Source organism: Staurois parvus, unplaced genomic scaffold, assembly GCF_062004578.1.
Source record: "Staurois parvus isolate SC_StPar_1 unplaced genomic scaffold, SC_StPar_1.0 ptg000264l, whole genome shotgun sequence".
In the NCBI taxonomy this organism is placed as follows: domain Eukaryota; kingdom Metazoa; phylum Chordata; class Amphibia; order Anura; family Ranidae; genus Staurois; species Staurois parvus.
The window spans coordinates 12084940-12373297 of NW_028318060.1; the positions used below are offsets into that span (position 1 = coordinate 12084940).

Genomic DNA, 288358 nt, shown 5'->3' on the forward strand with positions numbered 1-288358 from the left:
GTATTTCAAGCTGAGCATATGTTGACAAACACGGTATATTAGCAGAGGCTACTATCTGTGAAAACCCCAATTAAAAATTATAGAGATAAATAGTAGTCAACTGTTATATTTAAATCTCCAATTCTTTAAAACCTCCCCTGTTGCCATTGCCCTCCCTCCTCCTGAGTCACCCTATTGGCTCTTTGATGGATGGTTGCATTAACCATTTGGGTTGCTCAGGGGATTAGGCAAGCTAGCCTTTTTTTTTTTTCAGGAAAAGTCAACATTTGCATATAAATAAGGTACCAAAATCTTTCTTTAATGTGGTTTTCATTAAAGTAAATAACATTTTTATTTTTTTTATTTTTTACTTACATTATACATAGTTTATGTGCAAAACAACTTACATCAAATGTAATACAGTTAGGCTAGTTCACTTAAGTATACTCAAAAATTATCTCATGTTTTTTATTTTTTCATACTTGCTAGCAAGATAAACCTGCTTGAGGGCATTTGACAAACAGGAATATGTATCCAATTAGACTTAGACAATACGTTAAACATGTCCATCAAAGAGCACTGTTTTTTTTTTACCACAAATAGTAAAGCCAACTTCACATATCTTGCACTGAAATTGCACATTGTAATGAACATTTAAGATACATATCTTCTAATTAACAATATACACATAATACACAGAACACTTTACTCTCTAAACAATTTATATGGAGCGTGGAGTGGACAAGATTCCATGGTTTAAAATGTGTGTAACTTCTCACTTTGGTGCTTCTATAGATGTTGTAAAAAACCATCTGAAAGTACATAGTCAACACGTTAATAATACAATAAATAATAAAATGCTTCATTAAAAGTTAGTTGTACATTTAGTAGTTTTAAAGTTGCTAACCTGCCACATCAGTTTCAGTTTTTTTCTAGATACCCAAATCCTAATTTTATATAGGCTGTTGGCCTTGGCTTCACCCCTCATACCTCCAATTTCTCCCTGTTGTTCAGTGAGACTGCCAACCATATTAAAGAGCACATGTTCTCTAAGTTACAAAGTGGATGTGACTTTTTAGCAACTTTAAAACCATTACAGTTTTATTTACAGTATGGTTTTAGATGTCTATTAGAAATTAAAAAAAGGTAAATGGGACCCTGTACAGATAATACTTGTCCCCTTTTAAATATGTGCTGTGGATTAGAAATAAAACACCTTTATTCTGTCAGTTCTGCAGCAGCTCTATGCTCTGAAGCCTAAAATATGGGGGAGGTACAGCCCTCGCCAAGCCCTGCCCCCTCTTCATTGTACAGCTTTCTGCCTCCTCATCTCTCCTGTCTATAGCAGACTGAGCCTGGACCCACTGCCAGTTATATGGGCACAAAAACTGTCAGTTATGCTCCTGAATACTGACCACTACATAGGTCAGTGCCATTCATTTGTGACAACACAAGCTGACAGGTCTGGGCTCAGTCTTCAAATAAACAGGAGAGATGAAGAGACAGAGGGTTTGATGGCAGACCTCCGTCTGGCAAGTTAGGACAAGAAGATCAAAGGCTGTGTGAGCTCTGTGTGTGCTACTTGTCATGCATCTCCCCTCCTGTGTTGTCAATCAGAGCGCCATCTCTATTGTTCAGTATTGTTGGATAGTAGTGGTGGAAGAAAGGGCCAGCTAACTTGACAACTACTCTGGAGCTCCTGCATAGGTTTCACAGAGATAGGTGCTAGGGTCCCCTGGAGGATTTAATAACTTTTTTTTTCTGGTGAGAGTTCTTTTAAAACTGTAACCCGTTGCTGAAAAGTTTACAAAATACCGTCATAATGACAGGGGAGATCTGTCCTCACAGCTCATGTTGTGAGCTGGTATAATTTGTAGATAATTATTAAATTGTAAAAAAAAAATACCCCAATACAAAGAAGATGCAGGAGAAGATCATGTGAGCTGATTTAGGAGTAATTAAAAAAAAAATGAACAACTGAACTCTGTTGAAAAACGAAGGACGCAGATGAAATATATTGTGATATTTAGGGTTATTTAGCTTAGTAGTAGTTGCCTTTTATTGATAAAGGAAACAGCCCTTGCATCAAGTTTCCCATGCAGGGGTATTCAACATCAAAAACAGACACAGTGAAAATAATACCTGAGCCACTTGACTCTCTCTTCAGCAGCCCCACTGCTTAAACCCCAAGCCTTGGGCTTTGGCTTTTGATTGGTCCCTCAGACTGTCTCAACTGGCTCTCTTGGCTCCCTGGGTTCTTCTGGCTTTCAGCCTTTAGTTTCAGCACCCTGCTGCATGGGTCCATGCCCTGGCCTCTCAGTAGGTGATTTCCTAGCACCCATCTGAAGACCTCCTGTCTCCTAGCCTTGGACCTCCTGGCTTTTGGGTGGAGCTCACTTGCCACCTTGACCAAGCAGACCTTTCTCCTAACGGGAGCCCTAAACTATGCTCAAGCCTACCATTATGAGATCTGTGTACCTCTGCACACTCAGCCTGCTGGTCATTTCCAAAACCTGGACACAAGGTTGGAGATTTCTTCCTATCCAAAGCACTTTGAAAACTCCAAACTACGGAGCCCAATCTGGGAATACCAGAATTTGGAGAAAGTTGTAAAAACAATTTTCTCTACTCATAATACTCCGGAGTGCCCCACTCATGCAAACCCTGTGTCCTTTTTACAACCATTTTCACAGTGGCAGGGCCTTGCATTGTCACAATATATGGTTTCTAATAGGCATGGGCTGTAAAGAAAGAGCAATTATACTTACCTCTGTTATATGTATACATAAATGAAGCACACAAAGGAGAGGTGATTGACTTGCCAAAATATTTCTGTCCAATCCTGAGATTTACATAGCCACATACACACACACAACACAACCAGATGCATGACACCACTTTCTTTATGACAGTTTTAGACTGTAGAAAGATTAGTGTTTTTCTCTGTCCACCCCAACCTGGACATTGAAAGTGCAGATGCAAATTGATGAAGTAATATCTTTCTCTCCTCCTATCAGCATGTTCCCTGTCATCACATATGTATGCAGCTACCTGACTCCCAGTCCTCCCCCGCTCTTTCTAGCTCTGCAATACAGAAGATTTCAGGAGACTGATATCATAGCAAATCCAGGTACTATAAATTCATGCTCTCTCTCATTGTTTACCACTTGCCCTCCTGAAGGTTTACCCCCCTTCCTGACCTGGATATTTTGTTGTGTTACGGCACTGCGTTACTTTAACTGACAGTTGCGTGGTCATGCAACGCTGCATCCAAATGACATTTGTCTTTTTTTTACCATGAATAGAGCTATATTTCGGTAGTATTTGATCGCCTGTGCGGTTTTTATTTTTTGGACTATAAAAAAAACTCCGACAATTTTGAGAAAAACAATATTTTTGACTTTTTGCTATTAAACATATGCAGTAAAAAAAAATTTAAAAATCTAATTCTGTCATAAATTTAGGCCAAAATGTATTCTGCTACTCTGCCTTTGTCTGCACCCCCTACCACGGAAATGCAAAATCACATATATATATATATATATATATATACGATTTTGCGCGCCTGTACCGCCCTGTAGCAGTACTTCTGCTATAGGGCGGATGGTAAACAGTTAAAGCTCACTGCATACATTTATTTTCTCCAATTTCTTTAGGAATTGCTGTAATCCACTGGCCCTCTGGACCTGTTATCAACGTTCCTTGGTGACTTCTCTGCCTGACTACCCTATTTTCTCTCTTCTGAAATTCCCACTATCATTCTCAGTGACTTCAACATTCCTGTTAATACCAACACTCCTGCTACTTCTAAACTTTTCAGTCTTGCCTCCGTTTTTGAGGGGGATACTTTCTTCTACTCACTCTGATGGCAACACCCTTGACCTTGCATTCTCCTACCTGTGCAACCTCTTTAAGAATCCTTTTATTCTCTCTGATCACCACCTTATTAGCTTTGTTCTCCTCCTGTCTTCCACCACCTCTCCTGCCTAACAATTACCCATAGAAACCTTTGCCACTTTAATTCTTTTCTATTCTGCTACTGACCACCTCTATGACAAAATCTCACCCCTGTCCTTCTCCAATCTAGCCACTTTTGTCTACAGTAGATCCCTGTCCTCCACCATGGATGAGTTTACCCCCCTCACTACACAAAGAATTAGGCCCCGACCCCTACAACCTCAGCAGATAGATGACACCAGTAGTCTCAAAAAATGTAGCCTCACTTTTGAGCATCTGTGGCATAAGACTAAATCTCAGAAAGACTTTAACCAATATAAATCTGCCCTCCAAACATACAATTCCTGCCTCCACACTGCCAATCAGACCTATTTTATTACTCCCATTAACTTCTTATCCAGTCCCTGTAAACTGTTCTTTGCCTTTAACTCTTTACTTCGTCCCAGGAGATCACTAATCACTTCAAAAATAAGATTTATATAATATGTGAGGAGATCTCAGCTGTTAACATTCTGTGTCCACAGGCACAATTATTACTCCCCTCATTTGATCCCACTACCATAGACGAGGTTGCTAATCTTTTTTTCTAATACCCATCTAACCACCTGCTCGCTTGACCCTTTTCCCTCTCAAATACTGCGGTCACCCTCTGGCTCTTTTCTACACTCTCTAACTCACATCTTCAATCTCTTCCTCTCTTCTGGCATTTTCCCCAACTCTCTAAAACATGCACTAGTCACCCCTATACTTAAAATTGGTAGGGTCCAAGCAAGGCATTTTAATATCCTATGCCCCATCTATTTGCTCCTTGTTTCCTCCAAACTCCTTGAACACCTGGTCTACAACCAACTGAGTGACCACCTCAGTAAAAATAACCTTCTTGATCCCCCGCTGTCTGGATTTTGCCATGAACACTCCACAGAAATTTCTCTCCTAAAACTCACAAATGCTTTAATAACAGTAAAAACCAATGGACACTATTCCATACTCCTCCTTTCGGCTGCCTTTGATATGATTGGCCACCCCCTCCTCCTCAAACAACTTTACTCCTTTGGTCTCTGTGACTGCTTTCTTCGTTGGTTCTCATCCTACCTATCCCACTACATCTTCATTGTCACTTACAATTCCACTTCCTCCTCTTCCTTTCTCCATCGGGGTCCCCCAAGGTTCTGTTCTTGGACCTCTTCTATTCTCAATCTACATCTCCTCCCTGAGTAAGCTGATAGCCTCCCGTGGCTTTCAATATCATTTCTATGCTGTTTACACCCAAATCTATATATCTTCCCCTCAGCTTACATCAGTCTTCTCACTCATCTCTAATTTACTTACTGAAGTATCAGTCTGGATGTCACACAACTTCCCCAAACTCAATCCAAAACCGAGCTTATAATATTTCCTCCCTCACTGTCCCCTTCTCCTGACTTCTCCTTCAAGATCAATGGCACAACCACCAACCAGTCCCCCTATGCTAGGGTGCTAGGTGTAATCCTGGATTCTGAACTCCCCTTTTGGCTCCACTTCCAATCACTGTCCAAAGCTTGCTGCCTCAACCTTTTCAACATCTCCAAAATATGCCCCTTCCTAACCAATGACACCACAAAGCTTCTAATTCACTCTCTGATCATCTCTCGCCTCGACTACTTCAACTCCCTTCTCATTTGATTACCTTTACATATCCCCCCTTCAGTCCATCACAAATGCTGCTGCCAGATTCTTACACCTTACCAACCATTCAGTGTCCGCTACCCCTCTCTGCCAGTTCATTCAATGGCTGCCACTCACTGAACAAATGAAATTCAAAATGCTAACAAAAACTGACAAAGCCATCCACAACTTGGCCCCCAGCTACATCAATAACCTAGTCTCAAAATACCAACCAAATCATTATCTTTGTTCTTCCCAAGACCTCCTGTTCTTTAGCTCCTTTATCACCCTCTCCCATGCTTGCCCCCAGGACCTTTCCCAAGCCTCTCCCATGCTATGGAACTCCCTACCCCAATCTGTCTGGCTATCTTCTGCTCTGTCCAGTTTTAAGCAATCTTTGAAAACCCTTCTCTTCAGAGAAGCCTAACCCACCTCCACCTAACAACTGTATTTCCACTTTCTCCATTCGATCATCCCCCACAGTTATTACCTTTGGTATCATTTGACCCTCCATCTACAACTTTGGGTTGCAAGCTCTAATGACCAGGGCCCTCTGATTCCTCCTGTACTGAATTGCATTGTAACTGCAATGTCTGCACGCATGTTGTAAAGTGCTGCACTAACTGTTGGCATTATATAAATCCTGCATAATAATAAAAATAAAAAAGCTCAACTCCAGGAAACAATAGAATTATCCCTTGCAGTGGGGTTATGTTTGCTATGTAAGGGTTAATTATTTGTTTAGGTCTTGGGGACATAGAAAAGCAGATTTACTTACAATATCCTCCACACCTCCCTGCTGCTAGACTGGACCCCGCAGTCGCTTGTGCCCCATGCTCCAATGGTCGAAGGCCCTGATGCCATCAAGACCAATGCTGGTTCTATAGCACTGGCAAGACACAGTCCAAAAGCTGAGCGTGGATGAGTTCAATCTGCTGGAGGAGCAGAGGAATAGGTAAGGTTCTCTCTCCTATACAAAACAAGCAGTTAACCCATGCAGTGGAGATAGTTTCCTACGAAGATGGCCTTTAAAGCTGAACTCCAGGCAAAGGAAAAAACGTTTTCCCTTGCAGTGGGGATGTGCCCATTTACAAAGATTAAGTGCTTGTTTTGTCCAGGGAAGAGGAGAAAGCCTTATAGTCACCTTATCATCCACTCCTCCAGCAAAAGGCTCTCCTCCACGATTCAGCGATGGACTGTTCTTGGCATGCTCATGTCCAGAGCAGGTCTAGGGAGCCTGCTAGGGTGTTGATGATGTCAGGATGACTCAAAACCGCTGGAGCACAGGGGTGCAGAAGCTGCAGGGACCAGTCTCATGCATGAAGGATTGGAGGATCATGTAAGTATATGTCCCATCATCTCCCCCCTAGACAAAAACTACCAATTAACCCTTGCAGTGCAGGTGCAGACCCACTGCAAGGGAACACTTTTTTTTGTCCAGGGTTGCAAATATACTGTATATGTTATAGAATTTTTTAACAAAATCTGCTTCTCCTTCAGTGGATGTAAATGGTTGTAATGTTTTAAAGACATAAGCTCTTCAGACCTTAGTCTAAAAGCGATTTGTATGGGATAAACTACATAAAAGCTGGTAAAAAGCTACTCCTTGTGATCCTGCAGGAGAAAAACTGCAAGCAGATATATTGCAGTCCATGCATGTCGTAGTCGGTAACTTCATATTCATTGTAATATTTTTTCAAAGCATAACATAGATTAAACAAAGAATTATGTCTGTTCATTAGAAAACTACTTTTGCCACTTCAATTTGTTTTCTAAAATATGGCATAACAAAGGACCACAGCATCCTTTGTTTTTCTACACATGTTTTATCTGCAACATAGCATGACTGTTATTAATCATTTTGTTGTCACTGGAGTATAAAATAAATTGCTCTGACCGGCAAGGTTAGTCACTGAGTTTCAGGTCACTGACACTGGGGAAAGATGATAAACACATGGGAGACCTACAGGCGAATCGTGATCGCATGTAGAGGTGCAAATGGGATAAGAGATTTACTGCTCTTTCAGGTGGATTTTAATATCCAAGAAATATAAGTTCTTATATATAGATGTATATAAAGAGCCAGGGTGTAGTTCAAGCTTGACAGTTATAATTAAGATTTTGCAAATCCATTTTCACTGTGATAAGAAACTGCTGTTAAATTCATTCTGACTGTTTTACGGTTAAACTAAGCTAAGACAATTCAAGGCAAGGAACAAAATTCATTATTAAATATGCAGAGGGAATAGTTGTTCACTGGTGTTGAACACTTCTCTACCCACAATGCTTTAATTAGAAACCTCAACTCAGCTACTGGGAACTGTTTTGGAGTTTTCTGCATGGACACGTCTGTGCCTAAAAAATACCAAGTACTGGACCTCATATGTTGTGTGCTGACAATTACGGTATCTTCCTCCTGCAGTAATTTTTTAAGGTGGTATCAGTTAACAGCAAGTATCATTTGTTTCAGCATTTGTATTAATACATCATTAAATTTATGTTTTTATATGTCAATCTATTTATTGAATGTTTTAGATTAAGTATAGTCCAATAAAAATAAACGTACACCACACAATCAACAATATACATTATATTGCCAAAAGTATTGGGACGCCTGCCTTTACACGCACATGAACTGTAATGGCATTCCAGTCTTAGTCCATAGGGTTCAATATTCAGTTGGCCCACCCTTTGTAGCTATAACAGCTTCAACTCTTCTGGGAAGGCTGTCCACAAGGTTTAGGAGTGTGACTATGGGAATGTTTGACCATTATTCCAGAAGCGCGTATGTTGGATGAGAAGGCCTGGCTCGCAGTCTCTGCTCTAATTCATCCCAAAAGTGGTCTATCGGGTTGAGGTTAGGACAGTTAAGTTCCTCCACCCCAAACTCATTCATCCATGTCTTTATGGACCTTGCTTTGTGCACTGGTGCACAGTCATGTTGGAACAGGAAGGGGCCATCCCCAAATTGTTCCCACAAAGTTGGGAGCATGAACTTATCCAAAATGTCTTTTTATGTTTATGCCTTAAGTGTTCCTTTCACTGGAACTTAGGTTGCCAAGCCCAACCCCTAAAAACTACCCCACACCATAATTCCCCCTCCATCAAACTTTACACTTGCCACAATGCAGTCAGGCAAGTACCGTTCTCCTGGCAATCGACAAAGCCCAGACACATCTATCGGATTGCCAGACAGAGAAGCATGATTCATCACTCTAGAGAACATGTCTCCACTGCTCTAGTGGTGGCGTGCTTTACACCACTGCATCTTTGCATTGCACTTGGGGATGTAAGCCTTGGATGCAGCTGCTCGGTCATGGAAACCCATTCCATGAAGCTCTCTACTCACTGTTGTTGTGCTGATCTGAAGTTTGGAGGTCTTTAGCTATTGACTCTGCAGACTGTTTGGTGACTTCTGCGCACTGTGTGCTTCAGCATGTGCTGACCCCGCTCTATCATTTTACGTGGCCTACCAACTTGTGGCTGAGTTGCTGTTGTTCCCAGTTGCTTTTTCTTTGTTTTAATACCACTAACAGCTGACCGTAGAATATTTAGTAGCACACTTAAATTCACTGAGCTCCTGAGACAGACCCATTCTTTCACAAATGTTTGTAGAAGCAGTCTGCATGCCTAGGTGCTTGATTTTATACTCCTGTGGCCATGGAGGTGATTGCAACACCTGAATCCAATGATTTGGAGGGATGACTAATTAGTTTTTTGCAATATAGTGTATCTACAAAGGCATAATAATATCATTGGATAGTAAACAGTGTACACAATGTCCAAAGGTGAAAACAAAAGTACAATTTATGTTTTTAAATGCAGGCAGTGTACCTACCTGAATTATGCTTGGTATCAACCTTTTGTAGTCTCCATACAGCAGAGCTTGCACAGAGAGGATGAAGCAGCATAAGGAGCCAATCATTTGTGCTACATTGCTAACAGAAAGCATGTCAATTAGAGGATAGAACAGAGTAACAATGAGATAAGCTCTTTGCTCTGCTGCTTCTCCTTCAATGTCTAATCAAGGACTGGGAAGGAATAAGACCTGTAAGTGTTGTTTAAAGCGTTACTAAACCCACAACAGTAAAATCAGGCTGTATATGCAGTAAAGCATGCTTGTTATACTCACTGTGGAACCCAAGGGGTTAATCCTCTGCATTGTGTAAAAACGCTGTTTGATCCTGACTTCTCTGAGCCTCCCCTTCTTCCAGTGTCCCCCTCTTATCTCCTAATAAGACATATCGTGTGGAGATACTTTGCACATGTTCAGTTTGGTGTGTATTGCTTGAGAGGTTTTTTTGCTCTTGGGAGAGTGCATGTGATCAGCACAGGGCCGATCAGCACTGTCCAGACAGAGGTCAGGGATCCTGAAAATGAAAACTCCTCCTACAAGCTTTAACCAGTGCTGGACACTGATAGAAGCCACTACTATATACTGCTGATGAGAAAAGGTATTTAGCAGTTTATATTTACTAAAATAATTGCACTTCCATGTTCTGTGTAATGTGGGAGACCAGATATAGTGAATGCAGGGTCCTGGGGTTAGTAACACTTTAAAGTGATACTAAGCACACACTATTTAATTTACATTTTCCTTTCTGTTTCTGTATATGGATGATGACAATGTAATTTTTGTATTTAAAAAAAACCCCATCTAAGTACCTTTTTCCTAATATATATAAAATATACAGCTGTCACATGACCTAGCTCTTTCCCAGGCTTTCTGCAGGGAAACATAAGCAGGGGAAGCTTCTAGTCCTATGCTGTTAGTGACATGTTCAAAATTTAATGAAAAAACAGCCTTTGCAATACAGAGTAAAAATAAATAATTATTTTCAATAAACTGTTTTAAATTGTTATATATATATATATAAATATATATATATATATATATATATATATATATATATATACTTTTTTTTTTAAATAAAATCTTTATTATTTTTTGGCAATAACATGATGTGGATTTCTGTCAGTCACAGGATGTTTCATGTCCCTCCAGCCTGCGTCTTAGAATAACAGGGAGGTGAGACCTCCATCAATCTACATGTAATATCCCACCGCCTTTGTGTTTAGCTAGTTAGTGGGCATGGAGGAGAATGGAGGGAGTGGATTCTCATTTACCACTGTGTGAGACTATAGTCACATGGGCTGCTGTGGGCATGGGCAGATGTGATAAAGAAGAAATGCTCAGCATAGAAACTCACTGATAAACTGAGCATGTGCAGAGCTGCCGGCACTGCTCTGCAAAATCCCTAGCTGGACTGGGGACTTGGACAGAAGGAGGAGATATAGAACAGCAGGATCAAGTAGGGTTTTTTGCAGAATACAGAAAGCAAACGCCTTAGTGAGTGGGGATGTACAGAAAGTGATACAGCATTTATTGATAGTTTTTTATGATGTGGGTTTAGTGACACTAACTTTAAATAAGAAAAAAAAAGCAGGTCTCCTGCCCTGCCAGACGGGGCTGTGTTGTGTGTAAGATCTATGTAAATCTCAGAACTGTGTGGACAGAAATACAAATTCTTTAGCAGGTAAAACATCTCTTTTATATGTATTTCATCTGTGTATTTAGCTGTTTGACTGGGGTACAGCTTTAGTGCAATCCTAAAGGTTTAATGTGCAGACCCAATGATTTGTGCAAAAAAAAGTTACACTGTGAGAAGAATAAATGTTAAAAAAGGTACCCATCAATTCCTGCTCACAAGTAATTTAGGAAGCCCTCTGCCTTCCAGATGCTTTTTGGGAGATTAATATCCCCTCCATAGCTTAACGAGAAACAACTTGTTAGCAAATTTTGCATCCACTGATCCAGTTGGTATGTCATTTTTCCTGCATTTCTAAAATGTAAAGTACAATCCAACTGAAACAAGTAAAACAACACACCAAATAGGAAGACAGATTTTTTTTAACTCCATAAAATAAACAAAAAATTATTTTGAGTACAGGCACCAGAAAGTGCTACTCTTTAAAAAGATACACCATTGGAATACTATAAAAATGTAGCTGCTTTTATTACTGACATTCTAGCATTTTTTCTGCTTCATGCAAACACTCCAGTAGAACAAACATCAGGAAAATATCAATTGTATCAGGGGATACAGAGTTTTATGAAAGCTTGATTTTGCTAAAGAAAGGCTGATGACATACACCTCTTAAAAATGTTTTTAGCTACCTAGACTGCCCGTGACCAGAAAGGACATCTTTTTTTTAACTAAAAGATTTTTCTAAAAACTAGGAAATTTTGACTATGCTTTGGTCACTGAAAGAATTGTGCATTGTTTTATTTTGGACTTTAAGTCCATCTTTGTCATAGCATAACGTGTGCTTCCCTAATGCACCAGATCACTTCCTGGCTTGCTATTTTAGAGTTTTTGGTGCTGATTGTTTGAGAAGTGGGTAGGTCAGCCATTGCAAGGTTGCAGTTTTATTTACCTGACTGAAAGAGATAAAATGAAGGTTATTGTTGGGTTACTTTTTTTTTTTCATTTATTTTATACAGTCAGCCTACCACAAATATCAGATAAGCACAAAATTACGCACCAAAGGAGAATTTAGATTGACAAATCCTCTGTGAGTCATTTGATATACTTAACTCATAATAATTAGCTAATTGTTTACATAACTATATATAATATACTATATAGATACACAATACATACCGTATTTTTCACTCCATAAGATGCACTTTTTTTCATCAAAAAATGGGGGGAAATGTCTGTGTGTCTTTTGGAGCGAATATGGAGTTACCGGCCCGGTATTCTACCTCAGCCATGTTAGAATACCTGGCCGGCCTCTGAGCTCTACTGTGCAGAAGAACCTGTTCCTCAGTCCAGCGGTGTCCTGCTTTCACTGGCTGTCTTCTCTTCCCGGCATCTTCAGTGTGCGGCTTGCGGCTTCACAGCCGGGTGTCCACTATGCATGCATGAGAAGCTCTGCACTTTGTGAATGGCCACCTGTAGTCTTCTGGGACCTGTCACGTGTCCCAGAAGACTATGGGGATGGAGGGAGGACAACTCCGTGGAAGTGGGAGCGGATACCTGTCAAATTAGGGTACCCGCCTCCCCCCCACTCTCCAAAGGTCTTCAGTCTCTGGTCATCTCCTGTACTATGTCTGCAGTCTCTGGTCATCTCCTGTAGTACGTCCGCAGTCTCTGGTCATCTCCTGTAGAATATGTCTACAGCCTCTGGTCATCTCCAGTACTAAGTCCGCAGTCTCTGGTCATCTCCAGTACTATGTCCGCAGTCTCTGGTCATCTCAGGTAGTACATCCACAGTCTCTGGTCATCTCCTGCACTATGCCCGCAGTCTCTGGTCATCTCCTGTAGTATGTCCGCAGTCTCTGGTCATCTCCTGTACTGTGTCCGCAGTCTCTGGTCATCTCCTGTACTGTGTCTGCAGTCTCTGGTCATCTCCAGTACTATGTCCGCAGTCTCTGGTCATCTCCTGTAGTATGTCCGCAGTCTCTGGTCATCTCCTGTAGTATGTCCGCAGTCTCTGGTCATTTCCTGTAGTATGTCCGCAGTCTCTGGTCATTTCCTGTACTATGTCTGCAGTCCATTGGCTCAGGATATTTTATCTCTTGTTTTCCTCCTCTTAAATCTAGGTGCGTCTTATGGAGCAAAAAATACGGTACATATTTTGCTGTTTTAATGACATGCAAGGACCAAGGATAAAACTGATAACATAATGAATTGAAATGTTTTTCTTATTAACATGAACTGCAGTGATTTCTGTACATGCTGTTATCTAATTTCCTCTGCATTTCCCTGAAAAAGGGCCATTATTTACAAATCTATCAACTAGTAATTATATTACATTATCAGTAAAAATGGCTGAATATGTAGGACATGCGTAGCTTCACTAGTAACAATAGCTAAACATTTACCTTCAGTATGTATATTGACTCATGTTTTTGTTTCCATAATTGAGTGAATTGATTCTGTATCAGATTTTGTCGAGTGATGCATAGTAATGGAATAATATGAGTGCAAGATTGTTATATTACAAGTAAGGAAACCTTCCAACAAAACAATTTTTCACTATTACAATATCATATAAAAATCTTCAGCCAGTAGACGGTTCTGCTATATTGTCATTGATATGTAACATAAAGCAAGATAGGGCTCAGATTTGTCTGGTCACATTTGAATGTAGATCCTCTGTGTTGCCAGATGAATGAAGTTAACCAAATGAATGGAGTCTGAGCAGCATCTAGTCTTAAAGTGTACCTTGTCTCTCTGGAAATAAACTACTAAACCAATCTAACTGACAGAAAATAGAAACCATAAGAAACATTTCCTTCTAGTTGCAATGAGGTTGATTTACTAAAAGTAAATAGTGTGCAGGGAAGTTGCACTTCGAAAGGGAATTTTCCCCAGAGCTTAGTGAATGTGATGAAATTTCACTTTGCAAAGAATACCCAATCATGAGCAAAGAAAAAAAAATTTCTTTGCTCAGACATAATTGGATGATGGAGGCCAGCAGGTTTTACCAAGGGATAATGTCCTTATAACGTGAACCATTTATTTGCCTTTAGTAAATCAAGCCCACTATCTCTTATCTCAAAACCACCAATCTTGCCAATCAGTTTAATTGTTTTTTTTTTGTAGTACAAGTCTATTTTAACCTGGAACCCCTGGATTGAAGTAAGGGTTGTGCTGCATAATGCACTTGGATTGCTGCCCTATGGTTTGCCCCACTTGAGACAACCAAAAGCATAGTCCTTAAACAATAAGAAATGTGATGGGAAACATATTCCTAACTAATGGTGACCTTTTACAACAATGCAATTAAGCTGCAGTCATAAAAAATGCTCTGAATTACGTTTACATAAATGATACTGACAAATAATACTACAGCAATGGCTTAATGGCCAGCACAGTGGCTTAATGGTTAGTACTTCTGCCTGGCAGTACAAGGGTCATTGGTTTCAATTCCAACCAAGGCACCACCTTCCTGGAGTTTGCATGTTCTGTGTGGGTTTCCCCCGGGTACTCCGGTTTCCTCCCACACGCCAAAGACATGCTGGTAAGTTAATTGGATCCTGTCTAAATTGACCCTAGTATGTGGATGAATGTAAGTTAGGGACCTTAGATTGTATGCCTCTTGAGGGTTAGGGACTGATGTGAATGTACAATATATATGTAAAAGCGCTGTGTAAATTGATGGCGCTATACAAGTACCTGAAATAAACAAATAAAATGTAACCTAACTATGTATAAGGAAATAGTGGGGTTGATTTACTAAAGGCAAATCAACTGTTGTTGCTCCAGAGTCTAGTAAATGAGGTGAAGCTTCACTTTGTAAAGAATACCTGATCACGTGCAAGGAAAAAAAAACAGCATTTTTGCTTGCACATGATTGGATGATGGAAGTCATTAGAGCTCCCCCTCATTTACTAAGCTTTGGATCAACTGCACTTACAGATTGCAACTGCACAGTCTGTGCCTTTAATAAAACAACGCCACTGCGTCTACCAAAATATATATTCTTGAACATGACTGTTCTTGTAACTCAGAAGAGTTTTCTTCCCTTAGGATGACAATTATCTCCTACTAACTTTACTAGTTTACTAGTAACTTATCATAAATAAATGGGGCGTAGCTCATACTTAACAAAGTCCTATACAGGCCTATTTGTTCATCAATTGTACAAAATATTCTGGAGCATATCCATTGTTTTCATAAACTATTTTCCCTTCTTCAGAGAAAGTCTTATCAATATGCAACACAATAATGGCTTTTATACAGCCGCCTAAAAGGGAGAAAACATTGGGATTCCCACTTTTCCCCAATGCTACTGCTAGCAATTACTAGTTGTAAAAATGACATCTGGGAATTGCTATGTATTACAAAGCTGGAGCTGTTGTCAAAATGCAGCTGTGTATAATGGCACTTGAAGATAGTTGGCAAGCATCATTAATTCAGTGTATTCAATATATTGTCACATGGTAGTTACTACTTTATTCATATGTAGGTGTCAAATTTGATCTGCATATGACATCTGTTCAAGAAACCTTACAAGTAAAAGAAAATAAAATGTATTTCCTATGTAACTCTTTTTTGAACCTAATCATCCCTAACTAACTCTTTCTAACCCCTTTTCCCCTTAGCGAATATGTTTCAAATCAGTTTGTTTTTATTAATACTTTTTTTTTTTTTTTACTTTTTTCTTTAATTTTTTGTTATTTTTTCAATGTAGCATAAAAAATACACACAGTTGGAAGAAGCACCTTTTCTGCATTTGCAAATACTTTGATTTATTTTGTACCAGAATACTTTTAGTGTGATTGGGACAGGATTTTTTTTTTTATAATTAAAATACTGGTTCAAACTCAGTGTTGGCACTGATGGGCAATAAAAAGCAACTAGCATTGTTACACAGGGCAGGGTAAGTGAGTCACAGACCCATAATTGGAAGTGCCCGGCAGGGCCTGATCTAGTCTATCTGATCTGGGGGTGCAATAAAAAAAAGTCAGAGGGCATGTGTGTGAGTCACTGGCAGTCTGTAACAAAGTCTCACTGCCTCGGAAACACTATTATGTGTTAGGTTGTCATTAGATTAGGGTGATTAAACAAAACCTGTGCCCTCTTATATCAGATGTCATTATTACAGTCAGTCCTCCTTTACCTCAGGTGTTCCCATCAGAGTGCCCCCTTATATCAGGTGTCCTCATCAGAGTGCACCCTTATATCAGGTGTCCCCATCAGAATGCCCCCTTATATCAGGTGTCCCCATCAGAGTGCCCCCTTACATCAGGTGTCCCCACAGAGTGCCCCTTTACATCAGGGTCCCCATCTGAGTGCCAACTTTCATCAGGTGACCCATCAGAGTGCCCCTTTATATCAGGTGTCCCCATCAGAGTGCCCCTTTACATCAATTGTTCCTAATAGAGTTCCCCCCTAACATCAACTTTCTTCATCAGAGTGTCCCTATAAATATGATCAGTAATCCCCATCAGAGTGCCCCTTACATCCAGTGTCTTCATCAGAGTGCCTCCTTACATCCAGTGTCTTCATCAGAGTGCCCCCTTTACATCCAGTGTCTTCATCAGAGTGCCCCCTTACATCCAGTGTCTTCATCAGAGTGCCTCTTTACATCCAGTGTCTTCATCAGAGTGCCCCCTTACATCCAGTGTCTTCATCAGAGTGCCCCCTTACATCCAGTGTCTTCATCAGAGTGCCCCCTTACATCCAGTGTCTTCATCAGAGTGCCTCCTTACATCCAGTGTCTTCATCAGAGTGCTCCCTTACATTGCATGTCTTCATCAGTGTGCCCCCTTACATCCATTGTCTTCACCAGAGTGCCCCCTTACATCCAGTGTCTTCATCAGAGTGCCCCCTTACATCCTTGTCTTCATCAGAGTGCCTCCTTACATCCAGTGTCTTCATCAGAGTGCTCCCTTACATCGCATGTCTTCATCAGTGTGCCCCCTTACATCCAGTGTCTTCATCAGAGTGCCTCCTTACATCCAGTGTCTTCATCAGAGTGCTCCCTTTACATCCAGTGTCTTCATCAGAGTGCCCCCTTACATCCAGTGTCTAATCAGAGTGCCCCCTTACATCCAGTGTCTTCATCAGAGTGCCCCCTTACATCCAGTGTCTTCATTAGAGTGCCCCCTTACATCCAGTGTCTTCATCAGAGTGCCCCCTTACATCCAGTGTCTTCATCAGAGTGCCTCCTTACATCCAGTGTCTTCATCAGAGTGCTCCCTTACATTGCATGTCTTCATCAGTGTGCCCCCTTACATCCATTGTCTTCACCAGAGTGCCCCCTTACATCCAGTGTCTTCATCAGAGTGCCCCCTTACATCCAGTGTCTTCATCAGAGTGCCTCCTTACATCCAGTGTCTTCATCAGAGTGCTCCCTTACATCGCATGTCTTCATCAGTGTGCCCCCTTACATCCAGTGTCTTCATCAGAGTGCCTCCTTACATCCAGTGTCTTCATCAGAGTGCTCCCTTACATCCAGTGTCTTCATCAGAGTGCCTCCTTACATCCAGTGTCTTCATCAGAGTGCTCCCTTACATCGCATGTCTTCATCAGTGTGCCCCCTTACATCCAGTGTCTTCATCAGAGTGCCTCCTTACATCCAGTGTCTTCATCAGAGTGCTCCCTTACATCGCATGTCTTCATCAGTGTGCCCCCTTACATCAATTGTCTTCACCAGAGTGCCCCCTTACATCCAGTGTCTTCATCAGAGTGCCCCCTTACATCCAGTGTCTTCATCAGAGTGCCTCCTTACATCCAGTGTCTTCATCAGAGTGCTCCCTTACATCGCATGTCTTCATCAGTGTGCCCCCTTACATCCATTGTCTTCATCAGAGTGCCCCCTTACATCCAGTGTCTTCATCAGAGTGCCTCCTTACATCCAGTGTCTTCATCAGAGTGCTCCCTTACATCGCATGTCTTCATCAATGTGCCCCCTTACATCCAGTGTCTTCATCAGAGGGCCCCCTTACAAATGTCTGCAACAGACTGGGTCATGGATTAGAGGATGAACTCTCAGAGACCTGGGGGAAGGGGGGCACAGCTAAAATCTAGGGGGGCACAGCCCACCCCAGCACCCCCCTAAGTCTGGCTCTGGTGCCAGTGTATTACTGGCATGCAGAGTAATGTGGGAGCAAAGGAAAGGTGAGCTTGTACAGCTGGGAAGGGGGAAATTAAGTAATTAATTTATTTTGTGCTACGCTGTCAAAGAAAAGCTTTACTATAAAGTAAGCCTTTCTATATAGAAACATAGAGGCTGCCATTCTGACTTTTCATTTTGCAAATGCCAGTTGCTTGGGTGTAATGTTGACCCTCTTCCCTCAACACTTTAACCACTCACCCTCCTGAGAGTTTACCCCCCTTCCTGACCAGGCCATTTTTTACATTATAGCGCTGCGGTACTTTAACTGACAATTGTGCGGTCATGCAACGCTGCACCCAAATTAAAGTTACATCCTTTTTTTCCCACGAATAGAGTTTTCTTTTGAAGGTATGTTATCGCGTGTGTGTTTTTTATTTTTTGTGCTTAAAAAAAAAAGACCAACAATTTTGAGAAAAAAAATATTTTTTACTTTTTGCTAATAAACATGTCCAGTAAAAAAATGTAAACAATCAACAATTTTGTCTTAAATTTAGGCCAAAATGTATTCTGCTACGTGTCTTTGCTAAAAAAAAATCCCAATATTTGTAAATTAATTGGTTTACGTGAAAGTTATAGCGTTTACAAATGGCGGTATAGATAGTGGAATTTTTACATTTTTATTTTACTAGTAATGGCGGCGATCAGTGACTCATAGCAGGACTGAGGCGAGCATTCCGCCACTGGGGGGTACTGACTTGGTGTCACTGACATCCCCAGTGACACCAATACAGTGATTAGTGCTAATAAAAAGCACTGACACTGTACTAATGACACTGGGTAGGAAGGGGTTAACATCTGGGGCGATCAAAGGGTTATCTGTGCTCTGTGTGCTGTTTTACTGTAAGCTGTGTTTGTGCTTTCCACTGTAAGCACACTGCTATGCAGAGACATACAAAGCAGTGTGCAGGAGCTGACGGGAGAGAACTGTATTGTTTACATACAGTTATCTCCCCTCGTCGGCAATACTTAGTGATCACTGAGTGACGGCGAGTAGTCACCGGCCGGGACCCGGTGATTGACAGCCGGGGTCGTGAATAGCAGTGCGGGTAGGGCACTTGTGTGGCTCGCGTGCGCCCCCTACCCGGAAATGCAAAATCATTTATATATACGCGATTTTCCTCAGCCCTGCCACCATGTTACAGTATTTCTGCTATAGGGCGGCGGGAAAGCGGTTAAAGTAAAACTTCACCCACCTACTTTATTTTTTTTCCTATTCCCTCTTATGTTGGGTCGCCTTCAATAAACATACTCACATGCCCAATGAATCCAGCGTTGATCTGTTGTCGTTCGCCCCTCCACTGTGACACACCTTGCATCTTACTTTCTACCTCATTGGGAGCCAGCTGTCATTTGCAATTTCTTCCAGCTGCCCCCTTGATGATAAAGCACAAAGATCTTTCTGCTTCCATTCAATGTGAAGCTTCAGCCAAATGCCTCTTGGGATGCCTGATGTGAATACCTCAGAAGGCTGCAGGAGCAGGGTGACATTATTCTCATCTAGGTAAGAATGGAGGCAGTTGGGCAGGGTGTACCAAAGAGCCAAAAAAAGGAAATGAACACACAAAAAAAAGTTGGCTTTTTTAGATTAAGCAGGGGGAGGAATACAATTAGGCAAATGGGTATTTTGAAGTGAAGGTCCATTCCAAGTTACTGAATCATAACAAACATCTAGTTAAGAACTTCTGACTTTTCTCTGAATTTCTTGATATACAGAATATACAAACGTTGAAGCCAGAGGGTCGGCAGAATAGCCAGGGAACTGAAATGTTTAAAGTTTACAGAGAGATCATGTCTAAATCATGATGAGTGAAACCTGTTGATATTTATCGGTATATGCTGCCACATTGATCCACCACCACTTCTACTATCGCAAATGAGAGATCCCCTAGCTGTTGGATTATTAACAACAGTGCCAGGGATCCTGGGTAACATCATTGACCAAATATGATCAATGGATCTATCATGTCATTTAGTGACAGTAGTGTTACTGCTCCTAAAGGAAGACTTTTAAACATCAGACTGTAACTTTCTGACAAACTGAGAACAGGCTGGGTTTCGGCTGAACAAATAATTACCTTGAAGCCATTCCCTATTCTTCTCAATACAAAGTTCTTTAAGCTCTTATTAAATACATAGCCTGGTTTGCTAAATGGATCATTACATGGCAAGTATGAAACTTTGTATTTTTGAGAACTATAAAATTTGATTATTTTTGTTTGCACATTTAAAAAGTTAAATCACCATATTACCAAAGTAATACATACTGAGAATTCTACACAATGTATTTTTTGGAGAAAACACATGGCCTGATAGCTAAGAAATAAAAAAAAAACAATCAGAATTAAGAAATCTAATAAAACATCTCCCAAATCTGGATATTTTGAAATTGGACCAACATACATTAATTAGAAATAAAAAATGCAAATGCAAACCTTTTTTTAACTGCATACAATGCTGAAAAATTGCTTTAGTGTCTGATCTTCTGACTTTCCTTCTCTATGGGAATTTGCAATCTGCAAAATAAAATAAACGAAAAAAGGAAAATGTTCTTAATTGTTATTCTAAATTGAGCAAATGGTAACACACAGTAGCATGCCTTGAAAAGACTAACATGGAAAGCTATGGGGGTCCTGTATGGCAACCTTTCTTGTAGCACGCATGTGGGATGCATTATAAGCAAATTGCTGTAATGTTAGTGATGTTGAAAGGAAGGGTAAAATAGCAGCAGTGGTGTCTAAGCTACTTCATGCAATTATATTTTATTAGAATATAGTGGAAGAAAACCATAGAGAGGGTCTTTCTTCTATCCTCTTTACCTCCGCACACTGTGCTGTGTGTGTTGAGGAGTGTTCAGCCTCCTCTTATCAATATTCCTTGAAGGACTGGTGTAGGCACATGTGGGACAAATAGGGATGTTGGGACCCTTTACACATTTGTCATGGTAAAAGGCAGGGGCTATTTTTGCCGAAATGTGTAGACTATAGTCTTTCTCATTAATGCTATAACAAAATATGGTATACTTGGTGAGTATGCATGGCATATCCGACCTTTTCATTTGTTTCTTAAACTAATTTAAAAAAATCTGCCATCTTACTCTGATTTTGTCTTGTGGCTGTATCTTCCATACATGTTCCCAACAAGTCTGAGTAGAATAAATACAAGGAATAGGGCAACGGGGGATGCTGTTATAATAGTAAGGTTTTTAATTTCAAGGACAGACCTTGAGCACTGAGTTCCACTTTGAAACAACGATTTACCTTTAAGACATCTAAAATAGACAACATCCATCAACAACAAAACACAAACAGAAGTACATCCAGTGTAAAACCTATTTTCAATGCAGCATTCTGGAAGAAGGTTACATTATATGCTAGGTCCTAGAATTTGTACTGTACAATTTTAACTCGTACTAGAATTACTATTGTAATGATTCTTGTTAATAGGAATTTACAATTTAAATTTTTGTTTTCAAGATGTAATTAATATTTACTAGTTTTTTTTTTCTAGGCAGACCTTTCCATATAAACATCATAAAGAACATTATGCTTTTAAATAAGGGTACATTTAGCTTCTAGCGGCCTACCTAGGGCATAGACCATAGGTGCTGTAATGAGAAGTGCACCCTGATGAACCTCTGCAGAAGATGAAGCAAGAGAATTTTTCACAACTACTTTATTTCCTGCTAACTGCATTCATTTGCACACACAGGATTGTTTTTCTTTTGAAATGAGGTCGATTATGAGGGTTACGAGGGAGATAACAAAACTTCACATGTACTCTGTCACCTAATATCTGAAACTCCAACTTTTTTTTCTTGGTTATGGATAGAGTGGGGAAGGCTTAAAACCCTTGTCAGGTTTTCATTGGTGTTTATGTCACTGCTAGGAAGATTCACCCCCTCTATTTATCCTGGTGACCACAGTCACCGGGAATGAGTGAGGGTAAAAAACAAACATCCAGTAACAACTGTCTAAGAAGGGATTTATCCTACTTGTGTTTATAGGACAGGAAGTGAAGCAAAATCCACCAAATGGGAAATGAAATAATATGAGATTGAGATTTTAATTATTCCCTATTCTACCCAAGGTATAGGCCCCTTTCACAGGGGCCAGGTCTGTTTTTCTCAGCAGGAGATCAGTGGACAGATCCAGAGGAGCTTATGCAGAGTGGACATGGACACAGCCTACTCTGCTCTATGGGCAGTTAGATGTAAAGGGACTGGCTATCTGTTTACACTCAACTACCCTCCGATCCCAGCTGGCCTGATGGAATTGGATTGGAAGTTGGCAGGTGTAAACGGACACAAGTCCATTTATATCCACCCCTGCATAGAGAAGAATGGAGGTTTGGATCGGGTCTGCCTGTCCGTTTTTCATGGACTGCTTGTGTGAAAGGGGCCAAAAAATGTTTTGTCTTTAGAGATACTTTAAAAGATTGAAAAAACATATGGGGGCTACAATTGTTGAACTCTCCTGAAAACACTATTTCCTTGGCAGACATGCTAATCCAACGATGTCCCTTTAAAAGTCACTAAATCAAAATAAATATGCTCATTAGCAGTTTGGACTTTATATTTGTTTCAGGTCAGTATCTAAATATACAGTATACAGTATTAAAAACTCAAAATTCCCAATGCCCTGTGCTTAGGAGCAGACCTAAAAAAATTATAATACAACTATAGTGTCCTTATAAAACATTGCAGCCACCTTAAATCATAAGTGATCGCAGACGCCATGTCCATGCGGTTTGATGGGCAGATATGGTGGGGAAAGTGTGCTTGCTGGGCGGTTTATGGCGTACCTGATGTCCTATTATATTTTGATGGGTAATATGTAAAGAGTAATTTTGTGAGTGATTTTAAGTACTTTCTTTTTTTTAAATAAATGTATTCTTATATGGAAATACGCTACGTGGGCCACTCTTTTCTTTGGAGTCCTAGTAAATAATGGAGATTGTGGAGAGTTGATCATGTATTCCTAAAGGAGTTGAGCTACTTAAGAGGAGATCTATGGAATGCCTTTTTGCCAGTCAGTAAAATGGGAGGCAAATTGTTTTGATGAGTGTGGTGACCATCGGGAGTAGGTTGCACTACTAGGTTGAGGTGGTGGATTGAAAAAGTGCACAAGATACATGAATTATTGTTGATTCAAGTTCACGAAGACATCACAGATCGATATGTGCATGTATTTATGAACTTTATTGGACTTTTATTATTATTATACAGTATTTATAAAGCGCCAACAGTTCGCTCAGCGCTGTACATTACAAAGGGGGACAGAACATGTGACAGAACAATAACAATACAATGCAAAACATGAGGGGTTCGAGAGCCCTGCTCTTTCGAGCTTACAATCTAGGAGGGAGGGGATAGTGGTACAAGAGGAGATAGCTGTGGGGGATAAAGTGGTAGGAAGAGTGGAGGAGATCGGCAAGTTAGCAGGGGGTGGGGTAGGCTTCCCTGAAGAGGTGGGTTTTCAGGGTGCACCTAAAGGAGAGGAGAGTAGGTGATAGTCTGATGGGTTGGGGCAGGGAGTTCCAGAGGATGGGTGACACCCTGGAGAAGTCCTGGAGGCGGGCATGGGAGGAGGAGACCAGGGAACTAGAGAGAAGGAGGTCTTGTGAGGAGCGGAGTGTGCGTGTTGGGCGGTACTTGGATATTAGGTCAGTGATGTAGTTCGGGGCAGTATGGTGGACAGCTTTGTACGTCAGTGTTAGGATTTTGAATTTGATCCGTTGTGCAATCGGAAGCCAGTGGAGGGAGTGGCAGAGGAGGGTGGCGGAAACGGAGCAGTTGGTAAGGTGAATGAGTCTGGAAGCCATATTCAGGATCGACTGAAGCGGGGATAGCCTGCGGCGAGGCAGGCCAGTGAGGAAGGAGTTGCAGTAATCGAGTCGTGATATGATGAGGGAGTGGATGAGCAGTTTAGTGGTTTCTGGGGTTAGGAACGTGCGGATTTTGGCGATGTTGCGGAGATGGAGTCTGCATGAGTTAGTTAATGATTGGACTTGGGGCTGGAAGGATAGGTTGGAATCCAGAATGACACCAAGTACTCTGGCCTGCGGGGCGGGTTTGATGGTGGTGGTGTTGGACGTGATGGAGAAGTCAGTGGGGGGTGGTGTGCGGGCTGGGGGGAAGACAAGAAACTCGGTTTTGGAGAGGTTCAGTTTAAGGAAGTGGAGCGACATCCAGTCTGATATGTCGCTCAGTAGTTTGTGATTCGGGTGGAGACTGAGGGGGTGGGGGGTTGAGAGATAGATTTGTGTGTCGTTAGCATAGAGGTGGTAGTTCAAGCCGTGAGAGTGTATGAGTTGGCCAAGGGAGGAGGTGTAGATGGAGAAGAGAAGGGGCCCGAGGACGGAGCCTTGAGGGACCCCAACAGAGAGGGGGAGTGAGGGGGAGGTGGTAGCGTTATAGGTAATGCTGAAAGAGTGTTGTGACAGGTAGGAGGAGAGCCAGGAGAGAGCGGAATCTCTGAGGCCGAGGGAGTGTAGTTTATTGAGGAGGAGGGGGTGGTCGATGGTGTCGAAGGCCGCAGAGAGGTCAAGGAGTAGGAGCACTGAGTAGTGGCCATTAGCTTTGGTTAGCAGGTCATTGGAGAGTTTGAGTAAGGCAGTTTTGGTGGAGTGTAGGGGATGGAAGCCGGACTGTAGGGGATCGAGGAGGTTGTTGTCGTTGAGGTGAGAGCTTAGGCAGGTGTAGACTAAGCGCTCGAGGAGTTTGGATGTGAATGGGAGCAGGGAGATTTGTCTGAGCTTGTTCGGGTCATTGGGGTCCAGGGAGGGCTTTTTAAGTATGGGGGTGATGTGTGCATGCTTCAGAGGGGAGGGGAATGTGCCGGAGGTGAGGGAGCGATTAAAGATGTGGGTGAGGGAGCGTAGGATGGAGGGGGAGGGAGGTCGTAGGAGTTTCGAGGGTATGGGGTCGAGGGGGCAGGTGGTGAGGCAGGCATCAGAGAGGACCTTGGAGACTTCCTCGATGGTAGTAAGGTGGAAGGTGTGGAGTGTTGAGGGGGCTTCAGTATGAGGAATGTTGGGTAGGGTGGAAGTGGAGGTCAGAGCAGTGGTGGGGCCGAGAGAAAGGGGTGATGAGGAGGTAACTGTGTGAGAGGGGACGTGGTTGGAGGGAGTTTGAGCAGTGACGAAGTCCCTGCGGGTTGTGTCGAGGGAGAGGGGTGATGAGGGGGTAGCTGTGTGAGTGGGGACGGGTTGTGAGGGAGTGTGAGTTGCGGCGATGTCCTTGCGAATTGTGTCAATCTTGTTTTTGAAGTTTTTGGCAATCTCAAGGGCGGTGAGTGAGGTGCTGGGTGGAGGTGGAGGTGGAGAGAGTAGGGAGTTAAAGGTGGAGAAGAGTCGGCGAGGATGGGAGGAGAGAGCCTTGAAGAGGGTCAGGAAGTAGGCTTGTTTGGCGGCGTGGAGGGAGGAGGTGTAGGTGTGGAAGGCAGATTTGTAGCGGGTGAAGGCTTGTTGGGATTTGGTTTTGCGCCATAGTCGCTCCAGGGCACGACTGTGTCGTTTGAGGGTTTTGGTGTGATCAGTCTGCCAGGGCTGGAGCAGTCGGGGTCTGATATTTTGTGTGGTTAAAGGTGCTAGTGAGTCAAGGGCTGTTGACAGCGTGTTGTTATAGGCAGTCATAGCCAGGACAGGGGGAGGATGCTGTCGTGGAGTTGATCAGTTGCAGAGTGGAGGGGGGCAGGGTTAAGGTTGCGGCAGGTAGTAGTATGACATTTGGAGGGGTAGGCGTTGGAGGACGAGGAGATAGAGAAGGTAATCAGGTTGTGGTCAGAGAGAGGGAAGGGGGTGTTAGTGAGGTTGTGGGGAGTGCAACGGTTGGAGAAGACGAGGTCTAGGATATTTCCGTCAGAGTGGGTGGTGGATTGTATGCACTGTGCAAGTGCAAAGGAGGAGGTTAAGTGGAGGAGTTGGGACTTGCATATGGACTTCAATTTAACTTGCACAATTTTGTTTTTTGTATGTTTATTTTGATATGTATTTGAGTTGCTCAACCAGAGAGTAAATTAGCAGGATTATTCTCTTATGATTTAGTATCCAGTATTAGCTGCATCATTCTAAGATCCAATGTATTAACATACATACTGGAATAAATCAAGTATCAGTAACATGTTCTCCAATATTAAATAAAGCATTTGTGCTATACCTCCCTTTGTACGTTTGTGACAAACACAACAACTTAGTAAGTATTGCCACCTTAGGTTGACACGTCTTTTCTGAAAAACAACAAAGCTGACTCGTGTGATTATCTGATTCTGTAGAGAACACTGAGTCAAGCTCAGCTTCTGGAAAATATATTTTTATATTATTACATTTATTTAATATTGTTTATGTGATTAAATAGCTTACTGTGCTGGGTGTCTTCCCAGACTTGAACCACTACTACATAAAAAGTTTACAGAGGTAAAGAGATTTTAAAATTTAAATGCACACATCTATATGCACAAATTTGAAGATTTAAGAGGTGACATGGTGAGCTTAGGCCTAGATGTCTAAGTTGCAAGCTCACCAACAGTAAAGAGCAATGGCTTTGTTCATTTATCTGTGCTAAAAATTGTATGTTAAAAAGAACCACAGTTTTCTAAAGCGCAGTTAAAAGGATAAGATAATATTACAAATGTAACATGTTACAAATGCACCGCCCCCCGCAACCCCTGATTTCCCATTGTGACAGCTAGTGGGGGATCTTCTTCCCCTGCTAGCTGTCACAATCTGAAAAAACAGTGTTCTGTAAATGGGAAAACTACAAGTCCCAACAGCCTTTACAGCTGTCGGCTTGTAGTCCTTAATTAACTACCAGGGTGTTGTTGAGCGCTCTAGGTGGTTCATTGACCTTCCTATCAGTGTGTAACTGTCTGCCCGTATCAGATGTATGGGCAGACAGATATGCAGACAGTCTGCAGGACCGTAGTATTACACCCACAATCTGCTGATTGTGGGTGCAATGCTTTACATGTCCCTAACAAAAAATATTATAAATGCATACTTTTTTACCTGCAAAAAAAGGTGCATTTATTATTTTTTTGTAAAAATTAACTTATCCTTTAAATGCAGTGAGAAAGTCACCAAGGTGAGCACATGTAGGGCAAATAAACAAATTCACTTCAAAAACAGCCCAATAAGCTTCTTTTATTTACTTCCCTTGGCTCCCCTGCTGCTCCATTTGGTTACAGGAAGCAAAGACAATGACTTGATACTTGTAGGTATGGGAATCATGTAGCTTACTCCTGTTCCTCGCATGTGACAGGCTGGTACTTGGTGATTGGCTTCCCCAGACTCCCAACGCTGTCACTAGAAGGTTGACCGAGTCTTAAGCCCTGTGTAAGTTCCAATTCACTTCTCATTCTCACGCAGAGAAAAGTGACATTAACTTTTTAAAAGTTCACAAGTAATAATCCCCTGGTGCTGTTATGCCCACCTTACCTGCTCTCCTCCAAGGATCAGACTTGTCCTGACACCCCAGCACCCCAACTCTCCCCTCCCTCCCTAGCCTTTTACTGGGGAGATCAGTGGCTGTTGTTTCTCTTCCCCTTGCTCTGTACACAAATGTTTTGCCTTTCATTTTTGTTTTACACTGAATGGGTTGTTTTACAAGGTGAGGGTTTACATATACTTTATAATGCTTGTAAACCCTCACATATACCCAGTGAAGTGACTGGCCTCAGGATATACAAAGAGGTGATTTCAAAGTGCAGAATTGACACAGTATCTCCCATCTCTGAAAAGCTGTGGGCGGAGAGCTGAAGTTACATCAGTGAGGAGACCTATGACAGCTAATTGGAGGGAAGGGACACACCTTCCTTCACACAGCACACATGCACAGAGCCGAGGCTGTCAATCACAGGCTGTGGCCTCCATATTTCACCATTTTTCCGGTTTTTGTCACCATTTTTCTTTTGGAGTTAGAAAAATTCATTAGAAGGGACTCATTCAGATAGCAGAGGGACAAGGCAGCAGACAGAAATGACACTTAGTACTCTGGATTGAGAAATGTACACTAGAGGGACATGCTCTGTTCATTGTTCATATTATACAACCACTTTAAGCTTTTATGTGAACAAGCCCATACAGATTATTCTTTATTGTTGTGGGAGTGCATTATCTGGTGTAACAGAGACTCCCCAGTTCTCCCCATACCTGACCATATAGCACAGCTTCTACCTGACCATATAGCACAGCTGGACATTTCATTCTGTGTACTCTCTTCTGTATGTTATATACTCCATATTGCTCCACTCTGTATACTGTGATGTATATTATACAATCCATGCCATTCCATTTTGCACACTGTGCTGTGTTTTATATGCTACATATCCACCACTTTGTATGTTATATAATCTATACTTCTGTAGTATGTATACTGTACTGTATTTTTTTTAGAACAAAACCCTAATCATCATATTAATATCTTTTGACTAGTGGCTATTTGTACCACTATTATTTTTAAATGAATCTGGAATATCACCCTATTTAACCTAAGGGCTCACTTTTACTAGTCAAATATAACATTCATATAGATGTTTTGAGATTAATCTATTACTAGGTTGATCAACACCAGCAAAATATATGTATAAATTTATACACATTATTGAAACTCCCTGGATTAAAGAAACATTATTTCTAATTGTAATCTATACTTCGGAAGTCTGTATACTGTGCGGTATGTTTTATAGAACAAAACCCTAATCATCACATTAATATCTTTTGACTAGAGGCTATTTGTACCACTATTACTTTTAAATGACTCCGGAATATCACCCTATTCAACCTAAGGGCTCACTTTTACTAGTCAAATATAAAATTCATATACCGTAGATGTTTTGAGATTAATCTATTACTAGGTTGATCAAAACAAGCAAAATATATGTATACATTTATAAACATTATTGGTTTAAAGAAAGATTATTTCTATGTCTTTGAGATTGCTTACCTTTTCATTTCAGATTTCATATCTGGGTCAGGGAGATGTCAATGTCAATGTACTCTGTATTATGCTTCAGATTTTTCACTAAAAAATATCTTTGTTGCAGTAAATATTGTGTATTATCTGTCTAATGTGCGTTTTCTGAGTATCTTCTAGCCATTTGAATATCTCCCTGAAAAGCCCAGTAATTCTCTTCCTTAAAAAGTAATGCAACCTATAGTAGGGCAGTCATAAAAGGACTGCTTCTTTTAACTTTGAAATAGGGCCAGTGCTTAGGTAAAGCATGAAAAGGGAAAAAAAACAAAGAATGATAGAAACATGTCTGCTGTGATTTCCCTTGAACAGCTCCCTATGACTCAAGCCTATTTACTAGTAGCAGTAAGTGCAATTAATGTTTTAAGGGCTCTATGCCATTTGTTGTATTTTATTACAGAGATTACTGGAGATTTTGAAATGGAAAAGGACAGCTGTGGAAAAAGGTCAGCAGAGGAGCCACTAAGTAAATAAATAATATAAAGCAAGATATGAGCACTTGCTGGTTCTTCCTAGTATAACTCATGTGCTAAGCCAATAGAAATCATTTTTATTTTCATGGATTTAAATGGCAATGGCACAATGGCATATTAATGTTTGTGCTGAAGGCATATATTTGTCTTAGATGCTAACCTGCAGAGTGCAGATAAGGTACAAAATAAGACTATAGCCCATATTCTTCTGTTTATATTTTCTTTTGATAAGTCCTTCCGTCTGGTATCTTTTTAATGTGGAAAAAGGTAATAAGCAATGTAGTCTATTGCTTGTATTACGCATAGCCATTGTTTTATTCAGCTGATTAGCCTATTTTTCTTTCAATATCACTTCTCTGCAGATAATTATATAAAAGGATAGGTTCAGCTTTAGCAACATGTAATATATTACATTCATATCTGGAGAGTAACATGTAAAATATTGCCATTGAATACCCTCACCCCCATGCTATGGAATCTTCCTCTGGCTTTAACTGAAAGCCAATGCAGGGATAAAGGCAGAATGTTTAAGGGAGCGTATGCAGGTGCCTGACATTGTACCTGTGATCCACTGATCGTGGGTGCAATACTTCACACTCTCTTTTGTAAACAGATATTAAATGCACATTTTTTTACCTGCAAAAATATGTGCATTTATTAGTTTTTTACTTAAAGGTGAAACCTTTCAGTTTATCTTTCAGCTCTCAAGCTCATATTGCAGCCGTGTCATTCACAATGCTCTGTTTACCTGTGTAAAACTAAACTAGAAAAACTTGCTTTCACAGTCTGGTTGTACACATTTTCGGTTGTACCTATGTAAATTTTTGCTCTAATGTTTACATGCATACAAATGGATCAGATGCACTATGGCCTATGGAATTCAGGGTCAACATGTATAATTAACTGCTTCCCCACCACCCTATAGCAGAAATACTGCTACAGTGCAGCAGGGGTGTGCAAAATCACATATACGTGATTTTGCAGTTCCGGGTAGGGGGTGCGCAGGAGCCGTGCACACGCCCTAACTGCGCCGCCATTCACGGCCTCGGCTGTCCATCACCGGTTCTGGACGGTGATTACTCGCTGGCACCCGGTGATCACCGAGTATCTCCGACGAGGGAGAGACCTGTATGTAAACAATACAGATCTCTCCCCTGTCAGATCCTGCCCACTGCTTTGTATGACTGCATAGCAGAGCCATACAAAGCAGTGCATTTACAGTGAAACACACACAGGTCACACAGTTAACCCTTTGATGTTAACCCCTTCATGCCATTAGTACAGTGTCTGTGCTTTTTATTAGCACTGATCACTGTATTGGTGTCGATGGGGATATCAGTGACACCAAATCAGTTCCTCCCAGTGTCAGAATGCCCACCGCAGTCCCGCTATAACTTGATGATTGTTGCCATTACTAGTATATATATATATATATATACCGCCATTTGTAAACACTATAACTTTCACGTAAACCAATTAATTTACACATATTGGAATTTTTTATAGCAAAGACATGTCGCAGAATACAATTTGGCCTAAGTTTATGATGAAATTTGATCTTTTTACATTTTTTTACTGGACATGTTTAACCCCTTCGTGCCGGCGCCTCCCGGCCCTTTAAGGGTTTCAGAAGCTGGGAGGCAGGGCGGGGTTTCAGGGTCATGTGACCGCCGTGATTTGCCATCACGGCGGTCACATGATCTGCAAAGGTCCCGATCGAAAGAGGAGATCGGGACCTTTCCGTGAGTACCGGACATGTGTGTTGGGAGCGTGCAGCGTGCGCGCTCTCAGCACATATGTTTTTCTTAATTGTACACATTTGTGTGCGGCCGGCATAAAGAGGTTAATAGCAAAAAGTCAAAAATATTGTTTTTTTTCTCACACTTGTAGGTCTTTGTAGGTGTTTATAGAGCAAAAAAAAAACCTGCACAGGCAATCAAATACCACCAAAAGAAAGCTATATTTGTGCGGGAAAAAAGGACGTAAATTTTATTTGGGTACAGTGTTGTATGACACTTGTCAGTTAAAGTAATGCAACGCGGTATCACAAAAACTGCCGTGGTCAGGAAGAAGGGTAAATCATCTGGAGGGCAATTGGGTAATTAGACACAATAGTTACATTATAGCAGCATAACTTAACTTGCCTAGCATTGATTTCTTTTGACTTCAGCTACAAACTTTCACTATTAAGATTTTTCTATGGAAATTTCAATTAAAGAAAAAATCAGAATAAGTGGTAGGTAACATTTCAAGTACAATTAGATTGTATACTTAAAGTGACCCTGTTTCTGCAGGAAAGCAAGAAGTTGAACACTGCAGATGTCAAATCACATCCAACTTTATTAAAGCCAGACAAAGCGCACCAAAGCCTCGCACAGGACTGTCTCTCTCTAATGTTTCACCCAATACAGGTACAGAAAGCAGGGAGGAAAGCCTGTTTTATGCAGTATAGTGTCAGTGCATCTTAAAGCGATTTTAAAAACAATTAAAAAAAAAAGTTATACTTACCTGCTCTGTGTAGAGGTTTTGTACAGAGCAGCACCTATCCTCCTTTTCTCGTGTTCCCCACCTGCGCTCTTGGCCCCTCCCTCCTGCTGGGTGCTTCCAGAGCAAGCAGCTTGCTATGGAGGAACCCAAGCAGGCTTGCACCTGCTCTGCATTTCCATTCACACACAGAGCCGTGGCTTCTCTCCCCCTCCTCATTGGCTCACTGGCTGTCTCAGCCAATGAGGAGCGAGTGTCCCTGGAGAGCCAAGGCTCCTGTGCACATTGCTGGATGGGGCTCAGGTAAGTATTAGGGGTGCTGGGGGAGCTGCGGCATACAGAAGGGTATTTACCTTCATACATAGAATGCATGAAGATAAAAATATTGAGCCTTTACAACCACTTTAAGTCTCAAAGGGTTACATACCATATAAACATCAAGTCACCAAAAATTGCAACAGAATGCTCAAACTGATATAAAGATGTAAATACATATTCCAACAAAAATGTAATAATATCAATCATAACCATCCTGCTATGATTAACTATAGAGACTAGCTGCCTGTGCAGTCTTTTATATAATTGTAATAATTTATTGTATTCATAGTCTTGCCTTTTTGAGTTTAGGCAGAAAAAATAGTAAAATAGTAACAGTTAAATGTTTTCTAGAAGGAATTATGAGCTATCTGAAAGTCAAAAAGCCTATGATGTTGCTCAGCATTATCCAGTTACATAATAACCCCAAAATTTATTTGTACTTTTAAATTTCATGGAACAGTCATGAATTTCTATGCCTTGGAATAACAACATGGTTGCCATATGTGTAGGTGTGTTTCTGTCCTTGTTCTAAACATTAAGCAGCTGTACATTCAAAAACAAATGTAACTATTGTATATTTGCAGTATGCTTGTTATGCACATAAACTAAAAAGCAAAACCTAATTTACCTGATAATATTCAAGTTAGTGATGGCATATTAGGCAGACAGTTAGGGTCAAAGTCAAGGATCAGATTAGTCATTAGCTTGACCCAGATGACACCTAGATGAGCAGCCAAGTGCTCACTGTAGTGGCAATTTCCTTCATTAAGGCTGAATACAAAAGAGACAAACAAAAACTGAATGCCAAGTATGTTTCTATCTGATGATTAGTAGCTTCAGTATCTTAGTAAAGCTAGAAATTGCTAAACATTTACCACAGCATGATGCCACATTCAGCACCAGTTTCATTTTGTTTGTTTTTGGGATTTTTAGCTCAAACACCGCTTTCTTGTATTAAAAGAGGTAAGGACTGCAGAGAAAGAAACATCATTTAGCCCCTGTACAAATAATTCGTAACACCTCATCTAGAATATGCAGTTAAGTTTTGGGCAAAGAAGGGCAACCAAACTGATAAGATACATGGAGGAGCTTAGCTATGAGGAACGATTAGCTGAAGTGAATTTATTCTTTTTTGAGAAAAGGAGATTAAGCCCCCAGTCACATCAGGTGTGCCTTGGCAGCAATCTGCATACCCTGTGACTTGCAAATCGTATGCCAAGTCGCACCCTATTGTCCGCTATTAGAGCGGTCATATCGGTGCTGTTCCGACTTGGTCGGAGCATCACCGATTTCTAAAGTAGCACCTGCACTACTTTTGTTGTGATTTGAATAGGCATCTGTGTCAGATGTCTTGCAAATCACAATAAAATTGGCAAGTCACCTAATTTTGAAATTGTGCGACGTCACTGTAAGTCGCAAAATTTCAAAGTCGGCTTTGAAGTGACCGGGGTGTAAGGGAGGATATGATCAACATATATAAATACATAAGTGGTCCATTTAGAGAACTTAGTGTAGAGTTATTTACCTTAAGGTCATCACAGAAGACAAGGGGCACTTTTGTAACCTGGGTGAAAAGAGATTTAATCTCCAAAGGTGAAAAAGCTTCTTCATAGAAAGAGCTGAGAAAATGTGGAATAGACTCCCTCCAGAGTTGGTTCTGGCTAGCTCAGTAGTTTGTTTTAAAAAAGGCCTGGATTATTTCTTAGATACACAGAATATAACTGGATACTAATATTTATAGGTAAAGTTGATCCAGGGAATATCCAATTGGTTCTTGGGAGATCAGGAAATATTGTTTTCCCCTGCTTGAGCAAATTGGATTATTCTTTATTGGGTTTTGTGCCTTCCTCTGGATCAACTGTGGGTATAGAATAGTGTATTAGGAGGTTTTCTATTTGCTTGTGTGGTGTGTTTTTTTCTGTTGGTTGAACTGGATGGACTTGTGTCTTTTTTCAACCAGATTAATTAGGTAACTATATGCTTCCTTGTATGTACATTATGAGACTAGCTATACCAGAATAGCAAAATATGCCTTGAAGCATACCTAAGCCCAAAAACAACAATGTAATATATTGCATTGATCCATAAATGTGGTGGCTGTGTTAGGTTTCTGGACTGGAAGTGATGTCATGTTGAACCCAGAAGTGGTTTATTTCATAGCAGTTTATGGTTTTAATAAAAATACTACATTATGGGATTTTTCCTTTTTGTGCACTGAACTGGAGGGAACAAATTTGAGGAATTTTACCTGTGGGTTCTGTAGAACAACCTTAGGAGGACTCCTTAACATCAAAAAGGGTACACCAAAAGGACTCTGATTGGGCCAATACTATAAGGATACTTTTGAAGAGAAAAAGACGTACCTTGAAGAAAGGATTCCCATAGAATTTGGAGCAAGCTGAGACTGTACTGAAAAATGATGTATGACTCGCTATTTATAAAGGACTGTCAAACTCTGATAAGCCTCCTTTTCACTTGAAGGATAAGGGTGATTAAAGGATTGATATATTTGAAGATTTCTGGCATAAGAGAACACATAACTTATACTGTGGTGATTTAGGGGACATTCTCTTTTGCATTCGAATTAACATTTCATGGGATTTGATTATTATCTTACTTCACTTATTTAGACGCTGCTTATTTCCAGATAAGAGAAGTGGAAAGCTTCTTTTTAGATTTTAGCATTGTTTTTTATGTTTATTTCTTATCACTTCCTGTCCTGACACTCAGTGGTTTCAAGTAGACATTAAAGAGTAGAACCATTAGGATTGAAGACCTCAATGGGTTATTTACCCATGTAATTATTTTAAGTAATTACTTATTTTAATTAGTTACTTAATTACTTTAAGTAAGCGAAAAAGGGGAAAGGGGTGCCTTTTTCAAGTTCGTTTTATTCAGCCTTGCTTATTATTATTATTAATATTATTATTCTTGGCTTGTGCCCCACACTGGTATAAGTAGGAAGATGGAGGGACTTTTTAAAATTCTGATAAAAATAGTGCACTGGGTTTATAAAGTTAGGTTTATTCCAGACTCCACCACCACATTATATAGTACTTGTTCTGCTGTTTATTATCTAACAGTTAAACTGATTGTTACCTGCAGACTGCTCCTTTCCCAGATTCAATTTCACAAATGTCACCTTCAGAGCAGTAGCTGGGTTCCAGGTCACAAATACTTTGGCATTGTTGTCCATCAATACTTTTGTAGCCAGGTGTGCATATGCAAGTTGCCTCTTTGGTCATTGGGTTTATGGAACATTCTGAGAAATCATCGCATGCCATGAACCTGCATGGATCTGTCAGGTCAGCTGCAAAGATCGAATAAACATGTTACAGGAATGTAAAATATAAAATATTGTCATTTTAATGTTTTGATATGCTGACTTTGGCTTGTTTTAAATAGCCTCAACATTGGAGCATCTGCTTACCATTTAGGATGTTCCTTCTCACTATATAATACATTCTTTAATATGCTTCTTCCACTGGATTCAGTGAAGCCCTTTGTGCATATAGATTTGAGGGAGAAAGACATTTCTGAAGCATTTTCTACATAACAGAAAACAAAAATAATAGCTCTGGCTTGCATTTCTCTATGTGCTTTGGTGGTCTGCATGCTGTAACTTAGATATTCTTAAAGCAGAACTAAACTCTCTCATTCAACATTAACAATTTTTATTCTTTATTGTCAGGGAAGGCTTGCCCATAGTGCACATAATGTTCCTAGGCGCCTACGTGTGTGCAGGCGCAGGTCAACAAGTATCCATGCAGATGTGCGTCTGATCTACAGCATTTTCTGTTTAACCTATTGCCAGTTCTTGTGCTTGACTTCTGTTACTGACCTGGCTTGCTTCTGCCCACGCTTGAATGCTACTTGCCCTGAGCTTGACTTGTTTCAAGAATCTGCCTTAGCCTCCTGCCTTGGCCTGACTATTCTTCAGCCTGCCATTTATGCCTGATCTAACTGTCTGTTACTGCCCTGGCATGCCTGACCTTGCATCCTGCCTCACCCTGTCTGCCTAGTGCAGGGGTAGGCAACCTGCGGCTCTCCAGCTGTTGCAGGACTACAAGTTCCATCATGCCTCTGCAAGTCATAGCTGTAACGGTCAGTTTTGTAATGTTGCAATGCCTCATGGGAAATGTAGTTCCACAACAGCTAGAGAGCCGCAGGTTGCCCACCCCAGGCCTAGTGCTTCCTGACCAGTATGCTACTGGCCTGGTTCCCTTCAACCTACTCAGCATTAGCAACCTGTCATCAGCCAGCCAAGCATCTGGCAGTCTGCTGCCTGCCAGTCCTGCATCTGCTGTTTCCACCCATTGTCAACTGTCTCTGTCTTCTGGCTCATCCCTGATGAAGCACCAGTGGTCTCTAGACTCGTTCAATAAGCTCTGAGGAAAATTCCCTTGCAAATTTAACCACTTCAATACCGGCCACTTATACCCCCTTCCTGCCCAGGCCAATTTTCAGCTTTCAACGCTGGCGCACTTTGAATGACAATTGCGCTGTCGTGCAACACTGTACCCATATTACATTTTTTAAATTTTTTTCACACAAATAGAGCTTTCTTTTGGTGGTATTTAATCACCGCTACTTTTTTTATTTTTTGCTAAATAAAACAAAAAACACCTGAAACTTTTGAAAAAAACACACTTTTCTTCATTTCTGTTATAAAATTTAGCAAAAAAATAACATTTCTTCATAAATTTAGGTCAAAATTCTTTGTTGCAAACAATAATAATAATTTAATTAATTTTTTTTCAAATGTTTCTATTATTTTTTTTTATTTTTTATTACATTTTTTCTTTGTTTTACTATTTTATTTTTCAGCACACTATGACCAAAGCAATACAATGTTAACATAGTAACATTGAACTACTCTGGGCAAGTGATCAGGATTTTTTTTAACACATTATAATTGCTAATATCAATGTATTTCATTGATATTTGCAATCATTGTTGCTGAATGAAACTGATTCATTCAGTCTTTTGTTGTGATTAGCAGTGATTGGGCAAAGTTGATCATGTGATACAGATGGGCTGTGATTAGTCCTGTCTGTATCATGTGACTGCCTTGACCAGTCACAGCTCACAACATAATTGTATACAATGGATGGCATGACAGGAAGCAATCCATTGTATACAATTGACATGTAATCTGGGGTTGGTCACAGCGGTCACATGACACTGGCAATGGGCCTGTGTAGTGATATGTCATCGGCTGTGTCCCATGGACACATAGCCAGTGACAGATCTCGCCGCTGCTCGGCCCCGTGGCCGCATGAGTGTTTTGTTTTAACAGGACATCATATGACGCCCAGTCACAACGGCGAGTGTCCCACCCGGCCATCAATCTGCTATAGGTCGGGCAGGAAGGTGTTAAAAGCCTATTTGTCTCTAGTAACTCAACCCATGTAAGTGAGCAGTTCTGTCTCTATTATATTCACATGGTCAGTCCAAATATACATCTCCGGTATGCCTTAAGATGTGCATCTTGCAAGCAAAAATTAAACCTCCACTGAAAACAATGCTATATTCCATGCTTCTGGGGGTCTCTCATTTCGCTTCAAGCTCTGTACCAACTTCAGAAAGAAGCTTGCATTAAATATAGGAGCAGGGGGTAATGATTCCTGGAAATCCAATCAACAAATTAAATACTGTTGCTGTTATTGTAAAGAGGAGAAATCGGAACTAATTTCCTGTATAAAATTATTCTGGGTTTTGTGTTGAAATATAAAAATAATTTTCAGTACAATTAATTCTAAACTCCAGGCAAATACCTACAGTGAAGGAAATAAGTATTTGATCCCCTGCTGATTTTGAATGTTTGCCCACTCACAAAGAAATGATCAGTCTAAAAATCGAATGGTAGGTGTATTGTAACACTGAGAGACAGAATAGCAACAAAAAAAATCATAAGAAATGCATGTCTAACAAATTCTGCAATTTTCTCTTTTTTAAAGTGATCTTGCCTTCTTTTAAAGCTCAGGCTTTAAAATAAGGGACCCTGTGGTGACATATTTACTTCTAACAGCAGCAGAGAAACTCAGGTTTTCTCTCCTGGAAGAATGGCTGAGCTGTGTGGAGGAGCTTTGTAAATCTCAAGGCTGGATGGACAGAAATACAGATCATTTGGCATGTAAATTAGCTCCCTTATGTGTACTTCATTTATGAAAACATATAAGGAAGGAAGCCCAGCCTAGGATTATTTAACAAGCAACTTTAAGTAACACTTACGTTTTATCCCTCCCCCAGCCTGTTACTGGACAGTAAAAGGATAAGGATTGTTCCATGTTAGCACCAGAGATGTACACAACAAAATCATTTCTTTTGTTTAGTTTGGATTCATTTGTTAAGGCAATCATTTTGTTTCATCATATTCGTTTTGGTAGAATGATTAATTTTTGGAATTCACTTTCCATATTCAGATTTGTTTGGAAGTTATTTTGGAAGATCGAGATTCATTTGTTATCTTGTTATTTCAATGACTTAATAATGCAGAGTATGAAACATATTATTGAAAACCCTCTGAAGTCGCAAACAAATACATACCAATGAATTTATTGTTTTCATTTTAATTCATTTTAGATTAGTTGAAAATCATTATTCTTGTGATCCAGAGATTTGGATACATCCGACTCTCTGAATAATGAAAATTTTGTCCGAATTTGGAATCGTAATGAAACGAATGGCACATGTCTAGTTAGCACATTAGCTCAGCTGAGTGGCACCTTGTAGTATTTCTCCCTGAGTTCTGAGTCTGAGTTCTACTTTATTGGTAATTGTGAGAGATTGATACAGACTCAGGTACTTACACTGCTTGCATTTAAAAAAATACATTTAAAGTGTTACTAAACCCACAACATTAAAATCAGTCTGTATATGCAGTAAAGCATATATGGAATGATTTTAGTGCTATTCACTGTGGAACCTAAGGGGTTAATCATCTGCATTATGTTAAAATGCTGTTGGATCCTGACTTCTCTGATCCTCCCCTTCTTTCAGTGTCCCCCTCTTATCTCCTGATAAGACATATTGTGTGGATACACTCTGCACATGCTCAGTTTGGTGTGTATTGCTAGAGAGGTTTTTTTTTTCTCTTGGGAGAGTTCATGTGATCAACAGAGGGCCAATCAGCACTGTCCAGACAGAGGTCAAGGGTTCTGCATCCTCCTAGAGCAGAAAGAAAACTCATCCTACAAGCTTTAACCAGTGCTCTGCTGGACACTGATAGAAGTCACAAGACTCTAACTGCTGATGAGAAAAGGTATTTACTAAAATAATTGCATTTCCATGTTCTGTGTACTGTGGGGGAGCAGATAGAGATAATGCAGGGCTATTACACTTTAAGTAATGATGTATATGAATACAGGGCAGAAGTGTTTTGTGGCTTTACTTCTTTTTAGAGTTGAGAACGAAAGTATTAATAAGTATGTTCAATTTCAGCCAGAAGGTGCAAAATCTATTCCTACTGCTGTTTCTTATGGGTAACTCTGCTTGGAACCCCCGCAGATAAGCTTTTTTTAAAGTATTTTTCTGGACCTTTCTAAAGCTCCTCCAGCTAGAAGAAGTGTTCTGTTTTCTTGGGGGTTTCTTTGCTATGCAAGTTTGGAAACCAAATGCTTTTCTGTTCAGCTAGGATGCAAAGGGGCATATCGGCTTTGGAATTTTATTGAAAAACACTGGGTTTCTAAAAAACAAATTACTTTTTTCTACCGAAGAATGAGAAAAGGTTCTGAAAGCAGAATGCCTTCTTCAATTAGAAGAATGGCTTGTGCAGCAGTTATTTACTATCTGTTGTAATGAAACTGTCATTTTCCTGTAAACCCACTTTAGAAGCATTTTATTACATTTTGTAAAGCATTTAGTGCTTTCACAAACCACTGCTGACAAATAATTTCTAACAATATTTACAGGATATATATATATATATATATAGTAGCCGTTTTTTTCTATTCTTTTTCATTCACCTTTTCCAGCAATAAATGTCTTTTCTATTGAGCTGTTTTTTCTCATAGCATGTCCAAAAGAAGACAGCTTCAGCCTAGTTGTCTGGACATCTAGTAAAAGGTTGGGCTTGATCTTCTGAAATGTTAATTTGTTTATTTTTTCTTGCTCTCCATTATATTCTTAGAACTCTTTGCCAACACCGAGATTCTAACGCATCAATACATTTCCCGTCTTGTCTAGCCATCACATTCATCCACAGTGACAGGAAATACCATAGTCTAGACAATTCTTATCTTTGTACTTTCTATTATGCAGAATATTTATTTCAAAGAAACTGCTAGTGCCTATTAGTAAAACTTGATGGCTTCTGTCATTAATACTTTCCCCTTTTACAAACATACCTATCAGGTTGTAATTCTCCAGCCAAATGTAACAAGAACAAGACCCCATGGTTAAGAATCTTGAACCTTATTTTCAAAAACCTTTTTTTACAGGTCTGTGAATTTATCTAGATTATGGTATAGCAAATAGTAGTTATTTACATTTAACCGGACTTGTTCTGTTACTAAACCCCACCACCTGGGGCACATGCTCTGGGTTTTTCTGTTTGGTGCCCATAGCTTTTCCATATCCAGCTGGCTGGCAGGCAATGTAGGGCTGAGTGATCTATGAAGATACCTGCTTAGATCTGGCTTTATCATCACTCAGCAGAGTCAGAGCTAGCGGTGTGGGAGCAGTGGATCCTTTCCTCTCTCCATTAACCACATGCCGCCCAGCCACTGTAGAAATACGTTGGCAGGGCGGCACGGCTGGGCAAAACCATGTTTTAAAACGTATGTTTTCAAAACAGGTAGGGGGCACAAGCGAGGCGCGCCACCGCCCTACCTGTCCCACCGATCATGGTCGCAGATGTCAGTCGCCGGGTCACAGCTGATCGTTACCGGTTGTGTCCCGGCAATTAGTGGCAATCACTGACAGAGAGCAGGACTGCAGTAACTCTGCTCTCTGTCAGTTCCCTGACAGCTCCTGACAGGCTGATTGGGAGAGAAGAGTTTATCTCTCCCGATCAGTGGTGTTCCCTGCAGTACACACCCCCGTCCCCTAGTAAAACACTCCCCTCACACAGTTAACCCTTTCACTGAATAATAAAGTTAACCCCTTCCTCCCCAGTGCCATTAGTACAGTGTCAGTGTTTTTTTTTTGCACTGATCACTGTATTGGTGTCACTGGGGATGTCAGTGACCCCAAGTCAGTTCCCCCCAGTGTCAGAATGTCCGCCGCAGTCCTGCCATAAGTCGCTGATCACCGCCATAAGTCGCTGATCACCGCCATTATTAGTATAAAAAAAATTAAAAATCCCAGTATCTTTCCCGCCATTTGTAAACGCTATACCTTTCACGTAAACCAATTAATTTACACGTATTGGGTTTTTTTTTTTAGCAAAGACATCTCGCAGAATGCATTTCGGCAAATATTTATGACAATTTGATTTTTACATTTTTTTTTACTGGACATGATTTATAGCAAAAAGTCCAAAATATTGTTTTTTTTCCTTAAAATTGTCAGCCTTTTTTTTTATAGCACAAAAAATAAAAAACACAGAGGCGATCAAATACCACCAAAAGAAAGCTCAATTTGTGGGAAAAAAAGGATGTAAATTTCATTTATGTACCGTATTGCATGACCGCGCAATAGGTGCTACTGAATATAAAGTCCCCACGATATTTGCGCAAATGTTTATCAAAATGAAATTTTTTCTAAAAATACATTAAAATTATTAACAGATAGAAACAGCACATTTTACAAAATTCCTGCTAAATTCCTACTAAATATAAAAGCTTAACCTGTATTGAGTTAATAATTAACAGATATTTCTCAATTTTAAATTGCGCCATTTTGCACACTGCTGAAAACCGAACTCATACAAAAATGTAAATAATCAACTCTCTAAAAATCTGGAGGTTTTCATTTTTTGCTTACAGCTCTCAGAATTTTTAAAATACTCCCCAAATCACATATTTTCTGAAAGCACATGAACAGTAGAATAGAAAGACGTTGCTACTGATTTTAAAGGCCCCGCAATATTTTTGCTAAAAAATACCGTAAAAGCATCATTAGGAGATAGAAACACAGCAAATTTTACAAAATTCCTGATAAATTCATACTAAATATATGAGCTTAAGCTGTATTGAGTTAATAATTAATAAATATTTGTCAATTTTAAATTGCACCCTTTTGTGAAATAGTGAAAATTGAACGTATGCAAAAATATATCTAAAAATCTGGAGGTTTTCATTTTTCACCTACAGCTTTCAGAGTTTGTAAAAGACCCCCAGTACCATATATTTTCTGAAAGCACACGAATAAAAAGATGGTGCTACTGATTTTTTTTTTAGGCTCCACAATAGTTGTACAAATGTTTATCAAATCACTATTTTCACTAAAAAACCACTAAAATCCTTATTTTCACACAATACCACAACATAACTTACAAAATTCCTACTAAGGTCACGTTCAATGGGGTGTACTAAAACATATGTACATGGATGGCCATGTTTACCCACACAGGGATGCACAGGTATTCTGTCAACTGGGAAGCAGCAGCTGCAAGAACAGCTTTGACATCCATACGGGTGTAGATCCATGGTCCCAAAGGCAGACACTGTGAGTCCAGGGTCATAAACCCACAAGGATGTCAAGTTGGGAGCAGTGGCTGTCTTGATGCATTCCAATTAACATCAATGGGACTGCCTGCATGGCTATGCACAGAACACCTGTGCATCCCTATGCAGCTAAGCATGGCCTTGCTATAGTATGCCCTGTGTGAATGAGGTCTTTGGCCTTGTTTAGACTTGCAGTTGGGGGTGTGGTTGAGCTGCATTTTTTCCGCCTGACAAACATCCCTTAAATTGTAATAGACAGTGGGCAGGGTGGGCAGGGTGATCATGCCATCATGCTTCAGAAGCAAGGGAGGTTTAGACGCATGTCCTACCCTTACTGTGTTTTTTTTTTTTTTTTTACAACCTAATTTTTTTTTATAGTGGTACATTTTTGTTTTTTTAAATGTTCTTTACATTTATTTTTGGGGTGCTTTGGAGATACATCAGAGGTCTAAACAGACCTCTAATGTCTATTTTTGAAACAGAGAAAGGTACTGAAGAGAGCTGCTTATGCCAGATGCGTGGGGCTGCCATTCATTCTGAATGGCACTCCTACGCATCTCAGCCCACAGCGCTATCATGGGTGTGGGAACCACAGGGAAACCGCATATTCAAAAAGACCTTGCGGGGGTGGGATCGGTGCTGGTGGGGTGGGGGGAGGGTTTAATTAGTGCAGGTAGGGTAAAGCAGTGTTTGGGACAGTTAGAGGGTGGGTCGGAGGCCTCTAATCAGAGCTATCCTTTTGTTCAGCAGAGTCTGCTGAACATTTCTGCCATAAGTTCATGGTCACTGAAGTGACCTTGAGCTTAAAGCAGAGAATTAATGTAGGTCCGTATGGCGTACGGACTTGGCCAACTAGAAGAGGTGCTGTAGGTCCGTATGCCATACGGACCTAGCAGTGAAGGGGTAAAAGGGGTTCTTAATTACTGACTACCAATGTAAGGGGCACTTCCCTGACTTAAAATGTACTTCTCTACCAACTGCCAATAAAATGGGCCACTTCTCCACACACATCCAGTGAGAAGCACTACTTTAATGACCACTGATGTAAAAAGCCTACACTGACCCCAAAAAGGATCTACATTGACCTCCAATGTAAAGGGGCGCATCACTATTGTTCACTAATGTAAGGTGACACTACTGTGACAACCTGTAACATGCCAGTATAAAGAGCATGAAATAACAAAGGAGGACTAGACTTCCAGTCTAAGAATCCTTGGAGAGTAAGACACAAAATGCAAGTGAGGCTAAAAGGTAGTAGGGATGAAGTCAGGTCACACCTGAGGCCAACAACATGTTCTAACAGGACCACCCTGCCACTAGGGTTGTGCTTATACTGCTGTTTCTGTCTTAGGCTTTTGTGAGCACTCATTGGTTTTATTGTTAATAAATGTTTATTTGGTAATGCACTAAGCCTATGCATCTTTTTTTGTTTTCTGCTTATGACACTACGCTGATCACCAAAATAAAGTAACCACTAATATAAATTATCACTTCTCCACTTATCAGCAATGTAAGAAGGCCTTTGCTGGCAACCAATGTATATGGCGTTTACCCACTGGCCACCAATATAATGGGGTATTTATTTATGGACTACTGCTGTAAGGGGGGCAACTATCCACCCATGTGAAGAGCAGGACTGACAACTCATGGAGCCCCCGGGCAATAGGGGATCATGGGGCCCCTGTGTCCTTGCCAAAACTCAAAAAAGCCTATGAAAAAGGTACCAGGGACATCTCATGGGGCAACCTACTGACCCCGGGCCCTCGGGTATTGCCCGAGTTTCCAAATGGTCACTCCACCCCTGGTGAAGAGGCATTATACAGACCTGATATATAAGTGGACTCTTCTCCACTGACCATCAGTAAAAGGGGGCAATTCTTTAGCAATAACCCTTACATTACCCAGAAATGTAAAGGGGGTACTACTTCACTGACCACTAGGGAAGAGATTGGTCTGAAAACAGGTTCAGACCCATCTTTGCTTGTTTGAGCATTCATCTGAAGGTTGCACTTTCATCCCTTTCAGCAGGAGCCGAATAATATATATATATATATATATATATATATATATATATATCCTATAATTTTAAAAAAAAATGAGAAAAGTTCCATGGTGTAAATTCACTTTCAATCACAAATTCCAGCCATGCAGATCAAAGTCAATCATGATGAATGATGCCCACCCACCTCCTGACCACTGCTCACTTGTGAATGACAGCTCTGGTGGATGACAGCTAAGTATAAACAATGCTTCCTGGATGGAGATATCATTGACCAAACATGTTAATGACAATATTTGATCAATGGTGTCACAGGATCCAAACTTCTGTAATGTTTGTCAAACCTGCTTGAACCAAACCAAAATACATTTAGCTAATCCCTACTGACCACCAATGTAGGGGCACTCTACACTAAACATGCTGCGCAGTGCATACCCCAGACATACTTCTGACTTTTAAACTCTCTAACCTGCGTTATACCCCAGACATACTTCTGACCTGTGAACTCTGCAGACTATGTTATATATGGCATACCTCTGATAGCTACATTTATTAGCCCTGACTGCAGCACTTTGTAATCTGTGCCATGAATTACATACTCTTGACGAAAGTGCTGATTAAATAATCCATTGTTTTCTTCTTCCTTCTTTACTCTTTTTTCCTCTTTATTTTATGTGCCTTTAATGGCCCCTATGTGGGAGCGCCTTTTACATTGTTGATATTACAGCACTGTTCTCTTTATTTTTTATGTGCTACTGATAGCCCCTGTGTGGGCGTGTTTTTTGCTCTGGTTTTTCTTTGTTAAATTGTTTTAAAAAAGTTAATAAAAATCATTGAAATACAAATAATCCATTGGCTCGAACTAGTCCTATTTTTTTTTAAAGTTATCTTGCAAGGTAGGCTCAGATATCATGTTAATTTTATATATGTATTCTGTGTGCAGAACAGCATATGTAATAGAAAAGTTTTTTTTTTTTTAACGAACCTTTGTTTTGAGGTTTATGCAGTATCTGTCTGTTGCTTGTGGAACAGTAAGTTTTGTGAATGCAAAGGTTACTGGTTCTCTTTAATTTTGTCCCTTTAAACCAAGTTCACTGTTCTAGTCACTGGGCTCTTTCAGAACAAGTTCTTTATAGCATTATGCAGAGAATACTTCTAATGAGGTGCACAGATAGAGTCTATGAGTTAGAGTTAGGCCTTTTTCATATAGGAACCCTAGAGCAGCTAAAAAGCTTTAATGTGTTTTGCACTATGGCACTTAGTAGTCATAAGTTATATGGAAAATGTGTCAGGACTTTATTATTGCTGTAAGGTACGTATCTTAATATAATCTTGCAGTACTCAACTCCAACTGTTGACTGTACCTATGTACCTGTATTGATGTTCAGCTGGGCAAGGATCAAGTGTGGATGTAGGCTTATCCCCCGGAGGTAGCAGTGTTTGTATATGCAACACTCCAAAGGATACTACAGGCTGTACCTTGTATTTTATGAATTAAATGTAAAATGCAGGCACAGTGTGAAAAAACACTGTGCTGGCTATGGAGAGCAGATAATGCAACTCAGTGTATGGACACAGAGTGGGCAAACCATTTATTTCAGGTTCTCTGCAACTTTTCTCATCATACAGTATAAGACTGCGATGTCTGATCTTGTGAATGTGATCCACATATAACTGCTTCAGAGCAGTTTGTATTTTCTAGCCTAGGAGGATGCAGTTTGGGCTCATTCACAGCCACAATAATATCCAAGTATAACCCCCTGAATTTTAAAGAGCCATTTGTGTGCCATAAGCAGTAGGGTTGGTAGCAGACCATCCCCAAGATCAGTGCCATGCTCTCCCTCCATTGGTCCTATGGTGAGGTATACAACTACGACACTACCCAACGTCTTATGAAAATGGGAACAAGATTTGGGCAGGACCTTTACGAATAAACAGAGGAACCGTGTCCTCTTATTTGCGCACTATACTATATTCAGTAGATACCAAGAGGCTGGCTACAAATTATTGATATGTGGGTACAGGACACTCACCCTCCTACACATGATTTTCCTTGCAATTTCACCTCTCTGCTGGCATTGCCAACAGGATGCAGGTACGCTTTTGCACATTTTTTTAGTTGTGTACCAAGTTACTTCCATTGTGGGGGGAGTACAGTGACTGATCCACAAACCTACAGGTTTTGCTGTTAGAGGACCGCTCTGAAGCCATTCCTGTTACATATCACTCTGCTCTCCAGGTGCAGATATAAGAGATCCTTTCTGATTTACCTGCTCAATGCAGCCAAGGTCTGCATTCCACAGAAGTGCAGATGTACTGATCCTCCTAATGTAGGTCAGTGGATTGCAGTGGTAAACAAATTAATGGCATGGAATGCCTGAAACCTGACAGCAGCTATGAAACATGAAAGGAGCAATTTAATAAAACATATTGTTGCCACACTTTCCAGTACTCACGGGACTATGCTGCCCTTCTGGCTGAATCATTCACTCAGGCATCACTTCAATAAGGGGCTTATGATCCTTTTGAGGGCTTTAGAAAGGTGTGTTTTAGGCCCCAGATACCTAGAACAACTTCCAACTACTCTTTATCCATCCAACCCTTTCCCTCAGTTCCTCTCTCCTCCTTTCCTATCTTTTTACATCTGATATATTTGGCTGCCCTTGGCCTTATCTTCTCCCTTTCTCTCTTTAGTCTAGGGTCATTATGGACTCCTAATTTTTTATATCTCTTTATTAAAAATATATCTTTCTGAGCATGGCAGAGGTCATTATCTCTTTGGTCTTTTGCTTGGGCAATAGCTTACCCCTTTTAATGCATATGCTCTAACGATCAGGGCCCTCGGATTCCTCCTGTTTTGAATTGTATTGTAACTGTGCTGTCTGCCCTCACATTGTAAAGTGCGGCACAAACTGTTGGTGCTATATAAATCCTGTATAATAATGTATAATAATATGCAATAGCATCATATTTATGTTGTCACATTACTGTTTACAGTATTCAGTCCATGTAACTTCTTATATCCACCAATGTGTGATATGTGTTGTTCTTGATAGTGCAACAATGCACAACAAACCATTTCTCATTCTGGTCCACAGGACAGTTCACACCTATGCGTTTTCCTGCAGTGTGATTCTGAAAGAGCTGGGGGCAATTGGTGGAGGATGGTGTGATTTTTGGGTCTATAGATTTTTTCTTAAAAAAGTGAATCAAAATGCATGCACTTTTTCCATTTTTTTTTGTGCTTTTGACACATTTTTTAGCATGACCACATGATACCTCCTCCTAGCAACATTTTGTGTACAAGCTGTACATACCAAGGAAGTGGGAAGATCTTAGCAGGATTGACACAGAATAACTAATTTGGCTGGTGAGGGCAAAACTTTTCCTCTATGACCCATTCTATAACACCTAGGTAAATTTGAATAAAAAAAAATCCCATACTGCTCTTTTAAGTTTCTTTTGGACATAACTTTAATGCATATGCTAATGTAATTATTAAAATGACACTTCTGCATACAAACATTTTTGCATTATTGTTACTATAAAAAACACTTACAATGCTGCAAAAATGCTCTTAAAGTGCCTTGAAAGAATATTCATACCCCTTGAAATTTTTCACATTTTGTCATGTTACAACCAAAAACGTAAATGTATTTTATTGGGATGTTATGTGATAGACCAGCACAAAGCGGCACATAATTGTGAAATGGAAGAAAAATGATAAATGGTTTTCAAAGTGATTTACAAATAAATATCTAAAAAGTGTGGCATGCATTTATATTCAGCCTCCTTTACTCTGAAACCCCTAACTATAGTTTAGTAGAACCAATTGCCTTCAGCAGTCACCTAATTAGTAAATAGAGTCCACCTGTGTGTAATTTAATCTCAGTATAAATACAGCTGTTCTGTGAAGCCCTCAGAGGTTTGTTAGAGAGCATTAGTGAACAAACAGCATCATGAAGTCCAAGGAACACAAGAGACTGGTCATGAATAAAGTTGTGGAGAAGTTTAAAGCAGGGTTAGGTTCTAAAAAAATATCCCAAGCTTTGAAAATCTCACAGAGCACTGTTCAATCCATCATCTGAAAATGGAAAGAATATGGTACAACTGCAAATCTACCAAGACATGGCTGCCTGCCTAAACTGACAGGGTGGGCAAGGAGAGCTTTAATCAGAGAAGCAGCCAAGAGACCCATGGTAACTCTAGAGGAGCTGCAGAGATCCACAGCTCAGGTAGGAGAATCTGTCCACAGAACAACTATTAGTTGTGCACTCCACAAATCTGGCCTTTTATGGAAGAGGGGCAAGAAGAAAGCCACTGTTGAAAGAAAGCCATAAGAAGTCCCATTTGCAGTTTGTGAGAAGTCATGTGGAAGAAGGTGCTCTGGTCAGATGAGACTAAAATTGAACGTTTTGGCCTAAAAGCAAAACACTATGGGGGGGGGGGTATTTACTAAAGCTGATGCACTCAAAATCTGGTGCACCTGTGCATGGTAGCCAATCAACTTCCAACCTCAGGTTGTTTAATTAAGCTTTGGCAATAAAACATGAAAGCTGATTGGTTTTTGTGCAGAGTTGCACCTGATTTGAACGCTCCAGCTTTAGTAAATAACCCCTAATGTGTGGCACATCACCCTGAACACACCAGCCCCATTGTGAAACATGGTGGTGGCAGCATCATGTTGTGGGGATGCTTTTCTTCAGCAGGGACAGGGAAGCTGGTCAGAGTTGATGGGAAGATGGATGGAGCCAAATACAGGGAAGAAAACCTGTTAGAGTCTGCAAAAGACTTGAGACTGGGAAGGAGGTTCACCTTCCACAGGATAACGACCCGAAACATACAGCCAGAGCTCCAATGGAATGGTTTACATCAAAACATATTCATGTGGTAGAATGGTCCAGTCAAAGTCCAGACCTAAATCTGTGGCAAGACTTGAAAACTGCTGTTCACAGACGCTCTCCATACAATCTGACAGAGCTTAAGCTATTTTGCAAAGAAGAATGGGCAAAAATGTCACTCTCTAGATGTGCAAAGCTGGTAGAGACATACTCAAAAAGACTTGCAGCTGTAATTGCAGTGAAAGGTGGTTCTACAAAGTATTGACTCAGGGGGGCTGAATACAAATGCACACCACACTTTTTAGATATTTATTTGTAAAAAATTTGGAAAACCATTTATCATTTTCCTTCCACTTCACAATGATGTGCCACTTTGTGTTGGTCTATCACATCAAATCCCAATAAAATACACATATGTTTTTGGCTGTAACATGACAAAATGTGGAAAATTTCAAGGGGTATGAATACTTTTTCAAAGCACTGTACATGCACTTGTATGAAACATGCAAAAACATACCAAAAAACACATGAAGAAGCAGAAGCATGCAGTAGGTGTTTCTGCATTGGAAAACCACAGATCTCCACAAAGGCACGCAGAAAACAATTGTTCTCAATGTGCCCTGTTAACACACTGGAAAGCTGCCTTCGGGTTAGGTGCAGTGTGGTGCAGAAATCTTCAACATGTCAGTATTTTTCTATCTCACACCAAAGCTCAGCTGCAGCTCCTGGCTGCGGTGCAAAGGAAGGTTAAAAAAATGTAAACAGCTCTTTGTGCTTTGTAAGGCACCAAACGGAAACCTTTTGCACAGTAAGCCATAGCACTTTACCACTTATGAACTGTGTCCTAAGGGACAGAGAAGCAGCACAAAGAGTTAAACAGGTGTCCTGCAGTGCAAGAAGCATGCTGATAGATGGAGAGAGCAGGGTAAGAGAGATGCATTATCTGCAAAGGTAATGTTATACAAATGTTATACACTAAATATATACACTATATTGCTACTAAATATTCCACGGTCAGCTGTTAGTGGTATTATAACAAAATGGAAGTAACTGGGAACAACAGCAACTCAGCCACGAAGTAGTAGGCCATGTAAAATAACAGAGCGTGGTCAGCGCATGCTGAAGTGTCATAGGAACCCGGAAGTGAGGTCACACCCGGCCCGCTGGTAGCGAGGCTTGGAACACACGCTGGCCATCACCAGTGCGATTTATGACACACACAGGCTGCACAGTTAAGTGCCGGTAATTGGGCACCTTCACATGTGAGTGTATTGTCATTCTATTTATCTGTACCATCCTCTTTAATAAACACTACTACACTTAGAGCATTTTATCTATTTGGTTTATTTGAGCTACTTGGAGCACTACCTATATTTTGAGGAGAGCCTGGGATTGGGAATCCATCCATTATCCGTTTGCCCAGAGCTTTATGACCACCTGTTTGGGGGTTATTATCCTTTGTTCCTTGGATCACCATTCCATATTGGGAGATCAGGAGGCTCGGTCCATGAGGGCTTGCAGTTGGCGGTCTGCATATTGCATGACCATAGAGCGCTTTTTGACCACCTTAACCGGGGTCAATAATTTCTGGTGAGTGAGGAATTCACTTATTGCATACACGTAGTGAAAAAGAAAAATGTTTTAATCTATGGAATATTATTTTATGGGACTGTTATTCACCATATGTTTAATATATTTTGCTTGTGACTTTAAGTCACTTTATGTTGTTGTGAGATTATTTTGTTATCATTTGTCACATATTTCATTGATTTAGCACCTACCTATTTTATTTAACAAGTGTATTTCACTTTTTAGGAGCAGCTGCTATCATTGCTGCCTTAATGCTGACACCATCTATATATTTTTGATGTTATTCACTTACTTAGGTTTGTTCTTCAAGGCGCCACAATATTTTTTTACAATCATGATTCAAATTACTAATAGGAGACCAACTGGCAAGAAAATAAAAACATGGCTCAGAAAAAGGAGCCATTACCATGGTAAATGATGTTGTGGTAATCATCCTAGTTTATCAGAATGGACATCAAGAACGCATTATTTATTATGCTGTATATACACTGTATAAACATTTTCATTTTTAAAGTAGGTAAAAACTGCCTATGATTATCAGTGTATTTATGATTCTTACAAATAGCTGTCCAGTGATTTTATTGTTTTGTCCTACTATGCAGCTTATTGAGCCATAACTATACTGTTACTGTGTTTCTGCAGAATTATTTTTCTTAGTATCTGTTATCTCACAGCATCAAACGAATCTGAAAAGCATATTATTGCTTCAAAATTCCATATATGCACAGGCTCCTTACTATTCAATTTATAGAACAGCTTGAGGTAAAATTAAACAAGAAAGATAAAAAGCAAAGCTCAAGAGATACACAGTAATTGTAGTTTTGATGGATTACATGGTCAGAAAATAAAGAGTTATGTAGCTACACAACCATATTGCTCTGTGTGAGGTTGACTAGAAGAGCAGTTTGTGCATAGTAATAGATTGCCAAATAACTAGTCACTGGGGAAATAATCTCACTCTACAGGGATTTTAGAAGTGTGTACCGACAGTGCTTTTGTGGCAATTTGCTGTTGGAGCCTAAATGTGCACATGGTATAATAAGCATGGTTACATGGTAAAATACATTTCAGCCTCTATGTATTGTTTTCACATGACAAATACTTTCATGACATGCCTGTCTGTCAAAATCAGTAAATCAAGACAGAAAGGGTGAAGGAGAGTAAACATTCACAGTCAGACAATTTTACATATGAACTGATCTGTATTGATTCACAGTCACAAACCTGAACTGAATTGGAAGGCAACTAATTATTTTTTGAGGGCATCTTCCGATTACTAATCTATCACTATACTATCTTCAATAGCAGTCCCTCAGTATAATATCCACAACCAGCATGATAATTCCACCACCAGCAACTGTCACTACAACATCAGCTACATGATCCTCTTACCACTTGCTTAGCCTTAATATTATTATACAAGATGTATATAGTGCTAACAGTTTGTGCAACGAGGGCAGACAGTACAGTTACAATACAATTCAATAAAGGAGGAATCAGAGGGACCTGTTCGTTAGCGCTTCCAATCTAAAAAGAATCCCTTATAGTCCCTAACTACTGCTACTAGCATCATAACCCCCAACACCAGCCCATCAGTCTAATATCCACCATCAGCACTATAACCCTTCACCCCTAGTACAGCAGCCTAGCTCCACCGCCAGCATTTTAACTCTTGCTCCCACTTATATTCCTGCAGTCCAATCTCCACCACCAGTATTTTAACCCTCCAATTCAGTGGAGCAGACTAATGTGTGCCACCAGCATCAGAACCCCCCACCACTAGTCCAGCAGCCTAATCTCTATCACCACCCTCATGACCCCCTACTCCCAGTCCAACAGCCTAATCTACTTTGTCAGCATCAGAACTCTCCATTCAGTATCCAGTATTCTTGTATCCACTACAAGCATCACAACCCCCCCAGCCCCAGTTCAGCAATCTAAAACCAAACTCCACATAATCTCCCACCACCAGTCCAACAGCCTAATTTCCTCAACCAGCATTATAATCCCCCACCCTTGGTCCAGAACCCTTTTATCCACCACAGACATCTTAATACCCCCAGCCCCTGTCCAGCAACCTAAAATCAACCACCAGCAGCATAACCACCCATCACCAGTTTGACAAACAGACCTTTGTAACTAGCATTATAATACCCCACCCTGGTCAAGCAGCATTGTATCAACTGCAAACATCCCAACTCCCCAACCCCAGTCCTGCAACTCAAAATCAACCACCAGCATCATAATCCCCCACCACTACTCAACTTAATCTCCACTATCATTGCAACCTGTGTCCCAGTCCCTTGTGTTTTTAGATTTTAGCATCTCAGTGCTAATGTGCCACTACCCCTGTAGTCATTGTGGGGGCAGTAAACATTCAGTGCTCTAAGGTATGTTAGTGTTTTTTGAGAGTGACATTTTTTTTATAGGGATGCTGCCAGAAATGGACAGTACAAAAACTACATACTGTACAGTATATTATAATAATAATGTTAATATTTGTTCAGTTTTACATTTCAAGAAGCAATCCATGAAGGTGAACAGGAATTTGAAAAAGACTACTCTTGCAGTGAGGCTCTCTCTCGTTGCTAGGGATTTTGCCTATGGTACTAGTGGAAAGCATTTTTGCTTACCTTATCCCTCGCTTCCCATGCAGCCGAAATTCAGTTTTTTTGTTTCTCTAAAGCTTTGGCTTGTGGAAGGACTCTTGGGGGGAAATTTACTAAAACTGGAACACTCAGAATCTGGTTCAGCTGTACATGGTAGGTAGCCAATCAGGTTCTAACTTGTTCATTTAAGCTTTGACAAACTCTAGAAGCTGATTGGTTTCTATGCACAGCTGCACCAGATTTTGCACTCTCCAGTTTTAGTAAATCCCCCACACCCTTGGTGTCCTCACTTAGAATGAGGGACTGATGGTCCTGCATTGTAAGTGGTGACCTCACAGCTGTGACTGGCTGTCAGAGCGCCAAAGAGAAGCTGTTGGATTCAGTCATATGGTAGCAAGACCCTGCAGGAGCAAGGAATAAGGTAAGTAAACATGCTTTTTGCTGGTGCCTCAAACAAAAATGAGCTCCACTGCAAGGGTATTTTTTTATTTTCTGAGTTTAGCTTTGTAAATAATAAATAATATGAATGATAAAAGACCTTTATAAATCATTTTTAAAGAGTCTTGTGTAGTGTTGTCTAGAACTGTTGTCAGACAAATGTTTTCCTCTTCTCCTGGTGCCAAAGGTGCTTTGTAATATTAGTGACATAGAGGAAAGGGTCCTGGGATGTAGAAGTAGAACTGCCTAAACCCCCCTGGGGTGGAACTGCATGCTGTGTTGGATCATTCAGTGTTGAATTGCATGGCACTAAAGAGCAGAATGTTCCTGATCTTTCTTTATGCCACACGTGAGATATTTCACATTGTACTAGTATGTTCTTTGCAACAAAATGCAACCAGTTGTTATCTTAATTGGAAATATTTCAAACATGCTATTTTCTTGTATTGATTTCTTACCTTGTTCAATGTCCAGAGAATAACTGTCTATCTGCAAATTGAGTCGTTGTGCTGCATGATTGCAAAACTCTTCCAAAATACAATGGACAGCCTTGGTAACATTATAGGGCAATGGTTTAGCAAATTTCAGTTTGCTGTTCACAATCACGCTCCCTTTCTTGAAGTTGAGAATTTCAAGGTTTTTAAACCCAGTGAGATTGGACTGCAGATACGGGAGCAGCTGTAAGAAACACGTGTATTATATTAACACAAAGAGTTGTTTGTTTACACTTGACAATTATTGCTTTTGTTAGTCAGTATCAGTTAGATATTTTTGAGCTGCTTTATTCTTTTAATACCAATATACTGTATTTGTGTATTTACTGTAAATTTCAAATGAGATAAAATTAAATTTAATTATGTACATTTCTCTAGTTTACTGATTCTCAGCCATTGGTTATGGTTAATGCCTTAATTTTGAAGCCTATCCCAAGCCTAAAAACAAAAATGTAATATATTGGGGCCTAGCAGTTCTTATATGTAGTGTTTGTTCTCTTTATTTTTACCTGCTACTGCTGTGCATAACACACTTACTATCTTAGGGTGGCAATGCTCACTTACTCTACTGTGCCTTTTGAGGGAGCCATGTTTGTCACCCTGGCTGGACTTCAATCTTCCTCTCTTCATCTTCATAACATGGGGATGGAGAGACACTGCAATCCTGGCAAAATGAACAGGTATTTTCTATGCTTGCTAAAAATGGTCTTTCTTAGCATGAAAAGTAAAAATGAATGCAGCTGCTAGATCTAAGAACTGGTAAGCAGCAATATCCTTTAATTAAAGAAAAATGTTTACTACAAAACTCTCTCTCTCTGGACTCTGGGAAATGCAGACACACAGCTGCTCCATTGCATTGCTCAATAATGTCATTCTAATACTAAGGGTCTGTGAAGGGAGGAGAGAGCAGATGATTTTGTCTCCTTTCTTCACAAATTTAACCATTTCTTCCTCCTATGCTTTAGCAGAACTGATAATGTGTTTGGCCTCCTTTTATCTATTTTGATGCACCTCACTATCAGTTACTTTCAGTTTTCTTGTATGTCCTATATGCTGATTATCTCTTATCTCTGTCATGAACCATATTGTTTTTTCTTCCATTTTCTCTTACTAATTTGCCTGACATATACCCCAGGTGCCTCCAGGGTGATAGTTCCCACTGATTGAAAACTTCTGCAATTTTATTACAGCCTTTTAACTTTTTTTAAATCACCAATTTGTATGTTGTTGGGAATCTAAAACATTTGTCTTCGCATATGATTTTTAAGGTTTTATTCAAATATCAAACCAAAGACATTGATGATCACTAGACCCCATCTCAACTTCCAATGAATCCCTACTTTAAGGTACCAGGTCTAGAAAAAGATCTCTGTCTGGACTATTTACTAAACCCTTTTCAATGCCTCAACATATTTCTGCTCCTGCTTGTAAGCACTGTTTTAAAATTGCAGTTATTGTTCAACTTGTCAAAGTCACCAATACTAAACACTTCTCACTTCATTGTCATTTGAGTTATCCTGTCAATCAACAGGTTATCGTAATCCCTCTCTGGTTTGCAAATTGACTCAGTAAGTCTGAAATATTTAATTTTTGTTTTTTAATTAATGTTAGCTTTTTCCTATTTTTCACATAAATGGTAACTTCACTTCTCCTCTTTCTTTCTCTGTTCCTGTATAGTGAGTAGCCTGGTATAGGTTTTTCCCAGTCCTTAGAATCTCTGAACCATGCCTCTGTAATTGCAGCAAAGTCTAAGTTATCCTAAATCAACCCAACATGTTTCATCCCAAAAGACATTCTCAAGGGACTGGCTCCCTTGAGAATGTCTTCTGGGACAAAGCATGTTGGAGTGGAGCCTATGCTAACGTCATCATGCTTTTGGATTGAGCAGTGTCTGGATTGTTTGTTTTGCTCATATACTTAATGTGAGTACCTCACTTTGTTGCTAATAAAATGTTAAAATAGTTTTACACTATGAAGCTTGTTATTTGTTCTCTTTGGTGTAAGTAATACTGACACATGCTGAGTGGAGGTACTGGCTGCAGCTGAATTCCTTTGATCTCTACTGGTGTGCCCTGTGATTCTCAATCATCCCACAACATTTGCATTATGTGTGAACTGACCTCTGAAACTTTGAGGTCTGTTCATCTGGTAAAGGCTGTCATTTTATATATTGGTGGTGGAGTCACAAGGGATCTTGAAGAAGCATTCATATCACTGGATCACAATTATATTGTATGTGTTGGACTTACATACACATTTTTTGTGCTTAAGGGTGTTATGTATGTTTTATTATTTTAAAGGTATAGCGCAGCAATGTTTGTTTTTGAATGTATGTGGGAAGCTGGTATCTCTCTCTAAACAGTATGCGGTGTCAATAAAAAAGGAAAAACACACACAAACACTTGCAGAAATATGGACTTTACTGAAGATAATGAGAAGCTTAAACTAATAAAAATAAAAGTGATGTTTTAATCCCCCCTGCCCTTATGATCTCGCTCTCTCTCCCTTTTTTCTCTGTTATCCCCCCTAATTTTTGTCATCTCTTCCCTTTCTTTTGTTGTTCTTTTTCTACTTTCTTCTTTTATGATCTACCTTTCATTTTTCGTTTCCTCCATTTCTTTTAAACTGGTCACATTAGGCAGATGCTGAATCCGCTAGAGGCAAAGCCCCAACTGGATGCTGCTGACGCTCATCGCATTGTGATATAACTTTTATGAAGCATAGGTTGGAGCAATAGCAGTGATTGCCAGAGACCTTACATTAGGATACTTAATCTGACACACTCAGAGGTAGCTTCTTTCAGGTGTCTCAGTATATCACATACTTCTTAGATTGGTCACCCTACGTTCCTCAGGTTATACAGTATTAAATCTCCTTTAAGATTACATGATGTAATAAATGTTTTTTTCCCAACTTTTTCCACACATTACTGCTGTAAACCCTATTGTGTTTCTGAACTGTTAAAACCTGTTGTCACTATCTTCTTTTTATTATATTGAAAAATTGAAGAAAAACTTTCTGAAACAAACAGTGATGTTTTAATACTCTGAAGAAGCAGACAAACAGAAAAGTAATGGATGTCTTATTAACATCACCAGCCCTGAAGAATATGAACTATCAGTGAGTATTACTTTGTTACCCTGAGTAAAACATTGATAGTATAAGAATACAGTTTTGATTTCAATAATAAATATTTACCCACCAGATGCAGGAACTGATGTTCAAGTGTTTTGTATTCTGGGGAACTTTTATTGAACAGGTCTTCAGAAAATGGCATATTAGTCACCCTAAGGCTGAAGAACACAACAAGCTCTTTTCCTCTAATAGCAGAAATTTCTGAGGTAGACGTTAACTGGTCCAGGGAGGAGGAGGCTGCTGTGTAATTTGGGGGAATATCTGGACTTGCAGTTGAAATTTTACTTTCTTCTACCTCTGTGCTCAGTAAACCTGGGGCCATATCTTGTGTTCCAATTCCTGAGACTGTGGAAGCTTCCTCTTTATATGTGCTCAGTATACTTGTGCTCATTATATCTGTGTCCATATCCTGTGATCCAGTTTCTGGGATGGTGGAAGCATCCTCTTTATATGTGCTCAGTATACTTGTGCTAAGTATACCTGTGTCCATATCCTGTGCTCCAATTCCTGAGACTGTTGAAGCTACCTCTTTGTATGTGCTCAGTATACTTGTGCTCAATATATCTGTGTCCATATCCTGTGCTCCAATTCCAGAGACTGTGGAAGCTACCTCTTTGTATGTGCTCAGTATACTTGTGCTCATTATATCTGTGTCCATATCCTGTGCTCCAATTCCTGAGACTGTGGACGCTTCCTCTTTATATGTGCTCAGGATACTTGTGCTCAGTATACCTGTGTCTATATCCTGTGCTCCAATTCCTGAGACTGTGGAAGCTTCCTCTTTATAGGTTCCTGTAAAACTCGATTCTTCTATCATAGTAGTAGCTGTTAAAGTAGTATCTTCCAGGGTAGTAGAGATGCTCTTCTCTTCATATTCATGAGAGATCTCCGTTACTACTGATTGATCTGTTGATAAGGAAATTGAAGAGGTTGGTGTCATTTGGTCGAAGAATGTAATGATTTCTGGAGTAGTTTGTTCAAGTTCTACAACTCCTTCTGGGGTAGCATTTTCAAGTTCTGCAGTTACTTCTGTAGAAGTGTCTATAAGTACTTCCATAGCTTTTGTTGTAATATCTTTGGTCACTTCTATAGATTCTGTTGTTATGTCTTTGGCAATTGCTGCTTCTTCTACAGTACTGTCTGCAAGTACTTTAATTATTTCTGGTGTTGTGTATTCAGATTGTGCTATAATTTCATGAGTTGTTTCTGCGCCTACTTCTATTGCCTCCAAACTAGTTACTTCAAATTTCTTTGGTGTAGTTACTTCAAGTGTTTCTATAACTGCTGGACCAGTGATGGAACTAATTGATTCATAGCCAGTGGGAAGTTCAGATGGTGCAACAGTCAAAATAACTGATTCCATCTCCTGGGCAGTGGACACTGACATATCTGAATCTAAATAAGCAGGTAATGTTTTAACAGTTCCTATGGTTATTGCTTCAGTAGATGAAAAATGTTCCTTTAAATCATCCGAATGATCTATACCTGTAATAATAAAATAATGTTAAAACATTTGTTGTACACTTTAATTATCATTATTCTTAGTTGTGTGTTGATTGTATTATTATACACTGGGAAAAATAAATGAAAATCAAAAAAGCTTTCAGCATGACTTCCATTGAATTTTTAATTAAATCTACAACATAGTCATAATCACCTTTTTAAAGTGATTTAGTCTTACCATGATAATAAGGACAGGTGTTCCATTTCTCACCATTTATCAAAAACTATTCTATCAGCTTTAGCTTGTCTTTATTGTAAAATTTGTGAGTGCTTGTACAACTGTGAGAACATTACACTGTAAAACCACACAGCACTCGAGATTGAAGTCTTATCCTAATATACCGGTAGATATATTTCCTGATCTTTTGACCAATTGCCTTAATGACCAGGCTTCTTTTTGCTATTCAGCATTGCAACTGATAATTGCAAGGTCATGCAATGCTGTACCCAAACAAAATTTATGTCCTTTTTTCACACAAATAGAGTATTCTTTTGGTGGTATTTGATCACCTGTGCGCTTTTTATTTTTCGTGCTATAAACAAAAAAAGACCAAAAATTCGGAAGAAAAACAATATTTTTTACTTTCAGCTATAAAAAATATATAGTAAACTCAACGTTAGTCATAGATTTAGGCTGAAATGTATTCTGCTACATGTTTTTGGTAAAAAAAAATCCCAATAAGTGTATATTGATAGCTTTGTGTAAAAGTTATAGCGTCTACAAACAATGGTATAGATACTGCAATTTACGCATTTTTTTGCTATACAGCACTGCACTAGTTTAACTGACAAGAAATTTAAAAAGAGGCATGGTGAGTATTTTGCAGATCTCATTTTTTCTCACAAGGTTTTGAGATATAAAAAAAGAAAAGAAAAAATATGTTTTTGCTTTCTTTCTTCATTATACAAAAACTTGTGGCAACAAATGAGATCTGCAAAATACTCACCATGCTTTGTTATCAAATTCCTTGGGGTGTCTACTTTCCAAAAAGGGGTCATTTGGGGGGGGGATGGGGGTTTGGTGCTATCCTGGCATTTCAGGGTCTCCAAAACTGTGATATGTAGTCAGAACGTGTAATGAGGAAATAAAGCCCTTTAAAAGCCTGAAGGTTCTTATTAGATTTTGGGGTTTTGTACTTGGCTAGACTCCCAAAAAGTCTCTCACATGTGGTACCCCCATACTCGGGAGAAGTAGCAGAATGTATTTTGGGGAGTAAATCCACATATACCCATGGCATGTGTGAGCAATAAATCATTTAAATGCCAATTTTGTGTAAAGAAACATTTTTTTTTTATTTTCAAAAAACTTGTGGTAAAAAAATGAATTCTTCTATTGACTCAACATGTTTCTCAGCAAATAGTTTGGGGTGTTTAATTTCCAAAAAGGGGTTGTTTTGGGGGTGGGGGCATTTTATTCCCAACATTAGAAGTTTATGCCACACATCATTCACTCTTCTAACCTCCTAAAGACCAAGCCTTTTCTGACACATTTTGTTCACATGAAAAAAATATTTTTTGCTAGGAAATTACTTTGAACCCCCAAGAATTATATATATTTTTTAAAGCAGACACCCTAGTGAATAAAATGGTGGGTGCTGCAATTTTTCATGTCACATAGTACTCGCGCAGCGATTTTTCAAATGCTAATTTTTTGCAAAAAATACACTTTTTTGACTTTTAATGCACAAAAACACAATATATTTACCAATTATTTAGTAAAATATAAAAGATGACGGTATTCTGAGTAAATAGATACCAAACATAACATGCTTTAAAACTGCGCATGCCCTGTGCAATGGCGACAAACTGCATACATCTTTAATATCCACAGCCAACGCTTTAAAAGCCTTTACAAGCTACCACTTTAGATTTACAGAGGGGATCTACTGCTAAAATTACTGCCCTTGATCTAACGTTCGTAGCGATACCTCACATGGATGGTGCAACCGCTGTTTACATACTGCAACAGGGTCAACGCTTGTATATGCAGGTGTGCGCGCACGGGGGGGGGGGGTGAGGGTGCTTTTTTTTTTACGTTATTTTGATTTTTAAATTATTTTTACACTGTCCCTTTCATTTTTAAATCACTTTTAATGCTATCACAGGGGATGCAAATATCCCCTATAACTTCAATGGGCATTGTCATATATTCTTTTTTGAGAAATCTGGGGTCTATCAGATTCTAGATATCTCCTCTGTCCTTACATTATCTAATCTCACCAAGATCAGTGTGATCAAATACTTTCCCAATTTACAAATGGTGCTGTTTATATCCTGCGAAACTGAAGTGATGAAATGCTCATAGCTTCCGATTTCTTAGACTATAGAGATGATTGGCACCATTCCGGTCTCCAATCAGCAATATTGTCAGCTGGCAGAAACACCAGCTGCATTCTCAGGTTCCCCAGATGGCACAGGACTGCCCGAGAAGGCCATGGAAAGGGAAGGGGGGGGGGCATTGTCTCCCGCTGCTTGTAAAAGCAATCCTGCAGCTAACTAGCCACTAGGATTGCTTTTACATGAAAATGGATCGCCGGCTGAAATAAACAATACCAGGATGATGCCTGCAGCTGTAGGCATCATCCTGGTATAACCATTCAAATTCCAGTGCTGTACCAGTACATCGCTGGTCCTTGCTGGGTATATAGGCTATGTTCTTTTTTTTCGTATGCAGCCTGTGGGCTGAATGAAAAAAAGAGAAGAAATCTCTGCCAGAAAAAGTGTGTGGTATGCCCACCATTAGAATATACTGCCCTGCATCCTCCCACTTCTAATGGTGGGCACACATTAGGTCGCATGGTGCTACATGCACCAATTCCAAGATTGTACAAATGTCTAAATAGTGGCACGCTTGAATAAAAATTGTCCACATAAAAGTGGTAATCCATATGGAAAAAGGATGACACCAAGCACAAACTATCTTGCCACTACTCCCCATGTAGTCTGGGCATCCGGGGCGGCTCCACGTGACTATCTTTTCCCTCGTAAATCCGAAACTTAATGTATAGCCTGATTCCCTCTCACAGGTCTTATACATCTTGACCCCATATCTGGCACGCTTGCTGGGGAGAAATTGTTTGAATGCAAAGCGGCCAGAAAAATTATTGAGTGGCTCATCAAAGCAGATTTTTTCTGGGGAGTATAAACATCTGAAAATTTTTGGTTAAGGTGATTTAAGAGGAGCCAAATTTTGAGGAGGCGGTCAAATTTAGGGTCACCCCGAGGATGACAGAGTGTATTGTCGTTGAAATGCATAAAACACATTATACTCTCATATCTATGCCTGGCCATGGCAGCAGAGAACATGGGCATATGATGAATCGGGTCTGTGGACCAATACAACTGCAATTCATTTTTTTTAGTAATGTCCATGTTAAATGTTAGGCCAAAAAAAATGTAAATTCGGAAACTGTAATGGGTTTCCATGCGAATGGTCTGGCAAGGTTTGAAGTTGGGTTGGCGGCGATAAATTGTTGTGCATATAAATTGCTTTGATCCACAATCAATGCATACAGATCTTCCATGAAAAACAGCTTAAAAAAATCAAGGGGCATAGTTAAATTTGCTGTTTCCACCTGAATTCCGGGTTGGGCAGTGAATGGGGGAAGTATGGTTGCTGCAGAATTTGTAGGCTGCCAATCAGGATTTGGAAGCACATCCAGAAGGATACTATGGGCGTAGAGCCTGTAAAGGGCCTGTGTGAAAATTCTTGATGGTTGCAGGACAATACTTGTGCTCACCACCGCACCAGCTTGTACTGCACGTATGGGACTCGCCATGTCACCAAGTGATACTGCAGTGCTGGTATGTGAAAGACCAGGATGTACTAGGCCGCTGATTCTTGCAAGTTCACCAAATGGTAGAGCGGCACTAGTACTGGCACTCTGCTGCATATGAGAGTCATCAAAATTTACTGGCAATTTACTGGCAAGTGCTAACAGAGATCAGGCCTGATTCTGCGAACATTGCGGTTTTGTGCGCAATGTATCAAGTGACAGTGACCTACTGGCACTGCACTTGCTTGGGAAGAAGGGGGGGGGTAAGCATAGGGATTAAATGCAGGTGCCGGCAGGTGCAGAGGCTGATCCTGCTAACGCTGTCTTTTTGGGGACACTGTACTAATCTGTATGCTGGTATTGTGCTGATCTGATCAAAGATATTGATCCGTTCAGACACTATACTAGCAATGGAGGTTTATAGTGTTTGAACGTGTTCCTGGCAATCAAGGGGTTAAATGTGATTACTGGTGTACTGATGGGCAATCTGATGCTATCTGGGAGGGGCGTGAAAACTACGGGAGCGCAAATCACGTATATATATGTGATTTTGCACACCCGTGCCACCCTGCAGCAGTATTTCTGCTATAGGGCAGTGAGGAAGCAGTTAAAGAAGCGGTTTGTGTTACAGCACTGCGTTACTTTACTGACAATTGCGTGGTCATGCAACGCTGCACCCAAATTAAATTATGTCCTTTTTTTCCCACGAATTGAGCTTTCTTTTGGTGGTATTTGATCGCCTGTGCGTTTTTTATTTTTTGCTCTATAAATAAAAGCCCGACAATTTTGAGAAAAAAACAATATTTTGGACTTTTTGCTATTAAACATGTCCAGTAAAAAAATTTAAAAATCAAATTTCGTCATAAATTTAGGCAAAAAAATTTATTCTGCAACATGTCTTTGCAAAAAAAATCCCAATACGTGTAAATTAATTGGTTTATGTGAAAGTTATAGCGTCTACAAATGGCGGTATAGATACTGTAATTTTTTTTTTATACTAATAATGGCGGCGATCAGCAACTTATGGAGGCGATCAGTGACTTATAGCGGGACTGCAGGACTGTGATGGGCATTCTGACACTGGGAGAAACTGACTTTGTGTCCCTGACATCTCCAGTGACACCAATACAGTGATCAGTGCTAAATAAAAGCACTGACACTGTACTAATGGCACTGCGGAGGAAAGGGTTAACATGAGGGGTAATCAAATGGTTAACTGTGTGTAGGGAGTGTTTTACTAGGAGGCGGGGGTGTGTGCTTCACTGTATGCACACTGCTCTGGATGGCTCTGCTCAGCCATCCAGAGCAGTGTGCCAAAACTGACAAGGAGGAGGGCTGTTGGTAAACAATGCAGCCGTCCTCCCTGCCGGTGATCACTGGTAATCACTGGGCAAAGGCGGTTAATCACCGGCCGGGACGCGGTGATCTACACCTTGGCTGTGATCGGCAGCGCGTGTAGGGCGTGCACGCCCCCTACCCGGAAATGCAGAATCACGTATATATACATTATCCTGCACACAGAGGCTACCCTGTAGCAGTAAATGTACTGTGGGAGGTCCTAAATTGGTTAAAAGTAATGAAAAAAATCAATAAAGAAATAAATAAATGAAATAAATGTGATGCTTTCATTTAGATTAGTGTATGTACGGTTCCATTTAAATATGACCCCCAGAATATGTGGGAGCTTGTGTGACTGTGATAGATCCACCAGATCTCAGCCCTAAAACTATAGAAACAAATCCATATTTTGCATGACAATGTATTCACAGAATATCAAGAAATTATCTTTTGAAATGTCCACATAATTCATCCCACTCCATCTTCCTATGTTTGGGTTACAGAGATTTCACACATATATCTACGTGCAAACACTTTGTTTAGGATGATGAAATATGACAAGGGAAGTGCATGGCTAGAATTTCTACTAGAGAAAACTAGACGTGAAGTTGACTCTCCATAAGCACTGGACTTCTTTAACAAAAATGTGCAGTGTGTATATTCTAGTCTACAGTATTTACCTTTCTGTTTAAAACCTGACCAATTTGTAATTTCTGATATTGGCTTATTCTATGAGTTTGATGGAAAATTTAAAAGCAAATTAGAGAAGAGCTCATATCCTATTATTACAAATGTCATTCCATTAGAGTGGCAAGACAAAAACCAGTGAAAGATAAAGCATTTGCGATTGAAACTAAAAGGATCTCTCTTTTTTACACACAATTAAGCATCTGTTCAAATTTTAATTTTTGTCCTTCTGCCTTTACCACACATATCCACTGGGAAGAAATACATTCATGGACGCGCTGTAATTTAAGTTGTCCATGTCAATAAATCACTTCTAAAAAATTTGAGACAAAAATAAATGCAAGCATTGAATCAATCTCATAAATATTAAACACACCACTCCTTACTAAGTTTATCTTTAGTAATCATACAATATTTATTTAATCAAGTCGAGGACATAATCAGCTGTGTTTTTTAGTTAAATCACAAATATTCCCAGGCTTTTAAGGCTACCTTTTTTATTGTTATGGTACACATGTTAAAGTATATTCACATTTATGAATAATTTTCAGTTTGTTTTGCTTTAGTAGTTCTGCATTTTTTTTCATATCAAAATATCTCCCTTAGAAACTTGTCTGATTCCTGCTGGTCCACCGCATGATAATTTTTTGGTGGTACCTTCATATGGGTCACTAAAATGTTATATTTATCATTCATATCTTGTACTGCTGAAACTATCAGATAGATATCTCCTTGAGAATGACTTCAGGAAAGATATCTGTTTGTAAATTCATTGGGACCTGCCACACTCCAGCTTGTGACAAAAGGTGGTGCAAAGCGGTGCATGCAAGGTTAAACTCTTCCTTCCATTTTCTTAATGTGATAATATAAAGATCAGCCCTGACAGTTGAAAGGACCAATTATCACCATAGCTGAATCATCATCAGGACAGATGATGGATGACACACTTGCAAGTTGAACTTATAAGATCAAGTAATAAATAGTAGCTTCTAAATTTTATACTCACAAGCTCATTTTAAAGTAAATGCCATGAGAGAAGTATGTAGGCTTTCATTGCTGAGCTCATTTTAAAAAGGGCAGATTCCTGGCCATCAATCTGAATCCAGCTTCAATATTTTTAGTCATTAACCTGGAAAATATTTTTAGCCTGTGAAGTCAAACCCCTGATCTACATACTTGATTCGAATCAGTGGATTAGAAAGGCAGTTGGGAAACTAAACTTTTCAGAATGTCAGCTGTCAGGGAACTATTCAGAACAAACATGAGCATGTGCTGAGACAGCAGGACAAAGATGTGCAAGTACTGTGGAGAAGACCTGGCATAGTTGCCAGTACTGCACATGCCCGTACTTGTTTGTGCAGGAATGCACGTTAACCTTTGCGTTGGTGCGGGTATGTGCACTACTGCACGTTCACACACATCTGCTGCCAGAACTGACATCAAATGTCCTATATAAGGACAGTGGCTGTGCTCAGAATTTGCTGGATGATCTTCATCTACCAATGCACCTTGTTGCTGTGTATCCTGTGATCTTTGGACTACCTGTTGCCGACCTGGATTGCCTCTGGACCTTTCTGCTGCTTGACTCCTGGTTTGACCCCAGTTTGTTATAAGGACTCTGCTTCTCTTGTTCTACCATGTATGACTCTGGTTGTGACTCTCACTGATTATTTCTACAGTGACAGATTTTTTTCTAAGTGGTTGGTATCATGGATATTGTGAACAAAAGAATGCAGACATAAATTAAGCTATTTGTCAATACCTACTACGTGTTATCAACTTTTTTGTAATTACTTTTTCTGTTGTAAGACAATAATTATCAGCTAATGAATACTTTTTTCCTTATTACTTTGGTTTGCTGGTTTCCATTCACAATATTGCAGCATTAGAGTAGAAAGGTCCATTGGATCTCTGCATAACAACATAGAGGTTTTTTTAGACTTAATTACTGAAAACACGCAGAACTCTGGCAGCAATGTCAACAGAACCTGTTTACAATATAAAACAGCTATATACAGTGAGGCTGTGTCACAACGTGTAGCAAAATTGGAGCATTTATTCATAGCAGCTGTTAGCTTTCATCTTTCAAACCAGGCAAGGAATCTGGTATGCTACTATGAGCAACAGATTTCTTTTGCTCCACTTTATTTTATACCAAATTTTTTCAAGTCAGACCCTGTGCCTCATAGCTGAATACAGAAACGTAAGACCTCTAGAGGGAAAGTATACATACATATTATACATACTAACCACATTTACTAAATAGTAACAACATTTTTTGTTACCATCCACTCAAAATTGTCTCTTTCTTTGGCTGATGGCCAGTTTTTCATGGCTGCTTGAAAGCCACCTAAAATTTAAGCAGGACCTAATATCTTCTCTCAGATGGGGGGAAAGGAGTCTGGATCTGTAAGGAGGAGAAATTGAAGGAAGGAGAAGTTGGGGACTGAAGGGATAATGGAAATAAGGGGGGTAGGTTTTTTGGGGAAAGGGAGGGTGTGGGAAGGATGGGGCAAGGGTTCATGGAGTAGGGTAGGATGAGGTATTTTTAAATAATTGAGGCTATAACAGAGAGGGGAATACATATCAAAGCCACGGATCCCAATTTGTAAGAAATTTGGGTTGTGAGTCAGTAAAAACACAAGATAGTTTGTCATTATTAAGCAAGATATTGTACTCTTTCACTTCTTACAAATTGACTATAGTCTTTCACAGGGTTTAGCAACAATTTGTTTGGTGGCTAGGAAGATAAATGCAGCTAGGTTTTTCTGTGAGGTAATGAGTGGGTCTGTATGGTGTAGAAGAGCTATCAAGGGATCCCTTGGAATAGTGATATGCAATTTTGACGTTTGATTAAGGTCAAATATTCTGGACTAAAATGAATTAATTTTGGACATGACCACCATGTGTGCAAGACATCACCTTTGTGACACAGTCCCTAAAGCAGCCATCACTATAAGAAAGAACAGCTTTTACAATGCATACGAATATCTAATACCTCCTAAAGAGAACTTCATCAGTTGATTCCATTATAGTCATCTGGAAGGATCATTTGGCTATCCTAAACATGCAAATTTGTAGTATATATCTATATTAGGTGCACTAAGACCCCCTTGCATATGTGTGGGTAAAAGATACAGCATGGTATTCTGGGTTCTTTTTATGCCCAAATGAAATGGAGATGATGTACGGAGTGTTTATGTGTGTGTGAAAAAGGTGAGGGATGTACCCATTTAGATAGAGTTAAAATAGAATTTAGGGAGGAGGGCCATCTTTACAGTATGTACTGTATATCAAAAAGAAATTGCTGGATTCTTCCATGATAATTTAGGACTAAACAAGTTGATTTCTCTTAACCCCCATTGTCAACAGTTCTCTTCCTCATCTAATGGAACTACCCACCACCTTTATCTAAATAACGGTAACCTCTGTTCTCTTCATAGCTTGTACACAAGAGCAGGCCCCAAGCATTTACTATGAGAATGGGAACATCAGTGCTATCTGCTATCTCATACATTTCATACCTCACCACTGGGCCATTGCTATGCTTTGCAATCTCAGTGAATAATAGAAAGAAGCAAGAAGTGAGTGCTGCAAACAGATTCAAATTTCACTGTCTTTTCTGTCTCTCTAACCTATTGTACCTAGTGTTCCTCATACTGTAGGCTTATTTATAATGTCGATTCTTCTCCTTTTGTGTCATGCTTTCCTACGTATTTGTCTGTAGATTCTAATTCTCTCGCGCTTTTTTTTAATTTAAATGTAAAGATGTGTAATATTCTGTTGCTATACGATATAATAATATATAATAATGTTATCATTGATAATATTTGCATTACTATAATCATAATTTTAGACGGTGCTGTAGCTTTTGCTACTTCAGTTTCTTTGCACTCATTTTCATAGGCTTACTATGTATATTTGCTTGATTAAATCATTGGTGCTAGTTTTGTGAAAACAACCGAGGATGGTTGAAAACATTTATGCAAATTGCATGAAAATTACTTTCTGAATTTGTTAGTGCACCATAAGTAAGAAGAACAGCTAGCTGATCTGAAATGATCCAAAATATATATGCAAGAATAGTGAGGCAAGGAAGATTGCAGAATGTTCTGTAACATAAAACATTAGTTGTTGTCATCTCGCTCTTCAGACAAATGTTGCTTAGAAAACTAATTTTTGTTTTGCCGTCAGTCTGGATTATGCAGTTTGCTCTATGCTAAAGGCAGGGATAACGTGAATATTTATGGTTTTCTTCAGTTAACAAAATGGATTAGGTTCCAAACACTCTCCGGCTTTGTGGTCCTTATGTGAATGTTCCTTTTGTTTTAATATTTGTTTGAAAGAACATTGTAATGGAAAAAAAAGATGAAAAATAAGTACAGATATAACACTAACAAAAACAGCAAGGGGTATTTGTGGGAGAAATTGAAAACAAAGAAAATCATAATTTGAACAATTCTGTTTAGGAACCCATTATTATAACACACAAGAGACCTTAATCATGCAAATATAGAGTGCTAGATTGTGTTACATGAGCTAGGCAAACTGCTGAGATTATAGTTAATAGTCTTTATAAACTGTATATTGCTCTTTATATAAAGGCTCACAACTTTAAAAAGCAGATACTTTCTGGTGATCAAAAGCAACAATATGGAACTATTTAAAAGAAGACTAAAACACTTTAAAATCAAGAATACCAATATATTCTTGTATTCATTTATTTAAATTTTTAATTGCACAGTTTCCCACAGGGACTCTAAAGTAGTCTCTTTTCTTTACTATTTTTACTGAGATAGATGCCAAATACGAACTATTCAACCTAAAAAACAGCTTACTGATAAATATTCAGAAATCTACTAAAGTCTGTCCCCAGAGAGCCAGTTATTGCCTTATTGGGTGCCACCATCTTGTCTTTGACACAGCTTAGCGAAGTGAAGCCTGGCTGTTACTCACAGCTTCTTTCAAAACATAACAGCATTTTTCATAAAAATCATATATCACTTTTTTCTGCATATAGGTGCAGCAGGGAAGTGGTAAGATATGGAAATGAGAACTTAAAAGTTGAATTTTGCTAAAAACTTTAATGTGTACATCAGTAAAAGCTATGTTTAGTCATCTTAGGCTGCATCTTTTAAGGAGAGAAGTGGATTAAGAAGGTATCAGTATGTTTATATGCTTGGGGAATTAAATTGTTTATTTTGACAAGGAAGGCAATCTTTTACATATCTACTGTACATCTATAAGCCATACCTGTGATGTTCTTTCCAAAGTTATGTAGGTACATATTTATGCCAAATTAGTAGGCTGTAAAAGGAGTAATATGAAAATCCCGCTCTTTAAAAATTAGATTAACCTCATTTGGAGACATGCGGGCTGTGCATCTATCTTGTTGAGACAACAGACCTTGGCAGAGGGAAGTCTTCCAACATCCACTATCTTTATGGCTCATGTGACCAAATGCACACAGTAAATGCTGAAGACTTTCCCCTGCTAGTCAGTATTATGGGGAAAAGTAACCAGGGCTTGTGCTAGACTCTTTTTGCCCCAGGCAAGACCAGATACTTGCACCCCCCCCCCAAAAAAAAAAAAAAAAACAACTTCACCTGTAGTTCCTCACCCCTCCTAGCACACATCCTCTTTTCTCCTCAAATATTCCACCCTAGCACAAATCCTCTCCCCCAAATCCCCCCTCCTAGCATAAATCCTCCCAATCCCACCTCCTAACACAATCCCCTCCAAATTGCCCTTCTCAGCACAAATCCTCCCTCCCCATCCGAATCCCCCATCCTAACACAAATCCCTCCCTCCTAGCATGTCCTCTCCCAATCCAGCTCCTAGCACAATTTCCCCCCAATCCCCGTCCTAACACAATTCCCACCTCCTATCCCCCTCTGCTAGCACAAATTTCTTTCCGATCCCCTCTCCTAGCACAAATCCCCCCCCCCAATCCTCCCTCCTAGTACACCTCCCGATCCCCCCTCCTAGCACAAATACCCTCCAATCCTCCCTTCTAGCACACCCCCCGAAATCCCCCTCTCCTATCACAAATTCCCTCAGTCCCCCCTTCTAGCACAAATCTCCCCTCCTAACACAAATCCCTCCAATCCTCTCTCCTAACATAAATCCCCCCATTCCCCTCTCCTAGCACAATCCCCCCATCCCCCTTCTAACACAAATCCCCCTAACCCCCCCCCCCCAGCATCACTTCTCTTCCTCCCACCTAGGACAAATCCCCAAGTCCCTCCTCTAGCTAAACTCCTTCAAATTACTCTTCCCAGCATAAAATCCACCCACCCAAATCCCCCCAAAGCCCATCCCAGCACCCCTCTAGATCCAGCCATGGCGTAGAGTAAGAAAACCAGTAGCCATGGCTGCAGTGTGCCCTAGGCGGCTGCCTAGCTTGCCTAGTGGTAGCACTGGCCCTGAAGATAACAACATATTGGGGGAGATTTACTGAAACTGGAAAGTGCAAAATTTATAGGGTACAAAGCCTGGTGCAACTCTTCATAGAAACCAATTAGCCTTTAATGTTTTAGGGTCAAAGCTTAATTGATCAAGCTTATAATGATTTTCCAGTATCTCGTAGTAAACGTCACTGGACACTCAAACGGGTGATGAAGGGGTCCTGCAAGACTCCAAAACGTTGCCTTGCTGTAACTATGTGATCGTTCATTAAAACGTTTGGACCCATATTGGTGATCCTTAGATGCTGGTGACATTCTCCCTTGCTGATTCTGTTCAGTTCCAGCCAACGGTCGCTGCAGCACCCACTTATACACACAGCCAGTTTTTAACGCAGGAACACGTGCATTTAGATTGTACACCTTCATTCTGGACACACAAACATTCGTATTCAAGTTAACGTTGCTAGGAACCAGAGCAGGACATCTGTATAAGATAGTAATTATGGTTGCTTATAAACCAATAAGACTGCCAGGATTTCAGAGACCCTCAGAGTGTTAATCCATATATAGTCCTCACTTTTCTTACACCTCCCCTTCAAGCAAGGTAAATATATGATGTGATGAGGAAGGATATAGGTCACACTCCTTAAAAACTCTCAAAGTACATGTGAATAAATATAATTAGAAATGATAAAGTCCAGAGGTCACTGTGAATTGACCTTAAATACAAAAGTCTCTGTATCACAAAAGTACTTGGTGCTATATCTCCTTCAACATAAAGTGCCATGTTTCATTCGGTGATTATGGTAATATCATAAAACTCACCAAACAGATATGACCTCTTTACTTAAAAAGAAGGTCTGCTGCGCTTGTTGGTATCTTGTTGGTGCTTCCTGATGAAGTCAGAGTGCCGAAAACACGCTAGAGGCAGGACATCCGGTTGCTGACTTCCAGTCACGGTATTTCCTGATTGTTGGAATGCACACCGGCTCGGGGACTGCATGTTAGCGGCGACGCCAGCATGTCATTTTAATAAAAATATTACATTATATATGATTCTTATCCTTAGGTTCCGATGTGGTTTTGTGGGGTATATGAGAAGACTAGCGATATCATCACAGGCTAAGCCAGGGGTGGGCAAACCTTTTGACTTGAGGGCTGCAATGGGTTTATATATTGGACCCGGGGGCCGGACCAAGAGTAGATGAATGATGTGTATGTGTCATCCATAGTAAGTATAGTAATATTCCCCCATAGTAAGCATAGTAATTAATCCCCCATATAGTAATTCATCCCCCATAGTAATTCATCCCCCATAGTAATTCATCCCCCATATAGTAATTCATCCCCCATATAGTAATTCATCCCCCCTATAGTAATTCATCCCCCCTATAGTAATTCATCCCCCATAGTAATTCATCCCCCATATAGTAATTTATCCCCCATAGTAATTCATCCCCCATATAGTAATTCATCCCCCATAGTAATTCATCCCCCATAGTAATTCATCCCCCATATAGTAATTCATCCCTCATATAGTAATTCATCCCCCATAGTAATTCATCCCCCATATAGTAATTCATCCCCCATATAGTAATTCATTCCCCATATTCTCCTGTGTCAATTTACTTACCTTTGCTCCGCGCGTTCCTCTCGCCGTGTTCCCGCGCCGTTCTGGTCTTCAGGGCGGACTGTGAGAGGAGCCTAGCTCCCCTCACGTTCGTCACGCTGCCCCGCCTACACACATCCTGACAGCCAATGTATCACGCTCCGCGGGCCAGATTAAAAGGTCCGCCAGGCCGTATACGGCCCGCGGGCTGTAGTTTGCCCATTGCTGGGCTAAGCCTTTCATTTTATTCCAACAAGATATCAAAAAGTGCAGCAGACCTTCTTTTTAAGTAAAGAGGTCATATCTGACCTCTTTGGTGAGTTATATTATATTGTCATAATCATCGAGTGAAACATGGACACTTTATGGTGAAGGAGATATAGCACCAAGCACTTAAAGAGAGACTTTTGTATCTAAGGTCAATTCACAGTGACCTATGGACTTTATAATTTCTAATTATGCTTATTCACAAGTACTTTGAAATTTAACACACTGATTTATGGTATTTTTTATTTACGACTGGTCATAATATGCACTCAGCACTTTAGCACTTTGCACTTAAAGCATTGATGTATTGATTTATGATATTTATATTGTGTATTTATACTTTGTTATTGATCCAATTATGCACCTAGCACTTTAGCATTATTTACTTTCATATTTTTTTGGTTGTGTTCAATAGTGCCCCCTATAGAATATATAGATATTCACGGTGGCTATTGATCACTTTAGGGTGACAGCTTGGCCATCATCATTTATTTTTTGATACTCACATTTGGCGCAGGGGTTTTTCTATATATTTTGTGCAAAACATAATATATACTCCAATTTCTTTTAAATATGAAAAATGATGTTACACAGAGTAAGCAGATACCTAACATGTTATGCTTTAAAATTGCGCATGCTCGTTGAACAGCACAAAACTATGGTACTTAAAAAATATTTATAGGCAACGCTTTAAAAATTTCTACAGGTTACCAGTTTAGAGTTACAGAGGAGGTGTAGTACTAGAATTATTGCTCTCACTTCTGACGCCCAAGGTCAGTGAAATGACTACAACATGAAAGTCTGGGTTCATGATCTGCAACCTGTTGATTGGGTGCCATTAAAGAATCTGGGTCTGCACTCAAAGAAAAAGCTAGCTGATTGATGAAGCTCCCAGCCATATATTGTCTGTGCTCAGTTAGCTGGTCCTTCAGTTTACCAAATTCCTCAGCAGGGAAGATAGAGCCTTTGAAGACCTGAAACCAGAATCATCTTGCCTTTCTGTGAGGTAATATGGGTGGCAATGCAGACTGACTCACCCTCAACTAGTTTACATTCCACTAGATAAACTCAGTAACAGCAGCCACTCTAAAAAAAAAAAAGAAGATTACTTGGAGTAAGATATAGGAGTGGCATGGCCACGGCAGTTTGAGGTCACTAAAACCACCCCATGCACTACAATGAACTAAAACCTCCAGCTTGTCACTCCAGAGTTTCTGCAATGGGTCAGAGAGGAAGGGGAACAGAAAGAGGCACCTCATGAATCAGACAGAGAGATGAGAGTATCATCTCCATAACTCCTTGAGCTAGTAAGGGTGCTCTTTATTCTAGATACACTTAGATCCAAACAGTAGAGAATGTCTGATTGTCCCCCAAAATGACTGACCTATGTAGCCTGGCTGGTGGCCTTTTTAATTCACCACTGCTCGGTTCAGGCATCATCATGGCAATACATAGTTTCCTCTGACCTCCCTGTACTTGATGGACAGCTAGCAGGAGAAAGGAGGGAAGGAAACACTTGATTGGCCACATCCTGCTGCCTGGATTTTAACCTTTCCCACCTGCATCAGGACTGAGAAGAAAGTGTCCCCCTGCATAGGAGCAGCACGGCCATCTTGTTTACGACCAGGACTCATCCTTGAACTTTAAACCCACGCTCTGGAGCTGATTAGAGGAGAACTTGTGTTTAGGGGGACTTTGGAATGGAGAGAACCACATGGTAAATGGACCTAGCTGATGTGTGCCAGCAGGAGAGAGAGAAAGAGAGCAAACTGAGTTACTGAGCTGTGTTGTGGTCTGTGTTTCAGATCATTGCAATCAGAGCAGCATAGAGAAAGAAACTGTGAACTTCAGAGAATAACGTTGCAGAGCAGTACAAGATACAGCCACAAACAGAAAATTCAAGCCACCGAGAGGAGTGAGAGCTCTGGTGTGAGAAAAATCCTCAAACCCAGCTAAAGTTGGCTCAAGAGAGGAGCCAGAATGTGGGGAATAACTTCTTAACTGGCCTCAAGGAACTGCCTGAGAACAGCATTTGTGTTGAGGGGCCTCTTGGCCACACATTTTCTTTTGACTTAGCTCCGCTTTAAAGACTTTACTGTCACCCCAGGACTTTTTGGAGCATTTCCTTCCCCAAACACTATATATAAAGATTCCTCTAACAGGAGACCCAGAGCCCCAATTCAAGCACAGTGTATTTAACTGGTCAGGAAATTTTCATTATAGTTGTGCCACCTAGCTAGGGCCTTTGATAACTGTATTTGATCCAGAATTTGTTTTTGAGATTTTATTGTCATTGATATACTGTATACTGTTTCACCAAACCCTTTTTTCTTCAGGTCTTTTTGTTTATTTTAAATAAAGCCCACTTTATGATACAGATGTGTCAGTAAACTCTGATTCAATTCAGGGCTGGTAAAAGCAGAGGACTTATCTATACTGTAGTTCCCTAGGGATTACAGCTGCAGTAGATTAATGGGACAGAAAAATCTATAAGATTATGTCTGCAGTTAACATATTTTAGGTGTGCTATTTACTTGTAAAAGCCTCCCGTAGGCTTTTACAAGTAGCTTTAGGCATCCAAAAGCCCTAACATTGCTACTGAGTGCCACCATGTTGGATGTGAAGCAAGCAGTCTGTCAGGGTCCTGTCCACGGCAGAAGTTCTGGAAAATCTGGCATTTGTGCCAGTACCATGCATGGCCGCAGAAGCACACATTAGCCTCAGTTTGGTGCCAGGCGGCCTTTATAAGGAGGCTCATCACTTCCTCAAGTTGCTGGATGATCTCTAGCTCCCCGTGCCCTGTTCCTGTTCCCTGTGATTGTGACCTGTTAATCCTGATACCAACTTACTATCACGTACCAGGTTATGGAAGCCAATAAAGAGAGGGCTTCCCTTGCGGCTAAGTTCTGGGCTCCCCTGAGAGTGGGACAGCGGGAGTCAGGCCCAAAGTTGCACAGGTCACCTATAGGAGTGCTGGTTTGTGTTGCACTCAGAAACACAGCTGGTATGCAAGCCCTTCCGGGATTTAGATGTTTACTGGGTAGTCGGTTCAAGCCAAGGTCAGGTACCAGGTGGGAATCAGAGCAGACATAGTCAGATGGGATAGCCGAGGTCATACACAGAGGAGCGAGAGTATCCGTAAGCCTAGCCGAGGTCAGATCAGGGTTAAATCAGAGTAGACAGGTCCAGGAGCAAGCCGAGTCAGTATGAGGAATCACAGGTCACAATCACAGGAAACAGGAACAGGGCACGGGTAGCTAGAGATCATCCAGCAACTTGAGGAAGTGATGAGCCTCCATCTAAAGACCGTCTTGCACCAAAATTGAGGCTGATGTGTGCTTCTGTGGCCATGAAGGGTACTGGCAGAAATGCCAGATCTTTTCAGAACTTCTGCCGTGGACAGGACCCTGACACAGTCCCAGCACACTCAGACCTGTCATTCAAATCACACTCTATAGCAGGGGTGGCCAACCTGCGGCTCTCCAGCTGCTGCAGGACTACAAGTTCCATCATGCCTCTGCAAGTCAGTAACTTCCCATCTTTGCAATGCCTCATGGGAAATGCAATTCCACAACAGCTGGAGAGCCACAGGTTAGCCAACCCTGCTCTATAGTATTCAATTTTGCTCCTACCCAGCTGCTACGTAAAAGTTTATGTAGGTAGGTGAGGGGAGGCGTGAAGGAGCTGGGCTAACACAGAGAGTAAATAGACTCTCTCAGAAGAGGAAAGGGCTACAACATAGCAGAAGGGACTCTCAGAAGAGGAAAAGGCTACAACATAGCAGAACGGAGGGGGATTTTTTAAGTAATTAACTTTCCTGGAGTAGTGAAACTTTGTACAAGTTCTAAGGAAAACTGCAAGTGAAAAAAAAATAGTTTATGGAACAGAAAAACTCAGAAACATTTGAAATAATTGATTTTTCTGTTCTTTTGCCTGCAAAATTTTAAGTTGGAGATAGAGTCTCTTTAAATATCTTCTGACCAAACTGGCCATTTATGTGCCCATTTTACTGAGATAATGAGATAATCATGCTGTATTATAATAAAAGACTGATGTCAATGGTACATTGCACAGTAGGTTTATACTACAGATATACAAGGAATACATACAAATTAATTGTGCTCCCTTTCACATGTGCGACGAACACTAAGGGATGCTTTTTTAAAAGCAGTGGTATGCCTTTACGGTGGCCATACTGTTGATGTAAAAACACATTTTATTGATGTAAAACACATCAGTGAGTTTTACAAATATGCTTTGCTCTCAGATTGCCCTGGTACTCCAAAGTCAAAAGAGCACTATTAAAAAAAAAAAAAAAAGCCAGGAGGACAACCTGGTCATATGAAGGAGTTCTCTCTGCTGCAGCTGCATTTGATGTTAACTTCAGATTCTCTAGGAGAGCACCAAACAGAGAACAGGGTGAGCTGAAGACTTAGTAATAGAGGTCTGCCTGCAAAAAAGGGGAACATTCTATTGCATACCTACTGTAAGAGGATGGTAAATTGGATGATATGCATGGCTTTGATAAAACACTTAATGCAAAAAAAATCATGCAGTAGTGGCTCTCCAGCGTCTCTCCAGCGTCCACTGACACACACTGCACATACTGCATAAGCAAAAAATGTAATATCAATAGCAATTGTATGGTGTACATTTTCATACACTGCATCCTGGAGCATTATGGCTGGAGGGCTGGATGACTGCATTTTTAGTCACAGTTAGTCTACAGTTTTAGGCACTCATATTTATTTTTATTAGGCCTAAAAATAACATTAAAACATTTGTAAATTACTATCTAGCCAGAAGGTCCAATTCTAGACTCCTTTGCCCATGTTTTCCAGACTAGTAGTACCTGCTTTGCTAAAAAAAACTTACTAAGATCAATATCTCAAGCTGAAATCTACACACACAGCAGTGAATTATCCTCTACTCTTTCTATAGATTCCTGTTAAGATAACATTTTATTCAAATAAAATAAATAAATCTGAGGTAATCAGCTGTGCTCTTTATAGAAAACCCATGATGTTCTGTGACACCAGTGTCATGGGTGTGCCCTATATTAAATATTTATTTAACAATTTACCTAAACAATAAAAGAAAAAATATTAACCAGAGTTTAACATTTGAAAGAAATTACCTAAAAGACATAACAGTTTCTCCAGGATGTTGGTCTCAATTCTTTAGTTCAAAGATTATGCAGAAAATATATATTTATTGGTAGCTGGTATATCTATGGTTCTATTGATTTTATTCATTTTCTGTGTTCCACCCACCATGATTTCTTCTTGTCTTTCAGTACTGCGATTCGATTATCATCTTGATATTGATGTTCTTATAACTGTGCCTTTGTACTAACTAATGATTTAAATATTTAGTACCAGTCTTTATTATATCATTAGTGGTTCCCTCTTTTTACATTGTCTCTTGTGTTACAAGAAACTTTAATGTAAACATCTCAAAAAAGAAATGTTCATTTTTGGCAGTTAGCGACAGGAGCAGTAGACTTTGCCATGTGCTCAAGTTCAGCAGAAGATAGAATGTAGTTACTTATGTTCCACAGCTGATGCTTTTGACACTTTTCTTTTAATTCATATCAATTCTCCACTGCTTTTTGTAGTTTAGATCCTTCTTGCTCAATGTATATATAACCCTGATAACAAATCTAGATCTATGCAGGGGTGTATTTACCACAAGGCAAACAAGGCACTTGCCTAGGGTGGCATTTTTCAAGGGGGCAGCACCTCCCCCCAGAAGAAGGGATGAAAGAATGGACAGACATGTGCACTGTCAGAACCAAGTGGGACCCGAGAGAGACTGCTTGATGGTGTATGTAGAGCCTGACTTTTGTTCCCAGGGATGTCTGGAGCTGGGAAGATGAGTAGGGGTAGTGGAAGGCTCTTCCAGGTGGGGGGCAGGGGTGGTGTTGTCAATGTCAGGCTCTCTCCGCGGGAGGGGGAAGGGGGGGTTGTGTTGGTCAGTGTCCGTGGGGTCAGACGATGTTTGTGTTGCCTAGGACAGCACAAAACCTAAATACATCACTGTATCTATGGACAAAATGCTATTTTTCTCTAAAATGAAGCTTTAAGGAGATACGATTTATAGTATAGCTCTTTTAGATTGTAAGCTCCATGAGCAGGGCCCTCCTATTCCTTCTATACTGAAATGTATTGTAATTGTACCATCTCCATTATATTGTAAAGTGCTGCGCAAACTGTTGGCGCTATATAAATCCTGTATAATAATAAGTATAGATATAGACAAAAACATGTTGCCAAATATCTTTGTATTGGCAGTACCCAAATTACAAACATTTGACTTAAATATGACTCGTACTTAAGAACGGAGGCAGCATGACGTCACGCTGATCCTGGAAACCGCCAACTGGCCATCTTGCTGCTCACCGCATGCTGCCACCTCCTATCTGGCAGACCTGTCAGCAATTCCACATCACTGCATGGCCAGTTAACCCTCCTGAAATAAATTAGGGGGTGGTTTTTGGATCCCCCCCCCACACACACATTTATATTAAAATATCTACTATCTTGTCGGTCTCTATAATTAGTATGTCTAAGCTTTGACAATATTGATGGTAATAATGTATTATGATATTAGCTATAAAATAAATACAGTGTTCAATGAAGCAAAGATCTTATTTATTTGCAAAGAAAGTATAACACTAACAGAGAAATCTAAATTAATATTACAGAGAATATATAAATAAAAGAGCAGAGGTGATACATTATGTAAGTTCATCCTCAAAGTTGAGTATCTTTTGGCTAGGCTCTGGGTAGAAAAAGGAAGGGGGCCATGGCTGGCTCTTACATTTATACCATTCACATGCAACACCTATTCAATGCCCTCGACCTGGCCTGTATAGTCCTCTGTCCAATGAGTTACCATCCGTAAATTATAAGGTGCTGTCAATTCCAATCACCAGGAAGTAATGTGCTACTCTGAATCCTCTAGGACAATGGTCTCCAAACTGTGGCCCTTTGCTTACGTTTATCTGGCCCTTGGGGCACTATTCTACAAACTGTCACCAATGATGGAGCACCATTCCCCCTATTGACACCATCAGTGGGGCATTATACTTTTCACTGATATCAACAATGGAGCACTTGTCTTCTCACTGATATCAACAATGGGGCACTATTCCGCCCTTTGAAATCAATGATGGGACACTGATGCGGGGGCATTTTCTACTCCAACTGTCTATAGTCCGGCCCCCATAAAGTGTGAGGGATAGTAAACTGGCCCTTTGCTTAGAAAGTTTGAAGACCCCTGCTCTAGGAAGTATGTTGTTGTCTGCACCAGGGGGGCACTGCTATATTGCCATGAATCTTCTTTACCCAGTGTAGCAATTGTGCGCACAGATATGGACGCGGACAACCATTTTGCTAAGATCCACCATCTTGTGTCATTCTCACTCCAAATCAGCCCCCCTCCCTTTTTGTTGAATGGCATGTGGTCTGTGTGTGTACTGAGTTCAGGAGTGCACAGGGCACCGCTGGATACACTTCATGGTTGTAAACCCAATTAGCTGGTTCCATGAGGTCTGCCAGACTCTTGCTCTGGACTGATTGTAAAGCTATAAATCCGTCAGTCGCTGGACATGAAAAGCATTCTGGAGTAGCAGTAAAACGTACATTCCACTGAAATCACTTTTTCATACAAACCCATAATTCCCGACAGGAACAAAGTACAATCAAACAAAGCATATATCCAGGTAGGACATTTTAATACAAGTCGCCTTACACCCCTAGATAACATCTACCCAAGAGCAGAAAGCGATATCCCTTTAACTGTCCCAGGCAGATATGTCATATCTGGTGTCTGGATGTTCAGCAGATGATTCTGTATATTATCCTACCAGTGGATAGGATGCTACATGTACCTATGGAAGGTTATTAACCATGGTATAAACTTGGGAGGGATTTGAGTCACAGCCTGGGTCTCCGCCTAAACCCCCTCCCCAAATGAGGCGATTGGCCCTTGGCCTCAGTAGACACCCCCTGCTGGGGGACTAGAAAACAGGCTGTCAGGCCTGGAGAGGTAAGATGAAGAGATTCTCCCTTGTAACATCAGGAACCGACTTTGGGAGAAAAGGCATCCTTTCGTTCGGACACTTGAACGCTGCTTAAACCAGGACTTCTGCAAGTATTCTACCTTCTTAAACGTCTTTCTTTATCTCTCTGTTGAGTTATTTGTTGAGTTATTGCTCTCTCTATTTATATATATATATTGGTTACATCTTTTCTGTAAATATTTTTATTGCACCATTTTGACCTTTTTAGTAATAAATCCTATTTTCTGAAAAGTGTTGAACTGTTTCTAAAGCTCATTAATGCAAACTAAGAATCCCTGTCTGTTAAAAGTGCTACTGTGTGTTTTAAAACCTCTGTATACATCTGCCTTCGGTGACAGTGTGTATACAGACGCTTATTCAAACATCATAGTGTTACTGCTAAGATTTGTGAGTTTCCTCCTTTTCTGTAAAAAGGTGGTGGTGGCAGTGTGAAGGGTTAATTGTGTAATTAACCTGACCCAGTAACAATCGCTCTCAGGCTGCGGGCACATAGATTGTGGTCCAGTGAGCTGGAAAAACGTTGTGCATGGTGCAGCTGAGAGTGGCATTGTTATGCAAGTGGCAGTGCGGTTTTAGATTGGCTAGTCCTTCTGTCACAAGTTGGTGAGAAGGACTGGCGTCTGACGCCGCGCCCGTCACACCCAGGTCAGCATCACAGCCCACATCTGGCCTCCTTTGATGTTATTAGAAGTCAGGAAATCAGTCATTTTGATCTATCACATCACCAGGAGGTCTGGGCTGATGCTCCTCTACCCCCACACATCACATCGGGGGGGGGGGGGGTTTCCAATGCAAGAACATGAATGAATTCCCATTTGTAATCCCTTGTTACAAACACCCTGCTGTGTCAACTAATTTGCTTGGTGTTCTAAGATGCAGGGCTGATGGCGCTTTGATAACCAGACAGTAAAAATCCATAAATGTCTGAAGAGCAATGTTGCCTTGCAACACCTTCTTAATGCTATCCAAAATGTAAAAATAACTTTTTGGCTGGAGTTACACTTAAAAAATGTACTTGTTTCAACTTACATACAAATGCAACTTAAGAACAAACCTACAGAACCTATCTTACTCGTAACCCAGGGACTGCCTGTACTAACATTTCTCAGTATCCCTACTAAAAATATTATAGCAAAATTAATTGCAGTTGAACTGATGATATCCAAGTAGAATGCTGTCAATTCTGTACTTCCATTGCCACCAATATCTTTAGACTGTAAATTGGTAGGCTTTTAGGGTAGTGTTGTGACAATCACTGGACAGAGATCCCCCGCTAACACCTAAGCTGGTTAATCTAGGTCCTCTCAGCCTCTTGCTCACAAAACCACCAAGTAAAGCAAACACATTTGGAAAGATACATAGCATCTAAGTTTACACATCCCATACTTATTTCATAGAAACCGTGACTGAATCACTCCTCTAGGCTGGTGCATTTACAAGTAGAAGTAGCTGATAAGATGTCATGTGGGGGCTCCTCTTTGTGACCTATTTGCATGATGTAGTGCAAAGAATTAATTCATGATTTTATTACTGTTTGCTGATTGTTGAAGGCTTGAACTTCAAGGCTTTTATTGAAGGCTTGAAGTTCATATTTTAAAGTGCATATATAGCCAAATCTTACACCTTCTTGAACTCAAAACAGCTGTCATTGAAAGATTCATGCTCATATTTTGTTATCATGACAACTCTGAAATGTTGGATTTCCCATTACATTTTGGTGATAATGAACACCAGAACAAATAGAGTTGGTGATTCCACCTAGCAAGAAAACAGACAGATAAAACCTGACTCAGGTTCTTACCTGTTTATTTTATTTTCAAAAAAACTGTTATACAGGAAACAATGTAGGAAGAGGTAACCACTAATTAAATAATAAAGACTGGTGTTAAATATATAACTCAGCTTCAACTCGTTTTGCTCTTAAATGTTTTTTCAGACAATGAAAAAAGTTAGCATAGTCAGTAATCATAATTTAGTGAATATGTTTTTTTTCCAGCTGTACACATTCTGGTTATGCAAATGGAGCTCAGCTTTCAATTTTTTTCCCCCATTGTTACATTTAAAAATTAACGAATGTCAAATGATAAAGTAAAGATGTATAAAAACAAAAATCAATGAGAGACAAATTATTAATCTGTTTAGGACCAACAAAGATTGCTTCTTCCTATTTATTGTTAATATGTTTGCTCCAAATAATAAAGTTTCAATTCCAAAACTCATCATGTACAATAATAAACACTTCCTTACATTATTTCCATACAGAAATAAAAATATCATGAGTGAAAGTAGTATGAGGAATAGAATTTCCATAGTAAGTGCAACTTAGCACACATCACATTAAAAATGTTAACGTGCACAGAGAAAATGAGGGAATGAAAATAACTGTATTACATGCAAAGTCCTAGCAAACAATAAGCTGGAGCTCATGCTGCTTGACACATCATTTGTTCCATCCAGATGTGCAGTGAACTCTGCATCATTGTTCTATATAATAACATAGAATCCAACTCACTACTGCTGAAGACATTATTTTATCTCTAGCTGAATTGCTTCAAGCAGAACTTTTTAAAAAATGATATTATAAAGGGCCGCTGGCAACAAACTTGGCTTGGTCAGGAGGGTTCTGCTCCTAACATACTTATTAATGCAAAACTGATTGAAAGTGACAAAGGGAAGTGGCTGCTCAAAAAGAAATTGTCTGCATAATCATAAGGCTGCTATTTACATGAAAATGGGAATTTCATGGTGTGGTATCTTCTGAATTGGATCTTCAGCCTGATAAAAAAATATGCATTATTTATGGAACTTTCACAAAAAAGATGTTTTCACAAATAACAGACTGCCTGCACAATGAAATTGATGTTATTTAAATATGTTGCTCTTGTGCAATATTACCCAACTGTGGATCTTGCTGGTCCCCCTTTGTAATCCATGTATGTCCTTTTTTCTGCAAGAGTAATGAATGTCTGCTTTTCTGAATAGGGTTATGATATATTTATCACATCCTCATGGGCACTAATAGTATATATCCCTCTTGCCTTATATTATTTAAAGACAGGCTGATGTCACTTCTGCTGGCCCTCTGGAGTCTACTGCAGTGACACCATAGGGCAGGGGTGGGCACAGCACATATAAAAAGGTACACTACTTTTAACTTGTTGAATTGCGCAAAGTGTTGATAGCAGGTGGGACTCATTCAGATACTTCCTGTTACAGTGTGACAATGCTGGCGATCTACCATATGTGTTACTGTATTGCCACCTTGTCACATTGGCTACTGATGGGGACTGCAAGTGGCCTATTTAACATCCAGGCATTGTTTACTCTTACCATCATCAGAAAACCCACCCTGAGAAATAACATGTAGCCGTCAATGAAGTACACACAGTAGATAGTAAGGAGACAGCAACACAGGTTTACAAAAAAAAAGTATTGTAAAAAAAAAAAGTAAATGATACAGTTTTATCAAAACTGGAAAACCCAGAGCAACCAATCAGCTTCTATCTTCAGCTTGTTCAGTAAAGCTTTGAGAATAAAAGACAGAAGCTGATTGGTTGCCATGCCTAGCTGCTTCAGGTTGTCTGCTTCAGTTGTGATAAATTCCCCTCACAGCGCTTTAGCAAACACAGGGTCACATTTATAACAGCAATCAGTTATTGCTATATGCTATCTACTATACTCTGCAGGGTTTTACACATATTATATGTACCATTAATGAAATGTGGGGCAGGCTGTAGAGCCTGCAGTGACCCAAGGAGTTCTCTCTGCTTAATGCAACAAAGAAAGTTCTATGACTGAAGGAAAGCCAGTTATATAACTGTCATGTTTCACATGACTGTCATATGCCTTTAAGTGTTCTTTGCATTTTGTCTCTGCTCCTCCCTTTCCTTTGGTTTAGTTCTTGCTGTATAGATAGCCCACCCCCTTTCCCAGTAAGGCATTGCAGCTTCGAACCTGATGTCATGAAGCAGATCACAGTATGTTCTTTTGACCTATCTGATGTTCATTGTTGTAAGATTCTTTCAGTTTATGGAATAAACTTCACAAGATCTACAAGGTGTCATCTGATCGAGTCACTGCCTGTGTTATTCAACTAAGATTGGAGTTATCGCTATCTCATCACAACTGTAAGTTACAGAGATCACACTTTCAATGCTTAAACTGGAGAGACAGAACAATTACTTTTTCAGATCACGTGACAGGCATCCCCTCCAGATATTTTTTCCTCCTCCCATTCTTTTTTATTGAGGTTCTCTGGTTTCTGGCTTCCTGAAGGAATGCACTTTTACAAAGAACTGAGCTGTGCTTTATAAAGGTGCAGTATTTTTGTTTAATTTCTTTTAAGCAATGTATTAGCATTGTACAGACATAGCACTGCTTTTTAAATAGATTTTAGATCTATCTTCAGGTTTTAGGCACACATTGTTCACTGCATGTGCAATATGACAAGTATACAGCTCCACCATGCATTACACATGTGGTCGCAATTTATATCTAGTGCATGTGGCCAGCAAGCAGTGAATTGTATCTGGGGACACAAACAGCATGGTGTCAGTGCTTAAAGCTGAGGTTTATTAACAAAAAATACATCCCTACAAATTATGCCACATCACTTGCCTCTAAAGAAGTATGTCTCATGTTGTGCAGGCAGCTGGATCCTAGAGAAACCATTGTTGCAGGCATGCCCTGTCCTATTTCTGTCTCTGAACTTTCAGCACTGCAATGGTCAGGTCTTCAGGAAGAACAACAGTACAGATGGTCCACCAGGGATACAGCCCTCCTTCATTCCCATCCATAACATGATCTGTGAGTCAATATTCTCTCCCCCATTCACAGTTCATTTTACAAGCAGTGTAATCAATGAAAGAACTTTTCCCAATAGAGGAGAAGGAAAAAGGGTGTGTGTCCTTGTCAGACCATCTGTACTGCTGTTCTGTCTAGAGATGAGCGAATCGAACTTGGCGAAGTGGAATTCATTTCGAATATTAGGAAAAATTAGATTCGCACTGAATCCGAATATTAGCAAACTTCGGATGCGCGAATCGAATTTTTCCCGATCGGCCGATTTTCATCCCTTCTACAGCCGGCAAAAAGTGTCCCTGCAGAGAGCTCTGCTATTTCTGACAGTTCTCTGACAGTTCCTTCACATTTACAGCGGTTGAAACATTGTATCTATTTGTTTTCATTTAGGATACAGATGTTTTTATTCGGAAACAAATAGATACAATGTTTCAACCGCTGTAAATGTGAAGGAACTGTCAGAGAACTGTCAGAAATAGCGGAGCTCTCTGCAGATACACTTTTTGCTGTACTGGAAATCTTCTTCTTTTCATTCTTCTTCTTCTTTTCATTCTTCTTCTTCTTCTTTTCATTCTTCTTCTTCTTCTTTTCATTCTTCTTCTTTTCATTCTTCTTCTTCTTCTTTTCATTCTTCTTCTTTTCATTCTTCTTTTCATTCTTCTTCTTCTTTTCATTCTTCTTCTTTTCATTCTTCTTTTCATTCTTCTTCTTCTTCTTTTCATTCTTCTTTTCATTCTTCTTCTTCTTCTTTTCATTCTTCTTCTTCTTCTTTTCATTCTTCTTCTTCTTCTTTTCATTCTTCTTTTCATTCTTCTTCTTCTTCTTTTCATTCTTCTTCTCATTCTTCTTTTCATTCTTCTTCTTCTTCTTTTCATTCTTCTTCTTCTTCTTTTCATTCTTCTTTTCATTCTTCTTCTTCTTCTTTTCATTCTTCTTTTCATTCTTCTTCTTCTTCTCATGCTTATTCTTCTTCTTTTCATTCTTCTTTTTATTCTTCTTCTTCTTCTTTTCATTCTTCTTCTTCTTCTTTTCATTCTTCTTTTCATTCTTCTTCTTCTTCTTTTCATTCTTCTTTTCATTCTTCTTCTTCTTCTTTTCATTCTTCTTCTTCTTCTTTTCATTCTTCTTCTTCTTCTTTTCATTCTTCTTCTTTTTCTTCTTTTCATTCTTCTTCTTTTTCTTCTTTTCATTCTTCTTCTTCTTCTTTTCATTCTTCTTCTTCTTCTTCTTTTCATTCTTCTTCTTCTTCTTCTTTTCCTTCTTCTTCTTCTTCTTCTTCTCATTCTTCTTCTTCTCCTTTTCATTCTTCTTCTTCTTCTTTTCATTCTTCTTCTTCTTCTTTTCATTCTTCTTCTTCTTCTTCTTCTCATTCTTCTTCTTCTTCTTCTTCTTCTTCTTCTTCTTCTTTTCATTCTTCTTCTTCTTTTCATTCTTCTTCTTCTTCTTTTCATTCTTCTTCTTCTTTTCATTCTTCTTCTTCTTCTTCCTCTTCTTCTTCTTCTTCCTCTTCCTCTTCTTCTTCTTCTTTTCATTCTTCTTCTTTTCATTCTTCTTCTTCTTCTTTTCATTCTTCTTTTCATTCTTCTTCTTCTTTTCATTCTTCTTCTTCTTTTCATTGTTCTTCTTCTTTTCATTCTTCTTCTTTTCATTCTTCTTCTTCTTCTTCTTTTCATTCTTCTTCTTCTTTTCATTCTTCTTCTTCTTCTTCTTCTTCTTTTCATTCTTCTTCTTCTTCTTCTTCTTTTCATTCTTCTTCTTCTTCTTCTTCTTCTTCTTTTCATTCTTCTTCTTCTTCTTCTTCTTCTTTTCATTCTTCTTCTTCTTCTTCTTCCCCCGTGACTGCCTAAATGAGTGAAGTGTGCGGTGATTCTAAGATCGACGGCACTCATCTGCATGTCATACTGACTGACAGTATTATTTCTCTTCCCCAGCAGAATCCAAGGGCATTTAAATTAAAGGTACAGTGTTCTGCACTAATATAAAGGCTCTCTGAAGCCTAGAAACCCTTTAAATAAGTTAAATTCGCAGCGAATAAATTCGCATCGAATCGAATTTCTTCCGCAAATTCGGCGAATCAGCCGAATCGAATTTTTGAATAATTCGCTCATCTCTAGTTCTGTCCTTCTCAACAGCCCTAGGGCTAATAGATTGCTACAAATAATCCAGTGTTTCCATTTTCATAAGTAACATAAGTGGATAGTCTGTATGTCTAGCAATGCATTACAGGGTATGCACACAAACATACATATTGTTTACTGCGCAGGTGTCAAACTGCCCTCCAGCTGTTGCCAAACTACAAGTCCCATGAGGCATTGCAAGATTGACAGTAGAAGCATGATGGGACTTGTAGTTTCGCAACAGCTGGAGGGCTTCCAGTTTGACACCCCTGGTTTACTGCATCTCTGTTTCAGACAAAACCTTATATTTTAGCATAATATTCCTATTATTGATGATATAAAATAATTTTTCAGAATCTGACAAAGACCTTGTTCACAGAAGCAGATCCAGTGCCTGCATGGTGGCTTCACGAGTGCTTTGCCAGGTTTTTCTAAGCTTCCCTAGGGAGGGACCTGCAGAGGAAGCAAGGCCAGACATTGTGGCCAACATTCGAAGCAGCATGATGCAGCACAAATAGAAGGAAATGCTTCCTTGAGCACTGTTTAGCTTAATACAGTTTTTAACCCTTTAGCATCCAGGGATGTAGTAGCATTCAGTGAGCATCAGGAATGTGCACTGAATAGCAAACAAAGCCTTGCTGTAAAGACTAGAAACAGAGTATAGGAACAGTTAATGCTCTTAATAAAATTAAAACTATTGTCAAACACTGGACGTGCCATAAAAAATTTTTGAACAAATGTTCTCATTTGGAGTGTTTGGATAAATTATAGTATTTACCTTTTTCTTAATTATATATTATTTCAATGCATTATCAATTATACTGTTTCAAGGAAATTAAATATGAGCAGATGATAATTAATGTATTTCGTTTTTTTTCATAGGATTCATTTGGTGCATTTTATTTCAGATATGAACTGGGTTACATTGCCTAATTTCCTATTTAACGGTATTTAGGAATGAACCAATTTTAAATACCATTAGAGTGTATAGCAGCTCATTAACCATTGAATACCCATAGCAATTAAACTGCCATTAAAAAGCTCCAAGAGCCTATTTCAATAGTATACCACTACATCTGCAACACACACACTCATTTGAAACTACATTACAAATGTATTTTCCACATATTATTGGTTAGTTTAGTAATAATATCATATAAAACTGTTAGATAGTGTAGTAGAGTTATCAGGCAGTGACACCATCTAGGTGTACAAACTGTGCAATAGTGTTTTCTTTACCAGGTATCACCAATGGGTTATGTTTCCCAGGTCTCTTTACAAAACCTCAGGTGAAATTATTAATGTACTTATTTTAAATTTTGCTTAATAAAGTGCAAGTGCCAGGGAATGTGAAAAACAGTGGATCAGAGTGGACTTGTCTTGGCTCTTCTCCTGGCTCTGACCCCTGCTCGTTTTACGGATTCTTCTACTGCCTGCTTCCAGTGTGACCCAACTTGCTTTACTGACTCCATTATTGCCTCTCTCCTGGATATGACCTCGGCTTGATCTATGACCACGCTTCTTGCTTCTACTGTCTGAATCCCTGTGCATGATCCCTGGCTACAGTTCCTGACTCCGCCTCCTGTGCTACTTCTCTGATATGATCCGCTTAGCATCTGGAGTTCTGCCTGTCCTGCTAGTTCTACGGCACTAGCAAGACTTCGCCTGCCTGTCTGTTGTGTCTTCTGCCCTGCTGACACAATTGTAAGGTCAAGTTCATTTTAAATGCGGTTTTACACTCGGCTCATCAGAACATTCCACAGCAGACAAGCTGTGCTTCTCTGGGTACCGAACTCCCTGTTCCTACCTTCAGGGGTGCTCTGCGCTCAGCCGTAAGGGGAGCCCTCTCCTCACTTCGGCCTCTGACCAGGTACATGACAATGTTATGGTTCCATATTGCAGTGCACCTTAATATCTAAATAACTGTTTTTGTGACAAGTTCCAACATTGCTCACTAAAGAATGAAAGGTGCATGCACCAAGAAAAAATGAATCAAAAATACTAGTATGCTTCGCTGTTGGAGCAAAAAAGTAAGCACATAAATAGGTACAGTATTTATCATTGGAAACCTGTTTAGAGGCAGCATGAAATCATGTATGCATGGTGGTTGTGGCAACACTAAGCATATTGGTGCATATGTTTTACAGTTGTCTTCATAATATCATTTTGCATTACATGTTTTGTTACTTCCAGCACACTACCAGTTCAGTGGGCTGATGGTTGGTTTGTTGAACCTTAAAATTGTTAAAAATGTTTGGGTTCATAGTTTCTGCCTTTCTTCATCTCTGTGCTCTCAGCTATGCTGTGGCTCACAGCATACTCATAGTTACATAATTGGTATGGTTGAATAAAGACACCAGTCCATTTTTACGATTGTGTCACACGATAGCAGCCCAATTTCCATCCTCTCCTACCATACAAACCGACCCTCTGGAGGATATGCTCATTGAAGAAGACTTGCCTAAGCCTTTGTCCTCTATTTACGCCTTACTATCTTTCTTAACCACTCCCAGAATGGAGTCCCTCTATATCAAATGGCGAGTGGACATCCAGTCCCTTTCTGAAGATGATTGGAAGGATTGCCTTCTGCAATATGTCCCCACTATGATTTCAGCCAGAGATTGCCTTATGCAGTTGAAATGTATCTATAGAGTGTACTATACTCCTCAGCGGCTGGCTGCAATTTATCCTGGTAGAACGGAGGCATGTCCCTGCTGTGATTTGTCGGAAGGACCATTTGATCACATGTTTTGGTCTTGTCTCAGTTACATCCCTTTTGGGCAGGAGTACTGGATACTGTTAATCTGTTAATGTAGTTGGTAACTTGACTATACCTATAGACCATCTAGTGTTGCAGTTAGGGCTTAACAATCTTCTTGGGGCTTCTAAACATACCAAGCTTTTTTTCTACCTATTATGCTAGAAGGGATTTATTGCTGAGATGGAAATCACCTACTCCACCTACAGTCTGGAAGGTGGCATTAGCAGAAATTGTCCAGCAAAATTTGGTAAAATCTGGGCTGGCTAGGTGGAGGCACAGGGTTTTACAGTCTAGGATTTTGATACCCCATGGTGTGTATTGGGAATTTGGTGAAGCTTGGCTACTGTGCTCTATCTGTACTGCCTCGTCCCCTTTTATGCCTCCCCTCCTATTCCTTCCTCCCTTTCCATCATATCCCCTCCCCCACCCCCCTTCTTTTCTTTTTTTTTCTTTTTTTTTTTCGCAGTGCTCCACATTCCTAGCAATTACAGAACCCTATCTGTTACGCTTACTCCGATTGTTTCTTCATTGTTGTATAGACCCTCTCAGACATAATGGCTGTGTGACCCTTACAGCTACCTACAAATGCTTTATGTATTGTGATTTATTGATCATATGACTAGATTTATATGTCTCTGTTTATTTGTACTTATGAACAAATTCAATAAACGCAACCAGTCTATCCAGTTCAACGTGTGTGTTTATGTCACTACCAGTTTCCATATTCCTGTATATGTTTGCTAAGAAACTGTTTCTTTGAATTTATCTACACTCCCCACTGACACCACCAGCTCTGGAGGAAAGTTCCACATACTTACTACTCTAACAGTAAAGAACCTCTTACCTAGATTGAGATTGAACTTCCTCTCATCCAACTTCATTCTATGACTGCATGTTTGCTTTAGAGACCTAAAGATTTTCCTCCCAATGCTACTCCCTCATTTAATTACAGATTCGAGCTTTAAAGTATTTTCAATCCAGTTTAAAAAATAAGATATGCAATGAATGAAAATGATGTCATATTTGCTGAATTTTCTTCCCAAAGCAGAAAGAGCAAGAAACAGCAGCACCACAGCGTACAAAAGCGGTTTTTAATTAAGTTAATTTATGCTCTTTAGTTTGTTCTGACACTGTTGTATTGCATTATGTTTCTTAAAGGACTGCTACTGGCAATTTCAACATCTTTGGCATTTATGAATTATGGTCAAGACAACTAGTGCAAGAGGAGACACAGAAACTGGTCTGAACAGGGCTGTGGATAAGGGGGTACCACCAGTCCTCCTGTATGGGGTCTAGGCCAATGAGTGAATTGGATGTGGGATGGGAGTATGATCAGCATGGCGGCATGGCAATTTCTGGAACTGATCCCCTGTATGGCCCTCTCTCTGCAGCAGCTGAAAGCTGCCTTCTTCTCCTCTCCCTCCCACTTTCAGCTGCTGCAGAGAGAGCCATAAAGGGGATCAGTCCCAGTAATTGCCCCCCCCTGCTGCACCCATCACCTTCACTGTGCACCATATGTTTGCTTCCTTTCCTGAATGAACACAATCAGTGATCGGTACTGATCACTCACAGTGTTCATTTATAGCTAAAGCAAAGTAAACTGTGTATTTTTGGGGGTAGGGGGGCCTGTCAGTTTGGCTGTATGGGGCCCTGTGGTTTCTATAAGCAACCCTGGGTCTAAAGACAGCAATGTCTTGAAGGGGCTGTATGTGATATTAGTAATATATTGATTGCAGTTAGGTTCAGGTTAGTTATAACGCTGCCTAATAGCCTAATATAGGACAATAAGGGGGGGGGGGTGACAAACTTTGTGTGCATAAGCCTAGGTGGATTGAATATAAATTCAAATGGATTAATTAAACTGTTTGCTGGATTGTAGTCAGAGTTTCAACTGCTGTACTGGATAATAAGCATTTGTCTATATTGTGAGAAGTGTAAGTAGGCAGATATTATGTTGTAAAGCACTGCGTAAACTGTTAGCACTATATAAATCCTGTATAATAATAATAATTTAGAAATATTCAGGCAAAGGCTGCGTTTACAGGTACTAATTTTAGTTTCACCCATCCCAGTAAGTGAACAACGAGCAGATTTTGTTCTTAGCACATTTGGAAGGAGAAACATATCCTAAATTTAAATCCACTGACTTCAGTTTACTGCTTTATTGTCAATCTTCTGTTAATCTCTCCGGATGTCAAAACAGTAATTACATTTTCCACTTTATATTTTAGTTGAGTTTTATCCCTTTCAATAAAATATTACTTTTTCCTTGGGGTTTCATTTATCTTGCTCATTTAATTGACATATTTAAGGTTCTTACACCTGAGCAGACATTTATTATCTTTGTAGACATGCAGCATATCGCTTTTAATACAAAATAGTTCCTATTTATGCACATCTATCAAATTCGTTTCAGTAACAATCAAAGGAGGATATTTATACTGTCATTCAGAAAAGATCAATCTGCAAGTCAAGAAAAATGAAATACATTCTGATCCATTGTACAATTTGGCCAAGTATATCTATTTTGTCATGTTAATCGTATAGAAGGCAGTTATATATGTACATAAATGCAGCTTTTACAATTTGTTTTGTTTTATAGTGACTCATGCTACCTTCTGGCTCTATAACATATGGCAAAGTGTACTGAAAACATATGGACATTCCTGAAAAACTCTCTCTGCAATAAACTGAACAGTTGCAATAAACAGTAATTTGACTCTTTTTATCATTTTTATAATATTTTATTAGGTTTTTATGTCCATAAAGGTACAATCTACCCTCCAAAAATGTATACTGTAGCTGTCACAGAAGGAATAGCTTATCAAGTGAATGGGAGATACAAATGTATCCAGAAGCACTGTGAAAAGCCTGTTGAATCTAATCACAGTTGATTTTTGTTTGCTTGTAATAACTGTTTGAAAATATATGCATCTAATTGGTTTTAAAAAATAAAAAGGCAAACAAACAATATACAGTAAGCATCGACTCAATGGTGTCTATTATGAATTAATTCATGGGACATTTAAGCCCTTTGTTGGTAATTGGCAATTTTATGTTAAAAACATAAATCTTTCAAATGTGTTGAAATGTACCTATGGCCAAACCTGTGAAATAGCAAGGTGATGTTTAGTTCTTTGCACAGTTTCAGGCTGAGAACCATTGACTCTACACCAAAACAATTACCAGATATGGCGTACTTTTTATTAAAATTAGAAAAGCTTCAATATGATCATGGTTAGTCATAGTACTGATAACTTTCCAAATGAGCATGGGTTATATGTATTTCTAATAGTCCTTAAGTGGTGTAATATAACACTTAAATTGTAAAAATTCTTGAGGGCAGGGACTGCTGTGAATGTACAATACATACAATATATACAGTATGTAAAGCGATGCATAAATTGACGGAGTTATGTAAGTACCTGTAATAAAGAAATAAATAGAGTATATCTGACATTTCCTGGAAAAAAAGCGTGAGTGAGCTAAACTTTTTTCTCTGATTATGAATACAAATGCAAGTACACACACACACACGCACATTTCTTATTAATACTTGAGCAGACAAAAACATTTTTTTTTTCTATTACAAATTTTGCTTTTAAAAAAGTTGTGTTGAAGCTATCTTCTGTTTTCACAATGTAGTATGGCTTACACAAATTTAGCTTACAATTAAAAAAAAAGCTTTTCATTGAAGAAAAGCTTCCCATGTTGCTTTGCAAGCCCTGCAGTTCCGTTCAAGCTATCCCTAGCAGTCAACCAGTAAATGGCATGCAGCTTTGAATTAAAAAAGGTTAACAGGAGTGCACTGTGGCAGAACATGGGGATAAGAGTGGCTTGGTTCAATAGTGAAAGGTGCCCAAGGAATCAATTTTTAGTAGTATGATCATTTACATGTACAACACTGACTTGAAAAAATCTAGGCAAAAATGGGCAACAAAGAGGTAATTGTGATAATATACAGGCAACAAACAGGCAATCTTGACAATATGTGGACAAGAATCAGGCAATTATGACAATTTGTGGGCAACAAATGGCCAATCTTGACAATAAGCAAGCACCACACAGGAGATCTGTATAATACAAGACCAACAAATGGGCAATTGATACAAAAAAGCCCGGTTACAATATGCCTGATAACACCTTGACATGCCTAACAAGGCCTTTTTGTGGCATTGATGCAGTAAAGGCTTCTTTCTGGCACCTCGACCATGCAGCTCATTTTTGTTCAAGTATAACCATATTGTGCTCCTTAAAAACAACCACACCATCTTTTTCCAGAGCAGCCTGTATTTCTTTTGAGGTTGCCTGTGGGTTTTTCTTTGAATCCCAGACAATTCTTATGTCAGTTATGGCTGCAATCTTTCTCGGTCTACCTGACCTTGGCTTGGTATCAAGAAATCCCCGAACTTTCCACTTCTTAATAAGTGATTTAACAGTACTGATTGGCATATTCAAAGCTTTGGACATCTTTTTATGTCCTTTTCCATCTTTATAAAGTTCCATTACCTTGTTACGCAGGAATTTTGGCAGTTTTTTTCTGATCCCCATGGCTCAGTATCTAGCCTAATCAGTGCTTCCACGTAAGAGCTAACAAACTCATTGACTATTTATACACTGACACTAATTGCAATTTAAAAAGCCACAGATGTGGGACATTAACCTCTAACTGGCATTTTAACCCATGTGTGTCACCTTGTGTGTCTGTACCAAGGCCAAACATTTCAGGGTATGTAAACTTTTGATCATGGCCATTTGGATGATTTCTGTTATCATTATGATTTAAAAAGGAGCCAAACAACTATTTGATAAGAAATGGGTTCATATGATCATCATCCTTCAATAAAAGAGAATTTTTTGGCATGGTGAGTCATATTTTCAATATCAATGCCAAAATTTCACAATTTCTGCCAGGGTATGTAAACTTTTGAGCACAACTGTAAATCCTGAATAATAATAATAATAATAATAGTGTTGTGTATGTAACCCAGTGCTGGCCAACGTATCTGTGCCAGTGCCAGACATAATAATGACTGTGTTGAATACCGCTCCCCTCTAGTGTCCAGCTGTAATAGTGACATTGTGTTTAATGGCACGGAGCAAGAGGAGGATCCCATCGAGAACATGGGAATTGTGGGATATGTAGCATGGTGCACTGTGCTGCTGTACAGTGCCATGTGGCTCTGTGTGATGCGCTGCAAACAAATTTTTTTTCAATGCAGCAAAATGACTGTCATGGCACACTGTGTGAATTAGCCTCAAAGGATTTGTGTATTGTCAATGTTGCCCTTTCAGCTCCCATAGATTTCAATAGTGTTTGGCACTATGTTCGGGGTTTGCAGACTTTCTGCTGCGTTTGCTGAACCTTCTATGAATCCAACTTTTCCTGGTTCATTCACACCATTGCAGACACAGTTTGCTACAAAATCCATTTGTCAGTAAAAGATAGAAGGGTAGATAGAAAGACAGCAGGCTAGATCCCTGGCTAGATTAATATTACTGTATGTGTCTTCCCATTACAGTAACTACTGAGTTCCCTAATTTCCTGTCCTTCTGTCACAATGAATTTTAACTTTTATATTTGTATTTCTAATAACTTCTGATGTGATTTCCAGCTTCTGTTGCTGAGCAGATATTTAGTGATGTGAGAAAAGAGAGTTTTATGAAACTGAGGGTGGCCGAATGAAACAGTTTGGGATATCTTATTCATTACCCTCACTTGGAGGATTCTTTTGAAATTTATCCAGCAGAGAGGAGCCTAAGAGAACTCTGGAGGGATAATATTTTTTTCTTAGCTTGGGAAAAGTGCCTGTCCTTCTGTCACCAAGGTAAGGGAAGTCAGGTACAGTTTTTAACCTGATTTGACCATTTTTGAATAAGATCACATGGATTTAATTAAACAATGTAAGACATTTTGGAAGTATAATTTTTAGAGTTTGTTTTCAAAAGATCATACAGTATGTAACGGAACCGGACCCAGTCTGCACTTGGGTATTTCCGTTAGACTCCCGCTTCCCTGTCCAAACACAGATCCACAGACACCAACTCTGACCAAACAGGAAATAGGCTGCTTTATTTTAACATAGATACAAGATATATACACAGGGCGGGGAAATACAAACTCAGACAGTAAACACATCAGCAGGCCGTCCCATCAGGGGGAAGGGCTGCCGGAAACATTACATCCCATAATAGTTTGCTTCCAAGCAAGACACACAATAGAACAATGGGATGCACCATGTGGCAGTGAACAATGACCAATACACAAACATTACATCCCATAATAGTTTACTTCCAAGCAAGACACACAATAGAACAATGGGGTGCAGCCACATGGCAGAGAACAATGAACAACCCTCCACACCAATATTAGAACATTCCACCCTGTACCCCTAACAGGCACAGGGTGACTTACACATAATAAGAATATTGGGAGCTGATACAGGGGTCTCCCCACCTCTCCAAAGGGGGCTGTGTTCCATGGGCCCCCGACCCAAAGTCACTCCCATCACATATCTCCCCTTTCGTCAGGAGACTAACGCAGGAGTAAATTCCCGACGGATGGACTCCGAAGTTAGTCTATACTTCCAGTCCCCCAATGCCAGCACCCACCCAGTTCCCCAAACAAATGGTCCCAAACAAAGCATTTCTCACCCAGCCAACCTCTGCCTCTCTCGTAGAACATACCCGCCGCTGGGGAGAAGTACGGACTGGTCCTTCTCCCTGAAGTCCTCTCAGCCACTGGAGAGAAGACAGGGTGGCTAGGCCAGCTCCATCATGCTGTGGGGGATCTGGGCCGACTACCCAGCATCCCTGGGGTATCCAGGTGGGGGCTGTAGTTTCATCTACTTTGACTTGATGGACATCTCCCAGTGTTTGCAAAGTAAGGCTGACATCCTCTTGTCCCAATGCCAGACCCTTTTCTGGGGTTGTGGCAGTGGAGACCAAAGTCCCATCCATGGAAATCAGCTCAAGCTGCTGTTGTGAGGTGCCGATTGCATCCTCTTCCTGTAGCTCCTGCGGTGCTGATTGTTGTGGGCAGAGGTTAACAACGCCATGCCCTGATGCCAGCTCTTCTGCTGGAGGCGTGCCGGCTGGTTCCTCCTCAGCAGAAAAGTCAATCAAATCCCCAGTCTCTGGAACTGGTGTTTGGGGATAGGGGTTCACCATCTCCTGTCTGTGGAACTCAGAAGATATTACCAGTGCTGGGCAGAGTTCAGTAATGTTTGGCCCTGTTGCCAGCTCTTCTGCTAGAGGCTTACCAGGTTGTTTTTCCTCAGCAAAGAAGGCTATAACATCCCCAGTCTCTGGAATTTCCACTTCCGATTCTTGGGCATGCTGCTGAACATGCCTGTATGCCCTTTCCAGATGCAGTTCTTTCTTCAACAGGTATTCCAAATCTGCTTCAAGCTCTGAGACCCCTTTGAGACCGAACATAGCCTCTCTGTCTTCTTGCAACTCCTCCAGGATAGGTTCTCCTTCATCGCCAAACACGAAATGATCTGTAAGGCTCTCCCACAGCAATCCAGGGCCACCAAAGTCATATCCCTCAGGAGAGCATTCTGTTGTCACCCCTAAATATTCCTGCTCTGCGTACCATTGCAGAGCCCGATATCTGTTGCCCAGCTTTATCTCCTGCTGGACCAGCCTGTCCAACTCAGTCACCCATTGCTCCTGGGGTCGCTCTCCCAGGAATGGCATCCGTAACTTCCGATGGTCCCTGGCCCATTCCCCCGGGGTTGGATAGCACTTGCCCTTGTCCATACCAGCAACCTGGAGGGCTCCTCTCCAAAGCACCTCCCAAACACGCTGCCTAAGCTCCAGGTACTGATCCGTAGACACAGTCCTGGGGAATGTTGCAAGAACAGTCTGCAGCAGCCCTGTGAACTCTGATGCCAGGTCCATATCTCCACTGGGGTGACCAACATATCCTTTCCTGATCTTGAATCATGGTGGTGGTTTGGACGTGTTCACAGCTTGGAAGCACAATCCCACCACTGCTACCAATGTAACGGACCCGGACCCCGTCTGCACTAGGGTATTTCCGTTAGACTCCCGCTTCCCTGTCCGAACACAGATCCACGGACACCACCGCTGACCAAACAGGAAATATACTGCTTTATTTTAACATAGATACAAGATATATACACAGGGCGGGGAAATACACACCCAGACAGGAAACACATCAGCAGGCTGTACCCCTAACACACACAGGTTGACTAACACATAATAGGAATATGGGGAGCTGAGACAGGGGTCTCCCCACCTCTCCAAAGGGGGCTGTGTTCCATGGGCCCCCCAAAGTCACTCCCGTCACACAGTAAATTCCTTATCTTTGTCTAACCATTGACTCAAAGTTCTCCAATGTATTACATGACACTTTTTTTTTTTGTAGTTTGATACTGTTTGCACTTTGAACAAATTCTGTGTCTTCTGTATTCATTTCGTTGCAATTGAAAAAAGCCAAAGCGGCCTGTACAGGTTGACATTTTATACTGTGAAGCTAACAGTGGTAGCACTTGCTTATGCTTCCGATTTGTGAAACCATGGCACATCCTTTTTGTGTATTTGTGCATTTGTGCCTGTGTTTTTGAGTATGTATATGGAAGAAAAGTAAATATATCAAAGTTGGGAGGAAAACTCAATTAGAAATGCATGTATAAATATGTCAAATGAGCTATAAGTGTTAAAAATGAGCTATAAGTGTTAAAAATAGTTAAAATGTGTGTTTTCTAAAAGGTAGAATATATTGCAGGTGTGCATCCTAAACTATGTATAAATCTTGGTGACTAAATCCCTGCAGCCAATCCATGTTTATTTGTCCCTTAACGCATTGAAAGAACGTAGTAGCAAAGCAAGTCATACAGATAGCATACATAAATATAAATGGTATAATTTGTTTTATACATGTATTTCCCAGCTTTGCTTTGAAGTCAACACTAGCTGGATTGTACTTGGCCATCATGCTGTGTGGTTTTGGTCCTGCTCATCCTTGGCAAACAAGCGAGTGAAAAGAACAAAACACGGAACAAGTAAAATATCAATCTGAATCGCAATCAGCAGAAAACAAGAAAAATATGTATTTTAAAAGAGAGCAGACCATGCTGTGTCCAGCCACATGAAGCCGATGTAATTACATGTACAAGTCTGTTCCTGAGAGATTTTCCAGAGATTGTTAACTCTGGTGTTTTTCGTGCTTTTGAGTCTGTAGCTAACTGAAAGTCAGATGCGCAATTGTCTCTCACACTGCCGCTGCAGTTAAATTAAACAACTTACGTATGGTACTGCTAAATGAGATAATTTAATATTTGTCTCCAATTGGAGATGAAGGACCAATCCTTAATACGAGTATATAAATCTAATCAACAAAAATTGTCTGAACATTACAAATATAGATAAAACTGGAGGCTGGATTTAGGGCTTAGATTATAGGACAACTGTATTTTTTTTCTTTATTAGAACTCCCTACCTCACTGTGTGTTGCCCACTTGGTCTTATACTTACCTTCACCAATCCAGCCATCCTCTGGCCCCTCTTGATATTGCACAGCCTTTCCTCAAAGTGACTGTTTCTTACCTTGCATGCAGTGAAGTAGCACTGCAGTATTATTTATTCCTTATGGAAAATCCATTTTCATGGTGACCTCGAGCAGTTGCTGGGAGTACTACTTTACTATAAGAATAAATGGTGGTACAATGTGCATGTGCAGTGAAAAGCAGCCAATTTTGAAGGAAAGCTTGTGTTCAGGGAGGATTTCTGAATTAAATTAGTTTAAATAAATACATAAATAAAATTACAGTTTATAGTGGAAGCAAAGGAATTCAACCTCCATGGAACGTTTGCCATAATGTACAAGTATGCACAGCATATTTGCACATTACGGCACATTGACTTTGTAAAGTGCCCCCCCCCCCCCCATCACTGTGGCATGCACAGTCTTCCTATTTGCTCCATTGACAGTGCTGTAATATTTTTCTTTCTTTTTTTTGTTACGTTCAGCAGTCTTAGACTGCCTTGACTGGCTGTGCTGGGACATAACTCCTGTGCATGTGCAGAGGGGCTGATTCATTCCGGCAGCCCATAAAGTGTGCTTGGATGTCAGTGTACAAATCATAAAATACTGCTAGCAGGCAGTGGGAAAGATTTTATGGCAGAAGACACACACAAAGTCTCTTTAACCATAAATATCTATCTGCTAACAGTTTTTTGGATTGTAGGTTTATTTCTAATGTAAACAAAACAAAATTTGAATATGTACTGGGTTTTATCATGGAATTATCTATTCTCTGTTGAGTTAAATCATGCAATTCTCTAATCTAAAGCATTTTCTGTATTTATTATTAAAGCGGAACTTTGCCCATAACAACTTGATAAAACATAATTCTCTTTAGCAAGGAACATACACTCCTCATTAATACTTATGCTACCAAAATTGGTGCTGTAAATTGCCTCCAGCATTGTTCCTGTTTCTTCTTGTTGGAGGCTGCCATTTTGCTAAAGCCCAGAGCCTTTGAGCAGCAGTATTACTGAATTTAAAACAGCACATGCACTTTTTTTTTTAATGCTGTACATAGTTATACCTGCAAAAGGGGCCAGCCTGAAGTGATATAGCAGGACTTAATTTTCTGACTAAAGTTCCGCTTTCACATTATATTATTATTCTTATATCAGATGTATTAGCAGTGCTTTAAGCTATTGCAAGTTTCCTGTTGGATCTAAAACAGAAAATACAAAAGAAGCTTTTCTGGTTCACACCTGTCTAACAAATTCCATTGTGTTCAGGTGATCCACTGTCATTACAAATTACTCCTTACATTTATTAACATAAAATATCTAATTAAAGGAAACAATGGGAACCTGTGGGAGGTTACCTCCCAAAACAGCTCCTGATCTTTCAGGTATCTGTTCGCATCTTTATATGTTCTTCACTTTGCCCATGATTCTCAAAGCCCTGGAAAGAAACAGTGACCACAACTTACTGGCCCAACATTTTCAATGCATTCCTGTTTATCAATAAGGCTGTCCATTCAATTCCATAGCCAACAGAAAGACACAGAGATTGGAAAGAGGTAGGTTACATGCATTACCAGATGTTCTGGTAGCTACAGTATTTGCCCTCCTATCCTTGGTAAGTCCAAGGCATAGATAAAACCATATACAAATGCAAGCAGGGACAGCACCTGGATTTACCTATTTTATTATTTGGAAGCCATTTGGGGGTAAATTCCTTTTAATCTGTGAACAGATTAACTTAGAAAAAGAGGAATTCTTTTATGCAACTATCACATTTTAGTTTAAGCCTCCTCATCACAATGGGGCAATTAAAATGTAAGTCTTATTACTAGTTGTGGGCAAAAGTTAAATTTTTCTTAGCTCTAGTTTTGATAAATAAGACAAGCTCAAGAGCTGTTACAATTTTCTTCCCTTTACCTGGTCATTCTTTCTCCTGGCACAAGAATTGGCAAATATGTTATTGGGACATGTTTATTGGGGTCATTAACACACTCATAGTTACATAGTCTGGCTGAAAAAAGACAAAAGTCCACCCAGTTCAACCATTAAAAAAAAAAAGTTATAATCCCATACCCACAGTTGATCCAGAGGAAGGCAAAAAAACCCCAGTAAAGCATGATCCTATTTGCTCCTGCAGGGAAAAAAAATCCTTCCTAATCCCCCAAGAGGCAATAGGACATTCCCTGGATCAACTTTACCTATAAATTTTAGTATCCAGTTATATTCTGTGTATCAAAGAAAGAATCCAGGCCTTTTTAAAAGCAATCCACTGAGCTGGCCAGAACCAACTCTTGAGGGAATCTATTCCACATTTTCACAGCTCTCACTGTGAAGAAACCTTTCCGTGTTTGGAGATTAAATTTCTTTGCCTACAAATGTAAAGAGTGCCCCCACGCAAAAGTAAATAAGGACAAGCTCCATTGCATGCACCCTCAAAAAAAAAAATCAGCTAAGGCAGCTACCACATTTCTTTCTCAACTGGTTTCCTTTAAGGTAGTATATATTTCCTAAGAAGATATACTGTACATACTGTATATTGGCATAACAATATGATTCTGCATAGAAAAGTGCACTCAAATATGCACAGCCATTTTTACAGTGAAAGGGCTAGTGACACAAACATTTCTTTATTAAAGGTCTTTTTTTTATAGGTCTGCCTACTCAGTTCCTTGCTAACACATGTGCCCAATACATTTATATGTAAAATGCTCGATTAACTTGTATTCCATTTAGTCTGACATTTTGAGACCTGAATTAATAGACATGGAAATACAGCATGCTTATTCAGTAGACACTAGTGGTATCACTGAGTTTCAGTCTTACAGATTACTTCAGTAGGCAGCATGTGGAAAGGTATGGATTCAGCCCGCTTATTGCTACAGTGCAGATTAAACTTCAAGATGTGTCTCTTCTATTTCTTTATTCATAGGGAAAATTACCAGTTTTTCCTCTACAAATGTTAATTTTGGGTTTTATATAAGCAACATAAAGCACAGATAATATTCTTAGAAGCATTCTGCATACCTGGCACATTAACCAGTTTACATCCAGATTTTCCAATGTTTTATGACATCTCTTCACTTGAGTGGATTTTTCCTCCCAAGCTAGAATACCCCCTGACAGCTCAGTCTGTCAGACACAAAATACAGTCTGTCAGATTTTATCTTGCTTATAGGTTTGATGAATGTAATAAAACCGATCATTTCTTTCAAAATAATATAGAAGCCAACAGTGTGTATTCTTATTTAATTCTGAGCCAGAAAAGCTTGTTTTACTATGCATTTCTCATAGAGCTAGATGTGGCTGATTTAGCAGCACATATAACATGCTTACAGATTGTTTAACAAGGTTGTAGAAACACAGTTTTACCCTCTTCAAAATATATATATCAAGCTGATGCTTTTATAAATGAGAAAGCTACAAAAGATACTTACAAAATGTGTGGAAGCCGATTAAGTTAAATCCATAGCAGTCATCATATTGGTTTTGAATTCACTGATATATATTGTGCTAATTCATAATTTTTAAATGACAGTACCATAGGTTAACAGTGTATCTAGCTTTCATCCTTTTCACAACTGTCACCAAGTGTTACTAACAGCACTGTCCTAGTAACAGTGGAGTAACAGTACAATGCATATTCACAAGAACCCTTCACTCCACTAGAAAGCCAGAAGATCAAGTGACTTGGAGCAAATGTGTACTTTACTCACTGGACAGTATCTGGGTTGTAAATAACAGCTCATTTAGCCTGCGGACTGGTAGATCTTCAAATTCTTTACATAACAAATGACTGTCATTATGTACCAAATATCTATAATAATATCCATGCTCTCAAATACATTTTTAATACAAATAAGCAAAACACAGGTTTGGCTTGGGGTTTCCAAATCTATAATAGACCAAGGAAACTAGTTTGGTATGAGATTACTGGGGAATAAGTGTATCTGTAGTTCATTTTAAAATTAAAGTGTTACTAAACCCAGAACCCTGCATTCACTATATCTAGTCTCACACAGTACACAGAACATAAAATGCAATTAGTTTAGTAAATAAAACATGCTAAATACCTTTTCTCATCAGCAGTTAGAGCAGTCTTGTGACTTCTATCAAGGTTCAGCAGAGCACTGGTTAAAACGTGTAGGAGGAGTTTTCTTTCTGCGCTAGGAGGATGCAGAACCCCTGACCTCTGTCTGGACAGTGCTGATTGGCCCTTTGCTGATTACATGCACTCACCCAAGAAAGAAAAATCCTCTCTTGCAATACACACTAAACTGAGCATGTGCAGAATGGCAACAGGTTCAGTCTGTCTTATCAGCAGATAAGACGTAGACATTTGAACATGAGGAGGAGCACAGAAGACAGGATCAAACGGCCTTTTTACACAATGCAGAGGATTAACCCCTTAGGTTCCCCAGTGAGTATAACAAGCATGTTTTATGGAATATACAGACTGATTTTACTGTTGTGAGTTTAGTAGCAAACAAATACTTCTTAGAATGAACATCACTTTGCCTACTTACTCCAGCACTTACTGGAGCGCCGGGCTGTTGAGGGGGTGGAAGCAACTGCCTCAGGCTCTCAGTGACTCACTGGAAGGCTGAACCAGTTGCCAGTCCATGTATCTGGGTGGATCCCAACTTTAAAGTCAAGATATTTCCAGATCTTGAACTGGTTGAGTGACAACAGCCAACAGCGTGATTTAGCCCACTGTCAGCTCAAAATGGGTCACAGGAGTGCAGAACAAAGTGCATTCCTGTGGAACATAGGAGGAATAGTACCAAAATAGTTTTGACCCTACTTCTCCTTTAAAAAAGCTGAAAACAGTATTTCAGTTAAACAAATGGCTATTGTTTATGGTGCACAGTGATTTAGAAAAGTAAATGTCATTCAATTAGGGGTTTATATCTGCTTTAAAAAATTATCTACTATTAAGTTTAAACATCCATGAAATGTGAAACTCTTTGGGAGGTACTGCCCTTTGACCTGGTCTATGTGGCTTACCTAAACATCTAGCCTTTATATTCTACAAATCACTTAGTTGAAGTCTTCTGCAGCACTAATACATGGTACATTGTAAGTGAAATCCTGCCCCTTTGCCCATTTCTTTCTGTGAAATGTGAAAATCTGTAGGCAACTATAACTATATTCAGTTCACTATAAAACCTTTTATCTTTCTAGCACAGATTAATAGGTATGTTTTGATACTTTATTACGTCCAATAGACTTTATGTACTTTTTAACACTGGAAAGTCACTATTGATTTTTTTTCACTGAAGTGCAAGTTGTTTGATTTGTAATATTTTTCGTTCATCCAAAAAAAAAAGGAAGGTTGTACAAAGTTACAGCATAATATATTGCTGTAAACCTTCCATCCTAGAGCATTTAGATTCAACTTTCAATCCAGTGACAAAATCATGAGACAAATATGAATCATGAATACTAATAAATTAAATCTGCACCACTGGACCACTACTATGTCAATGTGCAGATGCTATCATTAAAGTAAAAACATTCCATTTAAAATATAATTAAAAAAAATTGACTTTTGAATGCACATACTTTTTATTGCATTTAGAGATGAATTGTTATTTATCAATATGATAATTTATGAATTTTTGGATAAGCATGATTTTGATAAGGAGTTAACACAATGATGTTGAGTTGAATTTTTTCTTCATATAATGATTGAGGACATGGTTTATTTAGTTTATTTTTTAATTTTACAGGTTAGCAAACATATAGTAGAGCTGTCATGGCTTTTTGAATTAAATATTAATCATAAATAGATACTCATAGCTACAGATTTCCTCATAGAGAGGTAATTCTAGAGGTCTCACTCTGTTCATTTTGTTTCTCACATATCGTGATTTTCCAGATACTGCCTTATTCACCCTTTTATGCTCATTCCCAAATTAAATACAGTCCAATCCATCATTGTCTGTGGTGCTTTTTAAATAAGCGTTACACGTTATTTTACTGTACTAGAAGGGATTTGTAGCTATAGATCACCTTTCTTACTTAAAGGGCGAGCAACACGAATATATTTTTATTTAAGCTTAGTGAAAGCTGTTTGAGTTTTATTGAGGTGTGTGTTTCCTGGGAAATAGGGAATTGTTTTTTATTGCTTTCATGTAGGCTTTGTAAACACACTGATAGTGAAATATTTTTTACCCATTTTGCCTTGGCTCTATTTACACAAAGGAAAAAAAAAATTCTTTCAATTTTGAATCTGTTGTTCCTACCAGCACTTTCTGTATTTGAACCATAAAAACAGCGCAAAAAATATATAAAAAAATGTATATATCACTCCAAAGTATTATAATAAAAATAAAATATGTATATGAAATTATAAGTCCCACTCCAAATAGGTGAAAAAATATATAAAAAAAAAATCTCTGAAAGTCCTCTTTCTAAAGAAATGAAACGTGCTTCCACCAAAGATAGTGCTTAAAAAAATATACCGCACTCACCAGATACTGGTGAAAAAAACGCCTTTAGGGGTTTTTTTTGGGATCCTAGACCCAGTCAGTAAGCCTCCAGATCTCCACTCCACCAAAGTATAGCCAACCTCCAACCTCCAGGATCAACAGACTCCACTCTCCAAGAACTCTTCTGTGGGATACGACGTCTGCTGTGGCACTCTAGCACAGAAAGGTGTCTGCTGATGCCACAAGGGCTGCACTATAGAGGACAGAGCCCTGCAGTGTGTTGTTCATTACTATGGAATTGATGGGCATTTTGGAACCCTGTGATGCACCTAAAGAACTGATGTGAACACTTCCACTATATGTGATACATTGTGCCTCTACTTCCACATCCATGCCAACATAAAGGATTCCTCTAATATAGGCCTTATGAGCCTCCCACACTGTTGCTACGGACACTTCCCCAGAATCATTTTCTCTGGAAATTACCCTGGTGTTTTGGCATTTTTTGGATTCATTGAAATGCAATTAAAATGCTGATTTTTATCATTAAGAATGTGAGTGGCTTGGTACTTGAGCATTGCGTATAACCAAGTGTTGCAGTATTATGCTATATATATTCTTTTTTTCCTACATTGCAGTGAGTGTTCTTGGAGAGTGGAGCTGCTTACTGACTGGGTCTAGGATCCCCAAAAAAACCCCTAAAGGCATTTTTTTCACCAGTATCTGGTGAGTGCGGTATATTTTTTTGAGCACTATCTTTGGTGGAAGCACATTTCAGTTCTTTGGAAAGAGGACTTTCAGAGATTTTTTAAAATATTTTTTCACCTATTTGGAGTGGGACTTATAATTTCATATATATATTTTATTTTTATTATAATACTTTGGAGTGATATATAAATTTTTTATATATTTTTTTGCTCCGTTTTTATGGTTTAAATAGTTTTTGGTGTGGGTTTGCAATGATGAGCAGCAGCATTTATTTGTATATTTAATTTATGATTTTGGAGCTGGTGATTTATGTTTAAAATACTTTCTGTATTTGCCCCATAGGTGTGTCTTGGGGACACATGCCTGAAAATTTACTTTAAAAATGAAGGAGCTTATCTTGACAGAAAAACCCTACATTTCTATACTGTATATGCCTTGGGGGAGCACATGTCCGAAAAAGGACTTTATAAAATAAAGGCAATTATCTTGAATAAGTACATACATTATTCTTCTGAATGAAGAACTCTTCTGTCATTCACTTTATGCGGGTATAGACAGCTGGGTCAGGGTAAGCCTAATGTTGGGGCCATTAGAAGTTGATTGGCTACCATGCACAGATGCACCATGTTTTAGTAATTCAACCCCATATCGTTTAATTTTAAAGAATTGTGTGCTTTGAATATTTCATCCAGATCTGTGCAGCAATCCAGTGTGAAAGTTTGTCTTTTTGCAGGAAATTCCTGTAATAAAAACTGGTGTTTGCTGCTCTCTCTCTCCTTGTGCAGGGTGATTGGTTTTGTGTAGACAGCCTGTAGTGGGTGGGCCTGCTTGGTTCCTACCACAGCTTTGCTCTCAGGCTATATGCAGTGCAGTGATGATGTCACTACTACCTTTACAAAGTAATAACTGTTTGCTAAAGCATTTTATGCAGACAAAGTGGATTTATATCCTTTGTGGCTATTGAGGAATATATATAAATATAAGTTTAAATCTAAATATATGTTTTTGTGCCCAGAGATAAACTTAAATTAAAAGTAATAGTAAAAGTATGGTGGATTTATTGCTTCATCACAAATAAACAAAAATTTCACAGCACACATACCAGCTAGCCTGCAAGCAAGACAAATTGACCCTGTTCCCCTACACCAAATCAGTGAACAAACTATAAAAAAAATGGTGACCAGCTGAATTTGTAACTAGCCTTTGCAGTAAGGTGCACATGGAAGGGCAACACACATCAAATGAAAATTTCCAAGCACACTTACCAGCCAGCCTGCAAACAAACCAAATTGACCTAACAATTCACACTAAAAACAGAAGGTTTGGTTGCACACATTTGCAAATACTGTATATGTGTAAGCGGCAGTGCCAATGTCAAGGCTGCAGTGCAGCCACTAGAAATCATTGGGCCCTGTACAATAACCGACAGCACCCTTCCCCCCAGTGTCTCCCCAAATACTTTAAGCCCCCCTGCACCCAAGCTGATATGGTACTTGGCCACCATAAGAGTACAGAGCAGGCACATTACAATACACCTCAATGCAATGACAGAAAAGAAGACACAGCAGACACGGAGACACCCATCTCCAGCCTATGAACACAGGGACTCAGATTGAAAAAAATGCAGCAATCCCTGACTGCACTCTGACAAAGAATAAAATAAGCCCTGATCACTTACTATGTACAGAGATTTCACCTATTGCACCACTTTTCCAGCATTCAGCTCCACAGACACAGTCGCACTCTGGAATGAAACAATCTTAGTCCTGGAGCCAGTCTAGACAGTGTTGCCAATTCACAGAATAAAATGGAGCTCTTGTGCTAAAACAAGTTAGTAGCAAGTGTGGCTGGAAAGTGAAGAGCAAGCATACCATGTGGCAATTTGGCAGTGGCTTGTTCTAGTATGAAAGTTCCCTCCTCCTGTCTGATAAAGACAGTTTATTTTCCTGTCTCCTTTCAACATTTGTAAAAAAAGATGATCTGATTTTAACAATCTGAAAAGGAAAATGCAGTGAATGAAGATCTGCTGCTCAAAAGCCTTCTCAATTTTCATTTGTTACAACTTGCAAATGGCAGTAACGCATGGTAACCAAACCATGATCATATTCCATTGTTAGTGAACAGTGGAATGCAAATACATCATATGCAATAGCACACATCATTTCTCTTTTCTTTACCCTTTCAAACAGTCACAAGGCTGCAATAGTTCATGTTCAATTTTTGAATGATCATCAACTGATAGAAAGCATTTTTAAAATAACTTCCATATTACCCCGATACACATTTGTCACATAAATTTACAGTTTTCTTAAAAGTTTTATGTGTGCTAGCAAAAGCTTCTCGGTGAAACTGCGCTTATTGTTTGTAGAGGGCCTGCTAGAGCATTTTGTGGATAATTTGTTTTCAGCTGAAAATGTAATATTTGTTAATAATCTACTAGAGCCTACTTAAGAAAATAGTGAAAAACAATAAGAAAGCGTACATAGCAAAATTATTGGTGTTATAAAAATGAATAATTTACTGCACCAACAATGGCACAATTTAAGAGGACAAATATTTAGGATTTCTGTTTTGTACTGAAAGGGCTGATCAGTATTGGTACTACAGTTATATTAATTTTTAACTCCAGCTAATTAGAACTGCATTCTGTAAATAATATGTTCAAAGCTTGGCAACACAGATCATCTGAATGTTCACAGGAGAACCATTACACGTGAAAACAAAAGTTAGGTGCTCAATATGCCTCACTTTGGCACATTGTGTACTCATTAATGCCAAGGGCAAAATACAGTTCTAGAGATAATGGCCCTAATACTAACTAAGCAAAATGCACTGTGCTACAATCAATACTGATGGAAGGATTCAGCATGTGTTGATCATGGTAAGATGATAGAAGAAAAGAGTAGCAATCTTTCATGACAAGGCTTACATTCAAATGCTTTTCTAGGCTCTAACAAATCCACATACAGTATAACTGATGCATAGCCAATATACAAGTTACACCATTATAACGGTTAATTGAGATTACAGGCAGCCCAGATGTCCCTTTAATTGTTTTAATTGATTTAAAAAGAGACAGTCCTTATTGGGCTAATGCAAGAATTCAAATTTTCAGTGCTAAAATATTATAACCGTGTAGTCCTATTTGTGCAAGATATAAATGTGCTCCTTTATTTAGTTTTATTTAGTGTCTCTGTTCAGGTAGAGTGTCAGGGGGTTGTAGGATACTTACTCCTAATCACTGCACTCTATATGATATGCCATAAATTACATAAACCAGACCGTTGCACCTTACATTATACTGTATGCTACATACTAATGACCCTTTGACTGTATATGTTTCGTTGTACTCTTGACAACTAGCTATAACCGGCAGCTGCTATGACTTGTATTCCCCCAGCCACCGGTCTTGTCACATCCCTCCTGTAGTTCTTAGTTCCGCAAGCAACTCTGCTTGCTGTAGTGGGTGGACCAGCAAGTCTGTGACTCCAGGTCTGAACCACTCACAGAGGCAGTGCCCCTTCTCCCATTACAAACGGAGCTGGAGCCGACAAGTTCCCTGAAAGCATTTAACTTTAATACATGCCAGGCAACAACACAGGCAGGCTGGGGGTACAGGATTTCAATGGCAGGATTCAGAGGGCACTGTGACAGCTCAGCAGGGAGACAGATATCAGTCATCACTATGAACAGTGCTGATCACCAGGGACACACAGGGAGAGATACAGGATTTTTTGGCCATTCTGTGTAAGCAGAGAAGAACAGGGGAGGGAGATGATCCTGTGGCTAACACTTAACCCCTCAATTGTCAGACACCTTTACCTTGTACTACTTAAAGTACCCACTGATTAACTTAATTGTCTGGCAATTTAGGAGCTAACCACATTATGGGAACTATAGTTTCTAATAAGTGAAGAGTGAGAGTGGAGGATGTGACATCTCCCCGACGTTTACACCTCCTCCTCGGTGTACGCACTGCTGAAGCTGTTTTCTTTGAATTTCCTGCTTTCCAACCGGCCACTGTACAAAAATGGATGGGTGCGACAAACGCGGGTACGTCCTCTCAGATCTGTGCCTCATGCCCTCCTTTGGGGGCACCCATTGATACAATCATCTGACCTCTGTGTCCACTGGACGCAACGAATCACCAGTCTGAGTACTGAGCGGAGGACCTCACCTTGGTACCATGGGATGTCTATGACCAATCACAGTGATCACATGTCCAGTAGTAAAGATACCTGCCATTGATGCAGCCATTCAGAACTACTGTGAGCTCTGTGATTGGTCACAATGATCACATGGTACAGGGCCAAGCACCGCCTCCCTGTATTGTGATAACTGTTGCCAATCACAACTGATCACAGTGCAGGAATGCAGCCAAGAACTGTTAGAAATGATTGATTATACAGCCATCGTGGCTGTATAAGCAATCATAGTGCAAAAAAAAGAAAATGTCAATCACTTTCCTAGAGTAGTGCAGTACTATGGTAACACTGCACCTCTCTGATGACAGGATGTTATAAAACAAATACTGAAAAAAAATTATATACAGTACATATAATTTATATATGTTTCTAGGCCCCTTTCACATGGGCTGTCTGATCAGATCTACCTGTCCTTTTTTCAGGGGGGGCCCAATCAGACCCTCCATCCGCCCCTATAGCAAAGCGGATTCAAACAGACGTGTCCATTTACATTTGTCTACAAGCAATCTGACCTGATCCGCTAAAAACAAAGGAATGGGGATCAATTCCCTTCCACCTGGGTGGATCAGATCAGATGGCAGTTGGGTGTAAACTGTGGGTATGGTGTTCTTTTGGTAATGTGCAGTGCTGTTTTTGTGCCAAACATATCTTTTAGAATTATGGCCAAAAAGTTCAACCTTAGTTTCATCAGACCATAATACTGTTTCCCATATGCTTTTTGGAGACTTCAGATGTGTTTTTGCAACATTTAGCTGGGCTTAGATGTTTTTCTTTGTAAGAAAAGTCTTCCGTCTTACCCCATAGCCCAGATATAGAAAGAAGACGGGAGATGGTTGTCACATGTACCACACAGCCAGTTCTTGACAGATATTCCTGCAGTTCCTATAATGTTGCTGTAGACCTCTTGGCAGCCTCCCAGACTACTTTTCTTCTTGTCTTTTTATCAATTTTGGAGGGACGTCCAGTTCTTGGTAATGTCACTGTTGTGCCATATTTTCTCCACTTTATGACTATCTTCACTGTTTTCCATGGTTATATCTAATGCCTTGGAAATTCTTTTGTACCCTTCTCCTGATTGATACCTTTTAACAATGAGATCCCTCTGATGCTTTGGAAGCTCTCTGCGGACCATGGCCTTTGCTGACTAAGAAAATGTCAGGAAAGATCTACTAGAACTGCTGAACTTTATTTGGGGTTAATCAGAGACATTTTAAATGATGGAAGGTGTGTACTGACTTCTATTTAACATGATTTTGAATGTGATTGCTTAATTCTGAACACAGCTACATCCCCAATTATAAGAGGGTGTGCACACTTATGCAACCATATTATTTTATTTTTAGTTTGTTGTCCAACTGTTTATAGGTCACATAAAGGTGGAAAAAGTTCTGAAATTATTTATCTTTGTCTCATTTTTTTACATCACAGAAACCTGACATTTTAACAGGGGTGTGTAAACTTTTTTTTATATCCACTGTACACTGATTTGGACTATTTTTACCAAGATATGTAGCAGAATACATTTTGGCCTAATTTATGAAGAAAGAGAATTTATTTTATTTTTAAATGATGGCATGATAATTTTTCTACTTGACTTTTCTCCTAAACGGTGAGGGTGTTAACTATATAACTAACTATTTAGTGTTTTATATAGGTCAGTTTACTAATTGATGATTTTTCTGTGGGATCACGGAGTTCTTTAAGTTACATACAAAAAAAAATCTTTGTGTTGACGTTTATTTGTGTTTGTGAGCCTCTTGCTTGTGGCAGAGTAATTAAAGTGATATTTAAAGTGATATCAAAGGCTTTTTAAAAAAATAATAACCAACGTATACTTACCTGCTCTGTGCAGTAGTTTTTCACAGAGCAGCCCTGATCCTTCTTTTTTGGGTCCCCAGCTCTTGCTCCTGGCCATTCCCTCCTGCTGAGTGCCTCCAGAGCAAGCACCTTGCTATGAGGGCACCCAAGCAGGCTTGCTCCCGAGCTGCTGCTCTGCATGTCCATTCACACAGAGAGTGGTTCCCGCTTCTGTCTCAGCCAATGAGGTGGGAGAGTCCTCTGCTCTCGTGCACATTGCTGGATCCAGAGGGGGCTCAGGTAAGTATTGGGGGAGCTGGGGGGGCTTCTACACACAGGTTTTTTTTAACTTCATGCATAGAATAGCCTTTACACCACTTTAAAATGTAATTAAAACCACATCATTAACCTCCCTAGCTGTCTGATTATGTCAGTATTTCTGTGCTCAAAGTGGTACATTGTTTTCAATGGAAATAATTTGTTTTTTTTTATTGTAGGCCTGTAATTCTTAGGAATAACTCCCTGAAATCTGTCCGAACAAGAGTCTAGTAAACATCTCGAGTATGATAAAATTTGAAACACGAAATCATAAATTATAATATGATAAATAATCATAAAAATAATCATATATTAATAATAATAAATTTAATTCAATAATGTAATCAAACCAAAAACACTGACATTTTAAATAGAGCGCCAAGTTCGCACATCAGTGAGCTTAGTTGCAGAATCATTTTCAGTGTCTGATGACGAATTTCCCCATGAATCATCACTCAAGTCTCCAAGTGGCTCTAATTTACTATCGCTGGTCTAAAGCCGCTTTTGACCTAAAGGGACGCTTTTTGGATGCCAGGGACGTTTCTCAGTTTCCAGGCAGAAAGAACGGTAAAAATGCAGGCACAGGACAAAGCACTAGGGACAAAATGTATGTGAAATGGTTTGATACAGTAATGTAATACTTTCAGATTTTAGCGTATTGAGTGAATGTAAAATGTTTACATTTTTTAAATTCCCGCCGGTTCTGTCACCCATGCGTCCTGTACATCCCGACGCTCGCAGGGAACGAAACCCGAAAGACGGATGCTGGCATCAGCCGGAGGACAAGGCTGGGGACGCTGCAGGGGGGACATCGCGGGAGCGCAGGACAAGGTAAGTGCTCAAGGGATCCCAGAGCAACGGTGCAGTGTAATCCCGAGTGTAGCTCGAGGTTACTGATTCTGGTACTGAAAGTTAACCCTGAGCTACACTCAGGAATACTGCCAGGGGAGTTAAAAACTGTCAGTACATGCTGTATTACATGCTGTTCATACTCAGTCACTATGGGATTCCTTTTCTGAATTTTGCAAAAGAAAAAAAAAATGGTTGATCCTGCTGTTCATGGTCCCTCCCCTCTATCCTTGTCTGTGTCCCTGCTGCAGACTGAGATTGTGTAGACTAGCTGTTTAGCTGTTGCCAAATCTCCTGGGCATGCTCCACTTTCAGTTTAAGCAGTTCATTTCCTCCGTTTACTTATCTATGATGTCCACATGTGGGCATATACACTCTGGTTAAATGACATCCCACTCCCTCCCTCCTCCTCCATGCCTAATACACAGCTCTACACAAAGGGGAAGGGAAATTACATGTTGATTGATAGAGGCATCACCTCCCTGCGGCGCTACGTTACTTTAACTGACAATTGCGTAGTCATGCAACGCTGCACCCAAATGAAATTTGTCCTTTTTTTCCCATGAATTGAGCTTTCTTTTGGTGGTATTTGATCGGCTGTGCGTTTTTTTCTTCTTTGGGCTATAAAAAAAAAAAAAAGACTGACAATTGAGAAAAAAAATATATTTTGGACTTTTTGCTATTAAACATGTCCAGTAAAAAAAAAATTTAAAAATCTAATGCAGTCATAAATTTAGGCCAAAATGTATTCTGCAACATGTTTGCTAAAAAAAAATCCCAATATGTGTAAATTAATTTGTTTACATGAAAGTTACAGCATTTACAAATGGCGGTATAGACACTGGTATTTTTTTTTCTACTAGTAATGGCGGCGATCAGCAACTTTTAGTGGGACTGTGGGACTACGGCAGACATTCTGATACTGGAGGGGAACTTGATGTCACTCACATCCCCATTGACACCAATACAGTGACCAGTGCTAAAAAAAAAGCACTGACACTGTACTAATGGCACTGCGCTGGAAGGGGTTAATATGAGGGGTGATCAATGGGATAACTATGTGTAGGGAGTGTTTTACTAGGGGGCAGGGGATGTGCTGCACTGTAAGCACACTGCTATGGATGGCTGTGCTGTGCACAGCCATCCAGAGCAGTTTGCCGAAGCTGACAGGGAGGAAGACTGTAAACAAAACAGTCTTCCTCCCCATCAGAGATGATCTGTAATTACCAGGCGCCGGCAGGTAATTACCGTATGAAACCCGTTCATTGACAGCCGAGGCCGCAAATGGTGGCGCGGGTAGGGTGCGCATGGCTCTTGCGTGCTGCCTACCCGGAAATGCAAAATCACCGGTATATATATGTGACTTTGCGTACCCCTGCCGCCCTGTAGCAGTATATCTGCTATAGGGTGGCAGGGAAGCGGTTGATTATGTATTTTGCCTCTGTATTCTGAAGTCTTTTTTTATTTTGAACATGTGACTAGCAGCAGAAGACTAGAAGATCCTCCCGCTGATGTTTCCCTGCTAAAAGGCTGGGATAGAGCTGGGTCACGGCCCGTGACAGCTGTATATTTATTATTAAAAAAGGTACTTCGATTTTTTTTTTTAAATTAAAAAAATTCAGTGTCTTCATCCATATACAGTGGGACAAAAAATATTTAGTCAGCCACCAATTGTGCAAGTTCTCCCACTTAAAAAGATGAGAGAGGCCTGTAATTGGCATCATAGGTAGACCTCAACTATGAGAGACAAAAAGAGAAAAAAAAATCCAGACAATCACATTGGCTGATTTGGAAAGAATTTATTTGTAAATTATGGTGGAAAATAAGTATTTGGTCACCTACAAACAAGCAATATTTCTGGCTCTCACAGACCTGTACCTTCTTCTTTAAGAAGCTCTTCTGTCTTGCACTCATTTCCTGTATCAATGGCACCTGTTTGAACTTGTTATCAGTATAAAAGACACCTGTCCACAACCTCAAACAGTCACACTCCAAACTCCACTATGGTGAAGACCAAAGAGCTGTCGAAGGACACCAGAAACAAAATTGTAGACGTGCATCAGGCTGGGAAGAGTGAATCTGCAATAGGCAAGCAGCTTGGTGTGAACAAATCAACTGTGGAAGCAATAATTAGAAAATGGAAGACATACAAGACCACTGATAATCTCCCTAGATCTGGGGCTCCGCGCAAGATCTCAACCCGTGGGGTCAAAATGATCACAAAAACGGTGAGCAAATATCCCAGGACCACACGGGGGGACCTAGTGAATGACCTGCAGAGAGCTGGGACCAACGTAACAAAGGCTACCATCAGTAACACATTACGCCCCCAGGGACTCAGATCCTGCAGTGCCAGACGTGTCCCCCTGCTTAAGCCAGTACATGTCCGGGCCCATCTGAAGTTTGCTAGAGAGCATTTGGATGATCCAGAAGAGGATTGGGAGAATTTCATATGGTCAGATGAAACCAAAATAGAACTGTTTGGTAGAAACACAACTCGTCGTGTTTGGAGGAGAGAGAATGCTGAGTTGCATCCAAAGAACACCATACCTACTGTGAAGCATGGGGGTGGCAACATCATGCTTTGGGGCTGTTTCTCCACAAAGGGACCAGGACGGCTGATCCATGTACAGGACAGAATGAATGGGGCCATGTATCGTGAGATTTTGAGTGCAAACCTCCTTCCATCAGCAAGGGCATTGAAGATGAAACGTGGCTGGGTCTTCCAACATGACAATGATCCCAAACATACCACCCGGGCAACGAAGGAGTGGCTTCGTAAGAAGCATTTCAAGGTCCTGGAGTGGCCTAGCCAGTCTCCAGATATCAACCCCATAGAAAACCTTTGGAGGGAGTTGAAAGTCCGTATTGCCCAGCGACAGCCCCAAAACATCACTGCTCTAGAGGAGATCTGCATGGAAGAATGGGCCAACATACCAGCAACAGTGTGGGCCAACCTTGTGAAGACTTACAGGAAACGTTTGACCTTTGTCATTGCCAACAAAGGATATATAACAAGGTATTGAGATGAACTTTTGATATTGACCAAATACTTATTTTCCACCATAATTTGCAAATACATTCTTTCCAAATCAGCCAATGTGATTGTCTGGATTTTTTTTTCTCATTTTGTCTCTCATAGTTGAGGTCTACCTATGATGCCAATTACAGGCCTCTCTCATCTATTAAGTGGGAGAACTTGCACAATTGTTGGCTGACTAAATACTTTTTTGCCCCACTGTACATAACTAGAGGAGATAACATAAATTAAACAGTGTGGCTTTAGCATCACTTACAAGCATGGATTTGTATTACATACAGAGGGTAGGCTCAGGTGCACTTTAAACATGCCCTTTTGAACCACAGCCACCATGTAACATGTGCTAGCCATATCTGCCACTATATTTCTTTCATTTTGTCTGAAATTCTTTTAAAATCCTAGCAATGCCTCTGTGCCAAACCTCAAGTGTATTGGCAAGATCCAGGTCAATTTGCTTATCTTTCATACTAACATTGATAATAATAAAAATAATAGTGATAAAGCAATATATTTACATTTAGGTAAACATTTTACATTTAGTTGTCTATTTCTTGCACATCTATGACCAAGTGATAATTTACAACATAGTTCCAGGAATCTCACAATGACCTGCATGTACCTTAGGGGACTGATATACTTATTGTAAATGTCAAAGTGTCCAGTGACAACACCTTTTTACTTTGACATAATTGAAAACAATATGTGCAGAGAGCCTCAGCACTTCTGGGAAAGTAGAGGTCAGCCACAATGACTCTTATACAAGCCATTTCCTTGTAAAGCTTTTTTTTCCCATTTTGAGCAGTACGTGAAAGTGCTTGCTTTCTTTGCCCCTGTACATCATATTCTTTTTTTATGATATATGAAGAAATTACATTGTTTATAATGATGTAGTTGTCACCTGTTGAATAGAGTCATTCTTTTTTGTGACCTTATGGTTGGCTGATTGAATACTTTATATGCTACATGACACATACTGTTATAACTGACTCAAGTGCTGTGGGTTTGACCACATCTATGTGTTTTGCCAAGTGTTTAACCATGTTAGAAAGCACAAAGAACCCTCTGTTCACATCTAGCAAGCTATTTGCAAATCGATGTTGGTCTGTGCTGTGTTAGGCTTTGCACTACCAAACTACTACATGCAGTAGTTTAAAGTGTTACTAAACCCACAACAGTAAAATCAGTCTGTATATGCAGTAAAGCATGCTTGTTATATTCACTGTGGAACCTAAGGGGTTAATTCTTTGCATTGTGTAAAAAGGCTGTTTGATCCTTTCTTCTCTGCTCCTCCCCTTTTTCAAGTGACCACCACTTATCTCCAGACTGAACCGTGGGCATGCACATGCTTAGTTTGGTGTGTATTGCTAAAGAGGTTTTTTTTTTCTTGGGAGAGTGCATGTGATCAGCACAGGACCAATCAGCACTGTCCAGACAGAGGTCAGGGGTTTTCCATCCTCCTAGAGCAGAAAGAAAACTCCTCCTACAAGCTTTAGCTAGTGCTGGGCTGGACACTAATAGAAGCCACAAGACTGCTGTAACTGCTGATGAGAAAAAGTATTTAGCAGTTTATATTTACCAAAATAATTGCATTTCCATGTTCTGTGTACTGTGGGAGACCAGACAGAGTAAATGCAGGGTTCTGGGTTTAGTAACACTTTAAGTGTGCTCCACAACAAGTGCAGTAATCCTCACAGAACAACATTTCAAGGCTCCAAAACTGTCCTTTAACCACCTTCCGCCCACCCTATAGTACAATGATGGGCGCAAGGTGGTTCTCTCGTTCTGATAGGACGTCATATGATGTCCTACCATTCTCACTGCGCATGTGTGGCTCAGGGAGCGCACAGCGCGGCGATCGCCGGTGCGCTGTGTCCCTCGGACACAGCGGATTACGGAAAGAGCCGAAGATGTTGGCTCGATCATGTGATCAGCTGTGTCCAATCACAGCTGATCACATGTAAGCACGGAAATGCCGGTTATCGGCATTTCTCTCCTCTCGAGCTGTCACGCTGACAGCTCGAGAGGAGAGCCGGTAATCGGCTTTCTGTGGATGGGACATGTACACTGATCATCAGGGCACTGATCATCAGTGTGCCCTGATGATCAGTGTGGCCCCAGAAGTGCCACCTGTCAGTGCTCATCAGTGCCACGTGCCAGTGCCCATCAGTGCCACATCAATGCCACAAAGCAGTGCATACCAGTGCCCATCTGAGCTGCCTTTCAATGTCACCCATCAGTGCCAGTCAGTGCCACCTATCAATGCCAATCAGTGCCACCTATCAGTGCTGCCAATCAGTGCCACCTATCAGTGCCAGTCAGTGTCGCCTATCAGTGCGCATCAGTGCAAGTCAGTGCCATCTATCAGTGCCAGTCTGTGCCGCCTATCAGTGCCAGTCAGTGCCGCCTATCAGTGCCATATATCAGTGTCATGTATCAGTGCTGCCTTTCAGTGCCCATCAGTGATGCCTGTCAATGCCCATCAGTGCAACCTACCAGTGCCTCCTCATCAGTGCCCATCAGTGCCACCTATCAGTGCCCATCACTGCAGCCTCATTAGCGCACATCAGTGAAGGAGAAAAATCACTTATTTACAAAATTGTATAACAAAAACTAAGAAAAAACTTTTTTTTTTTAAATTTTCAGTGGTTTTTGGTTTGTTTAAGACAAAATAAAAATCCCAGAGGTGATTAAATACCGCCAAAAGAAAGCTCTGTCTAAAAAAAATGATAAAAATTTCATATGGGTACAGTGTTGCATGACCGCTCAATTGTCATTCAAAGTGTGACAGTGCTGAAAGCTGGAAATTGGCATGGGCAGGAAGGGGGTATAAGTGCCCTGTAGGCTAGTGGTTAAACACCATACATCTCTTTGACCTTATTGCAGCACAACTATCTGAATAAGGCTATGTTGTTAAGCACTATTCAAAATAAAGGGATATTTGAAGTACAGTATTTTTTTAAGCTTTTTGGTTAAATTTTGCAATGGAAAGCAAAGAACAGAGCAGAAAATGCACTAACACATAGCAAACAGTAAGTGATAATGCTTCATTGTTATATATGCTGTTATCTGATGAAAAGTGCTCTTCACCCTTGATCACTGCAGTTTGCTATGTTTTATTAAATAAGCTTGAGTATAACCTCTTTACATACTTAAAATTGAGAACATAGCATATCCCATAAGGTTAAGATAATTTGTAACTGTTAGAAAGGATATGTGCTGCTCCATCATTCTCCATGCACTTCTGCGCCTCAGGGATCTTGTGTACATGACAGTTATGCTCTTAGTAACATTTCAGCGACCCTTCAAGTTTCTTTGATATATGGATGCACCTTGAGCTAAAAATTGCTTATCTCTGACTCTCTTTCTTTCTCTCTCTCTCTGTCTCTCTGTGTGTGTGTGTCTCTCTCTCTCGATATATATATACGTTATACAGTAATTACAGTATACTTAAATACATTCCTATCTACATTTAGTAGTTTAAAGTGGAACTCCAGTGTTTTCACTCCCCCATCTTGATAAATAGAAGGGGAATAGGTCATTGCACAGTCAAATTTTAATTGCACATCGGAGTAAAATGGAGTTATCTGTTTTATAACATACAGAATACAGTTGTTCAAAATCCGGCCTTAAGGTTTAAATTCACCTACAACAACATTTTCCAAAAAGCCTATGCAATTCCATATTGTGGCACATCAAACCAAAAATCTGGTAAAGATATTTGACCAAGCCATTTAAGGTGTGTTGCCTTAGCAAACAAAAAGACTACAAAAAAATCCACAAAGCATCCAAACATTTACAAAATGAGAAGTGACATATTCTGCTCAGGAGTAAAGGAATTTTTTAAAAGTGCAATGGTTGTCATTCACTGTATTGACATAGTTGGTGATGATATCTATGACAAATAAGGAGGGGAGAAAGGTGAGGGTGTACAAGGAGGACCTAGTGGCACATCTGTAGCATATACCCCACGACTGTAACAGACCCCACGACTGGGTATCTCCATCAAGAAGCTGCTTTTCAGGCTCTGGAACACGAGACCAGTGAATCTGGCTATTGCTACCCTAAGATCCAGACAATACCAGATTTGAAGTAAGCCAGAAGGTAGACTAATTTATTTGAACACAGATACAAGATATATACACTCAGGGTACAGTCCCCCCTCCCTGCATAATGACACAGGGTGGGGCAATCTACATTTAGTAACAAGAGACCCACAGGTATTCAAACTTCACACCAGCAGACAGTCCCATCAGGAGGGAGGGCTGCTGGAGACACCCCCACTAAGCTAATACACAAACACATACATCCCATAATAGTTTGCTGCCAAGCAAGACAAACAATAGAACAATGGGATGCAGCCACACCACACCAACCAATTCACAACCCCCACCCCACCTATCTCCTAGACATGTCTACACAATATTAGGACAGATCACCCTGTACCCCTAACAGGCACAGGGTGACTTACACATAAGAGGGATAAGGGGAGCTGAGACAGGGGTCTCCCCACCTCTCCAAAGTGAGCTGGGTTCCATGGGCCCCCCACCCAAAGTGACTCCTGTCACATATAGTATGTGTTTTTCTGCTCACGTCAATGAAAAGGCAGGCAAAATGAGGGAGGCATAGGGTAAGATGGAGAGGGAGGGTGAAATAGATGAACTATAGTGAGATACTGCATTGACACTCCACTGCTGCCTCAATGTTTTTTGTGCATGCAGGCACATACAATTCCTTGACCAACAAGGCATAATTGGGAAAAACAAAGTGCCCATTAACAGAAAGCAAGCTGCCTGATATACTAGTTAGGCTGTCTGATTCTGAGACAAGCTCCACCTGCAAATGCCATTGTTTTTATAATCAGAGCTGGTAAGCATGATGGACAGAAGATCAGACTGATCTTCAAAATGCTGTATGTGTTCCACATTCTCCAACTTGAATCTCTCAAACGTCTCACAAAGATGAAAATATCTTTATTAGCTACCCTCTACTTCTTCCTGCATACATTTCTCTCTATATTAGCCCTTAAAAATAATGTGGTAGCAAATTGATCCCTAAGGTTGTACTTTCTGGGTTCTGTAAGTGTTGCCATTGACAATGAAACAGATGACATTGGTGATGGTGCACTACGTCCTGCTATCAATTTTGGTTGGCTATTTGAAGAAACACGAGTTATCAAGAGCCTCCTATACAGGCTGCTTTACCCAGTAATACAATAGGTAGGTAGCACTGTCTTTGTAAAACCACTAGCACACTCAGTATGGGAAAGGATCTGTGAAAGTGGGTGCAGGCTCTCCGATTTATTCCCAAAATGTCATGGAAACCTACAAACATCTTTAGAAAGTCTTGGAGTATCAACTTCTGTATGTAAGCAAAGCAAAGTGTGTGCATGAGGATCTCAAAGTTTAGAGTGGCAGCAATGTTCAGGCAGTTGTCACTTGCTTGGAGACAAGGAAAGGAAAACCAGATATTGATTTCTGGTGGAAACACACCAGTATCTCACCTGTCATCTGGCTTACTGACTCATTGGGTGTAAGAAAGCATAGCAGCATTATTTATAACACTGTTCAACAGGTAAAAAGTTTTGGGCATAAAAATAGCTAATCTTACATAATTTTGGGGTGCTAAAAACGAAAATGACCCTAAAAAATGTTGATTGGCTCTAGTTTCTATGATATATTCACCCATCTAATGACGTAAGCCATTCAAAATTATGATGCAACTTCAGCTGCATATTGCGCAATTGATACTGGTGACCAATAGAAAATTGCATGTATACTGAGATGATGCAATATTAGCCTTTAATTGCATCACTTCACTGCATAAAAGCTGCAGTATCTGTAGCTGATTGTAGTTCGACAGCGTCTTTACATTTCGTTTTATGCTTATATAGGCTACTCAGTAATGCCTCGAACTTGTGTGAATAAAGCAGATAATTTCTGCTATATCTGCGGTGAAATAACTTTTATCTCACAAAAAAGGAGGATAACAGGAATGATTAAGAAAGCCTACAACTTGTATTTTGGCTGCAAGATAGGAGACCAGGACAAGAGCTGGGCACCACATATATGCTGCAATTCTTGTGGGACGGCACTGGAGCAATGGTTGAATGGAAAAAAGGCATCTATGCCTTTCGCTGTGCCAATGATTTGGAGAGAGCCAACAGATCATGTTAGTAATTGTTACTTTTGTATGGTGCCTCCAATTGTAAAAGGGCTAAATAAGAAGAAAAAGTTATCTGTGCACTATCCAAATATTCCATCGGCAATACGTCCAGTTCCTCATGGAGAGGGGCTACCAATTCCTAAAGCACCAGAATCCTTTGTGGTTGAGTCAAGTGAGGAAGAACCTGAAGCGTGTAGTCAGCAACCGTCAACCTCACATGACCCAGACCTGAAGCGTGTAGTCACGTGCAGTTGTAAGAGATAGCCCTTTCCTCGAATACAAGAGAAAAGCCAAGAGAAGCAAAACCGACACAAACTGAAGACAAAACTAGTGAGAATCCTAAGTATTAAAATGATTCAACTTAGCTTATGGCTATAATTTTTCTTGGTAATCCTATGCAATATATTATGCCATTTAGGCTTTGTTATGTAGTCAATATCACTTGCTTTATATTTGTGGAAAGACATCTATCTATATAATTATTGTGCATTATGTAGTTATTACGCCTATAGTAGAAAACTTTCCGTTTACAGACAAACTAGAGCCAATTGACAAATTTCATTGTTATATTTGAACTCAGAATGTGAAGTTCATTAAGAAATGGATCCTTTTGTTTCCAAAACTGGCAAAAAATAAAAATTTGTTGAACAGTGTAATTTTTGTTTTCACTTTTGCTGGTTTACACACTAGTAATCTTAATTATTGAAAGCTCTACTATTAAAAAAAAAAGAAAAAACATTTTGGATTTTTCTTTCTTTCATTCCCATTAATGCAAAATGGCCTCATTAAACCTTTAAAAAAGTGAACAGTTTGAAAGAAAAATAGCCATGACTTAAAAAATTCACTTTAGATGCTCCATTAGCAAGCAGAGCAAACAATTCCCCCTTACCCAAATCCTTTAAAGCAAAAAAAAAATCTGCATTTTTCTTCCGCAGGAACAATCACAACACAGATTTTCCAAAATGTACACTATGACCAGCAGATTAATATTTTAAATCTATATCTAATGTTAGTGTATTGTTTCTATGTTACATTATTGATTCTGCTTTATTTGATAAAAATAAAAATCACCCAAAAGGCTGACAGACTGAAGAACCCATAGGGACACCTTTTTAAAGCTGTACTTTTAGATTTTCACCAGTCACTGCATGGGAATCAATAACTGTAATTTAAAACACATCTGCAGTAAATGTTTGGTAAATGTCAGATTTACTGCTTTGAAAATATATGCCATAATTAGAGATGAGCGAAGAAATGAAAAATTCGATTCGACTGATTCGGCGAATTCGTGGACAATATTCGATTCGAGTCGAATAAATTCGCTGTGAATTTAACTTAAAAAAGGGTGTTTCTAGGCTTCAGAGAGACTTAATATTAGTGCAGAACACTGTACCTTTAATTTAAATGCCCTTGGAGTCTGCTGGGGAAGAGAAATAATACTGTCTGTCAGTATGACATGCAGATGAGTGCCGTCGATCTTAGAATCACTGCACACTTCACTCCTTTGGCCAGTCACGGGGCCAAAACCAGCGTTTGGAGCCACAGTGTGGCGGTGGAGGCAGCAGCAATGGGAGGCCATACAGCAACCTATGACAAAATGGAAACCAGCAGGAGCGTGAGGAGACCTGAAAGTGGCACATGGCAGAGTGGGAGCAATGGGAGGCGGTACAGGGACCCAGGTCACACTATGGGCCCAGCAGCAGCGTGACCAGGCGGTACGGGGGCCCATGGCCGATATGGGGCTTGGTGGCACCTATGGAAGGCCTGTAATCTGCCAGCAACCTATGACAAAATGGACAACCGCAGGAGTGTGAGGAGATTTCAAAGTGGCACATGGCAGAGTGGAAGCAATGGGAGGCCGTACAGGGACCCAGGTCACACTGTGGGACCAGCATCAGCGTGAACAGGCGGTACGGGGGCCCATGGCCGATTTGACCTCATTCATCCCATAGTCCTGCCGACTCACGAATAGCGTGGCCTCCTCAAAGGGCCTGAGCAAGCGCAGGTGTCACACATGAGCTGCCAATGGCTGACATCTAAGTTACACAGGGAGTACCTTTATCCGCTTTTAACATCAGGAAATCTGTGATGGCCTTTAGCTGTTCGTAAAGGCGGTCTAACATATGTAGGGTTGAATTCCACCTTGTTGCAACGTCACAGCATGAGGAGTCGGTACGGGGGCCCATGGCAGATTACATGTCTGGCAGCAGCTATGTGAGGCCCGTAATCTGCCTGCACCCTATGTCAAAAAATTTAACACACCAGCAGTGTGAAGAGACCTGAAAGTGGCACATGGCAGCAGAGTGTGGCGATGGAGACAGCAGCAATGGGAGGCCGTACAGGGACCCATGAGAGACTCTAGACTTGGCAGCAGCATGAGGAGGCGGTATATAGGGGCCCATGGCAGATTAGGGGCCTGGCAGCAGCTATGTGAGGCCCGTAATCTGCCTGCACCCTATGTCAAAAAATTTAACACACCAGCAGTGTGAAGAGACCTGAAAGTGGCACATGGCAGCAGAGTGTGGCGATGGAGACAGCAGCAATGGGAGGCCGTACAGGGACCCATGACAGACTCTAGACTTGGCAGCAGCATGAGGAGGCGGTATATAGGGGCCCATGGCAGATTAGGGGCCTGGCAGCAGCTATGTGAGGCCCGTAATCTGCCTGCACCCTATGTCAAAAAATTAAACACACCAGCAGTGTGAAGAGACCTGAAAGTGGCACATGGCAGCAGAGTGTGGCGATGGAGACAGCAGCAATGGGAGGCCGTACAGGGACCCATGACAGACTCTGGACTTGGCAGCAGCATGAGGAGGCGGTATATAGGGGCCCATGGCAGATTAGGGGCCTGGCAGCAGCTATGTGAGGCCCGTAATCTGCCTGCACCCTATGTCAAAAAATTTAACACACCAGCAGTGTGAAGAGACCTGAAAGTGGCACATGGCAGCAGAGTGTGGCGATGGAGACAGCAGCAATGGGAGGCCGTACAGGGACCCATGAGAGACTCTGGACTTGGCAGCAGCATGAGGAGGCGGTATATAGGGGCCCATGGCAGATTAGGGGCCTGGCAGCAGCTATGTGAGGCCCGTAATCTGCCTGCACCCTATGTCAAAAAATTTAACACACCAGCAGTGTGAAGAGACCTGAAAGTGGCACATGGCAGCAGAGTGTGGCGATGGAGACAGCAGCAATGGGAGGCCGTACAGGGACCCATGAGAGACTCTAGACTTGGCAGCAGCATGAGGAGGCGGTATATAGGGGCCCATGGCAGATTAGGGGCCTGGCAGCAGCTATGTGAGGCCCGTAATCTGCCTGCACCCTATGTCAAAAAATTAAACACACCAGCAGTGTGAAGAGACCTGAAAGTGGCACATGGCAGCAGAGTGTGGCGATGGAGACAGCAGCAATGGGAGGCCGTACAGGGACCCATGACAGACTCTGGACTTGGCAGCAGCATGAGGAGGCGGTATATAGGGGCCCATGGCAGATTAGGGGCCTGGCAGCAGCTATGTGAGGCCCGTAATCTGCCTGCACCCTATGTCAAAAAATTTAACACACCAGCAGTGTGAAGAGACCTGAAAGTGGCACATGGCAGCAGAGTGTGGCGATGGAGACAGCAGCAATGGGAGGCCGTACAGGGACCCATGAGAGACTCTGGACTTGGCAGCAGCATGAGGAGGCGGTATATAGGGGCCCATGGCAGATTAGGGGCCTGGCAGCAGCTATGTGAGGCCCGTAATCTGCCTGCACCCTATGTCAAAAAATTTAACACACCAGCAGTGTGAAGAGACCTGAAAGTGGCACATGGCAGCAGAGTGTGGCGATGGAGACAGCAGCAATGGGAGGCCGTACAGGGACCCATGAGAGACTCTAGACTTGGCAGCAGCATGAGGAGGCGGTATATAGGGGCCCATGGCAGATTAGGGGCCTGGCAGCAGCTATGTGAGGCCCGTAATCTGCCTGCACCCTATGTCAAAAAATTTAACACACCAGCAGTGTGAAGAGACCTGAAAGTGGCACATGGCAGCAGAGTGTGGCGATGGAGACAGCAGCAATGGGAGGCCGTACAGGGACCCATGAGAGACTCTGGACTTGGCAGCAGCATGAGGAGGCGGTATATAGGGGCCCATGGCAGATTAGGGGCCTGGCAGCAGCTATGTGAGGCCCGTAATCTGCCTGCACCCTATGTCAAAAAATTTAACACACCAGCAGTGTGAAGAGACCTGAAAGTGGCACATGGCAGCAGAGTGTGGCGATGGAGACAGCAGCAATGGGAGGCCGTACAGGGACCCATGAGAGACTCTGGACTTGGCAGCAGCATGAGGAGGCGGTATATAGGGGCCCATGGCAGATTAGGGGCCTGGCAGCAGCTATGTGAGGCCCGTAATCTGCCTGCACCCTATGTCAAAAAATTTAACACACCAGCAGTGTGAAGAGACCTGAAAGTGGCACATGGCAGCAGAGTGTGGCGATGGAGACAGCAGCAATGGGAGGCCGTACAGGGACCCATGAGAGACTCTGGACTTGGCAGCAGCATGAGGAGGCGGTATATAGGGGCCCATGGCAGATTAGGGGCCTGGCAGCAGCTATGTGAGGCCCGTAATCTGCCTGCACCCTATGTCAAAAAATTTAACACACCAGCAGTGTGAAGAGACCTGAAAGTGGCACATGGCAGCAGAGTGTGGCGATGGAGACAGCAGCAATGGGAGGCCGTACAGGGACCCATGAGAGACTCTGGACTTGGCAGCAGCATGAGGAGGCGGTATATAGGGGCCCATGGCAGATTAGGGGCCTGGCAGCAGCTATGTGAGGCCCGTAATCTGCCTGCACCCTATGTCAAAAAATTTAACACACCAGCAGTGTGAAGAGACCTGAAAGTGGCACATGGCAGCAGAGTGTGGCGATGGAGACAGCAGCAATGGGAGGCCGTACAGGGACCCATGAGAGACTCTAGACTTGGCAGCAGCATGAGGAGGCGGTATATAGGGGCCCATGGCAGATTAGGGGCCTGGCAGCAGCTATGTGAGGCCCGTAATCTGCCTGCACCCTATGTCAAAAAATTTAACACACCAGCAGTGTGAAGAGACCTGAAAGTGGCACATGGCAGCAGAGTGTGGCGATGGAGACAGCAGCAATGGGAGGCCGTACAGGGACCCATGACAGACTCTGGACTTGGCAGCAGCATGAGGAGGCGGTATATAGGGGCCCATGGCAGATTAGGGGCCTGGCAGCAGCTATGTGAGGCCCGTAATCTGCCTGCACCCTATGTCAAAAAATTTAACACACCAGCAGTGTGAAGAGACCTGAAAGTGGCACATGGCAGCAGAGTGTGGCGATGGAGACAGCAGCAATGGGAGGCCGTACAGGGACCCATGAGAGACTCTGGACTTGGCAGCAGCATGAGGAGGCGGTATATAGGGGCCCATGGCAGATTAGGGGCCTGGCAGCAGCTATGTGAGGCCCGTAATCTGCCTGCACCCTATGTCAAAAAATTTAACACACCAGCAGTGTGAAGAGACCTGAAAGTGGCACATGGCAGCAGAGTGTGGCGATGGAGACAGCAGCAATGGGAGGCCGTACAGGGACCCATGAGAGACTCTGGACTTGGCAGCAGCATGAGGAGGCGGTATATAGGGGCCCATGGCAGATTAGGGGCCTGGCAGCAGCTATGTGAGGCCCGTAATCTGCCTGCACCCTATGTCAAAAAATTTAACACACCAGCAGTGTGAAGAGACCTGAAAGTGGCACATGGCAGCAGAGTGTGGCGATGGAGACAGCAGCAATGGGAGGCCGTACAGGGACCCATGAGAGACTCTAGACTTGGCAGCAGCATGAGGAGGCGGTATATAGGGGCCCATGGCAGATTAGGGGCCTGGCAGCAGCTATGTGAGGCCCGTAATCTGCCTGCACCCTATGTCAAAAAATTTAACACACCAGCAGTGTGAAGAGACCTGAAAGTGGCACATGGCAGCAGAGTGTGGCGATGGAGACAGCAGCAATGGGAGGCCGTACAGGGACCCATGAGAGACTCTGGACTTGGCAGCAGCATGAGGAGGCGGTATATAGGGGCCCATGGCAGATTAGGGGCCTGGCAGCAGCTATGTGAGGCCCGTAATCTGCCTGCACCCTATGTCAAAAAATTTAACACACCAGCAGTGTGAAGAGACCTGAAAGTGGCACATGGCAGCAGAGTGTGGCGATGGAGACAGCAGCAATGGGAGGCCGTACAGGGACCCATGAGAGACTCTAGACTTGGCAGCAGCATGAGGAGGCGGTATATAGGGGCCCATGGCAGATTAGGGGCCTGGCAGCAGCTATGTGAGGCCCGTAATCTGCCTGCACCCTATGTCAAAAAATTTAACACACCAGCAGTGTGAAGAGACCTGAAAGTGGCACATGGCAGCAGAGTGTGGCGATGGAGACAGCAGCAATGGGAGGCCGTACAGGGACCCATGAGAGACTCTGGACTTGGCAGCAGCATGAGGAGGCGGTATATAGGGGCCCATGGCAGATTAGGGGCCTGGCAGCAGCTATGTGAGGCCCGTAATCTGCCTGCACCCTATGTCAAAAAATTTAACACACCAGCAGTGTGAAGAGACCTGAAAGTGGCACATGGCAGCAGAGTGTGGCGATGGAGACAGCAGCAATGGGAGGCCGTACAGGGACCCATGAGAGACTCTAGACTTGGCAGCAGCATGAGGAGGCGGTATATAGGGGCCCATGGCAGATTAGGGGCCTGGCAGCAGCTATGTGAGGCCCGTAATCTGCCTGCACCCTATGTCAAAAAATTTAACACACCAGCAGTGTGAAGAGACCTGAAAGTGGCACATGGCAGCAGAGTGTGGCGATGGAGACAGCAGCAATGGGAGGCCGTACAGGGACCCATGAGAGACTCTGGACCTAGCAGCAGCATGAGGAGGCGGTATATAGGGGCCTATGGCAGATTAGGGGCCTGGCAGCAGCTATAGGAGGCCCGTAATCTGCCAGCACCCTATGTCAAAAAATTAAACACACCAGCAGTGTGAGGAGACCTGAAAGTGGCACATGTTTGAGGCATGATTCATGGCGGATTTAGTCAGTTGTGTCAGGAACTGGTGGTTTGAAATCCAGACTAATCCACGCCTGATTCATTTTCACAAACGTGAGTCTCTCCACACTTTGGGTGGACAGTCGTGTCCTCCGCGGAGTTACAATACCTCCTGCCGCACTAAACACGCGCTCCGATGCCACGCTACTGGCCGGGCATGACAGCCTTTCAAGGGCAAATTCAGCTAGTTGGGGCCAAAGGTCAAGTTTCGTTGCCCAGTAGTCAAGGGGATTGTCTACCTCGGTTGGCAGGGTGCTGTCCAAGTAGGCCCAAGCCTGTTGTTTGAGCTCCTGCTCCAGGTCCACCTGATGCTGCTGCTGCTGCTGCGGCTGGTTAGTAGTTTCCTCACTGCGCTGGTGAAGAAAGCTACTCATCATCGACTGCAGACTGAGGCAGCCGCTGCTGGTGGAGCTGCCACTGCTCCTACCACCCCACCCCTCCCCTGCTGCCATGCCAGCGGAACGCGAGCGCACAGGGCCCACAGTGTCTGAGGATGGACGTTGGCGCACAAAGGCAGAGACCAACTGACTACATAGGTGGTTTTTATAGTACGTAATTTTGGCCTCCCTCTCAGCAGGTGTGAAAAAGGCCACCATTTTGGACCGGTAGCGAGGGTCCAACAAGGTGGACAGCCAAAAGTCATCCCTCTGTCTGATGGTTATTATTCGGCTGTCGCTACGCAAGCAACCGAGCATGCTATGGGCCATTTGTGCCAAGGAATGCGAGGGACTCCCTGCCTCCATCTCCACAGCATACTGCCACGGTGCGTCTGGGTCCTCTGTCTCCTCCTCCTCCTCCTCTACCAGATGCTCCTGCTCCTCCACTCCTGTCCGCTGAGTGGAAAAACCACCCATTTCACTCAATAATTCCTGAGCACAAATGTCCTCCTCTACCTCCTCCTCTTCTTCCTGTCCTGCCCCCACAGGGGTCATGTGGCGTTGAGATCTGTGCGCCACGTCTACCGCACCCTGACCAGCCATTGTTAACAGCATTTGTTCCAGGACGTGCAACAGAGGAATGACGTCGTTCATCCCATAGTCCTGCCGACTCACGAATAGCGTGGCCTCCTCAAAGGGCCTGAGCAAGCGGCAGGTGTCACGCATGAGCTACCAATGGCTGACATCTAAGTTACACAGGGGAGTACCTTTATCCGCTTGTAACATCAGGAAATCGGTGATGGCCTTTCGCTGCTCGTAAAGGCGGTCTAACATGTGTAGGGTTGAATTCCACCTTGTTGCAACGTCGCAGATCAGGCGATGCTGTGGAATTCCGTTCTGCCGCTGCAGCTCAATGAGGGTGTTCTTTGCGGTGTAGGAATGGCTGAAATGCATGCACAGTTTACGTGACATTTTAAGGATGTCTTGCAGTGGGATGGTGGATTTTAGGAACCGCTTGACAACCAGATTGAACACGTGAGCCATGCATGGCGCATGGCACAACCTTCCTTGACGCAGAGCAGACACCATGTTCTTTCCGTTGTCAGTCAACATGGTTCCGATTTTTAGTTTGCGCGGAGACAGCCATCTGTCGATTTCTCTGTTCATTACACTCAGCAGTTCCTCCCCTGTGTGACTACGTTCGCCAAGGCATACCAGGTGCAGCACAGCGTGACACCGTTGCGCCCTGCACATGTGATATGCCGGTCGGGTAATGGGACTTGGCACGGGGGTGGCGGCTGAGGACACGGCGGAAAAAGAGGTGGTAGAGGCGGACATGCTTGCTGGACCAAGGACGTGCAAACGTGGAGGCAAAAGCGTCGTGACCTGTCCAAGTTGCTGGTGCGGCTGTGCCGGCACCACGTTCACCCAGTGGGCCGTAAATGACATGTACTGTCCCTGACCGTAGTTACAGCTCCACACGTCGGCGCTGCCGTGCACTTTGGCAGAGACCGACATGCTCAAAGACTGGCCCACCATCTCTTCTACATGTGAATGCAGGGCTGGCACTGCCTTTTGGGCAAAGAAATGACGGCTTGGCACTCTCCACCGCGGCGCGGCACAAGCCATCATTTCTCGGAAAGGTGCTGAGTCCACCAGTTGGAAAGGGAGGGACTGCAGCACCAGCAACTTGGACAGGAGGACGTTCAGCTTTTGCACCGTCGGGTGCGTGCTCGCAAACTGTTGTCTCTTGGATACGGATTCCAAGAAAGACTGTTGACGGAATCCGAGAAGAGGAGTAGCAGGAGAAGGAGCATCTGAACGAGCGGAAGATGCCAATGAGCGACAACTCCCCTCAGCAGAGGTGTTGGAGCCTTGACTGGCTGATAGAGGGCGATTGACGACGTCGGGTGACGGAGCAAGTAACGGAGCGGGTGATGGAGCGGGGGCTGGGGCAGGCAGAACCGCCGTATGTTTATCACGGTTTTCCCAGGCCACCGAATGGTGACGCTGCATATGCTGACGCAACGCTGTAGTCCCAACATGGGCCCCCTGGCCACGCTTGCATTTCTGGCCACATAGTCGACATACGGCTACGTTTACTTCCTCGGGCGGCTTGAGGAAAAATTGCCACACCACCGAGTAGGAAACTTTGCCCCCGCTACTCTTCACTGGCTGACTGCTACTTCCTCCGTGCGCAACGGCACCACTACTGGCCGTGGTGGTAGGCTGCAGTGGAGCTGGTGCTCTACTCCGTGGACGTTTGGCTCCACTGACACTGATGCGACCCTGCTGCTGTCTCCTGGGCAACCCACCGACTGTTTTGCTCGCTGCCAAGCTGCCACCCTCTTCTCCTGATGATGCGGAAGAAATTGCCTGATGACGACGAGGCTGCCAAGTGCGATCAACCTCCTCATCATCAAGTAGGGTCTCCGCCTCACTACTAGCCCCCTCGGCTGCGTCTGGGTCAGGAGACAGACCTGTCTCTAGACCGGCTACCGAGCCACTCTCCTCGCCAGTACTTGTTCGCTTGGCTGCTGAAAAGGCCGATGTCTCCCCCCGTTCCTGACCGCCCTCTGTTAGCTCTTCCTCACTGTACAGTGGGGCTGAGCCCACAGCATGCGATACTTCGCTTGGTGAGGGAACAGCAAAGGACAGGGGCAGGTAGAGGACACGTGATTTCAGTGGGCTTGCTCCCGGGCCATGCCAACTAACGGTTGTGTCTGACGTACCCACCGACCGTTGGCTGTAGGTGTCAGAGGTGACCTGGGAAGAGGAAGACGACCGAGCCAACCAATCAATGACGGCAGGGTTGTCGGTGGAGACACGACCGCTGGATGACACCGGGAGCACTGGCCTCTGGCTGCGAATACTGCTGCCTCGACCCCTTCCTCTGCTGCCACGTCTGCTCGCTCCTAAAACATTGCCTCCTCTGCCACTCCTCTGCATGTTGTCTGACATACTATTTAATTCAACGATTAGGTGTCCCTGAGTAACAATTCTCTGGCACTCAGTAACAATTCTGTCTGTCCCTGAGTATGAATTCTGTGGCCCTGAGTAACAATTCTGTGTCTGTGCGAGTAACAATTCTGTGTCTGTGCGAGTAACAATTCTGTGTCTGTGCAAGTAACAATTTTGTGTCTGTGCGAGTAACAATTCTCTGGCACTCAGTAACAATTCTGTCTGTCCCTGAGTAACAATTCTCTGGCACTCAGTAACAATTCTGTCTGTCCCTGAGTAACAATTCTCTGGCACTCAGTAACAATTCTGTGTCTGTGCGAGTAACAATTCTGTGTCTGTGCAAGTAACAATTTTGTGTCTGTGCGAGTAACAATTCTCTGGCACTCAGTAACAATTCTGTCTGTCCCTGAGTAACAATTCTCTGGCACTCAGTAACAATTCTGTCTGTCCCTGAGTATGAATTCTGTGGCCCTGAGTAACAATTCTGTGTCTGTGCGAGTAACAATTCTGTGTCTGTGCAAGTAACAATTTTGTGTCTGTGCGAGTAACAATTCTCTGGCACTCAGTAACAATTCTGTCTGTCCCTGAGTAACAATTCTCTGGCACTCAGTAACAATTCTGTCTGTCCCTGAGTAACAATTCTCTGGCACTCAGTAACAATTCTGTCTATCCCTGAGTATGAATTCTGTGGCCCTGAGTAACAATTCTGTGTCTGTGCGAGTAACAATTCTGTGTCTGTGCAAGTAACAATTTTGTGTCTGTGCGAGTAACAATTCTCTGGCACTCAGTAACAATTCTGTCTGTCCCTGAGTAACAATTCTCTGGCACTCAGTAACAATTCTGTCTGTCCCTGAGTAACAATTCTCTGGCACTCAGTAACAATTCTGTCTGTCCCTGAGTATGAATTCTGTGGCCCTGAGTAACAATTCTGTGTCTGTGCGAGTAACAATTCTGTGTCTGTGCAAGTAACAATTTTGTGTCTGTGCGAGTAACAATTCTCTGGCACTCAGTAACAATTCTGTCTGTCCCTGAGTAACAATTCTCTGGCACTCAGTAACAATTCTGTCTGTCCCTGAGTAACAATTCTCTGGCACTCAGTAACAATTCTGTCTGTCCCTGAGTAACAATTCTCTGGCACTCAGTAACAATTCTGTCTGTCCCTGAGTATGAATTCTGTGGCCCTGAGTAACAATTCTGTGTCTGTGCGAGTAACAATTCTGTGTCTGTGCAAGTAACAATTTTGTGTCTGTGCGAGTAACAAATCTCTGGCACTCAGTAACAATTCTGTCTGTCCCTGAGTAACAATTCTCTGGCACTCAGTAACAATTCTGTCTGTCCCTGAGTAACAATTCTCTGGCACTCAGTAACAATTCTGTCTGTCCCTGAGTATGAATTCTGTGGCCCTGAGTAACAATTCTGTGTCTGTGCGAGTAACAATTCTGTGTCTGTGCAAGTAACAATTTTGTGTCTGTGCGAGTAACAATTCTCTGGCACTCAGTAACAATTCTGTCTGTCCCTGAGTAACAATTCTCTGGCACTCAGTAACAATTCTGTCTGTCCCTGAGTAACAATTCTCTGGCACTCAGTAACAATTCTGTCTGTCCCTGAGTATGAATTCTGTGGCCCTGAGTAACAATTCTGTGTCTGTGCGAGTAACAATTCTGTGTCTGTGCAAGTAACAATTTTGTGTCTGTGCGAGTAACAATTCTCTGGCACTCAGTAACAATTCTGTCTGTCCCTGAGTAACAATTCTCTGGCACTCAGTAACAATTCTGTCTGTCCCTGAGTAACAATTCTCTGGCACTCAGTAACAATTCTGTCTGTCCCTGAGTAACAATTCTCTGGCACTCAGTAACAATTCTGTCTGTCCCTGAGTAACAATTCTCTGGCACTCAGTAACAATTCTGTCTGTCCCTGAGTAACAATTCTCTGGCACTCAGTAACAATTCTGTCTGTCCCTGAGTAACAATTCTCTGGCACTCAGTAACAATTCTGTCTGTCCCTGAGTATGAATTCTGTGGCCCTGAGTAACAATTCTGTGTCTGTGCGAGTAACAATTCTGTGTCTGTGCAAGTAACAATTTTGTGTCTGTGCGAGTAACAATTCTCTGGCACTCAGTAACAATTCTGTCTGTCCCTGAGTAACAATTCTCTGGCACTCAGTAACAATTCTGTCTGTCCCTGAGTAACAATTCTCTGGCACTCAGTAACAATTCTGTCTGTCCCTGAGTAACAATTCTCTGGCACTCAGTAACAATTCTGTCTGTCCCTGAGTAACAATTCTCTGGCACTCAGTAACAATTCTGTCTGTCCCTGAGTAACAATTCTCTGGCACTCAGTAACAATTCTGTCTGTCCCTGAGTAACAATTCTCTGGCACTCAGTAACAATTCTGTCTGTCCCTGAGTAACAATTCTCTGGCACTTAGTAACAATTCTGTCTGTCCCTGAGTAACAATTCTCTGGCACTCAGTAACAATTCTGTCTGTCCCTGAGTAACAATTCTGTCTGTCCCTGAGAATGAATTCTGTGGCCCTGAGTAAGAATTCTCTGGCACTCAGTAACAATTCTGTCTGTCCCTGAGTAACAATTCTCTGGCACTCAGTAACAATTCTGTCTGTCCCTGAGTAAAAATTCTGTGGCCCTAATAACGTTTCTGTGGCCCTAAGTAACAATTCTCTGGCACTGAGTAACAATTCTGTCTGTCCCTGAGTATGAATTCTGTGGCCCTAACTAGCGTTTCTTTGTCCCTAAATAACGATTCTGTGGCCCTCATTAACAAGTCTGTGTCCCTGAGTAATGGTTCTCTGTCCCTAAGTAACTTCTCTCTGTCCCCAATTCTCGTTTCTGTGGCCCTAACTCTGTCCCTGTCCCTAGTACAGAGCGGTCTGCCTCTGTTCAATGACTGCAGGCAAATGAAGATTTCCAAAATGGCCGCTATATATACCTCGACCATTACACAGTGCTGGCTGGCTGGCTGCTGATTGGCTGATGCGATCACATGTCGTTGAGGAATGCATTATGGGGCAGCGCGCCTTGTCTGCGCGCCTTCCCCGACATCCCCGCTCCGTCGCCGCACATGTCAGCCGCCATTTTCGGAAAAATTTCGATTCGCGCGTCCGAATTAGGCTGTTTTTCGGATTCGGCACGAATCGAAATTTTTCCGATATTCGACTCGAATTCCACTTCGGATACTTCGATTCGCTCATCTCTAGCCATAATATTCTTTTTGTCATTTCATGTCTTTTTATTCCACAAAAAAATAAACATAGCTAGATAATACACACTAGAAAGTAAAATGTGAAGATATAAATTTCCGTTTTTACAAAGTGTGATATTCAAACTAATAAAGAGAAAAACCTATGTCAATAAAAATGTAATACTTTTAATTTTTCAAGGCTTTATTAAACTTTTATTCATCATGGAGTGAAACTATTCATGATGCCAGGCTGTCAGTAGCTTTTAATTCTTTTTTTTATGTTCATATCTATCATTTGCATGCAAGTAGTGTGTTATGTAGACAACAAACTTACATGGGGTTGATGCAAGCAGCAGAACATTTCAGATTTATTTGCTGTTTGAAACAATCAAACAGATGCACAACACCAAAAACAGTATGTCAGCTGAATGCTGTAAAAGTCAGTGAACGTGCACAGAATCCTTTACTAACAAAAAAGCTAAAACAAACAAACACATTTTACTATGTATCCTTCAGACCTAGTTTGTATTACACAGTTGGTGAAATCATATATCCTTGATAAATACTGTAATAGTAGTAGATTTATAGCGGGTAGGCTTGTGAAGAACTGGGCGACCCATAAAATAAAATTTTGCTGTCTGTTCCTCAAGGTTAGACTACAAACTAAAATCACTAAAGCAGAGGAGAAAATGAAGTGAACAACAAGATGTGAAAGTCCAACTTGAAGCAGATACAAAATAGTGCCATTTAATCTGGTTATGTAATAATTGAGGCTTGAAAGGCACCCCCTGCATTGTAACATGCTAAAATGCCTGTCCATGCACTTCAATAAGTGTTATGACAAACATCCACACACATTAACATGCATTGACATGCCTACATGAACATTGACATGCAATGCAAAGTGTGCTGCAACCCTTGCTGATGTGCGTTTTGGTGCATTTCCAAATGCATCACTAATAAAAATGCAAGGGTGTGTTTGTAGCCTAACAGAAAAAATAAATCTGAATTCACACAATAGTAGTGAGTTACCACATGTGCGTTATATTAAATGGGCTGGCAAAGCCCAAAACCAAAAAAACAAAATGCACATAATTTTTTTTTTCAATGCATCACATGTGTATTGCCCATTACTTTGTAGCGTATTGTGATGCCTTTCATAATGAATAGTGCTGCAATACAACACATTTGGAGGCATGAGTTTTACACGTGTTGTGGTAACATGCCTTAAACCTCCCATTTTACAAGTATTACTGCAATGCAATAGTCTAAATGAGCACCAAGGGCCCATTTACACCATCATGTTGTGGAACCACTCAGTAAAATACTATTGTGCTCTGCATTTTAAAAATAGAATGGGAGGGATTTAATCTGCACTGGGGCACATTCAAAATGAATTGTCTTTTGTAACTACAACAAATGACCAAGTGCATTGCAGAACATGCATTACTGTAACACAGCCTGGTATAAACAGGCCCTCATTGTAATTTAAAATACAACTAAAATATCTGAATCTTTCCTGATATTACCTTCCTATAACCTATTCACAATTGCACTCACACTGGGAGAGAAAGAGCAGCACTTTAAGGCAATTAAAGCTCAGATGCACAGTACAGGTGAAAATCTAATGATAGAAAAGTATATTTTCTCAGGGTGTTGGCAGTAATTTAATTTTGTTTTTCTAAGTACATTGGAGTATATTACTGTTATTTTCTTTCTTTACCAATATCCTTTGTGAACTTTTCTTGTGGCTGCATTTTTCTTGCTTTTGAGACTGATGCACATGTACACATGCCTTTATACTCTGCAGATGTAAGAAGTACATTACTACTTGTGTTTTGTGCTTTAGAAAATAGTAAGTGAGTACTCTATGTTTCTTGTAGAGATGGAGGAGGGCATCTTCAAGATGTATTTCCGCTAAGGTGTTTAATTGACTTCTTTAAAAGAAACAAAACACCCAAAGATGTAAGGGCGCAAAAGGCTGAGATAAAAGTGGTAAACATTAAAGAAACAATATATTTTCAGTACGGTCTAACACAAATGCTTGAATAGAATATAATCACTTGAAGAAAGCCTTTGAATTAACAGTGCACAAAGCCACACACATTATTGCTTGCCTAATAACAAGCACATTCACTTTTCTTTTTATATACATTTTTCTCTTACTAATAGTGAAGAAGTCTGTGCTGAGAGTTTGGTTCATGGTGGGTGGATTATTGCTGTAAATGTTTGTTGGCCATCAGTAGGATATAAAACATAGGTGTGTTGGGCTCTTAATTTATAGTGGAACGGGGCTAAAAAGGGTCAGTAGGACTGAAAGCAGTATAATGTAGCACACCAGCCATCATTACCAACAGTTTTTGAATTTCCAGCTCTTGCAACATGGCCTATCCTGAGTTAAAGAGCACACCCCTCCTTCATAATCAATATAACTACACAAGTGCAAACTATGTAGTCAAACTAAAAACATTATTAGTATTTACTGGCCTCCTCCTAGAATGGATTCCTTTATGTCTGTGCTCTGTTAGCCCGACAGGATTGATAGGTGCACCATCATTTAAAAATATATGAACATCATGGAAGGCTGGCCTATTCTCTGCCAGCTCACTGATGACATAATGCACCTCATGTCTCGCATGCGTCGTACATTATACTTCTTTATTTTAAAATAAAAAAAACACTTTTTTTTCCTTCCTAAATCTTGCAAGATGGGTGTAAGGTCATACAATGCACGTGTGAAATGAGAAGCATGACTTACAAGTTCTCACGGTGATGTGAGAGAATGTCCCTGGAAGGCAAGTGACGTGGTCCTCCCAAGGTGCATCAATGAGACTGACACTGTCACCAGTGCCTCAGGGAAATCAAGTAGTAGGGTAAGTTTTAACCTAAGGCTTTCTTTTTTTAGGACATTAGAGTGATTTGGGACAAGCATACAGAGATGCATGCTGTATTGATTTTTGCATTGGTGGGAGAAAAGACCACTTTAAACCTCAAAACAGATTAGTAAACTTTAGCCATAATGAATTAACCAACTGAACATTTGTGAACCCACTGCCTAATAAGTTGGAAACTTTTGGACAAATCCCAGCTAAGCATGTAGCAAAACGATAATACTACGGCTCACAGCAAATAGAATCTGAAGTCATAAGTGCATGATTGTCAAAAGCACCAAAGGTAGTTTGAGTCTTAAGGTGTCCAACGTGTACTTACTATTTCATCCAGAGTGCAGAGACTCTATTACAGGAAGTGATACTGGCTGGATCACCAGGTGAAAATAAAGTAAAAGAAAATGTATGCAGCCATCATATATAAGGACTGGTAACAATATATTACATTTTTGTTTATTGGTTTAATACTACTGTAAATAAGTATAGCAACTCCAGAGTTTGGATGCTTGGCTTATTAAAGAGTCTTCAGAGACTGGGTCACACCAGAGGTTGTGCCATGGCTCTGGACCTGGAAAGTGCTCTGCAGTTAGTAAAAAAGTTTATGGAAAGGGCAACAAGCAGAACTTAATCCCCAAAGGTCACATTCTAGGCAATCCATGCCATCTTTGGTCCAGCAGATCAAGGTGCAGCCTCCAAAACTATCGCTGAGGCTACAACAATCTGGATAGCTGCATAAAGAGCCTAACTCAGCAGCATGTAAATGAAGTCTTGATGGAAGTTAAAAAAAAAATCTAAAAAAGTGAAGCATCTTTGAAGCGGCTATCTTTTCAACACCAAGAGGAGACCCTTTCCTCCTTTAGGAAGCAATATTACCCAGTTTTCTTAGAATAACTGAATCCTGTGTTTCATAATGAAGGAGAAAGAAAGAAGTTTAAAAACCTCTTTATGTAATAAAAAGTAGAATGTTCAAAAATATTTTAGGTTCTCTTTAAGACAATACAATTTTAAATATTTGTGGTGCAGCTGATTTGCCTGTAAAACCAAGATTTCAAGCTGCATAATGTCATTACTTACCCTCACCAGGAAGAGCATCTACAACTGATGGCACAGTAACAGTAATCTTGTCATTTGCGAATGTATGCCTAGGAGTCCAGGATTCTTCTGTCTTTACCAGTGTATATCCATGTGGTGTTCCCACTGTCATATATGGGAAAATTGTGCTTGAAGAATCATTTATTAAATTAATGTCAGCCTGTTGAATATCAAGATCACCTGATGTCTCTGTGGGATCTGGATCTTTGAAAAAGATTATATTAGTTGTATTTTGTACAACAGTGCTGATAGATATTTTGGTCCCTTGTCCATCTTCACTCTGAATATCTAGCTCTGGTACCTCAACATCAGGAAATATAGTAGAGGAAGGTATAATGAGATTTGTGTCAACAGAAGAAGAAGGTGCTTCCCACACATCAGAAGGTTCACTACTTGGCGCTCCAATTAAATTATTTTCTGAATTAATTTCTTCTTCTTGACTTAACACTTCAACATTGGCATTTGGAGTATCAAAAGGCACAGAAAAGTCTCCATTGACCGTATTGTCAATGTCTCTAATATTCTCCTCCAATGACTGTGTTTCAAGCTCTACTTCTGGTTCATAAAAATGAAGTGAAGGAGGTGAGATCACATACTGAAATGGAATAGAAGTGGTAACAAAGGAAGTTTCAATAGGATTAACAGGTGATTCGGTAGTCATGTCATTCACAAGGCCTATTATCACCTTGGCATCTGGCACCACTGTACTTGCAATGAAGTCCTCACTTATACCTTGCTGCTCTGTTCCTTCATTAGGTTTAGAAAGTGGTAGCTCAGCAATTAAAACATCATCCTTAAAAAGGAAAAAACATATCAATATGCAACACTGTAAATTTCAATATAATTGGTTTATGAGTTTGGGTATACAGTATAATGTTACAGTATAGTATCTCAGTCTGTCTAATTCAGTTAATCCACTAATCACTCTCAGAAAAAAAGTTTATCCTTTCTCTAAAGGTATTTGCATTCAGCTAAGCAAAAAAAAAAATTGACAGGCTAAACAGCCTAGATATTTTGAATAAAGTGGTCTAAAGTTTAAACTTTTCTTACCTTAATGCATTTCCTTCAATTAGGTAAAAAACAATTAAGTATTTGACGTGCACCCCAAACACTTGCCTGAGTCCAGCGCTGTGCCTTGCTACATCTGGTATCTTCTCTCCCTGCTCTCAGAGGCTTTGCTGAAGCAGAGAAAGCCATAGGTTCCTGCAGCTGTCAGTCAAATCTTGTGAGTAGAGATTGGGAGGCAGGGCCAAGCAGCACTGTGTGTGTCTATGGACACACATAGCTCGGCTTTGGAGTGAGCCCGCATGTCTACCCTCATAGCAGCCAGCTTGCTTTGGTGTAGACACGGAAGAGGAGAGTTGAAAGTGCTGGCAGGGGATCCCAGAAGAGGAGAAAGGGGGAGCAAGTAAGTATAACATGTCTATTATTGTAATTAAAAAAATTTAAATTATTAATATGTAGCAGTATCTTAAAGTAAACCTGTTAGCTATTTTATATATTTAAAAGTAGAAGACCTGCCTAACAATAGGTAACAAAATGTGTCTGCTATTGTCTTTATTAGGTAGGCGACCCTCCTCTGCATACCTCTACGAATCAATTTTACCATATTGCCAGGGGCTTAAATTTATGGGGTTGATTTACTAAAGGAAAATAGATTGTTCACTATGAAAGCGAGGTTGCACTTTGAGTTTTTTTAGGTAAAAGCCTACTGACATTCATCGCCCAATCATATGCAAGCAAAAATGCCTCTTTTTATTTTTCTCGCAGGTGGTTGGATATTTTTTGCAAAGTAACATTTCATCACATTCACTAAACTCTTGGAAAACTTCCCTTGAAAATTACAACTTCCCTTGCAAAGTAAGCAGCCTATTTGCCTTTAGTAAATCAACCCTATGAGCTCTATGTTAAGATTTTCCAACCTGCCTGCACCCTGTCCACTGATATCTCATCAGAGGCCATTAAGGGCAATCATTTTAAAAAGGGTCTTCCTGTGGGAAATATTGTCTATAAATGTCTGATATCTTCTCACAAATCAAATGCATTCTTCCCTTCACTTTACTGTTCATCAATAGGGAAAATGGAGGAACTTAATGTGTTCTTGTGAGAAACAGATTAACCTCATGCGGACTAAAAAGGTGGCTTAATATACAAAAAGGTATTTTGCATTAGAACCAATCTCATACATTGACAAAATGTTTACAACTATTTACTACTGCATGAAACAGTGTTAAAGACAAGGTTTTGCAATTTTTTTCTTTAATTATAAGGGTATGTTTTATTTCAATTAAATATACTACCATATATTATAGAAAAGTTGAAAACGTATATATAGCTAAAACTTATTTTAAAGATAAAGAATTTTGCTTATACATAGACTTTAATCATTGTTTACTTGGTTTAGTATGTATACATGTAGGTTAAGTTCTTGGGGAGTAGGGATGTAGCTTGTAATGCTCTAGGATATTTAAACATTTTTATATTTTGATGATTTTTCAGCTTTCTATTATGGATTTGTGACTTTTCCCAACTGGCGGATATCCATATTTCTGATTGAGTGATCCTTTTCTTCCCTTCCTTTTGGGATCCATTGTTCATGTTGTTCCATTGGTCTCCCATAAAGTCCATGATGTCATCAATGGCTAATATACTGACAGAGCGTTTGTTAGATCTATCATTAGCTCTCTAAACATGCTATATATTCATTTTTACTTTTTTGGCCATTTTTGTATATTTCTAGAATCACATACTTTGTCTCCCTGAAGAAGCCGGCTGTGCCCTACGAAACGCATTGGAGCAACTAGCAAAGTATTAACCTGGAGCCATCATAATTATCATGACATTATACTGTTCAAGACCATATCTTGTAATGGTTTATATTGATTGTGTTTGTTATTAGCACATCGTGCTTGTTAAGATGAACATTTTTTCATTTCAATCCTCAACACCACAACTGTGGTTTGAATTTTATTAATAAAGCTATATTTTGTTACTTGTTTGCATATTTAATTTTGGGGTATGGTGCCTCCAAAGCCCCATTAGTTTGTATAGTTAGGGTTATGTATCTTTTAGTGTTCTACAGATAATAGATGTAATAAATCTGTACTAAAATCATCATATAGTACTACCCTTGTTGTTATTACAAAGCTTTTACTGTGGTTCTTTGGTTGGCTAACACTGAGAAACAGTCTATCATAATTTTTTGGAATGCTCTGTTTCTCCTTTGTTACATATCAAGACATATCACCCTCTTTAATGTTACAGGGTAATCATTGTTCATCAGTTTGGGTGCATTTATAAAGCAATGAATCTAACATATACCAAATATTCAGTGCGGGCGAATCTTCCTGGCACACTTGTTTTAAATGACAATGGTTGATTTAACACTAGTGAGTGTTTAGTGAACGTTATCCCAACTGCTTTATAAATATACCTCCTAAACGCTTGAAAAAAATGAATCCAATTAAGTGAACGTTTTCACTCTTGAATGATTTAGCAATCCTTGTACAATTATTATACAAAAATACTTGTAATCGAATATTGTTTCAGTTTTAGATCAATGTTCTTTTACAGAGACATTAATTTATAAAAAAAAATAGAAGTGTTTTTGCAGTATTTTAAGAAGTATATTTCCCTCTGGTAATGACATTTGGCTTAATCAAGACATAATGCATAACATATGATACTTTCACCATTCTGGCTGTTCTTTGCTTATCACTACCATGTTATAATCAGTTGGGTCTTTCTTGATGTCAACCACTTAACATCCACTCTATAGCAGTTGTACTGCTACAGGGCGGCATTCCTGTGCATAATCACGTGTGTGTGTGTGTGTGTGTGTGTGTGTGTGTATATATATATATATATATATATACACACACACATGATTTTGCACTTCTGCCACACAGGGCGCAGTCGGCTATAGGATAACTTCTGCTGTGAATTGTCACAGCACTAACCGAGCGACAAGTCCCGGCGAGCAGTTGCTCGCAGGCAGATCGTAGGTCAGGGAGGAAGAACAGAGCTGTATCTATGTTTACATAGATACAGTTATGTTGTGACAGGGGGGAGTCATGAATTGTATGTCTCTGCCCAGCTGAGAACATGATCCATCACTTCCCATAGTAAAAGCACCACCTAGTGTACACCAAGCACAGAGTGAGGTAGACACCTAACCTTTTGATCACCCTAGATATTAACCCCTTTCCAGCCAATGTCATTAGTACAGTGATTAGTATATATTTTTAGCACTGATCACTGTATTAGTGTCACTTGTTCCCACAAAGTGTCAGTTAGTGTAAAAATGCCTGCAGCAATATCGCGGTCCTGCTATAAGTCATTGATTGCCGCTATTACTATTATACATTTTTTTTTAAATTCCAGTATATGTACCATCGTTTGTGGACGCTATACCTTTTGCACAAACTAATCAATATACAATTATTGGGATTTTGATTTACCAAAAATATGTCGCAACATAAACATTTTGGTCTAAATTTATGAAGAAATTTGATTTTGAAAATTTTTATTGGATATCTTTTATAGCAGAAAAAAAATATAGCTTTTTTTTCAAAATTGTTAATCTTTTTTTATTTTTCTAGCGCAAAAAGCAGAAGTAATCAAATACCACCAAAAAAAAGCTATATTTGTGGGAAAAAAGGACATACATTTCATTTCGGTACAGTGTTGCATGACCTCAAAATTGTCAGTTAAATTAATGCAGTCCAGTATTGCAAAAAATGGCCTGGCCAGGAAGGAGATGGCTATTTTGTGATCATCACAATGCAGCCAATTTCTTGTACAGAAAGTGTGTACCAGTAAATAATCTCACTTTTGTAGGTCCTACTATGGTGCTTTCTAAGATTGTCTTGAATCGTTTATGTATTCAGTATATTACAACTATTCCTACACCTAATTTCTATTTCACAAACCCCATTAAATCCCAGTAATAATTTTCATCCAGCATGTGATTTTTTTTTGGTTCCATTCATGCCTAAATTGTCTTTCCGAGGTTAGTTTTGATTTTTCTTCCTGCTAGTTTGAGGTTATGTCTTTGTGTTCTTTATCTTAGCTTCATATTGAAAATACTGTACTTTTATTATTATTATTATAAACCGAGTTTATATAGCGCCAAAGGGTTTGCTCAGCGCTGTACAATACTTTTGAACCTTATTCACTCTCCTAATGTATTTAAATGTTTAAAGGTCTGTGTTACCTGACTGTTCCTGTTTTACTCTTATAATACTATAGAAGATAAACATTTGGCTCACTAACTTACCAAATCAGTCTTCATTATGGATGTTACCACAGTGGATGGTGAAGGACCATCACTTTCTGGTTGCTCTGAAGGTATATCTGGATCTAATAAAATAAAGTTCTATAAGCTCTTGTCCAACATTATGCAACAGTTTGTGATACCGTAAAATTATCATTACAAGACATCTCAATGAACTACAGTATATGGAGTAATTATACAACAAATATAGAAAAATACCACTAAGTAACCATAGAAATCTCAGTTTTGGGTAGCATGTTTAAATATTTACTGTCTTTTTAAAATTTCTATACATATTATAAGAAATATATAAGAAGACACTGTATTTTAGGCCACCAACATCCACTTTTCTGCCTGAACTATACATTTTGGGTGAACTGACATAGAAAATGATGTAAGAAAAGGCAAAACATAGTAATTTCAACCTGAAAGAATGCAAATTGCAAACTGATGCATAAGCAGACAATGTATTCAATGAACTGCAATGCATGTCTAGTTGTGCTTAAAGGATAAGTTCACCTTGCATAACACATTGCTTGTTACACCCATATTAAGGGTGTAACATGTAATATATAATGAAAGGACTGGCTCCCACTCCCCCACTGTGTCAAAATTTAAAAAAAACGCTGCCCTGTGGGGCTCTGCCCACCCAACTGCGTCACTCATTCACAGTCCTCTGTGAATGAGAAAGCTACAAGTCCCAAGAATCTTAGCAGCTGTCGACTTGTAGTTCTCAATTAATTCATTGATTCTTCTTATTAGGGTGTATGAGCTTGCACGTATGGGATGTATGGGCAAGCAAACATATTGACAGGTCTGCTGATCACTGACGCAATGCTTTACAGGCTCCTGCAACAAACAAATAATAAATATACATTTTTTTACCTGCAAAAAAATGTGCATTTTATTATTTTTTGTCAAAGAGGTGAGCTGAATCCTTTAAAAATGGCACAATTACAGAAATTCAACTACTATGTTTGTTCCATAGTATTTCAGATGTAATAAATGTACATAGCAATGAAATTCAGAGATCTCAACATAGTGGGGGAAATGCACACACTATAACTATTAGCAAATGGTCTATCCTAGCAGCACAGGGGTGTTTATTTACTAAAGCTGGTTCACTCAGAATCTTGTGCACTTCTGCATGGAAACCGATCAGCTTCCAGGTTTTATTGCTAAAGCTTAATTGAACAAGCTGAAGTTAGAAGCTATGGTGAGCGCAAGACAAAAAAGGATAAAGTAAAGCAGCTAGCAGAACGTGGCAAACCCTCTGTCTCCACCAAAACAAAATACTATAATATCAATGTGCAGCGCTAATAAAAATGTGTGTTTTAATCAATGATGACCAATGTGATAGTAAAAGAGAAAGAAAACATCATAAAAAAGAAATCGAGAGTAGAGAATACTTTAATGAAGAAACAAAATGGATGATATAACAAATACCAAATGAAAATGTATGTCCTCTAAATATCATAATAGTCCCAAAAATAGTTATGTGATCAAATCAACAAAATGTAATGACTTCTGTGACTTCCGCACTGCACCTCCACCATAATGCACTCACCAGAAGTAAGAAGCAAGCAAGCCCAGAGCGGAATGAAGCTAAGGGGTGCTCCTGCTTGTTCCTCCTGCCGGTGACTCGGTTGAAGGTGGGATCTCTCCACAAGCCAGTGATACACTAAATGAACAATCAAAAGTAGAGTAGCCAAGTCTCCATCTCCAGCCCACGGTGAACCAAGGCAAGCTCATAGACCGAGCCCGGAGACAGTATCATATAGTGTAGTATGTTTTATTAAAAATATAGCAACCACGTGGAGCATAAAATCATCAATGGATAAAAAGCACTTACAAAGATCGCCTTAGGACCATCATGTGGATGCGGCGGTGTGATGTCAGCCTCCCTCCTGGCGCGTTTTGTGCGCGCGCACATTCTCAAAGGGATCCACCTTGTCACGCTGGAGATGGAGACTTGGCTACTCTACTTTTGATTGTTTCTTTGGTGTCACTGGCTTCTGGAGAGATCCCACCTTCAACTAAGTCACCGGCAGGAGGAACAAGCAGGAACACCCCTTAGTGTCATTCCACTCTGGGCTTGCTTGCTACTTACTTTTGGTGAGTGCAATATGGTGGAGGTGCAATGCAAAAATCACAGAAGTCACTACATTTTGTTGATTTGATCACATAACTATTTTTGGGACTATCATGATATTTATAGGACATATATTTTCATTTGTTATTTGTTATATTGTCCATTTTGTTTCTTCCTTGGAGTATTCACTATTCTCGATTTCTTTTTTATGATGTTTCCTTTCTCTTTTACTATCACATTGGTTATCATTGATTATAACACACATTTTTATTAGCACTGCACATTGTTATTATAGTGTGAAGTTAGAAGCTGATTGGCTACCATGCACAGGTGCATGAGGTTTTGAGTGAACCAACTTTAGTAAATCTCCCCCAGTGTGTCCCCAAGAAATTTTATTGAAAAATAAATCAGTGCAGAGCAGCACCAACTAATAAGACAACAACCACATGCTGACGTTTATGAACATAGAACTGAAACAATGGGCAGCTAACTTTTTTTTTTGTTGCTTATATGTCGAAAATACATTTCAACACAAATCTTGCAGCTGAGGTGGCCAGTCATTATCCCTTCTGACTAGTGTACTCAGGTCTTGTGAGCACTTGCCGTAATTTTCAAAAGAGATGTTTACAGAAGTAATACAGGCTATTAATATACTGAGTGGTGTTTACTGGCTATTTGCAGCACTTAGCTGATTGCTAGTAAAAACCTTTTTTCAGTAATGATATCTGATCTGCATTCCATAAGTAATATATAATGACTCTACTGCCATATTGTAATCACACTTATTTTCAAATAACCTATCTGGTATATTGCAGAAGATGGACATACACAGGTACACATTTCATATAATTTTCAGAGAAAAAAATTGAAAATGTAAATATAAATTGGTATTACCATATGTTCTATTGTATGCGTGCAGCAGGGCAAATACATATTTACATAAGACTCTAAATAAAATTACAAAAACACATACTTTTTGTACACAAAATTATATGCTAATAATAACACGCTGTATTAAAAAAAAGTACAAAAGCAACAAACTTAGAGGCTAAAGTGTTTCTGAAGCCAAAACTTTTTTTTTCACATTTTGGATAGAAAACAATTACAACTTGTGTCAGATTTGTATTGCTGTTTGTGTACCTGCCGGCTAGATTCATCCTTCCTATTTGTCCTGGTGACCATTGTTCATGAGACAGAAAGTGATGGGAAATCTGTGATCTTAGAGTTGTCAGCAGAATAGAAGGTTAGGCAAAATCTTTACTGGGGGTACATTTTTTGAAGACAGCTCTCTAAGAGGGATATTATCTTAAAGAAGAGGTCCAGCTGAAAAAAAAAATAAAATAAAAGTCAGCAGCTACAAAAATTGTAGCTGCTGACTGTTAAAAAATGGACACTTACTTGTCCCTCAATCCCACGGTGCCCTCACACTGGCCGGGTTGACTGACCATCTTGTCTCCTCGGTGCTGGCATCTTCAGTGTGGGCACCCGCCTGTGACAGCTTGCGGCTTCACAGCCAGGTGCCCACTGTGCATGCTTTGTGATTGGTCCTGTAGTCTTCTGGGACCTGTCACGTGTCCCAGAAGACTACAGGGAGGGAGGGGGGGAAGGACAACTTCCAATTGTCTAGGCGATTGCAACAGAAGTGGGAGTGGGTACCTGTCAAATTCTGGTTCCCCTCCACTCCCAAAAGGTGCCAATCCTTAACGGGGAGTGGGGGACAAAGCCTTAATGTGGAAGTTCCCCTTTTGGGAATTTGGATGAAATTTCGGTATTTTGGATTCATTTAAAGTAGTTACTTTTGTAATTTGGAAATTCAGATACATCCACCTACTGAAAGTTTTGTCCAAATTTTGATTCAGAATGAAGCAAACCACACATGTCTAGTTGTGTCTACAGGACAACAAGAATGTGGAACATAGACAGCAAAAAGTAAAATGACAAGGGATTAACCCTTCCCTACTCTATCTTATACTAAGAAAAAGGTTTGGCTGTAGATATACTTAAATGCTCAAATTGTCTGACTGTAACAGAGAACCCAGAATAGAATTTAATTGCTCAAATGTGAGTAAATTAATATATATTTTCCTCCTTTAAGTAGCACATACCAGCTTAGTAGTTTAAATTTTGTTATAAAAGAAGTAAAGCAAAAAAAAGGTGAAAAAATGAATTGTTACTCCTTTCTTATGAATCCATATTAATTACTACACTTTACTAGTTTGTGCTTCTGTATCTGCTTTGATCTTAATAGTTTCTCTGGAGTTCCTGCTCATCCTCCATTTAGCTGTCTGCAACCTTTAATGATAGCATTTATTACATTTGCTAGAGATCTGGATTTATTTCCTTTTTTGTCTCTCTGTGCAGTTACTTTCTATTGATATCAGTCTCTGATTCATTCAATTTCAATTAGTATCTCAGCACCACTGTCTTGTGTCACCTGTGCACCACATATTGCTAGTGTCTCTTTTAATAAATAGTTATAATAATTTTGACATTTCACTTCGTGTCTGGTGCTTGTGATGATTAATGATGGAGTAGCACGTTGAGGTCCACATCAAGATGATGAGGAAGATAATGACACAAGAGATAAAAAAAGTGATCTACATTCTTTACTTTAAACTACTTTATTAATTTCCTCGAGAGGTGTCAACTCTTCATTGTAGCTGGAGATAATGGTTAAAGTTTTTTTTAACTGCTTAATGCAAAGTCCATGGATTATGGGTTCTGCAGACCATACCTTTCTTTGATCTACTTTGGAAAAAGAAAAACACTGAAAATGTGTATAGGTGCAAAATTGTTACAATGCCAAATTTTATACCGTTAAAGTTTGTTTCTATTTTTCATTTTAAACTCACTAAAAGCACTCTGTAGAGTTTAACTGGTTTTCCACATTTAGATTTCACTGTATTTTAATATTTCTTTTCTGTTATATTATTTCCTGTTTATAAAGTGAAATGTGGAATTCATAGAAGAACACGATTTAAAAATTCATATGAGTAACATACACAAGTATGTCATTTTTTGTTAGCCATCTAAGCTTTTGTACAAGTGTTCCAAGTTTGTTGCTTTTGTTCGATTTTTCCCATTTTATTCACAGCTTTTGCATAACTTTGTTAATGTATTCACATGTTTCAAAAGCCATTTCACTGTTTTCCTCGTTTGACAGCTTGTAGGTTGCAGCTTTATAAATACATGAAAAAACTGTTAGAACAGCATCTCTGAAAATCTGTAAAGCAAGAAACTACAAACATGAATCACTCTGCAACTTGTTCAACCTTGTGTGTATTTTTACAATGAGTGTAAACTGTTTGATAACTGAGTGATTAGATTTGAAATTAGGCTAGTTCTTGGTATGAAATTATGTAAACCTTCACCGTTGATTAGCAACCTGTGTTGCCGAGATTTGTTGGTGACAGAACTGTGTCTCCCCATACAAGTTTATGAAAATGCGAAAAAAGCTTGAATCAGGTCCAATTCAGGCCAGACAGAGGTCAACTGCATTTAGATTGCATATGTAAGTGAAGTCTGAATGATCTCAAAAATGCCCATAACTCTTGTAAAAACAAGCTGCATCTAAACATGGACACAAGCCCATAGTCCATAAACACAAGCCCTGGACATTTCTTTAATAATGCTGGTGTTGTGGTACGTTGTACCGAGAGTTCCACTGATTTACAGTTTATAGAAAATCTATATTTCAAAAAGAACAGTGTTTCTCTGCACAACAGATTCACATGCAATAAGCAGTGGCTCCTAACAGTCACTAAAGGTTACATATAACATAGAGATCATGAACGCTGCCTACTCTCTTTGACACTTGATAATGTACAGTATCACATATGAAGAAAAGAAAATTGATTTTTGTTTGTTTTTAAGAAATCATTATATCTACTAAAAGCAGGACTAACTCAGACTCTATTTACTCACCGTCTGAAAATAAGAGTGTTTGCAGGTCTACGGCCAGAGATCGATCATCTTGTAAAGCCATAGCAACCATCTGCTTCAGCTCCATCACAGTATATGACATTTCTTTTGCCTCTTCATTGTTACCATTTTCAACTTTGTTAGAGGTGATAGTAGGTGTCTCATCAATTTTATTTTTAGATTCGGAGCTGGCTCTTTCAAAGACCACAGCATAACGCACTACAATGCTATCAGATCTGCAGCATAAAAAAGCAAGTATATTGAGTATATTGAGTTTGCTGTACATTGAATTGTCCTTATCTTATTTTTCCAAATGTTCTATTGTAGCCGGGTAAAACTCTAAGTAAACTAAAATGCAGACCCTATGTACTTTAAAAAGGAAATATGGTCAATGTAATCTTGTATTATTTCAGAAAGAATAAAATGGATGTAATTTGTAGCAGCTATTCAATGCAAGATGCAGCTCTCTGGTTATGTTATTAAATCTAGGATACTTTTCCAGATAGAAGAGGTCATCTGGGTACACAAAATTTGTTTCTGTAAGAAACTGTGAAACAAATAAATCCTATAAAATTTGGCAACGCATACCATCTGTTTACAGAATTACAGAGTTGTAAAACTATCATTTTTTCCTGTTTTACCACATAAAGAGTAAAGCAAGATACTTTCTAGGTTTATTTAAAAAAAGTTCTCATTTTTAAAAAAACTTTTTTGCATTATTCTTAATTGATCATTTTAAAGCAACTGTCTTACTTAAACAAACTTGCTTTTAAAAAAAGGAACTTAAAAAAAAGCAAGTAACTACATCACTAACCTTCTTGTGCTCAGTGGTTCCTCCTGATGGCCAAAACAGTGATGTAGGGGTCAGAGGGAGCACCAAAGGATGCATATTATTATTATTATACAGGATGTATATAGCGCCAACAGTTTGCTCAGTGCTTTCAAATATAAAGGGAGACAATACAACAACTATACAGTTCAATACAAGAGGGTTAGGAGGGCCCTACTACTTGCAGCTTACAATCTAAGAGGGAGGGGCTGGTGGTATAAAAGGTAATAACTGTGGGGGATGAACTGATAAGAGGAATAGAAGATTCCATTATTAGCTGAAGGCGGGATAGGTTTCCCGGAAGAGATTTTCAGAGTTCGCCTAAAAGTGGGCAGAGTAGGCAATAGTCGGATAGGATTGAGGTAGAGATTAAGTGGGAGGCTCTGGAGAAGTCCTGGAGATGAGCATGGGAGGAGGAGACAAGGGAGCTAGAGAGCAGGAGGTCGTGGGAGAAGCAGAGAGGACGGTTTGGCTGATATTTGGAGGCAATATTGGTAATGTAATTGGGGGCAGATTTATAAATGGCTTTATATGTTATTGTTAATGTTTTGAATTTTATTCTTTGGGCAATGGGAAGCCAGTGGAGGGATTGGCAGAGAGGGATGGCAAATATGGAACGGTTAGTAAGGTGGATGAGTCTGGCAGCAGCATTCATGCTAGACTGAAGAGGGGATAGCCTGCGATGAGGTAGGCCAATGAGGAGGGAGTTACAATAGTCAAGGCAAGACATAACAAGGGAGTGAATAAGTTGCTTAGTGGTTTCCGTGGTTAGGAATCTTGGAGATGTTGTGGAGTATCTTGGAGATGTTGTGGAGGTGAAGTCTACAAGATTTGGACAGTGATTGGATTTGAGGCTGAAAGGACAGATGGGAGTCCAGGATTACATCTGGTATCCTGGAATTAGGGGCGGAACTGATGGTTGTATTATTGATCTTGATGGAAAAGTCAGGGGAGGGGGGCACAGGCTGGAGGGAATAGTACGAGCTATTTTTTGGAAATATTCAGTTTGAGAAAGTGAAGTGACATCCATGCTGATATGTCACTTAGTAGGTTAGTAATGCGAGTGGAGACTGAAGGGGTGAGGTGAGGAGTAGAAAGATAGATTTGTGTGTCATCAGCATAGAGATGGTACTGAAAGCCATGGGAGTTTATCAAGTGACCAAGGGAGGAGGTGTAGATGGAGAAGAGAAGGGGTCCAAGGACAGAACCTTGAGGGACTCCTACAGAAAGAGGAAGTGGAGAGGAGGAGACAGAATTATAGGTAATGCTGAAGGAGAGCTGCGATAGGTAGGAAGAGAACTAGGAGTGAATAGATTCTCGGAGGCCAAGATAATGGATTTTTTGAGGAGGAGGGGATGGTCAACAGTATCAAAAGCTGAAGAGAGGTCAAATAGTGGTCAAGTAATGCTTAAGACTGACAAGCATGGAAGTGTTGATTTCCAAAGAAAATTCAAGGAATGGTCCTCTGCAGAGCAGTGTTTAGCTGTGTGGGCAGCAAGAGAGGTAAGTATTACTTTGCTTCTTTGCAGGTAGTACTTTCTTAAAGCAAGTTTGTTTAAGTGGCAGAGTCACTTTAGCAAAGCGACTAAACAAAAATCAATTTCAAAAAGGGCTAACTTTATTAGAGTGCATTCTGACTAGTTGCTGCAGTTACTACATTAAATAAAACAACATTTTTGAATAAATGAATTCTTATAAATTTCATAGATTATATTCCTAAATGTTACCTTGGTACATTCTAGTGGATCAAAGTACTAGTTATGCTATATATATATATTTTTTGTAAATTTTTAAAGCTGAACTCCAGGAAATTAGCTGAATAATCAGATCAGATGCATTTATTGGATTTGCTTTAGCTTCCAACTGATTTATTATTCTGTGCAGTCAGTTATGTGATCTAGACACCTGATCTAGACAGCTCTTTCTCCACCTTTCAGCACGTGTGCACTGCAGTAGAACCTAATTGGCTTCTACCTCTTTCCCTGCCAGCCTGAATCACGGGGCCAATATCAAGACAGATTCAGGTACATTCTGTAGTAGCATGTAAAAATACAGTATATAATAGGTGATTATTTGGAAACAAAACTGCATTTCCTGTATATTCCTGGAGTTCAGGTTTAAGAAATTCTTTAGAAAGTAGACATAGAAATTAAATTACCTATCTTTCTCCTTCTTCTGCCTTTATTTTGCAGCGTGAAAAAAAAAACTTAATCATAAGTAATAGCTGACTGCTTTAATTGCTGTTCTTACATTCCAAATTATACTGTAAGTTACCAATGCCTTGCTTAACAGATACCACATTATTACAATCAAAGCTCTGCATTTTCTTCATTGTTTAAAGTGATTCTGATTGTATTTAACTTGTCTGTTTCACTGTGGTGGCTATTATCTCAATAGACTGAAGAAACAAATGTGGCTGAAATGTTAACAATTTTAAATTGAGGCACTAGGTTTATAAAGCTGGGGGGGGGGGGGGGGCAAGTAATTTCTCTCTGTCTGACTACTGACGTTTCCCATAATTTTGATTTTATTTTTGGGCTATTTAGAAATTATGACATGTAAACCAATGGGGTTAAATGATCAAAGTTGTAGAGATTGTTCGCTTTAATTAAATTAATGTTCACGGAGCTTAGTTAATAAAATTAAGCTGGTTTTACTTTAAGCAACTTTTTTTAATGTTATATTCAACTTGCACATCACTGTGTATTCAAAGTGAACTCAAATTATTTTATGTACTATAATTCATATTACACTTTTCTAAGGTAATATTAGCTAAGTATTCTTGTTATATTTTCCAATATGACTGCATTTGTTATATATTTATCTGTTATTATTTAAATAAATGCTATATACAGTTTGATTTTACCTACAAGTGTTTGTATGATCTCTCTTTGCACATCCTGAAAACCCCAAAAACATAAAATATCACATAACTGTAATAAAGCATTTGGTGTGATAAGTGGGATATTAGTATCGTGAGAACTAGAGATATGAATAATAGAATGTGTAGTGACAGGATTGTGCTAGATTGTTTGTGCTGTGTTTAATACTGTGTTATTGTATTGTAAGCCATAATATATTAAAAAAGTGTTAAAAGGTCATCAGTTACTTAGCTGGGTAAAAAGGAAGGTGCCAGATGATCAAAATGCGAGCCCATTCCTGAGTTGGATGCCCACGACTGGGCAGTGGAATCCCATTGCTCATGATCCTTGGTGAAGGAACTGGAGCAAAGTACTGATGCATGGGTGGGATGTCTATGCTATCAGAAGTTCCAGACAGGAAAAAGGCAATGGAATCTTGTCTGCAAACAGTTTCAGTGCAATTAGCTTTTAAGAAGTTTTGAAACAATGAGCAGAAGACCACAACAGGTTGACTGTGACTACTGCAGTAACGTATGTGTGTATGTTCAAAGGATAGGATGTGTGCATAAGGGCAGTGGCATCCCGAGGCAGGTACGGGGAGTGCGGCCCGACCACACAGGGTGACACCGGACCCGCGCCACGAAAAGGTACGTTTTAAGCAAGCCGACGATCCCCGCAGGATGGATCCGATCCATCCTGCGGGGATCGTCGGCTTTCTTTACAACTTACCTTTTCTTGGAGCGTGTCTGGTGTCACCCCGTATAGGTTGCATGCCGGCGATCTCCGCATCCTGGGGGGATCATCGGCATGCAACCTATACGGGGTGACACCGGACCCACTCCAAGAAAAGGTAAGTTGTAAAGAAAGCCAACGATCCCCGCAGGATGGATCAGATTTGCGGATTGAGCATAATGGACCAGAGTTCCGATCCATTCGGGGATCGTCGGAGGGGGTGTCACCAAGTGTTACCGCACCGGGTGACACCAACCCTATGGACGCCTCTGCGTAAGGGGGAAGGACCATTGTGAACATTCCCCCCCTCTTCCTGTGGCTGTAAAGCAGGAAAATGTGTAAACTTTTGACCATCTGACAAATGTGTAATATAACGTGTATGTTCAAATGTGGGTGATATGAGAGATTTTACAAGGCAAAAGGAAATGTTTAAAAATTTAGTAAAATAAAATCTTGGCTGAAATTGTTAGTTTTTATTATATAACTTGGAGGATAATTTGAAACAAAGAAATGAATGAATGGGGTTGACACCCTTTAAATTCCTCAAAGTCAAAACAGCAAAAGCAGCTATTATAATAATAATTTAAATGTTTATCTCCATTCCACTAATATTAATGATTTTTAGTTTTTCTCATTAACACAGAAGGAATTTGGTTTGTTCCTAGAAGTTAGAGTTTCCAACATCTGTAGATTTGGCTTGAATAAGAAGCTAAGATAGTTACATTGACATAGATATGTATAATCCTTGTGTAATAATGTGAGGAATACATTATAAATGTTATTTGAATTTCATTTTAGCCATGGTGAATTAATGACAACTTTTAATGGATGTACTTTAATAAATATCCACATGGTTTAATTGATTAATAATTCACATGAGCTCATTAAATATTGGTAATAGAAAGTGCACTCATAAGTAAAAACAAACAATGGCCATAAATATTGTGTAATGTAGTTTCTATAATGTGTCTTTGTGTAATATGTTTTTTGGATCTAACAATTCGTTTATTTCTAGGAAGGAAGTTTAATGATACCCCACTAAGCACAGAAAAAATGGCAGTCGACTACTGCAAAACCGCCTGGAAAGTGGTTAATTGAAATCCTATGCGGAGTAATATATCACTACAAAAGTGGATGCGATATTGTATTTATTTGATCACATAGATCATGAAAAAGGTTGACATTGACAGGGTGAACATGTTGCAATCATATGAAAATCAGAGAATTAAAATACAGAAGCGTTCAGCGTCTTCAAAAATTTCTGTATAGGAAAAAATGATCCATATGAGACAATGGAATTTCCTTTCTGTATTCATCTGCAGTAAAGTTCCATATTATATAGCCTGGTGAAGTCTTTTTCTTCTTTAACTGTTCCTTCGTGAACAGCACAGTGAAGATGGGTAAACTCCTAGGAATTAGATTATCTAAATTGCTGCTCCACAGTTTGGTGGGAAAAAATCCAGATGCGAATGTAGAAAATGAATTTTTAGAGACATGTTTTTAGAGAATTTTTAGAGACATTTTTAGAGACTCTCCAAAATCATTGGCACAGCGAAAGGCATAGATGCCTTTTTTCCATTCAACCATTGCTCCAGTGCCGTCCCACAAGAATTGCAGCATATATGTGGTGCCCAGCTCTTGTCCTGGTCTCCTATCTTGCAGCCAAAATACAAGTTGTAGGCTTTCTTAATCATTCCTGTTATCCTCCTTTTTTGTGAGATAAATGTTATTTCACCGCAGATATAGCAGAAATTATCTGCTTTATTCACACAAGTTCGAGGCATTACTGAGTAGCCTATATAAGCATAAAACGAAATGTAAAGACGCTGTCGAACTACAATCAGCTACAGATACTGCAGCTTTTATGCAGTGAAGTGATGCAATTAAAGGCTAATATTGCATCATCTCAGTATACATGCAATTTTCTATTGGTCACCAGTATCAATTGCGCAATATGCAGCTGAAGTTGCATCATAATTTTGAATGGCTTACGTCATTAGATGGGTGAATATATCATGGAAACTAGAGCCAATCAACATTTTTTAGGGTCATTTTCGTTTTCAGCACCCCAAAATTATGTAAGATTAGCTAATTTTATGCCCAAAACTTTTTACCTGTTGAACAGTGTAATGGATAATGATGAATGATGAATACACTGCACATAATCAGATTGATGAGATGTATCTCTCTTTACCTTCTCAGTGGCAGTGCCATAGTAAAAGCATTGTAGGTATAAACCTTCCTGGATAACCACCACAGATGGGTGGGCTAAGGGGTTCTCTCTCTCCTTCTCACTTCTATTTTTATGATCATTTTTGATATCTCTCAGATGTTCACAAATTTTTATTCTCAATGTCCTTTTGGTTTTTCCTATTTAAATCTTTTTACATGGACATTCTATCATATAAATTACTTTGCTGCTAGAGCAATTAATGACATTTTTTATTTGAAAAGCTTGAGATTTATCAGTATTAAAAAATTGATCCGTTTTATCTACAAAGGGACAAACTTGACAATGGCCACACGGAAACATACCTACCGCTTTATTGATTTTTGTTAGCCAATTAGCTCTGGGGACCTTCTTAAATTCTGACTGAACCAATAAATCATTCAGATCAGAGGCTCTTTTAGTTACCAACAATGGTCTTTCACCTACAATTTGTGCTATTCCTGGATTCAGGGTTAATAAATGCCAATGTGAGTTTAGGTATAGGTATATACTATGTACTGTGTGTTATACAGTCAGTGATATGGGACATCAGCCTCATTTATTTCTATAGGAACTGTACCAACTCTGTGTCAAGAGCAATTTTTGGAACCTTTAGAGGGGAATTTAGAAAAGGAATCATTGAGGCCTGAATGTCTTTTTTGGAATATCCTTATTTATTACCCTGGACCAGGGGCGGACTGACCATTTGGAAACTCGGGCACTGCCTGAGAGCCTGGGGTCAGTAGGGGGCCCCATGAGATGTCCCAGGGGCTGACTGACCATTTGGAAACTCGGGCACTGCCCGAGGGCCCGGGGTCAGTAGGGGGCCCCATGAGATTCTCCTGGTACCTTTTTCATAGGCTTTTTTGAGTTTGGGCAAAGACACAGGGGCCCCATGATCCCCTATTGCCCAGGGGCCCCATGAGTTGTCAGTCCACCCCTGCCCTGGACTCTCACCTCCCTAATTATACACATAGGGGTTTTTTTCATACCTTCTGTGAGAAGGAATTTTTCTGACCTTTCTTATGGTAATTCACTTTAATTTATTTAATTAATGGCACTATAGCATCACTGATATTCATTATTTATCATTTAACATTAATTTACTTTTAGAGTCACTTGTTACTGTGGATTCACTTCCATTTGTGGTGGTTATCCAGGAAGGTTTATACCTACTATGCTTTTACTATGGCACTGCCACTGAGAAGGTAAAGAGAGATACATCTCATCAATCTGATTACGTGCAGTTTATTAGGCTGGTGCCATAGTGATTATCCCGTTTCCTATGTATTCATCATTATCCATTATCTAATTCTTAGGAGTTTATCCATCTTCACTGTGCTGTTCACGAAGGAACAGTTAAAGAAGAAAAAGACTTCACCAGGCTATATAATATGGAACTTTACTGCAGATGAATACAGAAACGATATTCCATTGCCTCATATGGATCATTTTTGCCTATACAGACGTTTTTGAAGACGCCGAACGGTTCTTTATTTTAATTCTTTGATTTTAATATGATTGCAACATGTTCACCCTGTCAATGTCAACCTTTTTCAAGATCTATGTGATTGAATAAATACAATATCGTATCCACTTTTGTAGTGATATATTACTCCGCATAGGATTTCAGTTAACCACTTTCCAGGCAGTTTTGCATTAGTCAACTGCCATTTTGTCTGTGTTCCAGTATATTTAGGTTTATAATCCACACTTTTATTCGAAGCGAGTCAGAGATACTATTTGGATGCAGTTATCGTATCACTTTGGATGGCACTTTTCCTTTTCTGACAGATACCCCACTAAGACCTTTTATTTTGTTTAGATCGTACTAAACAGCATCAATCAACTTGTCTGATGTGATATGATTTTGAACAATTACCAACATTTTATTATTTTTTTTTTCTATGTAATAAGTGAATGTAATGATATCAAATGTAATGAAAGATTCCATTAAGAACAATTGTAAAACAGAGCAGCTTATAATCTTGATACTGCATGATAGTTAGACAAGAGTTCTTCTCTGATTAAGTTGAGTACTGACATGATACTTTTTTTATTTGCACTAACATACAATTTTGAGGACAAGCTTTCGGGGTATGTCCCCTTCTTCAAGGTCCAAGCAGTACTATTACAAAGTTTTAGCAGAATGTCAGAAGAGATGTGGGGGATGAGAAAAAAAAAGCAGAAAGAAACACAAGCCTAGGGTTAGCCTAAAGATAAGACACAGCAAAGCATAAGCAAAGACTTGGGGGGGGGGGGAGAACAACACTCACAGGGGGAGTCATAGAAATGTTGGATAATGGTTGAGGAATCCCATGTCTTTCCTGAATGGATGTGAAATTTCTTTTAAGAACTAAAATATTGAGGTCTTCCATAATGTGGTCTGGTTGTGCAAAATGGTGTCCCACAGGTGTGCAAAAGTCATCTTATTTATGTTCCTTGATGGTATGTCTATGCAAATTCATCTTTGTTTGCAACTTCTGTCCTGTTTCGCCAACATAAGATCCTTTGCTACATTTTCTGTACTGGATAAGGTATACAACATTGTTAGAGGTGCAGCAGTATGAGCCGGAGATACTGAAGATCCCTTTTGAGTGTCTTCCACTTTATGATGGATTGATTTGGTTGCACTGATTGCAGCGTTTTTTATTGCAGGGTTTGCTAAAACTAAAACATTCTGCTAAAACATACTGCTAAAACTTTGTAATAGTACTGCTTGGAGCTTGAAGAAGGGGACACACCTCGAAAGCTTGTTCTCAAAATTGTATGTTAGTGCAAATAAAAAAAAAGTATCACGTCAGTACTCAATTGTTTCTGTCGCAAGTGCACTAATACGGATACAATCACCTCTCTGATTAAGTTAAATCCGAAACAACCATAGAGAGAATACAGCTGTTGTTTGTTTATTAACAGTAATATTGTTTCCACATTTGGAACATTTGTGTACATTGGTATATTTATTATTAGTGCCTTGAAGAGGGTATGAACTCAAACATTTACACTAAAAATGTTGTCGTACATGTCCCTGTACTGTCCTCTACTGTGTGTGCTTAAGTTAGACTATAGCAAATATTCCATAGTCATTGTAGTGGAACTGTAATGCAGGATCACTGTCAGATTGCTCATAGTTTTTAAAGAAGTTAAATCCATAGGATGTGCACTGTACAGAAAGAGAGAAGTGAAAAAAGTAAAATCTTATAAGTTTGAAGGTTAAATAGGTGTTTGCTTCTAAGTAGATTTTTCTACATGATTGATAGTTTAAATTTAAGCTAATCATTTTGCCCATTAAGGAAAAAAAGGAATTTTATGCCTACTAATAATTGTTGGTTTCAATCAAAGATAATCCTGTTATTGCAATGGTTGCCATTTTTAAAGTAAGTCCTGCAAGATGAAGTGTTCTAAATATATATATATATCTATTCAGTTATACCTGACACTCAGTGATCCCTTTGGCCACCATGTTTGATACGCTTGACATACATTGGGTGAAAGGTCTTGTCATTGAAAATCTGCTGGCACCATACCCATCTACCGACACCATGTTTGATACACTTGGTTGAGTTTTCATGAATTTTACTTGATTAACCATTATTATATGGGTTCTCAGGTTTTTTTTGCAATTCTCTCAGATTGCTTGGGTTTCAAACTGGCATGTTTAGTTCAGTGACATATGACATATGCATGGGAAATCAGTACGTACATCCTAGGGCCAGTGTAGACAAGAGCCAAGTAGCCTGCAAGAATGTCTTTGGAGCATGGGAGGAGACCAAAGTACACAGAGGAAACACAAACATTAAGTAGTTTGATCCTGTACTTTGTACCTATGTTTGGCATTGTTATACTACTAAGTTGGGTCTATAGTTTGAAACAGTTTAGTTTAGATGTAGAATAGTATAAAATTCAGGTGGTAGATGGGTAATGTAACTCTAACAATCCTTCAACCTCAACTTGTGCTCCAGATGTATATATAAAGGAAACCTCAAGACTCCATCTGGTCCATTCTAAGAGCACACTGGCAGCCATAAACTACTCGAGCAATCTCCTAAACCAGTGTCTCTTTAACTGTCAATAGCTGCAAAACCATAAAATACTAATGGCTAATAATTGATGCATGTATCCACACCCTGGAGAGCACCCCTTCACATGATGCCATACATCACTTGCACTATAATCATGAAGATACTTATAAGGCATATAACTGGCCATAAACTGGCCATAAATTCTTGATTAACAAAAAGACAGATGCATCATAACCCACAACGTACAAGGTGTGTTCTAAACTAAGCCAATCTAAAATGTATTGTTGTTAAGCAACTGAAATCAGGTATAGAGAGCCTGGAAAACACCAGGTTAATGGCATAACCTTCCTATAATGCAGCAGGCCAGGGCCAACAAAACCGGACAGCTAGAGGTCTATTTGTTTCGATCTAAATGGACTCTTTGGGTCTCCCAGTTTTGGACTTTATTTTGATTACAAGGAACTTCTGTAATTGTATTCATAGAGGGATGACATTTGATAAGTAAGTATCCTGGTATTCTCCAAGCTCACTTTAACTGATTTCAGTTGCATAACACCAATACATTTTGGATGGACTTAGTTTGGAATACATCTGTGTGTCCAGAATAGATCACATATGCTAAATGCATATAATATATTTAAACACAGTAGACATTGCTGTTAGAAAAAAAATGTAAAGTTTGTTTATAATTCCCAGATTAATTACTTGTCAATTAAAAAAAAAATAAATGAAAGACACTTGTGTGAAGTAAAGCTTCTACTAAATGTATTGCTTTAAAAAGAGTATCACATTCTATGGCTAACTTTGCAAAGTAAATATACAGTATGCAGTAAATGTATTTTAAAGTGAACTACATAGTAGGGTTTATTCAGTAGAATCACAGCAGGGTAAGATCAACATATTGGTCTCACATAAAAGGTGAAAGCATGAGACGGAAATGCTAAGCTTTCAGTGTACTTATTGAAACATGATTTCTATAACACTGTTATACAATTGCTATTGCTGTGAAGTACAGATCTTAGTCAAATAGATATGCAATACAAGTGAAGTATACAATACACACATAGTATCTTCCTTTGCTTTCTTTGTTGTATAAACAGTACATATTGAATATATTTTGATTTTAAATTATGTTTCTGTCTCTAAACAGAAATGTATCTACAAATGACCTTAACATTTATACATACATTAGTTATGGAGAATAAAATACTTTCATATCTAAACTGCTTTACTTGATGGAAGAGAATGTCTTGTTCAGGTACATTGTTTAGAATGTTTTGCATTTGGTTTTATGTATTTTTCAATATTCAAATAGGGGTTTTAGGGGTGTATTTAACCACTTGCTGTCCAGGGCATTTTTTTTATTTTTTCACACAAATGTTTGAGTACTGTCCGTGATACTTTTTTTTATCTGCACTAGCATACAATTTTCAGCACAAGCTTTTGGGGGTATGTCCCATTCTTCAAGGTCCAAGCAGTACTACTTTACAAAGTTTTAGCAAAATGTTGCAAGAAACAATTTCTGAGTGAAAAAACCAACAAAAAAAAAACCTCACACAATTAAATGTACACAGCAGTGGTTTGGTTATAAAACTAGGATTAGACTAGAGAAAAGAAGGAGCAAAAGCAAAGTTAAACAAAATGTTAAAATCAGCACTTTTTGCTAGATAACTACTTAGAATGCACAAACATATCTTTGAAAGCAGAGTCCCTGTAGGATAGAATAGTGGCTATTGCAGTTTTTTATGGCACATGATATTTGCACAGTCATTTATCAAACAGAGGTTTAGCGAACACAAGCACAATATAATACCCAATTTTTTTGTAAAATATAAAAGAAGATGTTGTGTTGAGTAAATAGATATCAAACTTGTCAAAAGTCAAAATTGTGTGCACCCAAGAAATGGCGATAGTACCTCAAATTTGTCATAGGCAACACTTTAAAACCCTTTACGTGTTATCAGTGTATAGTTAATTATGAATGATGGCCATAGAATTATTGCTCTCACTCTGATGTTCACAGTGATACCTTGCATGTGTGGTGCAATCACATACATGTGCACTTGTGCAGGGCTTTCAACCTATTGGTATTCGTGTGCATGCACAGGGGGGAGGGGTTGCTTTTATAATTTGTTTTAACTGTTTCTATTTATTTTTTTTAAAATAAAATGTTTTTTTTGTTTACACTTTTTAAGTTTGTTTTTTTAACTTTACGGATGTCACAAGTTGGCCAACAATCCTCCTATATGATAGCTCTGGGCAGTGACAAGTCCTCTTTATGGAGACATCAAGGGTCTATTAGACCCCAAATGTCTCCCTAGCCCTCCAAAGCAGCTAAGCATGCACAAATCATGCTTGAAAAACAGCTCTGAAACTGGAAGTGATGAAATTATTGCTTTCATCTCCTCTGTGTGAAATGACCCCAGCTTTGTAACTGTGGTGCCAGGCTCCCCAGAGAAACAGGAAGGCCCTGGAACAACTACAGGTGTTGGCTCTTTTCATTACTGTAAAAGTGGTCACTTTTACTACATAGTGGATAGGTGACTGTAAAATACAAAACCAAGAACTTGGCTGCAGCTGTAGCCATGATCTTGATATAAACACTTTCTGAAAGGCCATATACATATGTACTGTACAGATATTTTAATGTAATTATATTGGTCCAGCTAGGGGTGGACTGACAACTCATGGGGCCCCTGGGCAATAGGGGATCATGGGGCCCCTGTGTCCTTGCCCAAACTCAAAAAAGCATATGAAAAATGTACCAGGGGCATCTCATGGGGCCCCCTACTGACCCCAGGCCCTCGGGCAGTGCCCGAGTTTCCAAATGGTCAGTCCGCCCCTGAATCCAGCCCTTCTTTAAAAAAACTGAAACAAAGATCATTTGGAAAGCACAACTAACATAAAAATCTCCTATTCACATAAATCCTAATGAATGAAGTATTTGAATTCTTGGTGGTGTTTGCAGAATTTCTGAATTTGTGGCAATATTTTAGTATTTTTTGGCATTCTGTATATAAATACAATTTTCACAAAGTTTTGCATGGGTTATTGCTTCAAAAAATATTGCTACCTTTATGCTGGCTGTGAGTTTCAATGTGGAGTTTGCAGAGGAAAGCAGAAAAAAACAGCCATTTCAGATAGTAATAAACATAATATTTTTTTGGGGATAGAGCAGGGAAGGGGTAGAACCACTTGCCATCATTGTCCCTGTTGGAGGGAGTTCTTCCTTTAGGGCAGGAACTAATGGGAACCCTTTCCAATGGGGACACAGGTAAAAATTCTATTGCCATTTTGTTTTTATCTTATTAGGGGTTTAAGGACATTAAGTCATGTGAACTTTGAGCAGTAACCAATCTAATACAAGCAAAATAGAACATGCCACTATACTACAAATAACCATTCATCAATTCATATGTATTTAATAAAAAATGACCTCCACTTATATTCAGTGAGGCAGCAAATGCAGTTTCAATACAGGAGAGCTTTGTACAGCAAGTAATAGCATAGAGTAAGTGTGTCCAGTTACTGCAGATGCACTATCAGCAAAGACCCTAAGCATTGAGAGCCTGTGAGAGCAGAATTAGGGGACTATGTTTATTAGTAGAGCAGAGGGAAGTATGAAACAACCATATAATTGTGGTCATAAGGAAAGGTTGCTCACCCCTGCATCTGCCATGTAGTTACAGAAGTCTGAACAGACTAGAGTCTCGGAAAAGGATATGGGTGAACTCCCAGGATGAGCATCAAAACTTAAGGGTGAACTCGGGTTCATGACCCAGCTGGAATGTGTCTTACAGGGTGGTTAAAGCCTTGGTACTCCCACTCAGAGCTCCCCTGAGTGCTGCATGTGAGCTTCAGCACACTAAGACCTGGGGCCCTGGAGGCATCTAGTGTCCTAATGTTAAGGAAACATCACTTGAAGTGCTATGTGGCCTAAAAAGAAAGTGTAGTCACCACCACTTACAACCAAGTAAAATGTGGACCTAGGAATGAAGGCATTTTAAATGCAAAGCTTTCCAAAGCTCCAGGCTCCAAGACCCAGGACAGGACTTATTAAGATTCTGAGAAACAAAGCATTTGTTTCTCCATATTAGATACAAACCCTGGAGTCCCACACCATGAGTAAGAGAGAAACCTAGGTGACACATAAACACCATCCACAATCCTGCCAATGCTCACACCTAGAACAGCATTGTTTGCATTTTTGCAATGTGCTTCACAATGTAGTTATTCTCTATGTTTTTTGCCACACAAATGTACCCTATTTATTAAAGTGCAGCTCTGATGACTTTAAAGTGTTACTAAACCCAGGACCCTGCATTCACTATATCTGGTCTCCTACAGTACACAGAACATGGAAGTGCAATTGTTTTAGTAAATATAAACTGCTAAATGCATTTTCCCAACAGCAGTTAGAGCAATCTTGTGACTGCAATCAGTGTCCAGCAGAGCACTGGTTAAAGCTTGTAGGAAGAGTTTTCTTCCTGCTCTAGGAGGATGCAGAACTCATGATCTCTGTCTGGACAGTGCTGATTGGCCCTGTGCTAATCACATGCACTCTCCCAAGAAAAAAAAAACCTCTCTAGCAATACACACCAAACTGAGCATGTGCAGAGTGACTCCGCATGATATGTCTTATCAGGAGATAAGAGCAGGACACTGGGAGAAAGGGGGATCAGAGAAGTCAGAATCAAACAGAGTTTTTACACAATGCAGAGGATTAACCCCTTAGGTTCCACAGTGAGTATACCAAGCATGCTTTACTGCATATACAGACTGATGTTATTGTTGTGGGTTTGGTTTAGTAACACTTTAAATGTTTATGTTTATACAAAGTGAACATGTGGGGGCATGTCCAGCAGTGGGAATGTGAACAGCTTCTTCTCTGAGCTCCAGCAGCACCGCTGACTTCTACAGTGATCATGTAAGGACAGCAGGTTCATACCCAGCAGTTTTCATCTCTTTATGGAAACCTGACTTAAATCCATGGTGAATCGTGACACGTTCTCTCCACTATTTGCTATTGAGAGGACACTCCGGGTAACTCTCCGACTGTTGCCCTCGGGTGCACACCCTCTTTTGGCTAAGCTCCTACACTTTCAGGGTGAGGAAGCAATCCTATGCTCTGCCAGCACAATGGATGATATGACTTATAACAGAAACCATATCTTTATTTTACCTGATTTTTTTGGGCTACTCAAATGCAAAGCGCTGCATTTACAATGGTTAAATGCAGGCTCTGTGCCAAAAATTTGCCCTACAGCATGATGTATCCTGTGAAACTGCAAGTTGTTACCAATGGAAAGGCCCAATTCTTCAATACCCTGGAAGACACTTCCAACTGGCTGGACAGCCTGAATTAAACATGTTTTTTGCTACATACTTTTCAGCCTCTTCCACACTGTGTACATTCGTCATCGAAGAACCAAGCTGGGAATGTATACTCAGGTCACCCTTGTTTCTTTCTGTGCCATACATATTCGTTTTAATGGTGCTTTTTTGCATAATGACTATGTTTATTTTTAATATTTCTCTTAACTTACCAATTTGTGCAGTTTGGTTTGTTCCTTTTGTTTGCAGTTTACAAGTGTTTTTGGGGGGACTTACATAGATACTCCCCTTAATGGTTTTCTTGGTTTTGGGAAAAAGGCCGCTATATGTTTAACAGTTGGGATGGGTGGGGGTTTGGGGGTATACTATCCTTGCAACTTTCTGTATTGAGACTTTTGTTCTTCTTTGTATTTGTCATTTTACATTGGTTTGCCTTTGGGAAATGTATCAACTTATTTCAACTACACCTAACTCTCCGATTGTCCTATCTTATGTAGTTTGGTCACTATAACTGTTAACATTTTGTCCTGGAATGTGCGGGGCTTAAATTCTAAGATCAAGAGGTCTCTGGTATTTGGCCATATTAAATGAGCTAAATCCCAGATAATATTCCTTCAAAAGACGCATCTTACTGGATCCTAAGTTATGGTTCTAAAACATCCCAATATTTCCCATGCCTTCCATGCCACCTATTTCACATATTCTTGTGGGGTTTTGATTTTAATAACTAAGGCACTTTCGGTAGAAATCGAGAAGGTTTTTATAGACCCCAATGGCTGCTACCTCATTGTGGTCCTTCGATAATTAAATATATCATACATTGGTAAATGTTTATGTACCCCCCCCCCCTTTTTACCTCAATAGATTGTTGACTTGAACCAGCAAAATGCTTCAGATAGCTAAAGGGGTCATCATTATCGCAGGTGATTTTAATAATGTTCTGTACCCAGCTCTTGATAGGTTGGGGGGCTTCTGCACCACAACTATTGTCATGAAGGATTGGGCGCTGGAGACTGATTGTAATGCATTTCCTTGTCACTCTGACTCCCATATCCCTCCCTCCCTATCCAGGTTAGATATGTTCTTTACACAACCAGAAACCAGTAAATTTGTACATATACAATACCTACCCAGACCCATTTCTGATCATGCTCCCTAGTGACACCTTCTGGTATGCATACTTGGCATATGAGTCCTGTCTGGATTTCCGACTTCATAGTCTTGTATAAGTTCAGAGATGAAATGAAACTTTATTGGCAAGAAAGTGATCAGTGGGTCACAGAGGGTGTCATGTGGGACACATGCAAAACTGTCAATAGAGGTTAATATATGATTCCAAATCTAAATACACTGCTCAAAAAAATTAAAAGAACACTTTTTAATCGGAGTATAGCATCAAGTCCATTAAACTCCTGGGATATTGATCTGTTCAGTTAAGTAGCAGAGGGGGTTGTTAATCAGTTTCAGCTGCTCTGGTGTTAATGAAATTAACAGGTGCACTAGATGGGCAACAATGAGACGGCCCCCAAAACAGGAATGGTTTTACAGGTGGAGGCCACTGGCATTTTCTTCCACACTCATCTTTTCTGACTGTTTTTCACTAGTTTTGCATTTGGCTGGGGTCAGTGTTACTACTGGTAGCATGAGGCGATACCTGGATCCTACAGAGGTTGCACAGGCAGTCCGACTCCTCCAGGATGGCACATCAATATATGCCATTGCCAGAAGGTTTGCTGTGTCTCCCAGCACAGTCTCAAGTGCATGGAGGAGATTCCAGGAGACAGGCAGTTACTCTAGGAGAGCTGGACAGGGCCATAGAAGGTCCTTAACCCATGAGCAGGACTGGTATTTTCTCCTTTGTGCATGGAGGAACAGGATGAGTACTGCCAGAGCCCTACAAAATGACCTCCAGAAGGCCACTGGTGTGAATGTCTCTGACCAAAATATCAGAAACAGACTTCATGAGGGTGGCCTGGAGGATGAAGGGAATGATACCATTGAATGGCCCCATGCTCGCCTGACCTAAATCCATTAGAACACCTCTGGAATATCATGTTTCCGTCATCCAGTGCCACCAGGTTGCACCTTAGACTGTCCAGGAGCTCAGTGATGCCCTGGTCCAGATCTGGGAAAAAATACCCTAGGACACCATCCATCATCTCATTAAGAGCATACCTCAATGTTGTCAGGCATGCATACAAGCACGTGGGGGCCATACAAACTACTGAGTGCCATTTTGAGTTGCTGCAATTAAATTTCAGCAAAATGGACTAGCCTGCTGCATCATTCTTTCCCTTGATTTTTGGAGAGTCTTTGAATTCAGTCCTCTGGACCTTTTAATTTCCATCAAATAATGGACATGCTTACATTCCTTACATTCCTAACACATTACTCAATCCATATCAGTATAGATATCCAGCATGATATTTTTCCCCATTGAGATCTTGTGTTTTTAAAGTGTTCTTTCATTTTTTTGAGCAGTGTAGGTCTCTGATCCATCTCCATTACCAACACTGGAAAAACGCTCAAAGACTGTATGCAATGGCCCTCACTGATAAGACCCCCCCCAAAAAAATGCTTTATCGCGGACAACATATATTTGAAAAGGGAGATAAAAATGGCAGATTGCTGGCCTTCCTAGCCAAATTTGCCCATGAACCCTTTACTATTGCTAGAATATTTGATAGCAATGGTAGCCTGCAAGAGTCTACTGAGCATATCATGGAGGCCTTTTTACAGTTTTATACAGAACTATATAGCTAACATGTTCAATATATGTTGGAAAGAAATTTGGGGTATTTGAATCATAAACAGAACGCCTCTTCTGATTGGCCAATCAGTGATCACATGATCAGGACCTCACACAGAGGTCCCGTATGACAATTGATGTTCCTCTGTGTTCGGAGGACACAGCGGGCATCGGATCGCAGTGCTGCGTGCTCCCAGGGAGTGCGCACAAGCAGGGGGCGGGGAGGCTGTTTATAAACGGCCACCCTCCCCTGCACCGCCACCATCCAGCCGTTTATATACAACGGCTGGACGGAAGGTGGTTAATGTAAATTATCTGTGTTTCTTCTTTGCTAGTCCACTGGAAGAAGGAGTATCATTATACTGTATGTAGACGATATGCTGCTATATTTCGCAGACCTATGGCATACTGTTCCAGTTGCACTAGATCCAACATTTTGGACAATATTCAGGGTTTAAGGAAAATTGGATGAAGTCATGTATATTCCCCATAGATGTAGACCTACCCCTACAACTGCCACAGTCCTGTCCGCTGCAGATCACACATACGGTAAGTTTAAATAACTGGGTATTGACATTCAACTGCCAATATCAAAGTATTCTGATAAGGATGTACTACCATGTGTTTCTTCTTTCCACACCAGGGCATCCCAATGGGTTAAACTCCCTCTCACTTTATTGGGGCACATAAATCTGTTTAAAATGGTCTTTTCAAAACTTTTGTATATCCTATCTAACTTCAGACTTTAAATCCCAAAGAAAATGTATCAATAAGATGACTCGCTCTCCACATTTCTTTGGCATTCTAAAGACCCCAGACTCTCTTTGGAGAATCTGCAACTCCATATCTCTAAAAGTGGTTTGGCACTCCCTAATCTTCATCTTTATTATTGCACAGCCCAATTGGTCTACATACACTGGTGGCTTTTCCCACAGTTAAATACATCAACTGCAGAAGAAGCCACCATAGTTTCCTAATATGATACTCTAGCCAATCTTATCTACAGATACACTCTTAATACTACAAGTGGCTTTATGACCTTAGAAACCTCCCAACAAATTTAAAACCATTGTCTAAACCTATTGGTGGAAACAAAACATATCACGTCTCCTAACCAACCTCTATTACACAACCCTCGGCCGCCTCATTTTTTTTGGTCTCTGATGGCCTGCAGTAGGCCTAATATATTTACATCAATCATACCAGGGAGGTACTTTTAAGCCCTTCTCACAATTATAGCAAGAGTTGAATCCCTAGCAGGCAGCACTTTAGTTATCTCCAACTTAAACAAATAGGGCTTAGAAATGTGCATCTTTATAGTTCCAAGCTAGAATGTGCACTTTGGTAACTAGATCATACACGTCCTATTTCCATATTCTACTCACTGCTCATAGATAAGTTATCATCTCTAATTTCCAAATTACAATCTCAGTGGCTAGCTGATATTCCCTATGTCGCTCCAGACTATTGGCAGAAATTGTTTAATTCCTCTTTTGGCACAGTTATATCAACTAGGGATAAACTCATCCAATTAGGATGTTTGCATAGAATGCATTATACTCCAAAGCACCTTTGCCAAATCCATAAATGTGACACTCCTCTGTGCTATAAATGCGAGAAAGAACAGAGGAATTTTTTACACATGTTTTGGGCTGTGACAAGGTCAAACCTTTTTGTCTGACATTACTGCATTCATGTCAGTTAATTTTGACCTTCCTTATGTGTACAATCCCAAATGGTGTTTGTTGGAAATATTTGATGATGTTGATTACTGCTGGGGCTAAACAATTCCTTAGGTTGCTACTATATTATGCTAGGAAAACAATTGATTCGTACTGGAAAGACCCTGAACAACTAAATATTGGTTTGTGGAAATGACTGATCAATCAGAGCCTGCCTCTATACCAATTAAAGTATGAGGCGAGAGGGGGCTCAGGGAAGTTTTCTTAAATTTATGGACCCTGGTTAAATACCCGAGACACTAGTAATTCACTCCTCTATTTAATTTCAGTCTATATCATAGTCTACCCCTACATTCAAAATCCATATTGTCCTGTATACTGCTCATATCCCTTTAAGTTATTGATACTGGAGTGCTATCATATCACGCTAGACCAACCAATGTAACAACATCTATATAGTTGCTATGACTTTATTTATGTTTCAGGTGAAATAATCTCATAATTGGGAATATACTGAAGTATTTGCTACTATTTATAGTAGTTTTGTTTCCCATCCTTTTTCCCATTCTTTTTTGTTTCTTTATTTGTGAACCTTGTGTATGCATATACTCATTTGAAGAATACTCACTGCTCTGTACCCTTGTATTTTTCAAACTTGATAGTAACTGATGCTGGATTGTGTCTTCTGTTATTCACAAATTTGGAACATGTGCTTTTGAATGTACTTTATCTTTATTTGTGTACACATTTTTCAATAAAACGAGTTAAAAAAAAACAAACAAAACAAAGTGAACCTAGTTTCACCCTATGTACTTTAAGTGCACCATCTTTACATGTTTTAGTAAATAATCTTCATTGAAGTCCTCATCTTAAAGAGGGAGGAAACCTTTTCTTTCCCTAGACAGGGTTTTAAAGATAAGACTCTTTGTAGATTACTTTTAAAGTAGTTCTAAAGGCTGAATGTTTTTACCTTCATGCATTCTATGCATGAAATTAAAAAACCTTCAGTATGCAGCTCCCCCCAGCCCTCACAATACTTTCCTGAGCCTGATCTTGATCCAGAAATGTGCACGAGAGTAGAGGCTCTCTTAGTTCTCCCCATTGGTTCCCACTGCTGTCAATCACAATCAGTGAGGAAGGAGTGGGGGGGGGGCATCTTGTGGACACACAGAGTAGACTCAGGAGTGCGCATGCTTGAGTGCCCAAATAGCATGTGGCGTGCTATAGAGGCATTCGGCGGGAGGGAGGAGCCAGGACCACCATCAGGGTGCCTGAGAACAGGAGGAACCTGAGAAGAGCAGGTAAGTATAACATGTTTTTATTTTTTTACTATGCCTTTACAATCACTTTAAGTTTTGCTGAAAAAAAAGGGGAGGTACCTTTTTTTCTTACAAATGTGTATGTACAGGGAGCTTCAAGCGGCCTTCTCCTACTATGGGCAGGTAAATTGCATATAAACCTCTAAACCTCTCAACAGCACCACCTATTTACCTTACCCACCTAATGTTTAAAGGTGTAAGTGCTTGTAGTAACATAGCAGGGAATACATCTATTTGCAGATTGATTGCTATGGGAATGCTATCTGATTAGCTTGCTGGGCTGGTATTCTTTTGAAAAGGAGAGAGGTGCAATGCATTTTTAAACATTTTCTTGATAAATTATAAAAGTAGAAAAGAATCAAAAAAAAGCAAGCAGAAAAACTACCTCCTGATTCTCAGATCCTGAGCTTGACAAACTGAATTTGGGTAGCAGACTGGAAGAACACACTGTAATCGGTAGTGACAGTAAAAAAAAAAGAAAGAAAATATGTTTTTCTTACCTAAATCGTAGAACCTGTATTTCTTTGAATCCTGGAAGCTTCTCAAATACCTTGTGCATCTAAGGAAAAAAAATGACATGTTGAATGAGAGTTAAATTTAGCAGCATGTACTGTTAAGACTTTTACTTTTTGTTTTTAATTTTTAAAGGTTTTTCTTTATAGTTTAGCTATCTCTTGCAATACATTTTTTATATGTATTTTGAACTACTGGCTTGCAATGGCAGATTTATATATTTTATCCCCTGGGCCCCTGGATACCTTCCACAAAAAAAGTACTTTTGTCCAACAATCACAGTTACATAAACACAGCATTTGCACTGTTGTACATAAACATAACAATAATTAGAAATGTTTCCTAAAACACCCACCTTAGCCTGCAGGGGGCTTTGTCTTAGTGCACTGTCTACCTCTGCATCCAGCTTAAACTGTAGAAAACTTTTTCTTAAACACTTCAGCCTCCACGATGTACCCATGTGTAGCCAGGTTGAAGTGGTTATACCAGGATGATGCCTGCAGCTACAGGCATCATCCTGATTTTTTTTTCAGCTGGTGACAGGCTTTAGTGTAAAAGCAATCCCAGTGGCTAATTAGCCGCTGGATCACTTTTAAAGATGGTGGGGAGCCCAGGACTGAAGCTAGTGGTTCCGCCATCTTATCATAGGAATGATCGAGGACTGGGACATCACTCAGACATAAACAAGATGATAAACTACTGCGCAAATACCATGTTACAAACAATTGCAACATCCACCATTTTATTCTCTAGGGCATCTGTTTAAAAACATATAATGTTTGGGGTTCTCAGTAATTTTCTAGCAAAAAAAATGCTGATTTTTACATGTAGGAGAAGTGTCAGAAAAGATTTCAGGCTGAAGTGGTTAAATGGCCCTCCAGAAACATTAAGGGCAATACAATCTTGGCATTTTTTATATCTGCTGTGATTGTTAAGCAATCACCCATCTCATTACATGTTTCAACCTCAGCCATTATATCAAACTGACCTTCGGGTTTACCATCAACCATGGCAACCAGCCCACCATGAATATGCAATGAATTACACATTTCATCATTGTCAGTGATATAAACATTCTCTTTTTCAACTCCTGATAGGGTAGTGTTAACAGAAAACACACACTCTGCAGAGTTTCTCCTGCAGCAAATTCAGATTGGAGCACCTCCTCTGCCACCAACTGTGTTGACATTTGCCTTTTGTTCCATGACCCCAACTTTGCATTAGGGACTCCAATCTCTTCATTTACATTTATGCCATCTCATTGCCAACACCAGCTTTTTTGGTCCCACTATTACATACAGAGACCTCGTGTAACATTGTTAATACATTGTATGCCAAACTATCCCAGTGTAATTGTTTTGTGCTTCAGTCAAAGGTACTCTACAGTACCTATCCATCTTTTTAGGGAGATCCAGAAGAACATAGTAGCAGAAGAGTATACACATTGCACATTTCATCTTTAAGTATACCAGATTGCAATGCCTTATTGATAAACACAGCAGGTTCCATTACCAAAATCTCATCACTGGCACCCTGTAGCTCTGTGCAAAACACATGAATATTTTTATCTCTGTGAGCCTGTGGCTCTTCATTAAACATGGAAGTATGTCTTCATGAACACATTTTAATTTTCACATTGACATGTTTTCAAATGCATTTTAAGACATGGCTCCCCACTATACAGTGCATTGTATAGAGGAAAGTCTCTTTCAAGAAATACAGTTGGCCTCCTAACTGGAGTCATTCCCACTTCATGGTGGATAGTCTTACTACCAGTCTCCATAATCACTGTTTTAGCAGTTTCAGCATTTAACTCATTAGAGAGAGTCTTACCAGCCAATGCAGTAGGCATCACCACCTTCGTTTGAATGTGCTGGGTCAGGGGCTGCTTTAAATGTCCTCCTCTTTGCTTTAAGTTGCCATTTCAACAAAGGAACATACAGGTGAATCTCAAAAAATTAGAATATCATGCAAAAGTTCATTTATTTCAGTAATGTAACTTAAAAGGTGAAACTAATATATGAGATAGACTCATTACATGCAAAGCAAGATAGTTCAAGCAGTGATTTGTCATAATTGTGATGATTATGGCTTACAGCTCATGCAAACCCCAAATCCACAATCTCAGAAAATTTGAATATTGTGAAAAGGTGCAATATTCTAGGCTCAAAGTGTCCCACTCTAATCAGCTAATTAAGCCATAACACCTGCAAAGGGTTCCTGAGCCTTTAAATGATCTCTCAGTCTGGTTCAGTAGGAATCACAATCATGGGAAAGACTGCTGACCTGGCAGTTGTGCAGAAAACCATCATTGACACCCTCCATAAGGAGGGAAAGCCTCAAAAGGTAATTGCAAAAGAAGTTGGATGTTCCCAAAGTGCTGTATCAAAGCACATTAATAGAAAGTTATGTGGAAGGGAAAAGTGTGGAAGAAAAAGGTGCACAAGCAGCAGGGATGACCGCAGCCTGGAGAGGATTGTCAGGAAAAGGCCATTCAAAAGTGTTGGGGACTTTCACAAGGAGTAAACTGAGGCTGGAGTCAGTGCATCAAGAGCCATCACACACAGACGGATCCTGGACATGGACTTCAAATGTCGTATTCCTCTTGTCAAGCCGCTCCTGAATAACAAACAACGTCAGAAGCATCTTACCTGGGCTAAAGAAAAACAGACCTGGACTGTTGCTCAGTGGTCCAAAGTCCTCTTTTCTGATGAGAGCAACTTTTGCATCTCATTTGGAAACCAAGGACCCAGAGTATGGAGGAAGAATGGAGAGGCACACACTGCAAGATGCTTGAAGTCCAGTGTGAAGTTTCCACAGTCTGTGTTGATTTGGGGAGCCATGTCATCTGCTGGTGATGGTCCACTGTGCTTCATTAAGTCCAGGGTCAGCCGTCTACCAGGAGATTTTGGAGCACTTCATGCTTCCTTCCTCAGACAAGCTTTATGGGGATGCTGACTTCATTTTCCAGCAGGACTTGGCACCTGCCCACACTGCCAAAAGCACCAAAACCTGGTTCAATGACCGTGGTATTACTGTGCTTGATTGGCCAGCAAACTCGCCTGACCTGAACCCCAATGAGAATCTATGGGGCATTGCCAAGAGAAAGATGAGAGACATGAGAACGAACAATGCAGAAGAGCTGAAGTCCGCTATTGAAGCATTCTAGGCTTCCATAACACCTCAGCAGTGCCACAGGCTGATAGTTTCCATGCCACGCCGCATTGAGGCAGTAATTGCTGCAAAAGGGGCCCAAACCAAGTACTGAGTACATATGCATGCTTATACTTTTCAGAGGTCCAATATTGTTCTATGTACAATCCTTGTTTTACTGATTGCATGTAATATTCTAATTTTCTGAGATTGTGGATTTGGGGTTTTCATGAGCTGTAAGCCATAATCATCACAAATATGTAATCCCACGGTTATTGAACCAGGTTTTGGTGCTTTTGGCAGTGTGGCAGGTGCCAAGTCCTGCTGGAAAATGAAGTTAGCATCCCCATAAAGCTCGTCTGAGGAAGGTAGCATGAAGTGCTCCAAAATCTCCTGGTAGACGGCTGACCCTGGACTTAATGAAGCACAGTGGACCAACACCAGCAGATGACATGGCTCCCCAAATCAACACAGACTGTGGAAACTTCACACTGGACTTCAAGCATCTTGCAGTTTGTGCCTCTCCATACTTCCGCCATACTCTGGGTCCTTGGTTTCCAAATGAGATGCAAAAAATGCTCTAATCAGAAAAGAGGACTTTGGACCACTGAGCAACAGACCAGGTCTGTTTTTCTTTAGCCCAGGTAAGATGCTTCTGATGTTGTTTGTTGTTCAGGAGCGGCTTGACAAGAGGAATACGACATTTGAAGCCCATGTCCAGGATCCGTCTGTGTGTGGTGGCTCTTGATACACTGACTGCAGCATCAGTCCACTCCTTGTGAGAGTCCCCAACACATTTGAATGGCTTTTTCCTGACAATCCTCTCCAGGCTGCTGTCATCCCTGCTGCTTGTGCACCTTTTTCTTCCACACTTTTCCCTTCCACATAACTTTCTATTAATGTGCTTTGATACAGCACTTTGGGAACATCCAACTTCTTTTGCAATTACCTTTTGAGGCTTTCCCTCCTTATGGAGGGTGTCAATGATGGTTTTCTGCACAACTGCCAGGTCAGCAGTCTTTCCCATGATTGTGATTTCTACTGAATCAGACTGAGAGATCATTTAAAGGCTCAGGAACCCTTTGCAGGTGTTATGGCTTAATTAGCTGATTAGAGTGGGACACTTTGAGCCGAGAATATTGCACCTTTTCACAATATTCTAATTTTCTGAGATTGTGGATTTGAGGTTTTCATGAGCTGTAAGCCATAATCATCACAATTATGAGAAATCATGGCTTGAACTATCTTGCTTTGCATGTAATGAGTCTATCTCATATATTAGTTTCACCTTTTAAGTTGCATTACTGAAATAAATGAACTTTTGCTCGATATTCTAATTTTTTGAGTTTCACCTGTAGAGTGAACAAACAGCAAGCCCCACATGCTCCTTAGCACCCCCTGCAGACCCAACAGAAATATTCTCACTGTTGCCAGGGAACTAGTCTCAGAGATACAGCCTCATGCCCAACAGCATTATCTCCATTGGCATTCTAGAGTTCAGGGCAGGTTATGACACCAATTCCCCATTGGTCACAAGGCTGACTTTTTTTAGAGGAGCTTTCCAGCTTCCCTTACACTCAGTTCACATTAGTGTGAACCCACGTTTGCTTGGGTTTGGCAGCCCATTCAAATGAATGGGCTGTGAACTGCTGAAAAAAAGGTGCATGCACATTTTTAAAAATGTGGCTACGGGGGAAACTGCATGGTCTTTTTGACCATGCAGTTTCCTTGCGGTTCCTGCACCTACAATCACCTGTGGGCTGAGATGCATGGAGGTGCCATTCAGAATGAATGACAGGCCCCACATCTCACAGGAACAGCATGATTCAGTTGTGGGTGGTTGTGGGTGTGGAAATCTATGTGATTCCCGCACCTGCATCCGGAACGCACAGTACAGGCTGTTGTGAACTTAGCCACATAGAGATTCCCAGCAGGCAGAAACTCACACATTATGTTGTGATCGCTGAGCAAAATCTCTGCTGAAATTTTCAGTGACAAACTCTCTCTGGGTGGGATGAGAGATTACACATATTTCCTGCTGATGCTTGCTGGCTCTCCTAGACAAGCTGAATCTTCTGTAAACCTGTTACTGAAACTTTGCTGAAGGATGCACAGCCTGCTTGGTGACTAACTGTGTTGCTAATTGCTTAATAAATGTCACCCAAAGTGTTTAGCATTACAGTTGATTCAGAGATGTATTACTGTATATAATACATTAGAAATATACAGTATATAGACGATAATGAATACATACAATGATTTAAAATTATCACACTGAGAATATGAGTGTTGTTAATAAAAAGATCCTAATATATTTCTTAGTCATAATAAAACTAGTCAATTCCTTGGATTTACAACAAATACAGATTAGGGATTTAAATTATTAAAATGTTCTCTGTGTTTTACAGGAAAAGTATCTCTGATGTATTTTTTGCAAGTATTAGATGTTAAAAACCACAAAATATACAATAGATTAGGAAAGACTAGAAAATGTAGATAACTTTCAAAGTACACTCGAGAGTGCATAGGAGTACATTTTAATAAGGGAAATTTACACTCACTGCCCACTTTATTAGGTACACCTTGCTAGTACCGAGTTGGACCCCCTTTTGCCTTCAGAACTGCCTAAATTCTGCATGGCATAGATTCAACAAGGTGTTAGAAACATTCCTCTGAGATTTTAGTTCATATTGTTATGAGTTACTGTTGCCTTTCTATCATCTCGAACCAGTCTGCCCATTCTCCTCTGACCTCTAACATCAACAAGGCATTTTCATCCACACAACTGCAGCTCACTGGATATTTTCCCTTTTCAGACCATTCTCTGTAAACCCTAGAGATGGTTGTGCATGAAAATCCCAGAAGATCAGTAGTTTTTTAAATACTCAGATCAGTCCGTCTGGCACCAAGAACCATGCCAAGTTCAAAGTCGCTTAACCTCCATAGCAGTCTGATTACGTCAGTATTTCTGTGCTCAAAGCGATACATTTTTTTGCATGGAAATATGTCAATTTTTTATTGTACGCCTGTAATTTTTAGGAATAACTCACTGAAATCTGTCTGAACAAGAGTCTAATAAACATCCCGGGTATGATAAAACTTGAAACAGGAAATCATAAATTATAACCAAACAAATAAGCATAAAAAATAATATAATAATAATAATAATACATTTAATTCAATAATATAATCAAACCAAAAACACTGAAATTTGAAATACAGCGCCAAGTTCGCACATCACTGAGCATTGCAGAATCATTTTCAGTGTCTGATGACGAATTTCCCCACGAATCACTCAATTCTGCAAGTGGTTCTAATTTACTATCGCTGTTTTCTATCTGGTCTAAAACCGCTTTTGACCTAAAGGGATGCTTTTTGGACGCCATGGACATTTCTCAGTTTCAAGGCAGAAAGAACAGTAAAAATGCAGGCAGGGCACAGGACAAAGCACTAGGGACAAAATGTATGTGAAATGGTGTGATACAGTAATGTTTTACTAGTGATTTTAGTGTATTTAGTGAATGTCACTTTTTGACATTTTTAAATTTCCCGCCAATTCCATCCCCGTACGCCTTGACGTTGCAGGGAACGGAATCTGGAAGATGGATGCCGGCATCGGACGGAGGACATTGCCGGGGAAGCTGAAGGGGGGACATTGCGGGACAAGGTAAGTGCAGAAGGGATCCCGAAGCAACGCTGCAGGGTATTCCTGAGTGTAGCTCGGGGTTACCGCTTGTGGTGCTGAAACTTTACCCCGAGCTACACTCGGGAATACCTCCTGGGAGGTTAAATCCCCTTTCTGTAGACTCTGTAGACATTGCTCATTTGAAGTGCAGCAGTACAGAAGTGCAGGAGGACAAAAGTGCCTAGTTTGAACAGCAGTAGCTGGATACAGTAAGTTTTTAAGTTATTTCTAAATTCTTTACAGTATTTCTTTTCTTAAATTGTTTACTTGTTTAAAACCTTGATATTGGGTCTGTGTTGCTACTAGTGATTGTACTAGAGTAATTGTTTTTGTTCTGCTGAGATGTTGAGTACTGGGTGTTATTAATTAGCATATGTAAGAGAGGTGACCTGTTGTCCTAATTGGTGCCTAATTAGTGTTGTATTAACTGAAGAAATGATTCATACAATAAGGTCCTTGATAAAAAAAAGTACAGTATATGAACCTCTCAGGAAATGACATACTGAAAATAGGATAATTGGTTTCAAATATTCTCGCCCAATAAAAAAGGAATGCAAAGTTTGGTTAATGGCCAAAAAAAATTTCAGAGGACCTTAAATGAAAAAAATGAATAAATATTGCTAGAATAGGCTACAAAAGCATTTCCAAAAACCTGTATGTTTAATAATCTTCAGTGAAACAAATTGTCTATAAATGGAGCAAATATAGTCTATTCTTTGTAAAAGTGACATCCACCAGTGTAGGAACTGAGTTTGTTATGCTGAAAGATAAAGAAGAATCATAGTAAAGAGCCTGCTGAAATCTGTGGAAATAGTCAAAATCCCTGTTTATGTGTCTACTATAGGAAAAATGCTGAACAAAAGTGATGTTCATGGAAAACCAAGGAAACCATAAATGCTGTATATGTGATATCTATGGACTGAAGACACAAAAGGTAAACTCTTCGGCAGATACACCAACACTAAAAACTAAACCAAGCTTTCAGACAATGACACACATTTAACAAAAATCTAGTTATCTTACCATAAACAATTAGAAACTACTCTGAAGAATTACATGTACCAGTTCCTGCCTCCTTTCCCCCCAATCCTCCCTCCCTGTCATGATTTAAAAACAGTGCAGTCATGGTGGGCTCTGCCCAAACAGAAAATCATACAATCTGTGCAGTAATCACTGTGTTCTCCTGGTGGAGACGACTCCCCCCTGCTGAAAAAACACAATAGCTCCATGTGAGGGATAGTCCCATCAACACTGTGTTGGTGGGGAAATCAAGTGATTTTTTTCCCTGCAACCAACAATTGTAGGAAAGAAAATTGCTCCGTCTATGGTTAGTTTTAGCCTAAGTTTTGTCATACACTATACAATTTTCTTGAGAATTTTGCTTTAGATTTACCAAAAACCATATAATATGAGGTCAAACCTAAACAACACTTTCAATTATATCCAATTAGGTAGGCACTTGCACTACATAGTTGAAGATATATCTAAAAGAAATTGGGCAGAAATTGGACAGATAATTATAAGAAAATCGTATATGGTGTATGGCCAGCCTTAGCCTGACAAAAAAATCATACATGGTTTTGCATTAATGTTATGGTTCACCAACTGTCATGATCATTTATGATAAGACCAAGAACACTTCTATAGGGACCTTCTCCAAATTTGGAAGCACTTTCATGTACTGCACCCCAACAATTTGTTCAGAGCTCCTTTCTCTAGGGTGGCTGCCACCAATTGACCTATTCATCGACTTTTACTTTTAGAAAGTGTACCACACTTTGTCAAGGACTAATATGTTAAATAGAAATCTTTCTAACTCCTCAAAAAAAAAAGTTATGTTGGACTAAAATGCTTTCAGCTCAACTCTGAGCAGATATAAAAGATAATGAATGTAGCTCTTTAGTTATTGATACATTTATTAATATGTAATTAAATGTATATAAATATTTTTTTTAACACAATCTGCTTTTAGTAACAAAAAATTTAAAGGAACGGACGAGGTATTAAGTACATCAAGTAAAAATAGAAAAATAAGCACAGCTCTCTCTTTCTGCAAACACTGTCAGCTCTTCTTAAGTTGCCCATACATGGATCGAAATTCAGACAGTTCAGCAGGAACTGGCCAAATATTGATCCATGTGTGGGCAGGCTGGTTGCACAGAAGTTGATCCACCGATTGACTTCTGTACAACCAGCTTGCTGGACAATGTCTGAATGATCAGCTCCACCAGGTATAGCCAGCAGCACTGATCAGTGTATTCTGATGGTGGAGAAGAGTCCCCACTGTCACAAAACAATAGCTCAGTGGGAGTGAATGCATTTAGCATACCACAAACCATTTTTTTTTATTAGAATGAGCTGTGCATTAGCATCAAGTTTATTATGTATAAACAATCCAACTTTACACAAGACAAGAACATAATTATATAGGGTTTTCTTACTCTTTCAGAATGATTGCCTAGCAAATGTATACAGCTGTTGGCAGCAAATCATATTTATGCTTTGCTTTTAGACAATATCAACTTAATGTTCCTTTTGTAGCATGTCACCAAAAGTAGACATGACTTATTATTTTTAGATGAGACAAAGCTCTGTACTTTTGAGTCAACATGACAATATAAAGCAAATTCCTTCTGTGCTCTCAGTATACATATCATATACGATATTGTATCTTGAGAATGCTTACTCTAGCACTTCTATAATTATTTCAACACTACTGCTGTCTTTTGCAACCACCTAGCTATTATCAGTCTGAGCTGAATGCATTCTTGATTTCAGCCACCAGAGACTGTAGGAAAGATGAAGTAAGAAAACTATTGACTGCGTAATTGCTATATTTCACGATTCACTAACTGGTCTAATTTTGCAAGCTGTCTGCAGATTATGAACTCAGCCTTTCTAGGTACTAACCAAAGATGACAGCCTAGACTTAGCCTTGATACAATATATAGTAGTTTCTCTATGAATTATCTACAGTACAGCATTTTTCCTTTTTTGCTTACACAACAGATGTCAAGGAAGACAGAAAGGCTCTTTATGTTTATGTATGGGGGATGATAATTCTTTATATCAAAACATTTTCTATGCACAAATATCAGATACTGTCCTACAGAATGCCATATGCAGCTGCAATGAGTAAGACCAAATCTACACTATATAGCCAAAGGTATGGGTACACCCCCCAAATTTTTGGGTTTAGGTGTCTCCAGTGGAAAGTATTCTGAATGCTACAGCATAAAAAGACATTTTAGACAACTGTGTGTTGTTTGTGTGTTTCCAGCCCTGTGATAGTATCAATAGTTGACAAACTGGTAACCTGTTGGCTAGAGTTTTCCTTTAGAGGGGTAGGAGTAAAGTTTATGATACACAGTCAAACTAAACATTGCTTCTGGCAAGTGATTTGGAGGAAAGCTTTTGATTGTGGCATACAACATAAAACTCACATTATATATACTCACATAGTCAGCAATATTCCTGTTTTTGTACTACTTGGCAAATAATGTCTTCCTTGAAAAGTAGGCTGAGCATGAACAGTAATTTTTATTAAAAGTACAGTAAAATAAATCTCAAGTATCACTTTAAATGTTTTGGCTTGTACAATGACTTTAAGGAAGAACTTCACTCCATTTGTAAAAAATAAAATAAAAGGTAGCTGTAGCTGCTAACTTTTAAGTAACAGGTACTTACCAGTCCATGGAGTCCAGAACTGACTTCACTGCAGCTAATTATTTACTAGGCTTTGACTCTCCAACACCACCATCTTGGATTTGGGAGCCAGACGCAACTTCCTGATGTCTCACAGCTGGCTCCCCACTCTACATCCACAAGGCATGTCAATGCAAAGAAACTGGTCTTGCAGCCTTCTAGACAGTGTGGCATGACCCAGGAGGCTGCTGGTGGTTGGGGTGGACCAAGCCCTTGTCATTCTTCCCTAGGCTAGAATTGAGGAAGTGAGGGTACCTGGAAAAAAAAGTTACCTGCTTTCCATTTGGGTATTTGTTTATTGGTAAGAAAGACTAGAGCACCTCACATTGGAGTAAAGTTACTTAGGCAATGACAAAACTGTAAAGATAATGACAATGCCCAAGAAAAGGGAAAAAAAGTGCACTGTAACCTGGCTTGTAATTTGGGGTTCCACTAAACAATGCTTGTCCAAAAAAGTAAGAACTGCATTGCTAATATCAGTAGTCAACAAATTTCAGTGACCTTTAAAAGAAACACGTCATATGAGAAACGTGGGTGGTTACCATTGCTGGGCTCTCCTTATGAAAATGCTAGCTGCCTTGATGTCATGCTAAATGTATTAATTCAATGCTTTAAAGTAATAACCCAAAATAAGTAGGGATACAGGATTTTCTACCTTTATCTGACTTTTATGATTTCAGCACTTTTTTTAAATCATTGACTCAAAATTATTAAAGCCAGTGGGCCAGCATGGTAAACAAGCACATAGCAATTTAAAAACTAAGTCATCAACCTTCTCATGACATATTATTTGTAAATGAGTCCAATACTTCAGGTGCTTAACCATTTTTCACCTGCAATCTGTTAATTAATGCTACCAAGCATATTGTCCTGTGTTAGGAATTCTGTAATAAACAAAGCCACCAGCTAACCCTTCATGTTACTCTCAACTGTAGCTGTCAATAAACCAGGGTGGTTTCACTGTGGCAGCTATGACATAATGATATTATGCAGATTGGAGGCATCACTGGTGAAATAAGCCCATAGTCTGTCAATAAACACAGTCACATTCAGTCTATAGTGGGATGAACTGTGCCGTCTTTTTCCTAGTGTAATGGTTAAATAAAATTAAATTCCTAAAAAAAATAGAAAACAGGTATGTTTCCAAAAAATCAGTGTAGAAAATAAAAGCCTTATATGCCCTTAAAAATTAAACATTTTGGTATTCAAATAGGTCGGAGTGTTATAATCAAGTTATGTATGTGTGTGGGCTAGCGAGCACACAGTGTGAGCAGCTATTGCACTAAAAGGAACCACAGAGCCTTTCTGTAAATACAAAATAAAAATATGAAGTGCAGCACTACAGGAAATAAATAGATATATGCATATATACATAAATAAAACTAATTAGAGTCTTATGCTGATACATGCTAAAGCTGCTAAATTTGCCCTTAAAATCAAACCATCAATAACCTCTGATCATGCAAAGCTTAATATCCTTACCCTATAAATGTTAGAATAATTTTCTGAATCATGTTTTCTGTGTATAGAAAAAGCAAAATTTAAGATGTATTCTGACTACTGAAGAAAACCCTTACCCATGAGAATTACTATGTAAGCAAATTGTAGGCAAGTTAAAAAAAAAAGTCAAGTAATTCAAAATATCCACTTCAGACCAAATACTTCTCTCTAATATGCAAATAATTTTCAGCAGATGCTTGCTAATGAACTACGGTAGCATGTCATTAAAATACATAACTGAAAAAGAGAACAACTAAGTTTTTGTAAATGTTAACATTTACATAAATTATTCATATCATAAGGTATTTTATGCAAAATATAGATTTATTTCCTATTGCTACAAGATAAAAGTGGAGACATTGAAGGCCCATGAAACATTTTTGCTCATTTAAGACAGCACTGGGAAAAGGAAAGTAAACAAAAGATATCAATTAACATGAAATGAAAATCAGTGATGCACATATAGCTGTTTTCTAAAATTGCATATCCACTTTAATAGTGTGGAATAAATAGTTGTATCCAGTGGTAAAGAGAATTATTTCAAATAAAAGATATCACAAGATGATAAGAGAGCAGAATAAGACGTACTTCTCTCTGCTTAAAGTGGTTGTAAACCTCAGACATGAAATCTGAACAAAGCACATCCTTCTATAGTGTTTACTCATCTCTCTCCAAAGCACAGAGTGTCATTTCTCTCTGGCTTGTTCCTTTGTTATCAGGATAAGTCACTTCTGACAAGTTTTCCTGACACCAAGAGCTAAAAAAGTGAAGGGAGGGATCTCCAGCACACCGCTTGTGATTATTGATTAACAGCCTCAGCTCTGCTGCTGTGTGATAGGTGTGTCCTTTCCCTCCAGCAAGCTCTCAGAGCTCTTTTACAGTTTGTAAATCGAATAGTAGGTGTATTGTAACACTGAGAGACAGAATAGCAACAAAAAATTCAAAAGAAATGCATGTCTAACAAATGATGCACTTATTTGCATGTTCAGGAGGGAAATAAGTATTTGATCTTCTATCATTCAGCAGGATTTCTGGCTACCAGGTGTCTTTCATACAGGTAACAAGCTGAGATTAGAAGCAGTCTCTTAAAGGGAGTGCTGCTAATCTCATTTTGTTACCTGTATAAAAGACACCTGTCCACAGGAGCAATCAAACAATCAGATTCCAAACTCTCCACCATGGCAAAGACTAAAGAGCTGTCCAAGGATGTCAGGGACAAGATTGTAGACCTACACAAGGCTGGACTGGGCTACAAAACTATTGCCAAGCAGCTTGGTGAGAAGGTGACAACAGTTGGTGCAATCATTCACAAATGGAAGAAACACAAAAAAACTGTCAGTCTCCCTAGGTCTGGTTCACTATGCAAGATCTCACCTCGTGGAGTGTCAATGATGATGAGAACAGTGAGGAATCATCCCAGAACTACACGAGAGGATCTTGTCAATGATCTCCAGGCAGCTGGGACCACAGTCACCAAGAAAACAATTGGTAACACACTACGCCGACAAGGATTGAAATCCTGCAGTGCCCGCAAGGTCCCTCTGCTCAAGAAAGAAAATGTCCAGGCCCGTCTGAAGTTTGCCACTGAACATCTGAATGATGCAGAGGAACACTGGTTGAAAGTGTTGTGGTCAGATGAGACCAAAATCAAGCTCTTTGGCATCAACTCGCCATGTTTAGAGGAGGAGGAATGCTGCCTATGACCCCAAGAACATCCACTGTCAAACATGATGGTGGAAACATACTGCTTTGGGGGTGTTTTTCTGCTAAGGGGACAGGACAACTTCACCGCATCAAAGGGACGATGGACGGGGCAATGTACCATCAAATCTTGGGTAAGAACCTTCTTCCCTCAGCCAGGGCATTGAAAATGGGCCGTGGATGGGTGTTCCAGCATGACAATGACCCAAAACACACTGCCAAGGCAACAAAGGAGTGGCTCAAGAAGAAGCACATTAAGGTCTCGGAGTGGCCTAGCCAGTCTCCAGACTTTAATCCGATTGAAAATGTGTGGAAGGAGCTGAAAGTTCGAGTTGCCAAACGTCAGCCACCAAACCGTAATGACTTGGAGAGGATCTGCCAAGAGGAGTGGAGCAAAATCCCTCTTGAGATGTGTGCAAACCTGATGGCCAACTACAGGAAACATCTGATCTCTGTGATTGCCAACAAGGGATTTGCCACCAAGTACTAAGTCATGTTTTGTGAAGGGGATCAAATACTTATTTCCCTCATGGACATGCAAATCAGTGCAGAATTTGTTAGACATGCATTTCTTTTGAATTTTTTGTTGCTATTCTGTCTCTCAGTGTTACAATACACATACCATTCGTTTTTTAGACTGCTCATTTCTTTGTGAGTGGGCAAACATTCAAAATCAGCATGGGGATCAAATACTTATTTCCTTCACTGTATATAGTAGGATTTGTTTAATCTGAGTGGTTGCAAAATTCTGACAATAAATATGTCAGAAATAGCAAAGCACATCCTTCTATACTGTGTACTTGTCTCAATCCAATGCAATCCAATCCTCTGCTATATGCAGAAGTCACTTCTTAAAGGTTTTCCCAACACCAAGAGAAGAGAGGGACATAGGAATGAAGCTGCAGCAGATAGCTTGTGATTGAAAGTCTCAGCTGTGCATGTTTCTTGTGTGCTGTGTGAAGGGGGGTGCATTCCTTCCCTCCATTCAGCTCTCAGACCTCTCCTCTCTAATCTGCCCAGGGCGTGGCATCAGCCTCCAGCCCCCTGCTTTCTGAAAGCTCAGACAAGCTGTGTACGTTTTGAACATTAAACAGGTGTACAGAAGAGAGGGCTGCAGATAATCAGGTACAAGGTATGTAGGAGGATTTTTTTAATCTCTGTGCATCACCTGAGGCCAGTCACTTTAGTGGGTATATGGAAGAGCTTATAGCTACTTTAGGTAAAGCGATGTTGGACTAGCCATTAAAATGGTTGTAAAGCTTAATTATGTATTTAATAATAAGAAACGTGTTATATTTATCTGTTCTGTGCAATGATATTGCAAAGAGTGGCCCTGAATCTTCTCTTCTGAGGTCCCCTGCCAGCGCTCTATGCTCCTCTTCTTTTCAGTAGGCCACCATAGGAAGCCACTTCCTTTGAGCGATGCACCTGCAGGCTCGCTCCCGAGTCAGGCTGTGTGCATCCATAGACACACACAGCACACCTCAACTGTGCCACCCGCTCCCTCCTCACAGGATTAAATTGACAGCAGCAGGAGCCAATGGAACTTTGATCTGATACAGGGCTGGATTGAGATAGGACTCAGGTAAGTATTTATGGGGGCAGGGGGCAATACACATACTGGGACATTAGTACCTTTATGCAGGGATAACATTAGGGCAAAAAATGTCCTGCCTTTAGAACCACTTTAAATGTATCAGAGCATTCATTGGTAGGCCTTATATAAGGGAGACCATGTCATACAGTGCCTATAGAAGTATCAGTAGTAGTTCAGTTTACACTACAGTAAAGGTAAACATATGATTCAAGATTCGTTTACTACAGACCTGCTATCAAAACCTCTCATAAGAAGACTTTTTCTTTATCTTCGTTTGTTTACTTTTCACTTGTTTCCCCTGCTTTTCTCTAAATCTGGTGGCCCTTGTTAGAGATGCCCTTTTTAACTTTTTTTGTCACTTATCATATCACATGGGACTGCTGTTTGTGGGCCTATAGTTTGGGACATCTTTTGGACATCATCCTTTTTCTTTGTCCTTTTTTCTTCAACTTGCAACTGTAGCTGTTTTATTTCATATTCCTTTGTGCTGTTTTATTTCAAGGGGCTGTCTGGTCACACTTCCTGGTGTAGTTCATTACACTTTTTTTTCTAAATATATATATATATATTTTTTTTATTGATGTCACCAGCTGCCTTTTATGCTAAGCCAGCTTCCCTCTTTGACTTCTGCTGTATTCTCTTGTGGTGCTTCCTGCCCCTTCCACAGCTCCCGGGCAAGGCTGACCTTGTGGTGCCCATCTGTGACACTCTGCTTTCAACCAGTGATGGTCTTGCTATCGTCTGTGTTTTATGCGTTTAGTTTGTAAGTATAATTGTTACTACCTTAATTAATTTGTAATGAGAAAGGCTCTTTTTTGGCATTTATGTACATACAGTAATGATACATGTTCTTTCAATATAATACTTTAATGACATGGTTTCTCTGTAGATACTTTATCAGCATTAATATCTATATCTCCTGAAAAAGTGAATGTAGCTTCAGGAAAGATTCTTGATATTGGCTGACCATCTCCATGGGTGTATAATGCCACTTTACAGTATCTTGTGTATATGAAGTATATATCAATGTACATCGTTTTGCTATACTTATTTGTATACTTGCCAAAGTTGATTTAACATGTGTAATGTGAATAAACATTTTATATTTTGTAACACTGTACGTATTTTGTGATACCAGCAAGGCTCCCATCATCCATCCACTACACATCTGCACCAGAGGCTGGTCAGTAGCTCTGAGGAAAGGGATTTGTCCCTGAAACGCATCAACCATTTGACCACACTGACAGTTGGAACACCTTGCTTGCCGTTGTGGCCATCGTCATTATGCAAATGCTTTTTAGATACTCGCTTCGTCTGTGAGTATGTTTTTACCTTTCATACCTTTCAATAAACCTTGGATAATGCACTAGGTGTGTGCGCCACCTGTTTATTCTCTATCTAGTGCTCAAAAAATGAATATCCTTGTGAGTCAACAAACACACTAACATCTACCTAATACTTTAATAGCAGGTTTAGATGGGTTGGCCATTTAAATGGTTTTTAGGGTTCTAATTATTTACAAACAGTAATCTTGCTTTTTAGTTCAACTCCGACTATTATTTGAAAGAGATATCCTAAGAAATTATGTGTTTTTTGCTGGACCAGCAGATATCATTGTAGTACGGTACTAAATACTTTGTGTCCTATGTTACTGAAAAGTGAAATTTCATAAACGTGCCAGAGTTTGACCCCCAAAAAAATAAATTTCTTAGAAAAAAACTGTTTTTCTCTGCTACCAAATGCTGCTAACTGTATCTCTTTTAGAGGGTCTTCTGCCAGTTCCCTTATGCTCATGTCTACACCATGCTGGCGAAGAGATTTTTGTGTCAGGTAACATAATCAGATCTTATGAAAACACCTGCACATTCTCCTGTACTGCTGACATTATCTTTTGGCAGCCTCTGTCCAGAAAGAAGAAGCATACCAGCGGTGATGTGTATTTTAACAAGGCACAATGATCTTGAGAGCAAGGATGAGATTAATGCCCACTGTGTGGCAGAAAGAAGGACTGAAAAACAGAGAAAAGAGAATGCACAGAAAGGAGAGGAGAAAAGAGTGCATCAAAAAGTTGAGTTTGAAACTTAATGCAAAACAAGTGAATTGCATTGCAATTGTGAAGTGCAATATACAGTATATCAGTGTCCATTAACATTAATCTGGACTAAGAGAAGCATGGAGGCTGCCATTGCTGACTTCATTCTTTAAATACTCTATTGTTTCAATCACAATTCCATTACAAACGATCAAATAAGTACTTATCCTTTTACCTGGCCATCACTGGTTCCAAGGCACTGACTTAGCAAATACTCAAAGGGGACCTTTCAGTAACCATACAAGTCTGCATAAATACATTACTGCGAGAATATACAAATACAATATGGTCTTTCAAAAAAATCTATACCTTTTATAATTGAAAAGCATCTCTTAAGCTCCAGACAAGTTACTTTACCTAAGCTGAGAGGATGTCATCAGTCTGCTGCAGACATTGGGAAGCATTTCTTTAGTCTCTTCTCCTTCAATGATCAGACTACAACATTGTAATTGTGAGAGAGGAAGCAGCAGGACTTATCAGTGTCAGACAGTGTTACAACTACAGATTACTAAAGCAAGCCATAGTTGATTTGTTTTTTCTTCCTTCCAGCACAGGTTGAAGGAAAAAAAAATCACATGATTTCCCCATCAACACATTAAGTGTTGATGGGGGAATGTCTTCTAAGGAGCTATTGTGCTCTGCTGACAGGGAGCCATCCCCACTGGCAGAACACAATGGTAACTGCTAGCAGCTATAGCCGCAGTAATCGCATGTAAAAATTCCGACAGGCTGGTTGTACCCAAGTAAATTGATGGATCGACTTGGGTACAACCAGCCTGCCCATAGATGGATCAAATTTTGGCCAGTTTAGATTTGATCCATCTACGGCCAGATTTGATTCATCTACGTGCATTAGATTTGATCCATCTGCGTGCATGCACTAAATAAAAAATATATTCAATGCTAAGTCCTCTTTAAGCCCTAAATTAAAAATATATCCAATGCTAAGTCCTCTTTAAGTCAGAGTGCATCATGTTTTGCACATAGACTTGTTAAGCACTAATTACATTTTTGCACATGGAGTGCTCAAGTCTGTCTCAAAGCTGCCACATACTGCATATTACCAGAGAAGGTAGCAGCACTGAAATTCCTTTAAAATCTGCAACCATCCTAGCAGAAAGAGAACAGCAATGTTCCAGCTTGTGTTTTACATGAAAACAAACACTCTTTGTAAATTTATCAAAAGTAACAGATACAGTATCTGCTAATCAAATTAATTTTCCACTTTAATCTTATTGTGTCTGTAAGCAAACAGCCTGATAACTGTATGCATTTAAATGATATCCATTTTAATTTTCCTGTAAAAGAAATCTCCGTCTCCTGTATAATTGATTGCTGAGCCCACTAAAGACCATTATAAGTGGCAGTGATATTTCCAGAAGGAAAACCTTGTTTATTTATGTCAAGGTAAAAAACACACTTGGTTGTTAATGGATGGATAATTCCAGATGGCTTTTAAGCTCACTGATTAAAGTACTGCAATCTGCAGACTTGAAGATGTTCTAATGGCCTAAGAGACTGAAGTCTTGCTTTACAGGTTATAAATGGGAATCTACATGAGAGCACTCACTTTTACATAAGCAGATGCAATACAATAAATATGTCTTGCTGTCTTATTGTAGATTTCTATCTTACATAAAGTAAGCCTCATGTGTGGCCATTGAGCAAGGCTTCAGCTTACAAAATTTTGAAACAATAGAGCCTCCAGTTACTTTACTGGAATGAAAACCATAAAACTCAACACATAAATACTTACAACTACTCATAAACAAGTAACTAAGCATGGAAATAGAGAAATATAAACACAATGAAGTAACAAATTAAATAATTTTAGACCCATAGTAATAATTGTCAGTAGCATGATCTGAGGAAGGTCATTATATAACAACTATTCTTGTTTAGCAGGGTCACATTTATGAGCTGTCCTTTATACAACTTGTTGACATTAACAATTGCAGGAATAAATCTCAGGTAAGAGGAAAGGAGTGTCGGATATCCAGAAAAATGCAAAATCTTGTTGAATGGTTCACAAAGCCTTTATATGAAAGTTAAAACATGTACATCAAGCAAATGCGTTTTGAGGAAATTAACTCCCCTTTCTTCAGCGCTGTTACTGCTCTGAAGAAATAGCTTTTTTTTCCACCATGTCCTTTTGAATAAAGAAAACAAAGCTCTTATCTGCTCAAACCCAACATAGAGACAACAATGTATATGTATAAAAACTCTACAGCGTACATATCTTAAATAGGAACTTTAACTAAAAATGGAAGTTACACTTTATGTTCTCTTCCTCCCCTTCCCTCTTTTGGAGTTTTTTTGTTAGGGAGTGGGTACCTAGTTTTCACAGGTACCCTCTCCCACTTCCACTGGAATCACCTAGACAATCCTAGCAGAAGTTCACTCCCCCCACCTGCAACCTCCTGGGAAATTACAGGTCCCAGGAGGCTGTGGGTCCATTCACAAAGGTCAGCACAATTCACACATGTACAGTGGGGAGCCAACTGTGAAGCTGTAAGGAGTCACAGCCAACTTCCCACAGCAAATATGTCGATGCCGGGGACCCGCAGACCAGTGAACAACTGGCATGAGTGAGTACAGTGCTGGATCACTGGACAGCTAAATGTCCTGTTATTAAAAGTTAGCAGCTACAGTATTTGTAGCTGCTGAATTGTAGTTTTATTGTCAGACTGAAGAACCTCTTTAAGTATTCACAAAGGCTCAACAAATGATAACCGTATTGTTTAGAGCAGGGCTTGAAAAAGCCGGTCGCCCGCTCGCCAAATGCGAGGAGAAATTCCTCTGTGGCGAGCAGCTGCGAGCGGTGAGCACAGATGAAGCATGGAGCGACAGCACCTGCGCTCCAAGCCTCATTGTGAAGCCGAGTTCCGGTTTACAACTTCCGGTTTCCGGCTTCTGCGGCACCGCCGCCGAGGGGACAGGTGCAGGAGAGGTCCGCTCTCCTCCACTGAGAGGAGAAACTCTCTCCACCACCTCTCCACCTCCAGGGGGGACTCCTCCCGACAGTAAGTACTGTATACTGTAATGATTACTGTATACATGTCATATCACTATAATGGAGTACAGGGGAGCTGGGATATACATACTGTATACATGTCATATCACTATAATGGAGTACAGGGTTGCTGGGATATACATTACTCAGTATGGCTCATATGATTGTCAGGTCCATCTAGTTACCATAATGTAGTATTTTTGTAAACTACAGAATAAAAAAAATGCATTATGGCCACTAAATGGCCATAATGATCATAGGAGATTGAATCAAATTACTATTATTACACAAAAGTACAACAAAAATCAAAATATATCACAATAGAAATAAAAAAATAAATAAATCAACTATCACATTTAAAAATAATAAATATTAAATATACCAACCAAAGTGTAAAATATTCCCATATAAGCTATCAACCTTATTTTTCTAAACATATAAATAGTAACTAGTCCCAAATCTCCTGTAGATGGAGGGAGAAAATCAATTCACAGTTTTGCTACTTATTCAATACATTTATGGCAATTGGACGAAAGCTAAACCTACATATTTTTGTTAATCTTTTGCTGTTCTTTTAAGGCATCATTTCAAATAGATGGTAACTTGGATGTAACCTGGAGATTATCATATTACAAACAATCATTGTGCCTGTGCAAGTGCATAAAGCTGTCACAAGTTAGCCTGCAGCCTCCTGTTGCTTTGTCTTACCTCCTTGTTGTTTGTGTTTCCTTCACATGTGTGTCTCTCTCTGCTCACCTATGGGTGTCGTCTGCTATTCCCTGGGAATTATGTGCTTCCCTTTCATCACTTCCTGTCCCACCTCCTTGTCTGCTTGTCTATTTAAGACCTGCTCAGTCTGTCCCACATTGCCTGAGCAACGTCTGTGCTCCCCAGTGGTTTTCCAAGTGTCCGTTCTAGTGTTTCTGTGTACCGACCCCGGCTTTGTCCCTGACTTCTCTCCTACATCGTCTACCTGTGTACCGACCCCGGCTTTGTCCCTGACTTCTCTCCTACATCGTCTACCTGTGTACCGACCCCGGCTTCGTTCCTGACTTTGCTCGTCTTCCTCCTGTCCCGACTTCGGCTTGTCTTCTGGATCTCCTAGTCTGCTCCCATTGCACCCTGCTCCCGCTAGCGGTCTCTTCTACCGCAGCTGGGTGTACCTGGGGGCCGCGACCTGGTTCCAGCCTGCTCCAAGTCCATCCCCACCATCAGGGGCTCTGGTGAACAAGCAGGCTGGGGCTTAGACTCCGTGCCCTGGGGAACCCAAGCTGTGGATTAAGAGCTCACCACCACCGGTGCTGACAAAATCTTTTACATGGAGCCTCTAACAGAGGCTGGGTGCATAGACTATTGGCAAATATATCCTTAAAGCAACTGAATAGTGTATTTATTAAAAACAATTATATAACTCCCAATGGAAATTTTTGAAAATATGGGAGCCGTAGTTGCATTATGCCCTTCCCACGCTCCCCCTGGCTAGTCTGGGGTTGTGATGTTGCTCTGTACTGGCGTTCCTGAACCCCTGCTCATGGTTTTGTCATCTTTTTCCTTTTATACTCCTACTTCCTTTTCTATTTCTGTTTGTTTTTGGTTTGATTTACTGTCGATGTTATACCAATGTTTTTGTCATCTATGTGCCATTGATAGCCCCTGCTTGGGCGCACCTTTTGCTCTGTTGGTGTTAGAGCACTGTTTTCTTTATTTTTTTATGTGCAATTGTTGGCCTCTGCGTGGGCGTGTCTTGTTGCTCCTGTTTTTTTTAAATGTTTATAAACTAAAAAAAATCATTGAAAAACAAAAAACAGTTATATATTGCAAACAATTTACGCAACACTGTACATTCACATCAGTTCCTGCTTCAATGACCTTACAATTTAAGGTTAGTTTAAACAGTAGTCAGTTAACCTGTCAGAAGAATGTGGGAGGAAATTGCAGTACCCAGAGAGAACCTACACAAGCACAAGGAAAACATGCAAACTGCATATCGACAGTGCCCTGACCTGAATTTAAACCAAGGACCCCAGTGATGCAAAGCAGGAATGCCAACCAATTAGCCACTGTGACCAATGTAAAAAAAAAAGGACATAACAAAGAGGGCATTTTGCTAGGGGGAGCCTTGCTGGGGTTCTTTTCTTTAGTGATTCTCTTTCTATGTGATTCTTTATACAAGTGATATGCACTTCAGGCTCTGCTCCACCAGGATGTTTCATCTGAACATATCTTTCCAGTCCCTCCACTGCTGTCTACATGAACCCAAAACTAAAAACTGACTGTTTATTTTCACTGTCTTTGTGTTTTCTGGTATGTTGCTGTCTACATCCACCTAAAACTGAAAATTGACTGTTTATTTTCACTGTCTTTGTGCTTTGTTATGTTGCTGTCTACGCCTTCTGTTGCCCTGTCTGCATCATAATGTTTATGTTGCTCTGCAAGTGTCTTACTTAAGTTATGGCCGATCTTATCTTTACAAATCTCTCTGCCCTCTTGCAAGCCTGGCTTAGATGTCAAAAGCTTGCTTTGATAGCCAGCCATCCTGATATTCGCTCGTGATTAATTAATTAACAACCGACCACCCCCACCCTTAACAGTATAAACTAGAGCACCTTTATGGGGATAGTACTTTGCTAGGGGGCACTTTGCTAGGGGGAACGTTGTTGGAGTTCTTTCCTTTAGTGACTCTTTCGCTAAGTGATTCTTTATACAAGCAATTTGCACTTCACGCTCTGCACTTCAGCAATTCCATGAAGCAAACATACACTGCAAACTGCATTGAAAAGCACCAATCAGGCGGCAGGTGATCTTGTCTCTATTCAGCTTTCTTTCCTCTCTGTAGCATGCGCTTTCTATGACTCCTTCTGACAGTTGTATCCTCTCTCATTAAACTCTCCCTCCTTCACACCCCTTCTCCACCCCACAGCTTATATAAGTCACCGTCCTTGCTGTCATTCTCGGTGACTTCAATATCCATGTTAATGCCAATACTCCTGCTACTTCTAAACTTCTTAGTCTAGCCTCCTCTTTTGACCTGAAACAATGGATACAGGCTTCTACTCACTCCAGTGGCAACACTCTTGACCTTGTATTCTCCTGTCTATGCATTCTGTGCAACCTCTCCAACAATCCAAACAAGCTTCTAATTCACTCCCTGGTCATCTCCACCCTCCAGTCCATCATGAATGCTGCTGCCAAGCAACTGTACATGTATTTTCTCCATCACCTCATTCCCCACAGTTATTACAATTTGTATCAATTGACCCTCCCTCTTTGATTGGAAGCGCTAAGGAGCAGGGTCCTCTGATGCCTCCTTTATTAAATTGTACTGCAATTGTACTGTCTACCATTATGTTGTAAAGTGCTGCATAAACTGTTGGCACTATATAAATCCTGTATAACAATTATAAAAAAGAAATGCTCAAAAATTTTTTAAAACTTACCTGATTCTGAAAGTTTGACGCTAATTCTTGGTACTGAGGTGAATTTGGATCACCTAACTCAGCTGTAAATTCTTGGCTGTTGAGAGTAACACTGAACTCTACTATTTGTTGCTTTGGATGTTCTGGAATTAAGTTGGTCAAATCAGTCTCCTATACAGGAAATCAATAAAAAAATAAAAAATAGTAAAAATAAGTACATGTGAGCACTCTAAAGTGTGGAGTCATTTAGATAGTTACTGAAAAGTATTGAACACAAAGCTTTTTTTGGGAAATAAGGGTTCATTCTGACATTTAAGTTTTAAAATATAATTGATTTAACCCCTTGGCGCCCAGCGTACACGAATTAGTGGCCCCACTGGACTGGGCTTTTTTCAGTGGGGCCACTAATTTGCATACCTGTCTTTGTGCTGGTAGCGTGTCACATGGCGTGCTCCCAGCACAAAGACTGGGGTGTCAGGACCCGTTTTAAGGATCGGGACCCAGAACTCCCGATTCTGGGTCACATGATCGCTATGAAAGCCTCTGATTAGATATCACAGTGATTAGTCACTGTGAAGCCTGCCCCCCTTGTTTTCTCTCTCTGAATGGAGGAGAGAAATACATTGTATCTCTCTCTGTCCTATCAGAGAGAAAAAAAAGTGTTTGTAAAAAAATTAATAAAAATAATAATACAAATAAAATAAAATTAATAAAAATGCCCAGATCAAGGTTTGTTCTAGGTCAGTGCCGGGGTTAGTGTTTGGGTCAAGGTCAGGCTCAAAGGCAAAGGTCAGGGTCAGTATTTTTTTTTCTTAAATTTTTAAATTAGTATCAGTGTCAGTGTCAGGATAAAAAAAAAGCAAAATGCGCACTATTGTTTCTGGGTCGTACTACGGGTACAAACAACAACTAACATACACATATGTGGTATCGCTGTGATCCTCAAGAGCAGGAGAAATTATTTTGGGTTTTTCTTTGATGGTTGGTTATGGTAGTAGCAAGAAATATACAACTAAATAAAAAAAATGTTTTTTTTACTATATTGGGTCAGTTTTCCTTTGATAATAAAAAAAAAATTAGGACATATTCATTACCATTTACCACCAAATGAAAGCCGAAGTTGTCCTGAAAAACACAAAGTATAATCCACCTGGATGCACAAAGTAGTTGTGATGATATGTACAGTTTTGCTAACACATGTCAAAGTTGCAAAATTGTGCTTAGGCTTTAAGATTTGTTTTACCCTTAGGCATGCAGGGGTTAAAAAATAAAGTTTCATTTTAAGTAGATTTTTGGATTTGGCTTTATTTGTTTATCTAATATAAATGTATTCCCCTAATAATGGTTTTCATCATAGCAAACCTGTTCCTTTTCTGTGTAGTAATTCTCTCTTTTTAAGGTGGGCATACACATATTGAAATTTGGCTAGTTCAGCCAGATCTGTCTGTTCAACAGCAGCTGACCATTAGACTGGCTTCCATCGAACGGTTCTGCTGGAAAACTAGCATTTGATTAGCTGTTGCAGCCAATAGCTGCAGCGGTTATCAGTGGATTCTGATGGGGGTGGGGGGAGCTCCCTATATCCACATCACTTGTGTGGATGCAGGAATCGGTGAGTTTTTATTTGTTTAACCCATCGGTTGTTGAATGAAAAAACTCACAGTGCCTACCCAGCTTTATTCTTCTAAATCCTGAAAGTATCTCATTTTTTAATTATGTTCTTTATTTCTTCCTTCATTCCAATTGTGCATGTGTGGGTTTTAAATCATGACACTACTGTATATGAAATCCATGCAATCAGTACTGCACACCTTCACAAACCTAGAAAAATGGACAGCTAACCAAATTTTTGTGAAATGTTTGAAACTCAGATAGACAGGACCTATTTGTTTAATAAAAGCATATTCATGCCATAAAATAGAATCATTGTACCTCTGTTCCTAACTATATAATAGTGACTGTACCTCTGTAAAAGTAAGTCAAAATAATGCATTGATAATACTAGCTGTTTGCTTGATTACAACCTTGTGTTGATACATATTGTCAGTCTCGTGGTGTTTCTATGGATTTGTTACTATTTAAAGCTCATGTTCTATATTATGCATTGTGACTGAACAGCAGTTTTACTATTCAGTATTGTAGTATAATAATTCAATAGCCTTTAACCATGGTTTTCATAAATCATCATGTCAGTGAAGCATTTGTTCTATGCATTTGTGCACATTTATTTTATGTATTGACTGATTTTATTGACAAAACTTGGTTACGCTTAAGAACACACAATCCTAAATCCTAAACTGTTTCAAGGTCTTCCGACAGAAATGTGTTTTGTTTGTACACTTTAAGCATTTGTTTGAGTGTGATTTTCCAACTGATATAGAATCCTTTTAAGGTATATCATTAAATATGTTCAAATATTGGTAAAATATCAACAGTGAAGTGACCCATAGCAATTACGCACAGACACGGGTTTGTCAAATACATTTGCTCGGGTAATGCATGATTTTGGCAGGGGACTACATGCTGCACATGCATTTTAAATATTGCGTTGAGTAAACAAAATTAGGGTTAACCACTTGCCCTCCAGAGGATTTACCTACCCTTCCTGACCAGGCCATTTTTTGCGATATGGCATTGTGTTAGTTTAACTGACAATTGTGTGGTCATGCAATGCTGCACCCAAATTAAATTTGTGTTTTTTTTCCCCCACAAATAAATGTTTCCTTTGGTGGTATTTGATCATCTGTATGGTTTTTATTTTTTTGTGGTATAAACAAAAAAGACAGACAATTTTGAAATAAAAAATATATTTTTGACTTTTTGCTATTAAACATGTCCAGTAAAAAAATTTAAAAAATCAAATGCCATCATAAATTTAGGCCAAAATCTATTCTGCGACATGTCTTTGCTAAAAAGAAAAATCTCAATACGTGTAAATTAATTGGTTTACTTGAAAGTTATAGCGTTTACAAATGACGGTATAGATACTGGCATTTTTATTTTTTTTCACTAGTAATGACAGCGATCAGTGACTTTTAGCAGCACTGCGGCGGGCATTCTGACACTGGGGGGAATTGACTTGGTATCACTGACATCCCCAGTGACACCAATACAGTGATCAGTGCTAATAAAAAGCACTGACACTGTACTAATGGCACTGGGCAGGAAGGGGTGAACAGGTTAACATGTAGGGTGATGAAAGGGTTACCTGTGTGCTGTTTTTACTATGTGGGCTGTGTATGTGTTTCACTGTAAGCACACTGCTTTGTATGGCTTTGCTATACAATGTGCAGGAGCTGACAGGGGAGAGACGTGTATTGTTTACATACAGGTCTCTCCCCCCCTCGGAAATCCTCGGAGATTGCCGGGTGCCTGCAAGGAATCACCGGCCAGGACCCGGTGATTGACAGCCAAGGCCGCGAGTGGTCCGCGCCCCCTACCCGGAACTGCAAAATCACATATATATATATACGTGATTTTGAGCACCCATGCTGCCCTGTAGCAGTATTTCTGCTATAGGGTGGAGTGGAAGCAGTTAATTTGCATTAACGATTTGGTTAGTGGTAGGCATAAGATTGTGTTTTAGTGATTAAATTATATCTAAAGCCAAAATCTTTTTTCATTTTATATAGATCAGGGAAGGGTTAAAATTACTACCCATTTTTTTTTTTGGCATTTGTGTCTCATTGCTAGGATCTCCCTTGACTTTCCATCCTGTAGATTTGACAGGAAGTGAGAGGATATGATTTCAGTTTGAAGGACATCCCTACTTTAAAAGTTGTCACAAGAACATGTGTCCTCATTAAAAAATTTTTTTTCTTTATTGTCCTGGCAAAATTGGATTTACTTCTCTTCAGTGTCGTTCCTGGTAACATTGGTGATCAGAACACTTAGAGAGTAAAGCTAACCATACATGAATCCTGCTGAACTGGATGAATTTCAATTAATGTATGGCCATTCTTATTCATGAGAAGTCGATCTATCAATCAACCAGTAAATTTTTGCTCAATCAGCACATGCAGCCAATCGTCTACAGCGCTGGTCAATGTATTATAATGGCAGGGGAGTCCTGTTGTAAGAACACAATGACACAGTGGGGATGATTCCCATATCCTCATCCACTGAGTGGCTGAGCAAAAAAACTGAACTGTGTATGGCCAGCTTTACTCTCCCTAACAGAAACACAGATAACAATAAAAACCTCAATGTGGTTCTATCCCTTCAGCACTCTACCCAAATTAAAAAAAAAGTAGTATATTTCCTTTAGCTAAATTTTAGGTGTTAAGGCTTAACATGGATGTAAACCCATGAGATATGAACAAAGCATATCCCTCTATAATGTATACTTGTCTCAATCCAGAGAATTTTGAGTTATTTCTGTCTGAATCATATCTGACAAGTTTTCCTGATACGAAAAAAAAAAGGTTGACAGAGAAGGAAACTTAAGCACATAACCTGTGACTGACAACCTCAGCTTTGTTGCTGTGTGCAGTGCAAAGGGGGGGGGTGTCCCTTCCCTCCAATCAGCTCTCAGAGCCCTCCTCACTAAGCTCTGCAGAGTACAACTTCAATTCCTGCCCCCTGCTTTCTGAAATTTCAGACAAGCTGTATAAATTCTGCTCTTTGAACTGCTGCAGAGAAGAGAATACTGCAGATAAACAGGTACAACTTATGTGGGAGTATCACCTGTGGCCACTCCCTTCATTGGGTACATTTACCCTGATATATGAGATACATTATTAGTTAGTCAGGAACTAGTAGGTTGAGTTTAAGTATAAATCCATAGTAACAGGAGCATACAGCTAAAAACTACCAATGCCAGAATTATGGCAATAATAACACATCTACACTGGACCTGAACGCAAAAACTAAAGATTTGCTATATTACAGAGAACATCTAGAAGTGTTAATTGTGTCTAGGCAGCACCCTAAAATTTACTTTTTGTCTTGAATTTCTCACTTTCTGATATGGGAGTGTGCCAAGTACTCCTGTGCATACAGCTTCTTAGCTGAATATCTGCAGTGTGAGATCTCAGGCACTGATGTCTCTAATTGCTCAGGGGATATGGAGTGAGATTTGGTGATGACACTACTGCGCTGCTCACTATTCTTCTTGCTGGAGGCCCTGACATGGGGAAATAAAGCCCTGCTTCTACCTTGATGATTGCCTCCACACAGAGACGCAATGCAAAACTAGGCATCGAAATTCTGTAATGGGGGAAAGATCAGCTGCAGGGAGACCACATGTAGTATTGATGACCAGCCCTTTGCCCTCTGCTTGTTTTTTGTAGGCACAGCTCCCAAAATAAATGTAAATATGTAAGTGTATAGGTAGTGGTGCCATAGTAGAAAGAAGTCAAAAGACCCTAGCACGGGTTAATCTTAGCTTTTCTTATCTGGCACTTGTGAATCATACAACATTTACTGTATTTTGTTAGTTTCCACTATACATTATGAATTGATGTTTTCATAATATTGATCTGAGCTTTATAGCTTAACAACACTAGCATACCTCTGGTAATAGTTTTGTGTCATTGGCGGTATCATTGTAGGGCGTGTCATTTGAAGTTACAAGAGATACTGAATAAGGAAAGCCTGAAAAATAAAAGCAATGAAAGCTCTGAAATCCTTTTAGTCCACTCCTGTTTGCTGCATTCCTGCCAACTTTAACAAATGTAATAAAAACGATATTAAAAATGTCTTTTAGGTTTCCTTTGTGCTCTGTGCTCTGTAATTATGTGACCTCGCCGTTCTTTATATCAAATTATTTTTATCTATGTGTCCCCAAGCAGTTTCATGATCTCAGCCTAGGATTTTTCTTCTTCGTAGCTGCAAAGTATGATGCTAGTTTTTTTTTTAGAGTGCAATAATTATGTACTTTCTCACTTCCTTTCAGAATTTCATCCCATAGCAAAATGTTCATTTGCATTTACTATTTCACCAACATAAAAAGGCATACAATGAAAACCAATCAACATATTGTAGGCCAAATTCCTTTATATATAGGTCTTGCTATCTGGGCTTTCAGTAGCTACCTAGTTAGTCATGTGAAAAAATACAGGTGCTTATTGAATTTAAAAATTCAAATAAAAAAAACACCTTGAATCCTCAGAACCACAAATCTATATACAGTACGATTAGTATTTCCCGAGAAGATCTCTCTTTTAAAAATGGGGCAGATATAATGGGAAAATGTTGACCATGGGTTTTCACAATTGGTTTGTATGGGGCTCAGAAAACTCATGGACCTTATTCACAGGGCTGCACGTAGCAAGGAAACATCAGACTTGTGTGTCCAGAATTACCAGTTGCCAAACATTTGAGCTTTTACATGTGATTAGGGACAGCCTAAATTCAGGTCAACTCCCCTGTCCCTAATCACATGTAACCATTTGGATGTGAAGTTACATGCATACAGCTGTGGTATCTGTCAGCCAGTCATTGATTTATGTAGGCTGCAGGCTGCAGCAGAACGCAAACAGCCTGACTGTACAGTATTTGTATGCTGATTACTGGAGAAGTATGGCCTTCTGAAGCCGTGTGAATGAAACCTTATGGTGATGATATGTAGGAAAGCTAAGTAGGTTAGTAATGGCTGTATATGCCTTTACTGGAATATCAAGAGTATTTACAAACTCTACTTAGCTCTTTAATAAACCAGTTCCTAATGTACTAATGTACAGCCTAGAGTTTTTTTTAGACTGTTGCGGTGACAGTACATAGAGTCAGTTACTAAATAGATTTAGCTCTGTGGAAGAGAGACAGCATGCATAATACTGCAATAGTAATGTAGAAAGACAGTACAATACATTAGTCATGTTTAACATGGCTAAAATAACAATTTAGGTACAGAGCAGACACTACTTATCAAAACTTGTAGCTAATGTCATTACCCATCTTTTTTATTATTTAAAAATAACATAACTGAAAAACTGTGCTTTTTGTTTGCTTACCAGTTGTAAATGTAAGAGGTTCTTCTGAAATTACTGGAGTGGATGTCTCTTCTGTAGATAGCACATCCTTCCTGGATAATAATGTGTAATGTCAGTCAAACTAAGAAAATCCTGTAATAACCACACATCTGCTAATAATCTATTTTATGCATAACATTTGCATTGCATTTCCTCTCATTAAAATGCTCATACATAAGCCAAATATGTTATTATTTTTATTATATATATATATTATATAATATACAGTTGTGTTCAAAATAATAGCAGTGTGTTGAAAAAAGCGAATAAAGCTCAACATCCTTCTAATAGCTTTTATTTCCATACACACAAATGCATTAGGAACACTACACATTCTATTCCACATCAAAACATGAAGAAAAATATATCAAATTTGTGTTGTTCCTCCAAAAAAATTGAAGAAAAGTTAAATTTTAGACTGTTCAAAAAAATAGCAGCGTTTGTATTCTTCTTTACAAACTCAAACATTCACTATATAAACTGAAAAATGTTTGAAGATTTTGCTTTCCTTTGAATCACTTAATTAATATTTAGTTGTATAAGCACTGTTTCTGAGAACTGCTGTACATCTGTGTTGCATGGAGTCAACCAACTTCTGGCACCTGTGAACAGGTATTCCAGCCCAGGATGATTGGACTACATTCCACAGTTCTTCTCTATTTCTTGGTTTTGCCTCAGAAACTGCATTTTTGATGTCACCCCACAAGTTTTCTATGGGATTAAGATCCGGGGATTGGGCTGGCCACTCCATAACGTCAATCTTGTTGGTCTGGAACCAAGATATTGCACGTTTACTGGTGTGTTTGGGGTCGTTGTCTTGTTGGAACACCCATTTCAAGGGCATTTCCTCTTCAGCATAAGGCAGCATGACCTCTTCAAGTATTCTGATGTATTCAAACTGATCCATGATCCCTGGTATGCGATAAATAGGCCCAACACCGTAGTATGAGAAACATCCCCATATCATGATGCTTGCACAACCATGCTTCACTGTCTTCACAGTGTACTGTGGCTTGAATTCAGTGTCCGGGGGTCGTATGACAAACTGTCTCCGGCCACTAGACCCAAAAAGAACAATCTTACTTTCATCAGTCCACAAAATGTTGCGCCATTTCTCTTTAGGCCAGTCAATGTGCTCTTTGGCAAATTGTAACCTCTTCAGCACATGTCTTATTTTCAACAGTGGGACTTTGCGGAGGTTTCTTGCAGATAGCTTGGCTTCACATAGGCGTCTTCTAATTGTAACAGTACTCACAGGTAACTTTAGACCTTCTTTGATCTTCCTGGAGCTGATTGTTGGTTGAGTCCTTGCCATTTTGGCTATTCTTCTATCCATTTGAATGGTAGTTTTTCACTTTCTTCCACATCTTTCAGGTTTTGGTTGCCATTTTAAAGCATTTGCGATCATTTTAGCTGAGCAGCCTATCATTTTCTGCACTTCTTTATATGTTTTCCCCTCTCCAATCAACTTTTTAATCAAGGTACACTGTTCTTCTGAACAATGTCTGGAACGACCCATTTTCCTCAGAATTTCAGAGAGAAATGCACTGTAACCAGCATGTACAACATTTGCTGCCTTCCTTCTTTAAATAAGGGCAAGAATTGCCACCTGTTTTTCAAAGAATGAATGACCTCACTAATAGAACTCCACACTGCTATTATTTTGAACATGCCCCTTTCAATTAGTGATTCAATTACACAGAATCAGAAGCATGCATGTCATGACTGTTGGGTCTGTTGGATTTCTATTACTCTACTACACCTGCTAGTACATTATTTGCCATGTAGAAATATCATTTCTACCAAAAACAGTGATTGATCAGGTTAGTGATGTCTGACTGCTATTATTTTGAACACAACTGTAATTCAAGACAAAATGGCTAGTAGGGTCCTTCCCATGAAAGCTTAAAAATCTAAAATGGTGGGGCAAGTGAAACAAAAAGTTAATAACTGTGTGGGAATGGGTTGTTCAAGAATTCAAATTCCAGTTGTTGGGTAGAGGCGGGATGGGCTTTCTTCTTGAGATGAGTTTTCAGTGACTGTATAAAGGCAAACAGCAGAGGAAATAGCCAAACAGGTTGAGGTCGGGGGTTCCAGAGGAGAGTAGAGGTTCTTGAGATACCCTAGACATGAGCATAGGAAAAGGTGACAAGGAAGCTAGAGAGCAGTAGGTCTTGGGAAGAGCGAAAAGGACAGTTTGAGTGATACTTTGAGATGAGGTTGGAGATGTAGCTGGGGGCAGCGTTGTGGATGGCTTTGAGTTTGGAAGGATTGGCAGGAAAAGGGTTGAAGACACTGAGGGGTATGTTAGCTTGATTAGTCTAGTAGTAGATTCATGATAGACTGAATGGGGGGGGGGGATGAGGATGAGTTGCAATGAGGAGGGAGCTGCAAATAGTTGAGAGATAATAAGTGGGTGACCCAACTCAACATTTGACAGGTCAAGCACTGAATTTTGTAATCACCACAGGAGGCTTTGTTTTAGATAGAATAGTAGAAGAAGAAGCAATGTTTGTCCACTTTTGGGTGCTATAAAGAGGTGCAAATATTTGATAATTTAAGTTAATGTACATAATGACTGCATCTCTATGCAACAGAACTGATCTGACTTGCACCTCTTTTACTATACCATTCAAATATGTGTGGGGACACTGTGTGTTAAAGGGTGTGGCTGTTTTTAACTATGCTAGTATAGAGCAACATGTTAGCTTTTACATAAGACTGCTTTAAAGCTTTGCAACCTTTTACTAAATAAGGCTTCTTGTGTTCATGACCGGCATAAACAGAATTCTCTTTTACATTGAGAGACAGCTAATTTAATAATTGAATTGACTATACTTTTATTGTAACTTAACTACAATTCAATACTGACATTGAAAGGATAATAATTAAAATAAAGCTATAGTTTATGCAAGTGTAGTAAAAACAATACAGTTTTATCTATTCCACAGCTCCAATGGAAATGCATCGAATCAGTCTGATATCCTTTACCGCTATAATGAAATTACCAAGCTTTACAAATTACATCACTCTCTTAATTACATTTTGCTCATACTATATTGTGTTATTTGTTATAGATACTTACTTTTCAGTGATTCTCTTTTCTTTAATTCTCTAATAAAGAAAGAAATACTTCTTGTTATAATTCATTATTTTTTGTAATGCTTAAAACATAATATGTTAGCAGAGCATGTGAATTTATGAATGTTGTCTTGTTATTCATTTAAATGGATTTTGAAATTATTGCATTTTGGCTGTTTATAATATGCAAATACATTACAATAATATTGCTGATTAGAAGCACCTGTTGGAAGCATACACAGTGTTATAAGACTAATGCGGCATTGCAGTAAAATATTATTAGAAAGCTATAAAATGGTCAGCATATTTCTGCTGGGATTCAGGAACTTGCCTTGCTTGCATGCAAGCACCATTATGCAGGATTATACATAAATTTGATTACCTTTTGTTCAGCAAAAAAAAAATGTCTTATATAAAGAGTATGTCACTGACAAAAAAGAGGTGTACATTTTCTTGATAAACAAAGTCACTGTGCTACTGTATTTTTTAAAGGCTGTCTACATCCAAAATTGATATATCAGTTTTTTACTGGCAAGTAAAATCATGTGATAGTATCTTATATGTTTAAATATTATCATTGATATGGCCTTGTAGGACCAGACAGAAACAGAGATCAGTGGAAAAAAAAACTAATTTTAGATAAATGTAAATTAGTGTTGGTTCAAACCACCAGTATCTACACAAAACTGAAATACCCAGAAATATAATATACATCAATGATAGGTATTACACTGAAAGTGATCCAAATACCAGTTCCATATATTTCTGTTAAAAATATGTGACTGCTAATGTCTCTCTCTCTCTCTCTCGCTATATATATATATATATATATATATTTATATATATATATATTACCGGCCACATTATTAGGTTCACCTGTTCAATTGCTTGGTAACACAAACTGCTAATCAGCCAATTACATGGCAACAACTCAATGCATTTAGGCATCAAGACGTGGTGAGGACAACTTTTCCTTTCATGTCAGGGCCACGAAAGGAAAAAATAGAGAAGTGGCCCCAAGGGATTGTCACCCCTATTACCCATTTGTTTTTTTATATACATTTCACTCTTAATAGGGGGCTATGATGATTATTCATTCCATGTCTCTTTGGCTGCTTTGCTGGTTCTTTCTGCTTTTTGTTTCAGGTAACAAGCTGCCTACTGTTGCTAGGATGATTTTCCTCAGATGCTGTGCACTGGATTGGTGACACATCTTTAGGCAGGAAACATCTACCCAATGAGTGTAACCTTTCACTTATATCCTCTCTTGTTACTGGGCAGAGTCAGCAATTACCTCAGGTCTGTCAGCTGGACTCACCTCTGGATTCTCCTCAGCCTTCCTTCTGGATCTTTTAACCTGCTCTCCCACCTTCCCTCCCCTTTCATAATTTCCTCCTCATTGCATTCCACCTTTATGTGGGGTAATGTTGCCCACTTTGTGGGTGGACAGTGGTTCATACGCTGTTATTTGGTTGGTATAACATATTGCTGCTTGTGGAATTACTAGTGTTGGGCTTGATGTGGGCTTGAGCGTAAGTTCGACTTGAACTTCGACCTTTTGTGTGTTTGCCAAAAACACAAATGGTAATTGGGTTCGGAGGGCTGTTCGCCTGCCTAGCACCCCACAATGCACTGCGCTCTCATAGTACATTGTGAGAGCAATGATTGGCCAAAGCAATGCACCTGACCACAGGTCAGGAGCAATGCTTTGGCTAATCACAGCATGGTGATTTTGGCCAGTCATGGCTCACTGCTAAGTTTACACCCCACACTATATAAGGCTACTTACACTGCAGCCTTATGCACTTTGTTTGTGGACTTTGGCGAAGACAGAGGGGAGATTACTCTCCATGAAAGACAAAAAAAAACAAACAAACAAAAAAACCAAATAAAAATAAAACAAAAAATACATTGAAATAGAAACAGCAAGGGTCCCCCCCAAAGTCTTACCAGACCCTTTACCATGTCGGTGGGGACAAGGGCCTTTTCCCCACAACCACTGGACCAGGGTTGTCTGCGTGCAGGGATGCTCATTAGCATCAGGGTACCTCTCAAAATTAGGGGGCACCCTGATGCTGCCCCCCTTGTGAATGAGTAAGAGGTACTTGTACACCTACTTATTCACTAAAGGGTTAAATTTAGAAAAACCAAAGACGCCAGACTTTTGAAAATTTCCTTTAATTGAACAAAAAACAAAACAGCAGTTTTTGACAAGATCCCATGCTTTCCCCCCCTCCCCATTTTTTGGGGGGCAAGGTTCCCCTTAAAAGTCCTACCAGGCCTAAGGGTAGTTTAAGGGGACCCTCCATGCATGATATTTGTAGGAATTTTTCTTTTTAAATTCTACTTTAACCCCTTGATGCCGAGAGCACGCAAATATGCGGCCTCTTGGCGTCTGGGCCTTGACGCAGAGTGGCCGCATATTTTCATACAATTAGAAAATACATATGTGCTGAGAGCGCACCTTACACGTTCCCAGCACTTGTGTCTGTGACTCACGGAAAGGACCCAATCTCCCCTTTCACGGAGGTCACATGACCCTAAAACCCCTCCCACCTCCCGATTTCTGAAACTTAAAGGGCCGGGAGGCACTGGCGCTAAGAGGTTAAGCAATGAAAAATAACTGCCTATTTAAAAAAGGTACTTTTTGAATTTTTTTCACTGATTCATGTCCCTCAGGGTAGTACCCTAATCCCCATACACTTTTTATGGTCAATAACTTGCATATAATCCTTCAAAATGGGCACTTTTGAATTTACATGTTAGATTCCCATAGACTTGCATCGAGTTTGAGGTTCGCGATCAAATGTTGATTAGATTTGAACATTCAGCCACGAACTGAACACAGGGGTGCTTGGCCCATCACTAGTAATTACTCTCAGTACTGGCCAAGCTCCTCTACTCCTTCCTTTACCTCCCTATCTAACATTTTATGAAGGAGTAAAGAACAATACTATAGAGTGACAGCTTTTGAGTCTGCTGAGGCTGTTAACGTCACATCCAAGATGGGACGCCAAGCAGTAGTCTTTGGATATGTACACAAAGGAGACTTTTTCAGCTAACTAACACAAACAAGCTATGTTAATTGCACATGTCATCTTATGGAAGGATTTATCTTGAAATAAATAGTCTGAAAACAGGCTCTCTTTAGATTTCTGTACACATCATAATTGTTAATTTTTATTGTTCAGACAATGTTTAATGTTTTTCATACACAGAGTTATGCCATGTGGGCATTAGTAATATTTACATCTGACAGTACAAACTGGAAATGTCTTTTTTATGGATTTACTCACAGAGTGCTGTGTTTTGGATGCATTACTAAATATAACAAAGCAGGTGTGGAATCAGGTTTGACGTATATGATAGTACTGCCTATATGTAAACCTACTCAATCAAATTTATTGTAATAATTGTCACGGTGTGCCTGAGAGCTGTGTGGCACCTTCCTTACCCCTCCCCCATCCTGTCACGGCCCTTTGAAGCCAGGCTGCACAGGATCAGAGGTGTGACTTTCCACACCCTGCCCTGTCATCTTCCTCCCACCTAGTGCAGCCAGAGGGAGGGAGATGACCCCCTGCGGCGTAATTCACGCCTCTCTGGCCATATGGCCTGAGAGGGGCGATCTCCCGCAGGGAGATTCCGGGACAAGGCTGTCAGCTTGACGCAGCGTGGCCCCCCGGCAAGTGCGGCACGGGCACGGGATTTTCCTCGAGAGCGTGGCCCGTGTCAAGGGGGCGTGCCTTGTTGCCCAGGCGATGAGGCACGCCACCCGAGGTTGCTTAAGAAGGCTGGTGCAGGGCTTCCCTGGCTGTTCTGTCCACTGCCAGCTGCTGGGAGGTCTACACTGAGGCAAGACCCCCGCAGCCACTCTGCAATACCCCCGGGAATAGAGACTTATTACCCGCTGAGCACTCTGTAATCCACCAGGGAATTGAAGGATTATTACCCGCTGGACACTCTGCAATACCCCAGGGACTTGAGGATTATTACCCGCTGAATACTCTGTAATTCCCAGGGAGATTGGGGACTATCACCCGCTGAACACTCTGCTGATACTTAGGGCTCAGGAGGAGTATCTGCTGCTATACTTCCTAATACTGCGGGGCCAGAATTGCTTGTGTTGCTGTGTGCTGAGAAGGGTCGCCCCCCCTGCTGTCGTCCGCTGTGAGTCGGGATATCCCTGCTGGAACGGTGAGTGTCTGCACCTCTGTTATATCCTTCTATGGACTGTCCATGAACTTTCCCCCCTTACTCTTCTCTGCCTGGATTACTTACCCTTTACTGCTGTGAACTACCTGTTGTGGGCCCCACAATACTCTGTCTAATACTCTGGGGCCAGGATTGCCCATTGCTGCTGTGAACTACCTGCTGTGTGGATTACCTGCCGTGTACTGAGGGTTATCTTTGCCTGCTCCCGGCCACTGGGAGCCCGAAGGGACCCCTGCCAGAACTGTGAGTGTCTATACCCCTGTTGCCGCTGCCTGGACTGTCTGTGACTTTTCCCCTTACTTTCCCCTGCCTGGACTGTTTGTGAGCCCCTCCATTACCCTGCCTGGATTACAATTTACCAGAGACTCCAAGTTTGCCCTATTGCGGGCCGGATTACTATTGTTTTGGGCTCCGCCCCCCTCTACTTCCCTTGTTTGGGTACCCAGATGCTACCTTCCAACCCTGATTAAGTGTCCCCCATATGTCAATAAAGCTTTGTGTGTTTATCATCCTCCATGTGTGTTCCGTCCTGCCTACACCCCCGTCACAATAATACATTTGAAAATAGTATGAAAGGATCAGAACCTCTATCAACCTTTTGATTGGCTGCCCCATTTATAGGATTGTTCCTTAATTCCTGTCTATTGGACAGGTGCCAGACAAAACAGGAAGGAAAAATCTTCCCAGTTCCTGTTTAATTAAAAGACATAAAAAAGAACAGGAAGTGAGTGGAAATCACCTCACCTGGGGCCAAAGCAGCAGTGAAAACTATATATTACTATAAAATATACTATAAAACTATATTAAGAACATTTACAGTCATTTCCTGTCCATGTTTTACATTGTTTGAATACATGTTTTGGCTGGATATCTGCTGTTGAGAAGAATAACAGTCACAAACAAAACATGTTTTCTTTCACAGATTATATATATTTCTGTTAAACATGAAGAATAATTACCCCTTTTTAAGAGATGTTTAACAACCTAGCACTGAATAAAAGCACAAAACTGAACATGCTATATACAGTTGTGTTCAAAATAATAGCAGTCAGACATCACTAACCTGATAAATCACTGTTTTTGGTAGAAATGATATTTCTACATAGCACACAATTTACAAGGAGGTGTAGTACAGTAATAGAAATCCAACAGACTCAACAGTCAAGACATGCATGCTGCTGATTCTGTGTAATTTAATCACTAATTGGAAGGGGCATGTTCAAAATAATAGGAAGGAATAAGAAGGAAGGCAGCAAATGTTGTACATGCTGGTTACAGTGCATTTCTCTCTGAAATTCTGAGGAAAATGGGTCGTTCCAGACATTGTTCAGAACAACAGCGTACCTTGATTAAAATGTTGATTGGAGAGGGGAAAACATATAAAGAAGTGCAGAAAACGATAGGCTGCTCAGCTAAAATGATCGCAAATGCTTTAAAATGGCAACCAAAACCTGAAAGACGTGGAAGAAAGCGAAAAACTACCATTCGAATGGATAGAACAATAGCCAAAATGGCAAGGACTCAGCCAACAATCAGCACCAGGAAGATCAAAGAAGGACTAAAGTTACCTGTGAGTACTGTTACAATTAGAAGACGCCTATGTGAAGCCAAGCTATCTGCAAGAAGCCCCCGCAAAGTCCCACTGTTGAAAAAAAAACATGTGCTGAAGAGGTTACAATTTGCCAAAGAGCACATTGACTGGCCTAAAGAAAAATGGCGCAACATTTTGTGGACTGATGAAAGTAAGATTGTTCTTTTTGGGTCTAGTGGCCGGAGACAGTTTTCAGACGCTGAACACTGAATTCAAGCCACAGTACACTGTGAATACAGTGAAGCATGGTTGCGCAAGCATCATGATATGGGGATGTTTCTCATACTACGGTGTTGGGCCTATTTATCACATACCAGGGATCATGGATCAGTTTTAATACATCAGAATACTTGAAGAGGTTATGCTGCCTTATGCTGAAGAGGAAATGCCCTTGAAATGGGTGTTAAAACAAGACAACGACCCCAAACACACCAGTAAACATGCAACATCTTGGTTCCAGACCAACAAGATTGACATTATGGAGTGGCCAGCCCAATCCCTGGATCTTAATCCAATAGAAAATTTGTGGGCTGACATCAAAAATGCAGTTTCTGAGGCAAAACCAAGAAATAGAGAAGAACTGTGGAATGTAGTCCAATCATCCTGGGCTGGAATACCTGTTCACAGGTGCCAGAAGTTGGTTGACTCCATGCAACACAGATGTACAGCAGTTCTCAGAAACAGTGCTTATACAACTAAATATTAATTGATTCAAAGGAAAGCAAAATCTTCAAACATTTTTCAGTTTATATAGTGAATGTTTGAGTTTGTAAAGAAGAATACAAACACTGCTTTTTTTTGAACAGTCTAATATTCACTTTTCTTCAATTTTGTTAGAGCAGTGTTTCTCAACTCCAGTCCTCATGGACCCCCAACAGGTCATGTTTTCAGGATTTCCCTCAGATGAAACAGCTGTGGTAATTACTAAGGCAGTGAAACTGATCAAATCACCTGTGCAAAATAATGGAAATCCTGAAAACATGACCTGTTGGGGGTCCATGAGGACTGGAGTTGAGAAACACTGTGTTAGAGGAACAACATAAGTTTGATACATTTTTCTTCATGTTTTGATTTGGAATAGAATGTGTAGTGTTCCCAATGCATTTGTGTGTATGGAAATAAAAGCTATTAGAAGGATTTTGAGCTTTATTCACTTTTTTCAACACACTGCTATTATTTTGAACACAACTGAACATGTACAACCCCTGGCAAAAAGTAAGGAATCACCACTCTTAGAAAATGTTTATTCAATTGTTTAATTGGGTAGAAAAAAAAACAGTCACAGACATGCCTCAAAACTATTTTCATTTAACATTCCAACCTTCTGGCTTTAAGAAACACGTAAAAAAAATGAAAAAAAAAGAAAACTGTAGTCAATTGCAACTGTTTTTGCAGATCAAGCACAGAGAAAAAATGGAATCACTCAGTTCTGAGGAAAATATTATGGAACCACCATATACTTTACAGTTTTAAAACCAACATCTGCATCAGAATACATCTGCTATCTAGTCTGCAGTTAAAAAAAGAGTGCTTGCACACCTTGGTGAGCTGTTGCACCAAGCTGATTGACATGAATCATGGCTCCAACACCAAAGATGCCAATGGAAACAAAGGAGAGGTAAATCATCACGGAATGTTGCAAAAGATGTTGGTTGTTCCCAATCAGCTGTGTCTAAAATCTGAACCAAGTACAAATCAAATGGGAAAGCTGTAAAGGGGAAGTATACTGGTAGACCAAGGAAGACATCAAAGTTTCAAGATAGAAAACTTAAAGCAATATGCCTTGAAAACAGAACATGCACAACAAAACAAATGAGGAACAAATGGACAGAAACTGTAGTCAATGTCTGTGACTGAACTGTAAGACATCGCTGAAAGGAATAGGGATTTACATATAGAAAATTCATCATCAAGAAAACCATCATTAACAACTAAAAAGAAAAAAACAAGGTTAGAGTGGGCTAAAGAAAAGCAATCATGGACTGTGGAGGACTGGATGAAAGTAATATCCAGTGATGAATCACAAATCTGCATTGGGCAGGGTGATGATGCTGGAACGTTTGTTTGGTGCTATTCCAGTGAAATGTATAAAGACGACTGCCTGCAGAAAACATGCAAATTTCCACAATCATTGCAGATATGGGGTTGCAAGTCAGGTAAAGGTACGGGGGAGATGACAGTGATTAAATCTTCAATAAATGCACAAGTTTATATTGAGATTTTGGACAGCTTTCTTATTCCATCAATTGAAAGGATGTTTGGTGATGATGGCATAATTTTTCAGGATGATAATGCATCTTGCCATAGGGCAAAAGCCATCAAAACTTTCCTTCAAGAAAGACATGTCAATCGGACATGGCCTGCAAATAGTCCGGACCTCAATCCAATTGAAAATCTATGATGGAAATTAAAGAAACTGGTCCATGAAAAGTCTCCAACCTGCAAAGATGATCTGGCAACTGCAATAAGAGAAAGTTGGAGCCAGATTGATGAAGAATACTGTTTGTCGATAGGTAAATCCATACTTCAGAGAACTCAAGCTGTTAAAACAGCCAGAGGTGGTGCAACAAAGTACTAGTGATGTATTGTAGTGTTTTTTCATTATTCCATAATATTTTCCTCAGAATTGAGTGATTCCATATTTTTTTCTTCTGTTTGATCTGCAAACACAGTTGCAACTGACTACAGTTTTTCTTTGCTTTGCATTTTTTAAGTGTTTCTTAAAGCCAGAAAGTTGGAATGTTAAATGAAAATAGTTTTGAGGCATGTCTGTGATTATCTTTTTTTCTTCTACACAATTAACCACTTCAATACCAGGCACTTTTAGCCTCTTCCTGCTCAGGCCAATTTTCAGGTTTCAGCGCTCTCACACTTTGAATAACAATTGCGCGGTTATGCAACACTGTACCCAAACTAAAATTTTATAGTTTTGCTCACACAACTAGAGATTTATTTTGGTGGTATTTAATCACCACTGGGGTTTTTATTGTTGCTAAATTAACAAAAAAAGACTGAAAATTTTGAAAAAAAATGTGTTTCTTTGTTTCTGTTATAAATAATTGTTCTTCATAAATTTAGGCCAAAATGTATTCTGCTACATGTCTTTGGTGAAAATAACCCAAATCAGTATTTATTATTTAGTGTGTAGGAAAGTTATAGAGTTCACAAACTATGGGATATATCTGAAAATTGATCAATCCTGAAGTACTGACGGCCAATCTAATTTCTTGAGGCCCAAAAATATCAGAACACTACAGATATCCCCCAAATGACCCCTTTTTACAAAGTAGACAGTCCGACTTATTTCATAAGTGGCATGACGGGTTTTTCTTTCGGAAAATGAAGAAAGTAAAAATATAATTTTCACAATGTTTTTTACATACTGTCACCTGTGCATTACAGTGTAAACATATAACTGATGTGGCAGTGATCAGGGACACTAACTGGTGACAGTATGAAAAACAAAATTGATAATTTGTTTTCAATTTTTTAAAATTAGTTTTTATTACATTTTATTCTCTTTTTTAAGATTTTTTTCATATTACAGTATGACCAAAGTAGTATAATGTTACCATAGTAACATTGTACTACTTTGGGGAAGTGATCAGTATTTTTTTTTACACAACTTGATTGCTTATAGCAAAGAATTTATTTGCTATAAGCAAGCATTTAACTGAATAAAATCTATTCATTCAGGTTTCTAGTTGTGATTAGCTATGATTGGCCATGGCTAATCACATGACACAGATGGGCTGTAATTGGCCCAGCCTGTGCATGTGATCACTGTGACCATTCACAGCTAGACACACTTGTATACAATGTATGGCATGAAAGGAAGCCATCCATTGTATACAACTGTCATGTGACCTGCTGTGATTGGTCACAGAAGGTCACATGGTATTGGCAACGGGGTTGGTACACAGATCTGTCATCGGCCGTGTCCGAGGTACACAGCCGGTGACAGATCTCGCCACAGCACAGCCCTGCGGGCACGTGCAAAGCGCTATCTGGGGAGGATCATATGATGCTCTCCCGGAGGGACGAGATGTTCGCCTATGGTCAAATGACAGCCGGGAGGCAAGTGGTTAAACAACTGAATAAACATTTTACAAGAGTGGTGATTCCATACTTTTTGCCAAGGGTTGTATACCTCAGTATTGATCAAATATGGATAACAATGGCAAAGTTACAATATAGTTCTAATAGTTAAATCATTAAAAACTTAAATAAAACTCTACATAGTTCATTTTTGTGTTTCACTTTCTCACCTGCTGAATAATGTCCAAATGTTCTTGAGAGCTACTGAAATTTTTCCCAATTTCAAATATACAAAATGTTTCCTGTTGACATGCATCGACCCAGTTCTGGTATTCTGTGGTCTGAGGTATTCGATCCATAAATATTCGGAAGGCTTCCCATACTGCTTCTTGACAGACTGCAATTGCAAAATATATTTATTGCAGATAAAGACTTTTACGTTGTTAGACCTGGCCTTTACTGGAAATGCATGTATTGTCAAAGTTAATTTTATATTTTATTTTAATCATTCATTTGCAGTACATTTATGTTGTACATGTACTTGTTTGGCCACATGTTGTGATTTAATGCACTGTTTATTGCTAGTATTTTGAAACTGCTCTTTGTATAATCTGAAAGGTAGATGTAGAATGTTATTATAAATTAGATACAAATACATAATACATCTGGAAACATGAAAGCTCTAGCTGACAAAAACATTGTTTAATTCTGTGTAGAAATGAATAAACCAAAAAAAAATTAACAGTATTCTCAAATCAGTCCTATGCCACTGGTAAAATAAAATTCATTGAACAGGGAAAGCATGGGAAACAGTCATACAGCCAAATGTAATGACATGAATCCTTTAGCCAAGAGTGACCTACCGAAATGGCAGTACATAGACTTTTTAGCTTACAACTGTCAAAACAGTAAAAGAGACTTGTGTTTGGTTGATGTTAAAAATGGGTCATAGATTTTACAGCTAAAAAATCATCCTGCAGTGTTCTAAACTTTCAACCCATCCTGCTCCAAATCCTACCCTTTGTTTTTATTTTATTGTATTTTCTGTAACTTAGTACATTTGATTTATTTATGCGTTATATTGCCATGGATGAATAACTAAATTAAAATGAATAAATGAAATAGAAAAAAACAACAGTGAGCGCTAATCCTGAAAGCGGCTAAGCACTCTAAGCAACCAATATGTACTTAAAAGGAATAACATAAAATTAGTGCAGCGCTAAAAGTAGTGGTAATGAGACAGATATAAGTCCACTGAAAGTCTTGGTCATATGGACGTGTCCAGTGACAAATGAGGATTCAGAATTGGTGATCCGTGTGGAAACGGCTGAAAAACGCACTCACCAGAAGTAAGACACATAAACGCAGTGTGCATCTAGAGCTCATGGATCCTCAATCCAGAAGGGGATAAAGCTGGTCCGGTTACAGGAATGGTGGATCCCTCCTCCGTGAATGCAGCAACAGATCCTCCTTTTCCCAGTTGGGTGTAGGGTTCCAAGATCAAGATTCTTCTATAGCGCTCAACGTCAGGGTCTTCACGGTAGAAATCAAGGCCTCCATGTCTCATAGCATCCTTGGGGTTGGCAAAAGCAACACAGGCAACAGGATACAAAAGACCATTCGGCCTTTGTTGCCTGTGTTGCTTTTTACTTCTGGTGAGTGCATTTTTCAGCCGTTTTCACACGGATCACCAATTCTGAATCCTCATTTGTCACTGGACACGTCCATATGACCAAGACTTTCAGTGGACTTATATCTGTCTCATTACCACTACTTTTAGCGCTGCACTAATTTTATGTTAAAATGAATAAATGTTTTAGTATCTTGTGGTTTTGTCATGGACATCATTTGCCGCAAACTTAAATACAGACTTATGTCTCATGTGACTGGTTTGCTTTTGCGACTTCTGATGCAGCATAACCAACTGTTAGCTTATCAGGCCTGAAACAGTCATGCATACCATCATGCAACCCAGCAGTGAATTAGTTGTGCTGCATTGAACAGAGAAAAGAGTTGCAGACATGCCGTCTGAAACATTCTAGGACTATAATCTGCAGCAACTCTAGGACTATAATCTGCAGCAACTGACAACTTTAAAGCTATATGCCATACAGTTACTTTTTTTTAACTGGAGCCTTCAGCTCACAATCATGGTGGATAACAAATTAATTGTGTGTATCCAAGCTCTTCAGAATGAGAGGATTCTGTATGTTTTCTCTCTTTAGCCCTAAGTAGGATTATACCAGACTTTATGGGATCTTTGTGGTTGGTTAAGGAAATGAAAATCAAAAACATGGTGCAAGACGCTAAAGGTAAACGGATGATGGATAAGGTTGTGCTATAGGGCCTCCATTTTAATGTATCTGTTCTTCTGCATTATGTTCACGTCACTGTTACTCTAATAAAGGTCCTCTGCACTTCTTTACACTAATAACTTGGAGTTCATATAGTACATGAACATAATCTTTGAATAAAATAGTTGCATTGTGTATGGCTGCTAAACTGTATTAAAAAAAGTAAACTCCAGGAAAACAATAACTGCACAATGATTTGCTTTTGACGTGCCAAAGAATTTTAATTCCTTCATCTAATCTTGTGATCAAGCTTACTGTCAGAAAGCAGAGCCAGTCCCTGAACTTCTTTACATAGTATGCTCAGCTAAGCAGAACATTATCTTTAGAAGTATATGCACTAAATATATTTATATTTATATGTGGTATTATACAGGGTGTCCTGTTTTATATTTCATGTTTTACAAATCTTCAGGTCCATCTTGCTCAGGCTGCTGGGCCCAGATAATGTCTCACTGATACTTTGAATCATTGCCAACTTCCTGGGTGGCTCACTAGCCAATTGGTATCCCATGCAAAATGAAAACAGAAAGAACCACCCCCTGCACTCAAGAGACCAGTTAAAGCAATGGTAAAACCAGGATCTTCAATGATTCCTGTATGGCAAAATGTTGCAGCTGCCTTAGGGCTGGGGAAGCCCAGAAGAGATACTAGAAAACAAGAATAAAAAGGGTGCACCAGCCTTGCGCATTACCTCAGCAATAGCTCTTTACTAGAATAGTAAAACAGATGTATACTATACACACCAGGAATCACAAGCATATCAATATCCACAGTATCCTGGGTGACCTGGGTCACTGGGCGAGTCACAAACACAAGAAACCTCAGAATTGCAGACGCATTTCACCGGGGGAATCCTCTTTTTCTCAGAGCTTCCTCATAGTGGTCTCTGCGGAAGAGGGGATCCCCCCTCGAAATGCATCAGAAATTTCTGATGGTCTTCATGTGTTTGGGACTCGCCCAGTGGCCCAGGTCACCCTGGCTTGTGGTTCTAGGTGTTTGTGACTATACATCTGTTTTACTATTCTAATAAAGAGCTATCGCCGAGGTAATGTGCAAGGCTGGTGCACCCCTTCTTTTCTTGTTTTCTAGTATCCAATAGAAAATTTCTATGTCTCACTTCATGTTGACATTTTTATAGGATAAGCAGCATTGGTCCTCCCAGCACACTGCTAGTCCAGTGCTACTAGGCCAGTTGCCTAACAACCAGGAATGTGGAAAAAAAGGAGAAGCACTGGGATTACCTTGTGCTATTGTGTTCTACACTGGAGTGAACTGAACACAAATGTGCACTGCATAAAATGTCCAAGCTGACCTCGTTTTCTCCCACCTCTGCACCCCCCACGACTTCACTAACACCCCCTTCCCCCTCTCTGACCACCACCTCCTCACATTCTCCATCTCCCCCTCCCTCAACTCCCCCCCCCCGAAGCGCCTAACCATCACCCGCAACCTCCGCAATCTGAACCCGACCCATCTCCACCCGGCAGCTGACCGTCTGTATGACAGTATCCTCCCTCTGTCATGCCCTGACCTGGCCACCACTGCATACAATGACTCACTGTCAGCTGCCCTTGACTCCATGGCACCCCTAACCACACGTAGCATTAGACCCCGACTGCTTCAACCCTGGCAAAACGACCACACAAAATGCCTCAAACGCGCGCTGGAACGCTTATGGCGCAAAACCAGATCCCCTCACGCGTTCTCCCTCTATAAAGCCGCCTACCTCGTCTACACCACCTCCCTCTACACCGCCAAACAAGCCTATTTCAACACCCTCTCCAACTGTCCTCGCCGGCTCTTCTCCACTTTCAAATCCCTGCTCTCCCCCCCCCCCACCTCCACCCAGCACCTCACTCACCGCCCACGAGATTGCCAATCACTTCCAAAACAAGATTGACGCAATCCGTAAGGACATTGTCAACTCACATTCTACCTCTCCACCCAGCCTCCCGCCCTCCTCCAACCCTTCAACCCCCCCTCCCTCGACCTCATAGCCGCACTACCCCCCACTATACCTAATGCCCCGCACACCATCACCTCCCCTACACTCCGCTCCTTCAGCCCAACTACCCTTGAGGAGGTCTCTAAGGTCTTCACTGAAGCCCGCCTCACCACCTGCCCCCTGGACCCTATCCCCTCACAGCTCCTCCAGTCACCCCCCCTCCAACATTCGCTCCCTCACCCACATCTTCAATCTCTCCCTCTCCACCGGCACCTTCCCCTCCCCTCTAAAGCACGCACACATCACCCCCATACTCAAAAAACCCTCCCTCCACCCCACTAACCTTAACAACCTTAGACCCATCTCCCTGCCGCCTTTCACCTCCAAGCTCCTTGAGTGCCTGGACTACAATCGCCTAAACGCCCACCTCACTGATAACAACCTCCTTGACCCCCTACAGTCTGGCTTCCGTCCCCTGCACTCCACCGAAACCACCCTATTTAAAATCACCAACGACCTGCTAACCGCCAAAGCCAATGGCCACTATTCTATCCTCCTGCTCCTCGACCTCTCCACAGCCTTCGACACTGTTGACCACCCTCTCCTCCTTGCCAAGCTGCACTCCCTTGGCATCAGGGACGCTGCTCTCTCCTGGTTCTCCTCCTACCTTTCCCAACGCTCCTTCAGCGTCACCTACAACACTACCACCTCCCCCTCCCTCCCCCTCTCTGTCCGGGTCCCCCAAGGCTCTGTCCTCGGGCCCCTCCTCTTCTCCATCTATACCTCCTCCCTTGGCAAACTTATTCACTCCCATGGCTTCAATTACCACCTCTATGCTGACGACACCCAAATTTACCTCTCCACCCCCCACCTCATCCCCTCACTCTCTGCCCGCATCGCCCACCTCCTAAATGACATATCAGGCTGGATGTCGCTCCATTTACTCAAACTTAACCTATCCAAAACCGAGCTCCTGGTCTTCCCCCCACCCCGCCCCCCCATCCTCTCCATCACTACTAACAACGCCACCATCTCTCCCACCCCACACGCCAAAGTCCTGGGTGTCACCCTGGACTCCCACCTCTCCTTCCTACCCCACATCCAACTGCTATCTAGATCTTGAAGGCTCCGTGTCAGGGATCTCGGGCTTCGCCGTGGCGCGCGAATCTGCACATGCGTGGATCGCCCAGGCACATCAATATGCGGGCATTAGGACCTGGGCATCCGCGGTGGCAATTGTGGCCGCACATGCGCACTCGCGCACGCGTGCGCGTGCCTGGCACCAATGATGGTGCAGGGCGCGCTATTTAAACTGGCCAGGCAATGTCCTCATTGCCGCAAGGTCTTGTTCCTGTTCCTGTGTTCCTGTAGTGCGTTCCTTGTTGTCGACCCTGCCTGTTCTGATCCATGCTGACCTTCTCCTGCTCTGACCCCCAGCTCGTCCCTGACCATTCCTCTGCCTGTCGTTACTATTATTTGGACCCTCTGTTACTGAACCCAGCGTGTGACCTGACTACTCTTTGTCTGCTGCTTGGTACCGCACCTGTCCCCACTGTTACCGACCCGGCTAGTCTGACCACGCTCACTCCTGGCAGTCATCCATCCATCCCGCTCGGACCTGGACTTGTCAGCCCCTTCACAGCAGGCTTATCCCGGGCACATACCCTCAGCGGGACCCCTCTACCATAGTTGGGTGCACCCAGGGGTCGCGACCTGGTTTCAGTCTTGCACCAAGTCCATCCCCACCATCAGGGGCTCTGGTGAAAAGGCAGACTGGGACTTAGACTCCGTGTCCTGGGGAATCCCATTCTGTGGACCACTAGAGATCCCGTTGGGCGGAGCCTGACACTCCACCTCCGCAACATCTCCAAGATACGCACATTCCTCACCCCAGACACCACCAAACAACTTGTACACTCCCTCATCATCTCATGCCTTAACTATTGCAATTCCCTTCTCACTGGCCTACCCAAACGAACGCTATCCCCACTCCAGTTGATCCTAAACTCAGCATCTAGACTCATGCACCTCACCAACCGCTCCACATCTGCCTCCCCCCTCTGCCAATCCCTTCACTGGCTCCCGATTGCCCAATGCATCAAATTCAAACTGCTAACCCTTACCTACAAAGCCATTCACAATGCCGCCCCAAACTACATAACTGACCTGATACCCAAATACTACCCTACCTGTGCCCTCCGCTCCTCACAGGACCTCCTACTCTCTAGCTCCCTGGTCTCCTCCTCCCACGCCTGATTGCAGGACTTTTTTAGGACTTCCCCCATCCTCTGGAACTCCCTACCCCAATCCATCAGACTGTCACCCACCCTCCTCACCTTCAGGCGCAACCTGAAAACCCTCCTCTTCAGGGAAGCCTACCCCAACCTTACCTAACACCTGACCTTACCTAACAACCTCCTCCTCTCTTCCCACCACTCCATCCCCCACAGCCATCTCCTCCTGTATCACCTTCCCCTCCCTCCTAGATTGTAAGCTCGAAAGAGCAGGGCCCTCGAACCCTCGTGTACTGTTTTGTTACTGTCTTGTCTCATGTTCTGTCCCCCTTGTTACTGTACAGCGCTGAGCATACCCTTTGGCGCTATATAAATATTGTATAATAATAATAATATTAATATAATAGGACATGTTGTGTCTGGGCTTGACATTCAGCAATTGCTAATCACTTAGCACCAACCAAAATTGTTGACCCCCTCCTTGGCTGTTTGAGATACCATCTCTCCTTTGGTTTGACTTTTTAGGGTAACTCCCTGTGGTCACTCCACCATTACTGAACCACTGTAACTGACAAGAACATTTCCATGATACACAATAGGTCTCATGCATGTCATAAAGTTCCCCATAATGTTCCCACATAACATGAATATTTTATACTAAACAAGATGACTGCTTAACTGTTTGAGATATAATTTGGGTTGGCAGCTGCAAGGAACATCTATGGGAATGGGAGCTTTGTCCAGGAAGCTGCAAGTGTCTGATTCTAAAATTAACTCATTAGACCTTCTTTAGCTAAGAGGTCTTTCATGACAAGTGAGAGAATTTACCATTTTGTAAAAGAGTTTTTTTCAAGATTTTTAGATAGAGCGTGTAAATATAATCAATATTCTTAGCAAAAAGATTATCTATCAAGTATTAAGTATGGGATAGTGTTTTATGGTCCATGAGTCATCAAGTTAAGCAGACAGTTTGTTCCATTTGTATAGCTGTTTATCATTGGCCACATATTAAGAACATTTTAGGAAACATATTTGGTTCTTAACTACAAATAGTGAAAATGTATGAGGGGGTCACATCAAATGAATGTTATAGGTTAGTGTTAAATATTTGAGCAATTGGAAGTCAGTGGAAGCACTGACAAAGAGGAGCAATATCTTGCAAGTGAGACTGGAGTTGAATGACTCAAGAAGCATGGTCCAGTGGTTGGGTGACAGCCTGTCTTTTGGAGGTCTTTCAGGAGGTTGTTACAAAGGTCAAACCAGGATATGAGTGAATTCAACAGTAATTCAGCACAGATATCAGACATGCTTTGAGACAGAGAAAACAAGAAATATTTAGTGAGTGAAAACAAGGTTTGATGTGTAAGTGGAATTAAATAGAATTCTAAATCAGTTATCATGAGGGGCCAGGGTTATTGGGGTGTTATCAACAATAATTTATATTTCAGTCAGGGAATTAGATTATGATGGTGGGAAATTTAAGTTCTGGATGATCTATATGAAGTTTAAAGAAGAGGATGGAAGGGGAGAAGGGATAGAAGACTGACAGTCAAAAACACAGCACAGTAGTTAACCAAAAAAGAAGTAAGACCAGCTATAAAAAATATGTGCCAAAAGTGATATTGAAATCAAAATAATTTATTCAGCTGGACAAAAGCATGAGTGCAGAAGAAGAAGGCAATTTGGCTAACAACGGTGTCTTGCAGTCAAAAATAGGCAGTTACAACCCTCAAAGGTAAAATAGATGTGAGATTAAATGTTCAATCCTGCTTAGATGGCTAATATTGTTTGTTTAACCACTGCTTTTGAATTGGCTAAAGTAGACATTCTGAGAACAATTTCCAGTCTCCTAATATTTAATAGTTCCTGCGGATGTTAAAGTTTACCAGTTTACCAGTTTTATTACAGATCAAAGTGTACTTTCAGCTGAATTTTATAGGGTATATATCTGCTTACTCTCACAATCTGATTGTGTACATCCAAACAATATTTTTTATTGTCCGAGCAGTATTTACTTGCCAGGCAATAAAGATTTGTGAATGTCCCTATGTTTTCTTTCTGAGGATTTTCTTTTGACTAAGTTTTTCTTTAACATATGCTAAAAGCTTTTGACTGACCTGATTTACAATTTGTGGTGGGTTTATAAAAAAGCATGTTTAGATGACTGTCTACAATCTTTATCTTCTCAGCAATTCCAGACAGAGTTTATTTGCGGTTTTTACAATTAAAGCAAAAGAATGAACAGCAAAATATGTAGGAAATGGTTAATTTTGTGATATATTAACTGCAAAAAAATAAAGGCATTGTACACTCTTAGCTGTTTTATTTGTTTTACCTAGGTATTAGTGTAGTTATATTCCCTGTGTTGTTTATTTGTCTTATTCTGTAATGATGGGCTCACATGTTGTGGCTTCAGTTTGTAATGTCAAGGCTTGATTCCCCTATGTCCATGCACTGCTTCAGCTAACCGGTCCCTATGCACCAACAGGGACAAGATATCTTCTTGTTCTAGGTCACAGCATCCGAAGCATGCTTTGCCAAGTCCTCAGTGTTGCATAGGAGTGCTAATGTGATGAAACACTGCATGGGAGAGCTCTCTGTGTATCTCTGAATGCTCTGCTTATTTGTGTATGTGTCAGATCAAATTACTGTGTAGCTCTCACCTGCATCAACATTAGACTGAGAGACCCAGATATTGTGGGATATGTAATTTTGTCACAGGAAGTGTCATGTTTTACACTACAGACAGAAGTCGTGCATTAACATGTGCAGTGCCATATGCCTCACATTTGAACACAAACAGGAACTTCTTACACAGGAATGTGAAGATTTACTATACTATAGTAGGCTATGCAAACAAGCCAACAAAAAACTCCATGAAACTATATGATCAATGCACATCTTATGCAGGTGAAAAAAAGCAAGATACAAGTAGGAATGTTTACCTTGTCTTTAATAAAATAGTTAATTATGCCAACAAACTATATAGAACTTAACAGTAATTTGGGTAAATGCACAACAACACATACACATACATAATACATGGTTTTACATGTGTTTTATGTGACCATAAAGTTTACCTCTTAGCTTGTAGTATGCCAGATGGCTGGCAACAATTTGCTTGAGTGATTCTTGTGGACACACTTTAACCCCTGTTGCAAACATGGCAGATCTTTTTGTTCTAAGCATTTTCAAATCAAATAGTCTCCTTGTTGGCTTTCTGGAAATTTTCTTAAAAGGTTCTGGTGTTGAAACAGCTGGTATTATTGAATTTCCATGCTTCGTCATAACAGCAATTTCTGTAAGTAAATAATAGGTAAAAATGTTCTATTATCAACTGATCAGATGTTAATTTAAATTAAATGCAAGTAAATGTGAAACAAATGAGGCCTTATCTTTTAAATTGACCAAGAAATCTGGAGCAACTTTTTAGTGTTATTGGATCCAGATTTGTAAAGCAGTTCCAATGTTGTTATGTAAGTCTTAATATCTACAATTACAATGTCATGCACTCACAGTATGTCCTCAGTCTTCGAGGATAAAGGAGGCTGGGCATCATTCTACCTGGAAGACTGAGGACAACTTATGGTGAAAAGGAACTGTAGGGGACAGCTCCACAGATGAGATGAGTATTTACGCTATTTAAAGAAATAGCATTACAGTGTTATCCTCTGTTTTTCAAGCTTTATTAGTTCTGCACAATGACTGTGCTTCTCTGTTATACTCTCAGTGCAAATGTATAGGCCAAGTCCGAACTAATTGGAAATAATAGATTCTTAGCTAGTGAGATAAACTAAGCTAAATAATAACTTTCCCTTACATACTGTTGATCATGAGAAGAAGCATATACCAATCTGTAAATTGAATACAATGAGCAAAACATGGAACAATAGGCAAGTAAAAATGTGAGTGTCTATTAAAATGAGTTGTAAGTATATAATCGCTATAGCAAACCTAAATAAAGTCTGTTGGCTATAAATACAAACAACTGAATTTTAATTCAAAGAAAACTCTGTAGATATAGATACCACATTCAAACATTTTTATTATAATTACATTTCCCTTGTTTTCATAAAATAATTTTTTTTGAAATGAACTATTCATTAGAGAAATTATCTGGATCAAGCTAGGCAAAAATAACTTTTGTTGGAAACAAACTAACCAAATAGAAATGCCTAAAGCAGGTAGTATAATATTTTAATGTATTTGATATTTTGCAGTACATTGGCTTTCTGTTGGTTGGGCTTGAAGCGCTTCAAAACTGGGATGTATCACACCTCACGGTGTATAGATACATTTACAAACTGCCAAGAATAATAACAGTTTGCTGCCTGAGGTACAAGAAAATAAATTGTATTTGGAATCCTTTGCTTTAAACATCACTGTCATTAAATGGAAGCCATAGTATTTCTGAATTATTGCTTTGCTATATGAATTCTGCTTTACTATTCTGAGTGAAGAAAGTCTACACTGCATTATTAGGACTGACATTTTTATCCTTTTTTTAACATGCCTTGGGTTCATACAAACAAAATCCCCAAGTGTGAAAGATCAAAGTATCAGGGAGCACAATCTCTAGTCAACCTTCTTCCTCAAAATGCAAAAAATAGCAATGAAAATTAGGACCAAGAAGCTCAACCTGCAATTCAAGAGGATGCAAAGATCCTGTTTATTTGGTGCAGAAAACAGAACATTGTACAGGACACATACAATTTGAAAGTAGCATGTTCTTCCCCAAAACAATGGACACTGCAGTAGGGCAATAATATATAGTATACATATAACAGAAGAAATAACCATTGTGAGAGATATTCCTTTATGTCAATATGCAATTACCAGCACTAATATGAAAGCAGAATCTAGATAGACAGATAAAGTATAGCAATTAATCATCTGCATCATGAAAACACATTGTGAACCAAAAAATCCTATATCTGGGCAACTATGTAGCACATGAAGTTTAATGTTGATAAATGTAAAGATATGCACCTGGGGGCTAAAATATACACAACTCATACATACTACGGGGAGTACAACTGGAGGAATCAATGGTGGAGAAGGATCTTGGTATTCTGATAGTTCATAAGCTTAATATTGGCATGCAATGCCAAGTTGTGGTTTCCAAAGCGAGCAAAATTCTTTCTTGCATTAAAAGAGGTATGAAATGCAGAAAGATATAATTTTGCCTCTGTACAAATCATTAGTATGATCTCATCTGGAATATGGAAATCAGTTTTGGGCACAGTTCACAAAATTTATATTGGGGAACTGGAGAAAATTCAGAGAAGGGCAACCAAACTGATAAGAGGCATGGAGGAGCTCAGCTGTGAGGAAAGATTCGAGGAACTAAATTTATTCTCTCCTGAGAAGAGGAGATTAAGGGGGATATGATCAATATTTATAAACACATAGAGTAGGTGGTCCATATAGTGAACTTAGTTTACAGTTATAGAGGATAGGGGGACACTATTTACAGCTGGAGGAAAAGAGATTTAATTTTCAAATAAGTAAAGGCAGTAAGAACTGTGAAAATGTGTAATAAACTCCCTCGAGAGCTGGTTCTGACCAGCTCAGTAGATTGTTTTAAGAAAGGCCTGGATTCTTTCCTAAATGCACATAGTATAACTGATATACAATATGTATAGGTAAAGTTGATCCGAGGAATATCCGATTGCCTCTTGGGGCATCAGGAAGTTTTTCTTTCACCTGCTGGAGCAAATTGGATCATGCTTTATTTGTTTTTTTTTTGCCTTCCTCCAGATCAACTCTGGCTTTTGGATAGTGTATTTGGAGGTTTTCTATTTGTGTGTGTGTGTGTTTTTCTTCTGTTGGTTGAACTGGATGGACTTTTTAATTAACCAGATTAACTAATTAACTATAATATATTCCATAAACAGCTCTTGGGATCAAAAGGTGTGCAAGATGTGGGGTAACTGATGGTTTCAAAAGAGTGATCGCTAGATGTTGGTAGATTCTCTGAGCAGTGTGTTCAGTTTATTTTATGCAGTCATTTCAGGTATTAATATTGTCTAGTAAAAGTCTTCTTTTATACATCACTGTCAGGAATGGACTCGCCAATGGTGGTGGGACTCACCTGCCTTGTGGGCTGCAGTACCAGGGCTGGCCAGAGGGTGCTCTCGGCAACCAGAAACTCACTCCTGCAATCAGCCATCACCTGAGGCTGATTGCAGGAGGTGTATTTAAGGAATGGCCAGACCTGCAGTCAGTGCCTTGGTGTTTGTTTCCCATGTGTCCTGTTTCCTGTATCCTGTCTCCTGCCTGCTCGACTCTCCTGCTTGACTCTGACTCTGATAGAACTCCGCCTGCACTGACCCCGGCTATTCCTGACCATTCTTCTGCCTGCTCCCGTTGTACCTTTCTGCCTGATTGTTCCTGACCCGGCCTGCCTGACCACTCCACCTCTCTATTCCTGACTGCACCTGTACCTATTAGTTTAAGGTTTGTTTTGTTTTGCACTGTGTTTGTTTATTTTGTGCAGCTCATAATAAATATTATTATTATTTCATCATTTCTGAAGCCTGCTGTTTCCCTGTGTCAGTCCACACATCTCTGGTCATACCTGGATCCCTGACAATCACACATTAATTTATTACTTTTTTCTAAAGTAATAAAAATATTAAACCGGATTTATTGGTAAGGTAAGAGCGAGTGAAGACATAACGCCTGTTTGTATTATGTAAAGTGTTAGTGTTTAATATTGGTTAATACAGCAAAATGTCTTTATTTTCACCACACACTGCAGTTTGTTGGATGGGCACAGCCAACAAAATAGTATTTTGCTTTGAAAAGAAATAGGAATGCCCCGTGTCTCATATATAGAGTTGAAATGTGAAAAATTAGCTGACATTACTGTTAGTATATTTTTACTGCACATTTTGTTTGAACGGGTTGAACAAGTTTCCTCTAAGTAATAAAGTTGGCAATGGAGGTTGCAAAAATGATATGCCAATGTCCCAGCAAGGAAAATCAAATGATAAGGTTCTGAGATAAGATAGTATCAGCAGCAGCAGTTGTGGGCATACAAGTCACAGCAGCAATAAGACAGAGGAGCTGTTTGAATTTTTTTTTGCAAAATACCACAAGGTCCATTCATCCAATCAAACAGTTGAAATTGTAAACCTGTATGCTCAGTTGTATGGCCAGCCACCACAGATCACATAGATCTATTTATGCTGCCTATGCAAACACTCTCAATTTTCTGTCTCTACCACTGTTTAGTCAACCCCCTTTCCTTGGGAAAAGTGATGTTTGACTTTCTTCTAAATCTAAAGAGCAAGTTGTGTATGAGGAGGAAGCAAATCTGTATTGCAGCAAATTTAAACCACCCTCACGTTTCCCAAATAAAAAAGTTAAAATTTTTCAAAAAAAGCTCTTAAATCCCAAATTAAATGAAACATACCAATTTTTTTGCAGTGTTTTCATTAACATTCTGCCTACCAGTGTATGTGTAATACTGTATATGCTATAGTTAAGGAATGCTTCTGGTGATAACTATCACAGTTGCTGGTGTGCTTATGTCAGCTCTCAACTACTTTCAACCCTCAAATTGCTGGTGTCATAGCTGATCTTGCGCACAGCATCATGCCAACTGTAGATTTATATAGAGGATTAAATGGTTCCAAAGTTGTCACATGCACCCGTTCGGCAGATCAGTGACAGGTTTTCCCCCTGTTTGCAGCTCTCTGATTATGCCAGTTCTGCAGCCAATCACTGAGAGAAGGAAGCACTGCCTTAAAAGAGTAGTGTGAGGCTTACTCAGTTTTCAAGCAATGCCTCCACATGCTAACAGCTGGAACCCCTGCATGACCTCCTCAGTGATCCCTCTGTTGCTATTTCTTTATCATACATCACGGGACACAGAGCAGGCTATTCATGACTATGTGGGTTATAGGCCACATATAGGTGAATGGACACTGGCTGACCAATCAGAGAGGAGGTCCTCTCCTATATAACCCCTCCTATACAGGAAGTACTTCAGTTTTTTCACCAGTGTCTGTAAGGTGGATGGTCACTGAAACTATTGCTGTACTCTTGGAGTATACCTGAATGTACAGGACTTTTCCATTAGAGAATCAGGGACTTTAATTGGATTCATTCCGAAAGCTGTGAACCAAAATGGATGGTACCCGAGCCTTGTTGATAAAAGAAAAGACTCTTCAAGGTTTTGCCTGTAAAGCCTTATGGCTCTGGACCCTGCACAGATGGAACCCTGTGCAGCTTAAAATCTGACCAAGGCGCTTCCAGTGGGGTGCTATATGGGTCCATGGCAGTAGCCCCTCAGCATGGGGGCTGGGTTCTTGAAGGTCTGTATGACAATGCCAGCCGTGATGGGTGAAAGTTGGTGCCTGATAAAAGTCAGAGACTTGCAACGGGACTTGTAAGATTTATGCTTTTTTTCTCTTTGGAAAGAGAAACAAACAAAGCTCTAAATTGGAGGGAGAATGAGAAGTATTGTGACAGTGAGTTTCCATCAGTGGTAGTTCTCGCAATTGTTTCCAAGATGTGCTTGCTCTGCTGTTTTCAGCCACTAGAGGGAGTACAGCTGGCATGCGCGCATGTGCAGTAGCCGCCAGAAATGGAAGTCGACCATATTTGTTTATCTGGAGGCCAGGACACACGTGGGCTGCTGCTGCTGCTAGGGAATCTCCTATGATCGGGACACAGAACAGGCTATTCTGTAGGGGCACGTGAGTACTCCCCTGAGGGGGAAGCATGGACAAGTCAGTCAGGAGCCAACCTAGGTGGCTCATAAGGCAGCATTTGCATTGAGTGTTGTTACTTCAGCACAGTACTTGCATAGCTGTATCTTGAGATCTGTGTTTACTAGTGGAGGTACATAAGTTTTCACTATCTGAAGTAATATCTTCCAGAAAGTGGAGTGGGGGAGGTGCAGCAGGAAAGAGTACTAATGTACCACCGCCAGGTCCTGAGTAAAATCCTCTCCTGGCAGGCCAGAAGCGACTGATAAGTCTAAGCCTCTGCATCTATCTGGCATTGTGGTTGCTACTGGGACTTCTGCCTCAGCATATGTAAACAAGGATGATCTTGCTTCAGCCTTAGCAGGTTTAGAAGATAAGATTACTGACATGATTGCATCAGTTTCTCAGGGGACTAAGAAGCGGGATAAATCCCTGTCACTAGAACCACCAATCCTGGAGCAGGAATGGGTGGAGCCTGAGGATGAAGAAGAGCTGAAGGAATGTCAGGAAGTAGAATTTCTGTCTGCGGAATCACTACCTGAGGAAAAGCAGGCGGTCTCTGCCTCCCAGTTTCAGAGATGTTTAGTCCAGGACCTCACTGGTGGGATCTTTGAAGCCTTCACAGAGTATTCAGGCCTTTCCAGTGCATCCTCTTCTGGAACAAATTATGTATGCCGACTGGGATCACTCAGGCAGGGTTTTCGTTCTACCAAAGAGGTTTTCTTTCTTATACCCCATGGAACAAAAGTTTAAGAAATTGGGGGTTGCCTGTAGTGGTTGCAGCTGTTTCATCCCTGAATAAATCTTTAACATGTCCTGTGGATAATGTACAGGTTTTCAAGGACCCAGCGGATAAGAATCTAGAGTCTCTCCTTAAGGCCTACTTCTCCCTGGGGGGTCCTGCCGCACAGCCAGCTGTGGCAGCTATTGGCATTTGCCAGAGTCTTTCTGACCGTGTCAAGCAGCGGATTGGAGGACAATCAGTGCAGGGGGAATGCTCGGCCAAGGATTTGGAGGATGTTTCACATGATTTGTGTTTCACGATTGATGCTCTTAAGGATCCAATTCAGCAAATTTCTCGCTTGGCCCTCTTATCAGTGCACATGCACAGGGTTTTTTGGCTGAAGAGTTGGTTGGCAGAACTGCCATGCAAAAAATTGTTGGCAGGTTTTCCCTTTCACGGGGAATGGCTGTTTGGTAAGGATTTGGACAAATATGTCCAAAACATTTCAGGGGGTAAGAGCGCTCTTCTATCCTCTAAAAGGAAATCCAAATGCCCTTCTTTTCAGATGTCAGGGGCTTCATTTGCTGGATCCTCATCTACAAGACAGTTGTTTCACCACAAACAGGTCCCAGCCTCCAAAGGTGGATCTCAGAATCAAAACCCAACGAGGCCCTGGGTGCAAAAGTCGTCTAAGACAGATCCAAGGTCCACCTCCTTATAAAGGGGTGTCCCCACTTCTTCGGATGGCGGAAGGCTTTTGAATATTGTGGCCGCATGGAGGGCTCTAATCCAAGAAAAATGGGTCATTTCCATGATTTCTCTGGGGTACAAACTAGAATTTTTGGTATTTCCCTCTCCCCGGTTTCCAAGATCAAATGTACCAATAAAGCCACAGAATAGAAGAGCTTTATTTCAGGCACTTGATTGCCTATTGTCTCAGGGAGTGATAATGGAGGTTGCAGCAGATGAAAGATTTCAGGGGTTTTATTCAAACTTGTTTACAGTCCCAAAACAAAATGGGGATGTAAGGCTCATTTTGGATCGCAAGGGGCTAAATCATTTCCTAAATGTCCAATCCTTTTATATGGAATCGGTTCGGTCAGTAGTGGCATGCCTACAGGAGGGAGATTGGCGTCCATACACATCAAGGACGCATACCTGCATGTACTGATATTCATTCCTCACCAAAGATTTCTGTGGTTTGCAGTAGGGGCTCAGCATTTCCAGTTCATAGTACTACCGTTTGGGCTGGCCACGGCTCCCAGAGTTTTCATAAAAATTGTTCTAGTGTTGGGGCTACTCAGAACTCAGGGAGTATTGGTCACAGGTTATCTAGACAATCTCTTGCTCAGAAATAGGTCGGTGCCAGATCTGAAGCAGGATGAGGACCTTATGATGCAGATCCTAGAACAGCTGGGCTGGGTGCTTAACCTCAAGAAGTCAACCCTGGAACCAGTGCAGAGCCTGGAGTATTTGGGAATGGTCCTAGACACGGTTCAGGCAAAGGTATTTCTGCCTCCAGAGAAACGGTGCACCCTGAGGAACAAGGTTTGCAGTTTGAAGGACAAGAGGTATCCTTCAATTCACCTCTATATGAGGTTGCTGGGGAATATGATGCCCTCATTTGAGGCTATTCCCTATGCTCAATTACACTCGAGACTGCTGCAAAGGTACATTCTGTCTGTTTGGAACAAAAAGATTCCAGCCCTGGATTACTGCATATCTCTGTCACCAGAGGTGCAGCAGGGCCTGAATTGGTGGTTGATAATTCACAATTTGGAAAAGGGAAGATCCCTTCAGTCAGTGGTGTGGAAGCTGTTAACCACCGATGCCAGCCTTTCAGGTTGGGGGCTGTTCTGGAGGAGGCCACTGTTCAGGGAACAGACAGTTCATTCTAGGGCAAAGGACTTTGCATCCCGATGTTTTCAAGGAAATCTTTCAGCGATAAGGTTGTCCAGATGTAGGGCTATTGGCATCCAGGTTCAACAACAAGGTCTGTCTTTTTGTGTCCGAGGTGAGGGATCCTCATACGGCAGGGGTAGACTCCTTAGTGATTCCTTGGAACCAGTTCTCACTGATTTATGGTACCAGTAGGGCCTGGTACATGGATATAGTGAAGATGGCAGACGGGTCATGGGCCAGACCTGTTGTCTCAAGGTCCTATATTTTACCCAGCTTTACGGTCGCTATATTTGATGACGTGGCTATTGAAACCCAGATCCTGAAGGATAGTGGAGTGTTGGTTTCTGTCATCCCCCTCATGTTGGGTGCTAAAAAGGAAGTTTCTATGAACATTTATTACAGAACCTGTAAGGCTTACATTGCCTGGTATGGTTCATAAATGGCACCCATGAAAGTATGTAATTGGTAGGATTCTGTAGTTTCTTCAAACAGGGTTGCAGAAGAATTTGGCTGTTGGTACCATTAAGGGCCAGGTTTCAGTGTTAGCTATTTTTTTCCAGAGGCCCATTGCGTCTTACTCTTTGGTCCACACTTTTTTACCAGGAGTGATGGGTCCTCTTGTCAGGTTGCCTTTGTGTCCTTGGGACCTGAACTTAGTTTTGGAGGTTTTGCAAAAGCCACCATTTGAACCTATTGGAGAGATTCCACTGGTCCTGTTGATTCATAAGGTGTTGTTTCTGGTGGCAATCACTTCTGGGAGAAGGGTGTTGGAGCTGGCAGCTCTATCTTGCACCGAACCATTTCTGGTTTGCACCTTGATAAGGTGGTGGTGTGACCTCATCTGTGCTTTTTGCCAAATGTGATTTCTCGCTTTCATCTCAACCAGGACATAGTTCTGCCTTCATTCTTTCCTAAGCCTCAGTCAGCAAGAGAAAGGTCTCTGCATGCCTTGGATGTAGTTCATGCTGTAAGGGTCTTCTTGAAGGCGACAGCACAGGTCAAGAGGTCAGATGCTCTATTTGTGCTGCCAAAGGGGCCTAAGAAGGGGCAGGTGGCATCCAAGGAGACTATTTCTCATTGGATCTGCCTATTGATCATTCAACTGCTAAAGATAATAATTGAGAGGTTATAAAATAAATTATCGTATCACCCAATATTTGGTCTCCATTCAGTAGCCAAAAAAGGCATGCAAAAAGGAGGATTTGTGAAAAGAGATTCACAGAAAAGCGGCTACATTATGAACAGAATGTGACACTCAGAAAAATTTCCAAAAATTATGCTTTATTACACTTATAAATATGACATATGGGCAGTCGCCCTGGTTTACCATCACCTCAGTATGAGACAATACACACAGACCTAAAACCATTAAAATAACACCAAGACCGGTCTAAATGCATGTGCAACAGAGAAAATGACTACAAGAGTCTAATGTCCCTGTGACACAAACACATAGGTGAACACTTCCCAAAGGAGGTGTATCCAAAAATTATACCATAGGTATACCATAATACATGTTATAATATTAGAATTCGGCAATTGCCATAATGGTTATATCCCAAACAGGGAATCCAAAAATTATACTATGGATATGGATATCACATGTATGCAATACAGCAAGCACAATATGCGTCAAGAGGAGAACAATGCGCCTCAAGCCTGTATGAAAAAAGACAAAAATGTCATATGTATAATACAATACATTCCTGTGCCGGCACAAGTGGTTGGGGCCCATTCATCTGTATAAACAGCTGTTTCCTAGAGCTATTAAATGAGAATATGCCCCATTTATTCCCAGGATGGAAGAAAAGATGCAAAAAGCAGCACTCTGCTTGAAATGGTTTCTTCACCACTACATGTGGACTACACACCACTTTCTGTAAGAAAAACAAGACACATCCCAAAAGATGCTATTGATCATTCAAGCCTATAGTTTGAAAGGTGGAGTCCCACCTGTTTGGGCAAAGGCACACTCCACCAAGAGTGTGGGGTCATCTTGGGAAATCCTCTATCAGGTGTCAGTGGTTCAGGTTTGCAAGGCCACTACATGGTCTTCAGGTCATACATTCACAAGGTTCCAACAGGTGAATGTCAGAGTCGTGGAAGATTCTGCCTTGGGCCGCAGTATTTTATGGATGACTGAGTAGGTTCTGAGGGATTATTGAAGGTGACTATCATGGTGTCACCCTCCTCTCAAATTTCTTATTGCTTTGAGCCATCCCACATAGTCATGAATAGCCTGCTCTGTGTCTCGTGATGTACTATAAAGAAAATTGGATTTTTTTCTACATACTTACCTGTAAAATCCATTTCTTGGAGTACATCACGGGACACAGATGTCCCGCCCCTCTTTCTGGAAGTTCATTGCTTGCTACAAACACTGAAGTATTTCCTGTATAGCAGGGGATATATAGGAGAGGTCCTCCTCTGTGATTGGTCGGCCAGTGTCCATTCACCTATAGGTGGCCTATAACCCACATAGTCATGAATAGCCTGCACTGTGTCCTGTGATGTACTCCAAGAAATGGATTTTACAGGTAAGTATATAGAAGAAAATCCAATTTTTTCTTACCAATGTACTCAATCAAAGTGGCCTCTAGCAGTGATAAAAGGGAGAGCTGTATTTTGAAAAAGAAATGGGAAATATGACACAAGCTTGTCTGCTACTCTGCTATACTATGTCTTCAGCCCTCGTGAAGTGCCAGGCCAGGAGGTATACTTGTTGTTTATACTGACAGCATATTTTAACCATACAAGAGAACGACTACTAGGCAGTCCATTGTTGTAAAAGTAAAATTAGGCATTATCAAGCTGCAAGCTTGTGGCAAACTTCATGATGCAAATGGATGTTATTGCTGTTTCTAGTGATCAGGCATCACTCCACATTCCAGTTAATTTTTTTTTTCAGATTTTTCTGGAAACACCATCAAATGTAGCAGAATTATTTAGAGCAGAAGGCACTACAACATGTTTGATGTTATGGATTGCCAATGGCAGGCTAATGAGCAATTGCAAAGCCAGAGGTAATAGTTGGTGATGGTTTCAGTTTATTTGACCTGCCCTATGTCCCCAGCAAAAGTAACAGCTAATGATCCTGTGGATTATACAGTTTAGGAACTACAATTTACTTTTTTGCCCACCTACCAGTATCATTTCAGAGAGAGAATTTAGTGCAGCAGGTGGCATCACCATCAATGTACACACAGGGTTGTTTGCCCTAGGTATCAGGTAAATTATTCCCAAAAAATAATTTAAGGTTCAGTAAGGCTGTCCATACCTTATGCTACTGAAATTCATCTCCAGTGGTGCCCTGCTGTGTATAATGGGTATACCTAAACATTTTCCTATGTCTCCAACCCTCATTGTGCATGCACATAATCCTGTCCTAATCTAAACACTGCAAAATTTCCTTACAAGTACCAATTTTCCATTATACCCAGCTTACCACCTTACCTAGCTTAACACTTTTCTCCTTTACCCAGAGAAGTGTCCCTGAAAATGTAACTTTCTCTATCTTGATCTGCAGTAACAATCCATTTTACCAGATACTATCTAAAGATAACCAATCAAACATAAATGGAAACACAATACTATTAAATATGGTTAACTTTGTAACCAACTTTGCTCTTGACATGCACTGGCCAGCTGTAGGAAGGACACATAGGGCACAAAATAAACTTTAAAACACGAAGTAATCATCTCAACACACTATTTGTCATAATAATGAGTCTTAATTATGGAGTGGATCAGTCACAGGGGAGATAATTAAAGGTTTGTTTTTGCCCTATCAACTCTGAGCATGCCTGATTTCCCCATTGTACAGCTCTTTAAGCAAGGACACAAGCACAAAGCAAATTAATTAGTAATACTATTAGAAAAAAAAAGTCCTACTGTATTTCATAGTATACTTTCATTGATAATACATTTCAGAGATGTTTACAGGTCAAAAAAAGTGGAGGGTATAAGGAAAGGTAGGGACTTTTCATGCCCCAACCAAAAAAAAGTTTAAAACTTAATAGAAACGAATTTTGGTAAAATTAACCAAATCAGCAGCAGGGAATACCATCACTTTTTAATATATGGAATCTCAATTTTGTAATTTATGATGCACCTTGATATATTTTCACTTAAACACAGTTCTGTTCTCCAAATACCTTTTTTAAAATGACTGAGAGTAATGTGTAAAGTACAATAGTTTATAGCAACTAGTAAGTTGTAATTCCCTTTTAATATTATAGAATGATATTTGTATATATATTGTTTTTCCAGGTTGGTAGAGTGCAATAGCAAATTATATGGTTATGTCTAGAAAGGTATGTCTAGGTTATGTCTAGTAAGTTGCAATCCAATATTCTTAAATGTTACAATGAAGGTTTTTCAGATGGTATGAAACAATTATGTTAATGAAAGGATGCTCACAAGATTATTGAAAGCATACAAGATTTTAAAAAAGACTATAGATTTTGAATGCTATCATTTTCCTTTAATATTTCTTGATTAGGACATGACTATGAGAAAGAACATTACGTGACATAAGACTATTATGTATAACTATATTAGTATATGTAATATTATTTAAATGAAATAATAGATAAAAAAAATGTCAGACTTTTAGTTACATAGTACTATGTAGACAAATTAATCCTTCCACCCCACCCTCTTCAAATTGCAGCTCTGTGTTAGTGTTGTGTTGCCCTTCTGTATTTACACCCACTTTCCTGCACAGACACACACATGGGCTGTGACTCAATGAACTTATTTAAGCGAACATAATTTATTTACATCATTATTTTATATTTTGTGTTATATTACTTATCTGTAATCATGTGCTATTTTGTAACAAGGCAATAGTTCAGATGCTAGGTTGGAGACTAGAGAAACAACATTTTAATATAAAGAAGTAAGATAAGAGAAAAGAGATAAGGGAAGAGATGAGAGAAAATTTAGAAATGTGCTACAATGCCTTAAACAAATATTCATACCCTTTGAAATTTTCCTCATTTTGTCATGTTACAAACAAAAACAGAAATGTATTTTATTGGGATTTTATGTGATAGACCAACACAAAGTGGCACATAATTGTGAAGTGGAAGGAAAATGATAAATGGTTTTCAACATTTTTTACAAATAAATTTCTGCAAATGTATGGAGTGCATTTGTATTCAGCCCCCCGAGTCGATACTTTGTAGAACCACCTTTCACTGCAATTGCAGCTGCAAGTCTTTTTGGTAATGTCTCTACCAGCTTTGTACATCTAGAGAGTGACATTTTTGCCCATTCTTCATTGCGAAATAGCTCAAGCTCTGCCAGATTGGATAGAGAGCGTCTGTGAACATCAATTTTCAAGTCTTGGCACTAGATTCTCAATTGGATTTAGGTCTGGACTTTGACTGGGCCATTCTAACACATGAATATGCTTTGATCGAAACCATTCCATTGGAGTTCTGGCTGTATGTTTAGGGTCCTTGTTCTGCTGGAAGGTGAACCTCCGCCCCAGTCTCAAGTCTTTTGCAGACTCTAACAGGTTTTCTTCTAAGATTGCCATGTATTTGGCTACATCCATTTTCCCATCAACTCTGACCAGCTTCCCTGTCCCTGTTGAAGAAAAGCATCCCCACAACATGATGCTGCCACCACTATGTATTACGGTGGGGATGTTGTGTTCAGGGTGATGTGCAGTGTTAATTTTCCACCACACATAGCATTTTGCTTTTATGCCAAAAAGTTCAATTTGGGTCTCATCTGACCAGAGCACCTGCTTCCAAATGTTTGCTGTGTCCCCCACATGGCTTCTCGCAAACTGCAAACAGGACTTCTTATGGCTTTCTTTCAACAATAGCTTTCTTCTTGCCTCTCTTCCAAAATGGCCAGATTTGTAGAGTGCACAACTAATAGTTGCCCTGTGGACAGATTATCCCACCTGAGCTGTGGATCTCTGCACTCCTCCAGAGTTACCATGGGCCTCTTGGCTGCTTCTCTGATTAATGCTCTCCTTGCTTGGCCTGTCACTTTAGGTGGACGGCCATGTCTTGGTAGGTTTGCAGTTGTGCCATACTCTTTCCATTTTCAGATGATGGATTGAACATTGCTTTGCGGATATTTTATATTTTTATAACCTAACCCTGCTTTAAACTTCTCCACAACTTTATCCCTGACCTGTCTGGTGTGTTCATTGGCCTTTATGATACTGTTTGTTAACTAATGTTCTCTAAGAAACCTCTGAGTGTTTCACAGAACAGCTGTATTTACACTGAGATTCAATTACACACAGGTGGACTCTATTTTCTAATTAGATGACTTCTGAAGGCAATAGGTTCCACTAAATTTTTTTAGGGGTATCAGAGTAAAGGGGGCTGAATACAAATGCACACCACACTTTTCAGATATTTATTTGAAAAAAATGTTGAAAACCATTTATCTTAGATTGTAAGCTCCAAGGAGCAGGGCCCTCCTAACCCTCTTGTATTGAACTGTATTGTTGCTGTATTGTCTCCCTTTATATTGTAAAGTGCTGAACAAACTGTTGGCGCTATATAAATCCTGTATAATAATAATAATTAGCATTTTCCTTCCACTTCACAATTATGTGCCACTTTATGTTGGCCTATTACATAAAATCACAATAAAATCCATTTACGTTTTTGGTTGTAACATGACAAAATGTGGAAAATTTCAAGGGATATAAATACTGTTTCAAGGCACTTGTAAATGGACATAATATTTATTACTTTTATATATATTAAGCCCATACATAGTGTTTACATGAATGTGAATGGAACAAATGATAGATCAGATGAAAGGAGTCTTAGCAGGACAATAGTGAATATGCGGTCAGATTTTGCTTGAGCATATTGATGACCTGCAGAATCAGATTCAAATAAAAAAATATGGAATCACGTAAAGAGAATTTCTGTGAATACAAAATCAGGAGATAGCTAAAGTAACAAGAAACTAAACTGCAGTCTTTTGTACAAACCTTTCAGGCCAATATCGAAGATGATTTTCATTATGATGCAGAGATGTGGAGAAAGAGTATTAGACAATTCTACAAAACTTCATTCTTTCCTAAGCCTCAGTCAGCTAAAATCTAAGATCATCTGGTGACAATTGTCAAAGACATCCAGTTTTGAAATAAAAATGAGAATGCATTTAACAATGAAGATATCTTTGAACCAAAACAGGCAGGTTTAATTTGACAAATTAATAAAAAAATATATGTTTTAAAGCTTGGCTACAATGTTATTTTGGTCTCAGTCTGGGAGCTGTAATGTTAATGGATGAAAAAGAGACAATACATCGCAGTGAGTCAGACAGATTAGTCAGATTCAGGCAGTAGATGATAATGTTGTTAACAGAAGAAGGGATTTTTTTTATTGAAAAAGTGTGAACAGGTGTAAATAATGGTTATGTGGATTACACAAGACCAAGATCCAGTTCCCATAATTACAATTTTTGTTAAAAAAATTATATTTTTGAATTCAGCTTCTCTAGCAATAACTGCAAAGAAACATACATTAGAAAAAGCTGCAACTTGATATTGATACATTAGGATATTGATAAAATAAGATGACACATTAAACCAAGCACTCCTCAATTCAATGCAACTGTTATACAGAACAGAGAACAAAGTAAGTTAAAAAACCATAGCCAGAAGCAGAAAATGCTCGTGTATTAGAGCATGGAGGAAGGCCTTGTGAAAGGTCTGGTCACATAAAAAGGGAGAATTTCAGATGAATTCACAGATAAAAAAATTGTACAATTTGCACTCCCTGCAGAGTGAGTTGCCCTATGGGGCATTGGTGAAACAGATCAGTAAACTGACAAAGCTCAAATAATATGGTAAGCTGTTGAGTGAGATTTGTTACAATTACCATAATTAGTCCAGATCTTATTCCCTATTCTATATTATACTATTGAATGAGAGCTGGAGACCACACGTACAAGGGTTACTGTGAGATAAAAAGACAATATTTTTGATTGATAGTGGAGAACAATTGAGCGTGATGAGCTCACTTCCTGTAAATGTGCAATTGTAATTTTCAATGGCAGTGGTAATTCCACTGCTAAAATAGTTGCTGATGTACTGTTTTAAATACCTGCATTTCTAAAAACTAACAATGATATTGGGTTTTGCCACAGTGAGGAAAACTACACAAAACAACAAAAGTTATTGATTTTGGGATTGTATTTGTTTGAAAAGATCCATCTAGCCCCAAATCAGTATTAACTGACTCTTCTGTGTACAGTATATTGAAAGTATATGTACAACTACCTATGTGTCATCAGAACATAATTGGACTGATGCTGGTGATAATATTGCTTTAAAGCAAGTGGTACTAAATGTTTCATGCTTGTGGCCAAAGTTTGCAAATTAGATAGGAACTTAGAAAGATGCAGAAATGGACTTTAGGAGCAGAGATCTTATCAACCCTCCAGTAACAGTACAAATCACCACCAGAATCAACTGGTCCAGTTCTAGTCATTATAAAAGCATTTCTACAACATAGGCTGCTGTGGAAAGCAAAAACCATTGTAAATAACTTTGCTTGGCCTATTAGAAATGCTGATAATTCATAATCTTTATCTGTTGATTTCAGGATGATAAATAAATATATTACAAATAATATGCATGTTTTTTTCCTGATAATCCTGACATCATGTCACAATTAAATGACAAAGCCAAAATATTCTCTGTCTTGGAAATCACTAATAGTCTTCTTTCTGTACCATAAGCCCTAGGCTGTCAATAAAAGTTTGCATTTACTTCCCAGAATCGAGAGTATGTGTTAACTAGACTGCCTCCGGGACAAGACACCAGTGGAAGTGTAGTCCATGAGTGTGTAGTTAACATTGTAAAGCATTCTCAAGGCCAGACTGTGTTTTCCAGCATGTGCATAGACTTTTGCTGAGTACATAAACTGAAGAGAAATATTTAACTCTTTTGTTTTAATTGTTTAACTTTGTTTCAAGATGCAGGCCTGAAATAAACACAGAAAAAAAAACAGCTATTGAAAAGGGAGGTGAAAATCCTTGCAATGCTCATTAGCTATGGGAAGAGACAATTGTAATTTCATGAAAAGGTTTGCAGAGATTTTTTCATCTAAACAAATTCCACAGCAAGATTTTTGCAGCATAGCCCACAAATGCATACATGTGCAAATAGGTCTGAAGAAACTTTAGCTCATTTTTTCTGAACAGAAGCTGAGAAAGGATTTGAACTGGTGTTTGTTAATGCCAATTTTTTTTTTCTTCAGGGGGACATTTTTCAGGACATGCTATTTGGCTTTGTAAAAGAAGTTATGCTATTCAAAAAATATATAATGTCTGGGATTTTTGTGTAATCTTCAGGCCTACAATTATTTTTTAAAATATGTTTTTCTTAAAAACTAAGTGTACTGCATTACTCTGCAGCATAGTGTGGAGATGTTATGGCCATTAAATCACCTTGAAGTTCTGTGTTATCTATGCTTCTTCTTTGCTTTATTTTAGCTTGGTTGATGTAGTTTTTTTACTGATCACCTCAGTGTGGCACTCTCCTGGCTGGCTGGAGGTCCCTATACCATCGCACCTTGGGTTGTTGGTGTGACAATGGCAGGCTTTTTTTAATCTGTATTATGGCTACATGAGTTATGCTTCTATACAATTAGGATGGTATGTACCCAATGTATATATTTTTTGTATGCATTGTATATCTTAAATTTTGATATTGCAATGTATTTATTGTGATTTGTTGTGCCATAGAACTTTTGTCGTCCTCCTCTGTTATATATCCCTGAGGAAAGAGAATTATCTGAAACACATCGGGTTTCCAATGGATGAATGTCCAGTGGAACAACAAGAGGAGGTTCTCTTTACATCAGCTAAAAGTTCCTTTATTCGCATTTATGTAGCCACTATTTGTGTGAGTTTTATGGAACTGTTAAATTTGTAGTATTTTATTGTACTGCAATAAAGCTTTGTTGTATTTTACCTCACTACTTTTTCTGTTGCCCTTAAAGTCCCTTGTTCAAACATTGGGGGTCCTCCGATCTTTCTACAAGCCATGAGACAACATTTGTAAAATAGATCATTGTAGATGTAAACATTTCAGGAAAAGTGGATTATGGCACGTTAGCTAGGGTATCCTTATCAAATTATTTCTAAATTATTATAATAACAAGCACAAAGATTTTGTGATTTATTAAAGTATGAACAGAAATAAATGCAGGTACATATGAGCTAATGCAAAATATTTTCTGAAAAGTGTTTTATTTATGAACATTTTAGTCGAAAACAACCAGTTCAATAAAAAGTAGATATTGAAGCAACATGCAGTCTATGTGGACTTGTTTATTTCACATACCCTCACATTTTTACTTTGGTCTCTGCCTACTCCCCCAAAATAGAAGAAACAGTATATTATAAAAAGGTTGAAATACATAAACACGTGTTCAGCACTTATTATTACAAAGCTCTAGAGAAGTTGGTTTAAATGATATACCAGGGTTGGAACCATTGTCAACCATGGAATCCAAGTTTTTTCACACTCAATTGGGATGCCTGACTAATATAAAGTTGTTTGTATGTCTGTGATGAGATTAATAAATGCCTTTATGTCCAATGTTGATGGCTTCTTCCATTTTAGTAAGATTACCTTTTTGGCATAAAAGAGTAGTAGTTTTATTAGCTGTTCATGGTGTTTACCCCTTATGTGACTTAATAATTTACTGTGGCAAGAAAGCAACATTTTGGGAGGTGAGGCAGCCTGTCTCAGTTGCTGGTATATTTGTTGTTACCAATAAGGTGATGTTTGAACAAAAGACCAAAAAAGATGTATAAAATCAACTGGTGTTGTGGATCAATGGTAACATCGGATTAAGTGGCTAATTATGCATTTTGTAGGGGGTGTAGCATATTCAGTTGACAAACAACTGCAAATGAGGATTTGGTGTACATTGTTAAGAAAACAATTTCCTCCCACATCCTCAAAGTCTTCTTTGGTTAAGAACATAGACCCATTTTTTCCGAAGAAGGATACAGTACGTGTCTGAAACGCATCATATGGTCTATGCCCAATTTATTGGACTAATATCTAAAAATATTTTTATACTTTTTAAAATTTTTACCAAATCTCCATTGGATTGTGGTTGCCCATGATAACAATGTGAGCTGGCAGCACTGAAAGCATGTGAAGGTGTCCTTTCCAGGAGGAAATACTGTAGTGTTATTTTGTATTCTATGCCTAACGTCAACTTTTGCCATTGTGAGTATGGTTTTGATGACATTTATTTGCATTTTTTAAAAATACTACACAAGGAGGAGGGTGGCGTCTTCTGATTATTTACTCCTAGCATCGAAGGTTTTCCATCCACTGAAAAAAAAAAAGATCTGGTGGAGGAAGAACAGATTTCAAATTGGATATTGAAGCAACCGTGTTGCAGAACAGATTGAAAGGTATGTTGATGACAGTAGCAGAAGATTGCACAGGACACAGAGCAAGTAAAGACTGAACTTTGGAATCAGGAAACAGCTGCTATCCACAAGTCTGTGTGGGACAGCGGAGAAGCAGACAGGGGAGCTGTGAGTGATTAAGACTGGCAAAATACTGTGTATATTTTTTCTTTTAACACATACAAAGGATTTGTGTTGACACAAGGAGAATGTAGTTTATTCTCAAGGACCTTTTTTTCATTCACAGACAATGCACTTGTGACAAAACAAAATATAGAAACAAAACACTGATTTTTTTTTTTTAGCATGAAAAGGAACAGAAAACCCTGAGTTATTAGTTGTGTGTATTTACGCTCTATTCACAGTTCCTGTGCATTCTTGTTTGTGTTTTTTTGTAAAGGGCAGCCTATTCACCTCATGAGCCTCATGAGCTAAACTTTGGCACTGAGCCAAGTGCGTTTGTCAATTAACTTTTTGCCACAATTTTGTTGTGTTTTGAATGTTGCAAAATGGCATAGTGCTTGGGGTGTCATTAAGAAATACCGACACCGTAAGCGTGTTGTACATTCTGCCACATTTCATAGTGTTAATGCAACCTAGGTGATGTAAACTAGATTGTAATCTGTTCCTAAAGAATAAGCATTGGTTTCTAGTTATTTTTTTTTTTTTGGGGGGGGGGGCCTATAAGACAGCTTGATTTGGTTGCATAAGATTTTGAAGAGGGTCATTAGCTGTCGGAACTGGAATTGTGATTGCTGTGTGGGTAGAGGGGTGATCGGTGATGTAAAAGATTTGCTCTTTTTTGTTTTTTTTTTCTAAGAATGGCAGTCTCTAGTCCATTTTTACCTGGCTTTGCCAAAGTGTAAAGGGGTCTGATGTTGGAGAAACATAATGCAAAATATTGATGTCAGTACAATAATATTATTTTTATTATTAATGCTATCATTATTATAAAACAGGAATTGCACTTTACAGCATGAGGGCAGACAGTGCAGTTACAATACAATTCAATACAAGTGGAATCAGAGGGCCTTGCTTGTTATAGCGTACAATCAAAGAATGGCAGTCTCTATTCCATTTTGACCAGGCTTTGTCAAAGGGGAAAGGGGTCTGATGTTGGACAAAATTAATGCAAAATATTTATGTCAGTATAATGATATTATTATTATTATTACTACACAAGAATTGCACTTTATAGCATGAGGGCAGACAGTGCAGTTACAGTACAATACAATACAGGAGGAATCAGAGGGCCTTGCTTGTTAAAGCGTACAATCAAAGAATGGCAGTCTCTAGTCCATTTTGACCAGGCTTTGTCAAAGGGAAAAGGGGTCTGATATCGAGGAAAACAATGCAAAATATGTATGTCAGTATAATGATATTATTATTATTATTGTAACACAGGAATTGCATTTTATGGCATGAGGGCAGACAGTGCAGTTACAGTACAATTCAATACAGGAAGAATCAGAGGGCCTTGCTTGTTATAGCATACAATCTATTGCATTTCTGTTACAGGAAATATCTTAATAGTAAGTGTTATAAGATGATATAATGCTTCTAGATGTTTCCAGACAAAAATAAAAATTATGAAGTTGAATATGAAGAGAAAAGTGCCTTCTCTGGAAAATGTTTTGTTCATTTTAGTTTTATCATGTGCAAAAGAGAAAAAAGTACTGATTCTACTTTCAACATAAAAGTTTATTATTTTGACATATTGTTATTTTTTTCCTATGTACCTGTTCAATAAACTGTGATTTTGTTTTATAACTAAAAGGGCTGAAAACCCATTGCAATGTTGTTACTTTAGTTAACAAGGAACATCTGTTGTCAGTTCACATTTGACAACCCTAGGGTTAAGACTATTTTTCCTAAAGCACATTTAGCAGAGTTAAGACAAGTTTTACATTATAAAGTGTATTTCTAAAACAATTTGACATAAATGAATTAATTTAAGTTAGAAAACATAAGTCATATTTTGACAACAAGGTAAATGAAAATAAATTTTGTATAATAGGTCTTTATGTTAGATGCATTTTGAAGGGAAATCTGAGACATCTATTTTTGATGTGACATTTGCAAATTGTTTTTATTAAAGGAATTTATTATCTGATGAAAGAAAGCAAATTAAAAATATTTTAATGGAAATTAAGACAAAATGCAAGTCTCACCAATCTTGCTATTTCTGATGCTGGACCAGGTCTAAAATGTATAAATTATCCTATGGTCCTTCAGCGAATGTGATACAACTGTGATATACTGTAGTTAGTATATGAATGGATTAACCTAAAGCAATTATTTAAATTGGTTTGGTCAATCATTTTCATAGGGAAATAGTAGAACCTTTAATTAATTGTTATATTTATTAATTTTGCTACTAATACTAGTCATGTTTTCAGGGTATTATTTTAATATGAATTATGTATGAAAGAGAGGGATCCTAAGCAATCAATCTTTATAATTTTATCTGTCCAGGTTGGGAAAGTACATTATATGGAGTCTATGTTAAAATATATATTGTTTTGGTTATGTCTAATATGTTGTAATACCATATGTTTCATTGTTACACTTAAGGATATACAGATGTTTTTCATCAATCAAGGTAAAGACAAGCAAGTCATAAGACTATTGAGAGTATGCAAACGTTTTTAAAGAATATACATTATGAATTCTATCTTTCTACTATAATAATTATTGATTAGGACATGAATATAAGAAAGAACATTACTTTATATTAATATATGTAATATTTTATGCAAATTATAGCTATATGAATGCAACAATTTTATTGCATTGATGTCATTTCATGTGACTCTGCCTGTTAGGCTCTTGCCTGTATGACTGGTAAGATTGCCCATCTACTGCACTGCTATTGGATCCATCACTATACAGTTCAAGTATTATTAAGCCATTGCTTATCCCTTTACAAGATAACCTGTTCCACCACTTCTCCCTGAAATCTGTTTTTCCTAACCATTGCAACAGATATTAGCTTTTCTGAATCTGGGTATGCGCATTACTGTAACTTTCATGGTGCTTCACTTTGCCTATTGTTTCACTTTCCACCAGCACTTACAGGCTATTGTTCTCATGAAGCATAAACTGCAATGTTTAGCAGATTGATGAACCCTAGCTGTGTATACATGTTTCATTCCAAATTGTGTACCCACACTACAAGCTGTAGCACTGTGTGCCCAGTTTTCTACTTCTACAATAGTTTTTATCCTATGCATAGCTAATGTAGTTTTCTTGTCACACAGTTATGGAACTTGTCCACTAGCTGGTGCAGTTTTCCCCCATTTATCTTTGTGTTTATTTCCTGTATCAAAATGAAAACTGCAAGGCAATGGTCATCTCAATGTACTTGTAGGTTCTAATGTCTTCATTAGTACTTTCACACATGTTGATCATGGGTGCAGGTCATTCTCTATTGCCACCTGGAGGAATTTATACTTGCCTGGTTGGATAGCCTTAACAGTAAGTCTTCTATACCTTTGCTGCTGATAATGTAGGATGAACTTTGCAGACTCACCCATCGTATTGATATTATCATATATCCGCTAGACTGTGTCTATTTCTTTGTAAATTTCTCTCTCAGAAAAATAATGTGAGGGGCCTCGGGACTTTGGTTTTCGGTGTTCACTATGATTAATCAAGTGTGGGCTCACATCATCTGCATCATCACCTGAATACAGGCACTCCTTTCATCCTACATACTCTGGAGGCAGGTTGTCTCTACTGATCCATTGTTCTTTTACCTGGGACTATGCACATATTATTGATTCAGTAGGGAGGTATATATTTGTGTTTGCAAACTTTTACATTTCTTACATTTCTTTCATACTACTTACTCCATGGGGGTGTCTTTACTGGTCCATTGCTCTGTTACCTGGGACTGTATACATGTACATTTTTACTCTCTACCATTTGATATCTTTGGTATTTAAAACTAGCCCCTCTGTAGACTATCAGGCATTGAAATTTCAGTGTCCTTTATGATTATCTGAATGCCTATGTCCTCTACATATGGGGTTTTAATGTATTACTAAATTTAAATATGAACAGGCATAGAGGCTCTACATCCTCCTCAGAGACCCATGAGGATGAATATATTTATAGGTTATTTTGGGTCACTCTAAAAGGCTTTTTTTAGTGGAACACTAAACTCTACCATTTCATATGTGAAAAAGTCTTCTAGTATACAGTAGCAGATGAAAACCTCACCAAGGATTGGTCACACTGCCATGCCTAAGAAAGTATGTCCTGTCTCTTTGCTGAGTAAATGTTTGATAATGCAAATAAGACATTATTCCTTATTAACAATTGTCCTTTGAATATGGTAATACAGTAGAATACTACTAGTCAACTTTCCTAGACAGCAGAATACCAGCATATTGATCCCAAAGGTTTGCAATGGGAAGGCATTGCAGTATATACAGCCCTAGAAGTCCTTGATAGTTTCCAGGACTTTTATACCAAACTGTATTCATGTACATTAACCAAGTCTGCCTCAGAGATTATTACCTACATTGTAAATTTACCTTTTCCTCCTGGAAACCTAAATAACCCTGCTAGATAGGGACATTACAGAAGATGAAATTAGCTGTTATGGCTCTAAGCCTAGGTAAAGAATCTGGTCCAGATGGTATTCCTTTGGAAGTCTATAGATGATATATTGCTGTACTAATCCCCATCCTGGTCAAGATCTATAAAAAGTTCTTTACCAGACTGTATGCATGATGCAAGCCCGTAGGTCGAATACTGTTGCCCTTTCTATTATCCATGAGGATATTGTAATTGCACTTCATGTGCAGAAAATCAACTTCGATAAACATATGTAGAATATAAATAATGCCTCAACTTATTGGTTATACTCTGGAATATTGCTTTTTGGTCTCTTTTGATACTGCTACGGCCTTTGATTCAATTGAATGTCTATTTCTGTAGGTTTTACTTTTGGTTCTGGATTCTATAGTTGAGTGTCAGTTTTTTTATAGCACACCATGTGCTAATATACTGGTCAATGGCCTGCTTTCCCCTTCTTTCCCATTGCACCTGGCCACCTGTCAAGGTTGTCTGCTACCCCTCTTCTTTTTTCAAATGCTATTGAAACCCTTACTATCCATTAGTGTCTCCTGGATTGTTATATTGATAATAAACTAAGGAATAGAACAAACTATGTAGGCCTGAATGCTGAAGATCTCGTATTGTATGTGGGTGATGCAAAAAACGTGTTCACCGCTTCACTGCAAACTATAGAAATCTTTGGATCTTGCTCAGTTCTGCAAATTAACTGCCAAAAGTCAGTGGTTATTTCTTTTAAATATGGGTGTTAAATATTTGGAGATAATCATCACTATAGATCCAGAACAGACCCATTGCTCCAGATTGTCAAACACAAGTTGGCAATTTGTGTTAAACAACCTCCCTCAATAGCCGGCAGAATCAATATATTTAAAATTATGTTTCTTTCTTTTTTCAAGGAATTGAATTAATCATTTTCCTAATTTATCTGGTCTAGCAGTGAACATAAACTGAAGTTATATACTCTGAACAGACCTAAATAAGAGACAGGTATGAAATCATAAAATCATGATATAATCACAAGGAACACAGATACAACATTTTTTCAACAGTAGCAATAACCATATGGGGTCATTAAAATGATCTCAGAGTGGTTGGCTGCTTAGTTGAGAAGCACCAAGTTTAAGGAAATCTGTGTATACATGGTAGGACTGAAGTGTATCCCAGCAGGTAATCAGATGAGACAAACCCTTTCAACTTCTGTAAAGCTGTCCATATATTTAAAATGGAAGTCGAACATGCAGGCAGAATCTGTGAAGTGAAATGTCTTGGTCTGAGTCAAGTGCTTTAAAAGAATATGTTACCAGTGAAGTGTTCTAATCATAATATAATATTTATTTGTGATAAATTAGTCATAGGGGTGAGTGGGGTAAAATGCGCCAGAGGGACACGGCCTACAAGGAGTTAGTCTAAAGCTTTCACTATCTCATAGCCAGGCTGTTCCCTGGTGTGAGGCATCCTACTTGTTGTTTGCATGACTGAGTGGGCTGAGATGTGCTCCGTGATAGCAATGAGCTGTTGGACAATTCGTTGTTTGGCACTTAGAGCCATGCTCTAAATTTCTTATATATTTCATTTTGTTTGCTAATGTTTTTGCTGCAATCACTCAATTACATATCTAAATTTTGGGGTGGGGTCAATTTTAGATGAGTGTCTAAACACCTAGTTATGCCTATTTTATGATTCATGAAAACTGAAAAGGAAATGTGCACATTCTGCAGAATTTGCATACTTAGTCTGATAATAGTCATGGGGCTGAAAATATATGTAGTTAAAGCAGAAAACCACTTCAAAAAATCCACTCTTTAAATGTATATATCTTTGTAGCTTTATAATATTTAAGTATCTGCTTTAGAATTTAAGCTTGTATAATTATAGTACATTTATATATCAAAGATAGTGAAAAATCTCCAAAAAATATACATATATTTTATAGTCTCCAAAAAAAATAAAATCCAAAAATTATGTACTCGTGTCCAAAAATTAAAGTCATACACCAAATAAATTCCAATGATGAAAATCCAAATCCTCAAATCCTTATGATTAAGTCCCTGGAAGTGATGAAATGCGCCAAGGGAAGTGACGTCAGACGCACATGGAGGAACCGGAAGTGGCGGATCGGTAATTTTGGAAAGTGGAAATTCCTACCAAACGTTCCTGGAAGCTGCTCGGACACTACAGAGGTTTGGGTCATGGGAATATGGTGGTCTGTTTTAATGTAAGAGCAATTAATAAAGTGTCATTTGATTAATGTTATATGGAATTACACTATATATCCTTTCCATATATCATGTATATCGATGGAGCATGGGTACTATGAGTACTATAGAGTACTCCTGCTAAAAGTCCTGATGACACCTAGGAGATTTATCCATGAGGCTATGATGACATCTTAAAAGATTAATACCCAGGCTGGGAAAGCTTTCCTTGGATTAATTATACCCTTTGTGGTATTAAAGCGTGGTTATATGGCCAATTGGTAAGGTTATTTATTCTTTACACTGTAGAAGTGTACACTATTATTGCACCTGGATAATTTTTATTCACAAGAGTGATTCACCAGCGCGGTTACCACACAGAGCTCACCTTTTCACTTATATGGTCACGATTTATGTGAAGTGGCACAGTGTATCTAATTGAATATATGGTTATTTTGATTATTACTGTTTATTTTTGATCTTTTTTATATAAGGGTAATACACTATATAGTTTTTTCCTTTTTTTGAGGTTCACATTGAAGTTTGGAGCCATTTGGAAGGCTCCCCATTGAGGATTTGGATTTTCATGATTGGAATTTATTTGGTGTATGACTTTAATTTTTGGACACGAATGCATCATTTTTGGATTTTGTTTTTTATTTTTTTGGAGACTATAAAATATATACATATTTTTTGGAGATTATCATTTTTCATTATCTTTGATTTGTAAATAGGGTTTGAGCATATTGAGGAATGATATAAATTATTACACTTTCAAGGTTGAAAGACAGACTTATATGCTATAGGGTGTTAGTTATTTTTGTTATTTCATTTACATTTGGATACCGTATTTATTTTGATTAATTATAGTACATAATTACATAGTTAGTCAGGTAAAAGAAAGATATGAGTCCATCCCAACCTCTGCGGGACAATAACATTGGCTCCAGAGAACTATATAGGCATCCAAATGCCAATTATAATAATGCAATGGATAGAATCCCGGCTGATTACTATACCCCTCCAAGGAATATTAACTGGCCACCGACCCAATATAACAACTTTGACCGATCACATCAAAACTATTACCCTGAATATAGCTCCATGAATCACACTCCAAATAATTATGAAGATTACAGGAGAACTAGGCATCCTCCCCCCTACTATCCTCCCCAAAAGAGGAAACAAACAAATTTTAAGGGCAATCATCAGGGTAATCGAAAAAATCCTCAAAACCCTGTCCCTAAGAATTCATATCAACCCCAATACCCCAATCAGCTTTTTTTAGAGTAAGGCCATTCGAGGAAAAGAAGGGGTTTAGAAGAGGAAAGAGGGGAGGAAGAAGGACGAATAAACACTCCAAAAAAGAGGAAAATGTAGTAGGCAAAGGAATTTTCAATCTGAGTAACACACACCTGAATGATAATGAATTACGCCTCCTTGACAAAGGTCTTAAATATGCACCACCTAAAAAGTTGAATAAATTCAATACATATATTGATGTGCATAAATTTGCCAGGCAGCTGTCTTTAAAACGATATTTTTACAGTAACCCGATTATAAACAATGCTGCCTCTAGTGGTTGTAACGGTTTCGTGCATTCAAATCTGCGGAACGCATCCACCTACAACCCACCACCTCAAACACATTCATGTGTGAATCTCTTTAGAGATAAGGTCCTCAAAGACCTTAGAAATATCTTGGTTAGGGATTCATACAAAGGGGCAGGTGACAATGTGGCAATCAAATCCCTACTTGAAAGGAAGGACCTTGTTATTAGACCAGCAGACAAGGGAGGAGGTGTGGTAATTCTCAATAAGGCCCAATATATTATGGAAGTCAAAAACATTCTGAATGACAGCACTACATATAGACCTTTACTATGTGACCCTATGTTAAGTTACAAGAAAGAGCTTAAGAAGATTATCAATAGAGGTTATGATTTAGACATTCTAAACAAGAAAGAGAAAGCTTTTCTGTGCCCTACAGCACCTAGGTTACCAATATTGTACATTCTGCCTAAGATACATAAGGACCCGGTCCATCCTCCTGGTCGTCCGATCATCAGTGGGATCGGATCCCTATGCTCCAAGATAGGGGAATATATAGATCACTACCTCCAGCCTTTGGTAACACAAACTCCATCGTATCTTCAGGATACAAAACAGGTATTAAACATTTGTAGCACCTTAAACACGTCATCCAGCACCTATTTGGTAACCGCTGATGTAGCGTCACTCTACACCAACATCAACCATGCAGACGGTATGGAGGCGGTTGATTTTTACCTCATGAACTTTAGTACTTTACCGTCAATACAAAAATGTTATATCTTGGAGTTATTAGCATTTGCAATGGATCATAACTACTTCTGGTTTGACCAGTCGTACTACTTGCAAACCAAGGGCGTCGCAATGGGGGCAAAATTTGCCCCCAGTTTGCGAACCTCTTTATGGCCCGTTGGGAGGAAGATCTCATTCATGCCAGAGATTGGCCGGAATTAGTTATGTATAAGAGGTATATAGATGATATTATTCTCCTCTGGAATGGAGAGGAAGAATCACTTGTTAATTTCTTCACTAGCCTCAATAACAACAAGCTCAACATCAGTCTTACGTTCACATATAGTCAGTCTGAGATTAATTTTTTAGACCTTACACTCATCAACCTTAATGGTAAAATTGTAACGAAATCTTTCTTTAAGACTACTGACAGGAATAGCTACATTCCAACCAGTAGCTGCCACCACCCTAATTGGCTTAATAACATTCCGAAAGGCCAATTTATGCGCATTCGACGCAACTGTTCAGATCGGAACACTTACTTTGGTCAAGCATCTGTATTAAAAGAAAGGTTTCTTGAAAAGGGCTACAAGGAGGACATCCTTGATAATACAATTCAAATGGTTGCTCAATATGATAGGAGCAATATGTTATCTAACAAATCTAGACCAGTAAAAACAAGGGTCTGTCCCTTTATCACAACATTCTCCACACAATTCAGACAGATTGGGGGAATTATAAAGAAGAATTGGGACTTACTGAAATTAGATCCCATATTATCAAAAATCTTACCAGACAAGCCCGAGGTTATCTATCGGAAAGCGACAGCAATTCGGCATCAAATAGCCCCTAATGCAATTAACCCCCCAACCGGTACCACATTCTTTGAAGAACTGAAAGGGTTTTACCTGTGTCACAAATGTGTTATCTGTAAGTGTAATGGAACTAGGAAACACAGGATTAACAACTTTACATCTTCCAGAACCAGTAAATCGTACACTATCAAACAATTTATTTCTTGCAACAGCAAGTTTGTAGTGTACCTTCTCCAATGTCCGTGTCACATGCAGTATGTGGGGCGGACGACCAGACGTCTCCGTGACCGATTGAGAGAACATGTAGCCAACATCAAGAAAGGCTATAGAGAGCACTCACTCTCAAATTATTATAGGCGTTTTCATAATTGTGACCCCTCTTCCCTCAAATTTGTGGGAATTGAGGTAATAACACCATATTGGAGAGGCTTGAATAAAACTAGGGCCGTGTCACAAGCCGAAACAAAATGGGTTTTTGAACTAGATACTGTACATCCCAAAGGACATAATATCGAAATCGATATTAACTGTTATATAGCGAATAATTAGCATCATGGACACCCATCAATAGGCTGTTTTGCACAAACCCCTCTTGTACTATTGCTTTGCAATTCATACAAAGTGTATCATCATTAGACTGACGAATATAGATCTTATACCTCTATTTTGAACTTTTCCATTTATTATAAGCTATTATTCATTTTAGCCACCCTATTCATTTCAGCTATCCTATTCAGTTTTAGAGTTATTTTTATTCATTTATAGAAATAATATCTTTTAATTATCCCATAGGGAATTTTAAGATTTATGTATGTACTTATCCTCTTCCCCACATTGGTGGGTTGTAACTCTTATCTGTATCACATTAGCGTTATTTACCACTGCATTTAAACACCGATATCTGCCAAGGATTTATCAATGGTACCTTCTCCCATATACCTATCGTGTTTCGAGACTAATTATCATATAAGGGATTGGATATTACCATTATTTTCGTGAGATCATATCTCACCATAAATGGCACACAATATATCCCTATGTGGCAGAGTGGCTGTGCATAAATGCACTATATACAATCGGTCATATCTCTTCGGTAGAGCAGATGGTGTTTACTAAGGCAAAATTAAACAAGAGTGGGATATGGTATACACTATACAATATCCCTAAACAGATTTTATGCGTTTTATGATATTTTTAGCTATCCTATTCATTTATACTATTTTGTCAATTTGCTATGTTGTTATAATTGCGAATGACTTATATTTGATGTATCCGGTCATCTTATATAGGGACTTATGGAGTCCTTCGATTGGATATTATCTATTTTGCACCTGGAGTACCTACATATGCTATGAACCTATACCATGTCATCCATATAACTCACCGTTTCGGTGTTGAATCACCAAATAGGGGATGTGTTATTAATATTATTACCTCCCTGGGATTGCTTAACCACTCTGTAGTGGCATACCAGCGTTTGTTTATACGCTAGGATGGCAGCGCTTACTGCCATTGTTTATGTTATGCTGGCAAATGAATGGTGTCTCTAGATGTAAATTATCAGTTGATGGCAAACGGCGGTGGGGAATTTGATACATTTTTAAATTTCCCCTTTTGATGTACCGCTTTCTGGCTATACATACTGATGCCTGTCTTACCTTTTGTTTTAGTTTTTATATAATTTATCAGCCGGAGACCCGAAAATTCGGAGCACCCCTTTATAACTTGGGTATAGTAGCTCCATTCCCTTTATTCTCACCCTAACGGGTGTTGACTGGGAGGAGGGAGGTGGCCATAACAACCTGATTAGAGATGTCACTGTATTCACCTCCCTGGGAACAAAGAGCCTTTCTTCCAGGCTCAATTGTGCTGGTGTATGTGCTCTGTCAGCCTGGCTTGATGTGCCTCGGCTGACAGTTTTGTATATCCATGATAAAATGGCGCTTCGATCTGCGCGCATGCGCAGTAGCGTGGTCTTCGGAAAAATGGCGGCGATTCAATGCGCACGCGCGAATCCCCACGGTTTTCATTTAAACATTTGGCGTCTGTCACAGAGCTGTCAGTATCCCCTCTGATGATGTGCCTTAGCACGAAAGGCCTCAGGAGGAACTGACAGCCTGTGACGCCTGATCTCGCCGTCCAGACCACGTGGAGGTCTGGCGGCCAACTATTACTAGGGTCAGTATTTTACTTTCCTTTATCAAACTCCTTACTGTGTGTTTTTCTGGCAATCTGCCAGCATTTTTTCACTGACCTGATTTTAAAAGATTTCATTTACCAATAAAACATTCAACATACTACACTATGGGTACTCTCCCTATTTTTACCCCTCACTGAGGGGCTGGCAGACACAGCTACATATCTCATCCAGAGGAGGGAATCCTGCACCTGGAAGGAACATATACCCTGGCTGATCCAAATCTAAGGAGGCCCTGTTAGCCCAGCAGATCGACTGATGACACCTCTTTCTGGAGGATAACGACATCTGTGGGATTTGATACACATATGCGCATTTCCTATGCGCGGTCGGTGAGTGCGCATTTCTGCCATTTTCCGGATCTGATATAAGCTGTGTTCACCTCATTCATGAATCGATCGCAGGATTTTATGAACATGTATCTTTGATCAAACTATTTTGATCGAATTTCGCAGAATTTTATATCGTGTTATTTAGCGCTGCATTTTACTTATTTTTCTTTATCAGAGGTGGTTGTGATCATCTTTTATGCTTTAAGCTGCTTATGTGACAATTTATCAGTAGCGCTCACTTTGTTCTATATCTATGAGTCCATCTCGTTCAACCAACAGAAAAAAAACAAAAAAATAGAAAACCTCCATATACACGATCCTATACCCAGAGTTGCTCCAGAGGAAGGCAACCCTCCAAATAAAGCATTATCCAATTTGCTCCAGCAGAGGAAACAATTCTTTCTGAATTCCTCCCCCCGGGAGGCAATTAGATATTCCCTGAATCAACTACCCTTGGTGTTATTACCTATAAATATAAGTATCCCATTATATTTTGTGCACTTAGAAATGCATCCAGCTCTGTTTTAAAATTATCTACTTCACTGGCCAGAACTAGTTCTTGAAGGAGTCTACAGTATTCCACATTTTCACAGCTCTTACTGTGAATAAGCCTTTCTGTATGTTGAGGTTAAACCTCTTTTCCTCTAGGTGTAAATGGTGCCCCCCTGTCCTCTTCAATGACCTCAAAGTGAGTAACTCAACATAAAGTTCACTATATTGACCACTTAATGTATTTATACATAATGATCATGTCCGCCTTAATTGCCTCTTCTCAAGACAATAAATTCAGTTCAGCAGTTCTGCAAATATTTCTTCATAGCTGAGCTCCCTCATGCCTCTTATCAGTTTGGTTGGCCTGCTCTGCAATTTCTCCAGAATCAGGTCTTACTATGATTTTACTAATGAAAGGATGATTGTATGGTGTAGTATTCTATCTTGGTCCATTGAGGAAATCAGTTGGAGGCTGAGGATGGAAGATGCTATTGCTGACCTCTCCTTCCTAATTAGCACCAGTTGCCTGATTTTCATGACAATTCAGTTGCTATATTACTTTTTGAATCACTGGCCTGGAACACATTTTGACTTCAATGGATAAATGCTAGTTCTCAGTCAGTGACTCTGAAGTAGAGAAGACACAGATAGCCAGTAAAATAGCATTTTCTGCAATGCAGAAGCCTGAATATTTATTTTATAGCAGATCAAACATAGAAGGAAAATCATGCTTTATGTATGATTTTGACTAAGATATAATCATAATTAACATACCTTTGTTATACTGTTGTCATATATACGTTATATTGGCTATTTTTTTAGACAGTCAATTTTTTTTTCATTGTGTACAACAGTTTAATAGGGAAATCCAGCCATAATTTTGAGTAGAATATATTAGGGTCATGTCTTTATTGCCTCCATTGTCCCTTTTGGGAAAATGTAACCTCATTTTCTGTCCTGATAGACTTTTATCACCAGGATAGAAAGTGAGTGGAAATCTGAATTGTTACAGTTGTCAATGAAACAGGAGCAGATGGAGCATGTCCTATTGGAGACACCTGTCTGAGTGGCAACTGTCTATGGTGGGATTTCCTTTCATATTATGAAAGTTTCTTCTGAATTTCTGTTGTGTCTCCAGGTAGGAAGCAAGAGAAAATTTCCCCAATGTCATAGGAATAAAATACAGTCAGGTCCATAAATATTGGGACATCAACACAATTCTAACTTTTTTGGCTCTATACACCACCACAGTGGATTTGAAATAAAACGAATAAGATGTGCTTTAACTGCAGACTGTCAGCTTTAATTTGAGGGTATTTACATCCAAATCAGGTGAACGGTGTAGGAATTACAACAGTTTGCATATGTGCCTCCCACTTGTTAAGGGCTCAAAAGTAATGGAACAGAATAATATTCATAAATCAAACTTTCACTTTTTAATACTTGGTTGCAAATCCTTTGCAGTCAATTACAGCCTGAAGTCTGGAATGCATAGACATCACCAGACACTGGGTTTCATCCCTGGTGATGCTCTGCCAGGCCTCTATTGCAACTGTCTTCAGTTCCTGCTTGTTCTTGGAGCATTTTCCCTTCAGTTTTGTCTTCAGCAAGTGAAATGCATGCTCAATCAGATTCAGGTCAGATGATTGACTTGGCCATTGCATAACATTCCACTTCTTTCCCTTAAAAAACTCTTTGGTTGCTTTTGCACTATGCTTTGGGTCATTGTCCATCTGCACTGTGAAGCGGCGTCCAATGAGTTCTGAAGCATTTGGCTGAATATGAGCAGATAATATTGCCCGAAACACTTCAGAATTCATCCTGCTGCTTTTGTCAGCAGTCACATCATCAATAAATACAAGAGAACCAGTTCCATTGGCAGCCATACATGCCCACGCCATGACACTACCACCACCATGCTTCACTGATGAGGTGGTATGCTTAGGATCATGAGCAGTTCCTTTCCTTCTCCATACTCTTCTCTTCCCATCACTCTGGTACAAGTTGATGTTGGTCTCATCTGTCCATAGGATGTTGTTCCAGAACTGTGAAGGCTTTTTTAGATGTTGTTCGGCAAACTCTAATCTGGCCTTCCTGTTTTTGAGGCTCACCAATGGTTTACATCTTGTGGTGGACCCTCTGTATTCACTCTGGTGAAGTCTTCTCTTGATTGTTGACTTTGACACACATACACCTACCTCCTGGAGAGTGTTCTTGATCTGGCCAACTGTTGTGAAGGGTGTTTTCTTCACCAGGGAAAGAATTCTTCGGTCATCCACCACAGTTGTTTTCTGTGGTCTTCCGGGTCTTTTGGTGTTGCTGAGCTCACCGGTGCGTTCCTTCTTTTTAAGTTTTAAGTTTTATGTTCCAAACAGTTGTTTTGGCCACACCTAATGTTTTTGCTATCTCTCTGATGGATTTGTTTTATTTTTTCAGCCTAATGATGGCTTGCTTCACTGATAGTGACAGCTCTTTGAATCTCATCTTGAGAGTTGACAGCAACAGATTCCAAATGCAAATAGCACACTTGAAATGAACTCTGGACCTTTTATCTGCTCAATGTAATTGGGATAATGAAGGAATAACACACACCTGGCCATAGAACAGCTGAGAAGCCAATTGTCCCATTACTTTTGGTCCCTAAACAAGTGGGAGGCACATATGCAAACTGTTGTAATTCCTACACCGTTCACCTGATTTGGATGTAAATAACCTCAAATTAAAGCTGACAGTCTGCAGTTAAAGCACATCTTGTTCGTTTCATTTCAAATCCATTGTGGTGGTGTATAGAGCCAAAAATGTTAGAATTGTGTCGTTGTCCCAATATTTATGGACCTGACTGTAAATCCCTGACAACTGATGTAACCTTTCCATACTCTTTTGAACACTAGGCTTGGAGTTTCACTTTAAAATGAAAAAAGAGTAAAAGAAAGTTAAAAGGCTAATCCTCTTTCTTTTAATGCATGCTGGCTATACAAAGAAAGAAAAGGAATAACTCATCAGCATAATAAGAAAATATTCCAGTAATGAAACTCATGTAAGCATTGATATTTTTTATACTAAAGATATAAAAATGAATTTCTAAGAGGAGCAATAAAAACATATAACTGTGATCATTTAGTTTGCAAGTTTACCTTGGGGTAATAAGATATTAAATATTGCAGTAATTGTATTAAAGTCTGCAGAAGAAAAACTAGTAAAAAAAGCAGCTAAGTGAGAAATGAATATCTGCAGAAGGTTTGAAAGTTCCGAAAAAAGAAAATGTCTACTGTTTAAAGCAGTAAAAGAGAGTTAAAATTGCAAACCGAACAAGAGCATAGAGAGTGACACTGAGAGCAATCATAAATGAATCCTTTTATTTGCCAATGTTACAGCTCATTCTGCGAAATATAACCTATTCAGCCTACAAACAACTTTCTGATACATAATCAAAGAACAAATATGCTGTGTTTAATGTTCCATAGACCCAGTTATATGCCCACTGAGTACTGCTATCTTGCTCTCGGATAACATAGAAAAGGTGAAGCCAGACTGTCAATCACAGACTGAATGTCAATGCACCTCAGTCTTTTCCTTAATAATAGGATTGGTTTAAAATAAAGATGAGGGTTTAGAAGTTAACTTTTGCCAAAAAATGACCATTTTTATATTTATGACAGCCCTGTTTATACCAGCTTTTTGCATCCTTTTCGGAAGAACTCTTAAAATAACCTTCTCAGGTTATTTTAAAAAATAATTATTGCAAAAAATGAATACATCTACAACTCATGATTCCCTAGTGTGATGGTCAGTGGGAAAAATGCTCCTTACACATGTGGTCATTGGGAAGAATTATCCCCTTACAGATAGCTAAAAAGATCAATGGTGTCAGTGGGAACCTATCTGAGAGGCAGAAATTGCTCATTGTCAAGGAACCCCTAGCAACCTCTGGATGAACCCTAGGATTCCATGGAACCCTAATTGAGAAACCCTCGTTTTTACAAGTAAAGGCTACTGTATGATAATGGGAGGGTTTCAGCAGACCAATCTGACAATTCAGAAAATAGTGGGCAACACTACACTAGGACTGATGCTAATTGACAAGCTTCAGTTTCATTAATTAGCAGTGACAGTGCTGATAGCCACACCCCTTGCAGCATTTTTCCATATCACTGTAGCACACATGAGAATGGCAGCTCTACTCTGAATTCAGGAGCAGTGCAGCTTTGTTGTCACACCATCACAGGAACTGCACTAGGTGGACTTACTGGCATGCTCAACAGATATTTGTGGAGCTTTGCAGGCGGTCTAAGGGAAAACTTTAAGTTGTATGCACCTATAATTTATTGCTGCAGCACAAGTATTTTTTTATTTCCTAGTAGGCCATACTGTAGTTCTACTTTAATCTTGCTTAGGCTGCGTGTTTTAGGGAAAGAATGAGAGAGTTTAAAACAGCTGATGTAACAGTTTTTGTGGATGCAGGACCAGAATTATCATTAAGCACATTAAACACAGAGAATAGTTATTGGACACCTTATCAGTACATCATTCCAATAGTTATCTTCTATAAGGTTATTTACACATTTTTTTACTATCAAAAGCAAGATTAAGACCAGCAAAGCAAAACAATCTTCAGAGTAAAAGAATTGATTCTAGCAGAGGGGTGTTACTAAGAGCACCGAGTGTTGTGTGCCTAAAAGCCTTGGTGAAGAAAATCTAGCACTGTGTGGCTACTACTGGGTGTACAGGGAAGGGATAGAGCAGCTTGTCAATGTTGAAAGTGAATAGGACTAAATGCTGATTTTACTTTGATACACCAGGCTTGTTGGAAGAGCAAACCAACTACAAAATAAACAAGCATGACATTTTATGTAACACCTTTACTATTGTACAGTAAATTGTGCACCTGTTTGAAACAAACCATTATCACGATGTAAATGTATGTAGTCTGAACTGTAAATTAGTCCTGGAACTGCACACGGCCTACCTGTTCAAGATTTCAGTTTTCATTCAATACATTTACATTACTTTTTCAAGGTCATTTTTCTTTTCTAGAAAAAGCATACACCCCCAGACCAATACTTCAGTTTTCATCCTGGAATTACTGTATTAAACAAGTCTACTCCATCCTAATTTGTCAGTAATGCTGTCTTCTGAAAAGACCTGATTATGATGCAGGAGAGAACTCCTAAACAATTTCATTGTAGCCTCACTGTTTCCCCCATACAGAAAGCCCAATGTAAAAAAAATGCTTGCAAGCATACTTATAGGGAACACAGAGAGCACCCACATTCATAAACTAAATGTTGAGGGGAATAGTGTTGTACACATAGACAATATCACTCAGGCCTTCAGGGATTATTATTCCTTACAATATAATAATAAAACAAATTATTTGACTAGGTCACTCGAGAAACAACAGCTGTTAGAGATTATTTGGTGAGGTCAAATTCCTGAAGTTAGCCCGGGAAGTTGAGCAGCTTAGAAAAGCCAATCACAGCCTTCGAGCTTGGGGTGGTGATTTCTTCCTCTTTAAATGGTAATATCCCAGGTCCTGATGTCTTCACTAATGCTTATCATAAAAGATTTACGACAGTTTTACTAGAACCTGTCGTCAAGTAGTTTAATTCTATTGCAGCTGAATCGCCTTTACCTAAAGAAGCATTATTAGCAAATATTACTGTTATTCCCAAACCAGGGACCACACGTTATGTCAAAATTATAGACCAATTTTGTTAATTAATTGTGATACAACATTTTTCTCGATACTTCTGGCCTGGAGATTGCAGCCTATTATTGGACTTCTAATCAAACCTAATCAAACTGGGCCACTCATCAGCTGACCTCCCTATCCTCTTTCATTTTTTCTATGGATGCGGAAAAGGCTTTTGACAGGGTGGACTGGATTTTTATGGAAGATCTATTGTGGTTCCTGGGGTTAGGTACACATATGGGAGGTTGGATAGTTGCATTATATCAGAAACCAGATGCTGGGATATGAGTAAACGGAACTTTCTCTGACAAGTTTCCAATTAGAAATGGGACAAGACATAGTTGTTCACTATCACTTTTACTATTTGCTCTAGTGTAAGAACCCCTGATTTGCAGATTATGCAAATCCAGATATAAAAGTAATATCAATTGTACCTATAGACAAACTTTCAGCATATGCTGATGACATTCATTTTTATATCACAGACCCTGTCATATCACTTCCCATATTAATGATAGAACTGAATAAATATGGGGAGTTGTCAAATTTTAAAATAAACTGTAATAAATCTGAAATTCTTGCTACTAAAAGCCCCGTAAGTATGCAAAAATTGCACGCATCCTTTTTGTTTTGTAAGGGTAAAACAGTCTATGTGCTACTTGGTTATATCCATCTCAGCAGATCAGAAAAGATTTAACTCGGAAAATTATGAACAATTGTTGAAAGCTTTACAAAAAGATCTGCTTAGGTGGCATTGGATTGCTCTTACGTTGCTAGGGAGATAAATGTTTTAAAACTAAATGCTCACCCTCGAGTATTATATTTATATCATACAGTTCCAATTGCTTTCTCAAATGCTTTTTTCAGATTTATACATAAGATGTCTATAGAATACATATGGTTATCAAAAAAACCTAGAATGTCTTTTTCTGCTTACAGAGCCCCCACTGGATATTCAGTTATATTAAAAAGCTATGATATTAGTTGGGATTCTAAACTGGAATCAGTACAAGAGTGATAAGATGTGGGTTAACATAGAAAATAATATGGCTGGACTCCATCTTGCTTATGCACCATGGGTGCCTGCAGCATACAGAGAACTGTTGGACGGGGTATCACCATTAACAATAGCCACATTGAAGGTCAGGGACAAAGTAGATAGAACAGTGAAATTGACTCCTGCAGTGTCCCCGCTTGCTCTGTTGTGAGGATTTCCAGGTTTGCCCAGGGAGAGGATATTTAATTTTTTGGTACGTGGGGTAGGGGCCCAGACATAAGCTGTGGTGCACTAGCCCCAAGGGGCAACCTATTCACACTTGCTGAACTACAGCAGCTGTTCGGCTCCTTTTGAATGGATTTTTGGGGATAATTGCAGCACTCACATTTTTTCCAAACCTTCTCCAATAGACTCTTTAACTTCCTAGGAGAAGATGTGCATTAGCAAATCTAAAGATACACACCTTCTATCTAAACTATATCAATATCTCTTATTACTATATTTACCAGAGGAATTACTTTTCTGGTGTTAGTGAAAGAGAGCACTCGAACAAGAAGTCCCTCTTAGTAATAAGCTGAAAATCTGTACTATCACCCACTCTACATCTATCATCACAAATAATTTACAAATTTCTATCTAGGTGGTACAGAACCCCAATGAAATTAGCACACTTTAGTAAGGGGCACTAATCAAATTGTTGGAGAGACTGTACTCAACCAGGAACACTTACATTCTTATGGTGGCAATGCCCCAAAATACAAAATTATTGGGAAGATATTTTAACATGGATAAACAGAATATCACCTTTCCCAGCTATTAGAAATCCTCTTATAAAATGTTATTCGATAATACAGCAATATCAGTAAAAATATATAATAACTGTGTAATTCCATTTCTTTTACATGCAGCCAAAAGCCCTATACCATGATATTGGAGGAGTGATAAATGTACTACATTGCATGAGTGGAGGGTAGAGGAAGACAGGATTATGGAAGCTGATGGTTGGGTTCATAAGTGTAAGGGGAGTTATGAGAAATGTTATAAGATGTGGGCTATATGGGTGCAATACTTCTCACAGATGTAACTTAGAGAGAAGGCATAGGATTTTAGGAATACTAATAATAAATGCCAATACTCTGCTACTGAAGAACTTATTTTTATGGGTTGAAACATACTTCTCATATACTCCCCCTTTTTCTCTGCTAGAATGTACATTTATATAGAAATTGATTTAAATAGAATGTAGTATTTGGAATGCATAGAAGTGTTCATTGTATCTATATTCCTCTTCCTGTCCTAAAATTTTTTTTCTTCTTTCTTCATTCCCGATTTTATTTTCCATTTTACTTATCTATGATTGATAATGGGTGTATGTGTTGAAGTAGAGAGGAAATGAGAGGAGAAATTAGAGGCTTTATTACAAGAAAATAGACTGCACAGAATTCAAGTTGTATTATCAGCTGAAAAATTGTGCAAAATTCTAAAATTAGCACAGCTGCAGTATTTTCTGGGTAGCAATAGCAACTCACTGATTGGTTTCATTTGTTAACTGACATAACTTTTTAAAGTCTTTATTTTTAACCTCTTTTTCCCCTCAGAAATGAGTGTAGAATGTATTGAACACACGAGTTTCTTCTTTGTCCAGGATACACAAGTGCAGCATATAAAAGTTATTATATACTGTTTGTATAATTCTTTCCTCAGAATAGTACACCACTAAAAGACAAACAATAGCCTCTAAGAAACTAAAATAATTTTCAGAGTTTTTACGCATTTATTACGCAGTTTTTGATGTGTCTAGAAGACTAAAACTGGCCTTTAGTACAAACAACCTGAAAGGCTAAAGCAAAAAAACACATTGGTGTTTATAGCATATGTGTCTTTATTCAAGGTTCCAATTGTATTGTATACGTTTGTCTCTTTCAGGGTCAACAATGTACACTATTTTTCTAATTCACGAATGACATATTGATTAGCCAACAGCATTTATAGCAACTTGCTTGACTGACGTTTCTACATCCCATTTAAGATATTGTACATATTGTGCATTATCCACTTTGAGAGCTTCAAAGATTATAACAAAGATAGACATGCACAGACCGCTCAAGGAAAACAGCTTTTCACTAGTTGTTGATAGGCTACAGATACTACAAAAAAAAACCCCAGAACTTTATGGATGTACACAGTGCATGTGTAATATACAGTGGGGAAAATAAGTATTGAACACATCATTTTTTTAGGTAAATATATTTTTAAAGGTGCTATTGACATGAAAATTTCACCACATGTCAGTAATAACCCATGAAATCCATACATACAAAGAAACCAAAACAAATACGTTCAGAAATTAAGTTATGTGTAATAAAATGGAACACAGGGAAAAGTATTAAACACATAAAGAAAGGGAGATGCTAAAAGACATGGAAAGCCAAGACACCAGACGAAATCTATCAGTAATTAGAAAACAATCCTGCCCCTTGTCTTTGCAAATTTTCCCAGTTGGTTCAGTCTCAACTGATGGGCTAAAAAGAGGTGTCTCATTACCAAGGTGTCACACAACAAACATCTCATAATGGGTAAAAGCAAAGAGCTCTCTCAAGACCTTTTCAACCTTATTGTTGCAAAACATATTGATGACATTAGTTATAGAAGGATTTGTAAGCTTCTGAATGTTCCAGTGAGCATTGTTGGGGCCATAATCTGGAAGTGGAAAGAACATAGTTTCACCATAAACCATCAACAACCAGGTGTTCCTCACAAGATTTCTGACAAAGGAGTGAAAAGAATTATCAGAAGAGTTGTGCAAGAGCCAAGGAACACTCGTGGAGAGCTTCAGAAAGACCTGGAATTAGAAGGTACAATTGTTTCAAAGAAAACAATAAGTAATGCACTGAACCACCATGGCCTGTATACAAGTTCACCAAGCAAGACTTCATTGCTGAAGTAAAAGAATGTTGAAGCTTGTTTAAAGTTTACTGCACAACATTTAGACAGGCCTGTGAAATACTGGAAGAATATGGTCTGGTCAGATGAGACCAAAGTTTAACTTTTTGGATGTCAGAATACACACCATGTTTGGAGGTTAAACGGCACTACACATCACCCCAAAAACACCATACCAACAGTGAAGTTTGGAGGTGGGAACATCATGGTGCGGGGCTGTTTTTCAGCATATGGTACTAGCAAACTTCATGTTATTGAAGGAAGGTTGAATAAAAAAATGTACCAAGACATTTTTGATAAAAATCTGCTGCCATCTACCGGGAGAAGATGAAACAAGGGTGGACATTTCAGCAAGACAATGATCCCAATCATAAAGCCAAGGAAACTCTCGACTGGTTTCAAAGAAAGAAAATAAAGCTGCTAGAATGGCCCACCCAACCACCTGACTTGAATCCAATAGAAAATCTATAGAACTAAAGATCAGAGTTCATAGAAGAGTCTCACAGAACCTTCAGGATTTTAAGACTGTGTGTGGAAGAATGGGCCAAAATCTCATCCAAGCAATGCATGTGACTAGCTTCTCCATACAGGATGTGTCCTGAAGCTGTTATTACCAACAAAGGATTTTGTACAAAAATACCTTTTCCTTGTGTCATTCCATTTTATTACACATAACCTAATTTCTGAACTTATTTGTTTTGGTTTCTGTGTATGTATGGATTGCATGGGTTGTTACTGACATGTGGTGAAAATTTTATGTCAATAGCACCTTTAGAAATATATTTACCGAGAAAAATGGTGATGTGTTCAATACTTATTTTACCTGCTGTATCCTGTCCTTTTCCTCTGCTGCAGCTACCCTTTGCATTTGCTGGAAATTCTTAACTATGAATAAAGAAGCTGCTTTCATAAAACTGACCTACTGACAGTGTATATAAACAGATGTGGGATTCAAAGATACAAATGAACATTGTTACTGTTGTTTTACTCTGTTGCATTCATCTACAGATCAAATGCAAAATGACTGATCTGCATAGGATGTCAGTTAAAAGCAACCTACCAAAAAAATGTATGGATTGCATGGGTTGTTACTGACATGTGGTGAAAATTTTATGTCAATAGCACCTTTAGAAATATATTTACCGAGAAAAATGGTGATGTGTTCAATACTTATTTTACCTGCTGTATCCTGTCCTTTTCCTCTGCTGCAGCTACCCTTTGCATTTGCTGGAAATTCTTAACTATGAATAAAGAAGCTGCTTTCATAAAACTGACCTACTGACAGTGTATATAAACAGATGTGGGATTCAAAGATACAAATGAACATTGTTACTGTTGTTTTACTCTGTTGCATTCATCTACAGATCAAATGCAAAATGACTGATCTGCATAGGATGTCAGTTAAAAGCAACCTACCAAAAAAAAAAAAAAAATTTAATTAGTTTCCATTTGACCCATTACTAAACCTTACTTTACCCTAAGCATCTCTAAATTACTCCTTTTCCCCCCTTTTCCCTTAGTTATTATTTTCCTTCCTTTTCAAATAATATTATTTAAATGTATTCTCTTCATTTATTTTAAAAATAAGTGAATAAAATAAAAAGTGCAACATGAAAAAAAAAATATTTTATTTGTAACTAATGCTTTTTACCTGAATCATAATTTTGGTATCATATTAAACAAGTAAAATAATGGAATGCATTTATACTTTTTATCTAACACTGTTCAAAGTAGAAAAAAGTGTTTATGTAATTTATTTTGTCTATAAATTGTATGATTGCAAGAGCGCATAAAAAATAAAATAGTTTGTGCAATATACCATAATTTCACCTAAAGAAAGCACTGCTTGTCCTAAAAAATAATAAATGCATTACTTTGTTATCTTAAATAATAACAAAGTTATTGCTCCATTAGAAGAAATGTAATAATTGCTCCGGTCCATAGGAGGTTTTCTGGTGTGGGAGGTAAAGTGATTAAAGATTATGTTTAGAAGAGTAAATCGAAACTCTGTTTCAAAGAACACCAAATGCTGTTAACAAACATGTATATTTATGATTGGAATGATAAGCAGAAGGGATTTTCAAAATTAAAAATTGCTATTGATTAAAACATTAGGATGCCATGATCCTGTGCAGTAAAGAATGCTCTTAAATATGTAGCTATGTTTTAAGCCACAACAAACTCCTTTTGAGAAAAGAACTTTGAATCTTCCAATCATAAGTGGACCTGTTTACCTTAATGTGCCAAGAGAAATTCGTTTTTGTACAGGGTTGCTGAAAAAAAGCTGTCCGGTCTATCAAATATGAACAAATATTTATATAGGCTCCCCATTATTTCCTTCCTTTTTACAAAATATTGTAAATATAGGTCAGTTTATGCACATTTATTATGCAGTGCATTTGTCAAAAATAAATGCTTTATTATGGCAAAGGAAGCCAGCTTGAGTGTAATTTGTTGTTTTTAAAAACAAAGTTTCAACTGTGGTTTACATGACCTGGCCAGTACAAGCACTATTCCTGTAGGACACCAGAGTTGGGGATGGGAAGGGCTAACATTACAGGGAGAATGGCATTGTTGATGCAAGAAGCATGATCCTCTAGGTAGACGGCCACATTTGCCCACCTCTGCTAGATCATAATCATTCTTCTGCTTTTCAGTTGGGAGTTGCAGAATTATAATTTGCCACAGCAAGGTAATCCTCCCAGAGAGATCCTATCCCATCACTGCGTTCTGATAACATCTCATTTCAGGTATTCTGATATAGCTCTTCTACCATATGACGGGTGATGTAACTCCCAGATCTGCAGGTCCATGATACAAGTATCACTCCACTACTGATTCCAGATTCCTCATTCTCAGCACAATTTGGCACCAGTGGCCAAGAAAGTGCTAATATATTATTTATATCATGTCATATATTCATATATGATTGATATATGACAGCGTGAAAAAGTGCTGTGTTTGTTGTCTGGTTTGTTACTATACAAACCAATTAAAACAGCAATTTTTTTCACAATTGGTAACTGGAAGGTAACATAGGTGTTCTAATTCACAATTCTCCTGTTCTCATGTTCTACACGATTTTACAAATGCTTTACAGTAGTGATTCCATTTTTCTGTAATTTCATATTATCTCTCCCTATTCTGTATATGTGGCACTGTAGCACTCCTTATGTTCTGTATGCTGGGTTTAATATTTATTAGACTCACAAATTCACAAATCTTTAGCGTAAGGATAAGGATCTTTATTTTAGCCACTAGACTGTAAGTTTAAAATCTCATTGGACTCAACTAAAATTACTATCACTTCATTATTTTGAAAAAAAAAAGGTTCCTTGAGGTTATTATCTATTCAGATTCTGTGTAAATGCTATTACTCCACAGCTATCAAATACTAGCATGTGCCAGATGCGATTTCTCCTGCGCTCTAGGACCCAAGCTGGTGGCAAGTGGATGGAACCAAAACCAGAAGGACGACCACCAGTGTATAAAAGGTTGTGCAGCTCCAAACAAGGCTGGGGAAGCCCGACCAATACTGCAAAGTGAAACAAAAAACGAGATGCGCACCAACCTTGCGCATTACCTCAGTAACCAAAAATGTATTGATAAAGGAATGGTACTCACAAACTGAGAATATAACCAGGCATGTAAGCCCTCTGAGGGACTTTAGAGATAGGGAGCCAGCGCGAATCCCATCATGGGGGTAGACACTCAGTAAAGCTGACGTGTTTCGAAGGCATAGCTAATGCATTTTCTGCAAATGTCAGCTCACCCCCTAAATACTTACCTGAGCCCGAGCATGATACATCGCTGTGCCCGTCTGGAGAAATGATACTCTTCTCTCCCCTCTCTCATAGGAGGCTAGGCAGCCATTGGCTCCTGCTGCTGTCAATTAAATCCTGGGAGCAGAGAGTGGGGAGTGGGGATGAGCTACACTTTAAATGTCAGCTTGCTCCCTATATACTTACCTGAGCCCGATCATGATCCAACGCTGTGCCCATCTGCAGAAATGCTACTCTTCTTTCCCCTTTCTCACAGGAGGCTAGGCAGCCATTGGCTCCTGCTGCTGTCAATCAAATCCTGTGAGCAGAGAGTGGGGAGTGGGGATGGGCCACATAGTTTGTATTAATAGACAAACACAGTGTGGCTCAGGATCGAGTCACACAAGTGCCCCCATAGCAAGGAGCTTGCTAAGGGGGCAAACAGAAGGCAGGAGGAGCCAGGAGTGCAGGCAGGGCACCCGAGAAGAGGAGGATCTGGGATGCTCTGTGCAAAACCATTGTACGGAGCAGGTATGTATGACATGTTTGTTATTTTAGAAAAATAAAAATTAAACATTTAGAATCACTTTAAGGACATATATTTTATGCACACACTAAAAACTATTATTTGTTTTTTATTATAGACTAACAGATGCATAAAATATTTCTTTTTTTTTAGACTGTAATCTTTTGTAATATTAATCATATGGTAGACGGCAATGTTTATCTGTGGGCTGAAGGCTTTCAGTTTTCTTATAGAAGCCTCCAGCCTGCGTGTGATCACAATGTCATAGCTGACATATTAATCATATGACCTAAAATCATTCTATTGGAGTCCAGAGCAGTCAATGAGAGACCTGTTGCTGACTCTGTGGCTTTTTCCTTTCTAATCTTATGTCTTGATTTATGTGCTGGGCATCTGTCCTGGTAAATTGGGAGACAAGAAAAGTGGAAACAGGCAGGCCAGGAAGTAGCCAGAAGAGATTTGAACCATTTTCCCTTTAATACAGTGCTCGGTTCTTGATATAAATTTGGAGAGTTCAAAATAGCTAACCATGGATATAGGTACTGCATGGTGCTTGAACAGCATTATACATTTGGTCCTTCTTTCTATTTTTTTTGCAAAAATCTGCTGTTGAAATATTTTGCTTTAGCAAGGCAAGAGGGTGCTAATTGAAAAATGAATTCTATAGACATTAGAAATTTAGGAACAATATTTGTTTTCTAAAATAGGTATTTAGGAAGATGGGGCAGGGGTAGGGGGGACAGCTAGAATATTTTTACTTTTTGACAATTTAAATCATTTTTGAAGCTCAGTTACATAATATTCTGTAAGGGTAAAGAAATTTAGAAAAATCAAGACAGTTATTGTATTCTAGTGAAACTTCTAAGCCTGCAAATATAAATAAAATAAGTTTAGATTTGAATCTTCAGTTTTTTTTTAACTGTTTTTAGTAATCCTACATTGAAATGGAACCTGATGTATCAAATGTATGAGGATTATGAAACTCTGATCCTTTCAATCTATTTCGCATCATTATCATCTATTTCTAAAATATAGTTTTTTTAACTGTAATTTCTTTCATTTTGTTATTAAATGTAGGAAGGTTATCCACACCAAGAATAGTCTTAGCATTTATTAAATCCTTATCAGTAAGGGAGCATCTATTAAATGCACTGCTCTAGTTTTTATGGATTGTTGAGGAGCTGTAACAATCAAGAAGATATCGAAATTTACCAGAATAAATAGACAAGCTATTTTTCTATCACAGAAGATTTATGAAGAATTATAATTGAAGGCTATAAAATAATATACAATACTTACATCTGGATCATTCTGGATTTACTGGAGGTATATTTAAGAGAGATAAATAAAAAGTATGTATCTACTTATCGATTATATAATTTAAAATTAGATATTCAAAATATTTGCTGTAACTGTAAGCATTTAACCCAGGATTTTCCTGTGTTTAAGTAAAATAATTCTGGGCTGTCTGTTAATTAATATATGAGAGTAATATTATTTAAATTCCTGTTTACTCAGAAAGCTGTCTCCTTTTTTAAATTTTGGTGGGTTTTTCTTTTGCTTCTTTTAACAGTTGTTGAATGTGAATCCTCTTGTGTTTTATATATACATGTTTGGCAAGTTAATGTTTATTGTTTTTTTAGATATTTGTATGTTTTAAAATATAGTATTTTATATTATATTTTTTTCTGTCATCTTAATGTGTTGCAACATTTTAATAAAGAAAAGTAAGAAAAGGGTGAGTGAAGGAAACATAAATATAATTTTAATTAGATGTGGATAAAGCAAATATGTGTTTTACTCAAGCAATAAGAATTTATTATTTTAAATATTTAAAATGTGTGTTTAAATAGGTGGTAAAATAACTATCCCACATGCTTTAGCTGGATAGTGGTAGGGGGTCACAGAAATTTCAACTATTACTGGATCTATTGCCTTGTGGTATCATACTCTTTACTTACCAATCTACTCCTTCATTACAATGAAGGCGTAGACTGCAATTTAGGTACTATTCATTCTATAGACTGTAAAAGTATGGGACCACACATAATGAAGGAATGCTCAAATAAACAGAAGACCACAAGGACAGGCCATACCTCCCACAAACTTGTTGCCACCAATAACAAAAGGTAATTTAATCATATGGGGTATATTAAAAAAACACATAGCAATGAGTGCAGCAAAACTGCTTTGACATTTGTTTGTGTCAATGGGGCAAAATCAAATGTTCTCATTCTATTTCCCCTACAATTCAAATGTTATTCACTCATAAAAAATAGTGGTTTGTGAAAATACTGCATTATGGCCTCTAGATGGAGCTAAGGAATATAGGAAATAAATAGTAATCCTTAATTCCATCTACTGACCATAATGCTATGTTTCACAAATTACTCTTGTTTTTAATAAATGGATAACATTCAACCTGAAGAGGAAATAGAAGGAGATCATTCAATTGTTCCCCATTCACACAGAAAGAATGTACCAGCAGTTTGGCTGAACTCATAGCTATGTGATAGACTGTTCACTTTGCAAGGGAAGGTGCACTTTGCAAAACGTTTATCCTCAGAGCTCTGTGAATGAGGAGAAGCTTTTTTTTTAGCTTCCATCACCCAATTATGTACAATCAAAAATGCACTTTAAAATTTTTTTACTTTATGTGATTGGGTATTCTTTGCAAATTCAAATTTTACCACATTCACTAATCTCTGGGGAAAATGAACTTGCAAAGTGAAACTTCCCTTGCAAAGTGAGCAGCCTATTTGCATTTAGTAAAATTCAACCCCTACAGCTGCTCTGGCCCAAAGCCCTAGGGTAGCCCTACTCTGCTTTCTGCTTTGCAGTTCTACACAGCAGTTCTGCTTTACTGCCCCTTGTCATAGAACAAGACTATGGGTTGATTTTTTTAAAACAGTATACTACCTATGTAGCTGATATCTTACTTCAACAATTAAATGAGGGACAAATCAAATGCATGGAGCTGCTAAAACCTAAAAGGATAACCAAGTAACGGTAAGTGCCTGATTTGAAAAAAAAAAAAAAAATAGGATTATGTTAACAACTAATCAGAAGAAAACAGAAATGATCCATATTAACTGGAATGAGGTTTAAAGTTAAGTGGAATTATTTATTATTTTGTAAGCATTTAATTTGTTTAAGTAATTATTATGATATTATTATTATTATTCAGGAGATATATAACACCAACAGTTTGCTCAGCGCTTTACAATATAAAGGGAGACAATACAGCAATGATACAGTTCAATACAAGAGGGTTAGGCGGGTCCTGCTCCTTGGAGCTTACAATCTAAGAGGAAGGGGATGGTGGTACAAAAGGTAATAACTGTGGGGGATGAAGTGATGGGAGAAATAGAAGATTTGGTTATTAGCTGAAGGCAGGATAGGCTTCCCTGAAGAAATAGGTTTTCAGGGATCACCTAAAAGTGGAGAGAGTAGGTGATAGTCAGGCAGATTGGGGTAGATCGTTCTAGAGGATGGGGAGGCCATGGAGATGTCCTGGAGATGAGCATGAGAGGAGGAGACAAGGGAGCTAGAGGGAGTTAATTATATTCAAATATAAAAAATACTTTCTATAAATATTTGTATTCCTTTTTAGCCAGGTAAATATGCAAAATGACATCTGAATATATGTTATATTTTACATGTGCATTCCAATTAACACCAATATGCAATCCTCTGGATACTTTCAAATGCTGTGCAGCTTTGTTTGAAATCTACTCAGTTATCCACTATCACAGAGTCAATGGATTCTAAAGTTCACAGGAGAACACCATGGCTGATTGGAAAGATCTCCTGATGATTCAGATGCAGCTAAGCATAACCTATTTAAAAACAATATTCGCAGAGTGTGAGAGGACAACTTTTAGTGGAGCAGTAAAATCCAAAGTCAAAATTCACCTTTCAAGTTTTGCTCTTTTTCCCTTTGATGTCACATTGTTTTGTGTGAATTGTTAGTGTAATACTGAAGCAAGAAGGGTTCAGACTTAAGCAAATGGTAATTGCAACAGAGCAGTTGGTTTGTGATTAAAAAAACAACCTGAAAGATGTGCAGGCTTCCCTGACTCAAGCAATATACATCTTATAGATGATATTTTCTATTTGTTATGTTTCTTTGTTCTTCATTGACATGTTCTTCGTTGACAGCTTACACAAGCATGCTGCTTGCCAGCAATGTTTTTTTTTCATAGTTACAGAATCTTTACACTACATTCATTTTTTGGCAACCTGAATTTAACCACTTCAATACCGGACACTTTCACTCCCTTCATGCTTAGGCCAATTTTCAGCTTTCAGCACTGTCGCACTTTGAATGACAATTGCCCAAAACACTGTACCCGTATTACATTTTTATCTTTTCTTTCATACAAATAGAGTTTTCTTTTGGTGGTATTGAATCACTACTCTTTTTCTATTTCTTTGCTAAATAAACAAAAAAGACAGAATATTTTGAAAAAAAGCTTTTTTCTTTGTCTCTGTAAAATGTTGCAAATAAATAATCTTTCTTCATAGATTTAGGCCAAACTTTATTCTGCTACATTTCTTTGGTGAAAATAATCCAAATCAGTGTTTATTATTTAGTTTGTGTGTATATATCTGTAAATAAATCAATCTAATTTCTCCCAAAAACACCAGGGCAGTACACATATTCCCCCAAATTACCCTTTTTTACAAAGTAGACAGCCCAAGGTATTTAGTAAGAGGCATGACTAGTTTTTTTAAAGCTGTATATTTTTTTTTTAAATGATGAAATTTAAACAAAATTTTTTTTTCTTTACATTTTTTTACATACTGTCACCAGTAGAGTACATCATTTTTTAACACAGTGGAATTGATTTACTAAAACCAAGAGTGCAAAATCTTGTGCAGCTGTGCATAGAAGCCAATCAGCTTCAGCTTGTTCAATTAAGCTTTGACAAAATAACCTGGAATCAGATTGGTTCTATGCACAGCTGCACTGATTTTGCACTCTCCAGTATTAGTAAATCAACCCCACTGTGATCAGAGCAATATAATTTTACCATAGTAATATTGTACTACTCTGTAGAAAGTGATCAGGCTTTTTTTTGTACACATTATATTTGCTTATATCAGTGAATTTCCCTGTTTATAAGTTACCATTTTTACTGAATGAAATTAATTAATTCAATGTTCACTATTGTGGTTAGCTGTGATTGGCAACAGCTAATCACATGGTACAGATGGACTGTGTTTGGCCCTGTCTGTACCGTGTGAGCACTGTGACCGATCACAGAGAAAAACACAATAGTACACAATAGATGGCATGAATGAAAGCCATCCATTGTGCACAATTGTCATGTGATATGCTGTGATTAGTCACAGCGATTACATGGTACCAGCAACAGTTGTTACACTGATCGGTCATCAGTCAGCTTGCCTGTGGGGCACATGCAAGGCATGTTACGGGAGGACGTCATGATTTCAACCTGGAAGAGTGGCTATAGGCCAGGCGGGAACTGGTTAAAGACACACTTTGAGACAAGCATGTATAACATGCTATATACATTAAAGGGAGCCTGAGTGAAATATGAAAGCAAGCAGTGCTGACCTCTTTTTCTAAACATGCTGGTTGCCTGGCTGATGGCATCAAAGTTCCTGATCGAGAACCAGAGAGTAGGTCAAAAGTTCTGAATTTTACATTACTGACTAAATGCCAAATCCAGGTCATTGATTCAAAAAAATGTTCAAACCATAGGTAGCTAGGTAACAAGCATTGAACAAGATCAGCAATGGTTTCCTTTAAAGTAAAACTTTTTTCTCTATTCTTGGAAGGGTTGGGGGGAATCAGCAGGAAGGCAAGCGTGAAGGTGTATCATTCAACACTGGGATGCTGGACTCACTAGAAGTCAGGAGAGTAGCTGGAGTGCACAAGGACACAAAGGAGCTGGAAAACAGGATGTTGGGAGATATAGAAGCACTGTGGAACAGTGGAGAGCACAAAGTCACTGGCTGTACCAGACTTCAGGGATAGCTACCTTCATATCTGTAGAACTCATCTACTGATCTGCAAAACTACCTCATTTTCTAGCCTGGTGACCACTGTGATTGGGACAAAGAGAAGAAATCTGGAATTTTAAAGTTCTCAACTGAACAGAATGAAAAGGGAAATCTCCCCAATACAATACCTCCAGAGACAGCTGTAAAGGATAGAATTTCTCTTTAGTTATTGTTGTGTCTTTGGGACAGAAAATGAGGAAAAATCTCCTCAATGGAAATATAGACAGCAATAAAAACTTTAGGCAGGTTTCAACCCTTCCCCACTCTTTCTGAACCCCCCCCCCTCACAAAGCACTCAATTCTAAATGTTTTAATATTCAAAGTGTATCTAAAGCCATTTTTTGGTATTGGATAGAGTAGATAAGGGTAAGAAATTGCCATGTATGCTATTGTTGCAACCTGTGAAGCAGCTAAGGGAAATTTACCCTCTCTATGTGTCCTGGTGACCATTGTCACTGCAAGTAAATGTGATGCATAGCCATAAAGTTTTAGTTAGTCAATGGAAAAGAAAGAGGGGATTTCTTCCAATCGGGTCACTTATTCCAGTGACAGCTGTCTTTGGGAGGATTGCTAGCACTTTGGAGAGATTTCCTCTCCCTTTCTACAGCAAAGGAAGTGAAGGGAAATCTCTACAATCGGACACAGATGAAACAAAAAACTGACAGAGGTTTTAAACTCTTCCCTACTATATTGAAAATAAAAGAAAACACTTTGACTGTACACGTGAATACACTTTAAAGGATAAGTTCATATTCAGGGTGTAACATGTTACGATCAGACCAGCACCTGCCCGATCCCCGCTTTGACAGCTAGTGAGGAATCTTCTCCCCCCTCACTAGCTGTCAAATTTTAAAAAACGTGGCCGTGAGGGACTCTACCCACATGGCCACATCACTCATTCACAGTCATCTGTGAGCAAGACACTACAAGCCCCGACAGCCTTAGCGGGACTCAATAAACCACAGTGCCGTGGTAGTTCATTCATTCTTCCTTCAGTATATCTGCTTGCTCATAATCCAGCTATACAGACAGATCTGCAGGAGACCTGCATGGCACCAGTGATCTGCTGATCACTGGTGCAATGCTTTACAGGCTCCTGCAGACAAAAAAAAAATACATTTTACCTGCAAAAAATGTACATTTAATATTTTTTTCTAAAAGGTGAACTTATCCTTTAAGGTAGGAAGTGACATTTAGCATATTCATACATATGTATAAAATATTGGTTGTGGACCAGACTGGGAATTGTTGAGACTTAGTAAAGCCTACTGTTTGGACTATGACACACCTGTTAAAGTAAGCAGGGCTGAAAATAGATGTGAAACCAATAATTTCCGAAGGAGACTATATTGTATGGTGCCTTCCTCCTACAGAGCACACAAGTAAAAGTAAAGAACTAATGTCCATTAGTTTTCTACACAGCAGGGGCAAAGTGGAAATGATGAGAGATGGGAAAGATCATTGATGATACATGCTTTGTGCTATTAATGATTTGCATTTGATAAAACAGCCTGGTATACAGAGCAAAGTCAAGAAGATTGCTGTTGCTATTTGCAATTTCGCTATTGCAGACTTTTCAAGAGAAATTGCATGCTAGATTCATTGCAAAAAGCAATGACTGGTAAATCTGCAATGCTGTGTATTAAATATATTAGAGTGAAAGTGAATATGATCAATTTATTCCTAACCTTCTCTCTTTGCAGATGGGAAGGAAGAGGGGAGGGTGATTATCTTTATTTAAAGGGAACAATTTTAGTCTTTTTAAGATTCCTACAGAAAAATAAAAAGAGATTTAATGTGATCATGTTATCAATATGTGTTATTGTAATAGAACCTTCTTTCTGCACACATCCAGGTAGTTTTTTGCCTATCTCCTTGTCTCACAGACGAAATAAATAACAGAATTTCTACAATAGTTGGTAACTAGAATCATATAACAATGCCTGCCTAGGTTGGGATCTCAGAAATAGCAGTTTTTTATCCATGGCATTTTACTAAAAAAACATGACTTGGCAATGCTGCCACGCTAATTACTATGAACTATGAAATATATAACGATAGATCCACTTTGAGAACTGGGTCACAGTTAAAAGGGAAGTATAGGTTAAATATATATATATATATATACTCACCTAGGTGAATACAGCATTGATCTGATGATGCATCTGTACCCTGCCAGCTCTAAGACTCTAAGGCTCTAAGAGAACTGAGCGATCAAAGACTGCTGATCACTCAGTTCTCAGTGTTCCATGAGCAGAGAGCTGGTGACTGTCACCAGCTCTTTTGCTCTGCCCCTCCAGCGCTCACTGGAGCTCTGGTCTGTGGAGGGGGCAGGAGCACCTGGCTCAGGCTCTCAGTGAATTGCTGACAGGCTGAGCCAGCTGCCAGTCCAGGCTTCTAGTAGGATCCTGACCATACGGTTGGGATCTTTTCAGATTCTGGACGGGCTCTGTGATGTCAACCGACAGCGGGCATTATTCAAACAAACAAAAGATTTCCTGGCATGCTTTAGCCCACTGCCAGCTGAAAACTGGTCATTTTGATCCTTTTTACTTGTTGGAACTCTTAAAGTTCAAGTACAATGTACATGAACATCCAACATTAAACTCATGAGATAGGATATAGGTAGTTTCACTTCTTCATCCCTATTTTGTACACATTTTATTTTTTGTTGGTGATATCACCAGTGATATATCTTCAACACTTTCCCTTGTTTCAAACAAACATTTTTGTATGGCACTACTAGGGAGATTTAAAACTGGAACATGCAAAATCGGGTGCAACTCTGCATAGAAATCAAATCAGCTTCCAGGTTTTATTGTCAAAACCTAATTAAACAAGCTGAAGTTAAAAGTTGTTTGGCTACCATGTACAGCTGCACCAGAGTAAATCTCCCCCACTGAGTCAAAAACCATACAATGCAAATGGAAATGAACATAACTTTTTATTTCTCAGCATCTTCAACAATATGTAGCAAAGTATTCTCTTTCTCTATAATGGAGTTGTAATATCAATCACTCACAGCATCAATCATTCACAACATATTTCTCCATCAGCAGAGTCGGTTTGGGTGAACATTGGAGGAAACTCTAACTCTGTCCTGTTCCACCTGCATCATGTAAGCAGTATTCACAGGGTCAGATGTACATTACATCACATTAAGTTTGACTGTTGCAGGGTAGGTCAGGCTTCAAACATCTCTTTGTTACCTACACTGCAGTTTGCCAGTTGGTTATGGCTCCTGATACATAAAATGAGATGTAGCTGACAACCCAGCTGTATAGATGACATCCAGAAGGGAGCACTGTCAGTACTCCTCATACAAAGAGCTGGACCAGAGGTCAAACTGACAGAAAGAAAACAATTTACTAAGGAAATAGTATATGAATGAATAATTTATATATGACTGTAGATTTGTAAAATATTAGAGATGCTTGGCTGAGGTAGTACTGGATATGTCCAAATGTCAGTCAATAGTATTTTGCTATTCTGGTCCTTTTAGTGCTTGTAGCGACTCAGAGTATTTCTACTATGGGTTGCACGTGTCATGAGGCAGCTTAAGGGAGGGTAAGGGATGAGGTAGAGGCAGATGGATAGAATGGATTGATTAATGTTAAACACTAAAGGTTCAGAGGTTTCTAAAAGCATGTAATGTAATTACTTACTGAAATCTCATATCTTGGTTGACACAGCCACTTCTGACTGGAGTCATTATAAGTATCCTCATGCAAAGGATTAATTTGCATATGCCATTACATTTTCTATTGCATTGAAATAGAGAATGCATGGCAAACTCCATCCTCCCTTGAGAGTGTGGCTGTTCAATATTCATTAACCCTACAGAAACTTAAGGTGTTGTCCAGCCTCACCCTATGCAGACATTTTCGAGTTCACAGAACAACAATCTAACAACAATCTAAGCACTAGAAGACTGAGACAGATCATCACTGGGACCAGCTAGTGAGACATGTTTGCGTCACTCACTTGTGCCTCAGACAGGAATGTATGAAAGTTTAAAATATAAAAAATTTTTTTTAAAGGAAAATAAACTTTAATTATTGATTAGAGCATTTAAACAATCAGTTTAACAATTTAAAAAATTTGTTTTAATGAAAATAAAATAAAAACAGTGCAAGACAATACCTACAGCAACACTGTACAACATAGACAATAGACAGTAAAATCAGTGGGATTAATAATACAAAGTTTTCATGACCTTTGATTCTGGCAGAGTGAAATTGCTGCAGAGTTATGCCAATCTGACTTGTTAAGGCCATTGGCCCTCATTAATGACTTTTAGCAATCCTGTATAACTGTGGTGTAAAACAAGAGCTACAGCTGCCTATTGCAGCTATTTTTTAACCTTTCAGTGGGTGTCACTGAGGCTACCCTACCCAATCAAGAGAGTTGGGTTTGTAGGAGTTTCGTAGAATTTTTGTATATATTTCAGTGTACATTCCCGCAGTGCCAGTTTTTCTAACTATGTCAATATTTCCAGATGATCATATTTTCGGTCTGACAACAAAACACATTATTGCACAGAATGAAATCACAATTTGATAGACATCAAACATGACAACCTATTCTCCTTAGGAGAGGTAGTGTCCCATCCATCTTCTGCACCTCCTGCTATGGGCGTTTTTTATTTCTAAATTTTTTTTTTATCTCATAACTCCATGTAGTCACATTTTATGAATGTAATTTTATCATAGCACGATTTATGGAATATGAACAGATTTTTTTTAACTGGTAGTTAAAAAAAACAGATCAATATGTGTTTTTGCTTAAAGTCATTCCTGAACTGTTTTAAATACTATTTTACTATAGCTATTAGCAGGGTCTTTAAGGAGGTTTACAACATCCAGATAAGGCAAGGATATAGCAGAGTCTGTTGAGGGCTTTCCTAGAGATTTTATGACTTGCTAATTTTGTAATGAGGCTTAATGAAAAAGTTGTTTAAGCCTTTTCAGACCCTGGCTGAATTTTGTTTATTCAATTTGATCTGCTCTAGCTGGTTGTTTTGGGATAGGGGGTTGTGAAATGTGTCAGCTCTTTTCCTGGATTTACAGACACAAAGGGGTTTATTTACTAAAGCTGGAGAGTCCAAAATCAGACTCCCTTCTGCATAGAAACCAATCAGCTTCTAACCTCAGCTTGTTCAATGAAGCTTTGGCAATGAAACCTGGAAGCTGATTGGTTTCTATGCAGAAGGGAGTCTGATTTTGGACTCTCCAGCTTTAGTAAATAAACCCCAAAGAGTTAAGTCTAAAACTAAAATAAGGTTGCTATTTGGTTCTGTACAAATCCCTATTTTCCCCACTCAGTTTGTGGTTAATGGTACCTCATTATCACAGTTAGAACTCGTTCTGTTCTGGTGGCAATGGTTTCACCACAGAAAGTGAGAGAAAACCTGTATTATAAAGTAATAATATTTACCTCTGTCAATTAAATGTTTCTATTGCATAATAAAAAAAATGGCAACCAAATGTTAATGGATGGATTCTGCATAGTTATAGCTTAAAATACACATGGCAAGTATTTATTTTGTAAATTCACAGTGGAATTCTGGGTTTTTCTGGAAAAAACCCTAATTCAAATAGAATTTTGTTCATGTGTATTTTTTAACTTTACATTTCATTAGAATTCCCATAACACTAATTAGGATTAAAGGTTAAACTTCTAACATCACATTGTTCTCACTCCCACCACATGCAACTAGTAGTACAGCTCTCCTGAGAGTTAAATCATCTTGAGAATACCTTCCAAGAATGCCTGGTTAATCTAAGATTATCAAGATTCTGTCAACATTATGCAATTCATGAATATTTAAAAGTCATTGTTTATAGTTACAGGTTTTTATTAAGAAAAAAAGAAATGATGAGGGAAGATGCTAACACATACAATTATTATTTTATATATATACAGTCATGGCCGAAATTGTTGGCACCCTTGATATTTCTCCAGGAAATCATGTATTTCTCACGAAACGTATTGCATTAACACATGTTTTGCTATACACATGTTTATTCCCTTTGTGTGTATTGGGACAAAACAAAAAAAGGGAGGAAAGAAAGCAAATTCGACATAATGTCACACAAACCTCCAAAAATGGGCTGGACAAAAGTATTGGCACCCTTTCACAACTGCGGATAAATAAGAATGTTACAAGCATGTGATGCTCCTGTAAACTCACCTGGGGCAAGTAACAGGTGTGGGCAATATAGAAATCACACCTGAAAGCAGATAAAAAGGAGAGACGTTCACTTAACCTTTGCATTGTGTGTCTGTCTGTGCCACACTAAGCATGGACAACAGAAAGAGGAGACGAGAACTGTCTGAGGACCTGAGAACCAAAATTGTGGCAAAATATCAACAATCTCAAGGTTACAAGTCCATCTCCAGAGAACTAGATTTGCCTTTGTCCACAGTGCGCAACATTATCAAGAAGTTTGCAACCCATGGCACTGTAGCTAATCTCCCTGGTCGTGGACGGATGAGGAAAATTGATGAAAGATTGCAACGCAGAATAGTCCGGATGGTGGATAAGCAGCCCCAAACATGTTCCAAAGACATTCAAGCTGTCCTGCAGGCTCAGGGAGCATCAGTGTCAGCGCGAACTATCCGTCGACATTTAAATGAAATGAAACGCTATGGCAGGAGACCCAGGAGGACCCCACTGCTGACACAGAGACATAAAAAAGCAAGACTACAGTTTGCCAAAATGTACTTGAGTAAGCCAAAAGCCTTCTGGGAAAA

At 39.6% G+C, this 288358-nt stretch overlaps 1 protein-coding gene across 1 annotated transcript; it reads right to left on the bottom strand.

The window, feature by feature from the left end:
• Positions 1-306: 306 nt before the first annotated feature.
• On the bottom strand, positions 307-230015 carry IMPG1 (interphotoreceptor matrix proteoglycan 1). The gene is made up of 17 exons (XM_089681308.1): positions 230003-230015; positions 229055-229273; positions 219672-219838; positions 209605-209633; positions 206502-206572; positions 205061-205143; positions 199570-199719; positions 175674-175732; positions 156424-156444; positions 153440-153672; positions 147427-147509; positions 142131-142941; positions 58241-59658; positions 55003-55222; positions 35557-35767; positions 20649-20729; positions 307-791 (listed from the first exon to the last, which is right to left on the bottom strand). The coding sequence occupies exons 1-16, from the start codon at positions 230013-230015 to the stop codon at positions 20684-20686; spliced, it is 3834 nt and encodes a 1277-aa protein (XP_089537434.1). The 3' UTR covers positions 307-791; positions 20649-20683.
• Positions 230016-288358: the final 58343 nt, after the last annotated feature.

Excerpts from the sequence above, each read along its gene's own strand:
- IMPG1 (XM_089681308.1), bottom strand. Across the intron at positions 147,510-153,439 it reads AACACTCTTATTTTCAGACG|ATCCAGATATACCTTCAGAG; the intron begins GTGAGTAAATAG and ends TTATTTTATTAG. Across the intron at positions 20,730-35,556 it reads GGGAAAGGAGCAGTCTGCAG|ATTGCAAATTCCCATAGAGA; the intron begins GTAACAATCAGT and ends TTTATTTTGCAG.